The sequence below is a fragment of the Heterocephalus glaber genome, unplaced genomic scaffold, assembly GCF_053883595.1.
Source record: "Heterocephalus glaber isolate CG9 unplaced genomic scaffold, H.glaber_assembly_v1.0 deba00001608, whole genome shotgun sequence".
NCBI lineage: Eukaryota > Metazoa > Chordata > Mammalia > Rodentia > Bathyergidae > Heterocephalus > Heterocephalus glaber.
The window spans coordinates 38,995,633-39,278,105 of NW_028258379.1; the positions used below are offsets into that span (position 1 = coordinate 38,995,633).

The 282,473-nt window shown below is 50.0% G+C and overlaps 4 protein-coding genes, 3 long non-coding RNA genes and 2 pseudogenes across 21 annotated transcripts; 3 read left to right on the forward strand and 6 right to left on the reverse strand.

Annotated features, from left to right (window-relative positions):
• Positions 1–17,030: 17,030 nt before the first annotated feature.
• On the reverse strand, positions 17,031–31,701 carry LOC101698287 (adenylyl cyclase-associated protein 1 pseudogene; annotated as a pseudogene). Its single transcript, XR_015444958.1, has 2 exons — positions 31,564–31,701; positions 17,031–21,796 (listed from the first exon to the last, which is right to left on the reverse strand). The product of XR_015444958.1 is annotated as an adenylyl cyclase-associated protein 1 pseudogene (transcript).
• LOC147822872 (uncharacterized) lies at positions 30,181–31,466 on the forward strand. Its single transcript, XR_015444965.1, has 2 exons — positions 30,181–30,595; positions 31,094–31,466. It is a non-coding gene; the product is annotated as an uncharacterized LOC147822872 (long non-coding RNA).
• On the forward strand, positions 31,619–165,336 carry Ppp2r5c (protein phosphatase 2 regulatory subunit B'gamma). Of its 11 annotated transcripts, none has more exons than XM_021244143.2 (16): positions 31,619–31,761; positions 32,921–32,983; positions 57,263–57,431; positions 116,683–116,882; positions 131,682–131,792; positions 132,870–132,962; positions 133,044–133,174; positions 138,390–138,449; positions 139,104–139,212; positions 140,241–140,294; positions 144,433–144,603; positions 147,219–147,346; positions 150,153–150,254; positions 151,319–151,391; positions 155,558–155,674; positions 162,588–165,336. In XM_021244143.2, the coding sequence occupies exons 3-16, from the start codon at positions 57,347–57,349 to the stop codon at positions 162,717–162,719; spliced, it is 1,566 nt and encodes a 521-aa protein (XP_021099802.2). In that variant the 5' UTR covers positions 31,619–31,761; positions 32,921–32,983; positions 57,263–57,346; the 3' UTR covers positions 162,720–165,336. The 11 variants fall into 11 exon arrangements, with proteins under 11 accessions (XP_021099802.2, XP_004836993.2, XP_004836994.1 ...); XM_004836936.4 differs by lacking the exon at positions 31,619–31,761 and adding an exon at positions 32,130–32,303; XM_021244159.2 differs by lacking the exon at positions 31,619–31,761 and adding an exon at positions 32,406–32,424.
• On the reverse strand, positions 71,730–79,453 carry LOC110345718 (uncharacterized). Its single transcript, XR_002389257.2, has 2 exons — positions 79,362–79,453; positions 71,730–72,055 (listed from the first exon to the last, which is right to left on the reverse strand). It is a non-coding gene; the product is annotated as an uncharacterized LOC110345718 (long non-coding RNA).
• On the reverse strand, positions 124,950–125,978 carry LOC147822873 (large ribosomal subunit protein mL42-like; annotated as a pseudogene).
• LOC147822874 (uncharacterized) lies at positions 144,545–146,878 on the reverse strand. The gene is made up of 2 exons (XR_015444967.1): positions 146,607–146,878; positions 144,545–146,274 (listed from the first exon to the last, which is right to left on the reverse strand). It is a non-coding gene; the product is annotated as an uncharacterized LOC147822874 (long non-coding RNA).
• A 26,045-nt stretch (positions 165,337–191,381) lies between the features above and the next one.
• Positions 191,382–248,805, forward strand: Dync1h1 (dynein cytoplasmic 1 heavy chain 1). Its single transcript, XM_004836935.3, has 78 exons — positions 191,382–191,827; positions 200,559–200,646; positions 202,365–202,538; positions 202,829–203,084; positions 203,375–203,561; positions 204,636–204,907; positions 205,001–205,228; positions 206,307–207,383; positions 207,846–208,025; positions 208,649–208,798; positions 210,183–210,329; positions 212,040–212,180; positions 212,608–212,784; positions 212,925–213,035; positions 213,117–213,236; positions 213,873–214,112; positions 215,959–216,114; positions 216,200–216,313; positions 216,556–216,666; positions 216,740–216,949; positions 217,092–217,238; positions 217,415–217,581; positions 217,668–217,841; positions 218,347–218,512; positions 218,590–218,778; positions 218,989–219,183; positions 219,714–219,996; positions 220,310–220,410; positions 221,397–221,556; positions 222,258–222,501; positions 222,640–222,823; positions 223,004–223,216; positions 224,199–224,437; positions 224,704–224,860; positions 225,714–225,941; positions 226,238–226,468; positions 226,574–226,714; positions 226,860–227,093; positions 227,177–227,383; positions 227,460–227,581; positions 227,974–228,139; positions 228,546–228,709; positions 230,570–230,699; positions 231,925–232,058; positions 232,438–232,552; positions 232,623–232,784; positions 232,872–233,086; positions 233,166–233,370; positions 234,318–234,491; positions 234,577–234,696; positions 234,905–235,025; positions 236,343–236,538; positions 236,891–237,008; positions 237,088–237,303; positions 237,719–237,931; positions 238,006–238,133; positions 239,910–240,063; positions 240,795–240,941; positions 241,037–241,187; positions 241,340–241,593; positions 241,676–241,810; positions 241,882–241,976; positions 242,071–242,245; positions 242,434–242,509; positions 243,582–243,742; positions 243,816–243,927; positions 244,001–244,061; positions 244,132–244,255; positions 244,343–244,456; positions 245,026–245,196; positions 245,313–245,530; positions 245,617–245,720; positions 246,438–246,649; positions 247,254–247,407; positions 247,810–247,952; positions 248,042–248,210; positions 248,293–248,420; positions 248,528–248,805. The coding sequence occupies exons 1-78, from the start codon at positions 191,575–191,577 to the stop codon at positions 248,654–248,656; spliced, it is 13,938 nt and encodes a 4,645-aa protein (XP_004836992.1). The 5' UTR covers positions 191,382–191,574; the 3' UTR covers positions 248,657–248,805.
• A 139-nt stretch (positions 248,806–248,944) lies between these two features.
• Positions 248,945–262,841, reverse strand: LOC106007897 (uncharacterized). 4 transcript variants are annotated; one of them, XR_015444959.1, is made up of 6 exons: positions 254,632–262,841; positions 253,237–253,381; positions 251,224–251,281; positions 250,233–250,484; positions 250,103–250,144; positions 249,348–249,487 (listed from the first exon to the last, which is right to left on the reverse strand). XR_015444959.1 is itself a non-coding variant. In XM_021244073.2 (6 exons), exons 1-5 carry the CDS (start codon positions 254,817–254,819, stop codon positions 250,108–250,110), a joined length of 594 nt encoding a protein of 197 aa, XP_021099732.2. In that variant the 5' UTR covers positions 254,820–262,841; the 3' UTR covers positions 249,348–249,487; positions 250,103–250,107. The 4 variants fall into 4 exon arrangements, 3 of the variants coding, with proteins under 3 accessions (XP_021099728.2, XP_021099732.2, XP_021099739.1); XM_021244073.2 differs by having other exon boundaries at positions 250,319–250,484; XM_021244069.2 differs by lacking the exon at positions 250,233–250,484 and having other exon boundaries at positions 248,945–249,487.
• A 184-nt stretch (positions 262,842–263,025) lies between these two features.
• Positions 263,026–268,804, reverse strand: Hsp90aa1 (heat shock protein 90 alpha family class A member 1). The gene is made up of 11 exons (XM_004836934.3): positions 268,640–268,804; positions 268,016–268,177; positions 267,566–267,932; positions 267,162–267,295; positions 266,159–266,479; positions 265,832–265,997; positions 265,425–265,615; positions 265,063–265,210; positions 264,534–264,802; positions 263,948–264,281; positions 263,026–263,652 (listed from the first exon to the last, which is right to left on the reverse strand). The coding sequence occupies exons 2-11, from the start codon at positions 268,175–268,177 to the stop codon at positions 263,543–263,545; spliced, it is 2,202 nt and encodes a 733-aa protein (XP_004836991.1). The 5' UTR covers positions 268,640–268,804; the 3' UTR covers positions 263,026–263,542.
• Between the last annotated feature and the right edge of the window lie 13,669 nt (positions 268,805–282,473).

Here is a 282,473-nt window from a genome sequence, read left to right on the forward strand (position 1 = left end):
AGGGGGTGAAGGGAGGGCTAGGAATGGGGAAAAAATAAGAACCAAGATGCATTATGTAAAGGTACAATTCCCAGTGAGAAATGTAATTATGTTGTATACCTACAATGTACCAATAAAAGAATTTAATACAAAAAAAAATGGCCAAGTGAAATGGAGAGACTCTTCTCAGAAGAAGCACAAATGGCCAATGAATACCTGAAGAAATGCTCAACATCTCGGCCATTAGAGAAATGCAAATTAAAACCACACTGAGATTCTATCTTACCCCAGAAGGAAGGGCCATCACCAAGAAATCAAATCATAACAAATTCTGGGTAGGCTTCTGGGGAAAAAAGGAAACCTTGTTACACCATTGGTAGGAATGTAAAGTAGTTCAGACTCTATGGAAATCACTATGAAGAGTTCTCAAAAAACTGAAACTAGAAATTCCATTTGACACTGCTATTCCCCTTCTAGGATAAAAAGGCAACACTCATGAGTGTTTAATATGAGTTAAAGACATCATATTACAGTGACACATGCATATCATGTTATAACAGCACAATTCAAAATAGCTAAATCTTGAAAGTGACATGTCCATCAACAGATGAACAGATAAAGAAAATATGGTATTGACACACAATGGAGTACTGCTCGGCCACAAAAAAGATAAACTTTTTAGGAAAATGGATGCACCTTGAGACCATAAAATTAAGTGAAATAAATCAGACCACTAAGTTTAAATATCACATGATTCCTCCTATAAGAGAAACCCAAAGTATAAATACAGAGCAAAATCGGGCTGGAGATTTAGCTCAGTGGCACCGCACCTGCCTCACAAGCAGAAGGTTCTGAGTTCGATCCTCGGTACCACACAGCAAAATACAAGATAACAGGAAGAAGGGAGATAGATCTTTCTCAAAGAGAAAGAGGATCGCGAGATGGAGAGAGAGGGGAAGGAGGGAGGGAAAGGATGAAAAAGGAATTGAGATGTGTGTAGCAATTCCCCACAAGGGCTGTAAACATTATGTCCCACAAACATGCACTAATAAAAACGGTGAAAGTGATCAAAACTGGGTCAGCCTTCATGCTAATGTTAAATGAAAACAAAAATGTAAAAATCAAAGAAAGGCCAAAGACATACTATGCTAACACTGGTCAAAAGAAAACTGATATGGCTATATTAATATCACATAAAGTAGATTTCAGATCAAAGACTATGTTCAGGGACAAGGGAGATAGTTTCATAACAATAACAAGGTCAAGTCATCAAAAGGGCTTAACTTACATGTTTAACAATAGAACTTCAAAATACATAAAGCAAGAACTACTAGAGCTGCAAGAAGAAATAGAGAAATCCACAATTATAGTAGAGATTTCAGCAACCTTCTTTCAATAAGTCATAGAAAACCAGCAAGGATACAGCAAACTTGAACAGCACCATCAACCAGCTTGGCCTAACTGGCTATTAGTAAGCACTCCACCCAACAAAACAAAATACACATTTCCTTGCAAGGGTACATGGAATATTTACTAAGATAAATCATATTATGGGCCATAAAATAAGATTCATGTAATTTAAAATAAGTATTTTGGCTACGATGAGATTAAATGACAAGGTAATAAAGAAAAAGTGCTTCAAATTCTCCAGTTATCTGGAAACTAAGCCATATACTTTCAAATGAACCATGGATCAAGTAAGAAATCAAAAGGGAAATTAGAACATATTTTGAATGGAAGGAAAATGAAAACACAGAGTACCTGAATTCAGGGGAGGCCATTTGTTATGGCCTGAATCATATACCCCAAAAGCCCATATGTTGAAGTCCTGTCCCTCAACATAGCCATCTTTGGAGACGGCTTTTAGGGAGGCCATGCAGGTTAATGAGGGTGTGTGTGTGTGTGTGTGTGTGTGTGTGTGTGTCCTAATTTGATAGGGCTGAGGACTTTATAACAGGAAGGGACAGGAGAGACCTGTGGGAAGGGGTAACTCCAAGCATTTAAGAAAGTCATAGGACACAGAGAGAAGGTGGCCGTCTACAAGCCAGGAAGGCTTCCCTCTTCGGCCTCCAGAACTGTGAGAAATGACTTTCTATTGTGTAAACCACCTCGTCGGTGGGATCAGATCATGGCAGCCCTGTGATATACCATTAAAACAGGACTTGAGGGAAACTTATACCACCAAGCACTCTTATTAGAACAGTGATCTCCAGTAGATGACCTCAGCAGCAACTTTCAGAAACCAAAAAATGAAGAACAAATGTACCCTAGAAGATAGGAGACAAAAATGCTCAAAGTGAAAATTGATGAACTAGGAAATAGAAAAACAATAAAGCCAATAAAACCAAAAGCAGATTCTCTGAGATGATCAGCAAAATGGATAAGCCAAATTCATCAGAAAAGAAGGAGGAGGGAGGGAGGAAGGGAGAGAGAGAGAGAGAGAGAGAGAGAAATTACCAAAATCAGGACCGCTAGAGGTGACATGAGCAACGATTTTACAAGCAGTACAAGGAGGAAAGGATAATAAGGTAATGTTAGGAACAACTTTATGCCCATACATCAGACAGTTTAAAGGCAGAAATTCCCCCAGGTGACACAAACTATCAATGTCTTCTCAGAAAGAAATAGTTCAGCCAAATAGTGTTATCTACTATATATTTATTTTCTACTTACTACCTTTATATATTAAAGAAATAGCATTTATGGCTAAAAGACTTTCCCTAAGAGAAAACTCCAGGCCCAGATGTGTTCATAGAATGAATTCTAATAAACACTTAAGGAAGAAATAACGCCAGAGAGATGAAACCTCTTCCAGGAAGTTGACTGCATATTTTCCCAATTTATTTGAGACCAAGATTACCCAGATATTAAAACCAGACAAAGATAGTACAAACAAAAGGAAAAGAAGAAAGAGAGAAAGGGAGATGGCAGTAAGAAAATGAGAGAGCAATACTCCTCATGCACACACAGATTCTAAACAAAATAAGCAAACAGGATGCAGCAACATATCTAAAGCCTACTACGTCATCAGGGAGTGGGATCTGCCCCAGAATACTGAGGTAAACTATGGGTGCCCGCTGCAACATGGGTGAAGCTTGGTGATACTGGGTGAAAGAAGGCCAAGAGTGCATGCCGTATGACTATACTGTACCAAACTAGAAATCCTGTATTACACACAGGAGCAGAAAGCAGGTCTGTGGTTGCCTGGGGTGGTGGGACTTGGAGGAGCATGGGGAGGTCTCTGGGAAAGGGACTCTGGGAAACTCTGGGGTCAGACCTGTTCATCCCATCGTGTGTGGTGAAGGTTCACAGGCATGTGTCCACATCACTGCTTCCTGAGGCCCAGGGGTATCACCTGGTAGTAGAAGCTGCCCCAGGAGAGGGCCAAATTCTCCCTCCTGTGCCCTGTGTGTTAGGCTTGCAGCCCTGGTGACTTTGAACTTCCTCCCAGAGACAATGATGCCCAGGTGCTAGGTGTAAGTGTAACCCAAAAACCCAAACCTAGTTCTCGATGCTTCATGTGATGGCTCAGACAGTGGAGCTGGCAAACTTTGGAGCCTGACAGCATCAAAGGCTGGAGGGAGGCCAGTTGAAAGTGCAGGTGTCTGGGCAAACCTGGTGTGGTGGTGCACACTTGTAATCCCAGCACTCTGGGAGGCTCAGACAGGAGGATCGCAAGTGCAAGCCCCACCTGGGAAACTTAGACATTTATCAAGACCTTGTCACAAAATAGAAAATATTTTTTTAAAGGCTGGGGATGTAGCTCAGTGCAAAGGCCCTAGATTCAATCCCTAGTGCTAAAGGAAATAATACTGGAAATGAAACATGAAATATTGTTATGGTTTGTGTTTAGACGTCCCCCCAGAGCCTCAGGCGGATGAGCTGGGACTTTCTTTTTCAGAGGCAGTTGAATCTGGAATGTGTGATGCTGGGGTTAAGGGCATGTGATCGCTAAACCACTACATGTGAGCAATTAGTTTGGCACTGCACTGATCCCAGTAGTCTGGATGGGATAAAAGAGGCAGAAAAACTGGGCAGGTCTCTCATTTCCTCTGCTACCTTGTGCATGCCACGCTGTTCCTGCTCTGCTATGCCTGTTCATTATCTCTGCCTTGGAATTGGCCAATTATGGACTGAAACGTCTATGAACTGTAAGCCAAATAAACCCCTGGCTCTCCAACTTTGGGTATCCAGTATTTCGTCTCAGCAACAAGAGAAAAGTAACTAACACAAATATTATACCCCCCAACCTGTTAACTATATGATACACCAAGTTCTTGTTCTCTAGAAATAGAATGAGTCCTAGGAACTATGAAGGTTAAGAGTAGGAAGCTATGTATTGATAGGAAAGCTCCTGAGGGGCTGGAGGGGGAGTAGCCCGGGGACCCCATTTACAGAGGAGTTTTATAGGGTGAAACCCACATGGGTACAACGTGGGCCACAACCACGATCATCCAATAAGGTTACAGGTACAGTCCTTTATGTAATGATGGTCCAGCTGGGAAACGAGTCACGTAACAAGTGTGGATGGAAAGAACAAAGATGCTCCTAGGAAGTGGTGGGTCCAGAGGTCTCTGGTCACCCACCTGGGTGGCTGATGTCTATCTAGACTTCATTAGGGTCAGTGTTTGTTCTCTGAGGAAGTGTGCAGGTCTGGTCATCTTGTCTTTATCTTGAGGCCTGCTTTTCACCTGATGTGTCTCCGGTGCAGCTGTGGTGGGTTTCACCTTTGTCTTGACCCTCTCGAGGTCCTAGCCCTCCCTATCTAACTACGTATAATATTTCTACCTAACTCATCTGTCTATAATACTAGTGCCGAAGGAAAAAAATAAAAACTCTTCAGTGGCCTGCAGACCTCACTACCAGCTGGGGACCTTGATTATAGGGCTGTCCCTGACACAGTGTGGAAATGAAGTACATTTCCCTGCATTCTCTACTGTGTGGTGGCAAGAGGAGGGGCCAGAAGAGGGCAATGCTCCAAGATAAAAAGAAGACTTGCTTTAATGGAGGTGCTTGTGGATTGAGTCACAGACTGGAGGCAGGGTGGGAGGGAAAAGGAGGGTGTAAAGGGGGCAGCTCACACCTTCAGAGCAAACTCAGCAGGGATGGACCGTCAGCCTGGACCAGGCTGGACTAGCTCCAGGGAGCCACAACCAGCTGCCCATAAAAAGGCCACCTGGGGCCGGGGATTTAGTTCAGTGGTTCCACCGTCTGTCCCGCAAGCACAAGGAGCCAAGTTTGATCCCCGGTACAAAAAAAAAAGGCCACCTGTCAATAGCAGAACCATTGCGTTTCCCTGCTTTCCCCACCTAACTGCTTTCAAGGGGTGGGAGGAGGGAACTAGGGGCTGAAGGGAAAACACTTTGCCCCTCTCTCAAAGCAAAAGAAGACCAACAACAGCTTTTCAGGAGATGAGGACAGGGAAAGCAGGGTCCCCACTGGAGCTGCTGAGCAGAAATCCCCTCCCGGGCCAGCCCTCCACTCCTGCTTCTGGAAAGGAAGGCATCTACTGTGTGACCCCAGCAGCTGGACCGTCCTCCTCAAACGGGAGGAGTCAAGGAGCGGGAAGGCCTTGCACTTTGCACTCAGCAGCTGCAGGGTCAACTTCCACCTTCATCATTTATAGGCTCAAAGCACACTCACTGGGAAATCAGCAAGCTTCCCAGGAACAGCCCCTCCCAAGGCTTTGCCCCGTTTGTGTTCCTCATTCCACTTTCTTTTCCTTTGAGGGTCATTCCAAATGTAAAAGCGAATCCTCCGTGTCAATAATTACCACCTCCAGGGTTGTTCCAGAGAAGAAGGCATCTAACCCTCCATATGTGACCAGAGCACTATCTTGTCACTCTTGACCTGGAGGAACTGTGTCCCAAAATTTCTCTCTGAAGGTTGGGACGAGATACAATCACATTATGGGAAAACCTTTGCCAGTACATCTTAGCAGCTTTTGGAAGAAAAGCATTTCAATATTTAGACACTGAGCTTTTCTGATCAGTGCTGGGATCAAAATAATAAAAATTTTATCTGCAAAGGGAGAAGACTGGAATCCAGCAGGTTTATTATTTTACAGATTGTTCCTCCCAGGTAAATATGCCTAATAATATCTGCTTAATTAATGAGCACTGCATTGTCTGTGAGTCCTCGACTCCAGCAATGTTCTGCATTTCAAAGCAGCCTACACCCACCCATCCCGAGAGCCTTGCTGATGATTAAATGGGCCAGATGTAATTGTGCATCTAATCCGCAGTGTTTCTTGTGCATGTGGAAGCCTGCCATGTGCAAACAACTGGACAGAATCGAGCTCACTTGTCCACCTGCCTCGTGTCCTGCAAGCACCATCTATGTTCTGTTCCAATTACTTGTTGCGGCCTTAGGAATCAGAGCCCAACGCATGGCTGAGCAGCAACTGCTCCCCATCCAGATCTGACATGCGGGACAGAGCCATCGGAAGCCTTGCCCAGGGTACAGCTGGGCTGGTGCTGCTGGTGGCAGGGGTCTCAGCTGGGGGCGCTAGCCGAATACACACACACACACACACACACACACACACACACACACACACACACACAGCTCTGTGTGGAGACCAGGGTTCCTCCTACCACGCCCACGGGGGCTGAGTTTTGAGCCACAAATTTTGAGAGAGGCTGGCAGAAGCTGGGTCACCTTTTTTTTGTACCAGGGATCGAACTCGGGTCCTTGCACTTGCGAAGCAGGTGGCAGAACCACTGAGCTAAATCCCCAGCCCTGGGTTACCTTTATAACCAGATCCCAGTAGTTACACAGAGCCATGTCTGCCCTAGTCACAGGCCTGCCCAGTTTCAAGGGAAGGGAACATATGCCCTCCTTACACTGTCAGAAGACGAGAGGAAGCAGGTCTTGTTTCAGCTGTCCTGGAAACTGTCATCTTCACGCATGCCCAGGTACATGTAAGTCATTGTGCTTTCCTTGTATTTGGCCTCTAACGAGGTCTGCCAGGTGAATGCAAATCTAGTTGTCATAGTTGTGTTATACATGAGCAATAATAAGCAATGCATCTCCTGGAATCGTGATAATCTACCATTCACAACTTCACTATACAGCTCATTTCTTCCCCACTTTTCCCGGTAAGAATGACTTTGCCATATTGCTGGGGATCGTCCCCCACGTAGCTCCTGAGGCCGAGAGGTTTGCCCGCATGAACAGTGACACCCACACTTGCAGGGACGCATCCTCACCTCTCAGCACAGGACAGACCAAGGCTGAGACACACAGGCAGCGGCCTTGGGGTCAGAGTCCGACCAACCAGCAGAGATTCGGTGTCAAAGGAAGGAGGGGAGCACAGGCCTGGCTTCGGGGCTGCCCAGTGCAAAGCTGCACTGGATGCAAAGCCAGTGAAGGACCTGTCTGGGTGACAGATCCTGCAAGGTCCACCCCAGAGTGATGGCACTGGCCTAAGTGCCAAGGTCATTCACTCCAGAGGAAATTCACATGAGCTCAGTTTTTAAAGTTAGTTTTGCTTTAACAACTGGCTGTGTCCGAATCCATGCAGGGAACCCTTGACCAGCTCTGTGGGCCCAGGGCAGGCAGATGCCGGGTGAGGAGGCAGCCTACAGGGCCCTGCAGGCAGGACAGGTGGAAATAGACTGGAGGGGAGGACAGGGATGAAGCAAGCCCCAGAAGGAGCCCATGACAGCCAGGGAGATGTGAGAGGAGGTGGGGACAAAGCTGTTGGGAATCCAGGGAAGAAGGGCAAGTGGCCTCACTGAGGTCAGAGTGGTCCTAGAGGGGTCAGAGGGAGCCACGGTGGGGGGCAGTGGCCAGCTACCCACAGATGTCAGTAGGGAAGAAACACAACGGGTGATGGGTTTGTAGTGGGCAAGTCTGGCTGCTAGGTACAGTGGCACTGGCAGGGAAAGGACAGTTCTGAGGAGGGGAGACCAGTACTTCAGCAGCTACAGATTCTGAGCTCTAGAAGCCCCTGTGGGCACCAGATCCGACATTCAAATGTGTTAACCATCTACCCTTGAACAATAAGTCTTCTATGCTATAAGATATATTTAGAAGATTTTTTTAACCTGCTTTTGAAATTCTTTGGCTATAAAACCTCTCTTTGACTCTTGGCTGAGACATACTGACAATCACTGTGTGTGCCTGCAGCCTGGCTCCTCCCCTCAGCGCGCCAGACCAGAGCACACGCTGACCCCTCCCAAACCTGCCTGGCTGCCAGCACACCAGCACTCACATCCAAGGTCCACCTGCCCTGCCTCTGGCCCTGCCCTAGGGATTTGCATGTCAGCACTGTGGTCAACCCTGAGGGACGCTGGGAGGAGACTTGGGCTCTGGTGGCAAGGAATTCCAGATCCCACATACCCAGAAGGACGGCAGGGTGGCCTCTAGTTGGTGCCTTGTCCCTTCCAGCTATGTGACTTTGTGGAGGTGGCGGGCCAGAATGGAGCCTGGGTATAGACCCCCCAGGTTGCACTCAGGAATCTTGCAAAGTAAGAAAAACTAACCGAGCAACTGTTTTGCAGGTCCTCTGTGACTGCTCACTTTAATCGGTGCATGACATTCACCAACTCGTCCGTCTGTTTTCTGGCCCCTGGCTGACACTCGTCCTTGCCAGCTGGGTGTGGTAGCGGGACTGGGACAGTGACAGGGACAGCACTGCTCTCCCAGTGAGGGGCGGAGCTGAGCCAGAGAGAGCCCAAGGCTCTGTCAAATGCTGCCCTTCAGAACACCTACCTTCCTAACCAGGCTCAGCCTCTGCAGCCCGTTTACCCCTCATGCTCGCAGTGCCCTGCCCGCCTGCTGGTGGGAGACAGGGAACAGGCAGGGCCTGGGCCAGGTGGGTGGGAGGTGCTCCAGGCTGGCCCCCAGTCTGGATGCCAGGGACACACCCTGAGTCCCTAAGCTGTCTCCCCTCCCTTGAAGAACAGCTCCGGGTTCATCCCTCCCCAGCTGACATCATACATGCCAAGTCCTTTCTGCCTCCGGTTTTCTCACCTCTGGGAAACCTCTCTCAGCTCCCCAGACTCACGACTTTGAACTTTTCCGGGACTCCAGCACTGGAGCTTCAGAGAGTGATCTATTTTTTTCCACATGCTGCTCCCCCACCTTCAGACACCTTGTCAGTCCCTGCCCCTCTGCCCCTTTGTTCTAGCTGCCCAGGTCTCTCTCTCAGCTTCCAAATCACACAGGCTAGACAGAACCTGACTGCAAAGAATTTCAGCCCCTGAAAGAATCTGCTCCAACCACCTGATGCTGCAGGAGCTCTTGCTGTCCCCTTGACTGGACCCTGGGTGGCGGGAAAAGCTCAGGCTTCTGAAGCAAAAGATCCAGGTGAGAAAAGTCCCAGGTGGTTCTAGTCCTGTGCACCTAGCATCAAAGTGACCTCCTCTGCTATTATGAGTTGACCTGGGTAATCCCTGAAAAGATACGTCAGAGCCCACCCTATCCCTTAGAAAGTGACTTCATTGGGGTACAGGGCCTTATACAGGTAATCAAGGAAAACTGAGGTCGGAGGGGAGACCCTAATGAAATACAGCTGGTTCTCTATAAAGGGAAAATTCGGGCCCAGCAACAGAGAGCACAGAGAGGAGATGCTGTGAAGAGACACAGGAGAAAGGGCCATGGCCCTCCTCACAGCCCTTGGAAGGAACCGGCCCAGCCAGCACCTTGGACTTCAGCCTGCAAGAGCACCAGATAGCACACGTCTGTGATGGAAGCAGCCAGGCCTGTTCCACAGCTACCCTGGGAACGATCCCCAGCCCTGCTGGAGATCTGCAGTGAGGTCATCGCATGGAGGTGCTGGGTGCCTTGATTCACTCATGCCATGAGTCGGGGGCTGTGCCCAGGCTGCCATGAGCCATTCTCCTGGCCTCTCAGAAATGGGATCCATATCCAAAGAGCACAGTCCTCGTGACTCATTGACACACAGTAGGTGCCTAGTAAATGCTTAAAGAGCTGACTTCGCATGGATTTGTAGTCGCTGCGAGTTTGCAATGCACAAGTCTGGACATGGGTGTGGGTGCTAAATATTTTAGAGTCTTCAGCGACATCCAGAGAAACTAATCACAGTGTGAGTCCAAAGTAGCCTCGTTTACTTGGCACCAGGACAGGCGTGCCCTGTTCGGGAGGGCACAGGCCATGGAGGCTGGAGTGGTGGCATGTTGTCTGCCTTCAGAGCCTCAGGCTGCCACACATGGGGACAGAGTGGGGCCCTGGGGAAGGTTTCGAGGTGAGGTTACATTTTCTGATTATAGCCAGCCTATAGATAGAAGACATTTCCGGCAATGTTCACGAAGGGTGATTATTCTAGTAATTGTGTAGGTTGTCGCAAAATGGCCTTTCTGAAGCTCTGCACTGAGAGAGAGGGGAAAGAGAGAGAGAGGGGAGAGAGAGAGAGGAGGAGGAGGATGGAAGGAAGGAGAAAAGACAACATTTTGGGGGCAAAATTAACAACATCGTGTGAACTGGTCAGAAGGGCACTCGGCATAAGAACAGGATGCCAACCAAGCACATGCAGACAGAGGATAATTATAGACGCTAAGCATCTCGATGAAAATACGTTGCCTCCATGTTACTTTTCTTTGCTCCTCCAGGGTCCAGAGAAACCAGCATGACTTAGCACTTGGCCGCGGCACCCCGATCTGTGGGAGTAAATTAGGCATACTTCCAAGGTCCAGGGGAGCGCCCTTCACGTTCCATCAGAGACCCACTTACTGTCGCAGGCCTTGTGGGGATCCAGGAAGGGCTCAAGGGTCAGGTGCACACCATGGCCTGAAAGTCCAGCTCTACAAACATGTTTTGAGCACTAGTGGTCCTAGGTTGGAGTGGAAGTGGAGATGATGAGATGAATGGTCCGTGATTCCGGCCCGCAAGACGATCATTCACGGAAAGAGAATCATAAAGAGTCACTTATTTCCTCTCATTCTCCTAGCAGTCTTCGTAGGAGACACAATACTAGGCCTGCTTTACAGGTGGTGTAACTGTGGATGGGATTTTGGTCACTTCCCTGCAGTGGGGTCAGGGACTGGAGGAGGCAGTGCGGACTTAGCCTGGCTCTCAGCACTGGGCTAAAGTGGTCATCTTAGCAGAATGGGGAAGAAAATGGGCCAGGTAAGCGGGCGAGGTAAGCAGCCCAGGAGAACGCAGGAGAAGACAAAGAAATGCTTCCTGGGGGTGCTGAGACATTGTCCTTGGAACCAAGAAGGGGAGTGACTCCAACAGGGAGAACCAGGAGAGGCCTTGTAGGGCAGAGTTTGAGCTGAGTTTGAAAACGGAGGAGGGCTGGAAAGACAGCCCAGCAGGAAGCAAGGGTAGAGAGGCAACCCCAGGGTCAGGGCAGTGAGGGGACAGGGGCTCTAAGCAATGTGGAGGGAGCAGGAACACACTGAAGAGTCAGATTTGTCTGGCTGCTGGCCTCTGAGAGGAGATGACATGATCCAGCCCACAATGTGGCCGGTGGCCAACAACAGTGGAATTAATCAAAGAAGGGAATCAGGTCCCTGGAGATCCGCGGTCATTTAAAAACTACTGATGCTCTAACTCCTCCACATGGGGAGTAAGATGACCAAACACTGAGGAAGGAAGCCAGAGAAAGGCAGATCTTCGACCCAAGCAGCCTGTGGTGGAAAGATGTGGAAGGAGAGGCCACACCTCTCTGAGGTCACCAAGGGTTAAGTCAGGGAAGCCACGGATGTGTCCCCAAGGACAGAAGGGGAGACCCTGGAAAAGGCAGCAGACAGGCTGAGCAGGGAGGCTGTCTTCAGCCTACTGTCCTTTGTAACACAGTGAGAGGCTCAAGGGACTGAAGGTCTCAGAGAGGGGCCTGTCGGGAGTCTAGTGGAGAGAGCGAAGGGAAAGACAGGAGAGGTGGCTGCGCCTTTGCCACAGGGATGGAAGTTTTAACAGAAGAAAGGACTTCTTTGGTAGGAACACCTATAGCAATGCCCACAGGGGTAGGTAAGCTAACAGTGCCACAAACTGCACATGGCATCATCTTGGGTGAAATCCAATTACAAAACTGTAGGTTTAGTATGATCACATTTGTGTCAATGAAAAAACACACACACACACATATACGCATAGAAAACTGAAGAGACATACACAAAACTTGAACACTGATGTGCCTCAGGAGGTAGGATGATGGCATTTTTAAACTTTTCTTTCTCTTATTTACCTGTGCTTGCTAAAAGCCGTGCAATGAATATTTTTCTTTTGGAATGAGTTAAGTTTTGAGAAAAGGAGAAAAGCACACAACAATAACAAGTCCTTCGTATTCATATCAGAGCTTACTCAAACAGAGCTTATGAACAGAGTGGTTGGTGTCATAGCAATGGCATAAAGAGCCCAAAGGAGGTGACAAGAAGACATTAGACAGATCAACAGGAGCAGCAGTGGGTGAGGGAAATGCAGTCGGTTTTCGGTCCAGCCAGAATCACCATGAAAGCTGAAAGCCAGCAGCCAAGCTTCCTCCACCCACCCCATACTCCCACACCTCCGCTCCCTGCCCGTCCTCAGGCGTGACCCTGTGATGCCCTGTCACATGTCATTTAAGCGTCAGGGCCTCAACAGCGGGTCCTTAGTTGCCATGCTGGCTCCCAATCTAGACAATCGACTCCTTTGCCAGATGTCAGTTCAAACTCTACCTCCTTGGAAACCATCGCTGATCACTACAGCTTCCTACCAGGCCCTCTCCAGTGTCCTATCCAACGGCCCACAGAACGTTATGCGGCGATGAGAATGTTCTGTATCTGCTCCCAGCGTGGTAGCCACTGCCAAGCACTGGGAACATGGCTGGTGTTGCTGAGTAACTGAATTTTAAATTTTACTTCGTTTTAAGTAATTTAAACATGTGCAGTGGCTATTGTATTAAGAGGTATGAGTTGAGTTGTTACCCACTTTCTTTTGGTACCATATCACTATCTGAAACACGTTCACTCATCCATTTGTTTACAAATTCATTGTCCGTCTTCCCCTATTAGAAGTAGGTTCTGTAAGAAAAGGGGGTTGTCTGGTTTTTTTGAGATTTTTACTGCCATAGTTTCAACTCCAAAAATACAACAGGAATCCAATAAATGATGAATGACCACTAGGAGAAAAGGCAAATTTCATAGGCCTTTGGTATGGTTAGATCTTGTACCATGTATCTGTTACCAAATATGTTGTGTAACAAAACACCCCAAACTCAGTGACTAAAAGGAAGCATTTAATCACCTAGGCATACAAGTTGTCTGAGGGTAACCTGATGATCAGCTAATCCCAGCTGGGCACATCTGCAGCTGCCGGGTGGTAGTGCAGGAAAGGCATGGGCACCTGTGCCTGGCGGGGCTGGCATGCTCTCCCCAGGGTGACAGTGCAAGCACAGGAGGCAGAGGTAAGCCCTCACACCCTTTCAAAGTGTAGCCACGTGGCTGAAATGCCATCCCTTCAGCCTCATTCTGCTGACCCGGGCCTGTCCACTGCTGAAGCCAATCATAAGGCAGGGCCCTGCAATCACAGGGTAAAGGGCATGGATTCAGAGAGGGTGAAGAACAAGGCCCTGCTACACCTCCTGCTTGCCAGGATGGAAATCCAGTCTGGCCAGATGAATAAAGTGATAGTACTCTGGCATGACACACAGACAAGAGAATCCTGGGAAGACCATGGGCAGGGGCTACCACAGGGCCTGGCCCCCAGGCAGGCCGCAGGGTGGGTATCCATGTGAGGAGCTCCAGGCCCTCTGGAACCAGGACCACTTCTAGCAGTTCTGTCCCTCTGCCTGCTGGCTTCCCTGCCTCTCAACCCCACATAGCTACGTCTACCTTTGTCCCTCAGAACTCGAGCTTCATGTGGTCACCATGGCCTCTCTCCCCGCTGTACTTTTTGGCTCTCCTGCTTGCTTTCTGCCTCCTTCTCTGCTGATCTCTCATTTCCAACAGACCTGCCCACCTTTTGACACCGGGACCCACTCTAAACTACCACCCAGACCACCATCAGCTCCCTTACACCGTGTTCCCCACGGTCTGTGCTTTTACTCTCCACGGTTTCAGCTGACTTTGGTCAATCATGGTCTGCAAATGTTAAATGGGAAATCCCAGAAATAACTGAAAAGTTTTCATGTATGAGCCATTATAATTAGCGTGTTGCAATGGTGCCCTGCCTGGATCCATCCACCTTGGGTGTGAGCTGTCTCTTGGCCTGGCACATGTTAAGCATCCACTAGTCACTTAGCAGCGGTGGCTACGGACCACCTGTGGCGGCACTGCAATGTGAGTATCAGCTTCAGTACCATCCGAGGGTCCAGGCAGTAGCTGGGGCCTTGCAACATGCAAATAGGCTTGGAGCAGGGGGCTCCTTAGGAGCTTTACTACCTCTGGGCCATCGCTGTGGCTGCTACTGTGTGGCACACAACACACCGAGGAGAAGGCAGGCCCCTTGGAGGACATGTCCAGTACTCATGAGTCAGCAAAGCAAAAGCCGTGCCTTTGTGGGGAACAAAAGAATTTGCATCCAAGAGGCCAAGAAAATGGCAGGGCAGGGCACTGCAGGTCTGCTGCACTCTTAATTGTCTTGCCTTCTTCCTTGGGGGACTGTCCTGCCCTAATTCCATGTAACTCAAACACAGCTCCTGTGCTCCCTTTCCCCAGCCCAGTGCCCTTAGAGTGGACGTGCAGAGCTGACCCCTTCAAGAACAGCACCCGTGAAGACTTCCTGGCCCTGCTGTGCCTGCTCCTCGCTCTAACTTCCCAGAGCCTGGTGGTTTGTATCCCTGGGCATCTCTCTTGTGTGTGTCAGTCAGATGGGGGTGGTTCCTGTTACTGGGACCAAAGGACCCTAAGCAATACTGGGTGCAGGCTTGGGTCGGAGCTAAGTTAGGAAAGACACAAGGATGGGGTCATGTTTTAAACTGTCATATTCCTGTCTTTGTGTGAACCAGTTAAGGAATCTCCTTATGCATCAGGTTTGCGTTACGGCTGCTTAGGTAGGGAAGAAATGTGCTGAGGGAAATTAGGGTTACCCAAAGGAGACACGCTCTTACTTCCTAACTTTAACGAAGGCCCGCATTCAGGTAAAAAGCTGAGGGTGTTGTATTCTCCTAATGCCACACCCTGAGAAAGACACAACAATGGATAACCTCACACCAATGCAAGAGAACGTCAGACAACAAAAATGAAGAGTGCTCTTTAAAGGGGGGAGGGGGGCGGTATGTTTAACAATGTCAATATCACAGCTGGGTATGATAGCACAGGGAAGCTGAGACAGGAGGACTTCCCATGAGTTCAAGGCCAGCCTGAAACACACAGTGAGATCCAGTCTTGGGAAGTACAAACTCGGGTACATAGGGAGAAGGGGCTGTAGCATAAGCAACTTATTCTCAAAAGGCTCAGAAAGGCTGGGGCTGAGGCTCAGGGGTGAAGCACTTGCCTTACATGTGTAAGGCCCTAGGTTCAATCCCTAGCACTACAAAGAAAAAAAGAAAGAAAGAAAAGATTCAGAAAAAAATGATGAGAGCTAGAGAACTAGAGGTGGAGCTCAGTGGTGAGCACTTGCCTAGCATACAGGTGGGCGTGAGTTCTGTCCCCAACACTGCTAAGCAATAAAATAAAACAACCACAGGAACTCAGCCCTGCAAACTCGCTCAACACAGCACAGGCAGCAAAGCAGCAGAACCTGTATTCGTGCAAGACCCTCACACTGGTTCTCTAGTCCTCCACGAAATGATGGCTTCCAGGGCCTGTGGACACTCCTACCTAGGAATTTCCATGCAAGGGGACGCATTGGCTATAACTCACTTACTATGATTAGAACTTATATTTGGTACGGTCTATTATATATCTGAAATGGTAGCGAATCTTTATCTTTTGAATGTGGGCTATCTGGAAAAGGCAAAAACCATGCATGTCAACATGGGTAAGGTTCAGACCAGTGTCTGGCTTTACTTGCTTTTTATTTTTTCTGTTTTTTCTGTTCAAAAACAAACCACAGCAAGAAAGTAACCAAAACTTACTATCCCAAAGAGATGTTCTAAAAATCTTCTGAGAAAAATAACATTGTTATAAAGGGTACATCACATTTCAAAGCGATGGATTAGTCCTCTGAAAGGGAAGTGATTTTGCATGTAGAAATCATAGCAGTCATTCTAAAAAGGCGTCTCATTGAATCAGTAATCAAAAATCTCACAAAAAAGAAAAGACCAGCACTGGGAAACTGTACTGGGGAATTCTACCGAGCATTTAAGAAAAAATTAACACCAATCATCCTCAAAATCATCCTCTCTAAAAACTGAAGAGGAGAGAACACTCTAATCTCATTCTGTAAGGTAAATATGACACCAAAACCAGACATATCAGTATAAGAGAAAAATATCCCGGTAGAGAAATATTCCTCAAAAATTCCTGCAACAAAGCTCAACTAAAGACCAGCAGATAGAATTCAGCACATTTGAAAGATTAGACACCATCATCGGGGACGGGCAGGGGGCGTCTTCCTGGAATACAAGGGTGGTTCCACGCACAAAAATCAATCAGTGTAGTCCACTACAGTATCAGAATGATGGGGATTATCTCAATTGATGCAGAAAAAGTACTTAATATAATTCGACATACTTTTATGATAAAAACTCTCAACAAAATTTGTAGTAGAAGGAAACTATGTTAATATAACAACTTTTCTTAAAATAGGAAAAATTTATTGAAAGAAAGATAGCTTCTGTCTAAAAGAGACAGAAGGGGGACCAGAAAGTAGGTTGCCCCAATAACATTTATATATTAAAGCCAAAAGCTATCATTATACTCAGTGGGGAAACACTGAAAGATTTTCCCCTAAGATTAGAAACAAGACAAATATGCCCATTTTTGCCACTTTTATTCAACACAGTATTAGAAGTCACAGCCAGAGCAATTCCAAAAGTTAAATACATGTACCTAAAGTGGAAAGGAAAAAATAAAATTGTATCTATTCGTAAAAAACATCTTAAATGTGAAAAGCACCAGATTACATACACACACACATACACACACACACACACACACACACACACACTATATTTGTCAGCTTTCCCACTGCTAGAACAAAATACCTGACACACACAATTTAAAGGAAGAGAGGTTTATTTTGGCTCATGGATTCAGAGGATTCAGTCCATGGTCAGCTGGCTCCAAGGCACAAACATCATGGCAAAGGGGCACAGCAGAGGAAAGCTGTTCATTTATGGTGGCCAGAAGGAGTCATAGAGACAAGGAAAGAGCCAGAGAAAGAGAAAGGAGTGAGGGACAAGAATACACCCTTCCAGGTTACACCCCCAGGCACCCACCTCCTTCAACCAGGCTCTACTCCTTCTTTTTCTCAAGTTGGTACTAACTGTATTCTCTTTTCTGTATAACTTTAAGTACATAAAGGTTTAATTCCACAGGCCTCAGGAAATGGGTAAAAGTCACAGGGCAATTTCTCTTCCCACCAAAAAAAAAAAAAGTTTGCATATTTTGGTAAGTGTGTCCTAGTTGACTCAACAGCAACATTAGCAATGTTGAGCAAGATTCTTCCATAAATCAAGGCCTGGAACCAGCCTGCCATGATACGTTTAGTCCTCTGTTCAGGTGCTTAGACAGAAGCCCTAAACTGTTGAAGGTGACAGGCAAAAGGAGGCAGAAAGACAGGTGACGGGCACCTAGCAGGAGAAGGAAGAATGCCGAATTCCTTGGGATGGGATGTTTCGTCCTGTCCTCTGTTTAAAGTCACCTGTATAGGAGGATGCGGGGCAGGAATCCCAGAGAAAGGAAGGGTCCAAGACTGCTTGGACTGCCCTGGACGAAGGGCACTGCTATTGCAGCCAGTTCCAACTACCTTAGGGTTGGTCAAACCCGTGGTGGAATGCAGAGTGGAGCCGTGCTTATAGGAAGCAAGTCTGCTGGAAGCCCAGAGGGCCAAGCCTCAACCTCTGGTCCAGTGTGACCTTTGCCTCACTTGTTAACAGTGAAAAATTACTTTGGTTAGAACAGCCTGGAATCACACGAGTTTCTACTACCTTCACGCTCATTGTTAGAAAAGGCAGGTGTGCACATTCTTATTTGTTAGTTTCTTGGACAGTTGTATCTTCTCAAAGGACTTTCCGTTGGTAGAATGACCCCAAATGCTGAAAGCTAGAATGTACCCGTCCAGGTGTGCAATCCTTAGGGCTGGGCTTGGGGTGTGGCCGCACTGACATGGAGAAGAGACAGCTTCCTGCAGAACATCACCTGGCCTGCAGCCCCACCCCGAATCTCAGCCTGAGGTATATTTCAGTGAAGCAGGTGGCTGGGCTTCTTGGAGAAGAGATGCAATTTAACAGTGGAAAGGTAGAGGAACTCTAGAGAAGAGCCACCTCAATAAAGATTTATCCCATGGTGTGAAGGGAGAAGGCAAGGAACCCACTGGCACTTTGCTTCTCCAGCAATTTCTGACACTGTGGTAACCAACTTCTGCCTGTTCCATGGGGTCTTGAACTACTTGGGAACTGGGAACTCACTGAAATCACCATCTCCTGTAGGAATGAGGACATTCATCTCAGAAGAGTTGGTGCTGACTACCTCCAGCCCAAGGAATTCTTGCTTAGGTAAACTAGCAACCATCATTTTGTTAAAGGAAATAGTTGGCGCCTTCCACATTACGTGAACTTTGACATCTCTACTAATGATTATCCCCACAATGCCCACCACATCATCGAATGCCAGGCCAAGTTCCTTACAGTTATCTACTATTATGAAATTAACTTTGCCCTTGATTTGCAATGTTCTGCTGACATACTTGAATATGTAAGCTGCCTGTTTCGACTGTGTCATCAGTCACCAGGCTGGAAACATTCTCCTGGTCTCCCCTCTCCACTTCTCGCCCTCAGTTCATGTGCAGCTGGGTCCTTCTTTGTGGCTGGTTTGGGGTTTAGGTGTAGAGAATGGTTTGGATCCACTACATACTCTGAGCCTTTAAGGCAGGACTCGGAAGAGTCTTCATATCGTCAGACACATGCTTCAGGGCATGTGTGATGCTCTCCTCTTGATCAGTCTGTGCACACAGTGCTGAGCAGGAAGCACCTCATTGGTGCCTGAATGGGTAGCACTGCGGGGAGGTGAGCCTGGTGAAAGGAGGGGAAGATGGGATCCAGCAGAGGTCATGGCAGTCCATGCAGGTCCTTTGCCACAGGCCCCATTTAAGCTTGAGCATTCAATCTTCTTTGAGGCTTCCAACTCCTTTGACGTCATTGAGTCTACTGCCTTGCTGATGTCTCCTGTGAATGCTGTTCTGCCAGCTTTTAGGGACATGACAGCTCCCGTGGTCTGAGCGTGAGCCTTCATCCCTACTCTACACTGAGGTAAATCTGTCGTTACCACTCCCTTTACTCAAATACCAAGTCCAAAAGTCTCAGCCTCCTTTTTTTCCAGTTTTCTCCTAAAAAATCTCCAGCTGGAGCCAGGGATGACCAATCTCTGCATTTACTCTATGCTCACATTGTTAAACTGTGCCTTACTTCTCACTCCCCACTTCCTAACAGTCCACTCAACACCCTCAAGATCCAATTGGCTTCTGAAAGTCCTGCCTCTCAACATGAGATTTCTGGGGGACATGTGAGATCTATACCATAACACAAGGTGTTAGAACTAGTCCAGGACTTCGACAAAGTTAAAGCTGGCAAAGTCAACATGCAAAAACATATCGTTTCTTACACTAACAATGAACAATCCAAAGGGAAATTAAAGAAACAATTCCATTTGTAATAGCATCAAAAAGAATAAAATACTTAAGAATAAATTTAACCAAGGGGGCAAAAGACTTCTACCCTGGAAACTACAAAATGTTGCTAAAAATATTTAAGGGCACAAATGAGTGGAAAGACATCCTATATTCATACATTGGAAGGGTTAATTTTATTAAGATATCAATAATACCCAAAGTGATTTAAAGAGTTAATGGAAACTAATCAAAATCACAATGGTGGGGCCGGGGATTTAGCTCAGTGGTTCCAGTGCCTGCCTTGAAAGCACAAGGTCCCGAGTTTGATCCCCGGTACCAAATAAAACCAAAAATTGCAATGGCACTTTCTGAAGAAGATCAGTCCATCTAAAATTTCATATGGAATCTGAAGGACTGCCCAGTGGCCACAACCACCTTGACAAAGAATACAGTTGGAGGTCTCACATTTCCTGATTTCAAAACATTTTATAAAACTGCAGTAACCAAAGTAGTGTGGCACTGGCACCAAGACACATATATAGAACAACAGAACAGAATGAACAGCATAGAAATAAACCCAGCCATGTACAGTCAAATGATTTTTGACAGGGATGTTACAACCACATAATGGGGAAAGAACAGTTTCTTCAACAAATGGTGTTGGGAAAATTAGATTTCTGTATGAAGAGTGAATTCGGACCTTACCTTACACCATATACAAAAAATAACTCAATATGAACCAGAGACCTAAATATTAAGAGTTTGAAAACTATAAAATTCTTTTAAAAATCATAAAGGAAAGGCTTCACAACATTGGACTTGGCAATGACGTCTTAGATGTGACAGACACAAAGCAGGAGCAACAAAAGTAAAGATAGATAAAATGTACAACATTAAAATGTAAAACCTCTGTGCCTCAAAGGACAAATTAACAAAATGTGAAGGCCACTCATGGAATGGGAGACAATATGTGTAAATCATACTTGGTGTTACAGCTTGTGTCTAGATGCCCCCCACAAAGCCTCAAGCTGTCATAGGTGGGGCTTTTCCAAGGTGGCTGCATCTGAAGTGCCATGCTGGGATTAAGGGTGTGTGAGTACTAAATTAGTCCACTGATTGGTTTGAAATAGTTTTGGGTGGATTAAGGGTGTCTCACCGTGGGTGTTAGTGCTATCTGCCCTACTGTAGGTAGGCTGGATAAAATATAAGGGATAGAAAGAGGGTCGCTGCCTGTCACTTGTAGCTTGCTGCAGGCTACCATCTGTCTGCCCTGCTTTGCCATGGGCTATTTCTCCTCTGCAATGCCCCTCTGCCCCACCGCCCTGCCTTGGAGTCAGCTGACTATGGACTGAAACCTCTACAAACTGTGAGCTAGAACAAAACTTTCCTCCTTTAACTTCAGGTGTTGGGTATTTTGCCTCAGCAGTGAGAAAAGTAACTACAACAGTTGGTATCTTGGTACCCATTGCTTATCGGTTCTGGGAGGTGTTTTGGGTGTAAAGGGAAGTGAGTCGCAAGGCAATCCATACCAACACGTCCTAGCTTTCGGCAAACAGATGGTAAGTACCGGGACAAAAGCTGTCACATCGAATGCATCGAATGCCAAATCTGACAAGTTTGAAAGCAGTTGAGGACCAAAGTATGACTGCAACTGATAAGGAGTTAATATCCAGAAAATATGAAGAATTGTTACACCTTAACAACAAACCCAAAATAACTCAATTAAAAAATAGCCAAAAGATGCCAGGCATGGTGACACAGGCCTGTAACCTTGACTACTCAGGAGTCTGAGGCAGAAGGATAGAGGGTTTGAAGCCAGCCTGGGCAACTTAGTGAGACTGCCCCCACCCAAGGCAAAGCAAGTAAAGGCACATTTCTCCAAAGAGGACATACCAATGGCCAACAAGTCTATGAAAAGGTGTTCAACATCACTGATCATCACAGAAATGCAAACAAAGCCATAATGAGGCAACCTCTCACATCTACTAAGACGAAAGTAAAACATAAGTGTTAGTGAGAATGTGAAGAACTTACAACCTTTGTGCATTGTCAATGGGATTCTCAAGTGGTGCAGCTGCTATGGAAAACAGGAGGGTGGCTCCTCGAAAAATTAAAAGTAGAATTATAATATGGTCCAGCAATTCCACTTCTGGGTCTGCAAAAGAATTGAAAGGAGGGTCTCAAAGAGATTATTTTCACAGCAGCATTATTCACAACAGTCAAGAGACAGAAGCCACCCAAATGCCCATGGATAGACAAATGGAGAAATAAACTGTGGGAGGTACATACAGTGAGTATCATTCAGCTTTAAAAACAAAGGAAATCTGACATATGCTACAACATGGATGAAACCTACGAACAGTACACTGAGTGAAATAAGCCAGTCACAAAAGGATGAATACTGTTATCATCTTCACAATACTTACATGAGGTCATATAACTCTTCTACTTATGTAAGGTCTATGGAGTAGTCAAAGTTACAGAGACAGAACAGAGAATGGTGGTTGCCAAGGGCTGAGGTGCTATTTAATAGGTATAAATTTCAGTTTAGGAAGATGAAAAGAGTTCTGGACATGGCTGGTGGTGACAGTAGCACACACGCTTATGCCATTCAAGTACCCACTTGAACATGGTGACCATGGTACCTGTGTGGGTCAGTGTATTTAGCTGCCAGTGCAGCAACAGGGCCATCTCTCCAGGATGCAGCAGTGACCCAGAGGAGACCTCCACTGGCAGGGCGAGGCAACTCTCTATTCCCCAGGCACATGGAGCCCTCTCTTTCCCCAGAGAAAGCGCAGGAAGAAGGCAACAAACAATGTATGGGAGTGAAGGGCATTTCACCAACGGTAGAGCTCTTCTGTAGGGAACAGGGAAAGGGGACGTTACTAGAACCTCTGCAGTAAGTCCTAGTCTCCTGTGAGCCACGGCAGCACAAGGCGAATTACAGGAAAGGTAGAAAAATGAGACTGAGAAGAAGCTGAGCTTTCGGTCTGATCAGTGCTGCTCTGGGCGGCAAAGACAAAAGCCACCAAGCTTACCTCAGTACATCGGGAGAAACAAAGTGTAACAAGTGACTTGCAGAGAGTTTAGTATATCCTGCGTAATTAAGATATAACAATCTAAGAACAAGGAGGAACTGAGTAGATGTTTGTTCCTCCCAGGATGTTTTCAGCTCCCAGGATGTTTCTCGTCCTGGAGAATCACAGACAGCATCACCGGGTCATTGAGGTCTCAGTTGTGACCAGAGGCCAAAATGCAATTATATCTCGGAATTCCATAGCTGGGCTGTAGGCAGGAGAACTAGGCTAACCAAATGATTTTTCCCTAAAATTGTGTAGCATTGCTCCCGACACTCTTCCCAAGTGGAAGACTTCTGAAGCAAAGTCTACAGGCACAATGCTGCCTTCCAGGCCACTGCTGTCTATGATGTTCAGTGACCACAGGGGAGGGGGTAGGGCAAGGGAAGTTGTATCATACCCATTTCACTGGAATGTAGGCCAAGGCTCCTCCACCCTACTGACTGTTGGTGCTGGAGAATCCTCTGGAGAGGGGCTGCTCTGCCTTGGAGGGGTTCATGTAGCATCCCTGCTTCTACCCACTGGATGCCAATAGCACCCCCACCCACCCACCTGTGATGACCAAAAATGTCTCAGACACTGCCCAGTGTCCCCTGGGGAGCAATGCTGCTCCTGTTTAAGAACTACCCACTTACAGGTTTGAGACCCTACCCCTAACCCTGATCCCACACACAATCCCCAGCCTAATTCCAAACCTCCCATTCCACTACACACCACCTAAAGTGCCCTAGGGCACCTGCTCCCTGCCCTGGAGCAGGACCTCCAGGGACCGCCCCCCCTCACTGAGCTCCCTGCCCTGCCTCAGTGCTCAGTGGGACAGGTGGTTGCTGGCGGGAGAGGAGGGGAGGGAGGACAGGTGGTTTGCAGCATTCACTTGCTCACACTGTCTGCATGCAGCTCTGACAGGCCTTCTGCCCAACTCTGGCCCCAGCTTTAGGGTTAGGCCAGGAAGGGGAAGCGCCATCGGCCCTGTGCACTCCGTTTCCTCTTACCTACTCGCCTCCATGCACAGACCTTTCATTAATCTCAGTCCAAACCCCTTCGATGGCACAATCTGTTTCCCACCTGTTAAAAGCAAACTCGGGACACAAACTGAAGGCCAGCACTGTACACATCCTGGCTGCCCACCACAGCCTTCCCTTCCGGCCAGATGTCCGCCGCCCACTGAAGGGGCCTTCTAGCTCTGTAAGCTCCCAGTGTGGGCTGCCATGCTCTTGAGGTACTGTCTCTCCGCCTCGGGTTGTTTCTGTCCTGTCTTATCTCCTCTGCTGGGCTTGGGGATTTGGGAGGGGTGGGAAGAAAGGGATTGTGTTTCACTCTGAAACACAATCTGAAAATGAATTATTTCTGTGTTCTTTCCCATTTCAATACTTAGGTATAAAATTTTATCAAAGTAGTTTTCAGTACAATCTATACAACTTACAGAAGCTCATGGGGCTCTCCCTCCTGGTTTTCCCGGCTCTCAGGCAGCTCTGAGTGGTGTCTGCACCCAGCGGGGCTGCCGGGCCACGGCAGGTGTCACAGCTCTTCAGGACTAATCGGGAGTTTTGGGCCTGACAGAGCCCACTGGGTGTCCCTGGGCCCCCAGGGTAGCTCTGGGGTTTCTCCTTGGACCCACAGGTGAGACCACTGTCACATGGGGCAGGTGGCCAGGCTGTCTCCTGGGGCTCGCAGGTGACAGGGCACATGGGTCACAGGCCTCCCCGCTCTCTTCAGAAGGCATTTTTTGTGAGCTGTGATGGGGCGACCAGAGGAATGTGGAAGTCCCCAAGAATTCCATGAAGAATGACAAAAACAGAAAATCACCCCTAATTGTAGCCCCTAATAAAATAATTAAGGGTAAGATTTTAAATGGTGGAGTAAAGACCAGCAGCAAAATACAGCCTCTCTTGGGCCTCACTCTCAGACACCTGTAAAATAATAACTTAGTGAAGAAAAGAAGTAGAAGAGCCAACAGCAAAACTAGAAACTACAGAGAAACTGAAGACAACACAGGCAGGAGGAGGTCTTGCTCCACAGACACAAGAGGTGCTGAGGACCAAGCCCCACAAGAAGACTGGACACTAAGAAGACCCTAAATGTTATGCAGAATAGGTTGGAGAGGGTGTAAACACCGAAACAGCCAGACCCAAGGACACATCACAGGGAGGCAGAACTTAACTAAAGAGACCTCCGAGTAGTGGCAGAGTTTCTGTACCTTAACTGATCTTTAACCCACAGCACAAAAATGATAAAAATATAAGAAATCAAGGTAGCAAGGTGTCCCTCAAAACCCTAACTCCCCAAAAGCTGATCTCATGGACACTGGAGTAGAGGAAGCTATAGGCAAGGAATTCAAAACCCAAATAGTCAAATGTTTGAAATGTTTCTTCTTATAAAAGAAGAAACCTGTAAATGCTGGGTGTGGTGGCACACAGCTGTAATCCCAGCACATGGGAAGCTGAGACAGATGGATCACCACAAGTTCAAGGCCAGCATGAATTACATAGTGAGACCCTGTCTCAAAAGGAAAAAAAAGCGGAGGGGCTGGGGATTTAGCTCAGTGGTTCCACCTCTTGGCTCACAAGCGCAAGGTCTGGAGTTTGATTCCCAGTACCAAAAAAAGAGAAACATATAAACAAATGCATAAGATGTTTAAAGAGCTCAGAGGATTTAATTAAACAGATAAAGGATTTTACCAATAAAATGTCCAACAAGCTTAAAGAAGCAACAAACAATAAACTAGTTGAATTAACCAAGATAATACAAGACATGATGACCACTTCGGAAAAGAATTAGAAAGTATGAAAAGAGAACAAGCTGAGATAGATGATACGAAAAATTTAAAGGGAAGCATGGGTAGCGGACTTGACCAATGTGAGGACTGAGTGTCAGAAATAGACAAGGTAGATGTAGTGGATCATAAACTCAGAACCCTAAAACAACAGGACGCCATGCAAGCTGGTGCTAGCACCAACAGCTGCTAGATGACTCAAAAAAAAATGAACTTCTGAATTATACGAATAAAGGAAAAATTAGAAGATGACTCAAAAGTATAAAAATTTATTCACTGAAACCCTAGCAGAAAATTTTCAAATCTGAGGGAAAAAATTCAATATTCAAATATGGGAGACATATAGAACCCTAAATAACCACAACTAGAAAAGAACCTCTCCATGACACATCATAATCAAAATTCCAGAAATGCAAAAAAAAGGGAGAGAATACTAAGAGCTGTTAGAGAAAAACAGTAAGTAACTTATAAAGGCAAAAACCATCAGAATAACTGGATTTCTCAGTACAACCTTAAAGGCCAGGAGAAACTCCAGCGAAGTTTTTCAAGCCCTAAAAGAAAACAATTGTCAACTTCAATTTTTATATCCTGCAAAGTTAGCCTTCAAAAATGACAGAAATGGGCCGAGGATTTAGCTCAGTGGTTCTGCCACCTGCCTTGCAAGCACAAGGTCCCAAGTTCAATCCCATGTACCAAAAAAAAAAAAAAAAAAAAGAAAGCCAAAGAAACCCTAAAGAAATACATGACCATGAAATCAGTATTGGTACTGCAAAAAATACTTAAGGCAATCTATGATACTGTAGTTAGTTGATTGTATCAACTTGAGTAAGAAATGCCTGACTAAATTGGATCAGCGTAGTTCTGAGTGAGGCTGAGGGAATTTACTGAAGACTAAAGGCTCCCCCTAGGGTAGCTCCCTGCCTAAGTGGTACAAAGGGAAAACAAAGAAGGAAGGCTTGCTTCTGTTTCTCCAGTCTTCGCCTCCACCTTGTCTCCTGGCTTCCAGCACAGACCCTTTGGCCTCCTGATGCAGACTCTCACGGGACACACACTGGGCTCCAGGCCTACGACTGGATCCTTGGGACCTGGCACACAGACAGCCCTTCTGCCCTCTTCCACACCCAACTCTGTGGGCGGCCACTGTAAGTCAATCTTGTAAATTCTTATACATCTGTGTATCTTGGATTAAATCTTTTTCTCTAACAAGCACTGACTGATACAGAATCCAAGACAGAGACAGGGAGGCCACCAGCACCAAAGAGCCCAAAGGAAAGTATACGTCTAACTGGAAGAGTACTTAAACAAAAGGAGAAAAATAAAGGAATCAGCATTGAAAAAATAATGTGATGACAGGATTGTAAGGATAAACAGCTCACAATAATAACTCTCAACGTCCATGGTCTCAACTCATCAATCAAAAGGCACAGAATGGCTGATTGGATAAAAAAACAAAATGGAATTATATATTGCCTACAGGAGACATTCCTTGTCCAAAAAAGTACGTAGACTGAAAGTGAAAACATGGAAAATGACACTCCATTCACCTGGAGCCTGAAAACAGGGAGTAACTATCTTATTTTCAGACACAGTGGACTTCAAGACAAAACTGATCAGAAGAGACAGATGATCACCAACACGATCACAGTGAGGACTTTAATAACCCACTCTCACAATTAGACGGCCAACTACACCCAAAAAAACAACAAAGAATATCAGAATTAAACTACACCAATGAACAAATGGACTTAATAGATATCCACAGACATCTGTTGTTTCAGCCAACAACCACAGAATACACATTTTTTTCCTCAACAGCACATGGAACTTTTTCCAAAAGACTATGTCTTAGGCCAAAAATATGCGTAAATAAATACAAAAGGATTAACATAATCTCCTTCACACTATTGGATCATAGCAAAATAAACCCAGAAATCAACAACAAAAGCCACAAAAACTATACAAACATAAGGAGATTAAGTAATGTGTTACTGAATAATCAATGGGTCACAGAAGAAATCAGGGAAGAAATTAAAAAGTTCCTAGAATGGACGGGGATTTAGCTCAATGGTTTTGCCACCTGCTGCACAAGTGCAAGGACTTGAGTTCAATCCCCAGTACCAAAAGAAAAAAAGTTCCTAGAATCAAGTGGCAACAGAAACACAACACACTAAAACCTATGAAACATAATGAAAGCAATTCTAAGAGGGAAGGTTATAGCTGTAAATGCACACATAAAAAGAATAGAATGATCCCAAATAAATAACCTAATGATACATCTAAAGGTCCCAGAAAGGGAACAATCCAAATCTGAAACTAATAAAAGGAAAGAAATTACAGAGATCAGAGTAGAAATCAATGAGATTGAGACTAAAAAACAATACATAGGATCAATGAATCAAAGAGTTGGTTCTTTTTAAGTATGGGGGACAGGCATGGTGGTGCACACCTGTAATCCCAGAACTAGGGAGGCTGGGGCAGGAGGATCAGATCACTGAAAGTTCATGTCTAGCCTGGACTATATAGTGAGACCCTGTCTAGAGAGAAAAAAAAAATTATAGGAAAAGGACCTGGGGATGGAGGAGGTAGGAGGAAGGGGAGGAGAAGCAGGAGTAAAAGGGATCAGGATCCACTATGCATATGTACTAATTCCCCCATGATGAATGTATTTATCATGTATTGCAAAAATATACTAATAAAAAATTGAGGAAAAAAATCATTGTCTACTCGTTAGCAACTAAATCTACTGAGCACTTGCTATGTTCCAGGCACTGCGATCAGTACTATATATATATATATATATATATATATATTACTTTTTATTTATTTATTTATTTATTTTGGTATGGGGGATCTAACTCCAGACCTTGCACTTGCAAGGCAGGCAGCAGAACCACTGAGCTAAATCCCCGGCCCAGTACTATTTATATATGGATAATTTAAAAGTATTTCACTTAGCTCAGTGGTGCCACCACCTGCCTTGCAAGAACAAGGTCCTGAGTTCCATCCCTGGTACCTCCCCGCAAAAAGTATTTCACTTAAATTTACTCTTCACTCCACTACTCTAAATCTGCAGGCAATTTTGTGTGTATGGGGTGGGGGCCTAGTGTGTGAACAAAAGATCCAAATTGAACGCGATTGGTTGTGAGTGACACTTCAATGGGAATGAAGTGAGTAAAGAGCGGGGAGGTGGGCGGGGGGGAATGAGCTGGATTTCCATTTTATCTTAAAACGAAGTTTCCATGTCCCCACTTGAGTCATTTAGACAGGTCCAGAGAGGTGAGAAGGCTCAGATCCTGGACATAGACAAGGTGCCTACAGAAAAGCTTGAGGGGGACAAAGCCCAAAGAGAGGTGGCATAAGGTTAGGCTGGGCTGCCAGCCAAACGGTCCAATGGGTTTCTTCCAACTAAGACCTGATCATGCCTCCCAGGAGCAGGGCTAAAAATCCAAGCATCCAAGAGGGCCTGACCCAGAGAACTGGGCTGGGCAGGAAGGAAGCTGAGCCCACAGGAGAGATGGGTTCCTGAGTCAAGGACACCAGCGCTGCAGTTTATCAGGCAGGGGCTTCACAGCAGCCTCAGAGGACAAGTGCAGGGCCTGGGGCACTGTAGGCAACTGGGAGAGGCCAGTGGGAAGGCAAGGTGAGGTGCCTGAGTCGGGGTGAGGGCCATCTTCTCTCCACCCTGCTGTTCTCCGACACCTCTGCTCCCATAAGGAGGTAGCAGAGCTCAGCCAGCATGTGGCCAGTGCGCCCTCTGGGAGCCTCTGACCCCAAGACAGCCCTTGGGGACATAAGTGAAGCAATTCACTGTTTATCCACCTCCCTAGAAGCTGGGCATGGAAAAGCAAGCCCTGATGACTAGGGCCTCCTCAAAGTGCCCCAGAAGAGTGGTACCTGAGGAAAGGGAGTTTTGTGTGACATGGGAGGTGCCTTTGTGAATATGGAAGGTGGGGCCTGGAGAGGTACCCACTGGGCACATGCTCACACACACACACGGACAAGCGTGTGTTCACACACATGCACACCCACATGCTCTCTGTCCCTTCTTGACAGCCTATTCTCAGTCCCTCCTTTAGAAAGCAGCAGTCGTTATCCCTCTTTGGAATTCTGTACAGGCCACAGCACCCTGTACTCACACGGTGTCCTCTGTGAGTGGTCAGTAATCATCTGCTAACACTGGTCATGGGATGTCTTCCTCTAACGTGGGCAAATGAAGCCAGTTCAATGGCCAGCAAGATACACGTCAGGAGGCACTGTTGAGTCAGACTTCTCTAGTTCCTATGGTTTCCAAGTATCAGTGGCAACTAGGCAGGTGTATCTTGCCCCTATGGAACCCCTCAAATGAAAGCCAAACCCAATAAACACCTCACCTGGCAAGCAGCTAGACCTCTATGCTGTATTTCCCAATGCCAGCTTGGACCTCTCCACCTATACTTTGCAGACACAGCTCAAACTCAACGTACCCCAAACTGAAATACTGTGTTCCCTTGCAAATTTGCCTTCCGTGTGCAACCCACCCACATCATTCACCATGTTGCCCAAGCTGCAGACACAAGCACTACCTCTGGGTTCTGGCTCTCTGCTGCCGAAGCTCATCCAACCCTAGACCTCTGTGGCCTTCCTCCTTCCTGCCCAGGAGACGCTGCACCGACACACACCTGCACCAGAACAACACCGAGTCACTCTCTCTGCCTGCAGCCTTCACCAGACCCCAAGCCTCTTTTGCACACTCTTGCCACACATGCTCTCTAAAATGCAAGGGAGAGGGCATCACCCTCCAGTTTAAGATCCTCCAGTGGTCCGGAACTGCATCTTAAATAACTGTCAACGCCTTGGCAAACCATACCGTCTTAATACAGAGCCCTAACCCTTCCACCTCCTCTCTCGTCACAACGGAACATTGTACACAGTGTTCTTTCACGTGTCCAAGCCCGACCGCCCTCACTGGGTCCTCACAGACTTGCAAGTGTCCTGGCCTTCTGAGAGCGGGTTTTCTTGTTTCCACGTAAGCGTGTGAACTGCTCGCGGCCCAGGATACTGCCTCACTCACTGTGGAACCTCTGGAACTACACTTTGCACACCGTGGGCAGCCAACAAATATCTGGTGAGTGGAAGGATGATGTACAACACTGGGTCGGGGACTGGCACCAGGGCGTGTGCCACAGACTTACCCCAGAGAAGGAGTTCTAGGCCCAAACCAAGAGTCCCAGAGCTACTCCTTTCTTTCTTTCTTTCTTTGGTACTGGGGATCGAACTCGGGACCTTGAGCTTGCAAGGCAGGCAGGGGAACCACTGAGCTAAATCCCCGGCCCTGCTACTCCTTTTTAATACGTATTTATACTTTGTCTCCTAATCGGTCGCACATGTTTTATTTTCAAGTATTATTAAATTAACTAAGGGTATTGCTCCACTCGCCCCCGCCACGTGGTGTAGTTGTTTGGAGAAACTATTAATCCACTTAAAAGACTAACCATAGCTTCTGCTATGGAAGCTATGATTGCTGTGGAAGGCTGCCCTGCTTACCCGCAGGCAGGACCCACTCTCAGGGCCTCCCACAACGGCCCTCACTTTATATCTTTCCTTTTGTTCTTTTATCTTTCAGCTTTCTTGTCACAACCAAGCAGCACAACTCGCGGCTGAAAGAACCCAAGGGTTTTTAAGCGCCCAGCTAAGATGCGGCTCATGGATCATCAGGATGCGGCCGCAATGCCCCTCACGCGTGCACTCCGCGCCCTCCTAGAGTGTGACTCCCGAACGCATGTCCGCAATCTCAGGAGTCCGTCAGAGCACTTCCAATCCTTCAGAGCGCTAGCCTGACTGCGGAAGTAGTGTACGCAAAAGTTAAGCTCTTTCCCTTGTAAAACTCATCTCTCCGGAGATCTAAGCGAAGGGAGAGAAATCGAGGGGCTCCTGATCATCATGCAGCTTTCTCACAAGGTTTATGATCAAGTCAAATTAAAGAAAATAAAATCTCACTGGGGCAGCGGGACTGAATCGGCGGGGGTGGGGCGGGGGCGGGATCGGCAGAGAGGAACCCCGGGGGCGGGGCTGGCCGGGAGGGGCGGAGCTGACCTGGTGGGCGGGGACGTCGTGGAAAGGGGCGGGGTTGGCCCGATGGGCGGGGCCTGGTAGGTCCCCAAGAAACCGCCGCTCTCGCGACTCCTGGGCCTCCTCAGCCCCGAACGTGCGCCGCGGCGGTGAGGGAGCAAGGCCGAGAAGCCGCCGTTCACACTCTGCCGGCTGCAGAAGTTGTTGCCATACATTTCGGATGTGCGTTTTCCACGCCTCATTCTTGGTCTCGCATCTCCAGAGGGGCCTTGGCCCTGTCACCACAGTCGCAGCCACACACCCCTTCCCCTGACTCGCCTTGGCTGCACCGGCTGACCTGTCTACCTCAGACCCGGCCTGTCCACCTCAGATCCGGCCTGTCAGCCGGACGCGAGCTGGCGGCGAGAGGAGGGTGGGGCCAGGCCGCGCAGGGGGCGGGAAGAGCGTTAGGGCACGTGAGGGGGCGTTGGCCAATGGTAGGGTGCTGTGGAGGGCGGTGGGGCGGGGATGGAGGCGGGGCTCAGCGCCGGGGGCGGGGAAGGGCCGGGCCGGGGGAGGGGCGGACAGACGCCGCCGCCGCCGCCGCCGCCCCCGCCGCGGCTGCCGCAGCCTCCGAGAGCCCGGAGAAGGAGAAGCGGGAGCGAGCGAACGACTCCGTCCCCGGGCGGCGGCTGCAGCGGCCCGGGGGGTGCGGCGGCCGGGGCAGGGGCGGGCGGCGGGGGCAGCCCGCACCAGCCATGCCGAATAAAAACAAGAAGGAGAAAGTGAGTGCGAGGCGACGGCGGGGGCGGCGGCGGGAGGCGCCCTCTGCGGGGACCCGGGGCGCAGTTAACCCGCGGGGCACAGCGGCGTGGGCCGCGTCGCGCTTGCGCTGGGGGCGCCCAGGTAGGCGCTGACGCTTCGGGGTCGCCCTGAAATCCTCCTTCCTGGGGTTCAGGCCAGAAGGACGGCTTTGAGGTGTCTGCGATGTCAGAAGCGCGGTGTAAAATTGGGTTATTTTCTCTGCTTAAAGTTTCCCCTTTTTTTCTGCTTTTTCTAGACAAGGTCTCGCTATGTAGCCCAGGCTGGCCTCTAACTCGCCAGCACAGCCCCTGCCACAGCCTCCCGTGCTGGGGTTACAGGCGTGCCACCACCACGCCCGGTTTCTGTGTGCTTAAAGTTTTCAACCCAAATGCAGAGGAGGAGAATGAGAATTGGGAGGGTGGGGTGGGCCAGTGGGGTGTGCTAGCCCAAGACCGTATCTTTAAACAGTACTCACAGATGTCCCCACGGTATGGAAGCTGTACTCGAGTTTTATAAATCAGATTTTGAAACTGTTTAGTTAGGTGTATAGAGGGCTAAAAATTGAGAAGACTCATTGTTTTTGTTTGATGTTTCCCAGGATCCACCAAAAGCAGGGAAAAGTGGGAAGAGTTCAAAAGAAGGACAAGACACAGAATCAGAGGTAACTGTCCTTAGATACCTCCTTACTTTTTCTATCAGCAGCTTTCCCTTGGGACAAAACACAGAGTGATGAAACCCAGGGTCTTCCAAAATGTTTCCCTGTAGGAGACTTTGTGGTGTCTCTGAGTTATTTAGGTATTCCACTTCAGAAAAAGTGCCAATCCAGGCAGCTTCTATTTTTAACTACATCCCCCCACCCCAAACGTAGCAGGCCTCCTGCGAAGACTGGTCTTACAGGGCCTCTGGCTGGAGTTCATGTTCCCTTTGCTCTAGGATCCTCTCTCCTTCTTCCTTTGCAAGCCGCCAGGTGGCTTTCTGCGTGGCTCTTCGTCTTTCTTCCATCACCCTTGTTTTCCTTGGTGCAGTCTCTGCAGCTGGTGTCTTGGGCAAGCTCTTTTTTTCTGTTATCTGGTCCTTTAGCATTTTTCAAACCAGTATCTTCGGTATTTTTTATATATCTAGCTTGAGATTTTTTTGTGCATTCTTCTACTTCCTTCCTCTACCCCCACCCCACTGGAGTGGGACTTTTCTTGCTGCTTGACATTGGTTTCGTAAAAGAACAGCTGGAATGCTCAGTGAAGAGTGTGTTTGTACCTGGTGGAGTCCGCACCAGGCACCGCTCGCCTCTGCCTCTTCTTCCTTGTGACTGACTGTCCTGGAACTAGAGCACCCAGGGCCGGGGGTCCATCAGCAGAGCTCATGGGTCTTTTTGAAGCCACAGAGAGTCAAGAAGTTGCTTAGCTTGGGGTCAGTTCTGCAGGCTGGATCATTGAGATCTCTGGTCTTAACATAAATGACATTAATTTGTGAGTGTCAGAGCCCTTCCTGCAAGCCAAATTAGAATGAGTTAAATTCTGCCTGGGAGACACAGTAGACTTTTTTTAGCTCCAGGTTATCTTTTCCCTGTCATTTGGTGTGTTCTAAGCCTCCCTTCTCTGGAGCAGGTGGTTTATTCCAGCAAATCTGTTGCCCTCCCTACAGCAAAAAGCAGAAATCCAAAAGGTTCCTTAAATACCAATAGTTAGAATTATTTGTGCCAGTCTTTCCCTACCCTTTCTTTACAGCAGACTATCAAGTTTGCTATGGTTAAATTTGACTTGCTTACTTCCTGTGCCACCCTTTTGACACTCTATGATGAAATATAGTCATTTGCAGGGGTGTATACTGTGTGCTTTCTTCTCTTTCTTTTGTTTGTTGCTCTTTCATTAAAACTGCTAAGATTTCCGATAGCTCCCTAACCTTTCTTACTAATATAACTGCATCCTCTTACTGTTAAGGTCACAAAGGAATAGGAATGTGTATGTTTCATTTATTCCTCTTTTAATGGAAAGAACCTGACAGTAAGGAGGGATAATGTTAAATTTGAGCCTGAAAAATCCATCAGCAATGCCAAAACTATTTTACTATGTAAAATGTGCATTTATTTATAAGGAGGATAGCGTTCTTAGAATGTCAGTTGTGTAAGACTTAAGTGTGGCCTGCAGTGTCTGAGTGTGATGCCCCACTTGTTTTTTTGTATTTTTTCCAGTGCTACTGTGCCTAAGAGCTGGAGCCACAGAGCTTGAACTTACCACTGAAATGTTGGGCCCTTCACTACTTCCTCATATGGATACCAGAGGCAACATGGCATTTTAAGCATGACACAGTTTCATTGCGTAAATTATTTTGCAGGAATACAGCTTGAGGCACTTCAGTTCATCTGACTTTTGAGTTGACCTTTATTCTTTATTGCCTTCTTCCTCTCAGTCTTCAGCTCACTTCTTCTAGTTCCACCTACTTACCTAGTAAGATTGACTCCTGCAGGTGAATTAAACCATTACTGCACACATTTCCTCTCGTCTGTATCTCAGTGTTTCTCTGAGCTGGAATACTTTAACCTGAATGTTGTGTTCCAGGCTTGACATCAGGTCACCCTTGCGAGCTACAGCTGCTCGTGTTGCCCCTGGAACTCACCTCATTGGGCTTCACAGCCTGGAGGGCCATGCAGGGCCAGTACTCGTCCAGGACAGAGCAGCCAGGAGGTTTGGGAAATAATCCCAGCAGAGAGAACGTTCAAGAACTTGGCCTGTGGCTGAGTTAGCCCTCCTTCAGGTGTGTGGAGGGTTCCTATAACGGAATCCTGGTGGGCCGTCTTCTAGCCTGGCAGAAGCCAAGGCAACAAATGCCTACTGCACAGAACATTTTCTGGTTAGAACAAGGGAACATTTGATGACATGGGCTTTTTTCATAAGGAAGATACAGTTCTGGAGTAAAGGATAGAGTGGTACAGTGGCAATTATTTTCAGCTTTGAGGTTAGAAAATCCTACTGATTCCTGCATTGCCATAAATGGTGTCATCTAACTTGTGTTACCCTGCTTCTTCATCACTAAAATGAGTCACGAGCTTAAGGTTTGGCCACTTTTAACTTAGGCTCCCCTGTTCTTAAGAAATTTCCCCCAACAAGATATATGGCAGGATCTATCCTTCAGTGGCACCAAATACTGTTAAAGATCATAATTGCTGCTGTGCAACTTTTGTCTTATTCTAGAAATTTCTACGTCTTGAATGACCTGTTGGTACATTTTCCTTTTCTTTTTTTTTTCCTCTTTCAAATAGAATGTTAAATTTTATGTGTTGCTTATCCATATGTGTCCTGGAAATAAAAGTTTCTGTGCAGTATGTGCTGCTGGTTTATTTCGTAGCACACCGCTAAGGAACAAGGCCGCAACCGGGCTCCTGGTTCACTTGAAGTTGGAAAATGTGGAGACTGACAGAGGGAATGCGTTTTCGAGCAGCTGTTCTCAGTAACATTCAAATCTGGGGAAACATGATTAGGCATATTTTAGGAATATTCAGACTCTTAATAAATTGCTCAGACTTTCTAAAGTTCACTTTGGAGGATCCGCCCATAGGATGGTGTTGCCATATTGTTTTGTTCTGTTTTTTAAACTTGTGTACTGTGTCCAGAGTTACGTTTTATAAGTGTTAATGCTTTTTGTAGAGTGATTTGTTTTCAGTACATTAAAGATGATTTGAGTATTGTTCTCTGATCCTGTACCTTACACATACAGCTCAGCTCAGCTCTGTTTGACAGTCGCTACAGCAACTCTTACATAACACCCTTTGCTGAAAGGAAAGCTAAATGATCCTGTGGCCTGGGAGCTTATTCTGACACCATCCACCTTTAGGAATGACTTCTTTGTTTTCATAAGCTGTCCCTTTGCGTTCTGTTGCCACCAACCCCTGGTAGCCTAGAGTGAGGTAGACTGACTTGCTGGAGGTCCTATGGTACTAGGTGGTGGAATAATTTTTTTATAAATTAAAATGGAAAATTCAAAACCGTTTATTAATCTAATATACCCTTTACATGTTAACAGTTTTTTGTGAAACTACCTCTTCAGAAGTACTTTTGACTTTCAGTTCACTGTGGCAGGAGTTTTCTCCTAAGTAAGTTGGAAGGAGACAATGAAAGTCGTTTGAAGAGAGCAGTGTGAGCATGGCAGCCTCAGGGAGACCCGGCTCTCTCCTGCCTTGGACCAAAGCCGCCATCTTTAACTTTGCACGGGGCCCTCCCAGGCCTCACTTTTCATCTTTCTCTTCCCAGCTGTTTTCCATGCAGCCCTCAGCTCCAGTGAAGTCCAGAGAGGAACAAAGAAATAGTACTTGAAAGGTCCTTTCTGAAACCCATATGCAGTTATGTAGGAAATGGAATTGCCTGCTCTTAGTTGCCACACCCTGGTCCTCCCTTTCCAACCTCCCAGTGGTCCTCAGCCAGAGCACAGGTGCTCTGGTCCAGGGAAAAGACGAACCTCAGAGGAAAGTCAGCTACAGGTGAAAGTTGGGAGTTGCTGGGCAGTGTTGCCCTGAGCTAGCTGCCTTCAGGGGCTCAGAAGCAGTTGGTTCTGCCCTAAGCTGCCCCCTTCTCTAGCTGCCACTCCTGCTCAGGTAGACTCTACACAGCTGCCCCTGTGCGACCCCCACCACCCTAGACCAAGAGTCTTAGTCTGGACGTGGGAAGTGGGGGCAAGGTACTTTGTTGTGGGGCTGTCCTGAGGTCCCGCTTGTTGTAAGATGTTCACCAGCATCCTTGACCTTACCCACTCGGTGCCAGTGGCAAGCAAAGCTGCGTGCAGGTGTGGCTGAATATCTCCTGGAGGAACGGCTCATCCCTGGCAAGCCACTTCGATAAAAAGATCCTGCCACAAGATGTGACCATTTGCCTGATAAGTGTCCCTAGCACACATTCACCTGGGCAGACTGCTTCTGGTACACCAGCAGTTACCAAACAAAAGGGGGGTCACTCCTTTGCACTCTTCAAGGTTATTGAGAACCCCAAAGAGCTTGTGTTTAGGTGAGTTACACTACTGATACTCATATTAGAGATTGATACTGAAAGTTTTAAAATACTCATTCACTGAATAATACTTATTACACATTAACATAACATTTGTATGAAAACTTTTTTAAAATTTCACTGAGTGGCTTTTTTTTTAAATGGTACTGGGAATTGAACCCAGGACCACCCTACTACTGAGCTATATCCCTATCCCTTTTTGTTTCTTATTTTGAGGTAAGGTCTCGCTAAGTTGCCCAGGTACAACACGAGCTTGCAATCCTCCAGCCTCAGCCTCCATCAGTGCTGCGATTATAGCCATGTGCCACCGTAATGAGAAGAGTGGCGATTTTTTTTTTTTGCATGTCTTTGCAACTGTCTGCTTCACTCAATCTATTTTAATATCACATGAGAAGAACTTCACAGCGTGATGGCTAAAAGGGAAAACCTCATGGGCCCTGAGAGCTTCTAAAGGTCCCCACCTAAGGGTTCCTCAGACCTTACTTTGAAGACCTCTGTTTGGAAATACTCTTCCCATCCTTTGCTGCCTGAGTCCTTCATCTTTTTAGCTCCAATTCAAGTTCCTCTATTCTGAAATTTAAGAGAAGCTTTTCTCACCAACTTGGACCATATTTTTTTCTCTCTTCTAATCTATGCAGCAGTCATTGGCCTAACGAATCACTTGTCCTTTGTGCCACTTGGATCCACCTTTGTGTACCATGACTTTCCCCCATCAGAGGAGGCTCTGGGGGTGGCAGTTTACTGTGACTCCTCTTTGCACCTGCTGTGTGTGTTCAGACCGAGTTGCAAGAAGCATTTGGTGTGTAGACTTAGTGCTCAGGAAAAAGGACAGGTTCAGATTAACCAGGTTGCTGATTTTTCTGATACTGTAAATTAGGGGGGAAAAAACTCATTATGAAGCTTCTTTATCTCCTCCTGATCGTGTGAGGGAGTTTCCATACTGAATTTTCATTCCAAATTGTTTCAATGCAAAAGATTACAGTACTCAGGACTTTTTCTAATGTCTTGTGAAAGTTTTAAGAAATATTTTCTTTTTAGTTTGCTTTTACATACTTAGTAGAAAAAAGCGTAGGTCCCCTAAGATCGTGCTAAAAAGTTCAGTGGTAGAAGGCATAGTCTCATAAGATATTAATTTAAAACATTTCCAAATAGGATGTCCACTGAAATATAAATACTCCCCTGGGATCATTGGTGTCTTATAATTCTTAATGTAAATATATGAGGAATGTTTTTAGAATGTGTTAATATGTTTCATAAGATAGATATGGTTTTGCTTTGAGCCTCCCACGCGCAAACACTGTGTTGAGGATTGGGAAGGATCAAAAGAAGAATGCAGCCCCATCCTGTTAAGAACTTAAGTATTGGCTGATTGCATTATCTGTGTGTCATCTGCTGCCTCCGGACATTCTGTGCACTGGGAGTAACGTGGCCCCGCTTGGGTGGGACAGGATGGAGCCCGTCTCATGGAGGGAGCCAGGCGAACTGTGGGTAAGAACAGCAAGTGCTACTCCAAAGCCCTGATGGAGCGGGCTTGCTGCTGAGCTGTGCAGTTCCAGCAAGTCTGTTAGGCTGGGAAGTGTGGTAATTACAGCCATCTCCTCTCCCACTTTGGGGACTTAGCAAGAATGGCCCGGGGCGGAGTAAAGGCAGCCTGAAGTGTGTGGGTCAGAAGGAGGCTCAGGGCTCCTGCACTCAGGAGCTGCAGGGTGCGTGCAGTCATCCTATCAGTGGAGAGGGTTCCACCTGCCCTTGAGGAGGAGCCGGGAGCCAGTGTGAATCACAGTGACTTTTCCTAAGTCCTGGGAAGCGCCTCTGGAATATCAGTGACAGGGTCTCCAGCGTTTCCTTAGACTCCGGGAACCCGCCTGAGGTCAGGTTTGGTGCAACACTGTCCCTTACCCTTCCCAGTTCCTGCTGGTGAGTGTGTTGGGCCAAGACTTCCTGCTTCTTAAGGCAGGTAGAAAGCACCCTGCAGAGAAGGCTGCTTCTCAGAAGACGGTGTTGTCTTCTTTTTCTCCACCTGGGGGAGTCAGAGGATGAGCGTAAAGTTGAAACTCCAGAAAGAGGATACATTGGGTTTTCCTTCATTTTATGTATGTAATTTTTGAAAGATAAGATTTATGTTCATGACCCCGAAGAGCTTATTTTCAGATGCTCTGTGCTTGTGGACTATAGTGCTTTCCAAATTCTGTTTTTGCCCAGTGGTATCAAAGTATAAGGACCTCTGCCGGATAGGATGTTGACCATTTGCCACACTTGGTGGTTTCATTTAAATCAAACTTGATGAAAATGAAATGAGAATTTCAGTTCCTCGGTGCAATAGCCACATTTTGGGGGCTCTGTGGCCATAGATGTTCGATGCTTCCAGCTTCCCAGAAGGTTGGCAGACAGAGCCACATTGCAGCCTAACAGTGTTTCCCAAAGCCAACTTTGACATCTGTATGTGTAATTTTATTACCCATCACTCTTGGTGCGATGAAATAGCCAATCTCAGGTTAAATTTAAAGGACATGAGGTTATGTAACTTGGCCAACGCGGAAGAAGTAGATAAAATGAAGGAAAAGAAGAAGGCAGGAAGGAAAAGGAGGATTCTGGTGAGACAGAGGAGGCTGCTTCTCCCTATGGGTCCGTGCTGGCCTGCCATGTGAGAAAAGGAGTCTTGAGACCCGAGAGAATCACATCTCCTTCCAGTTGTTCTTTTGGCAGTTTCTCTTACATATTATTCTTGGGTCAAAATACATATGGTTAAAAAATAAAATAGTACAGAATTTTACAGCACCACCCCCACACTTAGGCCTGCTCAGGGACCATGTCACCAGGGGGACGGTCCTAGTGGACCCTGAATATCCAGAGGGAGTCGTCTCTGGGCTGTTTCGATGGCACTGCTGGCTGGATCCCCCCGGAGACAGTGTCATTTGGGGAGGGCGGTGCTGGACACGGATGCCCTTCCTACTGGCTGGAGGAGTGCCCTCCTCCAGGTGACCTAGCAGGTGCCTTCTGAGGCTCAGCACCAGAGAGCAGAGTCACCTTCAGTGAAGGCATACCAGCTGCATCACCTTGGTGACAACAAAACTGTCCTGATGTGTTTCAAGGGAGCCCTGGTGCCACCTCTGGCAGCCTCTCTGCTTCAGGTGGTCAGGGGCAGTCTCACCACGGATATGACGTTCAGTGTCACTGTCATTTCGGTGACTGTCAAGGACTCACTGGTGCCAAGCCCTGGGGAAGGGCATTCCAGCCCAAGGCAGCAGCTAGTGCAGAGACTCTGGGGCAGAAGTGAGCTTGGTGTAGGCACGGGAAAGGCCACTTAGCGGAAAAAGTGTGGGTGGGTGGCACATGCCTTTCATTCCAGCCCTTGGAGGCTGAGGCAGGAGAATTGCAACTTGAGTCCCTGGACTACTTAGTGAGACCCTCAAAATTAAAAATAAATAAAGGCAGAAGGTGTGGCTCGGTGTGAAAGCCCTGGGTTCATCACCAGTACCACAAAAGGAAAATGTGCAAGTGCGAGTGGGAAGATGAAGTTGGAGGGGTGAGCACCAGCAGGATTAAGGAAGATCTTGTGAGCAGTGTTGGCAGGGTTTTGGATTTGGATTTCCAGGGTGAAGCGCTTGACTCAGAGACAGGAGATGATCTGAGTTAAGTATTTGCGAAGATCTTACTGGCTGCTGAGGAGGAACAGAGCGGCAGGAGTAGAACAGGGAGACCAGCTAGAAGACTTCTCTCAGCTAAATGGTAGCTCAGGCCTGTGACCCCAGCACTCAGGGAAGCTGAGGCAGGAGGATCACAAGTTTGAGCCCAGCCTGGGCAAGGTAGCAGCTTAGTGAGACCCGCTGTCAAAGCTGGGGATGTGTGCTGGGGTCAATCCCAGGTCAATCCCCTGTACTGCAAAAAGAGAAAAGGAAGAAGGGGGTCCGCTGCTTTCTCAGATGCTTCTCTGCTCACTCAAGGATGAGGTGCCAGCACACCCGCTGTGGGCTCTGCACTTGGGGTCAGCTCACTGCTCACTCAGGGCCTCTGCTCACCTGGTGCTGAGACTTTCAGCCCCTAAGGGCCAGAAAGTGAAGTGCTTTGCCCTGGGGTTGGCTCCTTAGTCTCCCCAAACAGCATGGTTTCTTTGGAGAGTTCGCTTTAGTCTTACAGATGCTGGCTCAGCAGTGTTCTGCAGAGGCAGCCAGGGAGGTGGCTGTGGACAGAGGAGTGTCAGACGGAAATGTAATCTCCTCGCTCCTCCTCCTCCTGCAGCAGGGTTCCACGTCCTAGCCTGGGGGCATTGTGGGGTCAGACCCCCACCCCGGGGCAACTTGGGCTTGGGGTTGGAGTTCCTGTGCCTTGGACCCGTGACTCCCCCACAGCCGGGTCAGGGTTCAGGGTCTGCTGTTAAGTGCAGTGCACAGCTGACCTCCAGGGGGAGGCACTCCTATTCTCACTTTCTTTCTACCTCTCTGCCAGGAATTGTTGATCTGAAAAAAACTTCCTGGGAAGGGGCTGATAGTAAATATTCTAGACTTTGCAGGGCCTCAAGTATTTGCATGGTCTCTGCCCCAGCCCAGCAGCTCCTCTGTTGTAGTAAGAAAGCAGGTTTAAATGATAGTAAACAAATAATCCTTATGTTCCAGTAAAACTTTATTTATAGAACAGGCCAGGGGGCCAGATGTGGCCCAGGGGCTGTAGCTTTCAGGTCTGGACTGTGGGAATCCAAGTGAGGGTCACCACTTTTGATGAGTGCCATGTTGCTGCCCTCAGACCGAATCTGAACCAGCACTGGCCAGCTCAGTAAAAGAGACACCCTTTGTGTTAGACTCCACTCGGTCTAGAAGCTACTTTGAGGGACCATTGACATAGCCTGCCCAACTGAACAATAAACATCTTACATCTAGTGGTGAATGTTTAGAAATGCAGTGTTTGAATGAGAGGAAAAGCTGCTTGTTTGGGACAGTCATCCCTCATATGGTAAAACCTCTAGGAGGGAGGCTTTGTCACCAAGCCAGTCGCCTGTTTTGCTGTTTCAGTGAATAATTTCCAAGTACAGAGACTAATAAACACCCATGCGTTTGCTGCCCAGATTTCTCTCTACTCCCCATGTATGGGGTGCTACATCAGAGGTTGTGGGGCAAGAGGTAACGACCAGGCACCTGGACGTTGAGGCTTGATGGTCTTTCATTAGAAACTGCACACCTTCTCCTGTTAAGGGTGAGGGAATCCACTTGCTTTCCATCTCACGATGTGCAGCCATGCTCCATGGCTGGGGTGAGAGCCTGGTACCCCCAAGGCAGGCAGTGCGGGCCAGGCCCAGGGATAGCAGTCTAGCTCTCCAGGCTGGGCACCCAACCCCAATAGGGCTGGCACTGACCACTTCTCCTTCCCTCTTCTCAAGGGTACAGACACACACACGCACCCATACACGTGCATGCACACACACACACACACACACACACACACACACACACACACACACCCCTCCAGCATCTCAGAGCGCAGAGCCAGGTGTTCTTCAGTCAGGAGGTCCTGCGAAGGACAGGAGAGGGGATAGCTGCTGTTGACAGTCTGGCTTCCATTGGAGCAGCCACCAAGGGCCTCTGACACACCTCAGATCCTCCCAAAGTCCTCCCCAGTACCCCAGAAATGCAGGTGTTCTGTAGACAGATGGGGCCCGTCGTGTTCACCAGGGGCCTCTAGGACCGCTGACAGTCAGTGACTCCTGGGGAAGAGAAGGGCAGCCATTTTGATGTGGGTTTACAAATAATGCTGCATTTGATAAATAATTTCCCAACTCGAGCCAGAGGTAGGAGGATAAAGTAAATCCTGTGCCATCTCCCACCTCACTGCATAAATAGATGAAAGTAAAACTAACTATAGCCTCCATTCCAGCAGAGTGACAGAGAAGGAAGAATTAGGTCAGTATGTGTGTATGTATGCATGCAGTGCTGGAGAGTGAACCAGAGCCTTACACTGAGCTACATCCCCAGCCCTTTTTATTTTATTTTTTAATTTTGTGACTGGGTTTTGCTAAATTGTTCAAGCTGGCCTTGAAACTTGGGATCCCTCTGTCTCAGCCTCCCAGGCAGCTGGGATTACAGGTGTGCGCCACCATGTCCAGCCTTCAAGTCTTTTTTTAAAAAAAAGATCTCAAAAAATAAAATTACTCAAGTCAGGTAACTAGTATCATACTTCCTGACAAATACTACTTTTAAGGTCAAGATCCAGTTTTTACTTTATGCGTGAACTCTTAAGCAGCAGGAGTACACCTGTCGTCTCTCACTGAATGTTCCACTGACATTCATGCCTCCTCTCCGTCAGAGAGCAGTGAGCGCTCCCCATCATGGGCCTCACTGGTGATATCTAGCAAGCAGTCACCCGACCCCACCCCTGGCAACCTCTAGTCTGTCCCCAGTGGATTTACCCATTCTTTACATTTCCAAGGATGGAATTGTGCAGTACATGGCCTTTTGGGTCCAGCTGCTTTCCCCTGACACTGTGGTCAGGGGTCATCTATGCTGTAACCCGTGTCGGAGCTTTGTCCCTCTTTAGGGCTGCAGTGTATGTGACATTTGTGATTACACCAGCTGATGGTGTCTGGGTTGTTTCCAGCTATTATGAATAGTGCTGCTGTGGATATTTGTGTACACATCCTTGTTTGAGCACCCATTTTCAGTTCTTTTGGGTACATACCTGGGAGTGGGATGCAGGATCATGTGAGCATTGTTTAACTACTGAAGAACCAAACTGTTTTCCACAGCTACTGTCCCACTTGACATGTCCCCCAGCAGTGCACAAAGTTCCACGTTCTCCGCATCCTTACTAATGACCGTTACTTTTCATTTTTAAAAACACTAGTCCTGGTGGTTGTGAAATGGTGTGTCATTGAAGTTTTTGTTTGCAATTGACTGAAGGCTAACGGTGTTGAGAATCTTTTTGTGTGCTTGTTGACCATTTTTGTATCTTCTTTGGAGAGATTTCCATTTAAGTCACTTGGCCACTTTTAAATTGGGTTGCTTTTCTGTAAGTTGTTAGAGTTCTTTTTGTATTCTGGATATAATTTGCAAATATTTTCTCCCATTCTGTAAGTTGTTCTTTCACTTTCTTGGTAATGTCCTTTTTATTTTTAATCCAGAGAAGTTTTTTTAATTGAATTTTTATTAGTACATGTTTGCAGTACATAATGATTACTTTCAATATGGGGAATTGGCATATTTTTTCCTGTTCCCCTCCACCCCTGTTTGTTTGATTTTTTTTTTTTCAGTTTTTTGTGGGTTTTTTGGGCCAGCATCAGATTTATTTATTTTATTTTATGTCTTTATCAGGTTAATTATCATAAACACAGTTTAACAGCCAGACTAACAGGCAAAAATATATATATATAACACATAAGACAGTAATATCAAATCCAGGTACACTTCTGGGTACATTGGCCATGCTGGTTTATGATAACCTTTTTTTCTCTCTCCTTTTTTTTCCTATTGCCTGTCTCTTATTTTGCACTTTATTTATATATCGGGTTTCTCATATAAGCAAAACCATGTGATATTTAAGCTTGTGTGTCTGATTTATGTCACTTAACATTATGGTCTCAGGGTGTACCCATTTTCCAACAAATTACTCGTTTATCCTTCTTTATGACAGAGTAGTAGTCTACTGTGTAGAAATATCACATTTTCTTTATCCATTCATCTATTGATGGACATATAGTTTGCTTTCAAGATTTAGTTATTGTGATTTGTGCAACTGTATGTGGATGTGCATGGGTCACTGTAATATGATGTCTTAACTCTCAGGAAGATACCCAGAAGGGGAATAGCTGGGTCAAATAGAATTTCTATTTTTCACTTTTTGAGAAATCTCCATACTGATGTCCACAGTGGTTGTACACTCCCACCAACCAGAAAGAGTTTCTTGTTCCCATAGCCTTTCCAGCCTTTGTTATTATGTGCTTTCTTGATGGTGGCCATTCTTTCTGGAGTTAGATGGGCTCTCAGAGCTGTTTTAATTTACATTTCTCGAATGGCCAGCGATGATGAACGTTTTTTTCTTGTATTTATTGCCCATTTGTACTTCTTCATACAAGAAGTGTCTATTTCAGATGCCCAGTTTTTTGAGTTTTTAAATGTAGGGAGTCTAATTTTTTTTAGTTCATTTGTATTCTAGATATTAGTCCTTTGTTGAGGAGTAGCTGGCAACATTTTTTCCCCATTCTGTAGGTTGTCTCTTCACTTTGTTGGTGGTTTCCTTTGTTGTGCAGCAGTGTTTTAATTTGATATGATCCTATTTGTTGATTTTTGATAGTATTTCTTGTGCAACCAGGTTTCTGTTCAGAAAGTCTATGCCTTCAAGAATGTTCAACAGTTTTACCTATTTTGTCTTCTAGCAGACTGTTTTTGTTTTAATATTTAGATATTTGATCCATTTTGACTTTAGTGCATGGTGAGAGATAGGAGTCTAGGTTCAATTTTCGGCATGTGGAAAGTCAGTTTTCCCAGCACCATTTGTTAAAGAGGCTGACTTTCCTCCAGCAAAAGTATTCGGCCCCTTTGTCAAAGATAAGGTGGCTGAGTGTGCCTGGAGTTACTTCTGCATCCTCTGTTCAGTTCCATTGACCCACAAGTCTGTTTATTTGCCAGTACCATGCTGTTTTTATCACTGTAGCTTTGTAGTATAACTGAGGTCCAGAATTGTGATGCCCCCCGCTTTGCCCTTGTCTCCCAGAATTCCTCTTGCTACTCTAGGTCTCTTCTTATTCTATATGAATTTTAGGATTGCTTTCTCTAGTTCTGTGAAGAATGCTATTAGTATTTTGATTGGGATTGCATTAAATCTATGTAACAGTTTTGAAAGTATGGCCATTTCGACTATATTGGTTCTGTTTATCCAGGAACAGGGATGTATTTCCATTTTCTGATGTCCCCTTTGATCTCCTTTTTCAGACTACTGTAGTTTTCATTATAGAAGTCTTACACTCTTTTAATAGGTTAATTTCTAAGTATTTCCTTTTTCTTGATGCAATTGCAAAAGCCATTGTTTCCCTAATTTCTCTCTTGGTGAGTTTTATTACTGGTGTACAGGCATACTATTGATTTTTTGAGTGTTGAGTTTGTATCCCACTACTTTCCTGAATTTGATTATTACTAGGAGTCTTTTGGTGGAGTTTTTGGGGTCTTATATGTAGAGGATCATATCATCTGCAAATAATGATAATTTAACTCCCTTTTATTTCTTTCTCTTGTCCAATTGCTCTGGCTAATGTTTTGTTGTTGTTGGGGGTGTTGTTTTTGTTTTTGTTTTGGTACTGGAGATCGAACTCGGGACCTTGAGCCTGCAATTCTGGCTAATATTTTGAGAACTATATTGAACAAGAATAGTGATAGCAGACATCTTGATATTAAGAGGGAAAGCTTTTCCCATTTAGAATGATGTTGGCTATTGGTTTATCATAGATGCCCTTTATCAGATTGAGATAAAGCCCTTCTGTACCTATTTTCTTCAGGATTTTTATCAAGAATGAATGTTGGATTTTGTCAAATGCTTTTTCTATATCTCTTGAAATGATCATGTGATTTTTATCCCTTCTTCTATTTATGTGGTGTATTCATTTATTGGTTTGTGTATGTTGAACCATATTTGCATCCCTGGGATGAATCCTACTTGGTCATGATGTATGATATTTTTGATGATTTGCTGCATTCTATTTGCCAGTATCTTATTGAAGATTTTTGCATCTGTGTTCATTAAAGAGGTTGGCCTATAGTTGTCTTTTTTGGTTGGGTCCTTTTCTGGTTTTGGAATCGAGGTAATGATTGCATCCACGAATGACTTTGGGAGTACTGCTTTCCTTTTGATTTCATTAAATGTTTGAGGAGTATTGACATTAGATTTCTCTTAAGTTCTTGTAGAATCCATCAGGACTTTCGCTTGTCTTAGTAGGGTTTTTTTATTATTACTTCTTCAATTTCATTGCCTGTTACCGGGTTATTCAGGATTCTTATATCTTCTTGGTTTAGTTTGGTAGTTCATATGTATCTAGGAATATATTTCTTATGAATTTTCCATTGTATTAGAGTACAAATTCTCAAAGTAGTTATCAGTGATCTGGATTTCAATAGAATCCATTGTGAGTTCACCTTTTTCATTTCTAATTGCATGGATTTGGGTTTTTCTTTCCTTATTTTGGTAAAATTGGCTAAGGATTTCCTGTTTTGTTTGTTCTTTCAAAGAACCATTGATTCTTTTTATTTTTTAGTCTCAATTTCATTAATTTCTGCTCTGATCTTTGTAATTTCCTTCCTTGTACTAGTTTTGGATTTGGATGGTTTTTTGTTTTTGTTGAGGTGCATCATTAGGTTATTTATTTGAGCCTGCCCTGTTTTTCTGGGTGTGTTGGGGGGAGTGTTTTGTTTTGGTTTTTGGTTTTTTGGAGACAGGGTCTCGCTATCTAGTACATTGAAGATCTCAGTGTCCTTTGAGAAACGTTGGCCCAAAATTTCTCAGTTAACCTCACACAGGAAAGACCAGCATTTGGGTCATAACTCAAGACTTTGGTCATAAGTTAAAACTAAAATTCCAGTCATAACCCAAGTTGTTCGTATGTGAGGTGGGTCATAACTTGAGGGTCCACTGTGTTACTGAGAGGTACTGTCTTATTCCTGTCAGTGCATTATTTTCCTGTTGCTGATTTTTTTTTCTTTTTCTTTTGTTTTGTTGCTTGTCTTTCTGAGTGTATTCACTGTTTCGACTTACTGACGCTGTTGGCTTCATTGTGTCTTTCTAGGATATCCTTGAGAATTTTTTATAATGCTGATTTGGTGGTCATGAATTTCTTGAGGTGTTTCCTTATCATGGAAATATCTTATTTCTCCATCAAGTTTGAAGAAATGTTTTGTAGGATACATAAGTCAGGATTGTAAGGTATCTTTAAAGGGTTGAAACACTTCAAGCTTTCCTGAGCTTTTAAGGTTTGTGTTGAGAAGTCTGCTGTAATTCTAATGTGTTTACCTTTATATATGACTCACTGCCTTTCTCTAACAGCTTTAACATGTTCCCACCATCTTGAACTACCAGTGGTAAATGCATGACTATCCATTGGACTGCTTGAACCACCAGTGTTTAGCTATTTAACATCAGATGATAGAATTCTATTCAGAGCCACCCAGCAGCAGAACATATGAATTATGGCCCCATATGATTTACGGCCCCGTGGCGAACATGTTAAGATTTTGTCCCTTTGACTTACTTCCAGTACTTTCAGTATAATGTGGTATAGAGAGGTTCTCTTTTGGTTGTGGCATATTTGGAATTCTATGTGCCTCACTTATCTGTATGTTTATTTCTTTTCCTATATTTGGGATGTTTTCTGCCATTATTTCTGTGAACAGGTTTTTTATGCTATTTGTGCTGTCTTCCAATTTTTCACTTATTCTAATTGTTTTTAGATTAGTCTTTGTGTCATCTAGTAGCTGTTGGATCCATTTTTCATGTTTTCATGTCTTTGAGTAGTCAGTCTTTGAAGGCATTATTGTCTTCTAGTTCTGAAATTCTGTCCTCACATTGGTCACTTCTGCTGCCCATACTTTCAGTATAATTTTTAATCTCATGGATTTCTGATTGAAACCTTTTCATGGACTCTTATTCCCTGCTAAGGTTGTCATTCATGTTTTGTATTATTTTGTTTAGCTCAGCTAGCTTTTTATTAGTATCTTGTGAAAGCTCCTGGATCATTTTGGTTATTACTTCCATTATCTGTTTAGTTACATCTTTGATCCTGCTGACTACCTCTTTGATCTATTTTCTAACCTCCTCTTTTGTCCTTTTGAGTAATTCAAGTGTGTACCTTATGCTGTTTTTCCCCTCAGTTCTCCCCTGGATTGGATTCAGGGGAGTGGAGAAGTTTGGGAGGTATTTTGTTGCCTTGTCTTGTCACGTTTCCATTTTTTGTTTGTTTTGATTTGTTTTGTGCTGAGATTTGTGGGCACTTAGAGTGTAAAGATCTTGTTGCTAGAATAGAAATCTCTTCAGTCGCTTCTCAGAGATGTACTTTGGGCATGACTAACTTTGCCTCAACTCCAGGATCCAGCCATCCCACAGCTGCTCTGAGGTCCAGGTTCAAACAGTCAGCCCTTCCCCGGAATGGCGTCTGACCAAGCATTCTCTCCAGGGGTATGGCAGGCACTTGGACAGCTGTTGCCTGTCCAAGGACTCACAAAGGAGCAGAATCCCACACTCTCCTGCAACTCACAGCACACACCGGTCCATTCCAGGAAACTATTGTAAATTGAAAGCTAATAAGATTTTCCTCTGTGTACTTCTAGGAGTTCTGTGGCTTTAACTTTTATATTTGGGTCTGTGATCCACTTGGAGTTAATGTTTGTATATGGTATGGAGGTGGGGAGATCTGGCTTCTTTCTTTTCCATTTGAGTGTCCAGGTGTCCCAGCACCATCTGCTGAAGAAGCTGCTTGTATTCTTTTCCCACAGAATGAATGGTCTTGGTTCTGAGTTCTGTCCCACTGATTTCTATGTCATATACTATTTTGATCAAAATTCTCTTTCAAAAACAGCCAGGGATGTTGCTCAGTAGCACCGTGCTTGCCTGGCAACCTCAAGGTCCTGAGATCAATCCCTAGTACCAAGAAGAAAAACAAAAAACGAAAGAACAGATTTCAATAGACAGGCTAATTGAGGTTTTATCTGAGAGGACAAATAGTTTGGCATTGGGGGACCATTAAGTATGCATTTGTTCTGTTCGTAGAAACAGTTGTGTGAAGGGTAGAATCAGGAGGTAAGAGTCAGTGATAGTGTGAAGAGACAGCAAGCTCTAGGCCATCTCATGAGCAGTGGCAGATAAAAGGGAGAGAAGGTGCAGCCCTGGCTCTCCAAAAGCCTGAAGCTCTTTGTAGAAGCAGACGTGTGATTCAAGGTATGACACAAGAATATCAGGGACGTGTTGGGACCTGACTGCATGAGAGAGGAGGTGGGGAAGACGCTTAGCAGAAGTGCCACTCAAGCCAGGACTGAAGGCTGAGTTTCTCAGAAGCTTGGTGGGAGCAGGCAAAGAGAGCATTTCAAGTGGAAGGAGCAGGTTTTGCCATAGGCCATGTTCAGAGAACATCTGGAAGGAGCCTGCACATTTAGAGTGAAAGGCTCTGTTCAGAGGCTTACAGCAAAAGCAGGGGTGGGGAAAGGCTAGGGATGGCACATTCTAGTTGTCTAGAGGTAATAGGAATAAATGAGAGAATTTTAAGAACTTTATATTATAAATTATTTTCTATACACAGAAGTGGAGAGTGAAGTATGTTGAAGCCTGAGATCTCTATCACCCAGCTTTCTTATCATCAGATGCCACAGGACTGCTTATCTAGCTTCCACCCCAACCTGTCTTCCTTTTATTATCTTGAATAAAATCTGAGCCATAAAGACTATCCTTCAATAAGGACTTTCTAAAATTAACATGTATTATACGTATTCATGTGGTTCAGCATGATGCTTCAATACATGCATAAAGCATACCAATCAAATCCATCTTCCCTTTATTTACCCTAATAATTAGTACTTTTTATTCAGGTTGACTTCCACATAGCATGCTCTGGGCCTTTTTGGGTTTTTGAGAGGGTTGGTTAGGCGGGCCAGTGATGGGGGATCAAACCGAGGGCCTCACACGTGCCAGGCAAGCCCTCTACCACTGAGCTACACAGCCCGCCCTCATGTCCACGTATGAGAGAAAATGCTGTACTTGTCTCTACACCTGGCTTATTTCACTTAATGTGATGTCTTCCAGTTCCATCCATGTTGCTGCAAATAAGATTTTATTCTCCATCTGTGTACCATACTGCTTGTATTCATTCACCTGTGACAGGCTCCTAAGCTGCTCCTGTATCTTAGCTTTGTGAATAATGCTGCAATAAACATGGGTGTGCAGAAGTCTCTTTGTATGCTGATTTCATTCCTTTGGATGTGTACCCAGAATTGGGGTTGCTGGGTCACATGGTAGATCTGTTTTTAGTTTATTGAGGAACCTCTGCATGTTCTCCATAATGGTTGTACTAATTTTCATTCCTATCAACAGTGTGTAAGAGTTCCCTTTTTTCCACATCCTCACTGGCATTTCTTTTTTATACTAGTAGCCAGTCTAACTGAGGTGAGATGGTATCTTATTGTAATTTTGATTTGATTCGCATTTCCCTGATGGCTAATGATATTGAGGACTCTTTCATGTGCTTATTGGCCATTTGTATTTCTTCTTTTGGGAAGAATGTGTTCAGATCTCTTGCCCATTTTTTTAATTGTACTACTTGTTCTATGTGAGTCTGTGTGAGTCTGTGTGCGTGTTCCCTATAGATTCTGGGTATTACTCCTCTGTCAGATGAGTGTTTGGCATATATTTTCTCTCATTCTGTAAGTTGTCTCTGCTCTGTTGATTGTTTCCTTTGCTGTGTAGAAACTTATTTGATTAATCTGATTTGTTAACTTGTTTTTGTTTTCTTTGCTTTTGGACTTTTAAACAAAATACTATTAGGGCTAGGGATGTAGCTCAGTGGCACTGAACCTGTCTGGCAAGTGCAAGGTCTTGAATTCTATCCCTGATACCACACACACACAAAATACTGTTGTCACACCTGAAGAGTTTAACAGTGAGTGTTCAAGTTGCCACTGCTCCTGCCCCCTATTTCAGTTGATTAGTTTGAGTCCAGATCCAAATAAGCTGTGTTTATTAACAGTTGGTTGTTATGTGTCCTGCATCTCTTATTCTGTGTAAGTTTCTCTTTGCAGTTTAATTGTTAAAGAAATCAAATTGTTCATGCACATTTGAAGGATATGATTCTCAACCAAGGCTGATTTTGCCCCCACCCCAGGGGGGACATTTGGCAATGTCTGGAGATACTCTTGGCTGTCACAGCTTGAGGAAGGGGCCGCTTGCTTCTGATGGGCTGAGGCCAGGGACAGTGTAAATACCCTGCAGCGTACGGTGTAGACCCCAGAAAGAGAGGATCGCCCAGCCAGGTGTCAGTAGCGCTGCTGCAGGGGACCCTGCTGTGACGTCCCCACGTGCTGTGTCTTACAGATCACATCTCCTCCAGACTGTGTGTTCCCCTTTCCATCGTGTGTCTATCAGCTGGGGTTAGACCCAGGCCTTGGTCACATTCAGACTGGAATTTCACGAGGGGCAAAAACACTTCCTAAAGGAGTATGTCACAAGATATCAGCTAGCCTCTGGCACATTAGTGGTAGCAGTTTGGTCAGTCCATTATAAAACTGAAGAAGAAAATTTTGAAATACAGTAGAGAGTGAAATTGCTGCAGTGTGCAGTAAAGGGAAGAGGCGGTGTTGGGATCAACCCAGGATTGAAGGCCATGGCCTGAACAAGGTTCAAGTGGCTGTACCACTCGCTGCATGATCCTAGGTGCCCACCCCACACTCGGAACCTGGGTTTGCTGTCTGTGAGGCCACTACAGTACCGTGCCAGTGCTTGGAGGATGCAGTGCAGTTCTGGAATAGCTGCTCCCACAGTTTCCACCCTTGCCTTGCCCACCTCCAGGTTATGGGCACCATGAGGACAGGCCCACACTATCATTCCCAGTGTCCAGCACATATGGGCACTGTACAGACATTTGCAGAGGTTAAGGAACCATTAGAGAACACAGAGGAGGAGGCAAAGTGTCTGTGTGGTCGAGAATTCCATGCAGGCAGTGCTCCTGGGCGCTGCCCATTGGTGCGGTCTGCCGGCCACTGGGGTTGGAGCTGAGGAGGAATATTGTTAACAGCTACCTTGCTTTTGTCCTGTGCCCAATGTTCCCCTCACCTTCTCCACTCTTGTCAGGCCTTGTCCCTTCCTTCCCCTCCTGTACAGTGATTCCTGGCAGATGCCCTGGTACTGCCTTCCCATGCACATGGACAAAGCCAGCGGATTGGCCAGGTCTATGCCCCATCATCCTTTCCCTCTTCTGTCCTGTGGTCCCCACAGACGGGTCCAGGCCCAGCTCCTGGCTCAGCCATTCTCTCGGTGGCATCTCCCTTCTGTGGGCCCGTGAAACCAGCACAGAGGTGCCTTCCACCTTTCCCACTTTGAACCATCACAGCCTCCTCCAACCCACTGCCTCCTTCCCACCCAGATTTCTCAAAACCGTTGCTGATCCTCTTGGTCTCCCTGCTTCATCCTCAGCTCTAGTCAGCAAAGCACAGCTCCGGGAAGCAGGCCACATCCAGATGCAACCTCGGTGTGGCCGATGCTTGGTCATTTGGTGGCATTTGACAGGGCTGTTATCCTTCCTTCCTCTCTCCACTTCCTTCCAGGAGGCCACACCCACCCAGGTTTTGTATTGCTTGGCTCCTTCGTGGTCTCTTCCTCCTATTGCCCATTCTTCTCCCTTTGCCTTCTTCTGCCAGGCAGGTGTCCATTCCCAGGACTTGAGTGACCACTTAGATATCATCAGCTTCGTGTTCACATCGCTGCCCCAGACAAGAATTCCTGGGTACCTGTGGGGTGGCAGGCAGGACTGTCCTGGGCACTGGGACACAGAGGTGAAGCAGTCCAATGAGAGCTTGCTCTCTCTAGGGTGGGGTGGGTAGAATTAGCCAAGAAAGCAAGAAAAGAAAGAGAAGCCCACTGTGGATTCATGGAATAAGGAAAATCAAATAGAACTGGCTCTGAAAGACATAGAGCAAGTAATTTCGGACACTTCACCTCTCGTATATGGTGGAACTGCCACTTAGGGACCTCAGGCAGTATGGTCTCACTTGAACTTGTTCCTCTCGTGCAGCAGTGGCTTTCTCACTATCCACTTGTTTGTTTTGGCCAGAAGTGGGGTGCTCTCCCTGGCTCCCTCCCTCACATCCACCCTGTCTTCCAGCACTCCTCATTTTACCCGAGTATGTGGGACTCTGTCCCATTTACCACATTTCCCCGATACTGCTGCCTAAGCTGACATCTTCACCTCTTTTTTAGACTTGGCAAGCCCTCTCTGGGCTCATCTGCCCTGCCCTAGTCCCCCAGAGCTGCAGTGGCCTTTTAGAAAGGGAGGTCTGCTCTTGCCGTTGCCCTGTGACACTGCACTTGCCTTCCCTTCTGGTTACCTTTCAGGTGGGCCTCAGAGCTCTCGCCAGGGCCAGGCACCTGCCCACAGCTCTGGAGGCACCGTGGCCAGGCTTAGCCTTCTTTTCTCAGAGAAGCCCTCCCTACTTGCCAGTCCCCAGGGTCCCCACAGACCTCATAGGTGGCTGAGCCGGACAGGCCCTGCTCTCCTGGGGCTCACAGTCCTTGGGGAGAAAACTGGCTGCCCGTAGTTGACAGGAGACTGTAGAATTACACTGCGCCAGGGCTGAGAGCCCTGCCATGAAGAGATGGGGCCTGACTGGCTGTGCTGTACCTCAAGGAGAAGAGAGAGCCACTTGGATCTGATCACCACTGAGGGATGTGGGCCTGAGAAGCCAGGAAGGATGTGAGAGGTGGTGGTGAAGCCTTCGAGGAGGTTTGTGCCTGGCATGGAGCTGGAGGGAGCTGGGCTGTCGTCACAGTGGGTTAAGCATGGACAGGAGAGCAGAGTTTTTTCGGGAAGTTCATTTTGCCTCCTCTGGGGAGAGGGCTCTGGAGGGGGTCAGAGTGAGGCAACAGCAGGGTTCAAGGGAGAAGACCCCGTGCCTGGGAGTCCACAGGTCTGAGGATGAGTTTTTTTATCGTCTCAGACATTAGAAAGCTTACCTCAGATGTTTCCCTACAAGGGCTGCCTTACCTATGGACTTGACCTGATTATGTGTTGTGGGTTACCAGATCACCAAGTGCAGTCTTGCACGATTGGTTATGTAAGGTGCTCTTGGGGTAGGAAGTGGCCAGGGAGCTGGTTCTGCTCATCTCTCTACCCATTGTATGTGCAGCACTAGATTGGGCATTATAGAAAAATGAAAAGAAGATGGAGTGTGATCTACTGGATCATGTGTGTGAGATTTAACATTTAAAACAAAGACCGTTTCTAGGAGGAGCTCTCTGTGACTAGTTTTCTAGGAGCACCCAGGCAAGCTGAACAGATGCGTTTTAACTGGGCATTCTGTGGAGGAGCAAGTAATAGGAGGGTTGAAGGAAGAAGGACCCATGCTTTCACGATCAGGTGGAAGAATGACAGATGTTGCATTGGTCAGCCTGTTGTCACTGACAGAACACCCGACATAGGCTGGTGTGAAGAGAGATTTACTTGGCTCGTGGTTTGGAGGTTCAAAGACATCGTGCCCGCGTTGGCTCGGCTCTGGTGAGGGCCGAATGTCAGACGGCAACAGCAGGAGTGTGTGTCAGAGGGGCAGCCACGTTTCAGACCAGCAGAGCAGCAGTGACCCACACCCCGCAGAGGGCACACCTCCACCTCCAGTGACAGGGGCCTCCAAGCGGGTTGTTCCTCTCAGAGACCCAGTCCGCCTCCAGCACCCCCGGGGCCAGGTTCCCGGCACAGAGTCCTCATGGGGACATGAAGCAGGTTCAAGCTGCAGTGGACATCAGGATCAGAGCCACAGGCCTTGGGAGGGAAGGGAACCAAGATTCTTTACTCCTGGGTTGGAATTCTGTCTGCTGCTACAAGTAGTTTCATCTTGGAAAACTCTTCCCAAGTATTCTTAAACAGCTCATGAAAAGTAAAGCAGCTCTTTCTGCTTAGTGGCAGTTTCACTCAGGGATGAGAGCAGATGTGGTTGGGGCTTTGGCGCGCCCACCCCCGCAGCCCTGCGTAATTGGAATGGGCTGGGGATTTGCGCCTGCAGGTTAGAACTTGGTGGCTCTCTGTAGAGCACACCTGTGCAGAAACTGGCCCCGTCACTTAGGGCAGCCAGACGAAGGCACCACAGTGAATATGTTGGATGAATCTTAGTGGCCAACACTTGCATTGCAGTGGCGATTGTCACTGCTAGGTGAGGGTAGCGCCAAGCCGTGGCGTGCTGTCATCTGGTCATTGGCCAAGAAGCCCTCCAGTGGGGGTCCCAGGGCCACACAGGGAGCGTGGCCCCTTAAGCCTGTGTGGTTGCCTTTGCCATGTGTTTCCGTGGCCTCTTCTCTGCCCCTCATGAGTATCTTAGCGCTGCATTGCAGGGTGGCACGGGGTTGGAAGGCCTGAGGGCAGCAGTGCCATCTGGGGATGAGTGTGCAAGTCAGGAGCGTAGAGATGGATGAATGAGAGAGAAGCCAGGAGGAACAGCAGCTCCTGGCTGAGGGGAAGCTCTTTTATACAGCCTTCACTGACTTTTGAGGGCTGAGGGGTGAGCTTGTGAGGAAAACCTGTCGTCCTAGGAGGTGTCCATTATATTTGCTGCCTGTCAACTCTGTATAGAGTACCACAAACCCAGTGGCTTACATGAACACACACTTAACATCTTACAGTTCTGGAGTCCTGAGTCTGACATGGAGGGAGGGACTGAGCAGGAGGGAAGGACTGAGCAGGCCTGCACAGCCTCTGGAGGTACCAGGGATCGAACTCAGGACCTTGCGCTTGGGAGACAGGCGGTGGAACCACTGAGCTGAATCCCCAGCCCCCTGCCTCCCTCTTGAAAGGAGTCGGCTGATGACTTTGGGCCCTGTGATAACCAAGATCTCTTCCTGCCTCAGGACCATGAACTTGGTCACATCTGCAGTCTCTCGCCAAGTGAAGTTACACTTTGGCAGGTGTGGGGGGTTAGGTCGTGATCATCTTTGGGGGGTGGGGGTCATTGCTCAGCTCACCATATCAACCTCCATGGTAAGATATGTAGACTCGGAAAGTCTGAGGGAGACATAAGATTTAGGTACCCTTGTGAGCCTCTCGGAGTCTAGCACTGCTGGAGGTGGGATGCAGCCTGACCCACCAGCACCACCAAGGAATCTTGGCTACTGTGGAGTGAGGGACTCTCCCAGAGCAAGATTTGTCTGCATTTTTGGTTTTTTGTTTTTTTCTAATTTTGATTGTGCTATACATACAGCATTTTACTTATTCGTTTGTTTTTATTTTATTTTGGAAGCAAATTTCCAGCAGAAAAAACAGCGCTGTGGCTGTCCAGTCTTCAACATCTGCTAAAATAAAAGTACCACCCCCTCCTCAGCCCATGGCGAAGAAAGACAAACGGCAGAATTCATCACGGTTTAATGCCAGTAGTAATAGAGAACTGCAAAAGCTACCATCTTTGAAAGGTAAATTTTTTTAAACTTGTGGCTATTTGGGAGAAGGAGTAATATCTGGGAGTTTATTAGCTTGTTATTCCTTCACTATGTTTACATTTTGCAGGATCTTTTCTCTTGAGGTTTCTTAGATTGAATGCATTAACTTATTTACTCAACTAACATTTTTAAATTTGGGATTATTAAGATAAAAATCTAATAATGAATATAAGTATACAATACTAAAACAGGATATGCTTTTCATAGTAATTGTGAGTTAGCCAATTTTTCTTTCAAGTAATTTTCTAGCTTAGAACTCTTAACAATCCAGGAAGGAGTTTCTATAAGAAGAATAATTGTAAAAGTTATAGTAGAACCTCTTCATTCTTCTTATGTTAAAGAAATAAAGAAGTAAATCGGGCATGGCAGCACATGCCTGTAATCTCAATACCTGGGATGCTGAGGAGGCTCGCCACCCATTCGAGGCCAGCGTGGACAACGTAGCAAGATCCTGTCTCAAAAAACAAAGCAAAACGAAAGGAAAGGAAGAAGTAGCTATAGCATTTGGGGGACTTTCTTTGTTATGATTCATTTGGAGAGCACCTCTAACCAGGGTTCCTTATTTGAGATTGGTCAGGGAAAAGTGCTCTGTACTGGAACCTACCCACACGGCCCAGCTGCCCCTTTCTGGGTGTGTTCAATCTCTGAACGTTTTCCTTCAGATTTTAAAGTTGAGGTGCTTAAAGCCTCATCAAGAAAACTAGGGTAAAGACCCTAAAGTCTTTATGAAAGGTTTCCCTCGGAAGACCTCTGTATTTGTAAAAATGTAAGACGGGTACACTAAATTTTTAAAAGACATCTTTCATCCCTTAAATCTGTAAGAATGGGTGTGTTACAGTTGACTGTCCTTGAGTGTGGACTCAGAGAGAGCAGGAGTTTGTCTTCTTTCTGCCTGTATCCTGCGTACCTCTCTCACACGGGCACAGTGGAATGTCGGGCAGGCGAGTTGGGAGAGGGCGAGTGTGGGTGGGCAGACGGACACATGGTGAATGGGCGGGTGAAGGAGTAAATTTATGGATTAATTTCTTCCCCATTGCTTGCGAAAACCCAGGCTCTCCACTCACTGCACTTCACAGAACTTGCATTCAGCTTGTGTTTACTTCGGCTTGGTGGTAGAGAGTATGCGTGCCGCTTTGTTTTTGGTGGGTCGTCTCCCTCCAGGTCTGTGTCTTTCTGATGGTGCTCATTCCCATTAAGCAAATGTATATTGCGTGCCTATGACAGTGGGCCCTGCTCTAGGTCCTGGGGGCGCCAAGCACTGAACAGAACTAAACCCCTGCTCTCCTTGACTCAACATCCCAAAGGTGCGACAGAGAGGGAAGGAATGCATGGGTGTGACCCCTCCTTCCAGTACCCTGCTGAGCCCCAGAATCAGGAGGTGTTAGATGTTTGCAACGACTGAGCCTTCATGTTCCAGCCCTCGTATCCCTTGCCACTGGGTTTGGCCTGTGCTGTGATGGGGGTGCGTCCGTGTGCCTCGCCCCTTGGATGCACGGGTCAGAGCCCAGGCGGGTACCAGCCTAGGCTCAGCTGTACTTCCTGCCTTGCTTTCCTCTCCGGAGGAGTCTATGCACAGCTGTCTCCGTGCCATTTGCCCTGCTTTTGTTCGTTGCTCCCAACCTCTGTCTCCTCCTTTTCTCACTATACCTAGTAAGAGTGGTCTGCTGTGCTCTTCACTGACGCTGAACTTCCCATCCCACACACAGTAAATCTACAGCTAGTCCCCACATCCAGGAGTATTGCACACCACTCAGGCCAGGTCCCCTCACGAGTCCTGTTGGGTAATTCTCAGCTATTCTAAAATATTCATTCTTCTCTATGCAGGCTACAGTGGTAAGAAAATACAGGAATTGACTGACATCACAATAAAGTTTCATATTAATCTGAGGAAGATTGACACTTATGATACCCTTTTCCTTTCTGGGAAGATAGTTTTTCTCTCCGTTTTATATTAAAAGATTCTGTAGGACCAGGCGTCGTGGCATATGCCTGTAATCCGAGCACTTGGGAGGCTGAGGCAGGAGGGTCATCGAGAATTTGAGGCCAGCCTGAACTGCATAGGGAGACCCTGTGTAAAAATATATATATATTTTAGGGTTTGCCTATAAATCTCTACCTTTTCACTAAGTTTATTTCTAAATATTTGTGACTGGGCTATATTTTTTTCCATGTATGCTTCAAGTTGGTTCTTGTTAACTGAAAAGTGATTGGTTTTTAAATACTTTCTTACACCGTCATCTTACCAAATTTTCTTATTGACTTTAATGATTCTTTTACTAGAATCTGTTCAAATAGTCCTGTCATTGGTAATTAGGCCTTTATCTCTCTTCCAATATTTATACCAATATATATGAGTCACTCTTAATTTTACTATACCGCTAGCCAGGACCAATTAAACAGGCAGCGGAGGGGATAGCAGGCAGCCTGTTTGTTCCCAGTGAAGGGCTTCAGCATCGCCTGATGTGATGTAAAGGAGGCACGTGGATCTGGGAAGTGGTCTTTAACAGGTGGTCGGCTGGCATCCAGGGTCTGCCCCTGTGTGGCCCTGGTGGCTGGTGTGGAATGGGTGGTTCTGTGCCAGAGCATGGTGACTCTTAACAAATGCCATGTGGTTTTTCTCTTTAAAATGTTAAGGCAGGCCAGGGATTTAGCTCAGTGGCGCCACACCTGCCTTACAAGTGCAAGGCCCTGAGTTCCATCCCCAGTACTGAAAAAAATTAATTAATTACATTAAATTAAATGTCGAGGCAATATTAGGAGTGCTGTGTTGATAGATTTTGTTTTGTTTTGTTTTGTTTTCAACTACATTGGCATTGTTGCAGTGTATTATTAAATGAGGTTTATTTTTGTTTTGGTTTTTTTTTGGTACTGGGGATCGAACTCAGGTCCTTCCGCTTGCACAGCAGGCAGTGAAATCACTGAGCCAAATACCCCGCTTGAGTTGATTTTTATAGATTGTGAGAGACAGGGATCTGGTTTCATCCTTCTGCATGTGGATGTCCAGTTTCCTCGAACTATTTACTACACAGATTGTTCTTTCTCCCAGGTATTCTTTTGACATGTTTGTTGTAAATCAATTGCCTGTGGGTGTGTACATTTATTTCTAAGTTTTCTGTTCTGTTCCATTGGTCTGTATGTGAGTTTTTATGCCAGTACCATGCTGTTTTGGTTACTGTAGTTTTGCAGTATATTTTTAAGTATTATGATGTCTCCAATATTATTCCTTTTAATGAACACTGTTTATATTTTTTTTTCTTTTTTTTTTTTTTTTTTGTACCAGGTATCAAACTCGGGTCTTTGCACTTCCGAGGCAGGTGGCGGAAGGTGAACACTGTTTTTGCCATTAGAGGCATTTTGTGGTTCCATTACAAATATTATGATAGTTTTTCTATTGCTGTGAAGAATGTCATTGGTATTTTGATAAGAATTACATTAAATTTGTAGATTATCTCAGGTGTTATACAGATTAATATTATTAATTCTTCCAAGCCATGACCATGGGATATCTTTTCATTTTTGTGTGTCCTCCTCAATTTCTTTCCTCAGTGTTTTATACTTTTTATTGTAGAGATCTTTCACATTCTTCAATTTATTCCTAAGTATTTTATTTTATTCCTTATATCTATTGGTTTTTTATATCTGTTGTTAATAGGATTGCTTTCTTGATTTTTCAGGAAGTTTATTGTTTATGTACAGAAATGATACTGATTTTTTTATGTGATTTTGTGCCCTGCACCTTTCTTGAATTCACTGATAAATTTTTAATAATTTTTTCATGGCATCATTAGGTTTATCTCTATATAAAATTATGCTGTCTGTGAAAAGGGATAGTTTGACTTCCTCCTTTATGATTTGGGTGCCCTTTTTTCTTTGTCTGCTTATTTCTCTGGCTAGGACTTTCCAGTGCTATAAAGAATAAGACTGGTGAAAAGTGGACATCCTTGTCTTGTTCCAAATCTTAGAGAAAATGCTTTCACCTTTTCTCCATTTGGTATATACAGCCATTATCATATTGTGGCGTGTTTCTTCTTTAGCTGATGTATTGAGGGCTTTTTCTCATGACAGAATATTGAATTTTATCAAATGCTTTTTCCATGTTGTTTAGATCTCTTTTTTTCTTAATCTAGATAAAGGTGTATTGGTTTTATCTTTTAAAAATAAATTTTTTGTTTTATTACTCACTTTTGTCAATCTCAATTTTGTTTATTTCTACTCTGATCTGTTTCCCTTTCTTCTGATTTTAAGTTTGATTAGTTCTTGCTTTTCTAATTCCTTGAGTTATATCATTGTTTATTTGAAATCTTTCTCCTTTTTTCTGGTGTGTGTGTGTGCGTGCGTAGGCATTTATTGCTTCAAACTTTCCTCAGTACTGCTCTTGCTATATCCTATAGGTTTTGGCTTGTGTTTTCATTTTCATTTTTTCCAATATATATTAATTGTTGTTAACTGATTAGTCATGCCAGAGAATGTTATTTAATATCCTTGTATTTGTACAGTTTCTAAAATTCCCTTTGTTGATTTCTAGTTTATTCCATTGTGGACAGAGAAGATACGTGATATGATTTTGAGTGGTTTTAATTTGTTAAGACTTGTTATTGTCCTAACATACAATCTATCCCGGAGAATGTTGAATGTACTGAAGATATAAATGTGAATTCTGCAACTGTTAGAGGAATGATTCTGTAAATGTCTTTTAGGTCTATTTGCTCTGTAGTATAGTTTAAGCCTGACATTTCTTTGTTGATTTGTGTGTGTGTATATAATCTGTCTGTGAATGAAAGTGGGGTGTTGAAGTCCTCATATATTATTGTATTCGAATCTGTCTCTCCTTTTACACCTAAAATATTTTCCTTATGTATTTGAGTTTTCTGCTGTTGGGTGCGTATATATGTACAATTGTTATATCCTCTTGTTGAATTGATCCCTTCATCATTATATAAATGACTTGTGTCTCCTTCTTATAGGTTTTGACTTAGCGTCTGTTCATCTGATATAAGCATATCTACTCCTGCTCAATTTAGGCTTCCATTTGCATGTGTATTCTAATGTTGTGGAGTAGAACACTCTGTAGACATCTACTAAGTCTATTTGTTCAAAAGTTTGGTTCAGTTCTAATACTTCATTTTTGGTTTTTTGTCTAGTTGATCTATGTGTGACAGCAGGGTATTGAAGTCCCCCATTATTATTGTATTAGTGTTTATTTGATTTTTCATGTCCATTAGTGTTTGTTTTATATAATTGGGTGCACTGGTATTTGGTGCATATATATTTATGATTGCTCCTCTTAGATTGTTCCCTTCACAAGGATGTAGTGACCATCGGTCTTTGCTTGAAATCCATTTTGTCTGCAAGTGGAATAGCCACCCCTGTTTTTTTCCAGGTTCCTGTCATATGGAGTATTGTTTTCCATCCTTTGACTTTCAGTCTATGAATTTCTTTTGGAATTAAATGTGTTTCTTGTATGCAGTGTGATCTTGGACCTTGCTTTTTTTTGTTGTTTTTGGTTTTTAAAATAAATTTTATTTTATCCCTCTCCCCCTCAAGCCCCCTATGTACAAAAACTTTGTTTCCATTTTTCCTTCTATTTTCACTTTTTCTTGTCCCTTCCTTCCTTCCTTTCTTGTCCCCCCCCCATTCCCCTTCCTATTTGAACACTTTCTTCCCATTTCCCAATATCCATCATACATCTCAGTCCTTATTCTCACTTTCAGTTTCTCACACCAGAGAAACAATGCAGTATTTAAACATGTGTGTCCAATTTATTTCACTTAAGATTATGGTCTCAAGGTCCATCCATTTAGTTTTTTGAGAAATCTCCACACTGATTTCCACAGTGGTTGCACCAGTCTGCACACCCACCAGCAGTGGAGAAGGGTTCCTTTTTCCCCACAGCCCCTCCAGCATTTGTTACTTGTTGATTTCTTGATAGCACCCACTCTTTCTAGAGTGAGGTGGAATCTCAGCATTGTTTTCATTTTCATTTCACAAATGACCAGTGGAACACTTTTACATATATTTATTTGCTGTTTCTAATTCTTCATCTGAGAAGTGTCTTTTTGTTTCAGATGCCCATTTTTTATTTTTTTTTCCAGTACCAGGGATTAAACTCAGGACCTGGTGCTTGTGAGACAGGTGCGGGCACCACTGAGCTAAATCCCTGGCCTCAGATGCCCATTTTGGGGGTCTTTAAATTGGAGGGGTCTGGTTTCTTTGAGTTCTTTATATATTCTGGATAATAGTCCTTTATCTGAATAGCTGGTAAAAAAATTTTCCCACACTGTGGGTTGTCTCTTCACTCTGTTGGTGGTTTCTTTTGCTGTGTAGAAGCTTTTTAATAAGATGAGGTCCCAGTTGTTGATTCTTTGTAGTATTCCCCATGTGGTCTGGGTTTTGTTCATAAAGTCTGCCTACTCCTATGTCCTCAAGCGTTCTGCTTATTCTCTCTTCCAGCAGATTTAGTGTTTTTGTTTTAATGTTTAGATCTTTGATCCATTTCAATTTTAGATTAGTACATGGTGAAAGACATGGGTCTAGTTTCAAACTCCAGCACATGGAAAGCCAATTTTTCCAGCACCATGTATTAAAGAGGCTATCTTTCTTCCAGTGAAGGTGGAAAAGATAAGGTGGCTGAGTATGTTTACAGGTGTTTCTGCATCCTCTAGTCTGTTCCATTGATCCTCAGGTCTGTTCTTTTGCCAGTACCATTCTGTTTTTATCACCGTAGCTTTGTAGTATAATTTAAAGTCAGGGATTGTGATACTCCCTGCCTTTCCAGGTGTACCTCTTCTTGGTATCTTTCTGATTGAGCAATGCCACTGTCCCTGTCTTCATTCTGTCCTCAGCTTGGCATGTCCACTGGGGTGCTGTGTGCTGCAAAGAAAGAAGCATTACAGGTGAGCCAGAGGGGTCCTCCTTCAGCCACCCCCTGAGGCGGTTTGCTGCTACGGGCCTGCAGCAGACCTAGGTTACTTCCAGTGTGACAAGTGCCCAAACTATTCTGGTTTGTGTTCAGTTTTCCCACATGAGCATCTTGGTTGATGTACTCAAAGCTGTCTTGCAAGTTATTTGTGCTTCCACAGAAGCTACTCATTCTGGCAGAGAAGACTTTACCAATCATCAGTTGTGGAGGAGAATGTATGTAGTGGATCTTTAGGGTGGAACCTTTGTAGCTCATGGCAACTGAGCCAAACATCATTTTCCCCAGCATGTTGACGTCGGAAGCCGGTCTCGTGTACTGGTACTTTGGCAACTGCTCCTTCACGTGGTGTGAAGATCCCCTAGAAGAACTACAGAAAGAGACACTGCTGCTCTCGTTGCTGCTTCCTTGGCAGCTTCTGGCTGATGTCCTTCTGGGAACATCCCCCACTTTCTGAGCTGCCACCTCTTCAATCTTCTGAACGGCTTTGGAATCAAACAAGACTTGTCTGCCCTTCTTCTTGCAGTCTTGGTAAACTATCAGGTGGATTTCACTCAGGTCAAACTCTGAACATGACCAGCTGAAGGCCACATGCTCCTTGGCCATCCTGCCCAGGCTGGGGGCTGCACTGCCCCTTTTGTTGAAGAGCCTCTGGAGCAGGGTTGGGGCCATGATGCTGCCACTCAGCTGCCACTCAGCCACCTCGGGGCCTCGGCTCAGCACACACCCAAGGGCAGCCACAGCACCCAGGGCCATCGCATGGGTAGGGGCAGCTGGGGAGGACACCATTCTGCTCTGCCGTACTCCTGCCAGGGCCACCATCTCTGCTGACATGGATCTTGCTTCTTGATCCATTCTACCAGTCCGTTTCTTTTGATTGGTGAATTAAGGCCATTAGCATTGATAGTTATAACTGATATGTACTGACTTATCTTTGTCATGTTATTTTCCTATTCCTCCTCTGTTTAATTTCTTTCTTTTTTTTTTTTCTGGTACCAGGGCTCAAACTCAGGACCTTGTGCTTGCCAGGCAGATACAGTGCCACTGAGCTACATCCCCGGCCCTCTAATTTCTTTCCTTTCCTGGTAGATTCATTCTATTGGGGTTCATGGAATTGTAATCCTTGTTATTGCTTTCTAGAATATCCTTCAAAACACTTTGGAGTACTGGTTTGGTAGTCATGAATTTCCTCAGGTGTTCTTTGTCATTGAAGTATCTTATTTCTCCAACAATTTTGAAGGATAGTTTTGCAGGGTACATTAATCTGGGTTGGAGGTTGTTTTCTTTTAGGGCTTGAAATACTTCACTCCAAGCTCTCCTTGATTTGAGGATTTGTGTTGAGAAGTCTCCTGTAACTCTGATGGGCTTTCCTTTATAACTGATTTGTTTCTTTTCTTTAACAACTATTCTGTTCTTGTGTTGGATTTCTGGAATCTTGACTATTATATGCCTTGGTGTAGTTTTTTTAAAATCATGACTAATTGGAGTTCTAGATGCCTCATTTATCTGTATATCAAATTCTTTTTCCCAGGGGTTGGGGATTTAGCTCAGTGGTTCTAGCGCCTGCCGCGCAAATGCAAGGTCCCGAATTCGATCCCCGGTACCAAAAAACAAAACAAAAACAAACACACAATCAAAATTACAGACAGCAGGTAATGAAATAAAAAAACTTTTTTTAATTCTTTTTCCCTGTTTGGGACATTTTCTGCCATTACTTCTGTGAACAGGTTTTTTATGTCATTTGTGCTATCTCCTGCTTTTTCATTGACTCTGATCAATCTTGTGTTATTCTTCTTTGCATCATTTAGCAGCTGTTGGGTCAATTTTTTCTGGTCCCTTGCTATTTTTAAGAAATCTTTGTTTTCATGATCATGAGCTTGTCTTCTATATCTGATATTCTGTCCTCACATTGGCTCATTATGCTGTGTATACTTTTGGAATTTTTAATCTCCTGGATATCTGTTTTAATCTGCTTCATGGATTCCATTTATTTCCTATGCTGGGTATTCATGGTTTCTGCCATTTTCCTAAGCTCCTCTATTTTTTTTTTATCTGTATCTGCTCTAGAGTCACTAAGCATGTCTTTCATTATGATCACCATTTCTGTTGTTATATGAGAAATTATTTCTGATTTGATTTTTTAAATTTTATTTTATTTTTTTAAATTTTTGTTTGGTACCAGGGATCAAACTCAGGTCCTTGGCACTTGTGCAGCAAGTGGCGAAACCACTGAGCTAAATTCCCAGCCCTGCTTTGATTTTTTTTTTAGAGCATCATTCATCTTCTTTGTTACTTCTCCTGTTACCACTTCAGAGAGTCCAGGTGGGTGGCTCTTGAATTGTTCCACCTCATTGCCCCCTGGATTTGCCTTTGGTGAGCTAGAAGTCTGGGGTTGCATCTCATTTTCTAATTGTTTTTAGATTAATTCTTGGGTTGATACTTGACAGGTAGCTTTATTGCTTAGGAAATGACTACTTCTCAGAGATGTCTTCCAGGTATAGCTGGCTTTTGGGTTTTGAGTCTATTGCAAGATCCTACCTCTTTAATCTATTGGGGATGAGAAGTTGCTGCCTATTTGGAAGGAAAGAGAGAAGGAAGAAATAAAAATAAGAACAGAATAACAACAACAACCAAAAAAAAAAAAACACTAGAAACCATGCTCACACTCATATGAAAATAAGAACATGGGCCAGTGATTTAGCTCAGTGGTGCCACCACCTGCCTCAAAAGCACAAGGTCCCAAGTTTGATCCCTGGTACCAAAAAAAATAAAAATAAAAACAATCAATCAAGAGAAAAAACAAAAACCAGAAGAGAGAGAAAAAAAAGAAAAATTTTTAAATGTCCACTTCAAGGCATGTCTCTGCTGTCACTAGTAGGCAACATGGGCAGACAGAGTCCAGATCTGAGTTGATTAATCCAACCAACCCACCTGTAGCTTTGCAGGGAGGTAGAGGATAATCCCAGCAAGCCTACATGCTTAGTTCCACTGAAGTTGAGGCTTGTTTCTGCCTGTGAGGCTGGAACCACATTTGTTGAGCTGCATCTGTCTGTGTGCCTCCTTTCAGCTTGAACTCAGCCATTTCCCACACTCCATGAGCCAGGACTCAAGGAGAAAACGCCACCTGCCTCCTCCTCCTCCTCCTTCTTCGTTGAAGTCTCTCTCTCTACTCTTCCTTTCATATCATGTGCCTTTAATAAATTTTCATAGTTTCCAGTAGTTTTTCAGTTGATTCTTTTGGGTACCTAATTAAACCATTTACCCATAAAGATAACTCCCACCTTTTTGTGTACTGGGGGTTGAACCCAGCAGGCAGTCTACTTCCCCAGCCAGGCAGAACTCAAACTTGTGACCCTCCTGCCTCAGCCTTCCTCTCTCTGTGCTGGGACAACAGTAGTGTGCACCACCACACCTGGCTAGTTTAACCTCTGCTTCTAATTCTTTTACCTCTCATGTCTTTCTCTTGAGTTACTAATGAAATGTTGCAGTGGGGGCTGGGGATTTTGCTTAGTGGTTCCACCGCCTGCCTTGCAAGTTCAAGGTCCTGAGTTCAATCCCCGGTACAAAAAAACAAAAAACAAACAAAATATTACAGTGGACCCTTGAATTACAACATACAAACAACTTGGGTTATGAATTTTAGTTTTAACTTACAAAGTCTTGAGTTATGACCCAGTACATGCCATTTGTGCTTCCAGATGGTCTCAGATACAGATTTAACCCCTAAAGAGTTGTGGAAGAAACATTGTAACATTATAACATCCTTTCCTGTGTGGGGTTAATTGAGAAATCCTGGGCCAATTTCTCTCTAAGGACACTGAGATCTGCCTGTGTACAGGAGAGAGACTATGAAGGCTGTGTAGAGGAACCTGAGCCTTCCGTTGACCAACTTAAGTTACAAGCAGCCCTTGAGAACGAATTGAGTTCATAAATCAAAGGTCCACTGTACATAGTTGTGGTGAGAGCAGGCATACTTGTCCTGTTCCTCACATTAGTGGGAATGAGAGGCATGATTTTCTAATCGTTATTACTTGATTCTGTGGGTATCCAGATTTTCAGCTGTTACAAACAGTGCTCATATGTGGTTCACATCTTTGAACCTCTCCTTAAGTCAGGTTAAAAAAAGAATAGATCAAAGTAGAAGAGTTTTCAAGGGCCCTATCTAGATACTGTCCACATGCCTTCCAGACTAGCAGTGTACATTGTCCCCTCAGAACAGGAGAGCCCTTCCCATTGTGCCTTTCCAGTCCCAGGTCATTAAAAAGCTTTAGTCAATTGCTAAGTGAAAAGTAATGCAGTCCTTCATATTTTTATCAACAGGCTGAATGTAGTCTTCAGACCTATTCATTGGAATATTTCTCTGAATCCGCTCCTTCATTTGGCATTTTTGCCCTAGAAGGTAGAAATGTTAAGTGAAAAGGCCAGTTTTTAAAGTGAGTTGTGGAAGTAGTAAATTATTCGTGATTTTTGTGTCTTGGGCCAGTTGTCCTTGTTTTAGAAACAAAAAAGAAGGAAGACTTGGGCTGGGAATTTAGCTCCGTGGCAACACGCCTGCCTTGTAAACTCAAGGTCCTGATTTCAAGCCCCAGTACCGCAAAAAAGAAGAAGCCAAAGTTATAATGGCACAGTGTAGGCCCAAATTATCAGTTAACTAAAGCCTCTAGCCCAAGACAGTTGCAAAGTATTGGGTCTTTTGTGCATTATTGTTAGAATTCACTTGGATTTTCTTAGATTGGCTTTTGTGGGCAGTTAAATGTTTTGTGTATTTTTTTCTTCCTTTTGTGAAAACACAATATTTCACCTTCATTCAAAGCAGTTTATTTTCTAGTACATTTGAAAGTTCTGCCATAAAATTGTGTTTTTAACTGCTTAAAATGAATTATGCATATATTGACAGCAGGTTTTGCCTCTCGGTTGAAGAATAATGAAAGTGGAGTGTGTAAAAGTTACCAGAGTGCCCGGCCTTGTTTGGTCTGCGTACAGAGCGGGGCGGGGAGCCTCTGCTCCCTGATCTTGGCTCTGCGGCCCAGCCCTTTAGCTGTCACGTGTTTCTTCTTGTGCCCGCTCTTGGTCCCCCACTGCCGCTGGGCTTGGGGAGGCCGGTGCCTGGTGGCAGCAGACATTGCCATATGTGCTGGTCAGAGAATGAGGAGGTGAGCAGAACGGTGACCAGCGGCAGCCCTTCCCTGGGTGCCATGGCACTCACGGCTGCCTTCAGAGGTGCAGCCGGTACCATGTCTGGGCACAGTGGCGAGCTGGCCCCGCCCCGCCCCGCCCCGCCCTGCGGGCGCCCTCCCTCCCTCCCACACCCCTCTGCAAAATGTCTGTGAGCTCCTCCACGTAGCCTCAGCCCCACCAGGGTTTTGGGTTGCACCACCAGTCGCAATCTCACATTCCACAGAAGCGTTGCACTTAGGGCTACGTCACCCCTCGCGTGATTTCCCCCAGCACCTAGAATGGCTCTTCCTCCGAACCTGTCCATGTGCACACAGCACGATGCCTTGGACGGCCCACTCCTTCCTGGTCCCTTCAGCTGCAGACCTGGCTCCCCCTCTGCACTGTGCCCTCCCCACAGGCAGCTCAGCCTGGCTCAGCCTTGTCTGCTTTTTAAAATGTGGTAAAATAGTCATAGCATCCTTTTCTCCTTTAGCCATCCGTAAGTGTGCAGTTCAGCATCATTCAGCACGCTGACAGTGCTGTTACCTGTTGCCACCATCTGTGTCCCAAACTTTTCATCATCCCCAATAGAAACTGCCCCACGTAACAGCAGTCCCGTTCTTCCTGGTAGCCTTCACTCCAGCAGTCGTGTCTAGCCTTGAAGGTTGCCTGGGCTACACGGAGTGAAGAAGAATTTAATCTACATGAGTAACAAAACTTCCTTTTTGTTTTCGGAACTGGGGAACCAGCCCAGGGCCTTCACACTGAGGTACAATCAGCAGCTCTTTTTATTTTGAGACAGAGTCTTGCTACATCACTAGTCTGCCTGGGCTGGGCAAAAACTTGAGATCCTCCTGCCTCAGCCACCACATTTTGCTCAAAACTTCCCTTTATTTGCTATTATGCAACCAAAAAAAAAAGGCAGACAGCTTGTGGGCCGCAGATTAGACATCCCTACAAGAGTTTCACAACTCCGGGGATCTCAACTAAGTGGAGTCCTAGAGCATTTGCCCTCGCAGTCTGCCTCAGTTCACTTACATGGCATTCTCAAGGCCCGCCCATGTCTCAGCATGTGCCAGAGCGTCGCCCCTTTGTAAATCTCCCTTGAGCCCACTGCACAGACTTAGCACATTTTTCATATCCTCCCTCCCTCACTGGAAGTGAGCTCATGGGCTGCATATACACAGACGAATCACGCCCCTCGGCACACGTACCATTGGCCAAAGCATCACAGAGGGTAGGCTTCTGTGTGTGTGTCCCATCCTGTCATCTGCCAAAGGTCCAGACGCACACACTGTGTTTGCTAGAGGAATTAAAAGCCTCTGGGACCTCTGCCTGTCCTGACCCAGTCCTGTCAGTCTCCAGAGATGGCTCAGGTGTCACCTTGCCACCTCAATGTCTTCTTCAAAAGTGAGGTCTATTGTCAGTTGACCTGCTGTAGGATTGGTAAGAGTGTAGGCAGATTAAACAAGATGGTTGGCATGGATGCTCCTGGATGCATGTGGACTTACATACTTTGTGTGGATGTCCTCCCTTCTCCAAAGCCAGGGAAGGGACACTCACGTTGGTGCAAAAGATTTCACAGCCCAGCTGCAGTGGGTGGAAAAGTGAGCCCAGACCCCGGCCCAGGACCAGGGAAAGTTCTGCTTCACCTACCTGTGCTGAGCTCCCGTGGATCAGCTTGATTGTTGTTGTTTTTTAGTACAGGGGATCGAACTCAGGACCTTGCGCTTTTGAGGCAGGCGGTGGAACTACTGAGCTAAATCCCCAGCCAACTGTTGCTTTTTAATCACTCACAGGACCCACTCAAATCAACAGGGTCACCAAGCCCTCTCCCTTTGTCCTTCCTGTTGCCAAGCAGATATTCCCTGGCAGTCTTTGTACATAGCTGAATGTTAGGTCCTTTGATCTATCTAAGGAAAAAGTCTATTTTAAACCACAAGTGAAGCCAGTTTTTTAAGGTTAGATTTCTTACTCAACAAAACACATCACCCAGACTCACGTAGTTTCCAGTGTTTTTGCAAAACAGGGCTGGCCAGCCCGAGGTCAGCACACTGGGTCTAGTGCCACAGATCTCTAAGTTCAAAAACCCAACATTCTGTTAATTGCTGTGAAGCTTCTTTACTAAAATAGAAGCATATTTTAATTTGCCTGTGAATTTGGGGGAGATAAAGAAAACGTTTAGCTCAACTTAGAAATGAAGTTTGAAATTTTAATTCAGAAATACCACTTCTAAATACAGTTAGTGGGCTGTCTTTACAGGCAGTTTGCTTTCAAGTAGAGAAGAAAACAGTGATGGAGGAACCCAAGGAAGAGGATAACTCCTTTCTGGGTGTAACTCACTGTCCTGGTGTTTGCTGGGAGGGTGCACGGAGAGATCCAGGTGATCCTGCGTATGCTTTCCCTGGAAGGCGTCACTGTGAGACAGCTGTAGAGGTGGGGGGCACGGAACGGGGTGTACGTGAGGGCCACGGGAAATGCTGCTCTCCAGAAGCTTCCGTGGCACATCCCTCATAGTCAAACCCTCCAGGGAAGGAGACAGAAAACATGGTTTTAAAGATCAGATCGGCTGGGCATGATGGTGCACATCTGTAATCTCAGCACTCAGGAGACTGAAGCAGGAGGATCGCCTGGGCTACATAGTGAATTTAAGACCAGCCTGAACTACATGTCAAGACCCTGTCTCAAAACAGAACAAAGAACAAAACAAAAAGATCAGATTGGGTGTTGCTGCACAGTTCCTTCATCCACTTGTGCACTGCTCCGCTCTCTGACAGAGCACCTCCCAGTGCCAGGCACAGTAGGAGCTCAGGTCTGCACGCTTGCTGAGCCCAACAAGGAGGCAGGGAGAAGGCTGCCCAGAGGGTTCAGCCTAGAGGAGGCCTCTTGCCTGGCTGTCCCTCGACCTTGTACTGCGGGGATCTCTCCAGTACGAGGTTGGTGAACAGCAGCACTGTCCGAGTGATGCCATGCACTCCACCCTGCACGCGCTCTGCTGGCTGGAGCTCTGGTTAGTGGAGTCATGTGTTCCACAGGGCAGAAAGCTGTGCTCCAGAGACCAGCTGAACCCGGATCTCCGAGAGGGGCACGGAGACTCCAGGCGTAGGTGGTGAGTACGCCAGGAACATTTGAGGCAGTTCATAACTGACTGTGAGGCAGGGCGTCCACATCCTAAATTCCAAACTCCTCTCCGCCATTCTGTTTGTGTGTTTTTGCGTACGTGATCTCATTCACCCACCACAATAAGTCTTCTGTATCAGATTTCCCTGGTTTTGGTCATAGCCCTTTCCCTGCTCTTAGCTTACACCTCCGAGGCAGCATTTGTTCAGGGGTTCTTCCTGCTGTAACTAAATCAACGCGTACTCCTTTTTTTAAAAAATGTTTCTTTTAAGTCTCATGAAAGAAACATACTATTTTGGAAGTGTTGAAAAACATAGGGAAATTTCTAAAAGAAAAATCATATGTAACCATACCGCTTAACAGTGATTCTTGTTGATAATTTGGGATTGATTCTTCTTCTGATAAACTTTCTGAAAAATTCTATGCTGCCGTTTTCACTTATATTTCCATTTTTGATGGAGAGTTAAACCCCTTTGACATTAAGGTGGTTTTTAGAACCTTAAATGTTTTAGAACCATAAATAAAATGTGATATTCTGAAAAAAATAAAATAAAATACTTAAGAATGAACTGACCAAGGAGTTCAAAGATTTGTACCCTAAAAACTACGAAAGTGCTCCTGAGAGAAATTAAGAAAGGCACCTGCAACAGAAAGACATCTGCATTCGTAGATGGGAGGCCTAATGTTGTTAAGATGTCAATACTTCCCAAGTGACCTACAGATTCACTGCAATACAAATCCCAATGATTTTTCCAGAAATAGAAAAATCCATTCTAAAATTCATAGGGAGTCCCAAGGGGAGAACAGAAGTGGAGAACTCACATTTTTTTGGTTTTAAAATTTATAACACAGCTACAGTAATCAAGAAAACTGTGATGTTGACATTGACCACTTAGAGTATCACGGAGACGCCATCCTTACAGACCCGTGGTGCAGGGGAAGAGTCCAGAAAGCAAGCCTGTGTGTGCAGTAAGGCGAGTCTGCAGACGGTGTGGGAAACCTGGATGTTCACATGAAAAAGAGGGAAGCCAGATCCTTACATTACATACAAAAGTTGACTCAGAATACATCAGATTCTTAAACACTAAGAATTAAAACTGGCTGAGCATGGTGGCACATGCCTGCAGTCCCAGAATCCCAGCACTGTGTTCAAGCTCAGCCTGGGTAACTTAGCAATTTAGCAAGACCCTGTCTCAAAAAAAAAAAAAAATTGTCGGGCTTGGTGGCACACACCTGTAATCTCAGCATTCAGGAGACTGAAGCAGAAGGATGGCTCTGAGTTCAAGGCCACCCTGGGCTCCAAAGTGAGTTAACAGGCCAACCTGAACTACGTGGCAAGATCTCGCCTCAAAATAAGTGTGAGTAGATAGAGAGATGAATAGGTAGATATAGAAGGATTGAGAAAAATATAAAAATAAATTTAAAAGTTTAAAAAGGGGTGGGATGTAGTGTGAAGGCCATAGGTTCACTACACAGTACCAAAAAAAAAGTAAAACCAAAAAACTCTTAAAATATAGCAGGATAAACTTTGTGACATCAGATTTGGCACAGACACAGGCAACAAAACTAATAGATAAATTGGACTTAAGTCAGAATATAAAACTTTGTTTCCTGAAAGGACACAGTCAACAAAATGAAGTCACAGAATGGAATACATTTTTACAAATCATGAATCTCATAAAGGATTAATATCCAGGCTATATTAAAAACTGCAACAATAACAAACTCAGCAATAACAAAAACTTGATTTAAAAAAATGTCTAAATGACTTAAATAGAAATTTCTGCAAAGAATATAAACAGACAGCCAGTAAGCCCATGCAAAGAAGCCAACAATACTAATCACTAAGGAAATACAAATCAAAATTACAATGAAGTAGTTCACATTCATTAAGAAGGCTACTGTAAAATGTAGGAAGTAATAAGTGGTGTTAGGTGTGTAGAGAAATTGGAACTCTGTGCACGGTTGAGAGGAATGTAAAATGGTACAACCACTGTTTTAAACAATGTGACAGTTTTTAAAAAGTTCAAAGTGGAATTATCATATGATCCAGCAATTCTCCTAATGGGTGTATACCCAAAACAATTGAAAGCAGGGACATGAATGTACTTACTGCCACTGAACTATATGCTTTAAAGTGGTTATGATTGTAAATTTTATATGTTGTATTTTAGCACAATTTAAATTGGGGATTTTTTGTTTATGGTGCTAGGGATCAAACCCAGGGACACTCTACCACCAGAGCACTATTCCCAGCTAAGAGACAGTGTCTCTGAGCTCCCCAGGCTGGCCTCAAACTTGAGATCCTCCTGCATTGGCCTCTTGAATAGCTGCGACTACAGGTGCCTGCATACAATAAATTTTTTCTTTTTTTGTATCGGGGATTGAACTCAGGTCCTTACTCTTGTGAGGCAGGCGGTGGCACCACTGAGCTAAATCCCCAGCCCCTACAGTAAACATTTTTTAAAAGAGATGCTCCAGGGGCCAGGGATTTAACTCAGTGGTGTCGCCACCTGCCTCACAAGCGCAAGGTCCTGAGTTCGATCTCCAGTACCACACACACACATAAAAAGTGATGCTCCCTCATGACTATCACGTTTCCAGAATGGATTCCAAGAAGTAAGATTACTTAGACACAGAATCTCAGTGTATACTGCCAGATGACTGAAGGGCTCAGACAGGATTAGCTCATTGTACCTTCACCAGTGCTGCTTAGCACCTGACGTTACTGTTGGTCTGACTGGTGAAAAACACTTTTTCATGGAGTTATTAGTCACTTATAGTTCTTTTGTGAACTGGACCATTTAGACCCTGAGAGCTGGATGTTTTTCTAGTTAGTTGCAGTGATGTTAATGTCTTGTACTTACAGCATTTATATTTTCTTCGGTTTTTGGAGAGAACGTACAGAAATTTGTAATTTTTTAGTGTGAGCAATATCCCTTAGGAATTTGGTGTCTTTAAATGTCCTTTTCTAGCTTGAGCATGGATACTCACTCACCTTTTCTTCTGAAGGCTGTGAGGACTTAGGGGAGTGGTTAGGATCTGTTTCTTAGTTACCTGTTTAATGCACTTCCAGTTTTATTTAGTGTGAGGTAAAAAGACTTCAGTCGCCCCCTACACCCGTAAGTAACAGTTGTCTTCCCCAAGAGAGTTGGCCATTGTCTACTTCTTCAGCTTTTCCACTGATTTGGGATCATTCTTTTTTTTTTTTCATTAAAAAAAAAAATTATTATTCAGGGTCCGGGGATTTAGCTCAGTGGTTTTGCCGCCTGCTGCGCAAGCGCAAGGACCTGAGTTTGATCCCTGGTACAAAAAAAAAAAAGTATGGTCTCAATGTGCATCCATTTAGCTATAAATGTCTCGTTTCTCATTCTTTATGGCTGAGTAGTACTCCATTTTATAAAAATTTTTTTTAAACACATCTTCTTTATCCAGTCACCAGTTAATTGACATTTGGGTTGTTTACAAGATTTAGCTATTACAAACTGTGCTGCTATAAACATGGGTGTGCATATATCGCTGTGGTATGATGCTTTTAATTCTTTTGGGAAGATAACCAACAGGGGAATAGCTGGGTCAAATGAGACCTCTAATCCTTGCGCTTGTGAGGCAGGCGCTGGCACAACTGAGCTAAGTCCCCAGCCCAAAAGTGAATATTGACATAGGGCTGTGGCTTCTGTTCCCTTGCTCTGCCTCTTACGACCAGTGCCACTGTCATTTGTTCGTATAGTTTTAGGGTAGCACTTCCCTTTCTCACTAGATGTATTCTTATTCTTGCTTTGTATTTCTCCGGGTGAGGTTTAGAATGACTTTGTCAGTTACCTAGAAAAATAAGGAGGCTCACCTGAATTTTGATAGGAAATACTTTAAATGTATAAATTATTTTAGAAAAACATAACAGCAAATTTACAGGATATTTGCTTTCAGTTCAGAAGTATACCTTCTATTTATTTGTTCATCTTTTTACTTTCTCTGTTTATTTTAATTTTAGCATATATTTTATCAGTGATCTCCAGATCACAGTCTGAAGAGTTCTTTAAAGAACTACTTTATATGCATAGGGTTTCAGAAGAGCATGGGGGAAGTCACTGATAAAGTTGAGATCTTTTGATCTGAGATCATTAGGAAAAATACATCAAAAAGTGACTTCATTTTTTCTTCACTTCCTGATCTGTGTATTTTATACAAAGCTCTAAGAGTCTCTCCCTGTCTCTATGTCCCAGCTCAGCGCAGCCCTAGGACAGGCACTTCTTCCACCTCACTCACACGAAATACTGAGTGTGCGGTGGGCAGGCCTCCCTCTGTAAAGCACAAACCCAGCAGGCATCTGCTTGGTGACCCTTGGAGCCCCTGAGCACCTGGCCCTGATGGGGTCCGAGCTCACCTCGTGTTACTCGGTGATGAGGAGGTGTCAGTGAGCAGAAGTGAGATTCAGCATCACCCTCAGCACTGCTTGGTGGCACTGGTTGGGGGCCTGTGTCCTCTCCTGACAGACACAGGCCAGGGGTTGGTAGAGACGTCTCTGACCCAAGTGGGAAGCTGGAGGCTAAATTCACATCCTCCGATAATGTGTCATCACCCAAGCCCTTTGTGTTTAACTCTTCTCCTATTCGGGTAGCAGTGCAGCCAGCCAGGTGTGAGGCCCGCAGCCCTGGCAGGGCAGGAGAGAGGTCGGTCAGATGCACTCCCCCAGGCTTGGGGGAAACTGTCTTCCAGCCAGCCGGCGCAGACTCCTGCCCTCCTTCAGCACAGTGGGGTTCACTGTGCTTTCTTTCCTTCCGCTCGTGGTAGCAGCCATTGACACCGAATCTGCCTGCTCACGGTGAGGAGGACTCATCCACTCACTGAGCTGTGCGAGCCCAGGCCAGGGGCATCACACGGCCTGTGTTGGTGTTCTCCCACGGGCGACCATGTGGAGGAGTCCAGGCCTTTGTGTTGCCACACACACCAAGCAGGTGGGGCATAGGCGAGAAGTTATAGAAAAGGAGCCACCGTTCAGGAAAACTTTGTGAAGAACTGTTTTCAATTCTGCCAAACAGAGTTTTCCTGTCTTTTATTTGTTCTCATTTGGAGCTAGCAGGAATGTTTCCTTTCGGAGGGAATCTTCTCACCACCACTCTTCCAGTTCTCCAGATCTGATGCCCTTCCCCTTGGAATAGCTTTTTACATTGACCTCTTCTGAAGATAGAAAACTAAGATCTGAACAGTAGCTTTTACTTTATTCGTGTTGTGATGCAGGAAATTGAGCCTAGGGCCTTGCACATGCTAGGTAAGCACTCTACTACTGAGCTACATCTGCAGCCCTTTTTAATTTTTTTTATATTGAGACAAAGCTTCGCTAACTTGCCCAGGCCATCCTGGAACTTGCTATCCTTCTGCCTCAGCCTCCAGTGAGTAGTCACTTTTAATAATAGCCTAATAAAAAATAGGTGAAATATCTTACCTTTAAACAAAGTATCTAAAACTTAAAATACCTAATACAGTGACATCTTTAAGTTCACAGAAGTATCCACTGCTTTTCACTTTATCCCTTTTGCACTTCAAAGGCCATGTGGTATAGTTTGTAGCACTTTCTAGCTACTGACTATAAAGCAGTCTTCATTTTCCATGTAATTTATTTAATTTATTTTTTCCAGAAAACCTAGGTCTCAGGAAAAAAAATGGTTTGAGGATTCTAAACTCGTTAATTTGCACTACTGATAGTGGAAGTTGAACAGAAGTCCAAACTAATGAATTTGAATTGTGTAATATTTAAATGGTCATTTGCTTTTAAAAACACACAAAACAAATCTGGGTTGTGAGAATGGTGCAGATATGACACTAAGTAGAACTAGAAAGTAGAAGGTTGGGCCGGGGAGTTAGCTCAGTGGTTTCCGGCGCCTGCTGCACAAGCACAAGGTCCCAAGTTCGATCCCCAGTACCAAAACAAAAAACAAAAAAAAACTTCTAGAAAGTAGAAGGTTGACAAGTGGGTGGCTATCACTGAATTTGGGGTACCGGCCCGGGAAGTGCTAAAATGTAAGGTTCATGAAGAACATATGTGCACATGTTTTTTTTTTTCTTTTCCTCTTTCTTTTTTTTGTAGTTCTGAGGCATTTGTTTAGTCTAGCTGGGGGCCTGTGGCCTCCAGCTCTGTCCCCTGAGAGATGGGATCTTTGCCTCAAAGTTACTGAGAAATGAAGCCTGCAGAAAGCCTGAAAATGCCCAGGTTTTTAATGCACACTGACAGCCAAACAGAACGCTTTTTCCGTTTGCAGTTTTTTTCAGTGTCATTTTAAGTTGCAGCTTCCGGCCAATCAGAGAGCTCTGTGCCCGCTGACATCACGAACCAGCCAGTTCCCTCCAGCTGCAGAGAGCTTCAGTTTGTCTTTTTTTAAAACTAAAATGGAGGCTGGTTTGTTGCCTTAAGGGGTACACTGCCTTTCCCGCTGGAGTCTAGATGTTGACATGTAACAAGGCGGGCAGCGGGATGGTGGTGGATGCGGCCAACTCCAATGGGCCTTTCCAGCCCGTGGCCCTGCTCCATATTCGAGGTGAGTTATTGTGTGTTCCCCGCACCGGAGCCTTCCGTGGGTGGTTAATAAATGGCTATTGTGCTTCAGAGAGGAAAAGCAGGAAGTCCCTTCCGCACAGTTCACCCCACTGCGCCGCAGACGTAACCAGAGCAGGTGGGGAGTGCCGCTGCCGGCCGGCGTTTGCGGACTACTTACGGGATTTGAGGCTTGAGAGGCCTTGCATGCATCGTTCAAAGCTGGTTTTTCTGCTTTCTGCTCGCCCTCCCATCCCCCTTTTGGACCTGTGCTGATGTCAGAGGATGTGAAGTCACTGCCGGGAGGTATTGGGTGGGCAGGAGGGAGGCGGGCGGGCGGCCGGGCCTGGCCAAGTTACCTGCACGCTGAGTTTCGGTTACATCGTGTTGCTTAAAGCTGCAAAGATTTTGCTGGGCACATGTCTCTGAATTAAAGATGAATTGCAGTCAGAAAATATGCAGAACCGATTAGAAAAGAGCCTCATTTACAAGGGTCTTCCTCCCTGCAGAAGGAAAGAGAAATGTGCTCATGGCTCGAAATACTGAAATCGATTGGGGATCATGCTTCTTAAATGTTAGTGTTTTCACAGACTATTAGGGAATATTCTGCATGTACATGGCTCTGTGTGCCATGGCATTAAAATTTTAAATGGCAACAAGTTTTCAGTGTGTATATAGATCATTGTTTTAATAATTACCTTGCCTCTTACAGTTTATATGCATTTGGGGTTTGAAATTTAGCTGTAAAACACAGTTACTATTAGTTATATTAAACTGTAGCTATCAGGATAATACATACTTATTTTTGGTGGGTATTTTAAGATATTTGTTATGTAAACTTTTGTTCATTATAGGGTAAAAGAGAAAATGGATGCTAAGCTTCATCAAATCACTTAAAAACGTGTCATATCACAACTGTGCCTTAACAGGACAGTTTTCCCTAGCACAGTCTCCTGTACGGACCCATGTCAAGGTAGGGTGGGGGCAGGACCTCTAGCTGACTAACAGCCCCTGTGACTGAAATGCCGGACAAGACTTTGCAAACCCTAGGGTGTGCTCAGGAAGATAGAAGCACATGAATACCCAGTCTGTCATAAGAAAACTCGTTCTGCTTTTCTCTCTAAAATCCCTTGGACAAAGCAGGCAGAAATCAACATCTACCTTGACCAAATTGTAGGGCAGGCCATGACTTTGTTGTTTGGTTGTGTGCCCAGGGAGATTCATGAAGGCTGACTACAGATAGTATTAGGTGTTTAGCTTCAGGACCCCAGTGGGAATTGTCAGACATTAACTAGTTAGCAGTAAAATAATTTGATTTCATATAAAATGTAAATTTGTATACATTTAAGGGGCCTTATAAATAGCAACTCTTTGGATTGTGAGTCTACTGGTTTTTATTAAACAGTTAATGTATTCTTTTAATTATGAATTTATTCTGAAATAGAATCATTTGGTTTTTGTATCAGATACAAAACTTCTTCTTAATCCCAAGACCTTATTATGCCCAGTTGGATTTTTTTCCCTGTTGGCTGTTCACTATATAATTGTGAAAGGAAATATAGTAAAGTATATTAACCTGACAAAGACGAGTTTGTAAGGTATTAACCTTTAGGACATAGGACTGACTTCTACCTCAAACAGTGTGGATAGTTTCTAATTTCAAAAGTCAAAGTTTGGTTCACTTATAAGGACTTCTTAGAGCAAGCACATAAATGTGAGGTTTAGCAAAATGTATTTTATTTATTGAGCTCTTAGATTCTTAGTGAATTTAACCTCCCCTTAGCAGCTTCTGTGTGCCAAGCACTGAGGGCCATTAAAACCCCCTACCTCGAAGGAGCAACTGATGCAGCTCAAGAGACTCAGCCTGCTAGGAGGGACGGAGGAGGAGCCCCCTGGGCAGGGGCTCTGGAGAAAGCAGGGGCTGATGGGCTGGTAATGAGAGGGACAAGAGAGGGCTTGGCCTCTAGGAGGGGTCCCTCACTGGGGAGGGAAAACAGCTCCCCAAGGTCACACAGCCCTTAAGTGGAATCCACACCCAGACTGGTTTTTTGCTTTGTTTTGTTTGGAATCCTTTTCTTTTTTTGTAACACATTTTAAAACATAAATTGTGCCTGTAGAACATTTTGCAGGAAGGTTCCCCCATTGCCCTATCATCTGTTTGATTCAGTGGCCCCTTGGCGCATGACAGTTTTGCACCAGGGTTCATTTTTTATTGGATTTACAGCACAGATACCGTATTTGTTGAGCAGTACTATGTGCTGGGCGGGATCCTAACCTGGAAGCAGAGCAAGGGAACAAGCCTGTGACGTGCCTGGCCTTCAGAGTTTACAGTCCCTGGGCCAGGGGCTGGGGACAGTCAAGCAAACAAAGGAATAAATACAGTCGCTAAACTGACACGTGGTCCCAGTTGAAACCACAGGATAGTTACTGCCTACCAAGTAGCTGTGAGCTTGTGATTAGCATGGCGGTTGGCATATCCTGAAAAGTTGAAGGGTGAAAGACATCTGCTTTAGCCTCGTGCAGACTTTCCTGTCTGTGGAGGGAGAGAGTGTGACTGGGAGCCTGATGGCTGTAAATTTAGCTCGGTGGCTTAAATCCTGCATTTCCAGCTCTGTCCATGAGCACTCACTGTCTGCAGTGCTGGGGGTGTTCTCTGTGTTGTCTGCTGCCCTGACCACTGACCACACTGACTGTGGCGAGCACGTAGAGAGTGCAGCTGGAGGCTGGATTTTACTCTTAGTTATTTTGAACTTAAATGGACACGCGTGTTTAGGGTTACTGTACTGAATAGCATGGTTCTAGACTGGAATTGCCAAACTTTTGGAAAAGGGCTGGATTGTAAATATTTTTGGCTCTTGAGCCAAAGCAGCCATAGGCAGTAAATGAATGTGCATATCTGTGGTCCGATAAAGTTTTATTTACAAAGACAGGTGGAGCTGGATTTGGCCCATGACCCATGGGTTACTGACCCTGTTCTAGGCCAATCCTTGACTTTTTAAGCAGTTTCCTGGAGGCTCCCAGCACTGCCTCTCTGTCCTTGTGGTTGGTGGCCAGGCCTCCTCCCACCCTGGAGCTCACACCCACCCACTTCAGGAGCTGCATTTAAGGCAGGGTCAGCTGCACTGGAAAGATGTTAATGGCCCGGAGAGGAACCATGCAGCTTGGAACCTCTTCCAGTTAACTGCTCTCACCTTGTTCTAGTCACCCGTCAACTTCCCTGGTTGGTAAGTGTTTGAAAGTCTGGTGGGAAGCCCATTTTCTCCTTGGGACGTGGAGGTCTAATTATGGGAACTTTTGTTTTCTCACAAGTACTTGCTGAGTCGCCAGTTGGTTGATCTTCACCTTTCTGATAAAGTTTAGAGAAAAGCATGCAGGAGACGTGTGAAGAGGTCCACGCCCAGCTCGCCTTCCCCTGTGTCTGTGGCTTTCCCCAGCACTGACAGTAACGGTACACAGAGCACCAGGCCCAGAGCTCAGACACACCTGCAGACGTGGAGTCAGTGAGGTGTTCAGATGATAACCCAAAGCAAAAGACTGTCTTTCGCTGTCTTAAGTAGTGCATCAGCTCAAGATGTGTGCTTCACAGATATCTACCTGCTGTGACTGCAGCTCTCTCAGCAGTGACTTCAGAAGTACACGCACATATTAGCAGTAGTGACCCTGCGTGTGAAAGTGTGTTTGTGTTCCTGGCAGTGTGCAAGGTAACCAGAGTACCAGCCCTCGGGGAAGAGGGATGTGAAGTCTACTAATTTTTCTTAATTAGTCCTGCCCTTAAACTTGGGCATGATGTCTGCTCATGAGTTTTACCTCACAGCAAAAGCTGCCTCCCATCTGTTAATTGTAAAGAAGAATGAGAGAAAGAAGGAGAGGTAAGGTTGTTTGTCAAGGAAAGGTTGTGGGACACAGTGGTTCGGGGTATGTGCTGCTTCTGATCCCGCACGTCAAGCATAATTGTTCTCTGTTAATCCTAGAGCACTTTGCCAAGCGCAAGGAACTTTTGTGAATGCTAACTCTTTGGTTTCTCAGCACTCCTGCCTACAGGGTGAGTGGGACAAGTCCTGGTGTGTCTCCTCCCCAAGGTCACCCAGCCTGGAGGCTCAGGCCAGGGGTGCTACCCTCAGAGCTCTGCTGGTGGCTGTCCCAGAGGGAGAACCAGCACTGATTGAGCACCCTTAGGTGTGGGCCCAAGGCTTTGCCCTTCTGTCCCTGCTCTCACTCTGAGGCTGCCGGTCGCAGTGTGGAGAGGTGCTGGTGAGAGTGAGCTCATCCTGTGGACCTCCAGAGTCTCACTGCTTTCTGTACCATGGACCCTGTGTGGGCACATGGAGTCAGCACTTGCCTGCCTTCTGAGCAGGAGCTTGTTAGAGGTTTCCATGTGGACCTCCACTGTCGCACTTCCCTGTCCAGGTCTGCCAGGCCTCACCTTAACTTTCTTATCTTCTCCACAAAAACAGGAGCATCCTGAGGACAGTCACTGGAGCTCAAGCTACCTCAGGCATCCAGCATCGTATCTAGAGCAAGCATCAGTCAGTCCTGGTAGACTGAAAAGAAAGTTATTTCAAATAATAGCTGTCTGCATATTTCTTAGCTGACTGCTTGGTCAGTGGGATGGTGCCTGCCATGCTCATAAGAAGCCGCCCAAGATGCCACCCTCCCTCTGAGCCTCACAGGCGGAGCCTCCCCTCCCCAGCGATGGGGAGTGGTGTGTGCCCCCAGCTGGACAGCTTTCATTGGAGAAAGCAGCTTCTCTCACTAATGACTCCTTTCTTTGTAATATTGGAAAGACCTTGGCAAAAGTGCACGGGCCACTCTGTTACAAAAAGTAAAGGTCTGGTTTTAGGTTAGGCCCTTGAATTATTTATAAATCAAAAATGCTTCTAGTTTAAAAAGACATACCAGTTAAATACAGGGAGTAAATCTAGATCGGATCCTTATTCCAAACCCAAAATTGAACCCGAAGAAGACGTGAGGGGCAGCAGGAGGAATGGAGCTCAGAGTGCGCCTGGACAAGGCGGAATGACGTGGATCTGCCCAGTACAGGGTGGGCTGTGACGGAGGAGACTGTCCTCACTGTCGGGGGTACAGACTGAAGTGGTCACGAGTGTCGTGTCAGCAGCTCTGCAGCTTACTCAAACGGTAGTGAGAAAATAACTTCAAAGCAACCTGCCAAACAGACAGCTGTTGAACCTAGGGAAGGAGCTCTACCAGTATGCATTCACTTCTAAACATTTTCATATCTGAAGGAAATGTCTTTTAAATGTTCTGGTTTAGAAAAAAGCATGCAACGGAAATGTGATCACTTAGAACGTGTTCACTGAGTGGGGAGTAGTGGTCACGCGTGTGGGCTTCGCCCCCTGGTGGCTGACTCACGCTGGCTGAACAGGTAGCCACACCATCTCACCAAGTGGGGTTTGGGCTGTGGGCTCCGTTTGATGCTCACTGGCATTTTGATTGGTCTTTTGGAAAAGTTGCCTGTGAGGCTCACTGAGAGATAAAACCATGTGCCCTTGGGAGGCCGTGCTGTGTGGTCAGGGAGAGAGAGGGGCATCGGGAGTCCCAGGCCAGAATCACGAGCCCACCCAGCCCTGGCTCACCCAGCCTCAGGCACTCTAGGCCATGGAGAATGACATGGTGAGGACTGTCCACCCCCTCTTGGGGTGTCGTGAAGGGTAGATGCTTGAAGTGGCAGCTGGAAAGTTGCGAGATTCTCCAAGTGTTACGGGTGCCATGGAGGCCCTTTCGTGGGTCACGTGTGGCACTTCAGAGCCCAGTGGCGTAACCGAAGTCTGTTTTAATTTCCTACAGCTGTGTTACCTGTAGTCTTTCATTTCTTGCAGTCCGCTTGGCATTTTGCCTCCTAGGAGCAGTTAGTATCTTCAGTACTCTAGACTGTGTCTAAAATCACCTGCCCAGCTACGCCTTGCGCCTCCGCCACAGCTGTTGTCCCAGGTACTTAGGGTCTCTATTCTGTCTCTGTCAGTTGTCAGGGCCAAAGGAAAATAAGAACTCAGCACTTGCTTTTAACTCTTAGGAAGAGTTTTAGCATAATATTCGTAAGTTTTATGTTTAAAAATTAGCGATGTCCTCTGTGACTGATTCCCAATAGCATGACTTCACATGCTGGGTTCCTATAGCTGTTTCAGATGCAGATGTTGCTCTCTGATGCTTTCGTCTTACTGTCAGATCCATCGGATTAGATCCCACTGAATTCCTCTTTTGTGCTGATTTTGTTTTGCCTTAGTTTGGTTTGGTTTTTGAGGAGTCTTGCTGTGTTGCCCACACTGGCCTCAAACCCCTAGGTTTAAGCAGTCCTCCTGCCTCCCCTCCAGAGTAGCTGGGACTATGCATACCACCACACCCAGCTAGTGCTGATTTCTAAAAATGAGAGTGGTTGAAGAGCTGGGGATCTAGCTCAGTGCCACCGCCTGCCTTGCAAGTGCAAGGTCCCGAGCTCCATCCCTGGTACCAAAAAAAAAAAAAATGAGAGTAGTTGAATAAGTGAGATCTTAGCTTTAACCTTAAACCTTATTGTTTTTAATGTTGTATTTTTAATAGAATTGGAGCTAAAAACACTTCTTGATTAGAATTTTTCAGCCTGTTCTTTGTCGTTGATATGTAACAACTTTTTAAATCAGGCCGCTGGATTTTTGTTGGCTGGTTTTGTTACTCAGAAGCAAACTGTTGTAATTGTGATATTTTACTTTACAGAATTGTGAGTATAGTAATGTTTCATTTGTTCTGGTTAACAAGCCTAATTCTTCCTAAATTACTGGCCTTTCATTCTTGGGGGGGCTCCCAAGAAGAAGAGGTGAGGTGTGTGTGAGTATCCTGGGCAATTTCTGCACATGAGCTTCTCCAGCCTGGGAGAGCAGGCCCAATCTATCCAGGGCTGTTGACCACGTCTCAGAGCTCAGAGGCCGCAGAGGTGCCCTTGGTCTGCATGCAGAACAGCATCGCCACGCTGTCTTCACGTGGGTACTGAGGGGTACACTGCCTTGTTCTCTGTGACCTGATGGCCAGCTGGCAGCCACCTGGGCTCTGCTACACACACCCTGTCTGACCGCAGGATGTCCTTGAAGCATGAAATTACTCATTTTATCAGATCTCAACACTTGGGTATACCTTCTTAATTCTGTGTGATGATGTAACAGAGTTCACACGAAGCCTTCAGACAGCGTCTGTTTGGCGAAGAGTTGCCTCGCAATTGTGGGAACTATGAGCTGAACTAGATAAGCACTTTCTCAAAGAACATTGCTTTTTGTTTGAAAGAACAAAAGGCAGGCAAGCTAGTTATTAAAGGTTGAATATTTGGCAGCTATTTTCTTGGAAAATCTATGAAGTAAGCTTATCGATTCAAGGGAAACAACTGTAATACTACAGTATTTTTTTACCTATGATAAAATTCAACCTTTCAAGCAAAATTTAAATTTGGGGAGATTTGTGTCTGCCAGTGTGAGCGTGACAGCTCTCGGTGTTGAAGGTGCTCCTGCTGGAGTTGGTGGTGATTTTAAGAAATGGGATTTCTCACATACAGGGAAAGCCGCGGAACGCAGTGCACATGTGTGTTCCCAGTGAGCAGTAAATGACACACGGTGACACACGCCCAGCCCAGGGCAGAAGGGCGTGCACATCACTGGCCGCTACTGTGACGGAAGAGCTCATCCATGTGACTCCACCCTGACTCGACCTCGGAGACACTTGCCCACTTTGGGTGTAAGATCAAAGAATATCCGAAGTTTTTGAAAGGCATTGAAGTGGCTACCTTTTTCATCTAAACAGGTCTCATTGAGCCTGTGCTGTTCTTGTTTATTTTTCACATATACTTTTCCCAAAACTGCCGCACAGCAAATGGAATACGAAAGTAGATGTGCAGATCTGCCCTTTGTTAAGTCAGATGTTAAAGATATGTACAAAAATGTAAAATTGTCATTTCTCCTTTTTAAAAGTTATTTTCATAAAGGTGTTACTTAACATGAAATGGACCTATTGCTTTTATGAGTTAAGAAACCAGATATTTCTAAAATTTCTCTAATATGGCCAGAATAAGAGGATAGAACCCACCAAATCAAAGCTCTTTCTGTTCCTCATCCTTGTAAGAGTATAAACACCACAAAAGTGAAAAACCCATGGCCTAGGAAATCTCTCTAGCATAGGCTGGAAGTGGCCCTCATTTAGTGTTTGCTAAGCATGGGTGTTTTCTCTCTTCCTCCTCAAAACAAAACAAAAGCAAAAATAAACACTCCACAGTGAGCTGAGTCTGCTAATCAATAAATAGATGTCTGGGGCCCTGTGAGGTGACATCCAGGGTCCCCTGACCTAAAACTTCCCTTTTTGCCTTAGTAAGTTTCCTTTGCCTTTCTCAAATCTATTCTCAGGTCATCTTCTATGAACACAGCCACCTTAACTTTCTCCTGACCTTACCCTGCAGGTCTCTTGCTTCCCTGCATCTCGGTGACTGTTGTTTGGAGTTTTCTACATCATTTCAGATCTTTCTTTATGTGCGTGAGATTATTTATTCACAGAAAGCAAATGATGGCTTTTGTTTCTGCATTTCTTTTGTTTTTTGTTTTGGTACTGGGGATCGAACTCAGGTCCTTGCACTTGCAAAGCAGGCAGTGGAACCACTGAGCTAAATTCCCAGCCCGTGTTTCTTCATTTCTTAAGGAACAAAATTGACAGGAGAGCAGTTTAAGAAAGTGAAAGGTTGTAGGAGTGTTTGTGCTGAGAGCTCCCTGGGCGGCCAGGCAATGCTTGAGGTGCTGCCCGTCCCCCCCGCCCACCCCGGGCTGGAGTGCGCAGGGGCGGTGCCTCCCACACCTTGCGGGAGACTTGGTGTAAACTTTCCAAGTGGGCAGCATCTGGAGGGGGAGGCAAATGTGACATCTGCCGCCTGCCTGGGACTGTCCTCGGGCTGCCGCCAGCGCACACCTCCCACAGCCACCTACAGCGCCCAGCACACTGTGCAGGTGTCAGAAATGACACGGCCAGAGCGAAACCTCAGCGTGCTAACTTCAGAGCAGAGGCCCCCGCCTCATCGGGCTTCTGAAAATGAGGATTTTTATCTCTCACTTCTTCAGACCTGATTCTGAGAAGCATTTTACTCAAGAGAGCATCAGTGACCCTTTCAAAAGTATTTTACTGGATGTTGAAAACAGTGAGATGTTGCTCACTGTCTGACCCTCCCCCAGCACACACATAACTTCCTGAGTTATTAGTTGAAATCGTACAGAATCCACCACTGTCAGTGCCGCATACTGGGGTCTGTGAATCACGAACCACACCTTCCTGAATGTCCCAGTGTGTTCTGTTTTAAAATGCATTAGGTAGCCCAGCGTGGTGGTGCGCCTGTAACGCCAGCACTCAGGAGGCTGAGTCAGGAAGATCGCCATGAGTTCAAGGCCAGCCTGTGTTACAAAGTGAGAACCTGTCTCAAAAAAAAAAAAAAAGCATTAGGTTATCATCCTTATTTTCAAGAAAATCACAATAAAGGAGCTTAGATTGGCATTCTAGTCTAATGTTCCAGAGGACAAGAAAGACATAGTAAGAATGAGAAAACCTTCTTTTATTTTATCCTTAGTTAAGAGAAATACCCTGCCAGGAGAAAGCTTGGGTGACTGTGAAATGGGCAATTTTTTTCAGAAAATCTAACAAATCCAGATAGATTTTTCTTTAAAAAAAGTCACAAATGGCATTATGCTAAAAACTGTCTTTATTCCTCTTTAACAGTGGTTGAAGTTCAATTTACATTCTGATTTTTTTCCTATTTAGCTTCCTCTTTTCTGTACCCACTCTCCTTAAGAACCCCATGCTTATTTTGTCTCGTTTGCTTTCCACGTGAGGCCATCTCATCTGGAAATGAGGTATTCTAAGGTGTTGAAACTGACCTATTGTAAGACAGCCAAACTTTTTGGGTGGTTGACTTTTCTTACTCAAATTCTACAGTGTTGATGGATCTGAATCCTGCATTTTTTACATCTGAGTTCTTTGCATCATGTAAAGCTTGCGTTTCATTATCATTATCCAATTAAATGAGCACATACTGTCCTGCCTACCTAGAGTGGAAAAGTATCTTTTGGAGTGGTGCTCATATATGTGCACACGTGTTTGTGTAAAGTCAGATGTCAACCAGCAAAACCCACTTCAGTCCTATAGCCTTATTTGGAAACGCACATGGCCTTTTGCTTATCTGAACCTTTCACCCTTTGTTTCTAACAAAAAGAGGAGAGCCATTAAGTGAAAGGTACTCTTAAACTTGGAGCCCCCGGAATAATTTTAAGCTGCACATTTTACATTTAAATGTTTAAAAAATGAGTTTATGGAGCATGTTCAGTAAAGAGTTATTTGCCAGGAAGCAGGGATCTGTGGGCCACATTAATAGCCCTCAAGGCAGCATCCATAGTAACTGGACAGGCCGCCTGAGTAAATATTTACCCAGCTAGCCCTCCTCGGAGCCCAGGTGGTTACAGTACTAGCCGCCAGGCTGGAGGTTCTCTGCTGCTCTCTGCTGTCCTGACTCCACCAGGCCATGCATTTCTCCTGAGGTGAGAAGCAAAAGCCCAGTTCCCCGGGGGGCCGTTCGTTAGTTAGGTGTGCTGTCTGTGGCTCCCAGGTGACCTTGACTGTTCGTCATTAGCACCCAGGAACCTTTTAATCTTCAAAGCTTTTTGCAAGTGTTCATTAACTGTCGCCCCCTCTCCTGTGAGGAAGTAAACAGGTATCATTAGCCCCATCTTTACAGTTGTGGGAGCAGGAGTGGAGAGGCTCCCCAAGTCGCCTGAGGACCCAGAGGAGTTGGTGGCAGAGGCCAGACACTGACTCAGATCTGGGCTCACCCTGCTCTGGATGTGCATGGGAAGGAGCTGCCTTTGCAGGTTCCTTTATCATGGGATCTATGTGTGCAGCTCTTTCTGTTCAGCTTCTACCATGGTGCCGGGTGCAGTGCTGCTGAGCTAAGTTAGCTGCTCTTACAGTGCCAACTAGGAAAACGAGATGCAGATTCTGGGTTGCGAAGGTAAGGCTCTCCCTTGGGAGTTTGTGGCCATGGGTGAGATTAACTCAGCTTGGTCTTGAACTGTCTGTCTACCTGCCCCTTAGTCTGGCCCCAAAGCCCTGTGACTTGTCTTCCACTCGTGTTAAGGGTCTCACACATCCCATGAGACTCAACTTCCAGCTGCATTTTACTCGTAGGTGCTGAGAGTGTTTCAGCGATGAACATGAACTCACTGCTCTAGAGATGTAAGGGGTAGCTCTCAGAATCTGGTACAAAACCCAATATACTTTTCTCGAGGCGCTGATGCGGTATGAAGCTCTTGGGAAGAACAGAGGGGCACCTTTCTGTAAACCTGGTTCTGTTTTGGTTCAGCCATTTCTGTACGGGAAAACAACAGTCAGGCAGAAATACTTCTTGGTATGTACAATGAAGTGATGTTTATGTCATGGTCAGAGAAATAATTGGTAACTCCATGTTCCTGATTTTAACAAAACTCTGCATGGTTCTCCCTTCATTCCCTGCCTAAGTGTTGTGTGCATGTGCTGCATGGATTTCGCCATTGGTAGTGTGGCAACTCGGTGGCCTTTGTTGGGCCAGAGGAGGTTGAAATTCAGATTAAAAACTTTTAGTTGACCAAGTTCATTTCAAACAGAAAAGAGAACAGAGTTGAATTTTGGCTTTGCCTGTGGCTACCCAGAGCATTCATCATTCATTGGGTGAGTGTTTGGAGATCCCGACACGCTGCCTGGCCCTCTGCTCTGTGTGAGAACCGGTTGTAGGACAGGTACTGCGGCTGCTGGTCTGCGACCATGTCCGGGCACGCGGGGAGGGCAGCCCTCCCAGGAGTCTGCTTAGCTGAAGTTTGAGAAGCTGACCGGTAGTCCAAGAATGTAGTCAGGGAGATGCAGGGATTCAGTGCACTGGGGATGCCTGTGGCCATGTAGAGAGAAAGCCTGGAAAAGAGTTTGATCAAGGAAGGCTCACCCTTAATGAATGGATAGAAGGAGAGCAGCGGAGAGGCGCGATGCAAAGCAGGGCGCGGCTTGCCACCGAAGTCACTACCAGGGAGGACAGGCTGAGAAGACATTTGCTGTAGTTCCACACAGAAGTGCAGAGTCGCAAGAGAAACTGAAAGTGATACATTTGGCTGGGGGCGGGGGGGGGGGGGATAGGGGGCTTACACTACTGATGTGCGTGCATCTGTGCGCATGTTTGAACTATGGATTACCTGAAGGCACAGGGGCGGGATGTAGGAGAGAACCTGCCTTGTGTGTGCAGGGCCCTGGGTTTAGTCCCCAGTACCACAGTGAAAGGAAAAGGAGGAACATTAAAAGTGGGGGACAGGGGCCGGGGATTTAGCTCAGTGGCACTGCGCCTGCCTTGCAAGTACAAGGTCCTGAGTTCAATCCCCGGTACCACAAAAAAAAAGCGAGGGTGGACATATGTTGATTATTAAATCAAGGCATTGCCATCTTTCTGGTCTTTGAAGGTAATGCTATGATTTCAGACAATTGACTGGCTAAAATATAGTGCTCAGAGGCCATAGTCATGGGCTCGGATTTGAGAGTTGGCCAGAAGTTGACTTCCCTAGTCCTTACTACAGCTTTGCCAGCCTGACTGCAGCACACACTGATTCATGGACATGACAGAGCACAAGAATGCAGGTGACTGGTGTAGGCCATTCGGACTGCGCTGCTCTGGATTAGCCAGCCTTTCGTTTCTGTGTTGCATTTAGTTGAATGAACCAGTTTTGCTGTGTTCCAGGCATTGTCACTGTGTGGTCAGCCCTGATTATGTTTTCAGGGGACTGGCAAGGCTGTCTGTCTAAACCAGCTCTGCTGGAAATCAGGACATTGCGTGTCACCTTCTACAGAGAGGGCTATCAGAAGTTTCGGGAGCAGGAAGGGGAATTTAGGAAGGAAGTTGGGGAAGGTAGGCCTCATGGCCTTGGTTTTCCCGGTGGTGTGAGAGGGGAGGCCTCAGCAGAGAATGGAATGTGGAGCAGTAAATGGGAAACTTGGAGAATGACGGGGAACTGACCGGAGATGGGGAAAGTGCAGAGTGGCCCCAAGGCTGTGGCCAGAGGCGGTGATCCTACTTCCCACAAGGCAGGCCTGATCTACGTGGGCACCAGTCCCTTCCCATGTATTTGCTTGGCAAATATTTTTGTTGATGTTTAGGTCATTAATCAATTTTGATGTAGTTCTCGGGCATGGTGTGAGAGGAGAGTCCAGCTTCGCTGCATGTGGATATTCTGTTTTTCTAGCACCATTTGTTGAGCAAGCTGTTCTGCTCCTTGAGAGACTTGGCACACTCGTCATGTATCGGGACCATGAGTGAGAGGGTCTCTTTCCCAGTCCTATTTCTTTGGTCCGTCTGTCTGTCCTTATGTCTGAACCACACTGCCTTGATTCTGTAGCTTTGTTTTAAGCTCTAAAATCGGGAAGTGTAAGTCCTTTGGCTTTGTTCTTCTTTTTTCAAGATTGTTTGGTACTTTGGGTCCCTTGCATTTCCGTGTGAATTTTAGGGTCAGCTTGTCAGGGTCACTGGCTTTCTTCTGTTCCAGAGCCCTTCCTGCGCCGGGTCAGGCCAGTGAGGACAGGGCTGTCCACCCTCCCTGATCGTGCCTCTGCCACTGCCGCGGGGTGAGCCCACTGCCTCAGATGGCCCCCTGGAACCCCCAGATGTTTCAGTTTCTAAAGCCAAAGGTGTTTATCATAGACAGCGATGTGGCTTTGACATTGCTTTGTAATTTTTACAGCTCAGTGTAAAATGTTTCTCATCCTTTACCTATATGGGAAACTCATATTCCAGGAAGCATGGGCTGTAGTCCTGTGACTTCGCGCCCCTCCCAGAGGGTGTGCCTGGTGTGAAAGGCCATCGGGGATGCCACCTTCCAGAGCGTATTTGTGAAGGTTGTTCCTGAGCCACCTGCAGATCCCAGGCCGGCCGCAGAGCTGGAGTGCAGAGGTGGCAGGCCTCTGTGTCCTGCATGTGGGGCAAAGGCGTGCAGTGTGGCTTACGGGTGCTAGCTTCTCTTGCAAAGCGGCCATCCTTTTCTATTGATTTTGGAAAAAGATTTGAGTCTCGTCAGCCTGACTATTGCAGGATGAAATCGACTTCCTTTGCTATTATCTTTTGGGGGAGCCAAGTTCTTTGCCAGGACACAGGCGCCCAGTTCGTCTGGTGCAGGTCAGTGGTCTCCCAGCACCTGTGCTGCTCAGGGGCAAGGGCTTTATCTGCCCAAGGTGAAAGCAGGAGTGTACAAGATTATCTCTTACTCTGGTTGTCCTTTTTTATATTAAAATGTCTTTTCTTTTTCCTTTCTATTTCTTTAAGCGATCTGGTCAGTTAGGCAATAACCAATGCCAGTGCGAGAGGCCTTGTGAAATCAGACTCTAGAACATTGTCTTAGACTGCAGATCCCACATGTCTACTTTGTTTACATTTGGAATTACCATGTAATATTTCAGATGATGGGGCCGGGGATGCAGCTCAATGGGCCTAGGCCTGCCTGGCAAGCACAAGGTCCTGAGTTCGATTCCTGGTACAAAAAAATTCAAACAATTTACAGTATGTCACTTCTGGGGGGAGGGGATACCAGGGAGCGAACTCAGGACCTTGCACTTGTGAGGCAGGCACAGCACCGCTGAGCTAAATCCCCGGCTATGACTTTTAAGAGTCTTTGTTTATTTTTATATGAAACATCCAGCAACTCCATGGGCACAGAAGGCAGATTAGAGATTGCCAGGGGCTGGGGAGAGAGGGGAGGAGAGTGATTTACAGGGTATGGGGTTGTTCAACTGGGGTGGTGGAAAAATTCTGAAACCAGACAGGGTGGGGGTGGTTGTACAGCATTGTGAATGTTCTCAACATCACTGACCTGTGCACTTTAAAATGGGTCATTGTAGGTTATGTGAGTTTCACCTCCATTTTTGAGCAAAGCCCATCCTACTCAGAGGTGTAACGGGGGCGCCGGAAGGTGTGGGAGATTTATCGCTGGTGCTGTATGAATCCAGGCGCACAGATGTGCGCTCACACACAGATACATGTGGCTGTGCACACTCATGCAGCGACTGGCTTCTCTGAGTTTAATCCCTGGGAGCTGCTTGGTGGACAGATGCCCGGCTCCGGGACAGCAGAAAAGTTTAACATGCGTTATCTTCATTTCACTCAGAAACAATTATTTACAACCTTTCACACTGAGAATCTGACATTTTGGAGACGCCTTGAGCCTGAATCTGAATAGAGTTTGATTGCTCCATCTAGTCAGCCTGTCCTTAGTGTCTGACAGCGCTCTGGCCCTCAGCGCTGGAGGGAGTGGGCAGGGCCCACCACAGCTTGGAGACAGGGGACAGAACTTGCCTTCTCCTTTCCCAAAAGAAAGGAAAAGGAAAACATTTTAAACACATGTTACTTTCAAGTAAGAGCCCTCACGGTGAGTTGTGAGTGCAGCGTATTTTACATTTTTTCTGTCCCTCCTACTTCCGTAGTCCTGTGGGTGAGAAGATGAAGAGATCGCCTCCAGTTATAGAGTGAAAAATAAGTGTTTCCCATCAGGGTGGGCTTTGTAACACATCGGAGCGTCCTCAGCCCGACGTGGGACGGGGGCTGGGGGGCCCTGGCAGAGAACACAGCACAGTCGGAGGAGGAAGGGGAAGCCAAGCATATCACATGGGTGGCAGCTGGACTCCTTACTCCCTATTGGGCCCTTGCCGTAACTCATTCAGCAAACGTTTCCCAGCTCCTCAGTGTCCACTGCCTGTCATACGCTGGCCAGAAGTTAGATGTGAACAGTCTGTGTGCAAATGACAGCAATGCCATGTGGCATGTGCCAGAAGGGGAGTGGCTCGGGAATGTCCAGGGGAAAGAGGTGTGTGGTTTGGTTTTGTTCATATTGTTATCTTTGTTTGTTTTACCCAAATGAAGTAGGATCCCTCTTTTTTTTTCTTTTTTCTTTTTTTTGGTACTGGGGATTGAACTCGGGACCTTGCGCTTTCAAGGCAGGCGCCGGAACCACTGAGCTAAATCCCCAGCCCAAGGATCCCTCTTGATAGGTTGTTATCTGTGCTGGAAATGATGATGTGCTGCTGCTGGTCTTCAGTGTGTTGAACATGCTTGTGTTTATATAGGATGATACATTGTGTTTTATTGGCCACTTCCAGAAGAGAGTTTAATCTGGCTTGAACTATTAGAATATCAGCAAAAGTAGATCAAAGGGGAAAAACAAAATGTACTGTAAGCCAGTGCAGAAAACCAGTTCAACTTTTTTTTTCTGGAGGTCTAACCAGTGCCCCACACAGGCAAGCACTGACTCAGTGAGCCACAGCCCTGCACTCAGACAACCTTTGAAAGTTATTCTGTAGTTTCAGAAAAAAAAATTTTTTTATGCCACTAACGGGCCAGTGGACTTAACATCTCTTGAAGCTTCTTTCTAGTTGGTGGTGCTGAAATCATTGCAGGTCATGTGTTCCTGTTTGGCTTGTGAGGCAGACATGCCACCTTATTGTAGTACCTTCCTTAAAGTAGGTAATTAGTCTCTTACGGAACTTGGCTAATTTAATTTGTTCTTTGAGCACCAGTATTATATAGACTTTTTTTTTGGTACTGGGGATCGAACTCAGGACCTTGTGTTTGCAAGGCAGGTACCAGAACCACTGAGCTAAATCCCTGGCCCTGTATTATATAGACTTGAAGGCAAAACCAAAGGCTGGCAGATGTCAGGAGAGGCTGAGAGGAAGCAGTTTGTGTGTCTGTCTTCACAGTAAGAAGGAGGAGTGTAGCCAGAGAGGCCAAAATGACTTTCTTGTTCCTCATGCAGGATGAGAGTTGGAGACTTCAGATCCTTCGCTTTGCTGAGTAGTGAGCACTAACAGAGGTGTCTGTAAATTAAGCAAGACAGAGGCTTCTTGCTTTGTCCTTGGCTTTGCCCCATGGGATGGCCCAGGATTCCTCCAGGTGTGGTCGGCACACACTCCCACTAGTGGCAAAAGAGGGGATTTGGAGTGATTCAGAGTTAAACATTATTTCATTTAATAATCATGTAATTACATATCGGCAAACGTGAAAATATATAATTAGCAAGTCGAATCCCTGATTTCTTGGCTTACTGCTGCTTAGGACAGGGCTTAGTAAAAACGTGTGTCCAATGGAAGCAAACCCCAAGTGGACAGTGACATGGCCGCACAGATGAGGCGAGGATCTCGGGAGCTGGTGCCCAGCTGTCCGAGGAGGAAGGGAACCATGCTTAGGGTGGCAGTGGCAGCAAGACCCCAGCAGAGGAGCCCCGGTGCGGCCCCAGCAGCATGTCAGGGCCCCGCGTCCTGGCTCCCCTCGAGCCTCACCTGTCCTCTCCCTCCGCTCCTGCCTGCCCTGGGCTCGGGCCCCTCACCCTCACATCACCTTGCGACTTGTGTCTCTCAGCTTGTACCTTACCAGGTGTGTGGCATGAAGCAAGTCACCTGACTTGCAGAGTGGCTTCTTTCCATCTGTAGAGTGGGGCAGTGGCTCTGCTCCCCACACAGGAACTGGGGTGTCCAGTGAAACCCAGGTTCTGTGAGCTCTTGGGCCAGGGTCTGGCCCAAATCAGCCATGTAATTGCTGGTGGTGGCTAGATCTGCCTGCTTTTCCCTTCTCCCAACTCCAGGCCCAGCTAGAGAAGACTGATTGTTAGTAGCTTCCGTTTTCAGGACGACTTTGGCTTGGCCTGATCATTGCCCTTGGCCCAAGTTACCCTGTCTTGCGGAGGCTACCTGGGAGTGAGGTCCAGATGGTACCATACATAGCACCCTGGGCTGACACTGGGCTGCCGGGGTCCCAGGCCCTGCTGTTAACCCTCCAGTGCTGGGTTTCCGTGAAGTAAGCAAGGGAACGGAGCCTGTCAGCCATCGTGGTAAGGAAGAGTCTTGGCAGTACTTTGGATCTGATCCAGGGTTTTCACAAGGTAGGGCGCTGAAGATTCCTGCCTACATTTGCCAGAGTGTGAAAGGGTTACTGAACTGCCAGCAGGACTGGGTTGTGGCTGGGTGGTTCTTCAGAAGCAGCCAACAGGGGTGAGCCAGTGCTCTAGTTCTGCATTCATTCGTGGCACTTGTTGGCTGTCTCCGAAGGCCCTGCGCCCAGCGTGGCACAGGAGATGCCTCCCTCAGCCTCCTTGTGAGAGTGCGAAGTGTAGAGGGCAGGAGCACCTGACTAAGTTCTGTCACTTCCAGTGGTGGCCAGGTCAAATGAGTGCTCCGGAACTGTCTTCTCTCAGGATTCTTAAGAGAATTGGGGACCACAGAGTCTGTAAATGTGCTGTCCAGAATGCCTAAGTTCTACAGAAAGGTTTTTATCTTAAATTCTGCCTCTACCACAGCTGAAAGGCTTTGCTTCCCAGCCATCTTTATTGAAGCAGACATTTTAAGTGGTTTGGTCTCTGCTTGACTAAATACAGCCCAGGCAGGGCACCTTGTATCCTGGGCCAGGAGGCCCCCTAAGAATCGGAGCGGGGCGCTCTGTGGACCTCCTGCCTACACGAAGCCACACGTGACAGTGCTGCTGAGGGTCAGCATGTGGAGGAAGTGGGCTCCAGCCTGGAGATGAGTGACGAGGAATGCTTCCTCGGGGCCGCATTGTGTGAGCGGGCCTGGAGAGGTTCCCACAGGGCCCCAGCATGCTTCTCTTATATCAGCAGCTGCTCCAGCAGAAATTGCTCAGGGAAACACCCTCTTCTGGACACAGCGTGTAGCAGGAGAAGCCTCAGAGTCCTGTCACCTGTCCTGGCATCTGAGTCTCTTGGAATTATGTGGCACATGATGTGTTTTTAATGCTCTGGGGCCGTCAGGTTGCTTGGGATGTTTGTACTGAGGATTGATAATGCCAGGACATTAATTTGGTCGTATTGGGACCCTGGGCAGGGTGAAAAGTGAGTGTTATGTGCTAGGAAGTCAGAACCCTGCCCTCTAATAGACCTGTCCCAAGATGACTAATGCTCAACTTCACAGCTCACCTGGCAGTGCAGAGCGCTGTGACCACGTGATGACAGAGCCTCAGGGCCATGCAGGTGGCTGCCTCCATCCTGCCCCCATCCTGCCAGGGATGTGTTCAGTGCATGCTCTCCATAAGGAGAAGATGTGGCCTGTGTATTTGGGGGTTTGGGTCTCTGATTCCAGCCGTACTGACCACCTGGCACTGGAGGGTGGACACAGGGTTGTTCCTGACTCGGGGAACACGGGCCACATAGGTGGGACAGCGATGGAGGGGCAGACGCTCGAGCCATCTGGCAGGTACAGGAACAGTGACTTGGGGTAAGGGATGCCTGAGGGGCAGACGTGGCCAGGAGCCAGCAGGTGAATTACACCAAGGAACTGACACAGCTGGTGACTTCCAGTGAGGGACACAGATTCCAGGCAGCTGAGTATTGTAGAGAGTAGAGGCAGAGTTGTTGATCTGCATGTCTGTCGGGGAGACACGCAGGGTGGGCAGTCTCCCTGACAGGTGACAGCTCACTTACTTCCTGCCTGGGGCATGGGCTGCTGGGAAGCTTGGCCTATGTCCACCCTGTACTGTATGAGGGCCCACTAGCTTTGGGTCACCGGTGTTTCTCACAGTCTTAGAGATCATGTCTCTGTGAAGGCCACTGAGGCTCCTGGGGACAGACACAGCCTTCACCCTGCCCAGCACCTGGGAAGGACTCCGGGTCAGCTCACAGGGCAGCACAGAGGCCAGCCGCTGGCCCTGTCTCATCATCACTGAGGGGCTCCAGAGCCGCCCTGCCTGGACTTAGGCGCCATTCTGTCACATCTGAACAGGTCACCTCACCCTCTGTGTGTCTCCCTGTCCTCATTCATGTACTGAGGAAAATAGTAGCCCCTCGATGTATTGTGAGCATTCATGGGCCTGGAAAAGTGACGAGAATATCCAGCAGTAACAAAGGCTGAGCTGTTATTTCTAGAAATAGTAAGATAAAGTGGTAAATTAAAAATTTAAAATTATTTAAGGATATTCCTCAATTTATAAGCAACAATAAATAAGAAACTCAGACTTTGCAGAAGCTGAAATGCTTCATGGAGCTGAGGCTGTAAAGCTAGGCAGGGTTTCAGCTGAGCTGCGGACTGAGTGCCAGGGCTGGAAGTCGCCTGGCCTCCCGCTGGAGCCACCAGGGAAGTGGGGAGAGAAGCCACGCCCGGCAGCACCAGCCTGGGAGGGACTGCCAGCCTGCCCTACTCTGCCTTGCTCTGCTCTGCTGGCCTCCGGGGAGGCTCTGCCACTGGCACCTGCACACAGCCGCAGCCAGCTTCTGTGACACATTCTGCATTGTTATAAGTGGGTTATTCTGTTATTTTGGAAATGTATATTTCATGCCAGGAGACCCAAGAGTAGTCCTTCAAAATGCTGTTTGGATTGAATGTCTTTAAATACAGTACTTTAAATGTCTTGGTGTTATGTGCATTTTTCTAGGCTAACAGAACTTTAGGATTATCACTGTAATTTTACTGTAAAGTTACTTTTACCTGCATGTACTTTTAAATAAATTAAACAAATATGGTTCTTTTAACTTCAGCTTTAAATCTTGAAATGAGGTAGATAGTATAAAAGAGTATTAGTAAGAAATAGAGAGTAAAGATAAATCATGTAGATGCAAAAAAAAGCAGGGGTCATAACATTAATACTAGGCAAAGTTGATTTCAAGGCAAAGCGGAATTCCATGGGGCGGGATTGCTGCCTCATGCTGAAGCATACAAGGCACAGTGACACCGTGACCCCAAATGTGCGAGGCCAGACTGATTGGCCTGAAACATGACGCCAGAGCTGCAGAGCATGAGGCAGATCTGGGGCTCACGGTGGGAGGAGTGCCGACTCCTCAGCACGCCCTGGCACATCCTGCAAGGTCATCACCAGGAACCGCCCTGCCCACGTATTCAGACGCTTGCATTTTTTCTTTCCCTAAGTTACTTTGTTTGCTGATTTTTTGTTTGTTTGTTTGTTTGAGACAAGAGTCTCACTGTGTAGTCCAGTCTGGCCTCAAACTCAAGGTGATCTTCCTGCCTCAGCCTCCCAAGTACTGGGATTACAGGCACATGGCACTTTCTCTTTTGGGTTTTTTTTTCTTTAATCTTGTTTGTCTCCCCTGCTCAAGTGAAACCTCCACAAATATGGGAGTATCTATTTTGTTAAAGGCTTTATCTTCAATGTCTAGAACACTGGCACTTGGTAGACAATGGGCAAACACTGCCAACGGAGGAACAACTGATAATAAAAATACAGCACACGCACTATTCCAACTAAGTACTTTGCAGGTGGGGCACAGATACCCAGGCTCCATGCCTCTCCCTAGGGTGGACAGGCATCGAGCAGAGCACCACGGTGAGCCCAGGCTGGGGATGAAAAAGTGAAGGGAGGATGCTTTCAGAGTCATGGCACTATTAAGAATGAAAAGAAGCTGTTTAAACTCCAGAGGATGCTAAAGAACCAACATAAATGAAATAATTATTATATCTAACACTGAAGCAGGGATTAAAGAATTATGAAACTGAAAAAATTTTTAAAAATACAAAACCCAAGAGCTGCCTTTAGAAAGGGTATGAGCTGCAGACTAAGGAGAGAAAGACAAAGACAGATGAACCTCTACCTCACCTAGCAAGGACGGGAAACAGTGTGTGACTGGCACTGATAAGTCAGAGGAAAGGTGATCTGAGCCTCTCCGCTCATCCAAAGACAACTTTGATAAAACATCCGACATTCCTGTTCTGTGGTTTCTTTGCTTGTTTCTTTGTAAAATAATTTTAGAATTTTGGAAAAATTGTGAGAATGGCATGAAGAGTTCAGGATCTCCCCTGTGTGTGCTTTGCCACCTTTGCTGTGCAGCGTCTCCTAGGTTTCTGTTACCGTGAACAAGGGCATTGTACCACTGCCCCTTCAGGGCCCAGTCTCATTTTTTTGTCCCCTTCACCCAGGAGCTTCTCACTCAGCTGAGACGGCCATGCAGGTGCAGCACATCCGTCCTTGCCTCTGGGTCCTGCAAATCTTCGCTACTCTGGGAGCTCCACGATGCTGATGAGCAGATTTCTTTCTCTAGGCTCGCTGGTTTTCATTGGAGGGAGGGTCGACTGCAACACCCTGGCCATTACCAGAAGCAGCCCTGCTAGTAGAAGTGACCCCTTGGGACTCTGGGTTCCATGATCACCGGAGGTGAAGAGATCCAAGGAGGTCGCTTGAGGCGCTCTCACGCCTCTCCAGTGTCAGCTGCACCCTGCTGCAAGGCACTGGGCATCTGGCCTGTGCCTTTGGGCTTTGCACACACCAGCTCCTGCTCCACCTTCCCAGGGCCACAGGGACATCCTGATGTCCCACCACCCCCCTCGAGGTCCCCGGCCACCCTTCCTGCCCTCTCCAGCCCAGCAATCCTGTGCCCACAAAAGTGTAAGCCCTTTACAAAATTCACTGTTTTTCGGTGAGGGAGTAGAGCTAGACAGTTGTTCCAGCCTCCATCTGTAATCCGATATTTAAGCATTATCTCTGATGGAATTTTTATTTTATTTTATTTTATTTATTTTTATGGGTGTTTTTTTGGTACCGGGGATCGAACTTGGGTCCTTGGGCTTGCGCAGCAGGCGGTGAAACCACTGAGCTAAATCCCGGCCCTCTGATGGAATTTTTAAAAGACAACAAACGCCATGGGAAGACTGATTTGATTTATTAGCTTGTAGCACAGTGTACAGGGAAGTGTCAGACACTTAAAGGTGATAGCAGTCTGTCGTTAGGCAGGACACCTTGGACAGGGCAAGTGAGGTAGAAACAGAAGGCTACCTGGAGCTCCGCTCTCAGGGGTGCAGGCCCAGCCCTGCCTCCTGCCTGACCACTGTGTAAAGACTTCCAAAGACCAACAGCGCTGACCTGAGTTGTCCTTTCTCTTACTTTTTATATTTTTGAAAATATTATTTTACAGAAAGTGTGTATTATGTTTCTGAAGACAAAATTCTTCAAAACTACATAATACATGTTTATGCATAGTATGTTAGCAGTCAAACGCTGAGCTCTGTCATTTAGAGACCACCAGCCAGCTGTGCACAAGGAGAGATGTCTTGTTTATAAGTACAAACCCTTGGGTTTGTATGTGTGTTTCCTCCTGCTAAGTTATCCTTCTGGAGATGTATAGGTGTCTGTGTGTCTCTTGAGACATACACATGCACACGCATAGCACCATCCTTTCCTGTTTTTGTTTAGATCCCTGCAGTGTTTTCGTTTTTCCTTTCTAGGATTTTCCTCTTGCACCTGAATTCCCAAAAGAGGTGCACTTTCATGGCCTCATGGAGCCAGAAAGAACCTTATTTTTCAGATGTGGAGCCTGAGGTCCAGACCAGTCAAGTAACTGGTCGCCCTGGTTGACAGCAGGGTCTCCTGCCACTTTTATCTGCCTACAACTTTGCAGATTTCATTTGTTGTCTTACCCATGTGATCTTCCAGCACCACCCCCCAAAAACAACAGGGACAAAAGCTCCATCACAATCCTTTATAAACCTATCAAACTTTAAGGATATTTTTCCATTCAAGTCTAGTTAGGCACATGACAATACTAAAATATTCAGCAAATCCCCAGAAAGATCAGCTCCCTGTGACCCACTGGGCACATCTGTAATCACTGGTCTTGGGCCTCATTCACCCCCTGGGAGCTGGAGCTGACATGTAAGTAGCTGCTGTTGTGCTGCCCTGTTCTGAGAACACCAGAACAGCAAGGCGCTGACACAGGCTCTGTTTGCAAGACAGGCACATACGTATTTGTCCTGCACAGAACTGGACACCATCCAAATGAGATTCAGCCTTTCGTTAAACAAATTGGGTTGCCGAGTGTAGTGCGTTGGTGGCTTTCTTGGAAATACCTGGGGAAGATGAAATGTTGCTTCCCTTGCAGACATCTTTGAAGGGTTAGAGAAACTAGTATGTCACTTGGCATATGATTTAACAGAAAACAAAACAACTAACAATTACTGAGGGCACGCTCTATTTCAGGGATTGTTTTAAGCACATTACATCTCTTAATTCATAGCAACCCAGCTAGCTACAAGTAGTCTCATTTTCCAGTTGAGGAAGCCGAGGCCCAAAGAGATGAAGTTTTCTGTTCAAGGTCAGTAAGGAGCTGGGATTCCTTCCCAGGTACTGCCGCCTTCCACTCAAGTTCTTAATGCCTTCATTCACAGCTGCCTCTTGTCTTAGAGGCTTAACAAATATTTGCTAAACGCAGGGCTCAGAGTGGGAGTGCAGGGCAGTGGCCTGGGGTGGCCTCATAGTGCTATGAGTTTAAGTTATTTTAACTGTACAATCTGGACTGTACGGGCAAGTCTTGGGAAGAACCGAGTACAGAAACAGGAAATGTGGAGGACTCGAACTGAGGCTCCTGCACAGCACCGCAGCCGACCAGATCACCTGTGGCTTGAAGGGTTGAGGGCCCCAGCACTGCAGATCCGGGCAAGCTTAAGCCCTCTTCCAAGAAGGCCATAGGAAGAGGCTGCCTGTGTGAACAGGTGTTTTGCAGTAAAACTCTGGTTCCTTTGAGAAAGGCAAATTGCCTGTGATCTTGGGAGGCAGGAGGGAAGTACCTGCCACAGGGCCCTGCAAGAATCCAGGCCTGAGCGGGGTGGTCCCGAGAGGCTGCTGTCATGCAGCCCAGGGCTGTGGAGCCAAGTGGGAAGGGCACACACAGCCTGCCAGGCCTGCCTGTCCATGCTCTGAGGTGCTGAGGCTGCAGCTCCCTGCCAGGCACCTCTCCCGGGTTCTGCTGGCACCGCCCGAAGTGCATCTGCCTTCCAGCTGGAGAGTCCACCCTGGGGACGGGGACAGGGACAACTCTTACATGGCAGGTTTTCCCAGCCTGACTCTGCTGCGTTAAGAAAGTAGGAGTTGAGTGGAAGCGCGTGTGTCTGTGATGCTGAACACAATCTCAGCCTCCCATGTGGATGTGTGGCTGGGGCCTGGAGCTGAGTGTGCCCCAGGTGTAGAATGTGTGCACAAGGTCCTGGGTTCCATCACCAACAGAGCAGACAGGGGGAGAGAAAGGAAGGGGAAGGGATCTGCTAATAAACCTCCACAACCGAGTAGGTGATGCACTCTCCCTCAGGAAAGTGAACCTATCAGGCAGCCCTCAAACCGTGTACAAAGCACACCGCAGATGTGTAACTCAGAACATCAGGAAGTGGCAAGTGGTGTGCGGTGTGCGTAGTAAAGGCCAAAGTGTCAAGGTGCATGCTGCCTTCCCTCAGGTCCCCATTAAAAAGAAGACAAGGCCCATGGCCCTGAGGGGCTCCGGGGTGGCCGCTTTGTGAGCCGAGCGCTGGCTGTGGGCTGCAGCGGGAGGGCCTGGGTGTTCCTGTCAGTAACCCTCCAGCCTTGCTGTGACAGGGCTGAGGGCATGCAGTGGAGGAGCCATGTGTCCCTGCCGGCTCCTCCTGCTGCCTTGCCCGCAAGGGGCTCCTCTGCATGGCAGCTGCTTGCTTTCTGCCCTGGAATCACCCTCCATTCTCAGACCTGTGTCTAACCCTCCCCCAGCTGAGTTGCCCTGGCCTTGGGAGCAGCATGCTGTGACACCTGCTCATACCTGACACAGCGTGGACAGACCTGCTGTGAGCCCAGGTCCCCTGGGCTGGGAGGGGCAATGACAGAGTGATCGGCTTCCTAGTAGAGGAAAGGCCTTCCAGCCTTGGCTCAGTGTATCCCACTGTATCCAAGCAAGTAGTTAAATATATTCTTATGTGGTATTTATTTCTTGAGACAGTAGCATAATAGGCTGAAGAAACGTGGACATTTTCTGTCTGCTTCAGAATTTATGCTTGCCCATCCGTGGTGGTAGAGTTTACATCTACATCTAAAGTGGCCCCAAAGCTTCATGTGTCTGGAAGGTTGTTGGATTATGGGGTGTTATAGCTGGCTTGCTCTTAGGAAGTGGGGGTCTGTCCAGAAGAGGCGGTCGCTGTGGGAGTGACCCAGAAGAGTCTGTTATGGCTCCTGCCTTGACTCAACTTCGCCACTGCCATGAGGTGGGCAGCTTCTTCTTCACTCTTCCCCTCGGCCATGCTGTCCTGCCTTGGTAAGCCAACCATGGACTGTCAACACGAGCCAAGGTAAACGTCTCCTCCTTAATCTGTTGGTATTGTGTCTCAGCAATGACCAGAGTGACAGCTGCCATGGTGGTGGCCCCTGCCACTCAGCCTGAGGGCACCCTGTGTGAGAGGAACGCTCGTCCCCCGGGAGATGCCCACCACTCCAGGCAGCTTCCCTCAGCGAAGCTAGGCTGTAGGTTACAGTACTGGAAGGTGGGCATGAGCACGAGTGGAGGTGCTGCCATCATTAGTGTACAGGACACAGCTGTCAAAGTTCCTGCTATTCTTGGACCCTGAGCCAAGGGCTGGGGATCCACAGATGCTGGACAGGCAGAGTGCAGGATGCACGGCCCCTCTTGTCCGTGTCCCTCTGCAGACAGCAAGTCACACCAGGGTGAGCTGCGTGTCAGGGACAAGCCAGGAAGCCCTCAGGGACACTCACCGAAGTCTCCGGGCAGACAGCAGATACAAGCTGCTCACACCGTCACTGCCTCAGAGCTCTGAGAGGAGGCAGTGCGTGCCAGATCAAAGCACGACAGTGTCTCAGCAGTGACGAGTTGACGGCCAGGCAGGATGGGTACTGGGACTGACTGTAGGTTAATGGCACTGCTTGTTCTTAGTGAGCTCTCTTTACTGTGATACCTGAGGCTGGGGGACTTACACAGCAGAGAGATTTATTTAGCTCACAGTTTGGGAGGCTGAAAGCCTGACCACTGGTAGCCCTGTTATTTGAGGGTCTGGTTGTAGCCGTTTTGCTGCCGAAGTCCCAAGGCCTGCAGAACATCGCCATGCCAGGGACAGGTAGCGTGCGTGTCAGTGTCTGTGTGTCTCTTGATCTCTCCCCTCTTCTCATAAAGTCACCAGGATCCAGTCTTGGGGCACCATGCTGATGATGTTATCTAATCCTTGACACCTTCCACAGCCCCCCTTCCACCTCTAAATACCATGTGACTGATTTCCCCACCCTCTTACACCTCAAGGAGATGAAGACTCGGCTTCAGTCTGTGAAGCCTGGGGACACTCACGCCATATCAGAGCCACCGCAAGGGTTCATCTGTATCCTGGGGTGAAGAGGGGTGGCTTGCAGGAGGGGCCAGAGCGTTCTAGTGCCAGTTCCTCTGACTCACCTGCCCCAAAGGTGGACACACCTCACATCCGCCCTGATTTCACGTCCCAGTGTTGCTTCCTGGCCCTGATTCCCAGGCTACCCCTGCCAAGGCCGGGCTCAAGCTCTGGGTGGGAACCCAAGGCCCTGCAGGTCCCACATGGGCCCTGGAGGCTGACCTGATTCCATCCTCCTTTTATCCTCCCCTCTGCCCTGTCCAGCCATCGTGTGTGAAGAGCGAGCCCAGATTTGTAGCAAGAGTTCAGGTCCAGGCGGAAGCCCTTGTGCCTTCTCTAGAGTGTTTGAGGCACAGAGAAAGGAAGTTGAGAACATAGAATCAAAAGTGAAAAAGGTGGGCCGGGGATTTAGCTCAATGGTTTCGCTGCCTGCTGCGCAAGTGCAAGGACCAGAGTTCGATCCCCGGTACCAAATAAAAAAGTGAAAAAGGTACATACTTATTTTCAGTATATCCTTCTAACAACTTGACACTGTTTTGTCTGCTGGTAAACATGTGGAAGGCGCCAGACTCATGCTTTGGCCGCCTTTTCCTAGTCAGATGTAATAAAGCTGTTAGCTTTCCTGAGACAGTGTCTGCCCTTGCTCTGCAAATGAATGACTCCCATGTTGCTGGAGCTGTGGCCACCAGTGCAGCTGTATCACTCAGTATTTAAGGAGTGGAAGAGGAAGGGACATGGTGCCACCACAGGTGGTGAGCATTTACTAATTAGCACTGATTGCAGGGCCTAATTTTGTACCCACACCCACACTGCATGCTAGAAGTTTAGAAAGTAGGTAGGATGTCTGGCATTGACAGATAATCAGATGTATATCTTTATTCTTCGGAGATTGTTTGACTTGTCTTAATCTTTTTTATTAAAAAAAAAAAGCCAGGCCAGGCGTGGTGGTGCACACTTATAATCCCGGCACTCAGGAGGCTGAGGCAGGAGGATCAGAGTTCAAGGCCAGCCTGGACTACATCAAGAGACCTTGCCTCAGAAAGCAAACAAACAGCCAAGTCTTCCAGTCCAGGCGGTGTGTGCCAAATTCCTCTTCTGTTGGCCTGTACCAGGAGGTGGGGACACGTTCCTGAATACACGTGGGTGCTCAGGAGGTTGTAGAGCTTCCGAAACCCAAGGCTGAGAATAATCTCTTGACTTCCGTGTCCTTGCGCGGCAGAGTCTAGTTGAGAAGTTGGCTTATTTCTTTCCTGTGACTTCAAATCTTTCTGAAACAGTCACTTAGAAAAGAGCTTTTCCCAGGAAACCAGTCTCTCCTGGGCTCCATTTTATCTCCTTCTGACCTTGCTCCGCCCTGCCTTGTCCTTCCCCACCCGTTCCAGGCTCTCAGAGGTGGAAAAGCTCAGTGTAGAGAGTTTGGCTGCAGCCACTGTTCTTTTAAATGAAATGATTGGCCTTGTTACATTGCACTGCAGTTTCTTGAGAAAGGGGTGGGGTTGGGATCAGCACTCATGAGTTATGAGGAAAGCTTTCCACGTCCGCCAGTAAGGCAGGCTGCAGTCAGCAGGAGCCCCAGAGGGAGGGCCCCGCAGGCAGGAGGAGCTCAGGTTTGTGGGGGAGCAGTGTAGTGGACTTGAGCAGCAAGTGGCCTCTATCCAACATTTGAAGTAAGCTCTCTACCCAGCCCTTTAAATTAAGAGTGGCAGTATGGTGTTTGTGGGCCAGTCCGCTACCAGATGCATACCCGAGTCAGTTTTGGAGGCAGCACTTTCATGTTGCCCGAATCCCACCCAAGAGGCCTGGAGAAAAAGACAACTTCAGGGTCCCGATGACAGCAAAGACACTTGCTGCCTTCCTGTGGTTTCTCATGGAACACCATGGAGCATAGCTGCAGGTGGATAAATGTGCATTCCTGGGGTAGCAGCATCATTCTGGAGAGTCCTGTCTACTTCCTGCTACCAGGTGGTCACCTCAGTCACCTTCTATCAGGTAGTACAGACAGCGTGATGGGAGGCCGGGGCACTGGCTGCTGTTGCGTGAGATGATACCCATTAGGAAGCTGAGCAGAGGCACAGTGTACATAACGAAAGGAAAGCACCTCATCTCATCAAATCTAAGGTACTGTGAAGTGTAAATCAATCCATTTTTTAGAGATTACCAAAAAAAAAAAAAGATGCAGCCTGAGTTTAGGGATATTTATTTAGAAGATGTATATACTGCATTAGAATGGATGAAAGAGGGGGTACTTGCACCTTGAAATTAAGAAAGATTTATTGTGCCAGGCAGAGTGGCACACACCTATAATCCCAGCACTCAGGAGGCTGAAGCAGGAAGATGGAGGGTTTGAGGCCAGCCTTGGCTACATAATTCAAGACCAACCTGGGCTACATAGCAAGACCATGTCTTTAAAAATCAAATAAATTAATACATTTCAGGGGTCATCACATTAAGAATAATTTGAGATGAATTCAGTTTTGAGACGCTATGTGTTAAGGGTTAAGGTAGAACTCAGTGAATCAGGTCACTTGGTATACAAAAGCTATGTTTGTTCACTGTGCTTTTATGTGTTGAAGCTTGGATTCACAACCTAAGGTCATTGTCCCCACAGATGACAGCCTGCCAGGCAGGCATGCACCCTGAGGAGCAGGGCTTGAGTGTGGTGACCGAGAGGAGAGCTGAGCCTGGTTCTCAGGCTGCCATCAGCCCTTCTCTTCCGAAGCGTGTCTCCCTGCTCGGGCCTCTTACCTTCCGTCCATCTTTGTCTCTTCTGAAGAGGTCTCGCCCCAGACCAAGCGGCACTGCTTGCTTCCTTGCTTGCCAAGCTTATGCGGCTTGTCCATCTCCTGAGACCTTCTTAGGCCCACAACACAGAGCCCTGGCCACAAAGACCCCTCGAGGGAGAGCTCTGTCGAGTTTCCCTGCAGCTCAGAGTTGTTCCATTCTACTCTGACACATGTGCCTTTATTTTTGCTACCTCTCAGTTAAATTATCCAAACTTGTTTCCCTGAAATCATTCCCTTCATTTAGCAAGTACTTGAGGGCCTACTATGTATAAGGCTGGTTGTAGATGCTGAGGAATAAGTGGGAAACAAAACAAAATCCCTCCTCTCTGGAAAGGTGTCACTAGGCATCCCGAGTGATTAATTAGGTATGTAATCAGGATCATCCATCAAGGCCCTGCCTTTTTTGAAGGAAGCTGCTCTTCATGGAAAATGCACCCTGCTTAATTTGCGCTGTAACTTCAAGCCCCAGTTTGAGCAGTGGAGGCCCCGCATAGCCATGCTCACCTGGGCGGCCTTCACCTCCACAGAGGGTACCAGCCGCCCCCCCCCGCCCCCGCAGTGACTCCTGCCTCCCTCTCCTCCCTCCTGAGCACAGAAGTAATTAACCTCCTCCCCGTCCCTGTGGTGCCTTCTTGCCCACATGTTAGTTGTTTTCCTTTGGATTAAGCATTTCGTTTTAATTTATCTCTATCATCAGTGCCAGCACAGTGCCTGGCACATATGTGTTGGATCAAGTCTGAGTGAGCTCCGGAATATGGGCGCCTGCTCCCAGGTCCGAGCTCACACCTCTGTGGCTTCACACAGATGCCGGAGAAACCACAGGGTTTATTTCATCGGTGTGAGATCACAATTGCTGATCTTTTTTTTTGAGAGAAAAGAATGAGAGAGGGTCTTTATATAAATAGAAAAAAATTGGAACTCACTCATCCTCATCTTGATTGGGAAAAGAAAGTTATGCAGAGCCAGGATCCCTCCCCATAAAGCACTGTGTGGAGGAAGCGTGTTGTGGTGCTGTGTGCACGTGTGACGCTCAGTCCCAAGGAGCTTCGTCTGTGCTGGCCCAGCTGGAGCTGTGTGGAGCACCGTGACGTGCACGCGCCTGCAGCACTGTCCCACCGTGCCTGCCCCTCCCCATCGAGTGGCTGTGTTCTTACCTATGTGATGGTAATTTTTTTGCGATACGTGTTGATTCTTTAGCCTTTTCTATTTGAAAAGCTCACATAGAGAAGCCTATAAAGTGCACTGAATAATTACACAGCAAATGCCCTTGTAATGCAGCCGCCACCCAGGCTGGACCCCAGGAGTCCCACAGGTCAGTGAGTTTTAGGTAAGCTAAGTAAAGTCAGACTGGGTTAACTTGGGCCTCCCATGCAACTGTTACTCTGTAAGATTTATACGTATTGTGTCTAGCTGTGGTTCGTTCACCCTGTAGTTTTTGCAATGTTATATTTGCCGCGGTGGATTTATCTGATCTAGCGCCCATGGACATCTGTGCTGTTACTGGTTGGGGCCGTTGGGACAGTGCTGCTGTGGACGTGCTTTCACCTGACTGTGCTGCACGTATGCGTGATGTCACGAGGCCGTGTGCCCCGTGCAGGTCCAGCCCGTGGGACATGGGTGTCTTCGGTGCCCGTTGATGACACCCAGCCGCGCAGCCCACTGGCCATGTGGGAGCCACGGCCCCAGCTCAGCTCCTTGCATCACTGAATGTGCACGAGTCTCATGGGTGACTGGTGGGTCTGATTGTGGTTAATTTGCATTTCTCTAGTTATTGACGACAGAGACAGTCCCGTCCTGTGTGATTAACCATGTGGATACACTGTATGTGAAGAGCCTGGTTAAAACGTGTGCCCAGGGCCGGGGATTTAGCTCAGTGGTGCCATCACTTGCCTAGCAAGAGCAAGATCCTGAGTTCGATCCCTGATACCAGAAAAAAAAAAAAGTGTGCCTGTTTTCCTGTTGATACTCTAAATTCTTCTTACTGATGTATTAGAAATGCTTCTATATTCTGGACCCATGTCTGCTGGTTACATATAATCAAGTAATCTATTCTGCTACTTGCCTTTCCATTCTTGGTGGTGTCTTGATAAAATATTTAGTTTTAGGATAGTTCTGTTGATCAGTCTTTTATTGTTTACTGAGCTTGTGTGTAAAGAAATCCTCCACTCTTTCTCTTCCTAAGGCATTCTTCTGTATTTTTTTTTCCTTTTTTTTTTTTTGGTACCAGGGATCGAACTCGGGACCTTGTGCTTGCAAGGCCGGCACCAGAACCACTGAGCTAAATCCCCGGCCCCCTTCTGTATTATTTTTAAAAGCATTAGAGCTTTGCCTTTCAGATCTAAGTTTGTAACCCACCAACTTATTTTTGTATATCATGTGATCCAGCTTTTTCCTTTCTTTCTCTGTTTTCTGGGCTGTGAGTGCCAGTTGCCCCAGCACTGTAGGTTGAGGGGCTGACCTCTTAGCTGTCATGTATGAGCTTGTCCCCTCTCTGCTCTCCGGCCAAGCAGAGGCCAGCTGTTGTCATTAAGAGAGCTTCACAGGAAGCTGTGGCTCTGGAACAGCGGCTCCCGCTCTATGCTGTCCTCTTCCAGGAGGCCGAGGTGGTGCCTACCGTTTTCACTGCACACGTATCGCAGGATCCACTTATCCAGGTCCATGGAAGTGGCTGTCAGGATGGCACTGGAGCCATGGGTCTGTTTCTTAATCAGATAAGCGTTATTATCCATAGTCTCCTAGGTCGAGTGTGGCACTCCATGGAGACCTGGTGGCAGCTCCCCTCTGAGATAGCAAACAGGAAAAGGCTCCACTGCCTTCCTGTCAGCATTGCTCCTGAGCTCTGGCCAGCACAGACAGGCAAGAGAGAGAACAGTGTCAGGGCTTGCAGATAAAAGGCAGACAACCAATTTCCAGGTGCAGGAACAGAGTTGCCAGTTACAAAGTTAGCACCCAAAATCAATCAATCTATCTATCTATCTTTCTTCTTCCTCCTCCTCTTCTTCCTCCTCCCCCTCTTCCCCTTCCTCTTCTTCCTCCTCCTGCTCCTCTTCTTCTATTGCAACAGTAGTTTGAAAGTTAAATGTTGGAGATGCCACTTACAGTAGCATCAAAACATAGCAAATACTCCAGAATAAATTAAAATACAATGCTTAACACATTTTTAGGAGAAAATTACCAGACTTGCAGAGAGACTTTTACGGATGATTGAGTAATTGGAGAAATACTGCATGTTCGTGAGTTGGAAGACTCAACATCACAGAGCCTCCACTCTCCTCAAATCTGGGTGGACAAATAGGGGCCTGTGGACAGCCCACACATGAGGGGAGCAAGCTGGAGGAATTCGAATCAGCTGTTTGGGTCTCTGGTATAAGGAGCTTGGGCATTGGTGCTGGTGCAGGAGGGCCCCGGGGCAGAGGAGATCTTGGGGCAGTGGGGAACTGAGTCTTTTAAAATGATGCATAAATTTTCTCTTTAAAAAATAAAATAGCAGGACCGGGGATTTAGCTCAGTGGTTTCGCTGCCTGCTGTGCAAGTGCAAGGACCCGAGTTTGATCCCCGGTACCAAAAAAATAAATAAAAAATAAAATAAAATAGTGGCCAAGTCTGTTGGCACATGCCTGTAATCTCAGCTATTTGAGTAGCTGAGGCAGGGTGATCACAAGTTTCAGGCCACCCTAGACAACGCAAAACCCTAGTTTCAGTCCCCATTATAACACACACACACACACACACACACACACACAGTAACATTGCTAAGTTTTTTTGCTTAGGGAGGAAATGAGGTAAGTGGACTTCAGTGCCTATCAGTGAAGAATCCTGGATTTACCCCCAATTGTTAGTAGTGGAATTCAGCTTTGTTCCTGTTCCTTCTCTACTAAAAATACACACACGAGAAAGACAAGGTGGCTCACAGCTGATGGTTGGGCTCTTACCCTTTGCAGTCCACTCATTTACTCCTGTTTCACATGTGGTCACCGTGGTCTTTGGACTCACCACTTGCACAGGTCCTGTGGGGCTACGGAAGCACTGTGCATGCGACGGCGGGGGGGACAGGCATGGCCCAGGCTGTCGTCATGCCACGGTCTCTGTGTCTAAAGTCGGCTGCTCATGCATGTTGTGTAAGTGCGGAAAACAGTGCCGTCGTGGTGAGCTCGTCCATGGGTGTCTCTGCAGTTGTCACCCTCTGGGCTGCTGGAGGAGGCCATCCTCTGTGTCCGGCTCTGCTGTCTTCCTCCAGCTGCGTGCTGAAAGCCGGTAGTTTATTGTATCTTGGATCATTTCTTTTAACCAAGATTCCTCATGTAGGAGGAGACTTGGCTTTTCTTTTTAAATCATTTTCCTATCCACAGACAATCCACAGGAAGCCTCCTGGCAAAGGGTAAGAACTTAGTAATTCAGCTTTTTCACATCATATTCTGTGATTCATTTAAAATGTGTGTGTGTGTGTGTGTGTGTGTGTCGTCTGTAACTGAGGCATACATTGCTGGCAACATCAGTGACCTCAGCTGTGATGCTAGTCGTCACTTAGGACTTGTTTACAAAAGCCTGCAAAAGGGAGTTGGGATTTGCTTGCCTTTTAGAAATATTTGGAATACAAAATTTTATGAAAAAAAATTTCTGTACCTCCCTCTTCAGTCACAGTAGATTTATTTTCATGACAACTTGGTCTTTATCCTTGTTGGTTGGTATACTGTGTCTAACGGGCAGATGTTTTCGGGCCTCAGCTCTGTAAGCCTGGCCCTGCTCTGGCCAGGGCTGTGTGGCCTGCATACGCTGTGCTGTGCTGGAGAGCGGTGCTGAGGCCTGGGACAAGCTCACGGCTCCAGGGGTCTGCTGTCTCCTGTGTCTTCTGGTGCAGGCCCGAGCTGTGGTTGTAAGGGTTCAGCGGGGAAGGGCCAGGCTGTGAGTGGGGTGCGAGCGAGGGTGTCGGGGGCTCTGGGGCTCTTGTGGGCCTCTTAGTTCTCTGTGGTGCTGAGCAAGTGAATGCCAGAGACAGGTTCCAAGTACACAGTCTGTGGCGACAGACGGGAACCCGTGCAAGGTGCTCCTGTAAGGGAGTGTGAACAAAGGTGTGGATCTGAGGAGGGTCAAAGGCAAGCAAGGAGGTGATTCGGAAAATGAATGCGCTTCATGAAAAGGCAGCACGCTGGAGTGATGGTCACTGGGTTCAAATGGTGGGACAGCCTCTGTCCCGTGTTCTCTTAAGCGTCCTGTAGGCAGGATGTCCCAACCCTGTCGCCCTGCTGTGTACAGCTGCTTATCTCTGCATCCAGCGCAACAAGCCAGGAAACCGCAGGTCCCCACACAGCAGGTCAGTCCAGGTAGCAGTGTCTGTGTGCCAGCTGTTTGCAAGGCTGATGTTGGCATTAAGGGATTGGGAACAGTGTCACCACATGGGATCTGCCCTCACAGCTCGGCCAGATGGGGAGCTCAAATACTAAGCAGGATCCCTAGCTATTGAAATGATAGCAAGTGTAAATGCCCAGCTCCTAGGAGTCTTAGGGAACAAGGGAGTGAGGAAAGGCCTTGTAGAATAGACCTGAGCAAGCAGCTGGCATTTAGTAGGGGTGGGAAGAGGCAGAAGGGGAGCACTGCAGGCCTGAGCAGAGAAAAGCACCTGTGTGCAAGGAAGCAGAACACCCCAGTGCTCTACATCACTCACTGGGCTGAGGCTGGTGTGGGTGGCTCAGAGTCCCTCACACTCCTAAAACTACGTCGGGCCCCACAGAGCTTCTGTGTATGAGTTTAGCTGCCATAGTGACCATATTCAGAATTAAACTAGAGGAAATATTTAACATGTACGTATTCGTTAAAAAAGAACTGAGATGGGGCTGGGGATTTAGCTCAGTGGCGCCACGCACTCGCCTCACAAGTGCAAGGTCCTGAGTTCGGTCTCCGGTACCACAAAAAAAAGAACTGAGATATGTTATGTATGTGTACCGACTCCCCATGAGGAACGTGACCGTGATGTAGTGCAAATGTGTATACTAATAAAAATTTTTAAAAATAACATTTTTATGAAAATAGACATGTTTTCAAAAACAGTAACAACTTTAGTGAGAAGAGTAACAGTTTTATTTTTGCAAATCTCTGCAGTGTCTGGCTTATGAGGAGATACCTGGTCCCCTTGACTAGTTCTACGTTCAGCCTTGGCCTTATGTCACTTTGGCTGGCTGTAAGAAGTGGCAGGGAAAGGCCCTTCCAGGGAGTTGTGGACGTTTTCTTTGATATTGCACCAAAACTTAATAAATATTCAGTTTCTTAAAGGAGTCTGCAACTTGGAACCTGAAACCAGATCAGTGAGTTGTCTGTAGGTTTTATTCCATTAAAATCCGGTGGTCCGCCTTGCAGTGTGAATGGCTCTTTTGCCCTTAAATGATATTATAACACCATCTATTAATCATGTGGAAAGCATTGGCTCACCAAGTTTTGCAAATTTTCTAAGACATTTTGCGAATCTCTGATACCTTTCAGAATGGGTATCAGTTAACCCGTCTTGTTATCACCACCACCAACCTAGTCGGGGCGATCAGGCCCCTGTGGCAGGTGTCAGTTCCCTAAGCTTCCCAGGGTACAGCTTCCTCGCTTGCTGGCCCTGCATTGACCCTGTAAGCCTGTTTATCTCTGTAGTCATACTGCTCTCTGGCCCAGGTAGGCGCTCCCTAAATCATGGTTACTACTGTCAGCGCCCCTTCTGTGTTGCCGTCCTCGTGAACAGTCACCACGTGTGACTTGTGGGGACATAGACCAGCGAGAGTGCCGAAGTGGCCACAGCCTCTGGGGGTCGGGAAGAGTGGGTTTCAGCAATCTGCCGACGGAGGCCAGAGGAGACAACTGGCCATGCCAGGCCTAGAGCCAAGCTGCCCTCTGAGCCTCCACTTTGCCTGTGCTTCGTTCTGCAGCCATCACATGCTGTCACAGTGCCCACACCAGTGGTGGCAAACCTAGGGCAGGTGTGCCGCAGCCAGCTGTGCTTTTATCATTGAAAGCTCTGAAAGGTTCCCCATCACTGGCCCTGCCTTCACCCCAGACCCAGGCCGTGTCGTTGGCTTGTTGTGCTTACTGTTCACCCAGCACGGGGCCTAGCACGTGATCGTTGGTGCTCAGAAAGCATTTGTTGAATGAATACATTGAGAAGGAATTTATTTTGAACAGTATGCTTGATGTGGTTTGAAAGAGTGAAAAAACATACTTTACCATACTAACCCTGTAATCTGAGCAGTGACTTGCTATTTTTTTCTTTTTATTTAAGGAATGTTTGACCTCATTCACTCCTCCCCATCCCTTTTTTCTTGAACTCTGTTAATTCAAAGTAAAAAACAGAAGGGCCAGGTGTGATGCTGCACACCTGCAATCCCAGCACTGAGGAGACAAAGGTAGGAGGATGGAGAGTTCCAGGCCAGCCTGGGCAACTTAGCAAGACCCTGTCTTAAAATTTTAGAAAGTGACAAAGGCTGGCATTGTAGCTCATTGCTCCCTAGGATCAGTCCAAGTACTGCAAAATAAATAAACAGACACACACACTTAAGTGTTCCACAGTGTCTTTGGGTTAAGCATTTTGGCAATCAATACGCTTTGCTTTCTGCCTTTCAGATGTTCCTCCTGCGGATCAAGAAAAGCTTTTTACCCAGAAGTTACGTCAGTGTTGCGTCCTCTTTGACTTTGTTTCTGACCCACTGAGTGACCTCAAGTGGAAGGAAGTGAAACGAGCTGCTTTAAGTGAAATGGTGGAATACATCACCCATAATCGGAATGTGATCACGGAGCCTATTTATCCAGAAGTAGTCCACATGGTAAGTGTGCACCCTTAAGCGGCACGTCCCCACCTTGAGCCACAGCAGGACTCCGAAGTTCTTAGGACAAGCCGAGACCTCTGAGCTCAACACAGTGCCACTAGGAAAACCTCCATGATGTAGACAGATCCCAGGAATAATGAAAAGTGGGGCCGGGGATTTAGCTCAGTGGTTCCACCACCTGCCCCACAAGCACAAGGACCCGAGTTCGATCCCCAGTACCAAAAAAATAAAAAATAAAAGTAACAAAAAGTGTTCTTTGTAATGTGTCCTGGATGACAGTTCTAACAGTGCAAGGAATCAGTTGCCTTCTAGGGACCAGATAATAAGATGTTTGTATGAACTAGCATCCTATGGGGTTTGTTTTAGAACATTTATTTGTATTTATTATTTTGTTCTCATTAAATTTTGAGTTTTTTGGGCCCGGGATTTAGCTCAGTGGCACCGAACCTGCCTCTCAAGTGCAAGGTACTGAGTTTGGTCCCCGGTACCAAAAAAAGACTTTTTTTTCTCAGTTTTTTGGTAAGCATATATAACAATACTCTAGTGCCCTTATGTCAATTAGAAGTAAGCATGTTTTTTTTGTTTTTGTTTTTGTTTCCGGTACGGGGGATGGAACTCAGGACCTTGCACTTTTGAGGCAGGTGGAACCACTGAGCTAAATCCTCGGCCCAGAAGTAAGCATGTCTATACATGTGCAAGAAAATTCTAGTGATTGGGCACAGTTAAAATATTGCTGAAAACAGGATGGGGTGAGAACAGGCCACGCTGATTGGCTGAGAAGGCTTCCGTCTGTTGATGCTGGGCTCGGTGTCGTTTCCTGGTTGGCTGAGACAGTCTTTTATTCAGCCCCCGAATCTCAATGCCCTGAAGCCTCTCCCGCAGCCAGGTTCCAGGCCTTCATTCCAACATTCCCTCGGGCAGTGCCACCTGGAAACGTTTCTTGTGCTGCTATGACCACAACTCCTATGGTTGACACCCAACTTCAGCCTTCTGCTCTGCGCTGCTGAGTTGAGGAGTTGCTCTCTGACTTTGAGATTGGCTCCAGGTTGTTACTGAGTCATTGTTGCAGATACATTGTTACAAGTCTTTAATCTTGATTTTCACTGAACTCTTTCAGTTAACGATTTCTTTCCCAAAGCTGTGTATTTCAGAACTGACTAGATTTATTGACATAAACTTACTTTAGCATGTTTGCTTTGGGAAAAAAGATGAAAACAATTTTTTTTTTTTTTTTGTCGTTCAGCCTTCAGTGTCATAAATTGTGATTAACTTGATTGTTTTGAGTTGCGAAACTCTGCGCACCGGCCTGGCTGCCGTGAGGACCTTGACTGGAGCAGAGAGCCAGAACTCTCCTCAGGAGCCTGCATTAAGGACAGGGCAGGTCTCCCTGTTTCTTAATTTCAACTCCGTCACTTTGGAACAGCACCCCTTACCCCAGATTTATAAAGAAAAGTTTCAATATTTTTTTCCTGTGACATCCATAATTTTATTCTTCACATGGCACTTTATAATCCTCTTGGATTATAAACTTGGAACTTTCTTATGGTACAAGTTAAGGGCAAACTTCATTTCCTTCGAAATTATTGAAGAAGTATTTGCCCCTCCATCATATATTGAATATTTCATTTCCCCCATTGATTTAAAAATGCTTCTGTATTATGTATTAATTTTCTTTTTAGTTTTTTTCGGTACCAGAAATCAAACTTAGGACCTTGCCCCTTGCCAGGCAGGTACAGTGCCACTGAGCTAAATCTCCAGCCCTCTTTTTTTTTTTTTTTTGTGCCGGGGATCGAACTCGGGACCTTGCGCTTGTGAGGCAGGCGCCAGAACCACTCAGCTAAATCCCCGGGCCTCCAGCCCTCTTTTTAATTTATTGATATATAATAAATTTATACATACATGAAGTGCAAGAATAGATGTTCTGTTTTTTGTTTTTTGTTTTTTTTGAGATAAGGTCTCACTATGTAGTCCAGACTGGCCTTGAACTCACAGCAATCCTCCTGCCTCAGCCTCCCAAGTGCTGGGATTACAGCCTTGGGACACCATTCCTGCCAGATCTCTCTGTTGTTAAGGAGTCATAGCAGCCAGCAGTCTAATTCACACTCCTGACCCAAGAAGGGGAAGAGTCTGCGAAGAACAAGGAAACTCCTGGCTGCCTGACTCCATCGCCCGGGTGTTTTGGTCCACCACAGGGTTGCACTACTGCAAACACTCAGAGACTGCAGCTCTTGGGGCGTTTCCTTGGGTTAATCAGGCCTCTCCGCCCTCCTAGCTAGATTCTTCTGCTCTTAGCTTTGTTCCCCTTCCCTGAGACCAGCCACCCCTCAGGTGTGCACATTTGGCTCTCAGAGTCGTCTGTCAGATACTCCCTGAGCAGCCACTGTGGGCTGGGCTCTGGGAGGTGCTGAAATAGTTGTGGGCAGATCTCTACCCCACGCCCCACCAGAGCTTTACTTCCCCGTGGGAGCCAAGCATAAAACAAGCTGGCCAGTGCTGTACCATCTGAGTATGGTGATACTGCGAGGAGAGCAAACAGGACCGGCAGCTAGAGGTACAGCTCAGGCCTGATCTCGTGCTCTGCCCGTGTGGGCAGGAACAAGGTGGAGAGAGAACTCAGATCTGATCAGACCACCCCGCAGAGATAGTGCGGGGAGAGAGGTGCTCGTCCATGGTCACTGAAACGCCCAGGGATGCTTGGTTTTCTCCCTCTGCTGCGATTGAGACGCCTTCGGGGAGCACAGCCTGCCCTTACCCTTGTCTGTGTGGAGCTCCAAAGGTGGAATGGGCGCGGGACAGACTGAGCTTTGTTTTATTCGTTACTGTTCTGTCCTAGACAGGCAGCCCTGATGAGAGGTGCAGTGAAGACAGAAAGACTGGACAGAGGGCACAGGGTCCAGGCTGGGAGCGCCGGGAGCAGAGGGAAGGCCGCGCGGTGCCGGTGCGTGAGCAGCACTGCCCTGGCCTGCTGTGCCCTCGAGGCGGCAGGATGCGGCCAGCGCGCACTGTGCCTGCTGCTCTCTCTTCCCTTGCAGTGCCTGTGTATATTTTGGTCGTAGTATTTTTAGACATTAATTTCGACTCACTTTGAAGAATCCAGAGCTCTAGAGATGCCGTCGCCTAACACTGCCACTTTTAAATATACTCTCTGAGACTGGACAGCTGTATGTTTTTCAGTAGATTTATTGAGATATTGTTCCCATGTCTTAGAATCTGTCCATGTAAAATATGTAATTGAGTGGGGTTTAGTATGAATATAAGATTGTGCAACCATCATCTCGTCCAGTTTAGAACATTTTCATCCCCAGAGAAAATCTCACGTTCACAGTGCTTCTGCTGTTCCCCCTGCTCCATCACCACCCCAGCCCTGAGTAGCCCCGGTCTACTTCCTGGCTCCACAGACGGCCTGTCAGGACACCCGTGGAAACGGGCTTTGTGACGGGCTTCTTGGGCTCATCCACATTGTGTAGCATGGGTCAGTATTCTGTTCGTTTTTGTTGTTGTTTTTACCAACTAATTTTATTGCTGGTAGTATTCCTTTATATTGATAAGCTACACTTCATGCACTTATTTGTTGACAGGCATTTGGGTTATTTCTGGACGTGGGCTGTTATGAGCAATACTGTGGTGAATTTCACATACAAGCTTTTGTGTGAACGTGTTTTCATTTCCTGTGGGTGTCGTAAGTTAGCTCTGTGTGTATGACAGTTCGGAAAACACCCCAGCCTTTTTTTAAGTGGCTGCACCGTTCCCCATTCCTGTCAGCAGTCTGGAGTGCCGGCATTTGTTCTCGGCCTCTGATTCTCGTGTCCTTGTGGGTGTGAAGTGCTGTCTTTGTGGTTTGGATTTGCGTTTTCCTGACAGGCAGTGATGTAGACGTCTTTTCGCTTGTGCTGCGTATTTTTGTACACCACAGACAGAGCCCTACTCTGCGTCACCTCCTGTGCCCCTTTTCCTTTGCACATGAAGCAGCTTCACTTCAGAGACGCAGATGAGAAAGAGCAGGAGCTGGGGAGGATTTCGGCCGCTAGGTTCCAGAGCACGAATTACGTCAGCGCCAGTGTCTCTTCGTTTCAGTCGGATTTTAAATATAACCACCATCTGGTTTTCTCAATTGAGTTATCTAGTTAATCTGTTTCTCAGGGGTGGACATTTTTCTAATAGTCAAAATACTGATCACAAAGCCAAGTAACAGTATACTTAAGAAATTCAAAGTAATAAAAGTAAAACCACCCGCTAATTTGTACAATTCATCAGTGACTATGCTGGATCCCTAAATAGAGCACTAGCAGCTCTGCTCACGAAATCACTGGGGAGCACCGTCGCACACCTGCCGGCTTCCAGCAGCATGGCCTGGTGGGTGCTGCGGTGCAGGGGACAGAGCAGCCTCAGCCTCCCCAGCCCAGCCTCACCTGGGGACGGCGGGGCCGGGGGGAGTGCAGTGAGGCCCAGGTGTGGGGGCCAAATCTTTCTTTCTTTCTTTTTTTTTTGGTACCGGGGATCGAACTTGGGACCTTGAGCTTGCAAGGCAGGGGCCAGAACCACTGAGCTAAATCCCCGGCCCTGTATACTTACTTTGTAACAAAGACACAAATGTAATAACACAAAAAGGAGAAGTTAATCTTTTTCCTTTCTTCACCCCTCCTCAATTCTACCCATCCCCACTTCCAGCCAGTCATTAATATGTATTACTTTTTTCAAAAGGCTATTAAACTTTTAGGCCCATGCACAGTTGTATGGGACTGTAATCCCAGCTACTCAGAAGCCTGAGGCAGGAGGATCACAAATTCAAGGCTGGCCTGGGCAATTTGGCGAGACTCTGTCTCAAAGTTAAATTAAAAAGGGCTAGAAATGTAGCTCAGTGACAGAGTGCTTACCTAGCATCATACATGAGTCCCTGGGCTTAATCCCTGTTTTCAAAAAAAGAAAGAAACTGAGCTGGGAATTCAGCTCAGTGGCACTGCACCAGCCTTGAAAGCACAAGGTCCTGAGTTCGATCGCTGCTACCAAAAAAAAAAAGAAGAAGAAGAAGAAACTTGTGGGAATGATGAGAGTTCATTATCTGATTGTGTGATGGTTTCACAGCTGTATGCTGTCTTGTGTCATTGTATGCATCTCAGATATGTACAGCACGTAGAGTCACGTGTGTCTCGGTAGAGCCAGGTCCTGTTACCTCCAGTGTTGCTGGGTATTTCTTCTGGTCTTGGGGCAGTGAGGTTACTAAGATGCATGCATTGTGAACTGAGAAGTTTTGGGGACCTCTGGCCTGGTGAATATCTTTCCATAACTTATTTTAAAATTACTTTTTAACTTCCACATGGCAAGTTTTGCTCTTTTTGTTGACCTGTTCTTAGTAAACACATACAGTCATGTGCCCAGCACCGAGATGGAGATGTGCTCTGATGCTCATTTGTGGTTCGCACCTCCCTGCCCCCCTACCTCTGGTGCTGTCTGATCTGTTCCCTGTACCTGCCAATCTGTCTTTTCCAGAATGCCACACGTACGGGTTTATACGGAATGTGGCCTGGGCCTAGATTCTCTCACTTGGAACGGCTTGATTCATCCCTGCCATGGCAGGTGTCAGAAGTGTCTTTCTTGTCCTTGCTCAGGATTATCTCATTGTACAGCAGAACCCCAGTTTGCTTATCCATCCCCCAACTGAGGGATATTAGGCTTTTTTCCAATTCTTGACAACAAAGCTGTTGTAAATATTACTGTACAAATTTTGGACATAGGTTTTCATTTAACCTAGGTAAACATACACACAGTTTGAGCAAAATATGCAGTGAATGTTTAAATTTTTTTAAATTATTACAGTAGAAGACACTTTGCCATTAACCTCCTTCAAAATATTCCCTGTCTGCTGCCTGCTGAGCAAGCACAAGGACCTGAGTTCCATCCCTGGTACCAAAAAAAAAAAAAAAAAAATATTCCCTGTCCCTGGTACCAAAAATATATATATATATATTCCCTGTCTCTTCCAACACATTGATCCCCTTGTTCTTGCCAGTTTCTGAAGCAGCTCTGGAAGTCCTCTTTCCTGAGCGTCTTTATGAGGTGTGATCAAAAACACAATGAATACTGCTACCGAGTGCCGTCCAATGGAAAGGCAGACTCGTAAAAGCATCAGCTATGTGTCCTCAGCCACATTTTTCTCTGGATTTGGCACTGTGCGACTGCCAAAGCCAAAATGACCATGAAAGGTAAACATTTGGAATTGATTCAGGACATGGAGGTAGCCACGGCAGCACAACTAAAGGTATTCACTGTGTATTTTGATCACACTGTACATGTCTGTGACCCATTTTGACTCGGGTTCATGTTTCGGCACATAGATGTTCAAGGGTCCTGTGTGCTGAAGAGACTGGCCAAACTGCCTCGGACAGCCTGTGCACAGCTGAGCGCATTAGTCGCTTTCTGGGCTCTGCTGTATTCTTTTCCATTAGTCTGCGGACTGTCCGTTCACCAGTGCCAGTCTTCACTCTTGTCACTTTGTGGTAAATGTTGAGATCAGGTTGTCTTAACCCTCCAATTTTGTTCTTTTTCAAAAGCATTTTGGCTATTCTAGTTATTTCACCTCTCCATTTATAATTTTAAATCAGCTTGCCATTATCTACCCAAATATCCTACAGGGGTTTGGATTGGAATCAAATTAAATATGTAGATTTGGAGAAAGTTGGCATCCAAATGACGAGAGCTTTCAGTTCAAGAACACAGTGTGTCTCAACTGTTGGTCTTCTTTGTTTTGTGGTTCTCAGCATCCACATGCTCTACATAGCTCTTAAACCCATAAATTAGTATTTCATATTTCGGTGCTGCTGTAAATAGGGTTTTTAATTTATTTTCTATTTGTAATTGTTTGTTGTCCTTTTTTCTTGCATTCCTATAAGTTTAGATTAATGTTACTTGGTGCCTAAGTATATGTATCTTGGACTGACTCCTCTGTCATTATAAGGTGACTCTCTTCAGGTCAAGTCTATCATGTGTCTGTCATCTACTCTGTCTGACATTAACACAGCCCCTTCAGCCCTTTTAACTAATGTTAACGGTGTGATTTCCTTCCTTCTTTTTACTTCTCAAAGTTGTATGTTTAATTAGAGAGGACTTATTGTAGGTAATATGCAGTTCGATCTCACTTTTTTATTCAATGAGATAATTTCTGCCTTCTGATTGGGGTGTTCAAACCACCTTTAATGTGATTATTTGATATACTTGGACTAAAATCTACCACCTGGGCTAAGATGTAGCTGAGTGGTAAAGCGTATACTCAGCATTTTCAAGGCCCTGGGTTTAATCCCTAGGATCACATTTGAAAAATAAAAATCTGGGCCGGGGATTTAGCTCAGTAGTTTCAGCAGGCGCCATAAGCACAGTTAGTTTCCTGAGTTCCATCCCTGATACCCAAAAAATAAAATAAAATAAAAATCTACCACCATGCTAATTTTTTGCTATTTGTCCCATCTGTTCTTTGCTTCTCTTTCCTCTTTTTCTTTCTTTTGAATCAGTTCTAAACTTTTTATGATTCCATTGTATCTCCTTTGTTGACCTTTTTACTATATTATTGTTTGCGTTTGTTTACTTAGCTTTTCTAGGATTCATCTTTATTAGTCTGCCTTCAGATGATAGCATTTCATGTAGAATGCCATCCAGTGGAAAGGCAGGCTCATAAAAACATCACTGTGTTACAACACTGTTCTATTTCTTCTCTCCTACCTTTTCTGCTATTGTTGTCATACATTTTGCTTCATGTTAGTTATAAACTGCATAATACCATATTATTTTTAAGAGATTATCTGTTAAGGAGATTGAGCTATGTGTACAGATCTGTATCTACCCAGATAGTGACTGTTTGGCACGTTTCTCCCTCCATTGTCCAGATCCGGGTGCCCGTCTGGCCCCGGTGTCGGCCGCAGGACTCCCTCAGTGCTTGCTGGAGTGCAGGTCTGCTGATGGTGAACTCTTCGGCTATAACACATCTGGGAAAGTCTGTCTTTTCCTCCAGTGCTCCCTATGGTGCTTGGATTGCTTCTGATAAGAAATCGGCCGTCACTCTTTCTTCCCTGGACAGATTGTATTTTCCCCCTCTGACTGCTTTCAAGATTTTTTTTTAATGAAAAAACATTATTTTACTATGTAACATAGTAGAATGTACTTTCTCAAGTGGCAAATAAGGCACATTTTTCTTTGGTTCTCCCAAGAACCTCAATCTCATCTGTCTTTGGAAAAATTCGGTTTCACATGACATCTATGATGTTGTCCATGAGGATGCCAGAGATGCTTTGTAGTAAAGAGCATTTTGCTAAGTTGTCCTCTCTTAGGTGCTTTCTTGGGATTCTTCTCATCTGGTTTTTAGCACTTGATCATGTGTTTCTTCATTATTGTACACAGACTCTGGCTCAGAGACTGATTTTGTGTCTTTCTATGCAGTGTCCACAGAAGAGTGGTAGCATACCATGATCCTGCTGCCAGGTGTCAAAGAAAGCGCCACTTTGCAGTTATAGTCATCTGGAAGAGAAGAATATGTAGATTTACAACAAAGACATGCTATAGCTCCAGCTTGGGTTGGAAATAAATGCTTCGAGACAGTCCTCTTTGATATCACCCATTTTACTGAGGTGGGTGCTGCTATGATATATCAAGAGGCTTATTGGGTGGTATGAAAAAGAATGTTTCGGGCCAGGGATTTAGCTCAGTGCTTCTGCTGCCTCCCTTGCAAGCTCAAGGTCCCAAGTTCGATCCCCAGTACCAAAAAAAAAAAAGAAGAAGAATGTTTCAAGGAGAAACCACCTTTAAAATACACTTGTAGGCACACCAGTTTTCATTCCAAAAGCCCACCATCTTTCCTGCTCAACTCTTTTAAAGCCATTTGCTTATGATGTGCCTGCCTTCATTTTTCTTGTTTGTAGTTTCATCACATTTGGAAAACAGGCCATTATCTTTTCAGAAACAATTTTCTACCCCTGCATCCTTCTAGTAACATGCTATGTGTGTTGGGCTTTCTGGAGTTGTCCCATAGCTCACTGATGCTCACTCACTTGCTTGCTTTTCTCCTCCCTCTGTGTCTTTATGTTCACTGATCTTTTCTGCAATGTTCATCTGTTAACTTCATCTAGTAAGTTTTTCATCTCATATTTTGTAGTTATCATCTAAGTAGTTTGATTTGTCTTTTTCATATCTTCTATGTCTACACCAAACTTTCAGAACACATAGAATACTGTTTTAATATCCTTGTCTAATAATAATAGTACCTGTGTAAGTTCCAGCTTAATTCAGTTGATTTTTCCTGTCATCATAAATCATGTTTTCCTGCTTCTTTGTTTGTCTGGTAACTTTTAACTGGCTGCCTGGCATTGTGGATTTTGCCTTGTTAAGTGCTGACACTTACGTATTTCTGTTAACGTTCCTGAGATCTGTTTGAGGATGCAATTAAGTTATTGAGAAACAGTTTGATACCTTTGGTTCATACTTTTTAATATGTGTTAGGAAGGGCCAAACCCATATTAATTCCACTTCTAATTATTCGCTACTGAGACAAGACCCTTCTGGTTGTGAATCTAGTGCCCCATGAATTACGAGGTTTTTCCAGTGTGGCCTGTGGGGATGGGCACTGTTCCCAGCCCTGGGCTAGTACAGTTCTCCTTCAGCATCTCTGGCTCCAGGACCCCTCTTGGATGCCCACATCTGAGGGTACTCAAATCCCTTATAAAAAATGGTATAGTGTTTGCATCAACATCTTCCCATATACATTGTCATCTCTCCATTACTTACACGTAATACAGTGTGAGTGCTGTGGGATTGGCTATTCTGCTGTGTTGTTTAGGGAATAATGACAAGGAAAAAGTCTCCATGTTCAGTACAGATAGAATTTTTTTTCCCCAAATACTTGCGGGCCTTGGCTGAATCCAGAGAACACACAGACAGGGAGGGCCAACTGTACTGGTTCTCGCTGGCCCCTTCCTCAGCTCGGCAGTTTCTTACACAGATTTGCCACCTGGCACCCTGGTGACTTCAGGGGAACTTCGCACATCCCTGGGGTCCCCTCGAGGGCAGTGCTCTGCTCTGTGGGACTCTGCCTTGCAAATCCTGACCCTTTGCTGCTGGGCCTCATGGGGCTCTTCAGCATGGAATCCTATGGGGCTCACCTCAGCTGTTCCCCCCCGTAGAGATGCTGCCCCCAGCCTGCGAAGCCATAATGCCTACATCTCTGCCAAGGCTCTGGACTGCAGGGTAAGCCTGTTACTGTGCCAGTCTCTGCTTCATCTATTCTGCAGTAGTTGCTCAGGAAACACTCAGGTCCACGCACGCAGGTGATTGGCAATGGTTATAAAATTGTTTTAAAATTGTAGTGATCAAAAACTACTTGCACAGGGCCAGAGTTCAATCCCCAGTACCAAGAAAAACAAACCAAAAAAACCTACTTGCACAAATTATAACTGTAGCTTTGCACCACAGTTGGTGCTTAGGGCGGGCACATGGTGTGGACGTGGTTGATTGTGTGTACATAAACCCCCGCCTCCTTTATTTGTATCATGTGGAAGAGGAAATAATATTGTTTTGCTACTCTAAAGCATTCCTAAACTTTCTCACATTTTACTCCAAAAAGCAATTAGTTTATGTGATAAAGGAGATATAGATAAAGCAAGAATAGTGCTGACAGTAAAATCTAAGTGATAGGCCTCACCCTACAGGTTTTTTTTTGGGGGGGGGTGGTTTTGTGGGGTTTTTTTTGTACCGGGGATTGAACTCTGGTCCTTGCGCTTGCGCAGCAGGCGGCAAAACCACTGAGCTAAATCCCCGGCCACCCTACAGTTCTTTCAGTATTTTTATATTGCTATTGTGTTGTTATAGTAAAATACTGAGAATACAGCATTCTGAATCTATAAAAAACTAAACTGGCTGGGCAGGGTGGCACACACCTATAGTCCCAGTGCTGGGGAAGCTGATGCAGAAGAGTCTGAAGTTCAAGACCAGTCTGGACAATTTAGGGAAAACCTGTCTCAGAAAAAAACAAAATTAAATTTTAAAAACTAGCGTTTGGGGGCCAGGGATTTAGCTCAGTGGCACTGCACCTGCCTGGCAAGCACAAGGTCCTGAGTTCGATCCCCAGTGCAGGGGGGGGAAAAAAGCCCTAGCCCTAAATAAGATATACTTTTTTTTTTCAGTACTGGAGCTCGAACTCAGGACCTTGGCGCTTGTCAGGCAGGCACAGCACCACTCAGCTAAATCCCCGGGCCCTTCACTGTTATTTTTAAATGACAGTGATTGAACTGATTATAAATGTTGCGAATTACTTATCCAGTATAGATTTTCTGTTCCTAAACTCAAAAACAAAAGTTTGAAAATAAACTCATATGCATAATTACTCACATTTTCATGCTTATGTGAAGATGGTATTATACATTTAGTTGTAAAGTCATAAAAATTAAGATAGTCATTGTTTGACAAGTAGTAACTAAAATTCTTTTTAAGTATCCTATAAAATTATATATGTTTTGTTTGTATATCATCAACTGTCATTGAAGAATGTATAGGTTGATCACCCCTAATCTGAAACTCCAAAATGCACACAAATCAAACTTTTTGACCATCGACACGATGCCAGAAGTGGAAAATTCTGCACCTGACCTCATGTGGCTGGCTACGGTCAGAATGCAGATACCCTAAAAATATTGCATAAAATTCTTTTGGGTCAGCAGGCTATGGTGGTACACACCTGTAATCCCAGCACTCAGGAGGCTGAGGCAGGAGGATCTAGAGTTCAAAGTTACCCTGGGCTATATGGCAAGACCCTGGCTCAAAAAAACAATTAAAAAAAGAAACAAACAAGCCAGTCCTGGTGATGCAGGCTTATAATTCCATCACTTTGGGAGGCTGAAACAGGGGAATTACAAATTCAAGCCCAGCCTGGGTAACTTGGTGACTTAAGGAGACTTTGTCTCATAATAGAAAATATAGAAAGGCATGGGAATGTAGTTCAATGTGAAGGCCCTAATATCACAGCAGGGGAGGGGGATTCCTTCAGGTTAAAAAGAAAATGCAAATATGGGGCCTGGGATTTAGCTCAGTGGCACCGCGCCTGCCTCACAAGTGCAAGGTCCTGAGTTTGATCCCCAGTACAAAAAAAAAAAGAAAAGAAAAGAAAATGCCAAATTCTTTAAAAAGAATTTTTTTTAAAATGTATCTTCAGGGGCCAGGGATGTAGCTCAGCGGTTTTACTGCCTGCTGCGCAAGCCCAAGGACCTGAGTTCAGTCCTCGGTACCAAAAAAAAAAATGTACCTTCAGGGCTGGGGATTTAGCTCAGTGGTTCCGCTGCCAGCCTCACAAGCACAAGGTCCTTTCTATCCCCAGTACCAAAAAAAGAAATAAAAATTTTTTAGGGCTGGGGATTTGGCTCAGTGGTTCCGCCACCTGCCTCACAAGCACAAGGACCCGAGTTCAATCCCCAGTACCAAAAAAAAAAATAAAAATTTTTTTTAAAAAATCTACCTTCAGGGCCAGGGATTTAGCTCAGTGGTGCCACTGCCTGCCTTGCAAGCGCAAAGTCCCAAGTTTGATCCCTGGTACCTAAAGAAAAACAGAGTGTACCTTCAGACTAGGGGTATAAGGTATACGTGAAACATAAGTGAATTTCCTATTTAAACTTGGATCCCATCCCCAAGCTATCTCATCCTGTTTATGTAAATATTCCAAAGCCCAAAAAATATCCCAAACATTTCTGGTCCATAGCATTTCAGATAGGATACTCAATCTGTATTTGAGTAGATCATAAAAGTAGCAAGCTGCTCAAAATAAGAATTTTCACTGTAGATTTTTTCTTAAATGTCATATCCTGGCATCTGTTTGGAGGGGAAATTGTATTCTTTAAAAAGCACCTCTGGCCATGCAGAAAGTGGCAGTGTAGCTCGGAGAGGCCTGACCTTGCCACCCTGCGTGTTTGCTCAGTGCTCGTTCTGTGAGGGGCTGGGGCAGGGGAGGTGGATGTTCAGCCCAGCTGTCCAGTTAGATGTGAGATAATGTTCCAGAGAAAATGTGCAGCTACATCATGGAAGAGCTTGCAGTTAGGGCCGTAATTAGGACTGTAACACATTGCCTCCAGAGCTGCAGGTTAGATGTTAGATCCAGCGTCTCTCTGCCCTCGGGTGGCTACTGGGTGTGGCAGTTAATAAGGTGACTGAGGGGCTGGGGATTTAGTTCAGTGGTTTCACCGCCTGCTGCGCAAGCACAAGAACCCGAGTTTGATCCCTGGTACCAAAAAAAAAAAAAAAGGTGACTGAAGGCTCCCTTCCCAGAGCCTCTGTTGCCCTGGCAGGCATCTGAGGACCTAGGACATAAGTGCCAGGCAGCAGGGCTCCCTTCCCCCTGGTGAATTCCAAATCCTGGTGCCATGACAGCAGAGTAGAACTCGCTGTCCCAGGGGAAGGGGAAGCACCTTGGCTGGGTTCGAGCATCATCGCTGTTGTAAGTGGCCCTGTAAGGTTGTTACAAATGGCAGCTCCTCCATAGCAGGTACTCATGGGACCCATCATCAGGACGTGGGTGCAGCTCCCGGGCTTTGTAGGTTCCACCTGTGGGGGGCCCTTCCTGCCTGTCACAGTGGGTAGTTGCTTAGTGTTGGAGGGAGGTTGCTGCTGTCCACTCTGCACACGTTGTGGTCAAAAATATGGTGAATGTTTAAATTTCAAAAATGTATTACAGTGGAAGACATCGCTGTTAACCCCCTCAAAATACTCTGCCTTTCTTCATTCACACTTATCCCATCATCCCTGCTGCTCTTTGAAGCAGTTCTAGAAGTCACTTCCATGAGTGTCTTCAAGATGTGATCAAAAATGTGGTGAATGCTGCTTCCACATGCCGTCCAGCAGAAAGTCTGGCCTGTAAACACACCACGGTGGGTCCTCATCCGCTGGATTCCTGGGATCTGGCACCATACAACTTCTGGCTCCTCCCCAGAGTTTCATGGCCATGAGAGATAAACGTGTTGAATCAATTCAGGATGTCGAGGCAGCCGTGAGAATGCAACTGCAGACACTCATGAACTAGGACTTCCAGAATTGCTTCAGAAAGTGGCAAGAACAATGGGGTGAGTTTGAATCAAGGGGGAGATTTTGAAGGGGATTAATGTCAATGTGTCTTTTACTGTAATAAAATTTTCTAACTTACATATGCACTGAATTTTTCATTCATACCTTGGATTTTGGTTTTTGTAGCCAATGGTCCAGCTGTGGTGATCAGTCTGTGTCTCGGTTTGTTTTCCAGGTGTAGTATTTGCAAACAAATGACCGCTTTGTATTTTAAAAACTAACGTTTCCACACTCACGGCTGGGCGTGGCAGAGGCAGGGACCTGGCTGGGCATGGCAGGGCTGGTTTGCTGCACTGTGCAGGCCCTCGAGCTGGTGGGACCCTGCCAGCATTTGTTGGCGTCATGGTCTTGGAAAGCTTGACAGTCAAGTACCAAAATGACTTAAGTGGTCAGCTGGGTGGCCACCTGCCCTAGGTGATCTGTTTCCTGCTACAGTTTTGACCTCAGCTCCCTCTGGGACCCACACTGCTTCTGGATTTTGAGAATAAGGACAAGCCACTGTACCACAGAAAGTAGCAAAGTAGCTGTTACCAGAATCACTCAATCATTTTGAAAATGTTCTTGATAGGGCCGGGGATTTAGCTCAGTGGTTCCAGCGCCTGCCTCACAAGCGCAAGGTCCCGAGTTCAATCCCCGGTACCAAAAAAAAAGAAAGTAAAATGTTCTTGATAAATTTTTTTAAAGTCTTGTTTGTAATCATGGACTCTGTGGATTTAGTTTGCAGTTAACATGTTTCGAACATTGCCGCCTTCCTCCAACCCTACGGGAGCAGAATTTGACCCTGAGGAAGACGAGCCAACGTTAGAAGCAGCCTGGCCTCATCTGCAGGTATGGGGCGGGGGCAGAGCTGAGCAAGAGGGCAGGCCCAGTGCAGGGCTCCATCGAGGCCGGCGGGGAGCAAGGTCGTGGCCCAGTCCCCTCTTTTGGCTGCAGCCCAGTGACTGCTGACTTTCAGTAGCACAGAGCTGGCTATGTCAGATATACAAGAGAATATTTGAGCAGAACGAAGTGTGTGTATAATGCACGTGTGTGCATGTCTATGTGTGTGTGGGGGTGTGTTTTATACAAACTTACCCTGATGTGGAGCATTGGTCTGTCTTCAGCACCACTGCCCGGTGCGTGGGTAACCCCTTCAGCCAGCCCCTGAGGACATAGCGCAGCGGCTCCCTGTCCTCAGGGCGGCTTCCACCTGTGCCATTGCACGTCCACCCGAGCCCCTGTGCTGACCTACACCTTTTCCTCACCCTCTTGTGAGGCACAAGGGTCACTGGTAGGAGACAACGGGGCAGGGTGAGCAGAGCAATCCCAGATGTGCAAGGGGGGAGGACTGGGTCACCCCGAAGAAGGCAAGGAAAGAGGTGGGGAGACAGGGCTGGAACCAGGCAGTGCAGCAGCCAGGGAAAGGGAGCCAGACATCCCTGTGGCCTCTGGTTTTTGCACATCCTGACCCATGGGCCGCAGCGTCAGGTCTGTGAGCCTCTGCACCCGTGCACCCCTCTCTGGCCAGGCCCTGGTCCTTGCCCCCTGCTCTGTGCCTCGGTCCTGCAGGACACTTGTGGGGGAGATGGGGGGGGGGGTCTCTGACTGTCGGTCCTGGCCCGGCGTCGGTCACAGCCTGGTTGAGGCAGCTTCGCTCCGTGGGCTGTGAGCAGCAGGGGGAGCATGGCTGACACAGGCCAGGGGAGTCATCTGTCCAGTGCCATTTAGGGATAGTCTGTGGGCCTTACTAAATAAAATATTTGCCATCGCCAGTTATAATTAAGACACATAATTCAGCATTCTGTAGAGATGAGGCTTTTTTAAGCCTAGTATTTTCAGGCAAATAAAGATTCAACTTAGTATATTTTAATCTCCAATTGATAAAATACCACATTATTTGACTCATTGTTGTTTTTTTCCTCCTAGCTTGTTTATGAATTTTTCTTAAGATTTTTAGAGTCTCCCGATTTCCAGCCTAATATAGCAAAGAAGTATATTGATCAGAAGTTTGTGTTGCAGGTAAGTCCAAATAGCAAGGATGGCGGGCCCTAAGCTGCAGAGCACTCGTGTGCATCACTGAGTTTCTCTTTCTTCTTGAAGCTTTTAGAGCTCTTTGACAGCGAGGATCCGAGAGAGAGAGATTTTCTTAAAACCACCCTTCACAGAATCTATGGGAAGTTCCTAGGCCTGAGAGCTTACATCAGGAAACAGATAAATAATATATTTTATAGGTAAGTCCCTTGTGTCGGTGTCTGCCTCTGTGCATGATACTGCTCTCACCACAGTGTCGTCCTTGGGGTCCTTGCCTTGGGTTTAGGACCCTGGAGGGCAGGTTGGCCACCTGCTTGTCATGCACAGGGACCTGGGTTACACTGTGCAGGACCAGGCCAGTGCTCCCTCCCTCTCTTCCCACCCCAGTCCAGCCAGCTCCCCCTCTGCCCCCCATCCTGGCCCCCAGAGCTCGCCAGGGTCCTGCTCACTGCCGTGAAGTGTGATAGAACTGATTCTGTCCGAACAGCCTGTCCCTTCTGCCTGTGTGCTGTCCGGCTCTTCACAGCAGCTCTGTAAGGGAGGGGAAGGTACAGAGGACAGTGACAGCCTTACCTGGGAGATAGGTGAGCTGAGTGAGGGGTGGGGCTGCAGCTCAGCATTGGAGAGGAAACCCTGCTGGAGGCTGGAGGCAGAGAAGGACAGCTGCCCAGTGCAGTGCTGGCCATGGCCGTGACCTCCCACACACACACCACCCCCCTCCTGCCCAGGTTGTGTCTCCCGGCCAGGCACATTCATTCTCATGCTCTGACGTTGCTCCGTCCGTGGACATCACGTGCCTTCCGCTGCCCCTTGGCTGACAGGTGCAGCCTTCCCCGGCCACCTCTGCGCACACCCAGGCTCCCTCACTCTGGGCATTGCTCCGGCACGGCCCTCCTGAGCAGTCCTTTCCCACCTGCTGCCTGTCCCTGAGTGTCCCTTCAGTCAGAGCCTGCCTGATGGGGAAGGCACACCTCCTTCCCCACAAGGACGGCCTCCTGTGTGGTTGTTGGGTCATGCACTGCAGTGGCACAGAGTGAGTGCTTGTGGAGGAAATAGATCATGGGGCTCCTTATTTGTCCCTGGAAAACTTAGCAGATGAGCAATTTATTCTGCAATTTTTGGCTTTGGTCTGGCTAGTCTCTCTAAGATATCGATTGACTCTAGGATGGCCTAAGGAAGTGGCAGATCATGACAGTAATGGTGTCCCTCCGTGAGATAAGTGAGCGAGTTTTGTGTGGTCTAGCTGCAGGCCCAGAACCAGGTTATTTCTGCCAGTGGGCCCCATGGTGCCAGCCACAGCCATGCATAGGCTGGGAGGCCCTTCCTTAGTCACAGTGACTGAGCAGGGGAAGAGAGGGTGGGGAGCCGAGACAGGCTGTGGCAAGTGCAGAGCCACACACCCTGGAGCAGCAACCCTTGCTGAATGCAGCCCCGTCTCTGCCGTCCCTTCCAGTCCCATGGGCAGCCCAGTGGCTGGAGTCACTGGGATCTGATCCTGGCCCCTTATCATCACTCCAATAGCACGTTTGGCATTGGAGCCTCTCGTTATGTGTGTGGCTTTCCTTTGAACTCTGTCCAAATTCCCCAGGTCCCGTTTATGTAAAGGAGCCCAGGGCTGAACACAGCCCAACCCCAACTCGCCAGCTATAGTCAGAGAGTGATGTCATTCTCCCAAATGGCATGTGCCTATTTTCTACTCAATGCTAATGTTCCTCCTTTTTAACAAGATCATTACTTGGCTGATGTTCGTATATATCAGAGCATTGTATACATGATTTAAATAGCATTGAACAGGTACAATTTAAATTTCAGCCTTTTAGTCCTAAAATTAAAGCTCTGCCTACAGTGTTTTTGTTTCCCTAACACAAGTGGGTTTTGTTCAGATAGCAGAACCACAAATCTGTGGAACACTACATTAAAGAATTACACATAATTTAGTTCAGTCCACACTAAAGGGTCAGCTAGAGTGTGATATTTTTGTGGGTTTTTTCTTTAAGTATTCTTTTCTACAATTATCTTGCTATGTACAACCCAAAGCTAGCCTATTATTTAGATTCTAATTGGTCTGGGCCTTAAGCATCATTTTCATGTAAGAAAAAAACCAAAGTTCTTGAGAGATGTATTCAGTTCCTCTAAATTCTGTGCACCATAGGGCGAACATTCAGAATCTACAAATCCAGAATCTGAAATCCAAAGCATTCCAAACTTTGAAACTTTGTACTGACATAACCCCCAGGTGGAGAATCCAACACCTGGCTTCATGTGATGTGGCACAGCCAGGAGTGGGACACACCATCAGCCCCAGCCCCTGGGAGGCTGAGCCAGGAGGGTCACTTGAACCCAGAGTCCCAGGCCAACCTGGGCAGCAAAGCAAGACCCTGTCTCAAAAAAGTATTTTTAAATTTTAAAAAAATGTTTCAATCATAGACAGTAAAAATATATATATATATATATATATATATATATATATATATAAAATTACCTTCAGGCTGTATATAAAAGGCATAAATGAAACCTGTATTAATTTCAGCTTTCAACTTGGGTCCCATCCCTGAGATTTAAAAAAAAGAGAAAAAAATATGCGCACACACAAATGTTCTAACATCTGAAAAATCCTGGCATTGAAGATTGTACAGGTCCTTAGCATTTCGGTTGAGAGTTCTCTGCCTATTCAGCAGTACCTTGTAAGAAAGGCATTTTGATCGAACTCAGGACCTTGCGCCTGCGAGGCAGGCAGCGACACCACTGAGCTACATCCCCAGCTAAGAAAGGCATTTTAAATGTGCTGGTTTCACCTTCTGAGAGCGTTGGTGTTTCCATTCTCACTCTGGTCAGGGTGAATGCGGAAGTGAGCGGGCGAGGCCCCTGCTGTGCTATCTCCAGCCCAGGCCTTGCATCACCATCTGCTGCTCTTACGGCCCTGTCCCTGCCCTGGACTCTGGCCCTTCCACTCCGCATGGTGTCTGCTAGGCCTGGGCTGTCCATGGGGACTTGACACTCATGCTTCGTGGCCCCGCTGGGGTCTCTGTCCACATGGCCTGTGGGTGACATGCTTGGGCTGCATGAGCATCAGGCATCGGAGCATGTGGCTTCTTGCAGGCCACCACTGCCTCTGGCAGGGAGACCACTGAAGGTACCCGTCCTCTGTCTGAGTCGAGGGCTCAGCTGGGCCTGGTGCAGGTTGCTTCCACCCCTTGCATTGGTAAGGCAGATCTCAGGGACAGCAGACCTGGGAGGGGAGACAGCCCACCTCTTCGTGTGAGCTGCGGAGTACATCACAGGGAGAAAGGCTGTGAAGGTCATCTCCAGCCTGCTGTCAGGGGTCTGGTTCCTCCTCCGCTGGAGGGAGCACCCCGGTGGCTGCCCTGAACGGAGCGCCACGCTTCCTTCCCGTTTGGTCTCCTTTGGAAAAGCAAGGAGGAGAACTCTTCTCATTTTCTCTTTCTTATACTACTTCAGATGGAATTAGAATAACTGACAAATAAGAATCCATCCGGAGAAACGTAGTCCTGTTGGTTAGGAAGCCAGGTGGCCTGCAGCTCCAGCAACTGTGAAGGCTCCTCCTGCACAGCTCGCTGCCAGTTCCCTCACAGGACCCTCCCTGCTGCGCTTCCAGGCTACGGCCAGCTGCATCTTTTTTTCTTTCTCTTTTTCTTTCTTTCTTTTTTTTTTTTGTTGTTTTGTTTTTATTTTTGAGATGGGGCCTCGTTATGTAGTTCAGGTTGGTCACAAACCCAGGCTGGCCTGGAATTCACAGCACTCTCCAGGCTCCCGAGTGCTGGGATCACGGGCATGCGCCACCATGCTGGCATCTGTTTCTGTTTCCTTGCTCAGTGGCCCTGATGCCCGTGGGCTGTGTCTCAGTTCACCCCGTGGCCTTGCACTTTGCCTGCCCCTCTCCACCCCATTTTATGCACCTCCTTTGTGCCCCATCTTTGTGAATCTGTCAGAAACCTACCTTGGGGGCTCAGTTCAAGCCATGGCCCCTGCATGGATCCTGGCCATTTGGGGACCTAGAAATGTCCAGACCCCATCTTCACACCTGCTTCCTGTCTATGAGTGTTCGCCTGTTCTTTACTGTAAGGTCACTGCTCTTTTTCTTTCGAATGGGGACTGTGACATTTCACAGGTGTCTTAACCTTCACAGAGTTACTTCTAGGTGAGAGCTCTCTCTGAGTGAAGGTTCCTGTGCTGCCAGAAACCTTCCCAGCACGTCCCGGACTGCACACCCGTCCTTTGCATGGTCAGGGCCAACTGACGCCACATGTGCCTGGCTGAGGGGCGAGCGGGCTTTGTTTCTGAGGGACTCCTTCTGGGGGAAGAGGTTTTCCTCTTCCTGATGTGTCCCTGCCCCCTTGCCTCTTCCCCAGTTCTTTCAGCAGATGTGTCTTAGGCATCAAACATGCCAGGCTTGGTCCTGGCACCACGAACACAGTAATGAGAAGTCCTTGTCCCACTGCTGACACAGAGAGCGGGGTACATGGCTCGGGAGCTCAGCAGGAAGAGTCTGCTGTGAGGAAGAGGACAGGAATTTGGGCAGATGGGCACCCCGGAAGTCATGTGAGAGTCAGCTCAGAGGACGTGGCGATGTCAGCGGGGAAGTGAGTGGTGTACGGGAGAGAGCGTCTTTCTTTTTTGCAGCAACTGTGCTCAATGTTGAGAGCTTTAAAACTGAATAAGACATGAGCTTGTATTGAAATGCAGCAAAAAATTAGGTGGATTAATGGATAGATGGGAGATATATATATACATAACAGAACGAATAGAGAGAATTGTAAATGATTGGGTCTGGATGGCTGAAATATGAGTATACACAGTAAAATTCTTAACACTTTTCTGTATACTTGAAATCTTTCAAAATAAAATGCTGGAGCTAGGTATAGTGCCTCACACCTGTAATCTCAGCTCTACGGAGACTGAGGCAGAAGGACTGTGAGTTTAAGGCCAGCCTGGACTGTGTAGAGAGTTCTGAGCCCACATAGCAAGACCCTGTCTCAAAACTCAAAACAAAAACTTAAAAATACTGTAATTAAAGTCCAGGGAAGGAGCTTGAGCAAGACTCGCCCTCTGCCACTGAGGCATGTGCGTCTCCAGGCGTGGAGGCCTTACTGGGTTCCCGAGGGGCTCCCTGGGCAGTGAGCAGCCACCCCTGAAGGGCTGGTTGGTTGGTTTGTTTGTTTGTTTTCATTTTTGGTTATTTGTTTTGCACAGCACTGCGGGCAAAACCTGAATCCCCTCGTGATAGGCCAGCTCTATCCCAGAGCTGCAACCCAGCCCTGGGCGGTTTTCACAGGGACCCTTGCTGCTTGCTGCCCCACTTTCCTCCCGCAGGCTTACCCTTCTTATCCAGAGGACTTCAGTCTTCCAGACGTTATTTCAGGGTCTGATTCTCATAGACAAATTGGTTTTTTCTAGGTTTATTTATGAAACAGAGCATCACAATGGCATAGCAGAGTTACTGGAGATACTGGGAAGGTAAGTCTCTGCCAGCTGGTGGCCAGTGACCCAATGACGGATCTCTTCATTAGGGTTCCATAGGTAGATCGCACACCTCAGTGTCATTGCTATGGAAACTGGAATTTCAGTTATTTCCTCAGGAGCAGTGTTAAAAATAGTTACATAAGAAGGTTCATGTGAGAAACTTATTAGAAGAATAGATTATAACACATTTGCAGTACTGAGTAAATGCTAATATTCCAAATTGCTTTGACTTTATAGATTTTTCTTTCTTTCTTTTTTTTTTTTTTTTGGTACCTGGGATCGAACTTGGGACCTTGTACTTGCGAGGCAAGCACCAGAGCCACTGAGCTAAATTCCTGGCCCACTTTATAGATTTTCCATATGTATACTTACAATTAACGTTTCAGAATTTCCATCATCTTAATCTGAAGAAAGTTCTTGCTTGTTAATATTTTTTATAATTGACAAGCTATCAGTTTTACATTAGGCCCCCTAACCACTGTTTGCCAAACAGGGTTCCAAGGTAAATATCTTCCAAGCACTTTTCACCTGTGCTTCTTTGGGAATTCAGTAAGCATTAGCAGCTCAAGGTTCAGAAAAAAACAAATGACATTTGATTTTGATGTAAAATTTGTAAATACTCAAACTTTGAATAAATTGTCTTCACAGTATAATTAATGGATTTGCCTTACCGTTAAAAGAAGAGCACAAGATTTTCTTATTGAAGGTGTTACTGCCTTTGCACAAGGTGAAATCACTGAGTGTCTACCACCCCCAGGTAAGGGAGGCAGCGCTGACCCAGAGCCAGCTGCCCACAGGGAGTGTGCACTTGCTCGGGCCCGGTAGGCACTCGTAGGGAGCTGCTGGCAATGGCAGAAGTGATCCCGGGGCACAGAGCATTGTCTGATACAGAACTGTGATGTTAGTCCTGGCCCGGAGAAGGGGTTGGCTGGCTCTGAAGGAGTCTGGAGCTTCTCCGGGGTGTAGCTTTTCTGCGGAGAAATTTAAAACCAGCAGCCTAGAGACAAAAGGCTGTTGGTCATAGCCAGTGAAATGTCTTGTAACACAGTTAAGAAAGCAAGCAAGCAGGTTTTGGAAGCTGCTGGAATCTCCTGTAATTATACTGGTAAGCTGGTAAGCGGTTACTGCCTGGTTAGTTGGGTGTTTACCTAGGAGACGTGGGTCCCCTTCATGCTTTCCTAGACAGGACCTAGCTAGTCTGACGCAGCACTCTGCAGCTTCTGGGCTCCCACCTCAAGTGGTGGCAGTGTGTTTGTCACTTTTAGCTGTCACCTAGCTGATCCTGGCTGGCTTGCATCGTGTTCAAAGCACACAGGACTGCACCCCACCAGGCCTCACTTTGGGAGATGGCAGTGTGGGGTGAAGGACAGAAAGTGTATGCTGTGATTGATCCAAGACATTGGCTTCCTGGGATATATTTTACTTATTTTCTCCATTTGCTATTAACTGGTAATATTTTTATGCCCAGCCAGTATGTTATCATATTAATTGTGGTACTAAAGGAATTAATAGTTGAGAAATTTAAGACAGAACCAGATTTTAATTTGTTTTTTTCCAGCTGTTAGATTACTTGCTCATCCTAATCTTCACAAGAAAAATCTCATTGCACTGGGTTGACTTGCTTGAGCTTCAGGCCCCAGGGCCCCTCCAGTCCCATGCAGAGCCTCCCAGGGCAGGTGGCACCTGCTGGGCCACATTGGGCTGTCTGGCTCGAGGAGTGTGTCTCACAGTGACTGGCCCATGGTGACGTCAAGAGTTAATGCTCCTCCTCCTGTTTCGTTCCAGCTGGCCTACTGTGTCGTGCAGTTTCTGGAGAAGGACAGCACCCTCACCGAGCCAGTAAGTGTGCGCTGCCCCACCGTGGATACAGACGCATGTGCTTCCCCATGTGTCACTAGGCTGCCCTGCAGCTCTTCATGTTGAGTTTTAGCACTCGTAAGCAGGCTGAGTTCATCGTGTGCTGCAGATTCTCTAAGGGCGGCAGTCTTCTACAGACTCCTTTTCTGAGTATCTGTGTGGTAGGCTTGCACCTTCTCATGCCATGCCCATGCCCTTGGAATGAAGAGTGCCTAAGCAACTGTCCCCCCAGCCTGTGTGCAGTGGAGCCCCTTGCTCCCACTTGGTGTGGCAGCGTCCCCCCTCCAGTCAGAGGCATCGCAGGGAGGGGTGCAGTGCTTGCCTTACTAAAAAGAGCTTATTAACACCCAGAAAGGTCTTTCCAAGATAGAATGTAACACTGCCTTATAATCAGTGGATCACAGGAAGAGCTACCATTTGGTTTTGGATCTCTCCTTTTCTTGGCATTTTTATCTTTATTAAAAATATTCAAAAGGCTATGGTAGCCAAGATTAATAAAAATCAGGGCGCTGGGGATTTAGGTCAGTGGTGCCGCTGCCTGCCTTGCAAGTGCAAGGTCCTGAGTTCGATCCCTGGTACCAAAAAAAAAAAAATCAGGTATGTCACATGCCAGTTTAAGCATTTCAATACACTTTTGTAAATCAGTTTTATTGGGCCAGGGATTTAGCTCAGTTGGTCCACCACCTGCCTCGCAAGTGCAAGGTCCTAAGTTTGATCCCCAGTACCGAAAAAAAAAGAAAATCAGCTTTATTGAGGTATGGTTCACATACTCTACAGTTTACCTGTTTAAAGTGTACAATTCAAAAGTTTTTGATATATTACACTATTAACTTTTGGCGGGGGGGGTGGGGGGGGTACCAGGGATCAAACTCAGGACCTTGTGCTTTCGAGGCAGGAGCAGTGCCACTGAGCTAAATCTCCAGCCCACTATTAACTTTTTAAAATTGTGGTAAAATATATACATATATAACATGAAATTTGCCTTTTTAACCATTTTATGTGTGCAGTGCAGTGGCCTTGATTATAGTCTCTGTGTTGTGCAGCCGTCACCACAGCCTCTAAAACATCGCCATCTCAGACAGAAACTCTGTGCCCTCAATGGCCTCACCCTGCCCTCATCCCCCAGCACCTGCTCACCGGGCTTCCTGCCTCTGAACTCGAGCACACTGGGTTCCCTGTGAAAGCAGAACAAGTCGGTCGCTTTCTTCTGTGCCCAGCTTCTCTCACCAGCATAAGGTCTACCGGCTTCACCTTATGCTGTCAGACGTCGTCCCTAGTCAGGGCTGAACAGTGGGCCCTCGAGTGGACAGGCCATGCTGTCTGACTTCGGCAGCAAAGCTGATCAGGCTCTCATAAAGTGGGCATCCATGTGGTATGCAGGTGTGGCCCTAGGTTACCCCAGTGGGGCTCCTAGAGTCAGCAGGGCTCAGGAATACTTTTGGAGAGTATGACCTATGTGTGGCACATACCTGTAATCCCAGCACTCTGGGAGGCTGAAGCAGGAGGATCACATGTTTAAGCCCACCCTGAGCAGTTTAGACTCTCCAAATAAAGGCCTGGAGATGTAGCTCATTCTGAAGTCCTGGGTTCAGTGTGAGGTACCAAAGGGGGAGGGGCTATAAAGGATATTTGTTACCCTTTTATTGTCTGTAATTAGTGCTTTTCATTTAGACATTGTGTGCTAGACTCAAGCTTTCTGGGCACATGAAACATTGACTACTGTTGAATGACTAGAGGCCCACGGCAGAGCTCATGGAATACAGTGGTGTCTCTTCACCTGCAGGGAGAGCCAGGGCAGAGTCTCCCCAGGGCTGGAGGTGGGCCACCTTCGGGCCACCCAGACTTGCCCTCCCTCCAGGGAGCAGGCAGCCCATTGAGTTCCCAGAGGGGCTGGGCCTGGAGCCACAGCTTCAGCGTGCAGCCACTGTCCACTGCATGGCCTCCGGAGCAGCAAAGATCATTGGCATTGGGACCGTGGTTCCAAACAGTGTGAGAACAAGTCCAGTGTGGGACCTGACTCCAGAAATAACACCTTCCCAGCGGCATGGAGCAGCTAATAGCTGGATTGTATAGCTCACAAATAAGCATATTTCTTTCTCATACAAAGGAAAATGAGCAGTGAGTTAGGAAGTGCCCACATCATCTGTATTCCTAACAGGTTCAGGTGCATAGAACAGGTACTCAATAAATGTTTTGGGGGGTTTTCTTTGGTACCAGGGATTGAACTTAGGACCTTGCACCTGCAAAGCAGGTGCCGGAACCACTGAGCTAAATCCCCGGCCTGAATATTTATTAATTTTGAGATACAAGTAGGAGGATAGTCTTTAAATGATGTTCTTTAGGCAGTTCCTTTGTGGATTTTTATGTCAGACACCAAAATTCTGAGCACTTCTAAATAAATGTTGGAGTTTTATCAATGTAATATCATAGAAGATTGTTCAAGAACCCAAATTCTGAAAGCATCAAAACATAATTATTCTAAGTAGGGGCAGGGGATTTAGCTCAGTGGTTCCAGCGCCTGCCTTGCAAGCGCAAGGTCTCGAGTTCAATCCCCAGTACCAAAAAAAATTATTATTCTAAGTGGATTTTTTTAAGTTCTCACCTTGATTTTAACCACTAAGGGGGACTGCTAAGCAAGAGTTGGTAGGATCTGCCAGGCTGGAAATGATGCATGAGTGAAAGAGGCCAGCCTGTCCCCCAGAGCTGTCATGGGCAGGGACTCCAGGGTAGTCACAGTCTTGATGCAGGGCGGGGCTTCCGGACATTGCTGCGACCAGGTGGAACAACTGCAGCGAAATTACTGATTTTACTTGTGCAACCATGTGTGCAAATATGTACCTGTGCCTGTAAATGCCTGTTGAGATCACTGTCTTTTTTTTTAAACCTAAGATATTCAAACTCTACATTGAGTCAGATCCAGTATTTTCTACTTGTCTGATTGTATAGGGTATTTAGAAATTAGAGGAACAAATAAAAAAGGAAAGATTACCCAACAGAAACTCTTTCTAGCTGTGGGACTTGGGCAAACAGCATAACATGGGATATCACGAATTAGGTGGCCACACGGTCCGGTTGAAGGCATCTCACGCTGAGTGATGCTGTTCCCACTGAGGCCACGCCCACCGGATCTCCCCCAAGTGAGCACTTCCAGCCCTTGTGAGCGCTCACACCTGCCAGAGCCAGGTGGGCCTGATCACAGTTTCCTCCCACTGAGGCACATGCAGGTGTGTTAACAACAGCTGCATTCACAGCTCTCCTTGTGGTGTCTGCTGTATGCACATATGTGTGTGTGTTTATGTGTACACACATGTGAACTGTCAGTTTATTTGAAAAATGAAAAAATGAATTGTGGGTGTATGTATATGTTGCCAACAGTTTCAAAACTGGCTACTTCCACACTAGAACACATACACAAACTCATGTGCTCTGCATGATCACCCCTGATTTTACTTTTGCTAATTCTTTTGCTTTTTTTTTTGAGACAGGGTCTCACTATGTAGTTCAGCCTGACCTTGAACTCATTTGGAGCCCAGGCAGGCCTCAAACTCACAGTGATCCTCCTGCCTCAGCTTCCCAAGTGCTGGGATTATAGGCATGCACCACCACCTCTGATCTGCTTATTTTTTTGTCTTCTTTCTTTCTCTCTCTCTCTCTCTTTCTTTCTTTCCTTTTTAATTAAACAAACTGACTGGGGCTGGGACATGGCTCAGTGGTAAAGCACTTGCCTAGCATACAGCAGGCCCTGGTTTCCCCAGCACCACCCACCCAGAGGAGCTGGCTTACTGAAATGGCATTTGGTCAGGAAGAATGTGAAGAATGTGTCCTGTCATTTAAAACTGTGATTGCAGGGCAGGCATGGAGCGCATGCCTGCAATCCTAGCACTCAGGAGGCTGAGGCAGGAGGATCACCATGAGTTCAAGGCCAGCCTGGGCTACAAAGCCGAGACTCTATCTCAAAACAAAACAAAACCGTGATTCCAGACCATATAAAATTAGACCTGCTTATCTGATGGCTGGTTTCCGAATCTGTGGTCCTCTCTGCTGCTTTGCAGTGGGGACACCTGGGGGAAACAGTTTCCCACCCTTCACACCGTCACTGCCTCTGCTGCTTCTTTCAAAGGTGGTCATGGCACTTCTCAAATACTGGCCAAAGACTCACAGTCCGAAAGAAGTAATGTTCTTAAATGAATTAGAAGAAATTTTAGATGTCATCGAGCCGTCCGAATTCGTGAAGATCATGGAGCCTCTTTTCCGACAATTAGCCAAATGTGTTTCCAGCCCGCACTTCCAGGTATGTGGGTTTGGGGACGATAATTACATTACTCAGCTTGTTCACTTGGAAATTAAGAGTTTAGGGCACAGCTGGTCCTGGTTTGTTTCTCATGCAATTTAAAGGTAAAATTCATGTTTTTAACGCATACTTTAAGACTAGATGATAAAACTTTAATCCTGTTAAATAGACTTTAATATCCTGTTTGTTCTGACTGAAAATATTTTTCACAATAAGAATGATTCAGCACGGCTTCTCAACAGACATGGTGCCACACGCCTGTAATCCCGGCTTCTCAGGAAGCTGAGGCAGGAAGATCGCAAATTCAAGGCCAGCCTGAGCTACATAGCAAGACCCTGTCTCAAAATAAAAAGGTCTGGGGGTGTAGCTCGGTGACAAAAGCCCTTCCCTTGGATGCTGGAGATGCTGGGTTCAATCTCAAGTACAACAAAATGTAAACATTAAAATTTTAAAAAGCTTAGCTTCTCTGTGAAGCTGTCTGTCTTCAGGCTCAGTGTTCCTCCACATCCATGTGACCTCATCTTCCACAACTGATTATCAGTATTAATCATAGACGGTGTGATGATGAAGGCTTCCAGCTCTGGGCTAATGTGTGGCGCAGGCCTGTGACCCCAGCACTCTGGGAGGCTGAGGCAGGAGGGTCCCACGTTTGAGCCCACCCTGGGCAGCCTGGCATCCTAATGAGAGCCTGTCTCACAGTAAGAGCTGGGGATGTGCTCAGTGGTAGAGCACCCCTCTTGCTCTGGGGTTCTCTCCCTTCATAAGCTCTTTGTTTCTGGCATCTGAGGAATTTGTGTCCCCATTCTCTAAACAGTATTTCTAAGTCTTCTCACTCCACATTCCTGTATGCAGGGCAGCCCAGCCGGTCACTCCCCACTATGCCCCTCCGCTCCCTCTCCCGCAGGCAGGCCTCAGCCTCCCCTGCACTGGCACATGCGGGCCCTACCCAGCTGGACCTGCTGGCTTCCCTCCTCTCACAGGACCATGTGAGTGGCCCAGGCCTTCATGGGGATGGCAGGAAAGCAGGCACAGAGGGTCCCACTGGGGAAGCACCGCATGTGGCCTGTGAGTGAGCAAGCTCAGGGCCATGAGCGCTTCGCTTGGGGGGCGGGGGGCAGCTGGGGAGGGGACACTGGGTGTCTTCGCCTTACAATTCCTGGACAGGAAAGTCGTGGTTTTCAAAACTCATGGGGTGAGCAGCAGCCGTAGAAGCTGAGGGATCAGCACCCCAGGGAGCCAAGAAGAGCCAAGTTTCTGAGAACTGGAACCCCCTCCCAGCTGCACAAGTAGCTACCACCGCAGGGGATGGTGTGTTCCCCGGGGAAGACAGGGATGGGTGGCGTCACCCAGTGCACTTTTCACAGGAGCCTGTGGTGGGAAGCAGAGGGGCTGTGCCTGCACTGCAAGGAGTGCGTGGGTGGGACAGGGCCTGCTGTCCCTCTTGGGCCCCTCCCGGGACAGAGTGAGCAGCACATGGGGCCCTGGTCCAGGGAGCCACGCAGGGACCCTGGGCCTCTCCATCACTGCCGGGCCGCCTCGTTCTTCCTCTCTGAGGCTCCCCAGTGTGGGGTCCTATCTTGGCTTCTGCTTCTTGGGGGACTCAGATCAGCACAAAGCACATTCCAGAACTTCCAAAAGCATACATGTGAGGCCAGCTCATTCTTCATTTTTCTATCACAAAAAAAAAAAAAGCTGATGTTAAAAAAACAGAAGCAGAATTTAAAACTCAGGCCATCAAGCATCTTAGGCTTCTGCTTTCTAGATCAAGCTTAAATATTCCCTCTATGTATATTTATTTATGGATGGGCAGACAGATACTTTTTGAAAGTACAAAACTCTTAAATAAGAATTATCCCAGAAACTGTTAATGCCAGTGTTTCTCTTTTGCCTCACGCACTGCAGTTTCAGACCCTCCCCCTCCTCCAGCAGGCTCACCCCAGTGTTCCGAAGCTCCCCCTTCACATCCTCTGGGGAGCTGACCCCAATTCTTGAGCTTCACCCACCTCCCTGGGCTTCCTCCTGCACCACCACGCTGTGATCACAGTCTCTAGACTCCTGGTGGCAGGAATGCTGTCCTCCTGTGCTCTGTGTCCCTCCAGCAGCCCATGGTGTCAGCCTGTGGTTGGGCGGGGAGCGGCTCTGCCTGCTGTCTGATTGGGAGACAGAATGGGGGAGGAAGCCCGGGATGTGACCTTGCCCTGGCCCCAGCTGGCTGCTCCTCTGCTGCCCTCCGTGATGTCGCAGGGTGTGGCTCAATGCACCACCTCCGGGAGGAAGCCACACTTCCCACCGCGTGCACTGCCTCTCACAGGACTCTGGTCTCTAGTAAACTAGAAAATCGCCATCCTCTGTTCACCACACCACATCTCACAGCAGAGACCACATAGACAGGTGTTAGGTGCTGGGCAGTGACTTGTATCCCCAGTATCCAGGCTGGTATTGAGCATAAATGTTCACGGAACAGTGAAACCAATGATGATGTTCTTGATTTCTGGATATGGGAGAAATTACAGGAATTACAAGGAGGCGTGATGGTCCCGTTTGCAGGCTTCCCAGTAAGATGTGCATAGCAGTACCTTTAACATGCTCACCGAGGTCGCGCCCCTGTCTTGCAGGTGGCAGAGCGAGCGCTGTATTACTGGAACAATGAATACATTATGAGCTTAATCAGTGACAACGCAGCAAAGATCCTGCCCATCATGTTTCCATCCCTATACCGCAACTCCAAGACCCATTGGAACAAGTAAGAAAGAAGGAGCTATCTTTCTTGGCTATTAGATGTTGCATGATTTACCTTTACTGTAATCAAAATTAAAATTCAAATGTTAGGGCCGGGGATTTAGCTCAGTGGTTCCGGTGCCTGCCTCACAAGCGCAAGGTCCCGAGTTCTATCCCTGGTACTAAGAGAAAAAAAAAAAAATTCAAATGTTAATATCTATTTTTAAGTGATTGATTTCTTTGAGGTTTTTAAGTTAAATGGCAGTGTGGTTGTGCGTGTGGCCTTCTCTTGTGCTCCCCGCCCGCTGCATGCCCACACAGAGGCCCCCTGGTCTGTACCACCTTCCAGGCCTCTCCTGAGGCCACCGTGGAGCTCCCATGGCTCAGTGTCAGCAGGACCACAGCAGCCGCCCAGCGATTCCCAGCCAGTCCCTGAGCCCTGCACCCCATCCCAGGAGTCCTGTGAGAACCCAGGCCGCCTGCTGTGGGCACTGCCTTCAGACAGGAGGGTGGAGCGGTGAGCAGTGACTCAAACACAGCCCAGGGAGTCTGCTGTTCACTTCTGTCCCACTCCACCTAATGAGGATGCCGAAGTGAGCCAATCCAGGGCCACCTTCAGAGACCTTGAAAGGAAACTATCCCTGTGGGCACCAGGTCGTGTTTAATACTCAGATCATTCAAATGAATGTGGGCTCCAGGGTGTTTCACCCACCTTGTGCATTTTCACCGTAAATGACAGGTGAAAGCAGGAAGCACAGAGATATGGTATCGAGCCTGCCCTCATCCCGCAGACAGGAAAGCAGAACTGGGAGGGCCGAGCACCTCTGTCCTGCCTGCCCAAACTGCAGGCTGCCTGCTTCCCTCCCAGAGAAGCCACGTGGTGGCAGCCAGGCCACGGAGCAGGCCTGGTCCCAGCAGTGAGTCCAGAGTCCCCTGAGCATGGGCGCCAGGAGGACAGAGATGGCAGATGAGAGCCAGGCAGGCTTGGCTCTCGTGACTGCCGGGCCTGGGCGGGCAGGTCTCCAGGTCTTCCTCAGCCACTTCCTCCTCTGGAAACCCACCACAGTGTTGGGTTGGTTAATTAGGGTGATATTAGTATATATAAAGTGCTTTCCTTTCCCACCACCTTCAGTTGAAAATGAATTAAAGAAAGCCGATGCCCATAAAGCGCCTGGTGTGTGGCAGGCCCCTAGCAAGTGTTGGCACTGGCTTCAGAGCTGTAGGTTTAGCCCTGGTGCTGGAGCGGTGGGAGCCACCGCCGAGCACTGGGTTGACAGTGGTGGCTGTGGGCATTTCAGCTTCTAGCAGCGTTTCCTTTGCCACATCTGGGTTTTTAGTGAACACAGCAGGTGATACGAGGCCCAGAGTTGTGCTCTCTCCATGTAATGCAGTATGTGTGTGGCCTGATGCAGACACACAACTGGTAACTGGCTTTGGCACTGTCATTGCTAAGTGTTTCATTATAAAGTCGATCAAAAGTATTAGGATTTGGAATAAAGTCCTTTGGGTTTTGCTTGCTTTTTTTTTTGGTACTGGGGATGGAACTCAGGACCTTGCACTTGCGAGGCAGGCGGCGGAACCACTGAGCTAAATCCTCGGCCCTGCTTGCTTATTTTTTAACTGCTTTTGTATTGTTGCCCAAACCATGTGAGGTGGACCGGGATCTGCTTCCTGTCACGCATGGGTGCTCAGCTTGCACCCGGGGACACAGGGCCTTGGTCCCTCTCCATGTGCCTCAAGCCAGACAGCTAGTTTTGGAGAGGTTCTTAAAACAAGTTATGTATTTATTACATTTTATTAAACAAATCCTATGGCAATATATATCAAACAATATTCCAGGAACATTTGCATGTGTAGCGCTCTCATCTTACAAGGTAGCTACTCTTGGTTCCCCATTTTATGGAAGTTAAGGATTTTGTCTAAGGACGTGGAGCTGGTAACTGGAGAAGCCAGAAATCAGACCCAGACAGTTAGTATGTGTGCTGTCTGAGAGCTGGCTTTTGATTGAGCTGGTTTTGATAATTTTATTCTCTACCTTCCAAAGCTCTGCTTTGGCATTATTTGAGTTTTGCTCATTTTCGTTTCTGTTGGTTTGGGGGTGGTTTGTTTTGTTTTGTTTCATTTTTCACAGTGCTGAGAGTCAAACCCAAGGCCTCAAACATGCTAATCAGCAAGTCCTCCAACGTTGAGACACACTCTCAACTACTGGCATTATTCACATTAACTTTTCTGTCCTCCGTGAGTAAGATGAAAGGAAACTCACATTTATAAGGGATACAGTGTTTCCGTTATTGTCCCCTGTGTAATTCAGTCTTAATTGTATTTGTTCAAGTTTCAACATTTTTTATTCAGTTTCTAAGCAAGGTAGGGGTCTGGCTGCTGCTAGCCAGGACAGTGAGCTCAGAGGAGCCTGATAGAAGCCTGCTGAATTTTGTGGCTGACTCAGGAAAACAGAAATGGCCTGTAATCCTATCTACTCAGGAGGCTGAGGCAAGAGAATTGCATGTTTGAGTCCAGGCTGGGCAACTTAGCGAAACTGTCTCAAAATAAAATTTTTAAAAAGGGCTGGGGATGCAGCTCAGTGGTTGAGCAGAGCACTTGCCTAGCAGTGTGCAAGGCCTGGGTTCCATCCTCAGTGTCACTCACATACAACATACACACACACACACACACACACACACATCCCACCAGGCCGAGGAAACTAGTGGAGTGAAGGGCTGTGGTGCATGAAGCAGCCTAAAGAGTTTGGGAAGGGAGGGACTATGGCAGAGGGAGGGCGGAAGAAGAACCAGGTCCAGTGTCCAAGTTTTATTGTCAAGTTTTCTTTGCAGGACGATACATGGCTTGATATACAACGCCCTGAAACTCTTCATGGAAATGAACCAGAAGCTATTTGATGACTGCACCCAACAGTTTAAAGCAGAGAAACTGAAGTAAGTTACTACTGTTCCCCAGATTTTTTTTCCCTTCATCTTGAATTGTCCTAAAAAGCTGTTCTTCACTTTAGAGCAAAACTGGTCCTCTTGTACATGGAGAGCAAATTCAAACTTAGTTATTGTGACTTATTTTGAAACAGCACATGGTTAAAGTTCGCTGTCCCCTCCCCTCTAGTTTAATCATCTTTGTACAGTGTATACGAGATCAAGAGCCTAATGATTGGGACTGACACATAAAGGTGACCATGTGTGTAACCTGTGTTACAGTAAGAATCTGCATTTCAGCGTGTCGTATTCTAATTGAGCAAGCTCCGTAACTTGGGCATCCTCGGGAGTCTAGTCTAGGCCTGCTTTTGTGGCTTTGAGGGCTTCAGAGCACCCATCTGCCCAGGGATGGTCCAGGGGACGAGCACAGTGTCCCTGCCAGAAACATAATCATGTGATTAATGACCACGTGACTCCTCCTAGTTCGTAGATACTGTGAAATAGGAACAGAACGCTCAGGTGGGAAGGAGAGCCCGGGTAGGGAATGGGGGAAGAGAATAGAAGGAAAAATGGAAACAAAGCTTTTGTAAATAAGGAGGGGAAGAAGGGTGGAAGGGATGGGGGGAGGGGGAAGAAAGAAGAAGCGAGGTGTATCATGTGCAGGCACTAAATACCTATGATGACTGTGATCATTATGTAGATCTGAAATGTACCATTAAAATTAATTTTTTAAATAATAAAATTTAAAAATACTAAAAAAAATTACCTATGAAGAAGCAAATAATCAGAAAGATGAAAACAAGATTCACTTGTATAAGATTTTTTTGAAGAATTTAAATTATTAGACTAGTTAAATAAATATGTAGGGCTTTTACTTTTTAAAATCTTTTTCTCTAAGTCTTGGCCAGTTAAGCTCATTCTGCACACTGTGTCCGCTGTGAGCAGTGCTGTGAGCATGTGGAGTGGCCGGAAGGGACAGGAGAGAGGTCTCGGGGTGCCGAGCGCGTCCGTGCTCCTGTGTGTGTCCCTTGCATGTGATTCATCTCTAACACAAGTGACATTTTACTGTTTTTCAGAGAGAAGCTAAAAATGAAAGAGCGAGAAGAAGCATGGGTTAAAATAGAAAATCTAGCCAAAGCGAATCCCCAGGTACTAAAAAAGAGAGTAACATGACCTGTCAGGGGTGTTGCCTGGATATTTATAAGCTAGGGGTATGTGTCACCAGGGGGCAGGGGGTCAATTTCACTAACATTGTATATGGAAATGTCTACAATAAAAGAATACTTTTCAACTTTGTAATCCTCCTCTTGGACAAGTACTTTCTTTATCCACATTTTTACCACAGAATTGATGGATTTTTTTCTTCTGATTTTTAAATAAGATACTAATCTTAAAAATACTGTGGTATGGGCTGGGGATTTAGCTCAGTGGTTCTGCTGCCTGCCTTGCAAGCACAAGGACCCGAGTTCGATCCCTGCTACCAAAAAAAAAAATACTGTGGTAAAAAGGAAATCAGGATATAACCTCTCCAAAACTGTAATTTGCTTTCTTTCTCCAGTGTCTTAGATGCCATAGTAAAACCACATTTCCCTTTCTTTTTAATATCAAGTTATTTCTAAAAGAAAGGAAATTCAGTTTTAAATAGATGAAGTATGAAGTTGATGTCTTCTTTTCTTGAAATTAACCAAATTCTGCCGCTAGCACTAACCCTTCTTCCACCCTAGCAGGTTGGTGCAGCACCCTGCAGCTGGTCACACCTTTGGAGCTGCCAGTTAGCCAGCTGGTCCCTGCATGGGAGCAGCTCGGGCTAACCCAGGGCTGCTGTGCGCTTTCGGGTTTATGCGCGTGGGTCTAAATGATCAGAGCATTGTTTTATGCACATGTCTTCCTTATCCCTGGTTATAACAGTGACACTTAATGATAATCATTTGTGTGAATCTGACACACTAAGAAGTCTCAGACTTGCCTCAACTCACCAGAGAAGAGAATATTTTACTAAACAGTTACTTCTCTTGGTGAGTGGTATACATAATTAAATTGGGATAAAGGCTTTTTCATCTCTGGTGTTTAATAAAAAGTAATACATGACGGGCTGGGGATTTAGCTCAGTGGTTCCGGCATCTGCCTTGTAAACGCCAGGTCCTGAGTTTGATCCCCGGTACCAAAAAAAAAAAAAAAAGTGATACATGAAAATAAAGTTAACAGTATATACAGTGTTATATAGGTATGTTACCTATATAACAACATTTGGCCTGTATTCCCATTGATCAAACTACAGTCAAGAGCTGTAAACCATAGGAAAGCTGAATGGCACTCGCAACTGTATGTCTTTGATAGCCCTAAACTTGACGTCACAGCTGAGGAAGAGCTGGCCATTGCATAGTGTGTGTGGCATGTGGCCTGGTTTCCCTACCAACTGCATCAGATGTTCCTTCTGAACATGCACCGAGCTCATTTCCTGAGTTTCCCCGTATAACCTTGTCTCTTCCTGCTGCTTGCTCCTTAAACTGTCTGTGGAGAGAACGAATGCAAGTGGGGTGTGGCCTTGGAGCTCTGGGGACCTCCCTCCCTCCTTTACTCCCTGCCTCTGTGTGGACCGTCCATCTGTGTCCCCTGCCTCTGTGTATGGTGTCTGCAAGTGGAAAATACTTCATGGGTTAACACCTCAGAGCTGGAAATACGGCCTGAGAACTTGCTTTTCGTTCTCCTGAGAGAGCTCATCCTGACTTCTCAGCAGTGGAGCTGGAGGGTGTCGCAGCATGCTCACTGCCAGATGAAACCACTGGGGGTGGCACTTGGCTGCCAGCCCACGTTTGCCTGTTGGAGTTGACCTGCTGGCTGTATTTCCAGGAGGTAGAGAGGTTCTGGGGGCGCCCTCTGCCTCTGCTCCTCCCCAGGCGGCCTTCCCAAAGCACATGCTGGGGACGCGGAGCACGCGGCACGAGGCTGCCGACACGCAGGGAGCTGCGGTGCCTCCAGGGCTTTGTCGTGTTTGTGCTCACAGTCGTGGCAGCTTCATCGTGATCTTTCAGGGTCTCACACAATTAATTTTTTGCAGTCCTAAAATACTGAAGGTTTCTAACCTAGACAGTTTCTCCTAATCCACCCAAAGAAGCCATGGAACACCCTGGCAGTTCTTTCCCCTGACTTTGATGGGACTCGTGCGATTGAAGCGCTACTGTGAACTTCATTTAGGTGCGGCAGTGGACACCCGGGGAGGGGCCGCCATCTTGTCCCTTCCTGGGAGCGGCCCCCCCACCTCACTGAAGGCCTGTATGTCTCGTAAGAGGCCCCTCCTGCGGTGCCTGTGTGTTTGTAGTTTGCTGCGAGCACTGGCTTTTTCTTGGAGCAGCCAAGCGCCAAAATGTTGGCTTCAAAAACATCTCTCTCGGCACCATCTCCCGAGTATCACACTGACTTATATTTCCGTACCTCCCCATCTCACTGTGAGCCTCCAGAGACAGGATGCAGGGTATGCTGAATCTTGCAAGTTTCCAAGGAAGCAAAGATGAGACCAAGACACAGGTCCATTGGGGAGCCCAGGGAAAACATTGTGACACACACAGATGTGCTAGAGATGGCGTGGGAGGTGGGTGCGTGGATTCAGACTTCTGAGGAAAGCACGTGGGTGTGGGGCAGCCCAGGGAAGAGGCCAGGTGGCAGTGGCCAGGCCAGCACGGGGCAGGGCCGTGTGTGTACAGGGTGAGGCCGAGGCAGAGGGGAGGACAGCAACCCCAGGCGTTGGTGCCGGAGGGGTGTCATTCGTGGAAAGGACCGGCTAGGGTTACACGTGGGGCTGGGGAGCTGGACCTTTTCCCCCAAAATGTGAAAGAGCTGGCAAGAGAAAGTGGCACAGATAGACGTGGTTTTCGGGAGCCCTACTGGTGACAGCAAGCAGATGGGCCAGGACAGGCCTGGCCCAGAGGGGCCTCCAGGAGGAGAGGGAGATGCTTGGCAGAGCAGGTGGCACCAGAGGACTGAGAACCATTAGTGCTGGGGGGAGAAACAGCCCGGAAGCTGGCTCTAGCAAGGGAGTGGCCCATTTCCAAAGATTTGGAGGGGCATGGACTGCCTGGTGGACGTAGAGTTGAGAAGAGGGAGGGCTTGAGCTCACTGGGTGGTGAGAGCCTCAGAAAGGGCTGACGCCTGTCATCCCAGAAACAGGCAGAGGAGAAAGGCAGGTGTCCCCTGCCACAAGGAAGCCAGGAGGGTGCAGCATAAGAGAGGCAGAGGGTATCCTGGGCCAGTGGCTGTGCGAGAGATGAGAGCGGAAACCAGACAGAGGAGCCAGGTGATGAGGAGGCCAGCGCTAAGGTACTGTCCGTGGACAGCACTCATGGACAGAGGGCTGCCAAGGCTGGGGGTGTGGGTGGACAGCGGCCTGGGTGGAGTCCCGGCCTCCCTTCCTGCCCCCTGGGAGCACAGATGCCTGGCCCTCTGTGCCTTGGTCCTCGAAGCCCCTGCACAGTCCCAGGAGGGAAGCACTCAGCACGGCTCCGACCACAGCAGGCATTTGGGCTCCTTCCTGCTCCCAGAAGCAGAAAGCCTGTGGGCCAGGGTCCTGGCTGGTGACAAGCCACCTGCAATTCCCGCCAACCTGGCCCACCCGGAGCCAGGAGGAGTGGAAGGGGGAGCAGTGGAAGTGCACCCTGAACAGAGGGGTCCTGACAAGCAGTAGCCCTGCCAGCAGCTCCAGTGCAGGCAGCGAGGGGGAAGGCGGCAAGGGGCCCAAAGGGCTAATCCAGGTCGAGTTTGCTTTAGTTGTGAGCAAGATACTGTAGATGTGGCAAAAAAGCTTAAGCAAGTTAGGGAGACCCTAAAAATATGGGACAAAGGAAGAGAGGCATGCAGGGCCAGCCACCTCCTCGAGGTTGATGTTAGAAAATCAAGGAGGAGACCACTGCATCTGCAGTCATGAGCAGAGGACAGGCAGTGAGACACGAAGGTGCTGGCCATGAAGCAGCCCAGGACCAGCCTCGCCATGTTGCGTGGGTTTGGCTCCCATGGAGCCAGAACATCAGAGGCTAAAGGTGGCTATGGGCCAGCAGTGTGTCAGACACAGGGGCTCATGAGAGGGACGTGGAGTGACCTGGGACCTGCAGGAGTCCAGTCCCGTGGCCTGGACTGCAGGTGGACAACAGGTTTCTGGTGTTCGGCAGGCAGCAGGGCCTGCAGACTGCAGTGGGCAAGTTTATCTCCCTGAGTGGGCTTCCGGCAGGAGAGGGCCCCCAGGGAGGGTGACGGGGAAGACGTGTCCCTGGCAGGAGTGCAGAGCCGAGCACCTACCGAGAGTGACTCCACACTTTGCATTGCAGTACACAGTGTATAGCCAAGCCAGCACCGTGAGCATGCCGGTTGCAATGGAGACAGATGGGCCTCTGTTTGAAGATGTGCAGATGCTGAGAAAGACAGTGAACGACGAGGCTCGTCAGGTAACAGTGCACTGAGCCCAGCGGGGAGGTGCCCTCTGCAGAGCAGCTAAGAATACATGTGCTCAGGAGGTGACGCCATGTGTGCCAGTGCCTTTCATTCGAGCGAAAGTTAAATTTTGGTAGTCTCATAGGAAACATTTTACCTCCACATCTCAGTGATCAAATTACTAGAAGCGATTTTTAATGACTAAATATGTGCCTGCAAATGTGTTTCTTCATTTTTAACAATAATAACCTCAACTCTGATCTATTCTTTAAATGTTAACTTGAGCTCAAGCTAAAGCTGAGCGGTAATATCTTGCTTTTCCCTTTGGACCCCTCTTACTTCTGCTCTGATGCAGAGATGCTCCCTTCAGCTCTCCTGGCAGCTATTAACATCCCTTGCTCGGTCCTTGTCCCTCTGGGAGGGTCTGGGCCGGGGCCTGGCGGCAGGCGGGCCTCTGTAGGAGGCCCATGGTGCGCCCGCTCTGTGGTCCAGCTCTACTGTCTTAGGCAGGATCTGGATTCTCCCAGGACGGCTCTTCCTCCAGAGTCGGACCCTGCAGAGACAGGCCTTCCAGGGCCAGGCCAGAGTCCTGCTTGGCCTGAGCAGCGCTGGGCCCTGTGTTCTTCTGGGTTTCAAGTACCTGGAAACAGACGTAACCCTAAATGGCCTGGGGACACTGGCTTTTCTGACGTACAAACTTTAGCGCTCTTTGGCCTGGGAAAGAATTCCTGAACACAACTAGCACTAAAATTCTGCAAGGTAAAGAGTGAGTTGGCTGAAACTAAGCTATTAGTGCGTACCTTTTACCTGTGGTTTATAAGTGCCAGTGTCATTAGGAGCACAGTTACATAGAGAGAGCTTATTGAAATCTCTTTTGTTTGATTTAAGAAAATCATATATCCCCGCTGATGAGACAGGATGAGGCACTAAAAGGAGCTCAATGTAGCCAGTCCTGGCCGTGCTGTCCCCACGGCAGCTGCGAGCCACGTGTGTGTGCAGAGTGCTTGAGACGGTGCCAGCCTGAAGCAGGCCGTGCTATAGGCATAAACAGGCACACACTGCAGGGCTCAGTATGAGGAGAGAAGCAAAGCAGTCGTTTTAATTGCTGATCATGTGTCAGGATGGTCATACATTGGCCCCTCTGGGTTAAATAAAATTGCTGTGCTGTATATCTTTACTGTGGCTGCTGGAAGACTGGGGTCACGAGCACGGCCAGAGTCCTGTTTCTACTGAGCAGCCCCGGGCCCTGTGGTTGTCCCAGTCCCCAGTGTCTCCCTGCCACGCTAATCCACGCTCAGGTTAGAAGCAAAAACACGGGCATGAATACTTGCAGCTCCTTAGAGCTGGAAAATACTGAAAGTGGAGTGGGAAAACTGAAACCTTACTGAACACCAGTAGCTACTGTTTTAACTACTTCAGTTGGAGTCTGTGCAGCACTTTCCTCGTGATGATCATTCTTAGCAGTGAGTAGATTTCATCAAAACATGAAAATCTGTATTTTCTCTCCTGTTTAAAGGGTGTTATTTTCCTCCTTCTTGATTTTTTTTTTTTAACTTGGAAAGAGATGTTTGGTTTGGTTTTTGTTTGTCTGTTTGAGAGGGTCTTGCTGTCCCCCCAGGCTGACCTTGAACTCTCAGTCCACTGCCTCCTGGGTGCTGGGGTCATGGGCCTGCGCCACCACCACGTTTGGCAAGGGACGCAGGGCACTTTTTGGATTCTCATTTCGATTTTACAAAGTTGGTCATAGGCAGGCCAGCTGGCCCCTTACCTGCCGACACTCAGAAGCAAATCAGGATGTTGTCCACTCTATGGAGAAGCATGCCTGGGAATTTGTAACCTTCTTTCATTTTTAAGACACCTGGGCCATACAACATTGAAAGGAAGTTGATGGTTTACAATCTATTTCTTTTTTTGTTTTTTCTTTTGAGACAAGGTCTCACTGTGTAGTCCAGGCTGGCCTCAAACTCACTGTGACCCTCCTGCCTCAGCCTCCCAGGTGTTGGGATTTCAGGCATGCACCACCATGCCCAGATAAACCTATTTCTTACACATTAAATATTTGAAGGTTGGAGAATTTTCTTTTTGTTACATTCTTTAAGTCAAAATCAAAGCTAGAAAAAGCATAAACTGTGCCCAAAATATAATGAAGCTGAGACATATTTACCATTTACTTCTATTCTGTAATAGATCAAGAACTTGTTCAAGAATGCAGACCAAAATAGCATTCTTGTCTGGAGTAAAACTGTCTCCAAGAGTGGGTTGGGGCTAGGCATGGTGGTGCACACCTGTGATCCCAGCTGCTTGAGAGGTTGAGGCAATGCAGCAAGACCATGGCTCAAAATAACACTATTTTAAATGCCTGGGCATGTGGCTCAGTGCTGGAGTGCTTGGCCAGCATGCACAAAGCCTTGGGTCCAGCGCCCAGTACCAGAGACACAGTGGGCTCCCATGTTTGTAGCCACCCAGTGCAGCCCTCCCCTCCCGGCTGGGCCCTGGGTCCTCTGACCTTAGCTGGACAGGTGCTCTTCCAGGAGGATGCCTATGGGCGACAGGAGGAACCGGCCCTGCATCTCTGCCCATCTAGCTCCAAAGAGAGATGTGGACAGGATATTTCTGGGAGAATTCCTATGGCCCCTTTGCTTCCTTGTTTGTTTTTGTGATTCCTGAAACTGGGTTATATAACTCAGTTGTATAATTGTGTAATTAACATTCTTACAAAAATCACCCCCCCTTGGCTGGAGATTTAGCTCAGTGGCTCTGGTGCCTGCCTCACAAGCACAAGGTCCCGAGTTCGATCCCTGGTACAAAAAATAAAAAAGAAAAACAAAGAACTATCTCCATACACTCTTTTGGGTGGGGGATTTAGCTCAGTGGTCCCACTGCCTGCCTCCAAGCGCAAGGTCTTGAGTTGGATTCCCGGTACCAAAAAAACAAATAAACAGACAAAAATCACCCCCCCACACACCTTCCCTTCAGATCTCTGTGGATCATGTTCCCAAGTCAGAAAGTGAATCTCAGGTGGGAAGATGATGCCAAGGAGAAGTCACTTCTCCCCAAATTCACACAGTCGCCATTGGGTCCCAGCTGGCTTTTCTGTCTGTCTCTGTCTCTCTCTGTCTCTCTCTGTCTCTCTCTCTCTCTCTCTCTCTCTCTCTCTCTCTCTCTCTCTCTCTCTCTCTCTCTCTCTCGGTTGTGAATTCAATCCCCAGTATCAAAAAAAAAAAAAAGAAAAATTAGCAAATTGGCCAGGTGTAATCCCAGCACTCAAGAGGCTGAGGCAGGAGGATCTTGGTGAGTTCAAGGCCAACCTGAAATACACAGCCCCTGTCTCAAAAAAAAAAAAAAAATTGGCAAACTGATTCTAAAATTCCTATGGAAATGCAAGAGAACTAGAGTAGCCAAAATAACTGAAAAAAGAACAGAATTGGAAGATTGATATTATCCAGTGTCAGGACTTAGAGATTTCAATGGGTTAACTGAATTCATTAAATCAATAAAATTCAGTTATATTTCAGCATATATAGATGAGGATATTTATGAAGTGTGGATTCTAAAGTATAATATTTGAATGGTATACGCTTTAATTTGAAAATATTTGGTGTCATCTTTCTGAAATTCCCAGAAACAATGATGTTAAAGCAAAAAAAAAAAAAAAAAAGTTCTAAGCTGCAGGAAAAATAAGTGTCCACAAGTTGGTAGCTAGACTGACATAAGTTACAGCTAAAAATCAAGCTCTTAGATTTTTATATTTAGCAGTTTGAATATTTTCAACTTTATTTGCAGCTAACTTGATTCTAAAACAATTGCACATTCCTTTAAACTGGCTTGAATGTGCGGTGCAGAGAGGGTGAGAGGTGAGTCATGGAGCCACAAGAGAGGGGCACAGGGACCTCATGCCAGGGGAGGTACTTGGTCCAGTTTTCCTGAAGAAATTCAGGTTTACCTGTCAGAAGCACTGCTTGGATTTCCTGAGAAACGTGTGTAACTTCATACAGAACATCCAAAGAAAATGAGTAAGTTTGATGTGAATGACACTGACATCGGAGACATTTAAAATGGTTCCAATTCTCATTTTTAACAGTTGGTCGGGAGAAAAGCAATGTCCACTATGCAAGTAAGGAAGGTGTAGAGAGGCGGAAGGTGGGCAGTGCCGGTACTCGTCCCTACAGGCATAGAGGTGTTTAAGGCTGTATCGGCGCAAGGAACTGACGGCTCACTTTGTGTACATGAAGTATTTTCCCTTTTCTCCCTGTCATTCCAGCTTGTGGTGGGCGGGACAGAGCGAAAGAAACGTGGCCCCTCAACAAATTTTGATTAGTGCTGGCCCAAATTAAGGAGTTAAGTTTGAATTATGAGAGGAAACAACCCTCACAGGTCACTCCTGCGCAGCGCCTTGGGTCCTGCCATTGCCCCAGCAGCGGGCCTCACGCGCACCTGTCCGTCCGCGCAGAGGCGGCTCAAGCCGCACCATCCTGCTCCCGCCACGACGCAGGCCTGTCAGCCCCGCTGTCCACGCCCTGCCCGCTTGTAGGCCGACCGTCTGCATGATGCCTCCCCCCACCTCCTGTTTCTCTCATTTGTCCTCTCGTAGTCTGTAAAGTCACCCTCTCCACATACCAATTTGAAATGTCTAGCTGTGTCCCTCGGCTTCCTGCCCTTCCACCAGCTCTGGGTCAAGTTGGTTTTCTCAGCTGTCTTCGTTGGGTCCAGTTCCAGGGCTCGCTTGCTGCCTTTCTCTATGAGAATGTTTGTTCTCTTTGGAGTGCCTGTTTCAGTGGTATATTTCGTGTATATAAAAATCCTGGTTTTGCTCTGCTTTGTTTTGTCTAGCAGAGCAGCGTACAATGGGAGTGAAATTCAGGGTGGGATTTCACCTGAGTTTCTGATGGGTTGAAGGCCACCCTGCTGTACCAGCTAAGTGCTCTCAGGAGCACAGCGGCTGGCCATGGACAGTCCTCGGGGCTGTGGCCCTGCACCATCTCCCGAAGTGGCTTCCAGGGGAAGAGACCAAGGCCCTGCCTTTACATGGCGAGTAGTGGTGTTGAAACCCATTCCTGGAAATGATCCTTGAATGTTACCATCACACAGGGTTCTTTTTAAACCTTGATGTTTTTGCTGTTTCCATAGATAACTGTGCAAAGAAACCTGCTTTTTTAAAAAAAAAAAAAAAAACAGCTCTGCAAAAAGTGGGCTTTTCATTTATGACTTATGAGGTCCTGAAATCTTTCATTAAAGCAAAGAAAAGCACGTTTTACACACCATGCCCAAATCAGAGATCTGGAATCTCTGAGAAGTTGCTATGTTGAGTTTTTTTGTTGTCAGATGATTCACTTCAAACAAGTTTTCTCTAATAGATATATCACAAAATAATCTATTTTCTTTAGGGTTTGTTGGTTGGTTGGGGTTTTTTTCTTGTTGTTGTTTTAAGACAAGGTCTTGGACCGTGGATTTAGCTCAGTGGTTTCCCTGCCTGCTGTGCAAGTGCAAGGACCACAGTTCGATCCCCGGTACCAAAAAAAAAAAAAAGACAAGGTCTTCCAGCACTCAGGAGGCTGAGGCAGAAGGATTGCCACAAGTTTAAGCCCAGCCTGGGATACGTAGTGAGTACACAGTGAGACCCTGTCTCAAAAAAAAAACAAAAACAAAGTCTTGCTGTTTAGTCCAGGATGGTCTTGAACTCACTGTGTAGCCCAGGCTGGCCTCGTACTTGTGGCAATCCCCCTACCTCAGCCTCCCAAGTGCTGCAATTACAGGTGTGTGCCACCACACCTGATTTTATTTTCTTTAATACTATCTTCATTTTGATGGAGACCCTGAACACAAAGGAAAGAACTTGGAATCAAAAAGATTGCTAAATAATTGGCCATCATCTCCTGGCACGTACATTCTGCCTGGATGATTTGGATGGTTTCTTGTTTTAAAATAGTGGTGTTAATGCAGTGGCTCCCTTTCAAATGGAATCTCCTGTTTAACAATTCCTCATGAAAATGAATGCTCAGGCACCTCTTTCATTGCAGATCCAGTTATCTAAATCGTCTGACACAACATGAGATTCACTTAGTTAACATAATTAAACCAAAATTTCCTAAACTTCAGAAAAAGGGCTGGGGATTCAGTTCAGTGGTTCCGCCACCTGCCTCGAAAGCGCAAGGACCCGAGTTCAATCCCTGGTACCAAAAACAAAAAAACAAAAAAAAAACACTAAACTTCAGAAAGAGAATAGAATGGAAAAGGGAGTCTTTTATTTCTTCCCTTAATATTTGAAATTTTTATGTAAATAATCAAATGCAGTTTTTCTAACTGCTGGAAGGTTTTCTCCCCTGACTTGACCCATTCAATGCATCTTATCTTAAGTAATCTTTTTAAAAGTTTCGATAGAGGTTTTAGATATCTTACTGGCTTAAGTATATTGAGATCTGATGTGAATATATTTTTCATTGTTTTTATTTCCCTCCAAAGGAAACTTCTCCTTTCTGAAATGCTTCTGTAATGGTCACAGTGGTAAAATGGCTTTGATACCATTGTAGGAAGCAGGAGGGTTTTGTTTTTTTGGTACCGGGGAATGAACTCAGGACCTTGTGCTTGTGAAGCAGGGGGCAGAACCACTGAGCTACATCCCAGCCCAGCAGGAGGGTATGTAGGGGATTTACTGAACCTGGTGAAATCTGCAAACGCTACCTGCCCACTGCAGACCAGGTGCCAGTGCCGCACTCGGGCCCCTCCACTAGCCGTGAATGTGTTTTAGTGGACAGGGTGTTTCTGATGGAAAACCATGATGAGACGCTCACCCCTGGCTGTGGCCACGGAGCCTTAGCAGGTAGGGCCCATCTGCTTGGTAACCCTCCCCTGGCTTCTGAGTCAGCAGCGAGCTCATGCTCGGATGGATGGCTTAGTTTGTAGCCAATGGCACTGCCTTTTGAATTCCAGGCGCAGAAAGATCCGAAGAAGGACCGTCCCCTTGCGCGCCGCAAGTCCGAGCTGCCTCAGGACCCCCACACCAAGAAGGCCTTGGAAGCTCACTGCAGAGCCGACGAGCTGGTCTCGCAGGGTGGGCCCTAGCCTCGGGGCGGTGGCCGGCCTGCCCGCTCCTGGTTCTGTAGAAAGTCCATACTGTCTGCGCCGTACCATCAGTCACTCAGAGTCAGAGCTTCCTCCAGCCCCGTTCTGTAGGCAATAACGCGTGTCTGCCTCAGCTCAGATTAGGTGTTCAAACAATGGTGGCTTCTCGGACCCCGGCAGCCGAGCTAGTGGATGGCGGCATTCTCACCGTGTCCTCAGCACCCCAGCACGGCGCTAAGTAAGCCGGTTTCCCAAAATCAGAGCTCTAGGAAAGCACCCTGGTCCTCATCTTCATGTTCTACCCAAACGGAATCTGTGATCCTTTAAAATAGGTGGTTCTAGATAACATCGATGTTTTTCAAATCAGAGGAACAGTTTTAAAAAGTATTGCCTATTTTTTAAGACTTTACAACCTTTGAAATTGTTTCCACGTGACTGTCATGCCTGCAGTTTTTGTTTAATCTCACAGAAATGGCTCTTGCTTTCATGTTGTCACAGCCTTCTGGGAAGTGATGTGACAATGAGCGGCCGCCGCACCTGTGAGGTGTCCTTTACTGTGGTCAGTGGCGTGCGCGCCATGTCCTACTTCTCTTGCATCTACCGAAAGCCATATTTCCAGGTCTCCGGTACAGCACCAGGATTCCAAGAGTAAGCTTACAGAAGGGGTTTATTTTTAAAAGCTTTCTGTATCTATCTACCTTGACTTGAATTGGAGTTGTAAAATTATGTGTTCGTATTTTTATTCGGAGAATCAACTTTCATCTCCTTACACTGTTGCCCTTCAACAAGGCTCCTAAATCAATAAAATTATAGTCTAAGAATTCCACATTTTGTAGAAAGTTAGGGCAAGACCATTTTGCGCTAAGCCAGTTCTTGGCCTGATGCAGACTGCAGATGCCTTGGGGTGGAAAGTAGCAGAAACGGCCCCGTGGGGCCACGGGCCCTGCTGTGACTTGGTCTGAGGCTTTGAGGAAGCTGGGGGCTGGCGCTGAGCGAGCCTCCCTGTGAGGAAGCGCACAGGGCCCCAACCTCACGAGGAAACAGTGTCTGAGTTTTCATCAGTCTTCAAATGCTGCTATATATTTCACAGGCTCCCTGCATGGATTAAGCTTTTGTTTTAGATGGAGTAGCACGAGGAGAAAACCCTTTAAACTTAGTGCTTTGTCTACTCTTCATTTCTCTCAGGGTGGCCAGTATTTTGACTTATTTATCCTGCTTGAAAGCTACTTGAGATGTGTACTGCTATTCTAAACAGTGACTAGTTTCTTTTGTCTCTGGCATATATATAACTTAATGTTAAATGTCTTGATGCATAAGAGATAAAATGTGGCTTCTTTTAGGATCTGATTTTTATTCGTGGTCTCGGGTATCCATGAAAAGATTGTGAAAATCAGACATTGCTCCTTGTGCGGCTGCAGCGCCTGCTGCTGGGGTTCCTGTAGGTCCACTGACGACAACGCTTGTTTCCTTGTGTCCTGGAGGAAACTCAGCTCGGGGAGGGAATTCCCGTGGCGAGAGCAGAGCAAGCACAAAAGGAAAGCATTGCCCAGTGGAGGTGGACCAGTCAGTCCACTTGGTGAGGAGAACACTTCCTGAGAAACTTGACAGTAGCTATCCATTGTACCATTATGAAACCTATGATTTAAAAATGTTTAGATGCCTTCTCCTTTTGAAGGAAAAAGGGTGCTTTTTATTGTATAAAGCAGCGTCTTCTGTATTTTGATATACCATTGTTTGAACTTCTGTCCTTAGCTGGTAGGTTCTCAGATATCCCTGACCCGGATGTCCGGTGTGTTGGTGAGAGAGATTTCTGGGAAGCCTGTCCTTCTGCCCTCGGAAAAAGCAAGCTGTCAGGGTGGGGTGACTATGTAACGCTCCACCTGTCAGAACATCTTTCGGTCTAGGTTTTATTTCTGCTCTTTATTGAAGACAAACATTCACCAATAAGGGAAAAGGAAAAACAGTTTTGAGAGAAACTCATTTTCTTTGACAAGAGTATTACTTACTTTTTTGGCCTATTAAAATTTCCTCATTAGTACTCAGATTCCCTGTGCTGACTGTTCGACTTCCATGTTATTAGAGAGGGACACTGTTTACTCTGTACCGAACTGATCTCCAAAGTCCTGCATTGAAAATAAACTGGTGACTGTTTTTCTTCATAAAGTCCTGCGTGGCATCTTCACTCTTTCCCAACGCATCTGTACACCAGAAATGTCACAGTTCCCAGTGTCTTTTTAGTGTGGCTTTAGTATGGCTTCCTTTTACTATTGTACATACATTGTATCTTTGTTTTATGGTAATAAGTAATAAAAATGTAGACTTCATATTTTGTACAAAATGTCCTATGTACAGAATAAAAAAGTTCATAGAAACAGCAAAAATAGGTAAGTGGCACAATTATTTTCTTTAGAAAATAACTGTAACCTTATGTTTTAGTGAAATGTTAAGTACCAACATATTTTTTAACATTTTGTAATTCAAAACTTTTTGTTTTGACATTGTTTATGAAGAGAAACTTCATACACTTGCCATTTAATATGCTCTTTTATCTAATTTTAAAAAAAAACTCTAAGAAACAGTGTATTATATGGACTAAATAAAGAACATGTGAATTTTATTGCTCATCCTGAAACTAAATTCAGTCCTGGTTCGGGACAGGCTGGTGCTGCTGTTCTCAGGCTGCGGCAGGGCAGGGCAGGCCAGGGCAGGGCCGGGCAGGGCAGGGCCAGGCCAGCTGCTCAGACTGGGGCCGGAGGGTGGGAAGCTGGAGTCCCTCGTCCAGCCCACCGATCAGTGCCAGCTTTTCAAGCCAATTCTTCAAGCCAAGTTTTTAATTCTTTCATGGGAAAAGCTTGAGCAACATTTTATAGGCACCTCTTGTTTTTTGAGGAAGCAAATGTGATTCAGGATGCAATGTATAGAAATTGAATTAATGTGAGTTCTAATTAGGGTTGTTGTTTTTTTTTTTAGAAATTCATAAAGAGAAAATAAGCCATGGCAATAGAGCAGAGTTGCTGAGAGAGGAATTTAGGATCCCGGCCAACCTACCTCCTCCTTAACTGAGCTCATTACCATCACGGGTGTCCTTACTGAAGGCCATGACAGGGCTGGGATAGGGAAGCTTCCGGAAGTCCCAAGAGAAGCCCCCCCCGGCCCCGCGCGCGCCGTGGGGCCTGGCATGGGTGGGGCACCCCTGGGGCTGGTGGTCTCTCCAGCTCCCCTGCTCCTTCAGAGGGGTGCTGGGTGCAGGCTGAGCCTAGGCGGTGAGGCAGTGAGGCTTTGCACCCAGCTCTGTGGTGGAGCCCCTCGGGGCTGGGTGGGGACTCTGGAGAGCCACAGCTGCCCACTCCTGCCAGGAGCAGGCTCTGGCCAGAGACACTTTGGGTCTGAGGCAGTGACTTAGATCCCCGCTCCACAGACCGGCAGGTCCCCAGCGCTCTGCTCCGCTCTTGCCATGGGGGACACTGGTGGGCCGTAACGTCCCAGAGTGGGGATGTCTTGGGAGGAGTGATGATGGGCAGATGCACCTCCCCCTGTGGCGGCCAGAGGTCCCGAACAGCTCTCCAGCTCTCCAGCTCTCCAGCTCTCCACTCTGCTTCCTGGAGAACTGGAGTTGCGATCAGCAGCTCCCGCCTCACCCCTGCCTGCACCCTAGAGCCAGGCATGGCAGGCTCACCCGGGCCACTGCCCCTCCTCATCACAGATGAGGAGACTGAGGCACACAGCGCTCAAGGCACCTGGACAAGGTCTTGACTCATGCAGCCTGGCCTAGATGCCAGCCCGGCACCACCCCTGGATGACAGAAAGCACAGGTGAGGGCGTCTGGGAGCCCCCCAGGTGGGCAGGGTGCCCAGGGGATCTGCATTGCACTGCAGGGAGCTGATCATGAGTGGCTGTGGGCGCAGGTGGGAGAGACATGCGCTTGACCTCTAGAGCCCAGAGAGCCGCATTTCAACAATTTGGAAACCAGCACATCAGCCTCTGTTCTCATTAACTTTGTGTTACTGATAATGAACCTGTAAAATTACCAGAGATTTAGCTCATTTAATATATATGGTTTTACACAAGATTTGACCAAAAAAATGGGTTCTGCTACCAGAAAGTTTGAAATCCACTAAATTTAACTTTTTTGTTGTTGTTTTGGTTTTGCTTTGGAGAAGTGAACGGTCCTAGAGTGGAGAGACAGCTCCAAGTAGTTAGGCGCCCAGCATCCCCTCCCCGGGCCCCGTGTCTCTAGGGTCTTTCTGCTTTTCCAGAAGCATCAAGTAGACTCGGCAGAACTTTGTGCAGGGAGGCAAGGCCAGAACTAGAACCTTTCTCTGCTCACACCTGGCCCAAGGTCAGGCTGGCCTGCCTTGCTCTTGTGGGAATTGTACAGAGACAGTTAAGCTGAGCTGAGCTGAGCACTAGGGTGTGGGTGTGTCCTGGAGGATGCAGTCTAACCCACTGTCAGTCACCCCAGAGTTCTTTGGCCCAGCCTCTGAATTTCTATACCAGACACAGCCAGCAGCAAGCACTTTTGGTGAACATCAGCACAGTGTGATGGAGGAAGGACCCGGAAGGCTGGGGGCCGGGTGAGGACTGGGGGAGCCCCTGTGACTCAATGGACTCCCGAAGTGCAAGGCTCTGGGGGTGTGCGTGAGCCCCTCACTCCCTGGCTTGTTCTCACGGGGTGACCTCACCAGGCTGCATTTCTCTTTCCAGAATACATCTGGTAGAAGCCGGCGTTGAACTAGTTACAGGTTTAAGGGCACCCTGCCGCCAGTGTCTGACCCATTAGCTAGGGCTATGCTGAGCCCCCTGCTCAGCCCTCCCGCAGGATTCTCTCCGTGGGGAGTCACAAGCCAAAGCTCCCACTCCATCTTGAGGCAGGTGAACAGGCTCTGGGGTCGCCCTTAATTAGACCTAGAAGCTGTTAAAAGTGGGTCCCCCATGAAGTGACCCCCAGAGGGCTTGCACTGCCTCAAGGTTAGAGCAGGCTCTTTGCCTTCTGAACAGGAACCCACACTGAAGCCCCAGCCTCTTATAAACCAGAGTGCCGTGCACCACAGGCCCAAAAATCAACTCACCCAGGGTGCATGGCGAGGCTGGGCTTGAGCTGACTTGGGTGGTTGTTGATGCCAGTGTTACTACTGAGTTAACTTGGGCCCTTTTCTTCCATGTTGTCAATGCCCAGATGATTCCACAGTGCATTGCTTTGCTAGGACACCTAGAGGTTCCTTCTTTCATCTTGGGTTTCAAAAAGACCAGGGTGGGGAATGTGCTTCAGTGGTACAGCGGCAGAACACTTGCCTGGCATGTACAAGGCCCTGGGTTCCATCCCAGCACCACCCCCAAAAAAGTATACAAAGCTTGCCATGTAGAACAAAATAATCGTTACAGAGGCAGGGTGGTGTCAGACCAGCACGCCAGGTAGAGAGAAGAAACTACTCCTGGGAGCCATGGCCAGCAGTGCGGATGAGAGACAAGGGCTGTTGAGCAGTCAGGAAGCCTCTAGCCACCTTCAGGGAGGCAGCTAAAAGGACCCACCAAGGTGAGTGAAGCTGCTCCCAATCATGGTTGCAATTTCTGACACAGAACAGACACCTTAAAGTCAGAGGGAAAAGGTGACAGACTTCAGAGTTGCCGATGTGCAGTTCTCCTGCACCTTGGTACCCAGGGTCTTGGGCCTTAGTCACAAGTGTATTTGGCCTTTGGGTCCAGCCCCTCCAGGCACAGAGCTGATGTCCTGTGGCCCAAGACCCCCACCACAATCTTGTTGTTACTGGCATGGGTATCCATCACGGCACAAGACTAATAGGTAAGCAAAGGCCCACTTCCTGGTCAGGACGTCCCCAGGGCTTAGTGGCCACCTCTGGGAGCTGGGGACAAAGGCCAGCTCCTCTTTGGCCCTGGTTAACCCAACACTGAGTACCTCCCTCCCTAGAAGAAAAACAAGCACAGAGAAGGTTGTGAACTTGGCCAAGAAAATGACAGCAGTGCAGGGGTCCCATGGTCGTGCCTGGACCCCTGGGAGTCAAAGCTCTTCTCACTGCACAACCCCAGGCAAACAGCGAGAAGGGGCTTGTGAGCTCCATGTCAGGCCAGCTTTCTGGTTCGTCTGAACGAGCAGAGGCCTCCGAAATGAGACGGAACGCTGCTGAGTGGAAGGAGCAGAGCCTGAGGAATACGGGCTGGTCTCAACTCAGGAGGGAGCCGTTCCATTCCTTTAAATAGCTAAAGGATGACTTTTACCTACTATCTTTCTCTTTTGGTACCGGGGATCGAGTTCGGGATCTTGCGTTTGTGAGGCAGGCAGTGGCACCACCGAGCTAAATCCCTGGCCCTACTTTCAACTTATGGAAGCCAGGCCTTGTGTCACACACCTGAAGCCACAGGTATTCAGGAGGCTGAGGCAGGAGAATCATTTGAACCCCAGAGTTTCAGACCATCCCCAGCAGATGCTAAGACTGGTTGGTGGCTGTTTCCTGAGGAACAGGAAATTGGTGATAGTATCTCTCCCAAAACTGCTAGCCAGTGGGAAGTGGTGACTTTCAAGTGAAGACACCTGGACTAGGGGATGAAGCTCTCAGCAGTGGTGACCAGCGGAAGACCCTGCGCCTCCCAGTACGATGCCCTGAGAGGAACCCACGTGGGCTCTGCTTCTTCCTGCCCAGGGCACCTGGCTGAATCTGCTCCACACGAACTGGGCCCGGGGGGAATGATCCTCCAGAAGAAAGGCTCATCTTTGGAAGACGGCGGCGAGTTTGAGCATTTGTGTTCCCTCCCAAGCGTACGTGGAATTAATCCTCGAGTCCACGGTGTCGGGTGGTGTGGCCATGGGGGAGTCACCCTCACGAAGAGATTAGCCGCCCTCAAAAGGGGACTGACAAAGGTACTTGAGCCCTTCCACCCCCTCCTACTCCGTGAGGACAGAACCCCCACACCCCACACCCCCGGAACCAGCACTCCAGACGCCATCTCGGAAGGAGAGGGAGAGCTCTGACCACCAGCAAGCCTTTCGGTACCCTGCCCTTGCACTCACCAGGCTGAAAATAAATGCTAGTGTCGGTACAGGAGCACAGGCAGGCTGCTTAAGGACATTAGAGGCGGGAGAGCAAAGGAGAGGCGGGACAGGACTACTGCCTGCATGCTGTTACTGGCTGAGAACTGGGCCAGAAAGGAGGAGACTAGCAGGAGTTGGAGAGGGTGATGCCAGGTGCTGTTCACCGCGTTGATGTCCCGATGGGAGGTTCCTAAGAAGGTGACGGGAGGACTCCTGTGGGACTCACAGTTGGTGAGTTTACGGGGTCGGTGACCACATCAGAAAAAGACGATGTACACATACGTGTGTGTGAGAGATGAGAAGGGGCGATACGGCAGGATGTCCAAGCCCAGGCGATTTGGGCACAGGGGTGTGTGGCCCATCGGGTAGGCGAAAAACCAGAGCAGGTGCTTCAAAGGAAGAGAGCAAGGGCCGGGGATTTAGCTCAGTGGTTTCGCCGCCTGCTGCGCAAGCGCAAGGACCCGAGTTCGATCCCCGGTACCAAAAAAAAAAAAAAGGAAGAGAGCAAGTAGCCAGGGAAAGCTGCTGCAAGACCAAGTAAGGTGAGGCAGCTTGGCTGCTGGGTTGGGCACCACGGCCGTCACCACGGACCTGGGGAGAGAAATGTCAGTGGCATAGTGGAATTGGGAAGCAGGATGGTGTGTGAAGAAAGGGAGATGAGAGGCCTGGGCATCTTGTAGGTGCTGAGGATTTAGTGGGACAGAAAACAGGGACCATGTGGTGTTTGTGAAGGGGACAGGTCCTGGAAGCCACAGTGGAGGGGGTGCTCTACAACAGGCAATAGGGGATCCACTTACCACGGGGAAATGATGAAGGAAATGACATAATCAGGGCATAGTGAGAGGCCAGCACAGGGACAAAGGACAAATAGCCTGAGCACTGTACCTTTCATTCATTAAAAGCCCGACTGGTGTTTCCTTTGGAGCCAGTCAGGGACTCACATGCAGTGTTGGCCCACAGCCGTGACGCCGCAGGCTGCACATGCCCGGGAGAGAACTCCCAGTGGAACACAGCTCAGCCCTCACTCTGTAACACACTGGGTCGGATTCTCGCCTCTGCACGGACACGTCAGTCACCCTAAAAGCTGGCAGAATGAGCTTTACTCATGTAGCCTGACTCACCCACTTCAAGTTGGAAAACACCAAGAGGACAGTCACTAAGTAATTTTCAGGACTCCTGGGGACATCTGGTTGTCAGCTTTACAGTGTCCTGTTCTGGCCCTGCCTTGGAGTGACGCTGAAACGTTTCCGCCGTTGTCCTAACCTGGCCCTGAAAGCAGAGCCCCCCGGGCCGGAGACGGCCCCACGAAGGAGCAGTGCTCTCATCCTGCAACCTCCAGGCTGTGAGCCCAGGACTGGCCACCTCAGCAGAGCCCTAGGAGCTGGCCTGCTCTCGTGGGGGACCCATCTGAACCCCACATCACAGTGTGTGCCCTCAGCCACTGAGCCCAGCCCTTTCCCTGTCACTTTCCTTGTTAGGGGACTGGCTTGACCACTGTCAGAGCTCTGGTTCCCTTTTTTCTTTTCTTTTCTTTTTTTTTGGTACTGGGGATCGAACTCGGGACCTTGTGCTTGTGAGGCAGGTGGCAGAACCACTGAGCTAAATCCCCAGCTCCCCCCCTTTATTTTCTTGAGGGCTGGAATTGCAGGTGTGTGCCACTGTGTCCAGCTTACTATTTTCTCTTACTTTTAATTACAATTTTTCCAGTTAATTTGTGCTTTAGTTTTAATTTCCACTATCATTAAAGCAGAGGGAGGGGAATTCAGATTCATTTATAGATTTGGGGTTTCCTGGCAGATTATGACTCTCCACAGGAGGCTTTGGTCATGAATTTAAAGTGAAGGCAGCCCAGGACCTCCCACCGCCTGTGTGCCCCTTCCCATGGGAAAGATTTTCTTCAAGCCTCCGTGAGTGGTGCCACCTCCCCTGCACTGCCCTTTTGTGGGAGGCTGTGGATGGTGGCCCGGAATCCCCAGGAGGTAGCTGGCATTCCTGTCCATAAGGAGGAAGGAAACCTGGCTTCCGCTCACAGGCCCTCCCTGGGAGAGCAGGCCTCTAAGCTCTGAAGACATCGAACAGGCAATCAGCATAGTGCTCTGGGGATGGCATCCCCACCCACCGCTGAAAGTGGCACTGCAGGCCAGAGGCTGCTAGGAGCCGGAGGGCAGAGTTGCAGTTCCAGTAAAACAGACGGGGAGTCCTACCTTGTAGGTGTTGTAGGATTAAAGGAAGGGTCTCGCCAAGCAGGCAGAGGTAGCTCAGCAGATGGCACCTGTTGTCATTGTTCTAACTGCCCTTGCCCCGCTTCACATTAAGAAACAGGCTCCTGGGCCAGAGATTTAGCTCAGTGGTTCCGCCGCCTGCCTCGCAAGTGCAAGAGTTCGATCCCCAGTACCAAAAAAGAAACAGCCTCCAAGGGGACGGGGAGGACAGGGGCCAAGCCTTTCCGCCTGTCGTCGGGAGGCTTTGGAGATGTGTCTGGCCGCTTGGAAGGGCGAGTGGGTTTCAGATGTTAAGTACTGAGAGTTATCTAAGATGTTACACCTTTTGACTCTGCAGTTCTGCTTCTAGTGATTTAGCCGGCAGCAACATTTGCACAGGGGAATGACAGCTCTGAGTCTGAGACTGCTCACAGTAGCACCATTCTCCATATTGAAAGGCTGAGGGGACCACAGAGAAACTGTTAACTAAATAAAGGTGTATCCCAGGACTGCAGAGCTCCAGATGTGCCAGTGCCACTGAACCCCCGTGCTAACAGATGCCCAAAGCCCCAGCACAGCTTCCAGCAGCATTCAGCTCCCTGTCACAATGCTGAAGGACTTACTGCTTGTTCAGATGACGTGACATGCTGTGGCTAGAACGCCTCTCCCAAAGGTCGTGTGTTGAAAGCTATGATGAGTATTCTGAGAGGTGAGGCTGTGAGGAGGGGACAGGTCACGAGGGCGCCGTCCTCATGAGTGAATTAATCCATTCGTGGACGGCTGGGTTATCACAGCAGTGGCTGTTGCAAAGCTGATCTCTCCTGCAGACCTCTGCCACCGCTCAACTCCATGACCCGGCAGGAAAGCCTTTCCAGGAGGCTCGCCACATGCCGGTACCCTGCTCTCGGACTTCCTGGCCTCCAGAACCATGCACTAGGTAAACCTCTACCTTGAGTGGGGGGACTAATTCAAGATTTAACCCGGGGAGTGCTAAGGTACACACCTAGCCCTTTTCATTTTATTTATTTATTGAGACAGAGTCTTACTAAGTTGCTGAGACTGGCCTCAAACTTGTAATCCTCCTGCCTCAGCCTTCCAAGTAGCTGAGATGACAGGCCAGTGCCACCACACATGGCTAAACTTTGGTTCTTTATACATTACCCAATCTGTGGTATGCAGTTATAGCCACAGAAAATGGACTTCGACACCCAGTGATGGGCTCCTGACCTCTCCAAGCATTTTCTAAGTAAGGGCTTGCAAAGAAGACTCTTTCCTGTCTCTGAGATGTGTGGCTATCTCCTACAACTCAGGACTGTATCTCTCAAGGACCTGAAGGCCATTCCCTTGAAATGTTTTCCCCAAGAAATCTCTGTGGGAGGACACAGTCCTCACTTTCATCATTGCAGCTGGCAGACACAGCTGGTCTAATCACTCTGACACTGACCAGCTCTGCCATTTGTCACCACACACACATTCTCCCACTAAAGTGCTCAGTCAACCCTATGTGAATCAGAACAGAATTTGGCTCTTTCCTGTCAGGAATTACTTAATAAAATGTTCCCCAACTGTCATGTCCTGCTCTGTTTATCTTTGACACTCCGTAGAGTGCAATCCTGTGTGGCCTTTGGAAAAGGAAGTGCTATGTGAAAAGCACTGAGAGTGGGAAGTGGTACTGGGTGACGGGACCTTCTGACGAGACGTAGACACACGACTGGGCCAAATGTCATGAGCAGAGCTTCACTGGGGGAAGGGAGTCAGTATTTGGTTCCAAGGGTGACCAGGCACTGCTCACAGAGCAAAGAGCAGCAGGTTTCTGCTGGTTTGCTAGGGTCGTCCAGTGACTTCCACTGGTCAGGGGCACAGTTCCAAAAGATATTTCTTGTGATAGACAAGGACCACTGGGTGGTCATAGTCAGCTTGATTTAGAGGTGTGGAATTTTCCTATAGCTGGTGCCGTCATCCACACAAAATATCCCCTTGTGCTGTGGGCCCTGTCATGGGGCTGAAGGACGACATGAACTTGGGCTTTCCAGGTTTCTGAAGGTAAAGAGTGGAAGGAGAATCAAATATATAGCAGCTGCAGTAGGCAACCAGCCAGGTTAAGCCTGCATTACAGCCTTAGCCAAAACACTTCAAATGATCGACATGTCTAGGTACAGGGCTAGGGAGTCTGGCCGAAGGGTAGACACGGTAAGAAGGCACCGATGCCTTTTATCCCATTTGCATCACCCACTGGGTTTCTGTAAGCCCAAGTGAAGAGGCAGTGTTTTCAGCAAAAACGGCCATCGGTCCCTAGGAGGTAACCCAAGCAAAACTGTTCCCATAACCCACACGACAGAGGTGTCACATAGCAAGGCTAGCAGAACGCATGCAGAGTAGTGCCCGGCAGTGTGGCCGCCAATCAGTGATCTCTGAGCTGAGAGACAGTGAAGCTAGAGGTTTTCCTTAGTAGCAATTTTTTTTCTTTTTTTTTCCCCCAGTACCAGGGATCAAACTCAGGACCCTGTGCTTGCCAGGCAGGTGTACCACCACTGAGCTACATCCTGGCCTGACAGCAATTTCTTGATTCTTGCAAACATTCTGCTTCTGTGGTTCTATCAGTGTCTCATGACGAGTCCGTTGGACACAACCTGCTGCACAGGGTAGTGCAGGGCATGAGTCCAGGGTTTATTTTGTCATCCCACCCCTCCATCCCACCACTGTCCCCCATGGAGGCCCCCATCTCAACAGAGCCTGGAACATAATAGTGTATTCACTATGGTTATTAACATTTCTCATCTGCTAGAAAAATGCATTATGGATTTATACATACATGAGAATTCATTGAGCTGCAAGCTTCAGATTAGCCTGTTTTATGACTTTTCCTGTTCAATAAAAGTGTTTCTCAGATGCAGAATGGATTGAAACTGTATGTGCTCACAGTGAAAGCTGTCTGAGATGTGCCCAGTTGTGACCACTGTAAAAACAGGAAGGCCTCTCTCTGGCTTACTACATTGCTCAAAATTTTAAAAGAACAACCAGTTTAAATAATATTTTTCTTGGGCCGGGGATTTAGTTCAATGGTTCTGGTGCCTGCTTCCCAAGCACAAGGTCCCAAGTTTGATCCCTGGTACCAAAAATATATACATTTTTTTTTCTTCTAATCTTGTCAGTTCCCCCAACACTGATACTAGCCAGCCTCTGAGTCCCACTGCAGAGGCAGAACCAGTTTGTGTATTTTTCTGGAGATTATTTAAGTAAATGCTTATTTTTATTTTCAGGGTTGCAGTTCTGATTGTGATATCCCCTAAAATCCAAAAACAGCCTCACTTAGCATTGTTAGTATTACTGTCCACAGATTACAGAGGTAATACCTGAGACCTAGAGAGCTGGCTGGCCATCCATGGTCACACAGCAGGCAGGCAAGGGCCTGAACCTTAAAAACAACAATCTCAAAGCTGGGCGAGATGGCACACAACTCTAATCCCAGCTATTTGAGGGGCTGAAACAGAATTCCAAGTTCGAGGACAGCCTGGCAACTTAGATCCATCTCACTAAATCATAAATAAATACTATCCTGACCTGGGCAGGCTCCGGGCCATGCTCCTCCCCAGACATCTTTCTCCCTGGTGACCCATTCAGTGTTCCTTCTCCCACTCACTCATGTCTGCCCACTACCATCATCTTTCTCTCCCCTTGTTTAACTACCTGTGAATCACCTACTTGAACTGTTACTAAATGTGAACTGGAGGTAGAAAGACCTTGAAGATGACTGCAATCCCCACCCTTTACCAAAGGGCAAAGTGAGGCCTGAAAGGCTCCTGCACACCTTCGTTATTTTACACTCACTCTTCCTGGCCTTGCGCCCCTGACATGATCCAGGCCAGCCAGGGATCTTCCAAAAACACCCATCTATCCGCCCATGATCCCGCCTGGCAACCCATCAAAGCGCGGGCATTGTTTCCTTCTCTGCGTCCTCCTGAGGTGCAGTAGAAACGGAGGGCCTCTCCTCTGTGACAGGCTCCATCTCACCCAAGAGCCTTTCAACACTAATCCACCCCTTGCCCATACCTGGCTCTGGGCTTCTCATCTTTGCGTCTCAAATCTCTCAGGTTCGGGATCCTACAGTGCTTGCAGCTTCTGCCTCATCACCAACCTGCCTCCCCTCCTAGACGATGAGCTCGGTGGACAGTGCCTCGACTGATCTGTTCACCACTGTGCTCACAGCCAACGTTTGATAAGGAATAAGGAGAAAAATGCTCAGAGAAGCCCATGATCCCAGCAGGGAGGTGTGCAATCAAGTGGTGTGAAGACAGGCAGTGGCACAAACCTATAATCCTAGCTACTCAGGTGCCTGTGGCAGGAGGATCTCAAGTTCAAGGCCGGCCTGGGTAACTTATCAAGGCCTTGTCTGAAAAGAAAATTTGTTAAAAGGCTCGGCGTGTCGCTGTTGTACAGCATTTCCCTAGCATATGCGAGATCCTAGGGTTCAATCCACACCAGAAAGAAAAAAAGGAAAAGAATGAAGTTCTGTGCAGGTAATTGCAAGTATTTTTGTAGGAAAAGGTTGAGATGTGCGTAGAAACAAAAACTAAAGTTAGGGTATTCGCTGCCTGATCAGGCCGTGCAGTCTGCCCCTGCGGCCCGCGCAGGTCCTCAGTGCAGGTCCCAGGATGGTGCTCGGCCACGTGCACAGCGCAGACCACGGAGCCCACGCGGCCGGTGAACAGCGTGCAGCCTGAAGGGGGGCCCAGCCCGGCTTCAGTACGCCTAGCCAAGCCGGACCGATAAAAATCAGCGCGGCCCAGGCCGTGACACGAAGAGCCGAAGGCTTCAAAAGAGGCCTTAGATGCAGGGACAGGGGAACGACGGGAAATAACCTAGGCCCACGTCAGGAACTCGGTCCAATTCCCCAGATTAACCGAGAGCCAAACAACATTGCCGGGTGACAAGCGCCCTAACCTCTGGCTGCCTAGAAAGATGACGTAAGGCGCGTGCCCCGCCAATCGCGGAGTGCTCCGGCCCCGCCCGGTGCATTGTGGAGCTTAGAGACCCACACTGGGTCTCGCGAGAGAGCCAGACGGGAATCACGGAGACAAAGGCCGACAGAGATGTCGCCTTTCCTTCTCAGAGTAGGCGGTCCTGGCGGGAGTGCACCAATCACAACGCCTCTTCTTCCCGCCCGTGGGGATTGGTCCAGGGCTCACGTGAGTCGGCTGAGAGTCATGTGATGGCGCTGCCCCAGAGTCTGTAATGAAGCCGGTGGCTTGCGGTAAAACCCGGATTTGAAGAAGCCGCGAGCTTCCAGAGGGCAGGGCGCGTTCGGTCCCTTGCCTAGGAAAGGACCCGACGAATGTGTCACGCGACTTCCCCTCGGACGCAGAGACGCTCCAAACGCTATTCAGGGTTGGGTCGCTGAGCCCGGCAGAGCCCCTGCCTAGGCTGCCTTCGGCCCTGTCGTACCTGGGGGGAGGGTAGGCCCGTGTCCGCTCGGTGTGGCCGCCTTGTTACCTCTGCGACAGCGGTGAGGGCTCACAGGTGACTGCGGGGCCCCAGCCGAGGAGAGACGGTGGGGACGCACAGCCTGGAAGTGGGGAATCGGGTGGACCAGCACCTTCTGAAGCCAGGTGGCGCCCACTTCCGTGCACAGCGAGTCACTGTTTCCTACGCAAGCTTTGGTGGCCCTGGACGACCACCCCTGTGCGTCCCAGGCTCCCATGCCCCGTCGGCAGAAATGCCAGGCCCCTTAAGCTTCTTGCACCAGAGCCAGCAAAAGAAGTGCAGGAGAGAGGAATCAGGAAGCCATAAGCGTGGGAGGAAGAGAAATGGGCCCGGGCCTAAAAAGAAATGGCTGTCCACATTAGATAAAAGAGGCAGAAATCCCTGCCTTCACAGAACCTGCCTTTAGTGTCTGGAGATGAGAAGCAAGATGAATAAAACCCACTCTTGGGCCAAGGAGGTAGATCAGTGGTAGGGCACTTGCCTGATATTCGCAGGGCCCTGGGTTCAATCTCTAGTGCCAAGGAAATCAAAACAAAAACCCTGTAATATCTTGGAACGTAGTGGTACAGAGAAAAACTAAACCTAGGGACCTGTAGGAAGGGTGTGAGGATGGGTGTCCTTTATGTAGGGCCTTCTTATGGGGCTGGGGATGGAGGTCAGTCGTACAGTGTCTGCCTAGCAAGTACGAGACCCTAGGCTCGATCCCAGTACTGCCAAAAAAAGAACAGAGGTGAGGGACAGTACTGCCAGCAGAGGGCGTGGCAGGTGCCCAGGGCCCTGGGCTGGGAAAGACCTGCAGGGCAGTGAGCGTGGGCGATGCTAGCGGGTTGCCACCAAAGGAGGCCATGGCAGGGTCCGCAAAGGGGCGTGGTCAGCCCTACTTGGTAACCGGCACCGTGTGCTGTTGGCCAGAGCACTGAGGACAGTGAGTGGACCACTTCGATCATGCACTTAGGAGGTGAGGGTAACCTGAACCCCAGTGGTGGCCGTGCAGAGAGAAGCAGTCAGATCGCAGAGGCATCCTGAAGGGAGGATTACAGAGCTGTCTGGTTGGCTGGAAGCCTGTCTTCCCCTTCGTAGGGTCACCTCCACCTCATTTCCGCTTCAAGCATCCAGTCCACAGAGGGACAAGAGCTCAATCTCAGCCCATCTGGGATCCCCTGCAGTGGCTGCTGCCATGTCATGGGGGGTGGGGAATCTGGTCCCCTGTACTCCTGTCACCTATCCTGGCACCCGCAGAGTCTGACCTCAGCACACACAGCATGTCCTGCTGAAATGGCACTGGAGGGCAGGCAGACCAAGGAAGAGAGCGGCACTCAGAGAACTGAAGGGTAAGCAGGTTTATTATTGCGAACAGGCCCAGCGAAGTCCCCTTCCAGGGCCTGAACCCCTTTTCTACATTTGTCCTCATATTTATCTGTTCTTCAGCCAGGGGAGGGGAGCAAGCAGGAATTTACAGGAGCGGAACTTAGCACAGGGCAGGGAGGTGGAGGTGACATTACTTTTTTAACTTTTCTTACAGTTTATCTTAAAGACATAGGGAGATAGGGAGGTACAGGCTGGTGTTGTCTCAGCAATTCATCTGGGCACCGTGACCTTTGTGGGTCTAGCAAGAGGGCCGAGCCTTGAGACCCATCAGCCTCGAGACTCAGCCTCTCTCCAGCCTTGAGACCATCGGCCTCTGGTTTGTCCTTTGTTCCTTTCCATTTCACAGCTTCACATCTGTCTGAGCCCGCTTTGGAGGCAAGCAACTACCCCGCTGCTCTGAAATTGCCAGGTGGTCTCCTCGCCAACAGCCCCCGGACACCCCCCAGCCTCCCCTCCGCCACCTTTGTCTAGGCCAGGCAGCAGCTGGCAGCCAGCTCCTTGCCTTGATGCTGCCCTCCACAGCCTGGGGGAGCCTGGCTCGACACAGTCCCTCATCCCTCCATGTTTTGTAAGGCTCAGCTCTTGGAGCTTAGAGGCTACCACACAGGTGAGGCGGTCCGTGGGGTGAAGGTTCAGCAGGGTGTGTTTGGGGGGTGGACGGGGGGTGGACACACACCCCTTTGCCTCCTGGGACGGCGTGTGCTCAGAAGTGAGACATTCCCATCTGCCAGAGACCCCTGAAGGAAGTCCGTCCCCACCTGATGACGCAGGCCTGAGAATAAAATACACTGGGAGACAGAACTAGGAGAGAGTGGGGCCAGGATGCCCAAGGCCGGTGCAACCGGAACGGCCCTGGCCGGTCCCAGGCACTGACTCTTATTGGCAAGCAATTGGGGTAAAGGTGAGCTACGTGCATTTTCTGTGGAAATTCATGTAAACAAGGCTCAGAAAGGAAAAGCCAAAGCATTCTTGAATTAGGAACAGAATAGACAAAATATTGGTTGTAATTAGAACATCGTCCATCTAGTCAGAAGGTCTTAGTTGTGGGAATGGAGTTTGGGTGCAAGTTACTCTGACCTGGGCACGTAGGCTTCGGCCAGACTCACTTCTATAAACAAGCCAGTCGTGGGTTTCACTCTTCACAGCCTACCTTGGGCATGATCAGTATTACGTCCTCTGCACCCATGGCTCAGAGTCACCTCTGGAAGGTCAAATGCGAGGAGTGGACTTGTTTCTTTGCTGACAGCCCTTCCGAAGGCTGCATGGATGAATGGTGGTTTCAAGGGGAAATCATGCTGGTTGATAACCGGCCCCCCGATTTGGGGTGTTTTGTAATGTTTTTGGTTTGGTTTGGCTTTTGGAGACAAGGTCTCACTATGTGGCTCAGGCTGGCCTTGAACTCACTCTAGAAGGCTGAGGCAGGAGGATCGCAAGTTACAGTCCTGCCTGGGCAACTCAGCAGGGCAGCTGGCGGTAAAGGAGAGTTATTGTTTGATAGGTGGAGAATTTTCATTTGGGAGGATAAAAACTAGAAATGGACAGTGGTGCTGGTAGCACAACTCTACAGTTATCCTTATGCTGCAGAATTACACATTTTTTAAAATGACTAAAATGGTTAAAAAAAAAAAAGATAAATCATATGCATAGTTTACCATAATTTTTTTAAAGCTGAAATAAGCAGTTTAAGCAAGACTTCTACTTTTTGCATTTCAATGAAGAAATCTTTACTTAAAAACAAAACAGGCGAGTGTGGTGGTGCAGGCCTGTGGAGGCTGAGGCAGGAGGATCACCATGAGTTTGAGGACAGCCTGGGCTACATAGTGAGTTCAAGGCCAGACTGAACTATACAGCAAGACCCTGTCTCCAAAAACCAGATAGATACAGGTTAGATGATAGATAGACAGATGCTAGATCAGATGAGAAAGTGACTCAGCAGGGCTGGGCTGCAGCTCAGGTAGAGCACTGCCCTAGCAGATGTGAGACCCTGGCTCCATCCCTAGCACAGCAGAAAGTAGAAAGGGAAACTCCACTAACAGCCCGTGTTTATTAAACCCATGCAGCGCTGTGCTGAGCGGGCACTGTCCGCAGACCTCGAGCCCCACAGGCTCTGCCACTAAAGCACTGGCACCAGACGGCTCTTCAGATTTGTGCCTGGCCCCAGCCCCAGAGTCACAGCCTCGGAGGCAGGGGAGCCCTGCAGTGAGGACCTCGGTGGCCCCAAGCTCATCTGCCCTCAGCAGCCGGTTTCCAGTGCAGGCCGCACCAGCTAGACACCAGGCCATGATTTCACATGGGGAACAGAGTGCAGAGAAGTCAAATAGGTGAGCCCCATCCCCTGTCCAGTCGGCTTGGAAAATAGACACTAAGATGTTTTAGCAGCGGGGCCCAGTTGCACAGGCACTCTGGGAGGCTGAGGCAGGAGGGTCACAAGTTCCAGCTCAGCCTGGGCAACTTAGCAAGACCCTGCCTCAAAAAATACAAGAGGGGGCCAGGGATTTAGCTCAGTGGTTCCACCCCCTGCTCTGCAGATGCAAGGACCCAAGTTCAATCCCTGGTACCAAAAATAAATAAATAATTTTTAAAAAATAAATAAATTTTTAAAATATAAGAGGGGGCTGGGGATTTAGCTCAGTGGTTTTGGCACCTGCCCCAAAAGTGCAAGGTCCTGAGTTCAATCCCCGGTACAAAAAAAAAAAAAATACAAGAGGGGCTGAGGACGTAGCTAAGTATGAAAACCCTGGTTTCTCTCTCCAGTACTGAAAAGTTTTAGTGTAAAGAAGTAGCAGAGTGAGGGCTGGTTGGCAGCTCCAGGGATTCTGTGGGTTCCACTGTGACGAATGAACTAGTGACGGACTTTCTGATGAGCCCTTGATGTCCTGTCACCTGTAGGGGAATTAGGATTTTGTCTTGCCAGTAAAACCACCTGTGTCCCCTGTTGACCTCTAACTGCGCAGAGACTGCACAATAATGAGAGGTAGTTGGGGACCGGTGGGCAGCAGAGGAGGGCCTCATAAATTACCCTGAACCTGCAGCCCTGGGCTGCCAGCCTTAACAAGGCGGCCACTGCCCAAGGGCGGCCCCCGGCTGCTGGGCTTGAGCCTTCAGAGACCAGGCCTCAGTACCAGGCAGCCCTGTGCCTGGCTGTGGCACTGCAGGATTCCTTGCATGGAGCCCTGGCCTTCCCTGACCCGCTGTGCCCAGTGTGACAGCAGTGACTCGACTCTGACAGCTTCCACACAGTGAGCGCCACCACTCCTGAGGCGTACATCTGGCAAGACACAGCCTGTGCCTGTCCACGCAGCCCACCCCCCGGAAGTGTCCAGGCACCCTGTCAAGCATGTGTTCTTTGGAGTGAAGCAGGGAGTCTTTCTTCGAATGAACGCTTGTCTTTTAACCTTCAGGGCAGATTTTCAGGTGGACAGGTGGCCTAGCAACTCAGGCCCTTCTAGCTTTTCCCCAGGCTTCACTCTGAGGAGAGGCTGCCTGCCACCTCCCTTTCCAGGAAGAGAGGGCTGTGGAATCACAGTAGTAGCTGGGCATGGTGGCACACACATGTAATCCCAGCACTTGGGAGGCTGAGGCAAGAGGTTCCGGGCAAGTTCAAGGCCTGCTTGAGCCACATAGTGGGACCTTGTCTCAAAAACCAAACCTGGCCTGGGGGTGTAGCTCAGTGGCACTGTGCCTGCTTGGCAGCACAAGGTCCTGAGTTCTATCCCCGGTACTGGAAAAAAAAAGATAAAATAAAAGAATCACAGCAGGGCCCCCTTATCCATGGAAGAGACTTTCCAAGACCTCCAATGGACCCCTGAACCCACAAATAGTCCCGAACCCTATATGTACTGTGTTCTTTGCTCTACTTGGCATATGATGAAGTTGTTTTTTTGTTTTTTGGTATGGGGGATCAAACTCGGGACCTTGAGCTTGCGAAGCAGGCAGTGGTACCACTGAGCTAAATCCCTGGCTCATATGATGAAGTTTAAGTTGAAATCAGGCACAGTAAGACAATTGTAAGTTGACAATTTACCATAGATATCAGCGATCAGCATGTTTTTTCTTTCCTTATTGTGTTGAGAGCTTTTGCCTGCTCCCTCACGTCTAGCTTCCCAATGGCAGCTCTGAGTTGTGGCGTTGCTGCACTTGTAAGCTTGTACTTGGGGCCGTCGTGCAGTAAAATGCAGTCAAAAGCTCTAAAATGCAGTCAAAGCTCTGTGCCACCCTGGAGAGGGGTTGCTGTGGACAGCCGGGCTCCACCCAGGGCTGCTCAGCGTCCAGGGCAGGGGGCAGCTGCCCTGCAGTTATGCAGCTTGGCCAGTGGGTGGCACACGGCCCCTCAGCACCCTGAGAGGCCCAAGGGTGCGGGTGCGGGTGGATGCTTGGCCCACAGCCTAGGCGCCAGCAGCTCCCTCTGCGTCTCCTCTGCCAGCCCGGGTTCAGCCCCACCCCACGATGGCACAGCTGGCATCGCCCAGGGCTTCACAGTTCCGCGCCCTCCCCAGGCAGGGCAAGCACGGCAGGGCCCGCCTAGCACCTGGCACACGGGCGCCCTTGTCGGCCGCTCTGGGTGCCCCTCTGCGTCCAGGGTGCTCTGCACCCCTCGGCTCACTGGGAGACCCTTGGGTGCTTTTTTTGAGGGGTACTAGAAATTGAGCCTAGGGCCTTCTCAGTGAGCTATATCCCCAGCCCTATTTATTTATATTTATGTATTTTTCTTTTTTTCCAGTACTGGAGATCGAACTCAGGACCTTGCACATGTGAGGTAGGCATGCGCCACTGTAGCGCTGCGGGGTGGCCTGCCTCCCCCTGTGGGGAGATTTGCATCCTGGTCCCATTTACGTCATTCTCGGCCCCGTGAGAAAACAGGCAAGTGACACGCATCACCTTTAAGCAGAAGCCCAAGGGCAATCAAGGCTCTGCACGGCCCAGCTCCGGCGACCACAGCAAAGCTCCAGCCCGCCCTTCAGGAAGATGCAGCGGCCCAAACAGTGCCCCCTCCAGTCAGGGCCGCTGAACCAGAGCTGCGGGGTCTCCGCAGGGCGACCTCGCCTGCACCCCGAGGCAGTGACCTTTGTGTTCTGCCAGGTGGGGGCTGGAGTTTGCAGCACTCGGTTCTGCCACTTAGGGTGCAAACATGGCATCGGAACCTCCGCCTGGCCGCGACACGTGGCGTGCGAAGAGGACACAGGGCAGAACGCAGCGGCGAAGGAGGCCGGATCCACCCAAAAGTGCGGGACTCAGGTAGAGCTGGCACCCCTGAGGGCGTGGCCTTGAGGCCACAGTGAAATCCTGCTGTCCACACCTGTGGTTCCGCAGCCACCACCAGAGACCCCTGGGCTGAGGCTGAGTTTGCAGCCCCTCTCATTCCGCGAGACCGCAGTAGAGAAGGAAGTGCAGGGCACACCTCCGGGCACCGCCATTGGCACTAGAGCGCTCACAGAGGTACTGGCAAGTTCTCTTCTCTGTCCCCCTCAGACACAGCTTTGGCCCTTCTTTTTATGAAGAACACAATGAGTAACACACACACACATGCACACACGAGCACGTGTGTGTGTAGTAGGGGGACTGAACCCAGGGCCTGTGCACTAAGCTGCCTCAGACTCCTAGCGTGTGGGGTTAGAGGTGTGTGGCACCACACCTGGCACATCTGTCACTCTAATCTGTCTGAAGTGGTCGACCCGACGGCCCCAGGAAGTCTTGGGCGGCTCCATCTCCTGGCAGAGGGAGCCCTGTCTTCCGCCTTTACACAGCGAGGACTCGGCATGGTGGGAGGGCCTGGTGGAGGAGAGCTGCTCACATCTTGGTGACCAGGAAGCAGAGAAGGGAGCACTGGGACAGCGTCACCACTCTCCTAGGGCTGCCACAGCAGAGGACCGTGAACTCTGTGGCTGAGACTCGGGGAGCAGCCTCTCCCCAGCCTCCTCCTAGCTGCCAGGAATCCGGGGGCGAGACAGAACCTTCTGGACCCAAGAGAGAGCCTGCCCTGTGCCTCTCCTTATGGGCACCTGATGGCTCCTGGCCACATGTGGCCTCCTTGGCTGGTGGACGCATTTCCCCTGTCTCTGTCTGTTGTCACAAGGCCTTCTTCCCGTGGACATTTATGTGTCTGGGTCCAGATTTCCCTCTTCTTTTTGGTGTTTTGAGGCAGGTCTCACCATGTAGGCCAGGCTGGCCTTGAACTCACAGAGATCCTATTGGATTTAGGGCTCATCCTAATTCAGAGTGGTCTCAACTCGGTTTCATCCACAAAGACTTAATTTCCCAATAAGGCCACATTCACAGACCTGGCAGGCCTTCAGCATGTTTTGAGGGAAGAAAATTCGTTTCATGGTAAGTGTCCTCCCAAACCTCCAGAAGCCCCGAGGTGACACTTCACGAGCCTTGTCCTTGTGTTGCCTCCTCTCAGAGTCCTGAGGAAAAGATGGCATGCACTGTGGCTGCCATTTCAGTCGGAATGAGGTTGTCATAGATTTATTGTAGCTCACAGGTCTGAGGCTTCAGGTCCTAGGGAGAAGCGTATTATCCAGGGAGAAGGAGGGATGTGTATAGGCCCCCTCCCAGGCCACACCTCAGTGACGCCTCTCCCCAGGGCTCCACCTCCCAGCATCACACCCAGCTGTGCACCCATCAGTGGACTCATGCAGTCCCGCACACCCAGGGTCCAGTTGGCTTCCAGAAGTCCCACCTAGGAGCCCCTGAGGCTCTGGGGGACAGTGTTACAGCTTCTGTCTAGACGTGCCCCAAAGTCTCATGAGCTCCTAGGTGGGGTTCTTCAGAGGTGGCTGGACGGGGAGAGTGTGTGAGGCGCAATGCTAGGATTGAGGGTGTGAGTGCTCTGCCCTAAGGGCAAGTGTCCTAGATAGAATGTAAAAGGGACCAGAAGGAAGCTGCTCTTGCGCCCTTGTTGCTCTGCCTTCTGCCTGCTATGAACTGTTTTTGTTGTTTTTTTGGGTTTTGGGGGGTTTTTTTGGTACCGGGGATCGAACTCGGGACCTTGTGCTTTCGAGCCAGGCGCCAGAACCACTGAGCTAAATCCGTGGCCCATTTGTTGTTATTTTTTGAGACAGGGTCTCACTATGTAGTTCAGGCTGCCCTTGAACTCACTATGTAGCTCAGGCTGTCCTGGAACTCACAGTAATCCTCCTGCCTCAGCCTCCCTAGTACTGGGATTACAGGGCTGCACCACCGTGCCCAGCTTGCCATGAGCTGTTCCTCCTCTGCCATGCCCCTCTGCCATGCCACCCAGCCTTGGAGCCAGCCAGGTATGAACTAAAACCCCTACAGACTGAGGCAAATAAACCTTTCCTCCTTTAACTTTGGGTGTCAAGTATTTTGTCTCAGCAACAAGAAAGGTAACTAAGACAGACACCTAGATATAAACCATAACAGGAGAGGAGGTTTATTGTGGCTCATGGTTTCAGAGGGTTCAGTATATGGTTAGCTGGCTTCAGGCAGAAGCAGCACGGTGGAGGGGTCTGGCAGAGGAGAGCTGCTCACGTCATGGTGACCAGGAAGTGGAGAGAGAAGGGAGCAGCTGAAGAGGGAGATGAATTCTTCCAGGCCAGGCCTCCAGCGAGCGCCCCTTCCACTGGACCTGGCCCCTAACAGTACACTCAGCACTGAACTCCTCAGCTAGCGAGTCACTGTGAGCCCTGCACCCCCTGACCCAGCCACCCTCCCAAAGCTGCACCTCTGAACACGTGAGCCTCCTGGATCTAAGCCATAACAGAGATACACAGCAAAGACCTGGGCAGATGGGACGATAGGGCGACCTGTGTGTGTGACATGGGGTGGACAGGAAGCCAAGTGTGCATTGTGTGAAGAGAGGCGCTCTGGAGAAAACAGGCCAGGAAAGGGGGTGCTGCTGTGGAGAAGGGGGTCGGGCAGGCTGGAGAGAGGCCCCTGAGGGCCCACGTGACCCAGGACAGTCTCCTCCTAGCAGGGCGGGAGGGAGAGAGCCAGGGCCAGGACAGGCCGGGCACTTCCCCTCCAGATCCACAGACTGACTGACCTTCAGAAGGCCTGGGGGCTGACCAGTGAGGGAGAGGGGCTGGCGCCGGAGCTGGAGCTGGGTGGCAGAAGTGTCCAGAAGGGCAGCAGGTCTGCTGTTGGATTAGACAGAGTGGAAGAGAAGGGGCTGGGTGGTCCTTGCCTCCAATCGCAGCTACTTGGGAGGCTGAGGCAGGAGGATCACAAGTTTAAGCCCAACAACCCTGTCTCCTAATAACAATAACAATAATAATAGACTGGGGATGTAGCTCAGCACTCCCTGGGCTCAATCCCCAGCACTGGAAAAGGAAGGAAGAGGGGTGGGCAGGGGAAGGAAGGAAGCGGAAGGAGAGGTGTCAAGGGTGGCACAGGACTTTGGCCCAAGTGCCACCATGGAGAGTGGCAGTGTCTGCTGAAACGGGAGCCCTGTGAGGAGTCAAGAGTTCACATTTTGGACGAAGTACAGATGGCACAATGGAAAGCAAACAGTGAGATGGTGGCCTTAAACCACCCACACCCACAGTCACCCCCAAAAGGTAGAAATTAGCAGAATTTTTTAAAACCAAGAACTAACAATATGCTGCCTACAAGAAACCCACTTTTTAAAAAAGAGCACATAAACCAGACACAACCTGCTGGAAAATAAGGTAGGTACATTTTTTTTTTTTTGGTACCAGGGATCAAACTCAGGTCCTTGTGCTTGTGAGGCAGGCGGTGGAACCACCGAGCTAAATCCCCGGCCCAGTAGGTACATTCTTGAAGCCACAGGCATAGGCTGGGACTTTCTGAGCAGAGCCCAGCTGCACAGGAAATAGTTCTGAGAGTCAACAACTGGAATCACATCAAATTTAAAAAGCTGCACAGCAAAAGAAACAACCAACAGAGCGAAGAGACAACCCACAAAAGGGGAAAAAATTTTGCCAGTTACTCATTTTATCTACAATACATAAAGAACTAAAAAAATTAGACTCCCCAATAAAAGACCTAATCAAAAAACAGGCAAGCGAAAAGAATGGCACTTTTCAGAAGAATTACAAATGGCCAGTAGATATATGAAGGAATGCTCGGGCCAGGGATTTAGCTCATTGTTGCTGCGCCTGCCTTGAAAGCACAAGGTCCTGAGTTGGATCCCCAGTAGGAAGAAGGAAGGGGAGGGGGAGGTCCATAGCATTGGCCATTAGAGAAATTCAAATTAAAACAACACTGAGGTGGGCCGGGGATTTAGCTCAGTGGTTTTGCCACCTGCTGCGTGAGCGCAAGGACCTGAGTTGGTTCCCTGGTACCAAAACAAAAAAAAACCACTGAGATTCCCAGAAAGAATGGCTGTCATCAAGAAATCAAATAATAGCAAATGCTGGTGAGACTGCAGGGTAAAAGGACCCTTCTACACTGTTGGTTGGGAATGTAAACCAGTATAACCACTATGGGAAATCAGAGTGGAGATTCCTCAAAAAACTAAAAGTAGAAATTCCATTTGACCCAGCTATTCCCCTTCTAGGTGTCTTCCCAAAAGAGTTAGAGACATCATGTTACAGTGACCGAAGGACACGGTGTTTATAGCAGCACGACTCATCATAGCTAAATCTTGGAAGCAGTCTATAAGCTCATCAACGGATGAAGAAAATGTGGTATTTACAGACAATGGAGTACTACTCTGCCATAAAGAAGGATAGACGAGTCATTTGTAGGACAATGGGTGCATCTTGAGACTGGAATGTTGTGACACAAGTCAGACACACATGGCTGACTAAATATCACATGGCTTCTCTTATATAAGAAACCCAGAGTAAAAATAAAGACCAAATAAAAAACATGAAAGAAAGGAAGCAGGTCTTTCTCAGAGGGAAAGGGCTTCAAGAGGTGGAGGAGGAGGGAGGGAAGGGATAAGGACCACCAAGGAACGGAAACGTTATTTGCTACAAACACGGACCCAAAAAGGGAGAGGAGGAAGGGGTGGGGGGAGGGAAGGGAAGGAGGTGAAGAAGAAATGCCCGTAGGAAACATGTACTAATTAACATTTAAAAACCAATCCGTCGGTCAGTAAAAGGGCACAGACAGGTACCGGGAGTGGCCACACTACTATCATTGACAGCAAGTGCCTCCACGAGAAGTGGAGACAGTGACCTGCGGCCAAGCTCCAGCTTGCAGCGGTACAGCGGTTGAGGAGCCCGAGAGAGGAGAGAGCGTGCAAAGGCCCTGGGCTCGGCCCGCGGGAGGGGCGGGCGCGCTTGCGCACTGCGGCGGGGCGGCTGCGGCTCCCTCTGCCGCGGGCGGCTTCCCGAGACCTCGGCCCACCGGGAGGACTAGGCTCGTCCCTGCGCGCCGCCAGAGGGCGCCCGCGGGCTGCTCTGGCTCCGGCTACTCCTGCCCGCGGGCACGCGGTGGGTCGCCCCGACCCACGGCCCAGAGGAGAGGGCGGACCTGGGACGAGCTGTACCTGCCTGCGTCCTGCAGCCTCGCCCTCCACGGCGCCCTGGCAGCCCCGTGATGCGCCCTGCCTTAAAGTGCCAAGGAGAGGCCAAATCCCTAATGTGCCCTCGACCCACGGCTGCCACTGCTCTGGCACCCACTCCCGGGGGGCAGGCACTGCTGCTCTGGGCCAGGTCCTGCTGGGGCCGAGAACCCTGAGCTCAGGAGACTGTTCTAGCCAGGCTGGGGTACTGTAATCCCAGCGCTCGGGAGGCTGAGGCAGGAGGATGTCCCTGAATTTGAAGCCAGCCTGAACTACACAGCGAGACCCTGTCTCCAAGAACCAGAGAGCGTGAGAGAGCGAGAGGTCCTGCGCCCGGAAGTGGGAATGAATCAGTCCCTAGGCGCAAATGGAGGAGATGAATGTGCCAACGGGGGGGGGGGGGGCACAGGGCCTGCAGGGCTGGCTCAGCGGGGTTCCCTGAGGCCCCGCGCTGCCGAGGGTTGGAGAAGGAACGGAAGGGGGTGCGCCTGGTGCCAACTTGGGCCACGGAACCTTTTAGAGGAGGAGAATGGACGCGATCTAGCGGAAAACCCCGCTCCAGATCCCACCATTGGGAGGAGACCAGCGCGCGCGAGCGGGGCGGGAAGATTGTCTCTCTTTCCCCAGGGCCGCTCCGTGACGCGCCACCTGCGCGCCCCGAGCCTGCGCTGTGCTCCCTGGCCTGGCGCCAGGCCGCGGCCGCCGGGCCCCTCGGATGCTGACTCGGGCAGCCGGCTGGCGGTCTTTCCAGGTCCCTGCGGATTTCAGCCTCGGACAGTGCGGGGCCACTTCAGAGTTCACTGCCCCTGTCGCACTTCCAGTCCGTCCCTTCTCCTACCCCTAGAGGACGGATGCAGTGAGACCCTCAGCATCATGGGCGGAGTGCCGTGGGCGTTCGGCGCGAGCTCCTGGTGGTGCTATTTACTATTCTGATCACGCCCCAAACTCTCTGCAGTTGGTTTGTCTTCTTCTGGAAGATTATTTAGAACTGCTTGGTCATATTACACAGGATGGACCGATGGAAGGCAGCAGGATGGATGGAGTATTAATCTGTTCGCCTTCACAAGGTCCTTAAAGATATTAACTGTCTAGGGCGGGGGATTTGGCTCAGTGGTTTCGCTGCCTGCTGCACAAACGCAAGGACCCGAGTTCGATCCCTGGTACCAAAAAACAAAATTATATAAGGACCAACTTCTTGATGTAATATATTGCCGGGGATTTAGCTCAGTGGTTTGGCCACCTGCTGTGCAAGTGCAAGGACCCGAGTTCAATCCCCGGTACCAGAAAAAAAAAAAAAACCACAAAGATAGAAACCGTCTGATTCGTCTCCACTCTGCCAGTCCCTGGGGCCTGTCACCAAGCAATTATGCAAGGAATAAGCTTATTATAGGTTGGACAGCTTTCTGAAGATGATTTGGGAGAATCAAATCGGACCATTATCATTCTACCAATCAGGACTCAGTTCTGTGACGCTGCACTTTGATATTAAAAACTCTTTGGCTTCCTTCCCCCCACCCAAGGGCAGAGGCAAGCGAAAAGTGTGGACCTCGAAGACCAATCCCTACCCCTTGGAAGAAGCTGCGGTCTCTGAAACTGTGGGCGAGCTGGGCCCTGGCCTTTGTGTGCTCTCGGTGTGGGGGGCAAGGCGCGGCCGGAACCCCCAGAGCTCAGGGCCCAGGCAGAGCCAGGTCCGGGTACCCGAGGGCATCGTGTTGGAGCGGGTGCCCTGGGGAGGGCCTCTGCCTTGGTCCTCGTCCTCTGAGGAAGTCCTCACCCGCCTCCGTGTGTATCTCATAACAGAGCTACGAAGCCTGCATTTCTGCACCTTCTAAAACTTTCTCATTCATTCGCTCCACGACGGCATGCAGGTCATGTGCTAAGAACAGCACCAGGCACAAGCTCAGAGCGCACAATGTCAGCTCCAGTCCACACAGCATTCGTTCACTGTTCATGGAATTCTCGCGAACGCACAAGACCGACTCGGCCCTGACCCGCCAGCTGTCAACCCCAGCCAAGCCGGGCCCCAAAGGGCCAGAACGTGGGCCCCGCCCAGATCCTGGACTACAAGTCCCAGCCGGCCGTGCGGCAAGCCGCCTCGCACATGCGCGACGTCGAGACGCCGGGCGAGAGCGGGCGCCGGTGGTGCGGCCAGCGGGCGGCGGCTGCCTTTAGGGCGGGGTCGGCTCCGGGCGCTGCAGTCTGTCGTGGGCAGCGGACGGCGCGGCTCGGCGCCCGTCCCTCTCCCTCCCTTTCTCTAGCTCACTCGCTCCGGTCTCGCGGTCGCGGCCGCCTGCTCAGCGCTCCAGCGGTCCCGGGCGCGGCGCCATGTCGGAGCCCGGCGGCGGCGGCGAGGACGGCTCGGCCGGCCTGGAGGTGTCGGCCGTGCAGAACGTGGCGGACGTGGCCGTGCTGCAGAAGCACTTGCGCAAGCTGGTGCCGCTGCTGCTGGAGGACGGCGGCGAGGCGCCCGCCGCGCTCGAGGCGGCGCTGGAGGAGAAGAGCGCGCTGGAGCAGATGCGCAAGTTCCTGGCCGACCCGCAGGTGCACACGGTGCTGGTGGAGCGCTCCACCCTCAAAGGTGCGGGCCGCGCCGCCTCCGCGAACAGCGCGGTTGCTTTGTCTCTGGCCGTCAAGATGGCCGAGCTGGGTGGGGACGCCGGCCCCGGGGCGGGTGAGCGCAGGCGGAGGCCGTGTCCCTGCTCCCTCATCACATGGGCTCTGGGTTTCGATTCTCGCCCAGGCCGGGGATGTGGCGGGGCCGGCGCGGGCGTGGGCGTCGCGCTGCCGGGGCCGCTCGGGTCCTCCTGGGGCGGGCGGAGGCAGCGGGAGTCTCGCGGGCCCTGGCTCCCTGACCCGGGGCTGAGGCGGCGGGATGACCCGGCCGCAGGCGCCGGGAGCATCGCCGCGGGAACCCGGGTGCTCACACCTAGGTCTCCTCTGGGGCTCGCGGCCTCCCTGTATCACCCGCGAGGAAGCCTGGTCTGCGGCCCGGTGCCTGGCCAAGGTCACTGGCTAACCTAACGTCCGTTTCCAGTGTGTGCCTGTTTTCCTGATCATGCCTAGTCAGCAGCGCTTGGATGGCCCTCGCGGTAACCCTGTATTACTGATGTTAGATTGAAAGCTGGATAGGGCACTTAGTGGGGGCAGGAGGCCAAAGGTTTGCGTCTGACAGCTGTCTCCCCAAATAGTGACCCCTAAAAAAGCATACGGAATCACCTGCAGCCCGGCGGCTCGCAGGGTTTCTCTTGGTTCTTTAAAATGGCTTTGCAGTTGGAGAGCCCGGGAAAGGGTGTGGCTCCGGCCATGTGGGGAGCCATGGGTGACAGCCAAGGCGTTTGTCAGGGTAGCACTTAGGATGGGAGGTTGTCTGGAAATGCCTGCGACAGATGTCATCCACACCGGATAGCTATACGGTTGGCCTGTCCGGAAGGGGACACACTCCATCGCCCCACCCCAGCACGCCCTCCGTTCCTCCTGAGAGTGTTTCTTTCAGAGGCCATTCCACTCAGATGTTTCATTGTAGCCTTGCTTTCAGCCAGAGGTTGACAGTGTAAAGAAATATTTTTCTTAGATCTGCGTGGATGTTCAAATAAACCATTGTAGCATAATTTACATTGCTAATGTTCAGGATTACTGATGGTGTTTGGGATTAAGTATTTCTTCATGGAAATCTCTAGTGTTAAAATTGGCTCATTTACTCTTATCAAAAAACATGTTTAGGTGTAGAAAATTTGAAGTATACACACGAGATCACTCACTTAGAATCCTTTCACTGTCCGCATTTTGATCCCTGTCTGACATTTTTATTGCTGATATTTTTTAAATTTGGGGGGTTACTGGGGATCGAACTCAGTACCTTGCGCTTTCGAGGCAGGCGGCAGAACCACTGAGCTAAATTCCAGGCCCTAAAATAAATTTTAATCTGCATCGTAAAGTTACATTTTGAGTAGCTTGACCATGCTTAATTCCTTATCGTATTTATATTGCATAACTTACGTGGTAGGATCAGTTTTTTTGTTTTGCCTTAGGTCGTGATATTTTTATGAAAAAAAATTGTTAAGTTTTGCTGTTTGCTTCTAGAGCGATCCTCAATAATTCACTTTTCTTAAACATCTTACAATTAAACTTTGCTAAAATTATTGCGCATGAGGGATCATCCATGTGTAGAGTGCTTCTTCCTTTCAGCAGTGACTGCCCAGGTGTCCAAATCTTGGCTCCACAGTGACTTGCACTTGTGAAAGTTGATTAAGGCGTGAGACTAAGATCAAAATCCTGCCTCACTTTTGTGCTTATAACAGTCCTTGACATATTTCTAACCATTCAACCTATCTTTAATTTATTTTTCACTTAGAATAATCCAAGAAAAGATTTAAAAGTTAATCTAAATTTGTGCCATGTAGGTTTTTGGGGGGGCTTTTTGGTACCAGGGATCGAACTCGGGACCTTGTGCTTGTGAGGCAGGCGGCAAAACCACTGAGCTAAACCCCTGGCCTTGTGCCATGTGTTTTCATTGATCTTGTCAGCATCCTGGCTACACAAGGTCAGTGTTATTTTTGGCCCTTGGGGTTTGAGCACAAGGCCTTGCCCCCCTCATCGCCCACTGAGGACAGTTAGGGGGTGGCTTTCATCTGAGTTAGTGGCATTTGCACCTTTAGTCAGTTCTGCCTGTCCAGTGGTGGACTACGTGAAGAAGCTTGCATTAAGAGAGAATAAACCTGAATTATTTAAACAGAATGGACCAGCAGCCAGTGAAGCACAGTAGCATAATTTGCTTAATGAACAGAGGAAATCATTTTTTTTCTTTTTTTTTTTTTTTTTATGGAAAGGTGGTTCCAAGCACTTACAGTGACCATGGAGGCTTTTTTTTTTTTTTTGAGTCTGGGTCTCATTTTGTAGTTCAGGCTGGTCCTGAACTCACTATGTAGCCTAGGCTGGCCTCTTAACAGCGATCCTTCTGCCCCAGCCTCCTGAGTGCTGGGATTATAGGCATGTGTCACCATGCCCAGGCTATGGAAGCATTTGTTTGTTTGGTTTTGGTTTTTTGGGGTTTTTTTTTTTGGTACCAGGGATCAAACTCGGGTCCTTGTGCTTGCGCAGCAGGCAGTTGAAACCACTGAGCTAAATCCCTGGCCCTGTGGAAGCATTTTTATATGAAGCAAAATACATTTTTGTAGCTACCCCAGGGAGCTATAAACTTTTTGTTAAAGTTCAGCATTTTTCAAAGTATAGAACAGAAGTTGTGGGTTAGAGAGTCAGAAAGGGAAAGTTATAGCTTCTCATTTTAAAAAGGAAAATCTCCTTTGTATAATTCCTGGTCTCTGGAAATTATTTTTTTCATAGTATACCTATAAAATAATCAAATGTGTATTTGTTACTTAAGTAGACATTTTATATGTTAATGACGTTTCTGTGACGCTTTCTTCTGGAAGTGTGGTTCTGTTGTTTTGCCTCTGAAAGATTGGGGGGTGTAGGTCGGAACATGTAGGTGGCAGCTGACCCTTCTATGACCTGCCTGTCCCGGCCAGTTTGTCACTGTTTGTATTTTTCTATTACGCCTGGGGCTTAGAACTTTGTCTTTCTGGCCAAAAATAGAAGCCACCTTTAGTGCATACTTATCACAGGCTCATAGTTGTAGTTTTCCTGAGCTGGGTAATTTGAAGGTTAGCCTCTTCCTCAGTGCAGATGGTGGGAACTGGATTACCTAGCTTCATCTTGGTGTAACAATGCAAAAAGCCTATTGGAAATGTTCTTTGGAGTTATTTACAAATATTTTTCTGAGGATTTAATGAAGAAATTTAGTAGATTGAGCATAAAAAAAGATAGTACAGTTTGAGTATCCAGATCAGAAATATTTGGGGCCAAAAGTGTTTCTGATTTCAGAGTTTTTCAGATTTTGTATTTTTGCATCAATTTTACCAGTTATCCCTGGTCCTTATAATCTGAAACCTGAAATGCTTCAAAATCTGAACATTTTGATTTTCATGTCAGTGAAAAGTAAAGCTGGAGCCAGGCATGGTGACGCTGTCCTGTAAGCCCAGCTTTCAGGAGGCTGAGGCAGGAGGACTATGAGTCTGAGGATGGAGGGGTGGGCCTCAGGATGACTGACCGCCAGGTGAGGCACCCCAGGGCAGGGTAGTCTGGTCCTCCTCCTCCTCCATCCATGAGGAAACAAGCCCTAGAATTTCAAGGTCTGTGGGGAAAATAATGTTTTAGAGGGGGTTTCTAAAACCTGAAAATTAATTACTCTTCAGTTCCTGTTGGGTATTAAAGCAAGTGTTTTAATCTATTCCATGTAAAGTATTTATTTTGAATTAGAATTAACTTTAAAAGTACCAGGTCTTAAGTTCCTTAGGCTTTAGGAACATCTTTTAATTCCTCCTTGCTCTTTTCCCTGAAAATACAAAATGAGCCCCAATTTCACATCACACAGACACATGGGACTTAATGCCCCCCCGTTCCCATAGAAACGCCACCCCTTCTTAGCAGGGCAGGGAGTGGGCGAGGCAGGCGCACTGCTCAGGAGGGGAGAGGGTGCACCCACAAGAGAAGAGAGGAGGACGTGCAAGAAACTCACGCTGGTGGGCATCGTGTGCTTGGGTTTTAGAGGAGGAGGGGGAAGAGGGCAGAGCCGGGGGGGGGGCACACGGCAGGTAACCTTGTCACGTGGGGCCAAAGGCTGATGCTTTGTCTGCTCCCTTGGAAGCCACTTGTTCTGTGGCTGGCAGAGTAGGGAGGGACACTGTGGAGGGGGACGAGCAGCCCCACCTGTCCCTTGCCATGGAGTTTGATTCCTTCTGCAGCTGCCTGGATGCTCAGGAGAAGGTGTTATACAGGTAACCGAGCCGTCATCTTTTATATTTCATGAATTACGATGCAGTGCTCGCCTAATTGACAAGGTTATAACGCGTATCACTAGTAATTTAAAATACATTAAAATAGTCTTTCGGTGGTGCCACACACCTGTAATCCCAGCACTCTGGAGGCTGAGACAGGAGGATCCTGAGTTCAGAGCTAGCCTGGGCTACACAGCAAGTGAGAGGCCAGGCTGCACTACATAGCAAGGCCCTGTCTCAGAAAAGTATGCACACGCGAGTGCTGCATGAATCCCACTGTGAGTGCCTGTAGAGACTGAGTAAACCTCAGACGTGGACCTCAAGCCTCGGTAGAGCTCGCCGCAGGCCACAGAGGCCCCAGTCCAAAGGCACCTGGCACTTGCGGGCCCGAGCTTTAGTCCTTGCTGTGTCACTCGCCACCAGCCGTTATGCATTGTGCACCCGCCGGCGGGCAGCCTCGTCGGGATGTTCAGATGTTCGCTGCTAGAGCAAGCAGGTTGTGTTTGTGGAGCCTGTTATCAGGAAACTTTCCTCGAAGGAATTGTGTAAATGTTTCTACAGAGGCTGAATGTCCAATTTGTATTATTTGGAGACGTAATCATTTACAGAGCAGTAGAGTTATGTGGTGGTTTATCAAACTCAGTTTCTCCAGTGGGAGTTAGACATCTTGGACTTCACTGGGCCGCTGTCTTTCCCGGGAGGGAGGTCTGACCTGGGGCCTCTGCCGCTCGCCCACTCAGAGAGGAGGGGCCGGGCCTGCGCCGTGCTGCGGTGCTGTGCCGGTGACGTCAGCGGGCGAGAGGCGCGGCTCCCGCACTGCGCCGCCACTGCAGCCCGTTCTCCGCATCCCGGGCACAGCCACCGCCCTGCCCCGCCCTGCGCGCGCACTGCGGGTGCCGGGCTGCTGGGCCGCTGCTTTCCTGCGATTTCCTCCGGTGGATTAGGAGTCTACGGTGGGGGGAGAAATGACTCAAAGTTCACATAATCTTAGTTGTGTCCGTGGTTTCCTTTGTGGGTTTGGGATGTTACTTTTATTTTCTGTATATTGCTTGAGTGTCATTTTGAAGACACATTTTATTTTTTTTCATTAAGTTTATTGGTATACAATAGGTTTCAGGTATACACTACAGTTACATTCCTTACTGGGATCTTGTACCTGCACATGATGCGTCTTGGTTCTTATTTTTCCCCCTTCCCCTGCCCTCCCTTCACCCCCTCCACCCCTCCTATTTACAGAGACTTTGTTTCCATTTTTTCCTTTTCTCATACTTTTTCCTTTCTCATCTTTCCTTTCCCCTACCCCTCCCACTTCCTCTACTGCTTTATACCTTTTCTTCCTATTTCACGTTATCAGTTACACATTTTGATCCTCATTTACACTTCAGTTTCTCACACCAGAGAAACTTCGATATTTACACACTTGCGTTGAAGACACATTTTATGTAAATGAGAGAACAGGATTATGGAAATTTACAAAATTGAGGGAGATAATGCACATTCTGGCCACCTTGACACCTGTTTTAGCTTGGGGTGCTGCTTTATATTCCCTGGTCCATGTGCTTACATTTTACAGAGCGCAGTAATGATGTGTGCCTGGTTGTAGGCAGCATGATTTTTGTTGTTGTTTGCTTTTTGAAACAGGGTCTCGCTGTTAGGTCAGGCTGGCCTTGAACCCGAGGCAATCCTCCTGCCTCAGCTTCCTAAGTGCTGGGATCACAGGCATGCGCCACCATGCCCAGCTTAGACAGCATAATTTGATTTTCTAGTATAGCCACATTTTTTTTTTCGGTACCGGGGATCGAGCTCAGGACCTTGAGCTTGCAAGTCAGGCATGTTCCACTGAGCTAAATCCCCAGTAATATAGCCACATTTGAATGGTTAGAAAAATCAACTCATATAGGGCTTTTAACTTTTATATAGGATTTTTTTATTTTTTATTTTATTTATTTCTTGGTTTTCTGTTTTGTTTTTGGAACCGAGGATCGAACTTGGGACCTTGCATTTTCGAAGCAGGCAGCAGAACCACTGAGCTAAATCCTCGGCCCAATTTCTTGGTTTTTTGAGACAGTGTCACTATGTATTTCAAGCTAGCCTTGAACTCACTCTGTAGCCCAGGTTGGCCTCGAACTCACAGCGATTGTCCTGCCTCACCCTCCTGGGTGCTGGGATTAAAGGTGTGCACCACCACACCCTGTGCAGTTTTTTTTTAATAGTCATTTTTGTTGTTTCAATTTTGGCATTCCCTAGGAGTTTCTTTGGGGAGACCTGGGGTGAGAGGGTCCTACACCAGAAGGACATGCTGGGCCTGTTGTCAGCATGCAGTGGCTTGTTCTGGCGGCATACGGCCTAGTGAACTTGATCTTGGGGTCCTGCACTGTTTGGCCAGTGGCTCTCACTGGCTTCAGTCTCCTTGCCTTGTATCCGGGTAGAAGGGGCCTCAGCAGCACTGGGTCGCAGTGCCCAGGGTAGGCAGGCCTGTTGTGAGTGCCACCTCGTGGTAGTGAAGACCCACGTTCCCACTGCAGGGTGGCTTCTCGAACACCTGGCTACGGTGCAGTTTCCCTGAAGACTCCTCGGGCTGAGACACAGAGCCAGCAGTACCACCTAGTGTGACAGGGCTGGGCGCAGAGGCTGTGCCCAGCACCGTGCCCTCAGCCCCATGGCGCTCTGTCCACACCGGCCGGCACCCACGAGGAGAAGCGTGCCTTTCCAGCAGCTGGGGAGTCCTTGGCACACAGAGTGTTCTGTCACCACTCCGAGGCCTTCCCTTCCTAGGGTTATACCTGTGACAGCAGTGGGGAGAATCCTCTTCTCAACAGATGTGCCAATATGTCCTGGTCTTCAGTGGGGATTTTTTTTTCTTTTAACTAACAGACCAATTAGCTTTTGCATGGATCCTCTACACTCAGATGTCAGTTTTTTAGTGCTTAAAAAACCGTAGTGCCCCGCCCACTCTGCCCTGTGCATTTTGCCTCCCGTGAGCCCAGGTTCCAAGGACGAATGACGATTTCCCAGGGAAAGCTTAGCCTGGCATTGAGGTGAATTGTGTTTAACCTTAATCCAGAACTTTTGCTAACTCACATTTCACACAGGGTCCATTGGAGAGACAGTTTTTCTAGGATGGTAAGGCCTCTCATGGATTAGCACTCGATGTAGAAGTTAGGATTTCTTTTCCAGACTTAAGATTTTTTATTTAACTTTTCTCTTAGTATTAGGGACTGAGTCAAGGGCCTGGTGCATGTAGGCAAGTTCAGTAGCACTGAGCTATGCTCAGCCCTTATTTTAATTTTCAGTTTTGATTTTGAATACTTAGAAGTCTGGCTCCCATGCATCTTGAGTGAATTACTGTTACGTCTAGGAAGGTATGTTGCTGTTGTTTGCACTGGGGAGTGAACCCAGGACCTTTGCACTGAGCTATACCCCCAGCCCGTTTTATTTATTTTAAGACAGGGCCTCACCAAGTTGCCCAGGTTAAGCCTGAACTTTCCATCTCCTGCCCCAGCCTCCTGAGTGCTGGGACTAGGGGCATCCTTGGCAAAGTAGCTGTCTGGACGAGCCTTGCGCTGCACCTCCCTGTGTGTGCAGTGAGGAGTCTGGTTTTTGAGTCAGCTCTGAGAGTGCTCGCTCGGCTGCTTTCCGGCCAGGGCCTGTGGGAGCAGCAGCTGGCGGGGGGGCAGTGGCCAACGTGGGAGCCCAGCACTGCTGACCCTGAGGAGGACCCAGCAGAGGGCAGTGCTGCACTGGGCAGGCCCGCCCTGACACCTCGACTGTGACCCCTTGGATACCACTTCCCACAGCTCAGGCTGGGGCTGCCCGGGAGGTAAGAGGGTGAGCACATCGCCTGCCCACCAGGTCACCCAGCAAGTGAGCGACAGAGTCACACATGAGACAAGAAGGGTAGGAAGGGAGAATGCAGGACACCTCCTCAGCTAGGTGGGGTTTCTACTGTCAGTGGGGTGCCTTTTTTTTGGAACCGGGGATCGAACTCGTGTCCTTTTGCTTGCACAGCAGGCGGCGAAACCACTGAGCTAAATCCCCGGCCCTAAAGTTGGAGGTTTTATTTATTTATTTTTTCGGTACCAGGGATTGAACTCAGGTCCTTGCGCTTTCACTTTCGAGGCAGGCATCGGAACCACTGAGCTAAATCCCCAGCCCTGGGGCACCTTTTTAATGTGCTTATCTAGGTGCCAGTGCAGTGCCGGGGGTTGAAGCAAGGCCTCACACACACCCTTTCTCACTGGGCTGGGTTCCCACCCCCCTTCAAAGTTTCATTCTGAGACCAGTTGCTTGGGCTGGCCTCAAACTTGGGACGTCAGGTACCTCGGATGAAATGCATGTCACCCACCAGGCCTGGCACCCAGGACTTTAAATGTGAGGTTGGGGGTGGGACGACAGTAATCATTCTCTATGCACTTGATAAATAAGATACTGGAAATGCTGATATGAATTTGATATAATATTTATTGTGATTTTTAGAGGATGTTGGTGATGAAGGAGAAGAGGAAAAAGAATTCATTTCCTATAACATCAACATAGACATTCATTACGGGGTTAAGTCCAATAGGTGAGTAGTGTGAATGTACTATGATACTGTGTATAATCTGTCTGTTGTCTCCAGTTATAAATTTGTGATTGCAAGTGAATGTAAATCTTAATTGACTCAAAGCTGAGTGAAGTGGTGCATACCTGTAATCCCAGCCCTTGGGAGGCTGAGGCAGGAAGATCAGCAAGTTCATGGCCAGCCAGGGCTACATAGTGGGAAACTGTGTCAAAAAAAATCTTTTTTTTTTTGGTACTGGGGATCGAACTCAGGTCCTTGTGCTTGGGCAGCAGGCAGTGAAACCACTAAGCTAAATCCCCAGCCCAAAAAATCTTAATTGACTCAGATAAGCACATTTGTAAAACTTTAGAAGAGTTTTGCTTTTTAAATTCAGCATTTTATCCTTGGTTTCATATTTTCAAATTAATTTCCAAGATTTTTTTTTTCTCGGTACCAGGGATCGAACTCAGGACCCTGCGCTTGCAAGGCAGATAGCAGCACCACTGAGCTAAATCCCCAGCCCTGATTTCCAAGATTTTTTGTTTTGGTTTGGTTTGGTTTTTTTGGTACCAGGGATTGAACTCAGGACCTTGAGCTTAGCTCCCCACTGAGCTAATTCCCCGGCCTTGTTTATTGTTTTTTGAGACAGGATCTCACTATGTAATTCACACTGGCCTTGGATTTACTATGTCAGCTAGGCAGCTCTCAAACATACAGTCCTCCTGTGTCAGCTTCCCAAGTGCTGGGATTACAGGCATGCGCCACCACACCCAGCCCCAAATTAATATTCTAAAATATTTTTAATTGTCATGTCATGGCATTCATCTAATGTTTGAGCTATAATAAACTTAATATATCTAATAATACTCAGACCACATTGTGTGTGTAGGGGGGGCACCAGAGCCTTGTACATGCTCCTAAATGCTGTGCCACTGAGCCAGGTTTTTTTCATTGTTTAAACTAACTAGTAAACAGTCTTACGCACGGGTCTGGTTCATTTTAGAATAAACCCCTGCAGTGGGCAGCAGGTAGCACTGCTAATTAGATGCATAGCACCATGAAAGGTTTTAATGCACATTACCAGGTGTTCTACTTTCCACAGAGGTTGTGGCAGTTTGTACTCCAGTAGGTAAATTTAAATGCATAAATATTATGATTATTCTGTGTTGATTGTCAGAAACTCTCTTACGTATTTTGAGTAAGTTCCGAATTCCCCAAGAGTGGCGTGAGCAGTAGGTAGAGTCCCCCAGGCCGTCAGCACTGGCGCCTCCTGGGCTAGGGGTTAGCTCAGTGATGTGGGTCAGGGGCGCATGGCAGGCGGTGAGACCGGAACAGTGGGGAGGGCCAGGCGAAGGGGAGCCTGGGCGCCACGCCACTCAACTGGTGGGCAGCTTTTGTTTATTAAACTGAAATGTGACTTAGTGCGGTAAACAGATGGCACGCATTAGTGAGCTGTCAGATTTCAGTAGCTGCACCTGATGTTACTTCACAGCTTGCAGTTACCAGGGCAGGGCGGTCTGAGCCGCTACTGTGGCTGCAGCCTACCTGTGAGTCAGGTGCAGGAGTTCTGCTCAGGAGCACAGTCTCACTGTTAGAAAAGCAACAGTGTAGCCCATTATGTATGTGAGTTTTAAGTTAAACATTCAAGTGGAGTTTGAATTTTATGTAATGCAAAGGGTACAGTTACTGAAACTGATTAGGAGTGGTATTCTTTGTTCTGATGTTTTCTGCTGCTTCCTCAGCTTGGCGTTCATCAAGCGGACCCCTGTGATTGACGCAGACAAGCCAGTTTCTTCCCAGCTCCGAGTACTCACGCTCAGTGAAGACTCGCCCTACGAGACGCTGCACTCTTTCATCAGCAATGCGGTGGCACCTTTCTTTAAGTCCTACATCAGAGAGTCTGGCAAGGCAGACAGGTAAAAACCATTTTTCCTTCTGCTGTGTGAATGTCAGATTTCATTCCATGATCAGGACAGTGTGGAAGATGATTTGAACTCAGGAGCTAGGAGGGCTCCTTGGCATTCATACGCAAGAGCATTGTTACTATTTGACAAGCCTGAGATACCAGGCCGGGGCGACGAACGTAGGCATGAGTACTGCAGTGCGCTGCCTGTGTCACTGAAGGCTCTAAGAGGATCGCCATCATGGTCATAGGGCCTCTGGAGGTGGGAGAGCCCTGATGTTGAGATTATTCATATCCTTGTAGGGATGGCGACAAAATGGCTCCTTCCGTTGAGAAAAAGATTGCAGAGCTGGAAATGGGCCTCCTTCACTTGCAGCAGAATATTGAAATCCCAGAGATCAGCCTGCCAATCCATCCCATTATCACAAACGTGGCCAAGCAGTGCTACGAACGTGGCGAGAAGCCTAAAGTCACAGACTTCGGAGATAAAGTTGAAGACCCGACTTTTCTCAACCAGTTACAATCTGGAGTTAACCGCTGGATCCGGGAAATTCAAAAGGTAAGATTAGCACAGTGTTGACGTGATGTGTAAAGTGTCCAGAAACAGTGGTGAGAGGCTGTCGGCGAGACAGCTTGGCGGGCCCTGCCCTGGTCCTGGCTTGCCTACTACTCTGTCAGTCTGGGTACATTGTTGACCTGTTCCCCGGGAGACCGCTGGTCTCGACAGTCTCCTGCCTTTGACTTCAGATCAAACCACTTGGCTGACAGGGACGGATCTACCTGGAATATAAAAATTCACTTCGTGTCTGTTACATGGTGAATACCCTTGAATGCATTTTGTCTCCAAAGGTGACCAAACTCGACCGGGATCCTGCCTCGGGGACTGCTTTGCAGGAAATCAGCTTTTGGCTGAACTTGGAACGTGCGTTGTACCGCATCCAGGAGAAGAGGGAGAGCCCGGAAGTTCTTCTGACACTGGACATCCTGAAACACGGCAAGCGCTTCCATGCCACTGTCAGCTTCGACACCGACACAGGTGAGAACCAGGGCTCTTTTTCTTTTTTTTTTTGGTACCGAGGATCGAACTCAGGACCTTGTGCTTTTGAGGTAGGTGGCAGAACCACTAGAACCAGGACTCTTAAGCAGATTGTTAATTGTTTTTGGTTTTGGTTTGTTTTTTTCTGTGGTGGTTTTTTGGTGCTTTGGTTTTACTATGTAATTTAAGCTGACTTTGCACAGTGTAGCCTAGAGTGGCCTCTAACTCATGACAATCCTCCTGCTTCAGCCTCTTGATTACAGGCATGCACCACTTCCCAGCTTGTTAAGTTATTGGCCTGGCTTTTATGAGGTTTTTTGTTTGTTTGTTTTTTTGGGTTTTTTGGTACCAGGCATTGAACTCAGTATGAGGTCTTTGATTTGATAATTTTGATGAAAATTAATACATGTATTTTGGGGGGTATGCCAGGGATTGAACCCAGAGTCTTACATGTGAGCTACACCCCCAGCGCTATAGTGCTTGTGTTTATGGTACTGTCAGTTGAGCTGCATTCCTCAGCCTTTATTTGTTTGGAGAAAGGGTGTCGCTAAATCAGAGTTGCCTGGGCTAGGCTTGAACTTGTAATCCCCCTGCCTCGGCCTCCTAGAGTGCTGGGATTGTGGACATGTGCCACCAAGACCAGTTCTATACTATTTTTAATTGTTTTTCTTTTCTGGCTTGTTTCATTTTTTTTCTCAGTTCAAGGGAATTACAGTGATTTTCCACTTTTGATCCTTTTTTTTAATCTCATGCCAGAAGAAGTCAAGAAATAGATTTTAGAGTCTATCACTTCTGTAATTTTATTCCTTTTTTCTCTTTTGAGACAGGGTGTCACTGTGTAGCCCAGGCTGGCCTTGACCTTGCCCCAGTGCTCCTGTCTCAGCCTCCCAAGTGCAGGGATTACAGCCATGCACCACCACGCCTGGCTCTGTTTCTATAAGTACATAACACGTACTTTGAGCCATGGGAATAAAATTTAAAGTATCATGAACAATTTCTGTGCCACCAGATCCCTCCATTGGCTCACTTTTACTACTTTGTGCACATACCGTTAACCGTTTCTGCGATATCTAGGTCTCAAACAGGCTTTGGAGACAGTGAATGACTACAACCCTTTGATGAAAGATTTCCCTCTGAATGACCTGCTCTCTGCCACTGAGCTGGACAAAATACGGCAGGCCCTTGTTGCAATTTTCACCCACTTGCGAAAGATCCGAAACACAAAGTATCCCATCCAGAGGGCCCTGCGCCTGGTGGAAGCCATTTCCCGAGACCTGAGCTCTCAGTTGCTGAAAGTGCTTGGCACTCGGAAGCTGATGCACGTCGCTTATGAAGAGTTTGAGAAGGTGAGTTGGGTCCGTGAGCAGGCCGGCCTTGCAGTCATGAGACGAAAGCACACTGCGATCGGTAACGAGCTGCCGTTCCTAACTCTGTCTTAGGTTATGGTGGCTTGCTTCGAAGTTTTTCAGACTTGGGATGATGAGTATGAGAAACTTCAGGTGTTGCTGAGAGACATTGTCAAAAGGAAAAGGGAGGAGAACCTGAAAATGGTGTGGCGGATCAACCCGGCCCACCGGAAGCTGCAGGCGCGCCTTGACCAGATGAGAAAATTCAGACGCCAGCACGAGCAGCTGAGAGCAGTCATCGTCAGGGTGCTGAGACCGCAGGTATGGCTTGTACTCGGAAAATCCATGCGTGCGTTGTTTAAGGCCCCATCCTCAAGAATGGGCTGTTTGCCTTTTCGCACTCAGTACTTGGTTCTTGGTTTTTGGTTTCTATTACTGGGGGTGGAACTCGGGACCTTGCACTTGCCAGGTGGGTGCTGTGCCTCCGAGCTACATCCCCGGCTCAGTACCTCTTTTTCCTTGGCTCTGTTCTTGTTTTGGCCCTGTCGTCTTTAAGATCTGATTAGTGATTCTGTGTATTCTGTTGTTTCAGTCCATGTTCTGCATGGACCCCAGAGCCAGACTTCCTGGGTTTTAAATTCCAACTTCATTATTTTCTAGTGTGACGTAAACACGTTATTTAACCTCTTTTTCTGAATCTTCACCTAGAAAATGTGGATGAATAGTTGTATCTGCCTGAGAATTATTAAAAGAATTCAATGATTCTTTGTTTTTATACATGCTCTCCCCTTCTGAATTAATTTTCTTCATCAATTCTTTTCTTCTTATAAAAAAATCTATTAAAAAATCTGTGTGAGGGCTAGAGATATATAGTTTAATGTAGAGTGTTTTCCTAGCGTGTATGAGGCCCTGGTAATGGGAATGATCCCCAATAATGGGGGAAAACATAATGTCAAATAGAAACCATCATTGTCAGCCAGGCGTGGTGGTGCACGCTTGTAATCCCACTACTCTGGGAGGCTGAAGCAGGAGGATTGAAAGTTTGCATCCAGCCTGGGCAATGTAGCTACTTAGTGAGACCCCATTTCAAAAAAACCAAGACGCCTGCCTCTCAAGAGCTAGGTCCCGAATTCAATCCAGGGGTGGCGAAAAAAAAAAAAAAAGGACTGGGGATGTAGCCGATGTGAAGAGTCTAGGTTTGACCCCCAGTTACACCACCCCCCAAAACCCTGCCCTGTCAGAAAATCTTTATGGTGCAGAGTTAAAATGTACAGCGTTGTGCTTGGCTTTGAGTTGTGGTCACAGATCATTTGGCTAACAGTTAAAAACCTGCTGACTGATAACCTTGCGTGTTCTAAACAACAAAATAAAGCTCTCCGCTGGTGGACATCTCGTTTAGGTCACAGCAGTCGCACAGCAGAGTCAGGGAGAGGCGCCCGAACCCCAGGACATGAAAGTGGCCGAGGTTCTGTTTGATGCTGCAGACGCGAACGCCATCGAGGAAGTGAACCTGGCCTACGAGAACGTCAAGGAGGTGGACGGGCTGGACGTCTCCAAAGAGGGCACCGAGGCCTGGGAGGCTGCGATGAAGAGATATGATGAGAGGATCGACAGAGTGGAGACGCGGATCACCGCCCGCCTGCGCGATCAGCTGGGCACGGCCAAGAATGCCAACGAGATGTTCCGGATCTTCTCCAGGTTCAATGCGCTGTTCGTCAGGCCGCACATCCGCGGGGCCATCCGGGAGTACCAGACGCAGCTGATCCAGCGCGTGAAGGACGACATCGAGTCCCTGCACGACAAGTTCAAGGTTCAGTACCCGCAGAGCCAGGCGTGCAAGATGAGCCACGTGCGCGACCTGCCACCGGTGTCCGGCTCCATCATCTGGGCCAAGCAGATCGACCGGCAGCTCACTGCCTACATGAAGCGCGTGGAGGATGTGCTGGGCAAGGGCTGGGAAAACCACGTGGAGGGGCAGAAGCTGAAGCAGGATGGGGACAGCTTCCGCATGAAGCTCAACACTCAGGAGATTTTCGACGACTGGGCCCGGAAGGTGCAGCAGCGTAACCTCGGCGTCTCAGGCCGCATCTTCACCATCGAGAGCACACGTGTGCGGGGCCGCACCGGAAACGTCCTCAAGCTCAAAGTGAACTTCCTGCCCGAGATCATCACGCTGTCCAAGGAAGTCCGGAATCTCAAGTGGCTTGGTTTCCGGGTGCCCCTGGCCATCGTGAACAAGGCTCACCAGGCCAACCAGCTCTACCCATTTGCCATCTCGCTGATCGAGAGCGTGCGGACCTACGAGCGCACCTGCGAGAAGGTGGAGGAGCGCAACACCATCTCGCTCCTGGTGGCCGGCCTGAAGAAGGAGGTGCAGGCGCTGATCGCAGAGGGCATCGCCCTGGTGTGGGAGTCCTACAAGCTGGACCCCTATGTGCAGCGCCTGGCGGAGACGGTCTTCAACTTCCAGGAGAAGGTGCCTCAGCTTGACCCTCATGTCCCAGGAGTGAACAGGGACCGTGGTAGCTCAGGCGCTGAATGCTTGGCTCTCCCAAGGAGATGAGGGAGGCTGGGACAGCTTTAGGGAAGACCGCTCCCCACCCCAAGCCTAGAAACTGGGGGAGAGAGAGGGACAGGGAAGCTGCCCGGCTGGGCAGAGTGGACACCGCTAGCTAGGGGAGGAGGAGGCATGAGGTCTGACCATGCTCAGCCCAAATGCCTTCTTGTGAGCAGGAGGGTCAGGGCAGAGGCAGGAGGTTCACAAGTTTGAGCCCAGCTGGACCAACTTAACACAATCCTGTCTCAAGTGTTTTAAATTGGTAGGGGCACTGGGCCTGTAGCTCAGTGGGAAGAGACTGGGTTCGGTCCTCAGTACTGCAAAAACCAGAAAGGAATAGCAGGCGTGGCTGTCATCAGTGTCACATATGCCTTCCTCTAGGTGGATGATCTGCTGATTATCGAGGAGAAAATAGACCTGGAAGTGCGCTCCTTGGAGACCTGCATGTATGACCACAAGACCTTCTCGGAGATCCTGAACAGGGTCCAGAAGGCGGTAGACGACCTCAACCTGCACTCCTACTCCAACTTGCCCATCTGGGTCAACAAGCTCGACATGGAGGTGAGATCGGGGAGTGGCCCCTGCTCAGCACGCACCGGGCTGTCACTGGAGCGGTGCCCTTAGAAAGGGTGATGGTGTGCCTGTAACAGCTACTCAGGAGGCTGAGGCAGGAGATGGCGAGTGTGAGGTCAGCCTGGGCAGCTCAGCAAGGCACTGTCTTGAAAGTAAGAAAAGAAGTCGTCCGTGACGGCCCCCTCCCCAGACCGTCCCCCAGCATCGGAGGCAGCTCTGAGCTGGACACAGCCACAGGGAGCCGAGCCCCTGTATTTGGAGGACATGTGACAGCTCCTGTCCCCCTTGCCTCCTTTCGCTGTAGGCTGACACTTACAGGTTCTGTTCTGGTGATGCTGGGGGGAAGCCAGGGGCCCAACCTGCTGAGCCTCGCTCTGCTGCCATGCCGCACCCAGCCCCTGGCTCTGTCCTGGCCTCCAGGTGCCCGTCCCTCCCGGACACCCCCACAGCCCAAGCCCAGTGTGGAAAGAACTTTCCAGCAGCACAGCGCCTCCTTCCCAGAGAGGCCGACTCGCCCTTGTCACCTCCAGCCCCAGGTCTTCCCACCTTCCAGCTTTATGCTCTCGTCATGGCTGACGGGGCAATGCCATTCTCTAAACACTTCTGTGCAGATCGAAAGGGTACTGGGCGTGCGCCTGCAAGCCGGCCTGCGAGCCTGGACACAGGTCCTTCTCGGACAAGCTGAAGACAAAGCGGAAGTGGACATGGACACGGACACCCCACAAGTCAGCCACAAGCCTGGTGGAGAGCCAAAGATCAAAGTGAGTGTTTCCTGTGGCCCCCCAGTGGCCAGCCAGTGAAATGACACTCTCCCTTGGGACTTGCCTGTGGGGCTGGGGACCTAACTGAGGGAGAGCGTGTGCTTTGAAGGGGCACTTTCCAGCTGAGAAACCTGGCAGATGCCACCTGCCCAGGGCTGGAGGTGAACAGTGACACCGTGGGGTGTCATGGGCCATGTGAGGAGAGGGTCTTGGTCTAATGCAGCCTCGTTCTGACCACGAGAACTGTGTGCTTCGCACCCAGGCTGCGGAGCAGCCAACCAGTGCGCGGTCAGAGTCACGGTCGTGACTTGAAGGGAAGGCTGGGAAATGGCACAGGTTGGTTGGTGGGGACCGACCGGGGCGTTTCGGCTCTGCCCTGGGAACCTGACAGAGGTCTGTGCTCTACAGACCAGGGTCCCCGGCCAGTGGGGGGCACTCGGAAGCTTTGTACTTCCTTTGCAAGTCCTAAATAATTTCAGAAGAGGAAGTCATAAGTACATAATAAGCCAGACATCATGGCATACACCTGTGACCCCAGCTCTTGGGAGGCTGAGGCAGGAGCATCACAGGTTTACGGCCAGCCTGCGCTACACAGTGAGACCCCTCTCTCAACAAACTGCGGGGCCAGGCATTTAGCTTAGTGGCACCGCGCCTGCCTCGCAAGCGCAAGGTCCTGAGTTCAAGCCCCGGTACCAAAAAACTACAAGTCTGGTCTGGGTCTCGGGAGGGTTCGGCAGCATGCCACGCCACACACCGTGTCTTCCATACCACCTGCGTTTCTGGGTAGCTCAGTAACAGGGCCCCATGTAACGCGGGCCCCAAAGAGCTGCAAGTAAAGATTTTGCAATGGGAGAAGCAATTGGCTTTTTTCCCCTACCCATCTTAGTTTTTACTTTTTTTCTCTTAATATTTAAAATTGTTCAGTTTTTGTAGTACACGCATTCATCCCGGAGCATACTGTTTAAAACGCTGAGTCCCGGGGAAGCAGTGCGAGTGTGGGTTGGTGCGGCTCTGTGGCCAGGGCACCAGGGGGCACAGCGGGCTCGGTGTGGCAGCCCGAGGTCAGCGATATGTGCGGCTGACGGCCAGTGCCACCTGCGGTCACCGTGTCGGCATTGGCTGCTCAGGGCTGTCACTTCGAGAGAGGTCACACACACCAGTCAGGTGGTGCTTCACTGAGACCCAGGGGTATGTTGACACCCAGCCGACCAGGGGGACCCAGGAAGAGGTGGAGCAGCACCAGCCACAGCCTCTTGAGATCTCATTATGCAGCGCTGTGTCTAAAACGGGCCAGACTCTGGCTGCACTAAAGTTACTTAATGGTTCCGGGAGAGAAGAGGCGAAGAAGACCCGAGGCCGCTGAAGCTGAACCTTTCTCTTCCAGAATGTGGTTCACGAGCTGAGGATAACCAACCAGGTGATCTACTTGAACCCGCCCATCGAGGAGTGCAGGTACAAGCTGTACCAGGAGATGTTCGCCTGGAAGATGGTGGTGCTGTCCCTGCCCAGGATCCAGAGCCAGAGGTACCAGGTGAGTCTGGGACCAAGAGGCTCTGTGACGAGCCAGCTCTCCAGGCCCTGGGGACCAGCTGCTTACAGGTCTGTTGGGTGCCGGGCCCGAGGCTCGGCGCCCTGAGCAGAGCTGCAGGAGGCTGTGTGGCTGCGGGCAGCCTGGCCTCCGTAGCCTCTAGATGTCCTCTCGCTCTTCTGTTTCGTGACCCTGCTGCTGCTGTCTCCCCACTTTTTATTAGAGAAATTTTCAGACATGCTTGGAGTAGCAAAACTCGTGAACTTCGTTGACCCACACATGGCTAGTTTTATTCCATCTGCACTCCCTCCTGCCTCCCAGTCCCCCAGGTTCTTACAGAAGACATAGTGCACCGTGTCCCTCTAGACCCAAAGGACAGTGCAGAAGGCCACGCCTTCCCTGGCCTGGCCGGGCTCCTTCTAACAGGACTGGGCTTCGCCCATGAAAGGCTCGCCAGCCTGCTGCCGGCCTCCTGTCCTCTCTCCCTTGCTCCCCGGCTCCTCTGATCCCCTGCCCTCCAGTCTTTCCTCCCCCTGCCGGCGGCAGTTAGCGCCCCTCTGCTCTCCACCCTCCTCCGGGGTCCTTTGAGACCCCTTGCATGCAGGTGGCCTGGCCTGCACCCAACCCAGGCCCCTCCAGTCTCCTCTTGATTTGCTGTCCTTCCGACACTGGGGCGGCCGAATCTGCGCTGTCATTCACTGCCCCCACCCAGCGTGGCCGTCATCTCCTTACCGGCATCCCTCCGGCCTGTCTCTGCTGCCCCACCTACAGGCAGTGTTCAGCATAGCAGTTGGGAGGCCTTCAGTTCTGGGTTGGTCCTGATCCTGCTCCTCCCAGGCCACCCAGCAGGAAGTGCTCCTTTGTCCTCTCACCTCAGCCCTGCTTCCCTCCTCACTGGCCACTCCAGTCACCCTGCACTCCTGCTGGTCCCCAGCCAGTGAACTCTGGTGCTGGGCTCTGCCCTGCTCAGTCTGCTGGTCTCTGGGAACCAGGGCCCACCTGGTTTCTCCCTCCCCTCCTGGCCTCCTGCTCACTTTGCGCCTTTTTTTTTTTTTTTGGTACCAGGGATCAAACTCAGGACCTTGCGCTTTCAAATTTCAAAGCAGGTGGCGGAACCACTGAGCTAAATCCCCAGCCCCAACTTTCCACCTTCTGTTGAGGCTTTTCATTACTTCTAGATTTAAAATACAACCAAGGCGAAGATGTAGTTCAGTGGCAGAGTGCTTGCCTCTCAAGCACAAGCCCGGGGTTCAATCTCTAGCACCACAAAAGACAGACAAGATCCAAAAACGACACAGAACCTGCCCTGTGCTGCCTGTACTTCCTGCTCACCCACTGCCTGCTCAGTCCTCGGACTCCTGAACTATGGCTCCGTCCCTTAGGCCGCAGGTCCATGCGAGCAGGGTTTGTGGTGGGTTTTTTTGCACTTGGCCTAGCAGCTGATGTGTAGCAGGCAGCGGCTTTGTGGGCTCAAGCACTTTCCCCTCTGCTCTTGGTGGTGCTGCGTTTTTCCAGGTCAGGCTTAATCTCAGATTCCTATTGTTGGTTTTAGAGTTAAATATAAACAGGTTTTCTGTTGATGTTAATGTTTCTTTTGGGATTTTAGGTCAATATTATCCCCTAGCTGCCATATGATGGTTTCTTTTGATTAAGTAAAAGGTGGCTGGGACTCACATTCTGGCCCACCCTCTGGCTCACTTCCGCTTTGGTCAGGTGGGCGTGCATTATGAATTGACTGAAGAGGAGAAGTTCTACCGGAACGCTCTAACCCGGATGCCCGACGGGCCCGTCGCCCTGGAGGAGTCGTACTCTGCGGTCATGGGCATCGTGACTGAGGTGGAGCAGTACGTGAAGGTGGGCAGCTCCCGGTTCCTGCACACGCACTAGCCACATGGCCTGAGGAGGGCGAGATGCGAGGGTCTCAGCTGTGGAAAAGGTGGCTCACTGGCCAACATTTGCTTACTTTAAATTTTTTTTATTTTTTGGTACCGGGAATTGAACTCAGGTCCTTGAGCTTGCAAGGCAGGCGGCAGCACCACTGAGCTAAATCCCTGGCCCATTTGCTTACTTTCAAGAGCTAACAGTAGGACACATCTTCTGGATTTTAATTGTAATTTTCAAGAACAGTAAATTTTATTTTTTGATAGGAACATTCAGAGAATTTAAAGTGGGGTTTCCTCCTGGTGATGAAAGCTGCCATTTTTAGTGACACCTGGGTGGTGTCTGAAGAGTCCAGCACGAGACAGTGCCTGCGGTGTCTCCCTGTGCTCTCCACTCGCAGGTTTGGCTGCAGTACCAGTGTCTGTGGGACATGCAAGCTGAAAATATCTACCACAGGCTTGGGGAGGATCTCAACAAGTGGCAGGCGCTCTTGGTCCAGATCCGGAAGGCCAGGGGCACTTTCGACAATGCGGAGACCAAGAAGGAGTTTGGACCAGTAGTTATAGATTACGGCAAGGTGAGCTGGGCTTCACTCTCACAGCGTGCGGGTGCTGCAAAAGCAGTGTTTGTTTCTGTTGACTCAGATTCAACGGAAGCATAAGAGAGCCAGCAGGAGAGGGCTGACGCCTTGCTGCCTGCCATGTGCCTGCCCTGCAGGTCCAGTCTAAGGTGAACCTGAAGTACGACTCCTGGCACAAGGAGGTTCTCAGCAAGTTTGGGCAGATGCTAGGGTCAAACATGACAGAATTCCACTCGCAAATCTCAAAGGTGAGGAGCGGGGGCCTGCCCGAGTGCCGAGCTAGGCCTGGCCTGGCCTGGGCTGTGGTAGAACACGCCCTCTTCCCCTAGTCTCGCCAAGAGCTGGAGCAGCACTCCGTGGACACAGCCAGCACCTCCGACGCTGTGACCTTCATCACCTACGTGCAATCTTTGAAGCGGAAGATCAAGCAGTTCGAGAAACAAGTTGAGGTGAGCTCTGTGAACATCGACTTACAGTTCTCAAACTGGACCTCTAGTTTACTACGAATTGATACTATTTTGCGACCTGAGAGAGCATTCTGAGTCCACCCCTAGGGCACCGTCTCTTTTGTTTTTTTGGTTTTTTGTGTTTTTTTTGGTACCGGGGATGGAACTCAGGACCTCACACCTGCCAGGCAGGCGCGGTGCCGCTGAGCTACATCCCCACCCTGGGCCACCATTTCTTAACGTCCCCTCCCTGCCAGAGGCACCTGCTGTGCTTGGTGTAAAGTTCAGTGTGAGACTAGTACCCTGGCAACCTGCGTTGGAAAAGCCCAGCAGCCACTGTTTGGGGTGACTTGTCTCTGATTCCTTCACTGTGGCAATCCGTCCATCAGACCTGACTCCCTGTTTGGAGTGAAGGGAGGCACGCGCCCTCCCCTCCCCTGTATCCTACCCTGAGTGCTCAGCTGGTGCGGCACCTGCTGCCATGTGGACTCTGCCGTGGTGTCTCGGGGTGGACAGCTGTTGAGCAGATGGACCCATCCTTGGTGTTCTGTAGCCCTGATGCACCTTCTCTCTCAGGGAACAGTAGTTTTGCTTGTTGTTTTAGAAGGGAAAATTGAATTTATGTTTTAACTCTCAAAGCTCTACCGCAATGGCCAGCGCCTGCTGGAGAAGCAGAGGTTCCAGTTCCCGCCATCCTGGCTGTACATCGACAACATCGAGGGAGAGTGGGGGGCCTTTAACGACATCATGCGGCGGAAGGACTCTGCCATCCAGCAGCAGGTGGCGAACCTGCAGATGAAAATAGTGCAGGAGGACCGCGCCGTGGAAAGCCGCACCACCGACCTGCTCACGGACTGGGAGAAGACCAAGCCTGTCACGGTGAGCCTGACACAGGGGCCTTGCCATGCCGTAGCTTTCCAGCACTGAGTGGTTTCCCTTTGGTCATGAAAGGGCAGTGTGTGCATCCAGATGTGCTCTGCGTCTGTAGTGTGCACCTGTATCCCCAGCCACTTGGGAGGCTAAGGTGGGAGAATGGCTGGAGACCAGCCTGAGCCACATAGCAGGCTCCTCTCAAAAAAAGGTGTGGGGTGCTAGGGATGTAGCTCTGTTGTAGAGGGCTTGCCCAGTGTGGACAAGGCCCTGGGTTGGATCCCCAGCACCACAAAACATTTTTTAAAAAGCAGTACTTAATCTGTAATTCCAGCACTTAGAAGGCTGAAGCAGGAGAGTTGCAAATTCCAGGCCAGCCTGGACTACACTGTGATATGCTGTCTCAAAAACACAAAAAAAGCAGCATTGCAATAGTGAATATGAAAGCCAGTATAAACCTTTGGTCACCTAGGACAGCAGTCATTTGAACCAGATGATTTTAAGGATTAAAGTTGTTGTTTTCTAGCTGTGGTCTTTCTCAAATTGGCATCTGATTTCAGTAGATAGGTACTGAGCTCACGCTGCTGCTGCCAGCTGTGTGATGCTGATGTAGTCCATAAGCTCTGTCCCCAAGCCTGGCACACCCGCTTTGCTCATCTGTGGGCACGTGTGGAGCGTACCTGTCTTCAAGTGCTGTGCTGGGCCGTGAGAACCAGAGCCCTGACGAGGGTTAGACACTGCGGAGAGCCTTGGATAACGAGCAAGCCAGAAAATGTGTGTCTGGTCAGAAGGCGACGGTGCCACCACAGATGGGGACCGACGGCAGCACCTGGCTGGGGCAGAAGAGGATGCCAGCAGGACAGGGACAGTGAAGGGGAGCCCAGGGAGGTGACGGAAGGGAGAGGGCACCTTTGGCTTGTTGGGGCTGGGATTCAGAACTTTATTTAGGCCTGCAGAGACGCGTCAGAAAGGAAAATGGGAAGTGTGTTAAACACTGCGTGAAAGCCCGCTTTCTGTGCGGGGTGCAGGCTTCCTCAGAGGGCCCAGCGGCAGGTACAGCCCCGTGTGATGTGTGGGAGCCGCTCTCTCCCCACAGCCCTGCTCTGCCTTGGGCCGCAGGTTCTTCCTTGGGTTTCATGTTGCTGGGAGTGTCGCTGGAGGTTTGTTTTTTTATTTCTTTGAGACAAGGTCTCACTGTGTAGCCCAGGCTGCCTTTGAACCCACAACAGTAATCCTGCCTCAGCCTCCTGAATGCTGGGCTCACAGGTGTGCACTGCTGTGTCTGATTGAATTGTCATGGTTTTGAGTTTAAAGTACCTGCTCACTGATCCAGTATTGCTGGGTCACAAATGTGCCTCTAGGCTGGAGTCTCAGCACAGGCTGTGTGACAGGTAAAGCTTTAGGTGCATACTTGCTTTGGAAGCAGACTTTTTATAAATTTTTTTTTTTTTTTTTTTTTAATTTTTTTTGAGACAGAGACTTGCTATTAGTTCAGGTTAGCCTTGAACTCACTGTGTAGCACCGACTGGCCTCAAACTCATGGCAACTCTCCTGTCTCAGCCTCCCCAGTGCTGAGGTTATGCAGGTGTACACCACCACATCCATACCTCTGTCTAATCGTTCTTAGCAGTTACCGTAATGAGAAGTATGCAAGTACGGTAGAGGCGTAGCAGGCACGCTGTGTCCCACTGGAGCCCCACTGTGTGGGCACTGGTGAGACAAGAGCCAAACTGGGCATGCACCGCCGGGTGCAGGGCAGCCGTGAGCTCGCTGCAGTAGTGAGCATGCGGCTGTCAGGGTCAGAACCTCCCGACAGGAGCCTGGGCACCACAACCCCCTGCCTGCCTGCTTCCAGGGCAACCTGCGGCCCGAGGAGGCGCTGCAGGCTCTGACCATCTACGAGGGCAAGTTTGGCCGGCTGAAGGACGACAGGGAGAAGTGCGCCAAGGCCAAGGAGGCGCTGGAGCTCACGGACACCGGGCTGCTCAGCGGTAGTGAGGAGCGCGTGCAGGTGGGCAGTGCGTGCAGGTGGGCAGCACATGGCCCGGCTGCCCGAGGCCCGCTGAGGTGTAATGCTCTGCTGTCCCCACTCTCAGGTGGCCCTGGAGGAATTGCAGGACCTCAAAGGTGTTTGGTCGGAGCTCTCGAAGGTCTGGGAGCAGATTGATCAGATGAAGGAGCAGCCGTGGGTTTCAGTGCAGCCTCGCAAGGTCCGTGTCCTCCTCAAGAGGTGTCTGAGTCTGTCGGTGTCAGTGTCGGCAGCCACAGGCCGCGCTGAGGCGCCTTGCACACTCTGTGTGTGCCTGTGAGTTTGCAGGTGTCTCTTGGTGTTCTGCGCGTCACAGATGTTACTTATCCAGACTAATGGAACATTTACTTTCAACCATTTTTTAAAGTATTTCACCCTTCAAAGAAATTTGGTAAATGACAAATCTGGTGTTTGGCCCGACAGCTTCGGCAGAACTTAGACGGCCTCCTGAACCAGCTGAAGAACTTCCCCGCGCGCCTGCGGCAGTATGCCTCCTACGAGTTTGTGCAGAGGCTGCTGAAAGGGTACATGAAGGTAGGTAGCAGCACACAGGGCGGCCTGCCCCACATGCACGCACGCACCGACAACACCCCCACTCTCTGCACAGGTCAACATGTTGGTGATCGAGCTGAAATCTGAAGCACTGAAAGACCGCCACTGGAAGCAGCTGATGAAGAGGCTTCGCGTGAATTGGGTTGTTTCTGAGCTGACCCTTGGCCAGATCTGGGACGTCGACCTGCAGAAAAATGAAGCTGTTGTCAAGGATGTGCTGCTGGTGGCGCAAGGGGAAATGGCCCTGGAGGAATTCCTGAAGCAGGTAAGCAAGGCTGGGCGGCCACTCCGTGTTTCAGGTCCTCTGTAGGTCTGCGGCTCTTCCTCTGGTCCTCTCTTCTCCATCGCTGTTCTGCAGCGGGTGGGAGCCCACATACTGATAGCCTGGCCTGCCCGCTTTTGATCAGATAAGAGAAGTGTGGAACACGTACGAGCTGGACCTGGTCAACTATCAGAACAAGTGCCGCCTGATCCGCGGCTGGGACGACCTCTTCAACAAGGTCAAGGAGCACATCAACAGCGTCTCTGCCATGAAGCTCTCCCCATACTACAAGGTACCATGGTGAGGCGGCTGCTGTCCTGGTCAGGGTGCTCCGCCCACCCTCACTGGAGCAACTTAGGACTGACCGGGACAGGGCCTGCTTTTTATGAGAAGCAGGTGAGCGGAAGGGACCCTAATCCTTGTCTTCCCGTGAGCAAGCTCTGCCCTCCTGCATCCTCCTGCCCCCAGGTCTTTGAAGAGGATGCACTGAGCTGGGAAGACAAGCTGAACCGGATCATGGCTCTCTTCGATGTGTGGATCGATGTGCAGAGGCGGTGGGTCTACCTGGAAGGCATCTTCACAGGCAGCGCAGACATCAAGCACCTGCTGCCTGTGGAAACGCAGCGGTTCCAGAGGTGTGGCCTGCAGCGGGAGCTGTGCGGGCAGGGGCTGGGCACCGCCCACTAAAAACTGACCACATGCGCCCTGGTTTGATTTGTAGTATCAGCACAGAGTTCTTGGCTCTGATGAAAAAAGTGTCCAAGTCTCCACTTGTTATGGACGTCCTGAACATCCAGGGTGTGCAGAGGTCGCTAGAGAGGTTGGCGGACCTGCTGGGAAAGATCCAGAAAGCGCTGGGGGAGTACCTGGAGAGAGAGCGCTCATCCTTCCCCAGGTGAGAGAATCAGATTTCAGCTGGGGTTTTTCCCGCCGCCCCCTGTCTCTGGGCCTGGGGTTGGGCAGTCGAGGGTCTTGTTAGCTAGTCAGTGACTTCATGAACGTGCTCTGCCTTCCATGCCTGGATGTCTCCTTGTGCCCGGCTGTACTGAGCTTCCCTGTTCCCTGAGGCTGGCTGCCTCCTCCCAGCGGCCTGCGGCTCTCGGCCTCCAGCTGTTTCTAAGTGGCATCACTTCCTTTCCAAGTACTGTAGTTTGCTTAGGATGAATGGAGCAGGTTTTCTAAAGATGAGTTCATGAAATAAGGTGAAGCCGTTGAATTCTTCCTTCACAAGAGTAAATGTGTATTTTTTGCTGAGATCTGGAAGAAATCGGATGTGATCTGAATTCAGGCTGGAGGTTTTCTACCAGCAGCCTTGCCTTTCCTGCAGTTTGTGTTCCTCCTTGGTTCACCTTCCTTCTCTGTGTAGAATAGTAGCAACTCAAATGCTGTCCTAATTTTAGGTTCTATTTTGTGGGTGATGAAGATTTGCTTGAAATCATTGGAAACAGCAAGAATGTAGCGAAACTACAGAAACACTTCAAGAAGATGTTTGCCGGTGTGTCGAGCATCATCCTGAACGAGGACAACTCTGTGGTCCTGGGCATTTCCTCCCGGGAAGGAGAGGAGGTATTTGGCATTTGTGTTTGTGTTCGGAAGGCACTCCAGTCTGCGTGCGTCTCAACCCTTAACGTGTCACATTTCAGGTCATGTTTAAAACCCCTGTGTCCATCACCGAGCATCCCAAGATCAACGAATGGCTCACGCTGGTAGAGAGGGAGATGAGAGTCACCCTGGCTAAACTCTTGGCTGAGTCTGTCACAGAAGTGGAGATTTTTGGGAAAGCAACTTCAATTGATCCGAATACCTACATCACTTGGATTGATAAATATCAGGTGATCATAGCAGAAGAGACGACCGGAGATGAAGCAGGGACTGATAGAAAAGGACCCTGAGGAAGGAAGCTGGGACCGTGGCGCACACCTGTGGGGCCACCTACTCTGGAGGCTGAGGCGGGAGGATTACTTGAGTCCAGAGCAACATAGCAAGACTCTGTCTACAAACAAAATGACTCTGAGGCACTTACTTCTCTTTCTCTCTTGCAGGCCCAACTTGTGGTTTTGTCGGCCCAGATAGCCTGGTCTGAGAACGTGGAGAGTGCGCTGAGCAGCATTGGGGGAGGCGGTGACACGGTGCCCTTGCACTCGGTGCTGAGCAACGTGGAGGTCACCCTCAACGTGCTGGCCGACTCTGTCCTCATGGAACAGCCCCCGCTTCGCAGGCGGAAGCTAGAGCACTTGGTCAGTTGCACACTGGCCCTGCCCACCTCTTAGTGCTTCCCGTCCAGCAGCCAGGCGCTGGTGCCTGACAGTGTTTCCTCGTGTCGAGGGGGAGTACAGGCCAAGTGGACACTCTGGGCAGGACTCAGGCTCCCTGTCCTGTTGAAAGACGGGCATGGTAGCATCCAGGAATCCAGTGGCTGTGCGGCAGGAAAAGTGACCACCCTTGGTCAGGGTCTCTCACCAGTCATCTTCTGAGAAGCAGCGTGGCAGCTCTGGCAACAGTGTGCGGGCAGCGTGGCTCAGCCCCGCGATAGGCAGCCCCTTCCCTGTCCCCTTCACACAGGGGCAGGCTCTTTTTTATAGTCCACTGCTTCTGGGTTTCTTCGTCTCCACTGTAACTCCTGGTTCTGGGTTGTCTGTGGGTGGATTTGTGTTCTGAGATAGCTACTGAAAGCCACTGTGAGGAGACCTAGACTCTCACTAACAATCCACAAACCTACAGGATGCACTGTATTATTTTAGCTTATGATGAATTTTTATCTCCACAGATTACAGAATTGGTTCACCAACGGGACGTTACCAGGTCCTTGATCAAAAGCAAGATCGACAACACTAAATCTTTCGAGTGGCTGAGCCAGATGCGATTCTACTTCGACCCTAAGCAAACTGATGTGCTACAGCAGTTGTCGATTCAAATGGCCAACGCCAAGTTTAACTATGGCTTTGAGTACCTGGGTGTTCAGGACAAGCTGGTCCAGACCCCCCTCACTGACCGGTGCTATCTGACGATGACACAAGCCTTGGAGGCCAGGCTGGGGGGCTCCCCGTTTGGTAAGCTGCATAGACAGAGTCGTACAGTAAACAGAGTTTTAGAGAATAAGCTAATGATTTCAGTGTATTTCCTAGTCACATGGTTAGTGCGTTCTAAAATCTTAAATTTGTTTGTATTTCTTATATCTGCTTTGACTTTAAAAATGAATTGCCGGGTCAGGGATTTAGCTCAGTGGTTCTACCGCCTGCTTCGCAAGCGCAAGGACCCGAATTCGATCCCTGGTACCAAAAAAAAAAAAATGAATTGCTTCTGAAGCTCTCGTAAAGATATATTCCCAATTAGCTAACAGACTCACTCCTCTCCAAATAACAGGGCCTGCTGGAACTGGGAAAACAGAGTCTGTCAAGGCCCTGGGCCATCAGCTTGGACGCTTTGTTTTAGTTTTCAACTGTGATGAAACCTTCGATTTCCAGGTGAGAAGCTTTCTGGGAGCCATCTAAAATCTGATGACCCAAAGGGACCAGCTGGGTGCACATTAAGCTGTCACCCTCAAAGCCATCGAGACTTGTAGCTCAGCGTGGTTTATCTGGCTTCTGGGACTTTGTAGGGATCCAGTGGTATTTTGAATTATTTGAGGACTCTAATACATGTGCTTTAACTTCATGTTTCCAAAATGGATTATCGTCTGTATTTTAAAAAAGCCGTTTTTGGAAGAAATCCTTAGTGGCTGTATCTGAGAGTAAGTATAATGGAGAGCTTTTTTAATCAACAAAAAGTGGCAGAATGAGAGTAATGGCTCTGTCAGGATGGCTGCTTGGAGCCTGAGGACAGAGGTGTCACACGCTGTCTGGTGGCGCCAGCGTCATCTGGGCAGTGCCCGCTGTGTGGCTCTCAGGCCCCTCATGACCCCCTCGGTGGGAAGGTGCTGTATCCTCATTTTAAGTGTGGAGTTGCAGGTGTCAGATGTGACTTGCCCAAGCCAGGATTCCGTGTAAAGCCCACCCGGGCAGATGACACCTCAGTCCTTGAGGCTCACTCACCAGCAGCATCTTCTAGGGCTCCTGGAGCCTGGGCGTCCCGTCCCGGTTGTGTAGACGAGGAAGGTCCTGGCAGGGCCCCTCCTGGTGTGGTGTGTAGCCGGCCACCTTGCCGTCAGGTCCTATCAGGTCCTGCCTGATCCTGCCTCTGCACACCGGGAGGGGCTGGAACACCGGTCCTAGGGGGGTGTAGCTCAGTGGAACACTGCTTGCCTAGGAAGTGCAAGGTCCTGCGTTCAATCCCCAGCACCGAAAACAACCCAGCCGTCCTGTGTGATGGGCCCCGCCTATATGATCCCGTTTAACTTTACCCCTCAAAGGCCGGTCTTCGGATATGGTCACCTTGGTGGCTGGGGCACTAACAGGACTCTGGGACACTCGAGTCAGTCCTGACAGGCAGTTTCCATTTCTTTCCATTTCAGGCGATGGGACGCATCTTCGTGGGGCTCTGCCAGGTGGGTGCCTGGGGCTGCTTTGACGAGTTCAACCGCCTGGAGGAGCGGATGCTGTCGGCTGTGTCGCAGCAGGTGCAGTGCATCCAGGAAGCGTTGCGCGAGCACTCCAACCCCAACTACGACAAGGGTAAGGCTCGCCGGCCCCAGTGTTCCTCGGAGGGGGTGCTGGGTGACACAGGGCAGCTGTGTGGCAGCAGGGCATCCTGGTCCTGGAACAGCCCCTCCTCAGCCAGCAAGGCCCTGGTGCTGTGCTGTGCGGGCGGTGAGGCCTGTCACCATAGAACCCAGCACCTCCCTCAGCAGAGTCCCAGGCACCTGCAGCAGAGCCGAGTCAGGCTTGGGAGATAAATGGGGCCAGCCCAACTTTTAGCGTTTCCTGTTATCCCATAGTAGCAACTTGCCTTACAGTGAACTCCCACACTTCCCAAGTAAACAGAAGGAGATCAGAGAAAGCGGTCCCTGTACCTCTGTTGTACTTCCCTGATGGCGTAGATAGCTGCTGTCCCCAGGTCTCAGGCGGGCTTGAGAAGGACTCTTCTGTGCTCTCCATGGCTTTAGAAATGGCGTCCTGTGCCCTGAGCTGGTCTGTTGCATTGCAGCGTTGACTCTTTCCTGTTTTTACCCTGCTTTGGCTGTGTTTCTGGCTGTGTGGCCCAGTGCAGGCTGGGGCTCCCTGCCCTCGGGGCTGGCTGGGGCCTCCAGCTCCCGTGGCTGACCAGAGGACAGGTGTTCCGTCAGCTCAGACATCCCTGGGGATTGAGCCATTGGGAGACATTTTTAAGTGATCTTCTCCAGGTGGTGAGTGTGGATGCCCGGGTTTGATTTCAGCCTCCGCCCCCATTACTTGTGAGCTGCTGAACAAACAGGTCAAGGTGAGCCCGGACATGGCCATCTTCATCACCATGAACCCTGGCTACGCCGGCCGCTCCAACCTCCCTGATAACCTCAAGAAGCTGTTCCGCAGCCTGGCCATGACCAAGCCAGACCGGCAGCTGATTGCCCAGGTCATGCTGTACTCACAGGGCTTCCGCACGGCCGAAGTCCTTGCCAACAAGATCGTCCCGTTCTTCAAGTGAGTCTCCCGGGGCCGCCTGTCTGAGGTTCTAGCCCGAGAGAGGCGCCCTTTTAACCTCACCCAGCTCCGCCCCGGCCCTCAGTGCCAGTGTGCCTGAAAAGCACAGCTTTTAAAGAAAACCTCTCTCTGGGTTAGGCTGTGTGATGAGCAGCTCTCCTCTCAGAGCCATTACGACTTCGGTCTGCGGGCTCTGAAGAGCGTGCTGGTGAGCGCGGGTAACGTGAAGAGGGAGCGAATCCAGAAGATCAAGAGGGAGAAGGAAGAGCGTGGGGAAGCAGTCGATGAAGGAGAAATTGCTGAGAACTTGCCTGAACAAGAGGTGTGTGCAGGCGCCCTTCTGAGCGTGCCCTTCGTGCCTTTGGAGCACTGAGTGGGGACGCAGAGAGAGGCCCGCAGTCCGCAGTAGGGCACCTGGGCGAGGGGTGAGTGAGTTCCATACACCTTCTGGAGCCATGGCAGGAAGTGTGCGAGCCCTGCCCCTGCCCCTCCCCTCCCACAGATTCTGATCCAGAGCGTCTGTGAGACCATGGTGCCCAAGCTGGTGGCCGAGGACATCCCACTGCTCTTCAGTCTCCTGTCCGACGTGTTTCCTGGAGTCCAGTACCACCGGGGCGAGATGACGGCCCTGCGGGAAGAGCTGAAGAAAGTCTGTCAGGAGATGTACTTGACTTATGGCGACGGAGAGGAAGTTGGTGGGATGTGGGTCGAGAAGGTAACTTGGCCTCTGTGTGGGCTCTGCCCTCCGCCCGCGGGGCCCAGTGGCCGTGCTCACCTGCCGCTTGGTGGGGCTCTGTCCACCAAGGCCAGGGAGGTGTGGAATCTGCCAGGCCTGTTTGGATTTTTTTTTTTTTTTTTTGTATTTTGAGACAGATTCTTGCTATGTAACTCTGGCTGGGCTTGGAACTCATCATGGAGCCCAGGCTGGCCTTGAACTCTACTGACCCTCCTGCCTCGGCCTCCCATGTGCTGAGATTGTAGGTGTGCGTCACCACCCATGGCTAAATTTTCTCCTCTTTTTTTTTTTTTGGTACCGGGGATCAATTTTCTCTTCTTTTAAACAGAGAGATAGCAAAAGGGAAAATTTGTTTTACGTGGTATAGTTAAATCTAAAAATTCTAATGGCATAACTATGATGGAAATTTGTTTACGCCAGTAAAAACTCTATGTACAGGACTCTCCCGACCAGTTTAACCACCTAACCTCTAAAGGGGCTATGCTGGACGTTCTGCATCTTCCCTTTCTCTTTGTGACTGTTTCTGCAGCTCTTCTTGCCCAAGGAGGGGGACAGACCCTTGCTGAGACAACTTGCTGAGATAACCCGGTAGACATCTCCTGTGCCATGCCTAGCCCTCCTGCCTTGGTACAGACCTCCCCAGTGTAGGATGTGGTCAGTGTGACTCTTCCCAGTGAAATCATAGGAGAGGGCCTTTGAGAATCCACAGAAAATGCCAGGCATGGTGGCCCAGCTACTCAGCTACTCGGGGCTGAGGCAGGAGTCACACGTTCAAGGCCAGCCTAGGCAATTTAGCAAGACCCTATCTCAAAAAAGTAGAACGCTTACAGTGCAAGGCCCAGGGTTCAGTCCCCAGTACCAGAAAGAAAAACCTCCATGGAACAGGCGTAGTGCACGCTGTCAGAGGCTGAGAGCCCCCAGCCCGCCCCTAGGATGTCACAGCGCCGGTCCCTGCCTGCAGGTTCTGCAGCTGTACCAGATCACCCAGATCAACCACGGCCTGATGATGGTCGGCCCCTCGGGCAGTGGGAAGAGCACAGCCTGGCGAGTGCTGCTCAAGGCCCTGGAGCGGCTGGAGGGCGTGGAAGGCGTGGCCCACATCATCGACCCCAAGGCCATCAGCAAAGACCACCTCTACGGCACTCTGGACCCCAACACCCGAGAGTGGACGGATGGGCTCTTCACCCACGTGCTGAGAAAGTGTGTTCGCCTGGGTTGTGTTTGCACTGGGGGACGTGGGGCCCGAGTGCTGCATTCTGAGTCACGCCCTGTGCATTGTGTCCCAGCCAAAGCCCTGACAGGGTACAGGTCACTAAGAAGCCATGGCAGGCAGGGCTGCATGCAGGTCAGCGGCAAGCACTTGCCTAGCATGCACGAGGCCTGGACTCTATCCCCAGTGCTGGGAAAGAAGCCTGTCAGGGCAGTCTTGATCCAGTCAACAGCTGCGTTCTAATCCTCCTGTCTAGGATCATAGACAATGTGAGGGGTGAGCTGCAGAAGCGCCAGTGGATCATCTTCGACGGTGACGTGGACCCCGAGTGGGTGGAGAATCTGAACTCTGTGCTGGACGACAACAAGCTTCTGACTCTGCCAAACGGGGAGCGGCTCAGCCTTCCACCCAATGTGAGTGCCATCCCAGCATCACAGAGCCCATGTGCTGGCAAAGCAGCGCCCTCAACTCAGTTTCCCTTCTGAGTCCTCAGTTACCCTGGGTCAGCTGCCGTTGGCAGATGTTAAGTGGACAGTTCCGGACATGATGAGTCAATACAGCTCTTACTGCTGTAGTAGAGATAGTAGAGGTTCTGTTCCTAGTTAGCGCTGCCTTTCGTGAGGTCAGCTTAGCTCAGGGACGTGTGTGGGGCAAAGAGTCAGGGTGAAGCTGCGGCCTCCCGGGGACCCTGGACCCCCGGTGCCTGCAGAGCGTGTGCCAAGGGGGCTGGCTGCGACCGTGTGGAAGGTGGCACGGTGGGATTTGCTGATGCAAATCCAGGTGTGAGGGACAGCTGACTGCCAGGCTTGGGGCCCAAGCCCCTGGTGAACATGGATGGGTGTTTACCCCATTGTGCACACGCCAGGCCAGATTCTTAGTGCAGCCTGAACACACGCTCGCTTGTGGCCATGATTTTACTCCTCGGGCTCCATCGGCAGCTGATTATCGAGTGGACTGTGTCTGTCCCCAGTGGAAGGAGGCTGGACTCCATGCAAGGCCGCATAGCCCTGAGGTTCAGGCTCTGGAACCGACAGCCTGGGGGAGGTCTCAGCCTGGTGGTCTGACCACCCTTCTCCCACCAGGCTTCCTGCCCAGATCCTTGAGAGGAGAGGACATGGGTGCTGTAGAAATGTGAATTGTAGGTGTTTTCATTTTTAGAATCAGCACAAAAAATTAAATCGCCTTCTCGGTGTGTCGGTAAGAATTTTACTATCCAGGTTTCTACCGAATCTACGCCCGTAAATGCACGTAACACTTTCTTTCAAGGTGCGCATCATGTTTGAAGTGCAGGACCTGAAGTACGCAACCCTAGCCACAGTGTCGCGCTGCGGCATGGTCTGGTTCAGTGAGGACGTGCTCAGCACAGACATGATCTTCAACAACTTCCTGGCCCGGCTGCGCAGCATCCCCCTGGACGAAGGGGAAGACGAGGCGCAACGCCGGCGCAAGGGCAAGGAGGACGAGGGCGAGGAGGCGGCCTCCCCCATGCTGCAGGTACGAGGCTGGGCTGGTGCTGCCCCTCTTTCAGGCAGGCAGCGTGGGCTCTGTGACTAGGTCTGCCCCGCACCAGCTTCTGCAGCAGCTGCAGAGGTGAAAAGGTGTCTGGAAGATGAAGGAATCCCTCGAGCGGTCTCGTTTTTCTCTGCCACATGACAGGAGACTGTCCTCTTCCAGTCGGGTGCCGAGAACCCGTTCCTGGGAAGGAGGGAGGCTCAGTCCCTCGCGCAGACCCATGGTCCCTTTCCCCCGGGCACCGGTGCCCCAGCGTCCCCTTGCCTGTACCCCTCCAGATCCAGAGGGACGCAGCCACCATCATGCAGCCATACTTCACGTCCAACGGCCTGGTCACCAAGGCGCTGGAGCATGCCTTCCAGCTGGAGCACATCATGGACCTGACGCGCCTGCGCTGCCTGGGCTCGCTCTTCTCCATGCTGCACCAGGCCTGCCGCAACGTGGCACAGTACAACGCCAACCACCCCGACTTCCCCATGCAGATCGAGCAGCTGGAGCGCTACATCCAGGTCAGGTCGGGGACCAGTGCCACCGGGCGGGTCGTCCCTGGGGGCTGGGATGGGTGAGGGCTGCCAGTGTCATGTTAGGGAAACGCCATTGCAACCCCTCTGCAGCGCTACCTGGTCTATGCCATCCTCTGGTCCCTGTCTGGAGACAGCCGGCTGAAGATGCGGGCGGAGCTGGGCGAGTACATCCGGAGAATCACCACCGTGCCGCTGCCCACGGCGCCCAACATCCCCATCATCGACTATGAGGTGAGGCGCCGCAGCTGCTCTCCTGAATTCGTCCTTGCTGTGTCCCGGGTCAACAGGAGCGCAGGGCCTCTCCTTGGCTTAGAGCAAACAGGTCTTGCAGGGAGGGTCCGGCCGCAGGTGAATGGCTCACTGTCCCTTGCTGCAGGTGTCCATCAGTGGGGAGTGGTCCCCATGGCAGGCCAAGGTGCCGCAGATCGAAGTGGAGACGCACAAGGTGGCAGCCCCGGACGTGGTGGTGCCGACGCTGGACACGGTCCGGCACGAGGCCCTCCTGTACACCTGGCTGGCTGAGCACAAGCCACTGGTGCTGTGTGGCCCTCCCGGCTCAGGCAAGACTATGACGCTCTTCAGCGCGCTGCGCGCCCTGCCCGACATGGAGGTAACGGGGTGCTGCGGGCTGCGGGCTGCGGGCTGCGGGCTGCGGGGCCGGCTTGCTCTTCATCAGCCATTTCCCTCCTGAAGGTCGTGGGCCTTAACTTCTCCAGCGCCACCACCCCCGAGCTCCTGCTGAAGACCTTCGACCACTACTGCGAGTACAGGCGCACCCCCAACGGGGTCGTCCTGGCCCCCGTGCAGCTGGGCAAGTGGCTGGTGTTGTTCTGCGACGAGATCAACCTGCCAGACATGGACAAATACGGGACGCAGAGGGTCATCTCCTTCATCCGACAGGTGCGCTGCGTGCCAGCCCCCACCCTCAGTGTCCAGTTCGTGCCTCGCTCCTCATGTGCTGCTTGCCCTCCTGCAGATGGTGGAGCACGGAGGCTTTTACCGCACCTCGGACCAGACGTGGGTGAAGCTAGAGCGGATCCAGTTCGTCGGGGCCTGCAACCCCCCCACCGACCCTGGAAGAAAGCCCCTCTCGCACAGGTAGCACAGCCCCGGGGCCTCTGGGCTCTTCCACAGCACAGCTGGAGAGGCTGGAGCTGAGCCGTGGGTGACCGTGGGATGACAGCGCCCTGGCCTGGTCACTCGCCCTGTGCCGCAGCCACGCGTTAGGGCTGGAGTGCTGCTTGGGCAGAGAGCCTGCCCCACGTGAGTGAGGGCCAGGTTCATCCGCACCGCTGCAGAGGCAAAAAACCAAAAACACAGTGACTTTGTGGGTGGTGATGGCCAGCCCTGCCTGGTCTGCAGGGCCGCGGGGCTGAAGCAGCCCGGTCCTTTTCTGTCTCGTGGTCCTTTTTCGAATGTCTGGTGAGACTGGCCTGAGCCGGCCAGGTGGGTGGGCGGTTGGAGGGGCTCTGACCGCTGTCCCCATGCAGGTTCTTGAGGCACGTGCCCGTCGTCTACGTGGACTACCCAGGGCCTGCCTCCCTGACGCAGATCTACGGCACCTTCAACCGCGCCATGCTGCGGCTCATCCCGTCCCTACGGACCTACGCCGAGCCACTCACAGCTGCCATGGTGGAGTTCTACACCATGTCCCAGGTGCGGGGAGTGGGCCGTGCTCGGCAACAGCGGCATCGGCGGCAACATCTCGTAGCCTGGGTGCACTTCAAACAGGCCGGCATGTGTGATGGCTGCACGTGTGCCCCAGTGCTCTAAGATGGCAGCCCAGCCGGATGTGGTGACATGTGCCTGCATCCCAGCACTGAAGCCTAAAACAGGAGGGTCTCGGCCTCTACACTGAGCCACACCCGCTGCCCTTCCTAGGGTCTTGCTAAGCTGCCCAGGCTGGGTAACTTGCAGTCCTGCCTCAGCCTCTGAGTGCTAGGATTGTAGGTGTGCGCCACCACACCTGGCTCCTTTATCTTTAAAATATTTTACAGTACCTTTAGCGACTTCTCCACGTCATAAGGTATTTATTGCTGACCCGTTTTTCTCCTTCACACAGGAGAGATTCACTCAGGACACACAGCCTCACTACATCTATTCCCCCCGTGAGATGACCAGGTGGGTGAGGGGCATCTTCGAAGCCCTGAGACCCCTGGAGACGCTGCCTGTGGAGGGCCTCATCCGGATCTGGGCGCACGAAGCCCTCCGTCTCTTCCAGGACAGGTGAGGGCGGCCAGGCCACGCTGCGGGGTACGCTGTCCCTGCTGAGTCTACACAGGGGTCAGGTGCCCGAGGACTGCCCACCACCGTCTGGCCCTCAGGTGACCGGCAGGCCATTTACTGAGCCTCTGACTGCCTGGCGGAGCAGCCAGGGTGGCCTTGGTGGCTTTGTCAGAGCGTGCGGACCCCCTTGAGACCCCACCTGCACCCCGTCCCCGACTCCACCCCGCGTTACCCACACTCTTCATCCAAGGACTTGAAGCTCGAGCCAGCCACTAGCTTTTTCCTTCCTGTGGGCCACTGGGGAACCATCATGCCTTGGCAGTAAAGTGGCCAGAGCGTCAGGAAAGGGGCTGGTGGCCAAAGGGTCAGAACCACTGTGGCGCTTTGGTAGTTGGGTCATAGCAGCCCCACAGTGAAAAGCAGGGCCTTCACTGTCAGGACGGAAGACTCTTCGTCTTGTGATCGGGGCCTCTGTCTTGTATTCAGTGCAGTCTTTCTCTCTCTCCTTTCTGTTCTTCTTTCTTTCTGTCTTTCGTTCTCCTTTTTTCTCTTTTTCTTTCACTGAGGGTTGAACTCAGGGAAAGCTGAACAACATCCCCAGCCCAGGCCTTTTTATTATTTTATTCTGAGACAGTGTCTCACTAAGTTGTCCAGTCTGGCCTTAACCTCCCAAGTATCTGGGATTACAAGCATGGGCCGCCTGGCCTGGTCTATTGTTTGTTGTTTTGTTTTGGTACGAGGGATCGAACTTGGAACCTTGGCCTTGCGAGACTGGTGGCGGCTCCACTGAGCCAAACCGTTTTTTTTTACTTCTTTTTCTTGTGTTTTTAATTCCGTGTACTTTAGTACTGGAGTCCCTTATTGTATTTTGGGCTCGTTTTTCTGTTCATGAGAAGTAACTTGTCTGCCTTAACTCTGGATTTGGAATACACGATTCACTGTTGCATGGGGCGAGGCATGGAGGGGCTCTAAGGCCGGCAGGCGCAGTACGACGGGCTGGCCCCTCAACTTCCTGTGGTCTGGGGCCTGGGTGTGGGTGCCGTGGTCTCTCCTGTCCACCTGTGCGGCGGGGCTCTCAGCACTGCTCCCACGCCGCCTCCTCCTCGGAGTCTGTGAGGCCGGGTGGGCGGGTAAGGCTGCTGGCCCCTCGCTTCCTGTGGTGGGCACCTGCTGCTCTGAAGTCTTTGCTGTCCTTACGAAAGCCCCCTTCATTCACTCTTTTTAATGAAGAAAACAAACCACTATATAATTGTCACAGACTTCCCCTAATATCGAAGAGAAATTTTTGTTTTATTTGAAATCTTTGGTATAGACTCAAGCATAGCAGTGGCCTCGGCCACACAGTCCAGCGCTGCCTCGCCACTGCCCAGCAGCCTGACAGCCCCTCGGCTTCCTGGCCCCGAGCCTCCAGCCTCCGTGCCCTTTCACTTCCGTTTCTGCCTTCTTCATGTGTCTGTAATATTGGGAGCATTTCTATTCAGCAAGTTTAGAAACCAGATTCAGGCAGGGCACATAGCCTGCACCTGTGGGTCCACCACGAGAAGGCTGAGCACTGGGGCCCAGGTTCAGGACCAGCCTGGGCAACATAGGGGACCTCCCCTCAAAAACAGAAATGAGGGCCGGGGATGTAGCTAAGTGGTGTCGCCACCTGCCTCATAAGCACAAGGTCCCGAGTTCGATCCCTGGTACCAAAAGAAAAAAACAAGCTTCTGTTTCCATTCCTGGACTCAGTGTAACCAGAAACTGTAGGGGAATTATTTAAAATCCCGCCATTGTGAGGGTTTTCGTGTAGCAGCAGCCTGTGGCAGAGCCCCTGCAGCCTCCACCCTGGGCCCTCACTCGTTGCCGCCCCTCCCACAGGCTGGTGGAGGATGAGGAGCGGCGCTGGACTGACGAGAACATCGACATGGTCGCTCTGAAGCACTTCCCCAACATAGACAAGGGGAAGGCCATGAGCCGGCCCATCCTGTACAGCAACTGGCTCTCGAAGGTGAGGCCGAGCCCGAGCCACCCTCCTGTGCTCCTCACGTGCTCCCCCTCAGCTTGGCCCGTCCCCCAGACTGGCTGCCTCGGTCACGGCGCAGCTCGGGCACGTGTCCCCTCCCCGAAGTCTCCACAGGGAGACCGCAGTGTGCAGTTCTCCTCACGCCAGAACTAGGGCACCGGTGCTGGTTTGTGTGAAAGTTTCCTGTTCTGAAATGCTGAGTGGAGCCGACATTTCCAGAGCAGCAGTCAGTTGTCCTGAGTAGCAGCCACGGCACACACTTGATGCTGGAGATGAGGGACAGAGGGCATCACTGACAGATGACCTGTGCCAGTGACAGCTCGTAGAGCTTTCAGGGGTACAGATAGCCCACTGCGGCACATGTGCTATAGCATCCTTTGCCACTGGCCTGCACACTGTTTCAGATTCGCGAAGTGGCGGGGTGGGGGTCAGGAGGCTGAGGCAAGAGGATCACCTGAGCACGGAATCAAGGCCAGTCTGCAAGGCCCTGTCTTGGAGTGGGGGATCCTCTTCAGGCAGGGCAAGGCCAGCAGAGGGCTGGCAGCCGCTAGAAACAGCAAGGTAGGCTGGCTTGGCTGCTCGGGCTCCGCACCACCTCTGCACTGCTGGGGTGCCCTTCCCTGTGGCCGTTTTGGCGCTCCCTTGCTGCTTCCTGGTGCTGGGGATGGAGCCCAAGGACTCAACCCACTGGGCAGCCACTCTGCCACTGAGCCACACCCTGATCTGTCTGAGTTTACACGCAGTGAGCTGTGGAGCCGTCCCCGAGCACGTGGGGCTGCCGGAGGCGGCAGTCAGGGTGGGTGCTGAACCGCGTGGTACTGGTGACCGTCAGTCTGGTTGGGGAACCCCATACCTCCGTCTCGGGTCTGGACCACGTGCAGCCCTTCCGTCCCCCTAAGAGTGCTGGGGAGCACATTGACCTCGGCGGAACGGACAGCTGCGCCCTAGGGTCACTTGGTACCTCTGCGTATTCAGTAAGGTTTAGTTTTAAACACAGGTCTACATATACCAGTTAACTAGAAAAGCACATAGAAACACAAGTGTTCTAAACGTATAAGCCAGCTTTCATGTTCGTTGCTGCGTTGTAAAAATGATCTTCCATTGCATTCCTCAGCAGTTTCTTCGTAGTGTGAGGGACTGTAATTGACATGGCCCTGAGAATTCAGATGGTTCCTTCTAAGTGCTCTGGATTGTCACCTTTCCTCTGCAGGATTACATCCCAGTGGACCAAGAGGAATTGAGAGATTATGTCAAAGCGAGGCTGAAAGTCTTCTACGAAGAAGAGCTCGATGTTCCTCTGGTCCTGTTCAATGAGGTGCTGGACCACGTCCTCAGGATTGACAGGTGAGCCTCTGCCCTCAACCCCCAGCCCCTCCTGCCAAGCACACGCTCTCCTCGTCTTCCCAGGCCCAGCTACCTGTCCAGAACTTGTGCCCCAAGAAGTTCCCTCCATGGGCTGTGGCCCACCCTGGAGTCTGGCCCTCCCCACCGGTGGTGCCAGGCTCTCTCTCGTGTGTCCTCGGAGGCTGGAGCAGCCAGACCACGTCTTGCTGCTGTTTGTGTCCCCACTGGACCGGGCAGATAACTGCCCGACAGGGTTTAATGTACAAATCCAAGTACAAACATATTTCAGAATACTGTAGGTTCAGTACTAAAAAGGTTTAGGACGCGTCAAAAGGGGACGAGGCACGTGAGCCTTGACGCTTATCTGATTGTGTTTCAGAATATTCCGCCAACCTCAAGGCCACTTGCTTCTGATCGGTGTGAGTGGAGCGGGAAAGACCACCCTGTCTCGCTTCGTGGCCTGGATGAACGGCCTGAGCGTGTACCAGATCAAGGTGGGTGCGGCACAGAGTCCACTTCCTGCTGAGCTGGGCAAGAGTGGGCCTAACCCGGCTGCCTCCACAGGTGCACAGGAAGTACACCGGGGAGGATTTTGACGAAGACCTTCGGACAGTGCTGAGACGCTCTGGCTGCAAGAACGAGAAGATAGCGTTCATCATGGATGAGTCCAATGTTTTGGACTCTGGGTTTCTGGAGCGGATGAACACTCTGCTGGCGAATGGCGAGGTGGGTAACGGTGGGCCGCGTGGCGTCTCGTGTTTGTGGTGGCGTGTCACGAGGCCCCGGAGTCACTGTGCGGAGTTACTTCCCCAGGTCCCCGGGCTCTTCGAAGGAGACGAGTACGCCACCCTAATGACTCAGTGCAAGGAGGGGGCGCAGAAGGAGGGCCTCATGCTGGACTCGCACGAGGAGCTCTACAAGTGGTTCACCAGCCAGGTCATCCGCAACCTGCATGTTGTGTTCACCATGAACCCCTCCTCCGAGGGCCTCAAGGACCGGGCGGCCACTTCGCCAGCCCTCTTCAACAGGTGCGCTGGTCCTGGCCCCTGGCTCCCCGCCGAGGGCGACCCCTCCTGGCAGCGGTTCTGAGGTTGGCGTCTTTCTCAGGTGTGTGCTGAATTGGTTTGGCGACTGGTCCACTGAAGCCCTGTATCAAGTCGGCAAAGAATTCACGAGTAAAATGGACCTGGAGAAGCCAAACTACATTGTGCCCGATTACATGCCGGTGGTATACGACAAGCTGCCTCAGCCGCCGTCACACCGTGAGGCCATTGTGAACAGCTGTGTGTTCGTCCACCAGACGCTCCACCAGGTGTGTTCGGCTAGAGATTTGTTGTCCTCCTGCTCAACTGTCAGTGAGGCCATAACGCTAGTGCAGAAGAAACACTGGTTTCTCACCTGTCCCCTGCACCTTTATGCCATCTCCTCTGGACCAGTCTGCCCCGAGCTGCCCTCTCCCTCCTCCTCTTCCCTGCCGCTGCACGTCCAAGTTCCCCTTCTCCACTGGACCAGGGGACATCGGGGACCACATAAAAGCCCAGGGGTGTGGCTGGTGCCCGGCAGGGTTCCTTACAGAACCGCGCAGCCAACAGGCTTTGACCTGCTGGCATTAGTGGCTGACCCTTATTTGCCTCCATTGGGCTCCACAAGTTCAGTCTGCTCCTGTTTGCGGGAAAGCTGTGGGCAGCCTGCTGGAGCTCCTGCCCCCGGCTGCCAGCTCTGTAGCTTCTGGGGTGTCGTCCGTCTCGGGCCCAAGGTGACCGGAGCCATGCGTCATATAAAACCTGTTCTTGCTTCATTTCTTCTTTTGGTGTCTCTTGAAAGTAAATGGGAGCCAGGCGTGGTGCTGCACGCCTGTAATCCCACCACTTGGGAGGCTGAGGCAAGAGGACTGGTGCAAGTTTGAGGCCAGCCTGGGCTACATAGCATATTCGAGGCACCATGGACTACATAGTGAGACCCTGTCTCAAAAGCAGAGGAGGAGCAGACACGACCTTTGGTGGGGCCTTTTCAAGCACAGTGTGCCGTGGAGTTAGACGATCAGACCCTGTTAGAGCAGCGGGAGGGGCAGGCGCTGCAGTCAGGCCCCGTGGGAGCTTGCAGGTGGCCGGGCTGCCCTCACGCACATCCTGGCTCCTGGGCTGGGCTCGGGCCACCGAGTCACCCTGAGTCTGAGTTGGTGAGGTGAGGCGGCGGCCTTGCTGAGGCGGCATCCGTGCATCCAGGACAGTGACAAGGTTTAACTTTCCTTTGCACAAGGCCAACGCCCGGCTCGCCAAGCGCGGAGGCAGGACAATGGCCATCACCCCTCGCCACTACCTGGACTTCATCAACCACTACGCCAACCTCTTCCACGAGAAGCGTAGCGAGCTGGAGGAGCAGCAGATGCACCTGAACGTGGGGCTCAGGAAGATCAAGGAAACCGTCGACCAGGTGGGGCGCGGGCCGGCCTAGCTCCCAGGGTGGGCTGCGAGGAGGACACCGCAGCCGACGTTCACGCTGTGGGCTCTGCGTCCAGGTGGAAGAGCTGCGCCGAGACCTGAGGATAAAGAGCCAGGAGCTGGAGGTGAAGAACGCCGCGGCCAACGACAAGCTGAAGAAGATGGTGAAAGACCAGCAAGAGGCTGAGAAGAAGAAGGTACCTCCCCTCCTCCAGAGGGACCTGGCGGGCTCAGGCTGTGGTGAGAGAGCAAGAAGTGCTTTGAAATGGGCGTCGGTCGGGGCTGCTGGGATCTGCGCGTGTGCCCGTGTTCGCGTGTGCACCGACGTGTGTGGCAGAGGGCTGAGTCACGGCACATTCACACGGAACCGAGGCGCACCTGAGCCGCCTTCCTTGCCCTTCCTAGGTCATGAGCCAAGAAATCCAAGAACAGCTGCACAAGCAGCAGGAAGTGATAGCAGACAAACAGATGAGCGTCAAAGAGGACCTGGACAAGGTGGAGCCCGCCGTCATCGAGGCCCAGAACGGTAGGTGCTGCTGCCTGTGTGCGGCTGCCCCGGCATCCCTGCCTCAGTGCTCAGCCTGGCTCAGGTCCTGCGGCTCCACAGCACCGTTGCCAGAGGTCTGAGGCCTCAGGATGAGCCAGGCGAGGTGCACACCTCTCCCCCCGCACCCGGGAGGCTGAGGCTGGAGGACTGATGTGAGGCCAGCCTGGACTGCGCACATGGTGAGGCCCTGTGTCCCCAAGAACCAGATCAATGAACACCTGGTCCGTCTCCAGCTGTTAGAGCAGAGTTCCCATGTAATTCATCTTCATTTGCCATGGTAACTGCTCTCACTAGAAAAACTGGCCAAATAAGCATCTGTCACTAAGCATTTTGAAAGTTGTGTTGATAATTACAGTGCTGCCTCGGTTCACCATCTCAGTCCTCTCCATGATTCTGGACACAAACTGAATTGGATGAGAACCGAATCAGGTTTCCCCACAAGGTCGACATTGAACCTAACCATTGAATTTGCTTCGGTTCTCCTCCACTTTGGCTTGTGACCAGACTCGTGGAAAGAATTAAGCTCATGAACTGAGTGAGGCACCACTGTGCGTAAGTGTGCTGTTTGTCGATCTCTGGCGACTGTGAGGAAACACCCTCAGGTGCTCCGTGTCAGCATCTTGCAGTGATTTCTGAGCCTTCCAGCTGCATCCAGGGTTACGAACCTAAGGCAGGCAGCAGTGGCTCCTCACCCCCTGCCCTGGGCAGCCTGTGAGGTCCTGCTGCCTGCCCTGCAGCCCTGGGAGTGCAGAGGGCTCACGCTGTATGCTGCCCATCTGTCTCGCTCTGCCTCCATCACCTAATTACGTCAGTGTTCACATCGACAGGCTCTGCCCACACCACCTTTCTGTTCTCTTGGATCTGGGGGAGGACCTCATTTCGTGTTCCCTTGCTGAGTAATTACTCCAGTGTGTTTTACTGAAATGTCAAGCTAAAAACACTGCCTTTCAGTGTATAAAAGGCATCAACCTTTTTTGTTCTTGGTGGTGTGGGGGTTGAACCCAGGGCCTTTGCGCTTAGCTGCGTCCACAGCCCTTTTTTTCCTTCTTATTTTGAGAAAGGGCCCTGCTGAGTTGCCCGAGCTGTATGTGAGGCCCTGCTCTCTGGAGCCTCGGCAGCTGGGGTCGGTGCAGCCAGGTGTCGCCGATTATTTCCCGAACGCACCACTCCAGCTCCAAGAGGCTGGAGGGAGGACTCGCGCCCCCGCCTTTCCTGGTGGCCCACCCTGCGGCGGCTCCCCCTGCCTGCCCCTCCCTCACCTGCCCCCTCACCTGCCCTCCCTGCCTGTGCCGCCAGCCGTCAAATCCATCAAGAAGCAGCACCTGGTGGAGGTGCGCTCCATGGCCAACCCGCCCGCCGCCGTGAAGCTGGCGCTAGAGTCCATCTGCCTGCTGCTGGGTGAGAGCACCACGGACTGGAAGCAGATCCGCTCCATCATCATGCGCGAGAACTTCATCCCCACCATCGTCAACTTCTCCGCCGAGGAGATCAGGTGGGGAGCGCGGCGGCTCAGAGGGCTGAGCGCCTTTCCAGCCCCAGTCCGAGAGGTGGAGCCAGGCGCCGCACTCCAGTGCTTTCCCAGTCTCCCTGCCACCGGCGCCCGGCTCCCGTCCTGTCCCCGAGTCGAGTCGCTGTGGGTGCCGTGAGGGTGGCGCCCCGGGCTGAGGGGGGAGTCAGGGCCTCCACCTGCTGCCCCAGACCCGGCCAGAGTCTGTCCCTGATGGACAGCTTTGGCGTCACCGAGGCAGCGAGATGGGAGCTGGCTCTGGGCCCCTACGTGTCACTGGTTCCATGAAAACTCCCTTGTCCTGTGCATGCTTAGAAATAAAGTTCCTCCCTCGCAGTGACGCTATAAGGGAGAAAATGAAGAAAAACTACATGTCCAACCCAAGCTACAACTACGAAATCGTGAACCGGGCCTCGCTGGCATGCGGCCCCATGGTGAAGTGGGCCATCGCCCAGGTAACAGGGCCGGGAGCCCCTGCTGGCGCCCACACTGCCTGGCCCTTCTGCGTCACACCTGTCGGCCCGCCCTTTGCAGCTGAACTACGCGGACATGCTCAAGCGGGTGGAGCCCCTGCGGAACGAGCTGCAGAAGCTGGAGGACGATGCCAAGGACAACCAGCAGAAGGCCAATGAGGTGGAGCAGATGATCCGTGACCTGGAGGCCAGCATCGCACGCTACAAGGAAGAGTACGCCGTGCTCATCTCGGAGGCCCAGGCCATCAAGGCCGACCTGGCGGCCGTGGAAGCGAAGGTGCGCGGGCCCCGGGCCTGCAGCCGGGCTGTGGAGACGAGGTGAACACGTTCGCCGGTCTCGGTGACCTGGCTCTTGTGTCCACTGGGGCCTGAGTGTGTGCAGGAGGCATCTGCGGGTAGGCGGATGCCAGCCAGGGCCCTGCCCGCTCTGCGCCCCTGCCAACTGTCCCTACCTCGTGGGCCCCCTTGCCAGTGTCTCCTGTCCGTTTCTGTCCCTTCCCCTCTGGGTCCCACGATGGTCCCCTGCAGGCGCCATCTGCTGCCCTCACCCCAGGCCCTTTGTCCCTGTGCCCAAGCAGCGCCTCAGGTCTAAACGTTGGCGCTCTGCCTGCCGCCCGGCCACACCCTGCACGCTGCGTCCCAGGCTGCCCTGGCCGTGCTGACCCCAGCGTCTCCCTCGACTCTCCTCCCAGGTGAACCGCAGCACCGCTCTTCTCAAGAGTCTGTCTGCCGAGCGGGAGCGCTGGGAGAAGACGAGCGACACTTTCAAGAACCAGATGTCCACCATCGCGGGGGACTGCCTGCTGTCCGCCGCCTTCATCGCCTACGCAGGCTACTTCGACCAGCAGATGCGGCAGAACCTGTTCACCACCTGGTCACACCACTTGCAGCAAGCCAACATCCAGGTGAGCTGGCGTGGGGCACGGGGCACGGGGCACGGGGTGGCCTGGGAGCCGGGGCTGACCAGTCGCACCCTCAGTTCCGCACAGACATCGCGAGGACCGAGTACCTGTCCAACGCCGACGAGCGGCTGCGCTGGCAGGCCAGCTCCCTGCCCACCGACGACCTGTGCACGGAGAACGCCATCATGCTGAAGCGCTTCAACAGGTGTGCGCTGGCACCCAGGGTGGGCACAGCTCTGCCCATCCCCGCTGCTGCTTTAGCCCCTTTGTTGTAAGGCAGGTGTGGTAGCGCTGCCCTATAATCCCCCTACATGAGAGGCTGGGGCAGGAAGGTCACAAGTTTGAGGCTAGCTTGTTACAGAGTGAGACCCTGTCTCAAAAACAAGTATTAGGGTTCCTCTCTGATAGTGGGGTAGGGCACAAATGGTTCTTTTTATTTGCATGTCTTTTGGGAGGTGGTACTGGAGAGTAAACTGAGGGCGTTCACGCTGGGCTACATCTGCAGCCCTTTTTCTATTTTAAGGTGATCTTGGTCTTGTTAAGTTGCCCGGGCTGGGCTCGAACTTGTAGCCCACCTTCCTGCCTCAGCCTCCCAGAGTGGTCTTACAGACATATGCCGCTTGTCCCAACTCTTCTCACATTTTGATCGTCTAAATTCTGTGCAGTAACTCTCTTGTAGTCTTTTCTTTCTTTTCTCTTTTTTGTATTGGGGATCAAACCCAGGGCCTCACACATGCTAGGCAAGCAGCCTGCCAGTGAGCTACACCCTAGATGTTCTTGTTGTGACCTTGCAAGATGGGTTGGCAAGTTGTGTTGGGTTCCGTTCCGGTGCCTGTCTTGCAGGCGCCAGGTCCCGAGTTTGATCCCCGGTACCCAAACAAAAAACAGTCTCGCTCTTAAAATACTACTGGCAGCAGCACTATGTCACAGGCCTGTGTTCCCAGCACTCTGGGAAGCTGAAACAGAAGGACTGCCCTTTGAACTCAACTGGGGTGACTTACCGAGACCCTGTCTCAAAATAAAAAGGGCTGAGGGTGTGGCTCAGTGCAAAAGCCCTAGGTTCATTCCCCAGTGCCACAGAAAGAAACAGAAAACACTATAAAATTTCGCTGGAGAGGCCATAGCTGCCTGTGTCATATGTTGCTGGCCGGGTCAGCATAAACAGGACTGCAGCAGGAGGGCAAGGGAGGCCTCAGGACCGGCCCGCATCACATCCCCTCGCCCTTGGAGCTGGGCCTCCCCAGCCCAGGCACCTGGGCTCGGTTCTCTCTTGTCTCTGAAACACATTCCGGGCCCCTTTGTAACCTCATCTGCACACCTGGATCCTTCCCAAGCCCTTCCTGTGTGGCAGTGTCCTGGGGACAGAAACAGGACGGCCAGGCCCTGCTCCAGGTCAAAAGCAGACGCTCGTCCTGGCCAGGCAGTGCTGGCTCGGACACGGAAGCTGCTCTGCCTGGTGCTTCTGCCCTTAGTGTTCACTCAGCAGTAGCCTGGCACGTGGGAAGTGACAAATTCTAGACAACGTGGGTCCCGGCCAAGCGCTGGGAGGGGCAGCTGACAGATGCCTGCGTGTCCCCACCACAGTGGGCCGGGCCGGGCCTGAGGTGCAGGTGCAGCGGTCAGCAGGGAGCAGCTCGGGGTGGTGGCTCCCCAGGGACCCACCCGTGTGACTGCGACTGCCTAGGTCTGCTCAGCAGCTGTTACCTGGGAGAGAGGCAGCCGCGTGGTTCTGCAGCAGTGCCCGTGCACTCGCCTGTTGTTGCCTCAACTTGTTCCTGATGTGCTGGGGCCAGACTCGGCCTCTGCCTCGAAGCTCGCAGGGGCTCTATGACCTGACAGGGTGGCGTTAGGGCTCGGCATGCAGGGAGACAGGTGCGAGGATGCACGGGCCTGAGGGAAGGAGGTGAAGGACAGCTGTGCCGACGGGGTGACTTGGTCTGAGCCCTGAGTGTGCGTCACGCTCTCCGCTGGCCTCCCACAGGTACCCGCTGATCATCGACCCCTCCGGCCAGGCCACAGAGTTCATCATGAACGAGTACAAGGACCGGAAGATCACGCGCACCAGCTTCTTGGACGATGCCTTCAGGAAAAACCTGGAGAGTGCGCTGCGGTTCGGCAACCCCCTTCTGGTCCAGGTGGGTGTCCCCCAGACCTGCTGCCCAGAGAGGTCCCTCAGGAGCCTGAGCTTTCTCAGGCATGGCTGATGTGACATAAGCTGCGTCACACGGTGCAGACACTGGTGACAAGAGCTGTGGCTGACCTAACTTCAGAATAAGGGTAAAGCATTGAGATTGATCTGTGAGCCCCGCCAGGCGTTGTGGCACACGCCTGTGATGCCAGCGCTCCAGAGGCTGAGGCAGGAGGATCACTTAGAGTTCAGGCCCAGCCTGGGCTACACAGTGAAACCCTGTCTAGGAAAAACAAAAAAATTCAAAAGAGGCTTGGAATGCAGTTCAGTGCAGAGTTCCCGGGTCCAGTTCTTAGGATCGCAAGATAAATGCAAATGTAGCAGAAGCAGTGTTGGCATGTAAAATTCCATGCGGAGGGTCTGGGTCAGCACCGCGAGGAGACTGCACCGAGGGACGCATCTTACGGATGAGATGCCTGGCCCAGGACCCGAGGGCCGTTGTGGCTGCTGGCAATTCCTGTGCCCGGTACAAGCAGGAGGAGGGGACCCAGCGCTCTGCTGCTGACCCGAGCCACACCCACCACGCAGCCCCACTGGCCTGCGGCCTCTGCTCGGCCTCTGCTCGGCCTCTGGGCCACTGTGCTTGTCCGGGCAGGAAGTAGACGTCCAGGAGCTGTCGTTGCCCGGGTGACACTGCTTGCTGTAACTGACCGTGAGTGTCCACTGTGTGCTGTCTAGGACGTGGAAAGCTATGACCCAGTTTTGAATCCAGTGCTGAACCGTGAAGTTCGACGAACAGGGGGCCGAGTGCTGATCACCCTCGGTGACCAGGACATTGACCTGTCTCCGTCATTTGTCATCTTCCTGTCCACCCGAGACCCGACTGTAAGTGGCGAGACCTTCTCATAGCGGGCGGCAGGCGCTGGCTCTGCGGACTGGCGCCCTGACCGTGCCATCTGTCTGCCCGTCCGCCTGCACAGGTGGAGTTCCCACCCGACCTCTGCTCCCGAGTCACCTTTGTGAACTTCACCGTCACACGCAGCAGCTTGCAGAGCCAGTGCCTCAACGAAGTGCTGAAGGCGGAGAGGCCCGACGTGGACGAGAAGCGCTCCGATCTTCTCAAGCTGCAGGGTGCGGCTCTGGGTGTCCGTTCCCTGGTGCAGGGGGAGGCAAGGCCTGGCGGCAGAGGGGCTCACGGGGGTGACCAGGCGTGGGGGCACCGCAGCATGGCCTCCTCTTAGTCAGTGTCAGCGTCAGAGCAGCCGCATGTTTTGACCCCTAAGGGGAGTTCCAGCTCCGCCTGCGTCAGCTCGAGAAGTCGCTGCTGCAAGCTCTGAACGAGGTGAAGGGCCGCATTCTGGACGACGATACCATCATCACCACCCTGGAGAACCTGAAGCGAGAGGCGGCTGAGGTCACCAGGAAGGTGGAGGAGACCGACCTTGTCATGCAGGAGGTGGAGACTGTGTCCCAGCAGTACCTGCCACTGTCCACCGCCTGCAGCAGCATCTACTTCACCATGGAGTCCCTGAAGCAGGTGACGGTGCCCTGGGCTGCCGGGAAGGGTGAATCCCACAGGGGCCAGGCCGGGCCGGGCTTGACACGCACACTCCTTGCAGATCCACTTCCTGTACCAGTACTCGCTGCAGTTCTTCCTGGACATCTACCACAATGTCCTGTACGAGAACCCCAACCTCAAGGGCATCACGGACCACACGCAGCGCCTGTCCATCATCACCAAGGACCTCTTCCAGGTGAGGCGGGGCGCCTCCGGGGTGGCCATGGTGGGGGCGTGTTGGGGCCCTCGCTGACCTCTCCGTCCCAGGTGGCGTTTAACCGGGTGGCCAGAGGCATGCTGCACCAGGACCACATCACCTTCGCCATGCTGCTGGCCAGGATCAAGCTGAAGGGCACCGTGGGGTAAGGCTGTGCCCCACCTGTCTGCGTGTCTGTCGGCGACACTGCGTCTCGGGGCCAGTGCCAAGTGCCCCTGCTCACCTGACCTCCCCCACAGGGAGCCCACCCACGACGCCGAGTTCCAGCACTTCCTGAGAGGCAAGGAGATCGTGCTGAGTGCCGGCTCCGCCCCCAGCATCCCAGGCCTGACAGTGGAGCAGGCAGAGGCGGTGGCGCGGCTGAGCTGCCTGCCCGCATTCAAAGATCTGATCGCCAAGGTTCAGGCAGATGAGGTGACCGTCGCCGTGTGTGTTCCCGTGTCCGTGTGTGCGTGTGGTGCAAGGCCCTAGCGTGTTTCTGCATTCTGCTGCTCAGCTCGGGGCTGGGGAGGCCTCAGTGGCCCCATGGGGTCCAGCTTCACGCCAAGCCCGACCCAGATCAGCTGCATGCCATGGGGACACTTCCTCTGTCATCTCCACAGCAATTTGGCATCTGGCTGGACAGCAGCTCCCCCGAGCAGACCGTGCCGTACCTCTGGAGTGAGGAGACCCCCACAAGTGAGTCACGCCAGGCCTTCTTCACGGGCCTGAATATAAAGGGGTTTGCTGCCCCTACCCCGTGTTGGGATTGAACTCAGGACCTTGCGCTTGAGAGGCAGGCGGTGGAACCACTGAGCTACATCCCCAGCCCACCTGTTGCTTCTGAAGTGATGCTTCCACACCCAACACTCTGGGATGCTGAGGCAGGAGGATCACCGTTTTGACCCAGCCTGGGCGATTTACAGAGAACCTATCTCAGAGTTAAATATTTTTTAAAAGGACTGGGGCTGTAACTTGGTGCAAAGGCTTTAGGTTTAATCCCCAGTGCCACCAAAAGAAAGAAAGAAAGCTGGGGATTTAGCTCAAGTGGTTCCGCCGCCTGCTGCGCAAGCACAAGGACCTGAGTTCGATCCCCGGAACCAAAAAAGAAGGAAAGAAAGAAATGACATTTCTATAAAGAATAAGCCATTGGTTTCCAAGGTAACTATTCACCGTTAAAGCTTTTTAAGAAAGTGGCTCCTACATAAGAGTTTGCTTAGAAGTAGAAAATTAACACCAGGTGTGGTGGCACACGCCAGCACTCAGGAGGGTGTGAGGACTGTGAGTTCAAGGTTAGCCTGGGCAGCTGAGCAAGTGGAGGCCAGCGTGGGCCCCACAGACATAAGTGGAAGACCACAACATTTCCCAATTCCAGTCAGGCATGGTAGCCACTCAGGAAGCTGAGGCAGCTTACAAGTTCAAGGCCACCTGGGCAGCTTATTACAGAGTAATAAGCTGGGGGTCCAGGGATTTAGCTCAGTGGTTCTGGTGCCTGCCTCAAGTCCAAGGACCTGAATTCGATCCCCAGTACCAAAAAAAAAAAAAGTAATAACAAGGCGGGATGTGGCTCAGTGGAAGAGCTCACATCTGCTCTGAGCGAGGCCCCAGGTTCATCCTGGTACTGCAGAAAAATCCATGACAAGTGGTCCATGCCACCAGGGTGGGGTGGTGCTGAGCCAGGGCCCGGGACACAGGAGCCAGGCCAGGTTTTCCAGAGCCTCCTGCGGCCTCCGGGGCATGGCCAGAGGCTGAGCAGGACCCTTCCTCATAGCACCCATCGGCCAGGCCATCCACCGCCTGCTGCTCATCCAGGCCTTCCGGCCTGACCGCCTACTGGCCATGGCCCACATGTTCGTCTCCACCAACCTCGGGGAGTCCTTCATGTCCATCATGGAGCAGCCACTCGACCTGGCACACATCGTGGGCACAGAGGTGAGCCCCAGCCCAAGGGGTTTCCAGGCGCCCGGGGCAGGGCTGGCCGCTTACCTCCACCTCTGCCTCTCAGGTGAAGCCCAACACGCCCGTCCTGATGTGCTCAGTGCCTGGCTATGACGCCAGCGGCCACGTGGAGGACCTCGCAGCCGAGCAGAACACGCAAATCACCTCGATCGCCATCGGTAAGGGCCTGGCTGGGCGCAGCGTGAGCTCAGGACCCGCGTTCGGGGCTCACACTGTGCATCCTCGTCCCAGGCTCGGCGGAAGGCTTTAACCAAGCAGACAAGGCCATCAACACTGCCGTGAAGTCCGGCAGGTAGGCTGGGGGGTCCTGCCCATCCCCAGCTCCCCGAGGAGGCACACGTGGCTGAGGCCCCCCTTCACAGGTGGGTGATGCTGAAGAACGTACACCTGGCCCCCGGCTGGCTGATGCAACTGGAGAAGAAGCTGCACTCCCTGCAGCCGCATGCCTGCTTCCGCCTCTTCCTCACCATGGAGATCAACCCCAAGGTGAGTGCAGGGGCTGGCGGGGTGGCAGGAGCGAGAGTGGCAGACGGACACCACCCCTGGAGCCTGACGGGCGGCATCTTCCTCCAGGTGCCGGTGAACCTGCTCCGCGCCGGCCGCATCTTTGTGTTCGAGCCACCCCCGGGGGTGAAGGCCAACATGCTGCGGACATTCAGCAGCATCCCTGTGTCGCGGATCTGCAAGGTAATGGTTGCGTGCTCCTGGCATGGCTCCTTTGTGGGCCAAAGACCCCAGGACCTTCACCCCCTCCCAGCAGCAGCGCCATGCCGAAGGCGTGGGTCTGTCTGCCCTTGAGTGCAGGCGGAGTTTCCTCCTGTGCTGGGCAAGGTGAGTCCATACTCTGGTGCTCAGCCACTGGTGTGGGCCGCGGACGGCCCACGGCAAAGCTGCCAGAGCCCTGTCCCAGCACGGAGCCGGGGCGCCTTCCCTCCTGCACAGTCCCAGGGCCACGCAAACAGGTGCCAGGCAGGGTGGCTGTGGCAGGAGTCCCGTCCGGTAGCTCTTCCCGCATCTCGCCATTTCCGCTCTGAGTCATAATCGGCAGTTCTGACGTCACCTGTGTCACGTCTTGCTGGCCAAGAGATGTCCGCCTTCGCATTCCCGGGAGAAGTGCCTTACGCCCAGGGGCTTCAGGCTCAGAGGTCACCATGTGGCAGGCAGCGCTGCAGACTTGAGGTCCTGCCCTACCAGTGACGCGACCCCCGGGCAGGACACTGCTCTCCCCAACTCTGCCCTTGGTCCCTTCCACACAGTCTCCCAACGAGCGAGCCCGCTTGTACTTCCTGCTGGCCTGGTTCCATGCCGTCATCCAAGAACGCCTGCGCTATGCACCGCTGGGCTGGTCCAAGAAATACGAGTTTGGGGAATCCGACCTGCGGTCAGCCTGCGACACCGTGGACACGTGGCTGGATGACACGGCGAAGGCAAGTGGCCGTGGGGCGGCCGGGCCCACAGCCCTGGGAGGAAGCAGCCAGAGCCAGCGGGCAGGGGAAGGGGTGCTTGCTGGGGGGAGTGTGGCCAGCCGTGCCTCCCTCCCCAGGGCCGACAGAACATCTCGCCCGATAAGATCCCGTGGTCGGCTCTCAAGACCTTGATGGCCCAGTCTATCTACGGTGGCCGCGTGGACAATGAGTTCGACCAGCGGCTGCTCAACACCTTCCTGGAGCGCCTGTTCACCACCCGCAGCTTCGACAGTGAATTCAAGCTGGCGTGCAAGGTGGACGGGCACAAGGACATTCAGATGCCCGACGGCATCAGGTGCCCGGGAGGCCGCCAGGGCGGGCCGGGAGTCCCCTGCAGCTCGGGCCACCCCTAACCTAACCCACCTCCCGCTGCTCTTCCAGGCGAGAAGAGTTTGTGCAGTGGGTGGAGCTGCTCCCCGACACCCAGACGCCATCCTGGCTGGGGCTGCCCAACAATGCCGAGCGCGTGCTGCTGACCACGCAGGGTGGGTGGCCCCGGAGGAAGTGCCTGCCACGTTGCAGTGTGGCTGTGTGGCTCTGAGGTTTTCCTCCAGCTCGGAAACTCGCTCTCCTCAAGGGATGAGAAGGACATGGTGCTAAGTGATCCCTTCCCAGGGCGGGGGAGCAGCGCCAGGGCCAGGAGGTGATCTAGCCGCTGGTTCTCATTCCGGTGCCACGGACCAGCAGCACTGCTTCCCCTAACTTGGGGAGAGGTGTGGGACCAGCAGAGGAGCACCCGTGCCCACAGCCTTGCCTCCGCCCTTCCCTGAGCCGAGAGGCAGGGGAGACGGGCTAGGCCCAGCTCTCCTCAGTCCAGGACAGTCACTTGTCCCAGCCACGCAGGTCCCTGGAGAGTGACATGGCACCGTGGCCGTAGCTGGCGCGGTCCCAGGCCCAAGGGAGGTGTTGGCTTCGGGCTCCGGCGAGGACTTAGGTCTGCCTGTGGGGTCCCCGGGGGCAGTCCATGGTCAGCGCAGAAGCACAGATGTGGGCCCGAGAGCCGAGGTGCCATGGCTGGGTATGGCTGTCCCCAGCCAGAGCCCTTCCCGGGCCTGTGCCGGGGTGGCCACAGAATGGGGGACCCGGGTCTTTATCCCCGGGCCGCCCTGCACCTGGCCCCATCTCCAAAGCACTGGGCGTGGGCACAGCCTTCCCAGCGCTCACAGCCGCTCACGGCCGCCTCCTGTCCCCTCGGCCTGCAGGCGTGGATATGATCAGCAAGATGCTGAAGATGCAGATGCTGGAGGACGAGGACGACCTGGCCTACGCAGAGACTGAGAAGAAGGCGCGCACGGACTCCACGTCTGATGGGCGCCCGGCCTGGATGCGGACGCTGCACACCACGGCCTCCAACTGGCTGCACCTCATCCCGCAGACGCTGGGCCACCTCAAGCGCACCGTGGAGAACATCAAGGTAGTCGGGTGCAGCTGGGCCTGGCCTTGGATAAGACCAGGGTCCCCGAGGACTTGTGTGGCTGTGGTATTGGGCTTGAACCCAGGCCCTTCCCATGGAGCTACTTCCCGTTTTTTTTCTTGTTTTTTTTTCCGCGGTAGGGGATTGAACTCAGGATCTTGCACGTGCAAGGAGGGCGAGATGTCACTGAGCTAAGTCCCTGGACTCCTGCTCCCTCCTCTATTTTTATTCTTTTTATTTTTTTATTTTTTCTTTTTGGTACCGGGGATCGAAGTCAGGTTCTTGCGCTTGGGAGGCAGGGGACGGAACCACGGGGCTACATCCCCGGCCCTCGATTTTTATCTTGATGCGGCATCTCGCCAAGTTCCTTAGGCAGACTCCAACTTGAGGTCCTCCTGCCTCAGCCTCCCACCGTGCTGGGGTGAGAGGTGTGCGCCCCCGCACCCAGCTGCGTGGCCCTTGAAACAGGCCCCAGCGCCCCGCCAGCTCCCGCGGGATAAAGGACGTCAAGGGGCAGAGCAGCCTTCCCTCAAGGGCGCCAGCCCAGCTGGCCGCGTGGCCCCTGCCGTGCTCCCGTCCCTCACCGCTGCCCGCCCCCCGCCAGGACCCTCTCTTCCGGTTCTTCGAGAGAGAGGTGAAGATGGGTGCAAAGCTGCTGCGGGTTGTGCGCCAGGACCTGGCGGACGCGGTGCGGGTGTGCGAGGGCCAGAAGAAGCAGACCAACTACCTGCGCACGCTCATCAACGCGCTGGTCAAAGGTGGGCCCGGCCGCCCCGGCGCTCCGCTCTGCTCCGCTCTGCTCCGCTCTGCTCTGGCCGTGGAACCTGAGGGCCGCCGGGGCCCCTGGGGTGGAGGCGGTTCCCAGCTGTGCTCCGGGGCGTCAAGCAGGGAAGGGGGGCGGGGCCCGTTCCCCACGGGAGCTGCCAGGAGCCCCCAGCAGCTTGCTGGGGCCAGCGCAGAGCTGGGCTTGGGTTCTGCTGCTGCCCCTCACCCCCGGGCACGACCGACAGGACACCTGGGCTGCGGTTTGAGCTGGCTGTGGGTCCAGCGCCTCCCTGGCCCCTTGGGCATGACGGGCAGGGGCATGGCTGGGCTCCCGGGACCGCGGGGCCGGCAGCAGCCCAGCCCGGTCTCCTCCCACATCCCACATCCGCACGCAGGCATCCTGCCCCAGAGCTGGTCGCACTACACCGTGCCAGCAGGCATGACCGTCATCCAGTGGGTGTCCGACTTCAGTGAGCGCATCAAGCAGCTGCAGAGCATCTCGCAGGCAGCCGCGTCAGGCGGCGCCAAAGAGCTCAAGGTGGGCAGGCAGCTGGGGGCACCAGGCTGGGCCGCGCTGCCTCGCTGTCCTCGGCCTGCCTGACCAAGCCACCCGCCCGCTCCCCACAGAACATCCACGTGTGCTTGGGCGGCCTGTTCGTGCCCGAGGCCTACATCACGGCCACCAGGCAGTACGTGGCCCAGGCCAACAGCTGGTCGCTGGAGGAGCTGTGCCTGGAAGTCAACATCACCACCGCCCAGAGCGCCACCCTGGACGCCTGCAGCTTTGGGGTCACAGGTGAGGCGTGGGCCTGGGCCTGGCTCCCCGCTGCCCCCAGTGTCCCTGCTGGGGACCGGAGTCACCCTCCTCCCACCCGCAGGCCTGAAGCTGCAGGGCGCCACCTGCAGTAACAACAAACTGTCGCTGTCCAACGCCATCTCCACCGTCCTCCCGCTGACGCAGCTGCGCTGGGTCAAGCAGACGAACGCCGAGAAGGCGGCCAGCGTGGTGAGTGCGGCGGCCCTGCTCTGCACGGGGAGCCCTGCGGTGCCCACGTCCCCCCAGCACAGGGCCCTCGTCCCAGGCCCACCGCCAGCCTCCTCCCTGTCCTGCAGGTGACCCTGCCTGTCTACCTGAACTTCACCCGGGCCGACCTCATCTTCACCGTGGACTTCGAGATCGCCACCAAGGAGGACCCGCGGAGCTTCTACGAGCGCGGCGTGGCCGTCCTGTGCACCGAGTGACCGTGGGCACGTGTGGACTCGGAGGGGAAGTGGCGGGTCTGAGTGGGCGGAAGTGGAGCAAGGCTGATGGTGGGAACAGTGGACTCGCGGACAGAGTGGCCGTTTTTAGGGAGCTGGCGCTGTTTTATGAAATAAAACCCTAACTGTGACCCGGCTCTGGTCTCCTCCAGCTGCACCCCAGCCTCCCCCAGGCTCTGCCTGAAGAACAGGCTCTTTTGCAGCCACGCAGACAGCCACAGGGGGCCAGGGCGCTCCTGGGCCCAGCTGGCCCTCAGAGCCAGGTGTCTCCTTCAGCTCCACCACCTGTCCTGTCCCCAGCATGGCCAGGCATGCAGAGGACAGTGCCTTCGAGGGGACAACACAGTCGCAGCCCTAGAGCAGCACAGGCCCCGAGCACTGAGGCCACTTGGTCCTAGCAGCAGCACCGTCCTGTCCGTTACCCCCAAAAGGCCGGAGGCGGGGGAACCAGAGCAAGGCTGACAGGAAATAGCCCTGGCCACAGGACGTGCAGGGACAGTGAGCCAGGTCAGGAGTGTCCAGCACCCACAACACAGTCCAGGCCCTGAGAGGGGCCCTGGGAGCCCGTGGGCCAGGGCTGCACCTCCGCCTCCTGCGGTCAGGGGCCAGGCAGCACTGTCCCCACCAGCCCTGCTCCCAGCAGGGTGTTCAGGCAGAAGGCGGGAAGCGTGCAGAGCAGCAGCTGCCTGTGGCTTCCTTTATTGCACTTGGGAATGTGGCCCTTGGGCAGGGGTGGGCACCAGGCTGGAGGGCAGGACCGATGGACAGGGGTATAAGATGGGGGTGTCAGCACCAGTCTCCACGCCCACCTGCCTGCGGAGACAGGAAGATGGTCAGCCCCCACACTGCGCTGCCCGCGCAGCCCTACCCTGACCCCAGCCCGAGCCTGGCCAAGCAGGACTGGGATTCGGGAGGGGAAGGCAACAAGAGGAGCCCCAGGGCGCCCCCCCAACCAGCCCCTGGGGCCTTCGGACTGGTGTAGAACTGGCCTCTAGCGCTTTAGGGAAACCCTATCCAGAAATAAAGTAGCTCAGTGGTAGGGCAGCAGGGCTTCAGTTCCCAGTACTGGGGAAAACGAGGAAAGAGCCAGGGTGAGCCACACAGGGCCTTCAGGGACTTGGTTTGGTTTGGTGGTGGGCTTTTTGAGACAGGGTCTTGCTACTTTCTGAGCTGGCCTTGAACTCTTGATGCTCCTGCCTCAGCCTCCTAGATTGCTGGGATCACAGCTGGGTGCCACCAGGCCTGGCCCCTTGCTCGGCGGCTACTCTTAAGGCAGGTCGGGTGAGGACAGACTGATTGGGCGAGTTTTGATCTCTAGTTTCCAAGACTGGTTATTTTCCAAGGAGCTGTTTTTGGGAACTGAGGCACATGGGTCAGCTTTGCCCCTGGGCCCGCCCCACCCCGCCCCTCCCTGACCTGAGTGCTCACCTGGGTTAGGCCACATAGTAGTTCTTTCTCTTTTTTCCGGCTCTGCAAGTAAAAGTTCCAGTTTCAAAAAAAAAAAAAAGTTCCTGTTTCCTCTTGAAAAGTGAGAGCTTGGGGCCCTTGTCCCGCTCACCCCCGAGTCTGGGTGGTGGTCATGTCCCCCTGGCTCTGCTGGGCGGATGTCTGCCAGCATTGGGGGGGCTCCGGGGGCAGCTTCACCTCGCCTGTGGCCTGCACATCCATGTCACTGGCTTCCAGGGCAGCAGGTGCTGCCGAGTCTGACACACCAGCTTCCCCTGAGGCTTTGGCCCAGCACCCAACAAGCGTTTGGCCAGGGCGCCTGCAGGCCTGGGGTCTCCTCCGAGTCTCTGACTGGATCTAACAGCTGATGGGAGAGGATTTCTGCCGTCAGCAGGCTCTGGCGAGCAGCACGGCAGGGCAGACAGCCCGCCTCCATCACAGGTCGGCGAGCTTTGTGTGATCTGATCTGCCTCACCGATGACTATGACTTTTTTCTTCTGAACACTGGGATTGATCCCAGTATGCAATCCTCCTGCCTCAGCCTCCGAGTGCTGGGATTAAGGCATGAGCCACGCACAGCACCTGGCTGAATCTTAAACTGCGTGAGATCAAATGGCTGGCACAGTGGCATCTGTGGGTCGTCCAGCGGTGAGGGAGGGTGAGGGAGGAGGATGCAAGCCCAGGCACTGAAGGCCCCGGGAGACATAGTGAGGCCCTGTCTCAAAGCAAAGTGGCTCCACTGCTGCTCCGCACCCCAAAAAGCCTGAGGCCCCACCCAGCGGATTTGCCCAGGAGCAGAGCGCCCCCTCCCGGCCAGACCAACAGTGCTGGTGCCTGGAAGCAGGGCGGGGCCCCGCCCCGCCCCCGGCCCCGAGCTGAGCTGCTGAGGCTGAGATGCGGAAGCCAGCGTGAGAACTGCTCCAAACTCCGACCCCAGAAGCGGCCGGGCCACCGCAGGGCCCGCAGGGAACTGGGAGCCGGGGTTCCGGACCCCCAGACTCCCGTCCCTCCCCTTTCCCCTCCAAGAGGCCCTGGCAGTGACTGTCCTGAAAAAGCTGAAGCACGCCAAAAAGGCGGGAGAGCTGCCGTGCCCTGCCACTGACCTGCGCAGCGCAGGCAGTGTCCACGTCCCTTCATTTGGGGCTCAAGGTCCTGTGAGACCTAAAACCACAAGATGTACTTTGCCCACCTGCTTGTGATAAGTGTTCAGCCGTCCCCTGGCAACAGCTACCCCAATGTCCCAGGTGTAACCGTTTGCAGCTTGGGTACGCAAGGCACAACCAATCAGGTTTAATTGCCAATCTAGAACCTTGCTGTAACTACTATAAAAACCCCTGCTGATTTGGAGTCAGGGCTCTCAATCTTGACCCGCTGCGGCGGTGACGGTTGGGAGTCCCTGCTCGAGCTTGAATAAACGACCCTCAAGTGTTTACATCGGAATCGGCTCCTTGGTGGTCTTTGGGGACCTCGAAATCTGGGCACAACAGTCCCACTGCCTGTGGGGACGTCCCCAGGACACCACATCCTCCAGGGAGGCCGACTGGTGGCTCCAGTCCCCAGTGTCCCTCTTCTGACCACGGCTTCAGCAAGTGGCACTCAGGGTGCACTTGTGCCTGGGACCCCACCAGCCTTCTTCACTTAGGTCATGAAAACCTCCCAGAGCTCGCTGCCTCTTTCTGAATTTTTAAATGTTTTTTTTTTGGTACTGGGGATCGAACTCAGGACCTTGCGCTTGCGAGGCAGCCGGTGGCACCACTGAGCTACATCCCCGGACCGTTAAATGTATTTTTTTTTTGACTTGCTGGTTTTTGGAGACGCGGGGACCTTGTCACATAATCCAGGCTGACCTCGACTTCCGATCCTCCTGCCTCAGCCTCCCGAGGGCTGAGACTGCAGAGTGCACCACAGCTCCCCGCTCTTATTTTGACCGACTGCCTCCGCCCCCCGGCCACTGCCTACCCTCATCTGCCCACCCTCATCTCACACAGCTGTTGCTCGTCTGTTCGGCAGAGGTCAGCGTGAAAACGAGCCGAAGTCCATGGACACTGCGCTAGCCCTGAAGTGGTCAGAACTGTTCGGTCCAGTCCACCGCCCGCCGCCACCACCATGCGTGGTGAGCTCTTTCTTCAGAGCTCAAGTCCGAGCAGCCACTCCCAGGGGCCGGCCCAGCATCCACAGCAACCCTGGGCCTCGGTGACCACCAGCCAAGGGTCCGGACCATCAGAATTGGGCCGCAGGCTCTTTCCGACACGGGATTAAGCCCAGTGCCTTCACACGGAGTTTATCCCCAGCCCTGTCTTTAGATTATAGTCTGACATGGGTCTCCCTAGGCTGCCCAGGCTGGGCTTGAATTTGCAGTACTCCTGCCTCAGCCTCCCAGAGTACTGGGATTTCAGACATGCACCTCCATGCCCAGCTAATTGACATTAATTTGAGGATTAGCTAAATCTTTACAGGTTTGCAATTAATCTGCCAGACAAACTACTTTGAGTCATGCTTTTTTCTTTTTCCTATTAAAAAAAAATTCAAGCCAGGTGTGGTGGCATACACCTACAATCCCAATACTCAGGAGGCTCAGGCAGGAGGGTCACAAGGTCAAGCCTGCCTGGCCTACAAGGTGAGTTTGAGGCTGGCCTGCCTGGACTACGTACCGAGGCCTTGTCTCAAAAAAAGGTGTACTTTCTTCTAAAGTATAACATGAAGCTAAGATATGGCTCACATGTGCACCAAGCCTGGCTCAATCTCCAACACTGGGGGAAAAAAAACAGCCCCGCATGGCAGTGCGAGCCTGTAATCCCAGCACATGAGGAGGCTGAGGCAGGAAGACCGTAAGTTTGAGCCCAACCTGGGCAATTTAGCGAGACCCTGCCCCACAATAAAAGACTAAAAACAGGGCTGTGGCTGTAGCTCAGTGTGAAGGCCTGGGTTCCATCCCTGGTTCTCAGAAAGGAAACGAACCTCAGGAGTGACCACAGCCACACACAGGCGACTCCTGAGGCAGCTGGGGCTGCTGTCCCCACAGAGCTTGAAGCCCGGGTGGCCCCTGGACCCCACCCTCCGGGGCCCCACTGTCCCCTGAAGAGCAGAGGCGGGTGCTGGGCTACGCTATCACTCACCTCTCTCCAGATGGCTTCGGCCAGGTGGGTGACCTGGGCGAGAGGCTGGGCTGCTGCTCTCTGCTGCCTTTCGGCCAGCCGTGGGGGCTCATGGGGCCCGGCCTCGGAGGGGAGAACAGGCAGAAGCCGCTCTGCAGCCTGAGCCCTGGGGGCCGGATGAGGGCTCACCACCACAGGGAGGGACAGAGGTGACCCGTGTCTGACGTGTTGGCCCTGGTTCTGCCCCGGATTCCGGCAGGAACCAGGTCCCCTTCCGGCCCGGCCAGGGTGCGAGCAGCTCGCCTCCCTGCTTGTCTTTCCTGCCTGCAGCACTGGGTGCTGCTCGGCCCTCTGCCTTTTATTCCCAGAAGGGTTTGGCTAAGTCACGAGGTGCCCAGGTGGGCTCAGCTTGATGGCGTCCTGCCTTGAACACCCAGAGGCGAGGAGGAGAGACAGACGCCCATGGGAGCCAGGCCAGCAAGCTGGGTGACCAAGGCCTGGGGGCCCGGCCCCACCCCACGAACGGGGAGGGCCACAGGAGGCACCTAGAGGTGGCAGCACGAGTTCCTCTGCCGCTTCTGGAAGCTGCTGGCCCCAGCCCAGGTGGCACTGAGTTTGGCCCTGATGCAGGGGGCAAGGGGCCTCGACTCACTAGAGAAACATTTGAGTGTCGGGGACAAAGTGATCAGAGTCAGGTGGGGAGGGACTTTCCGGAGCCTTCTGTCTTCATCATGGTGGCAGAGGCCATAGCACATCTATGTCAAAACCCAGAGCCCATGCCCAGCGTGGTGGTACACGCCTGTGATCCCAGCACTCAGGAGGCTGAGGCAGGAGGATCGCCATGAGTTCAAGGCCAGCCCGGGCTACATAGTGAGACCACATCTCAAAAAACTAAAACCAAAGCCCTGAACAACCAGGCGAATTTGTGACAAAGTTAACACCTCACAAGATCAACCCAGGGGCTTTGCAAAGGAGGTTTGTAGGGGGAAAAAGTTTTGAGTTGAAATAAAGCTGCAGTGTAATGCATTGCTCAGCCCAGCGAGCTCCCTGGAGACTCGCAGGCCCTGGGGTCCCGGGATCTACTTGGGTGGGAAGCTGGAAGCCACCACTCCCCGAGCCTCTTCCTTGTTTTTTGTTTTGAGTTTGGAGACAGGGTCCAGGCTGGCCTTGAACTCAACCCACCTGCCTCAGCCTCCCACGTGCTCAGACTACAGATGCGTGCTGCTACTGCCTGCGGCTGCTTTTTCGTTACACGTGAATCAAAGCCCAGGGGGATTTAATCCCGGGAATGGCGTGCCCAGGTAACACAAAGCCGCATTTCCTAAGAAGCGTGAGGTTGTTAACAACAAAAGTCCCCGGAACCAGAAACCCACAGAGCAGGGAGGAGCGGGGCCCACAGCTGCCCTCCGCACTCACCAGGAGAAGTGGAGGCTGCAGCTGGGCCCGGGGCCTCCTGTCACCCAGTCCTCGGGCTCCTGGGCGGAGGCGGTGTTGAGGCCTATGGGGAAGCGAGGGGGCACAGAGAAGCGCCACCCCCAAGTCCCCAGTCCTGGGGTGGTCTCGGCCTTGGTGCCCACTCTGCCCTCCGGACATGGCCGAGGCATCGGCCTCCCTTGGCCTTGCTGGCCCGAGTGGCGCAGTCACTTTCTGGTGGCCTGGATGGTCTGAGCAGGCCTGCCCAGTGTTTGGCCCAACGTTTTCCTCGTCCATCAACTGGGGCAGTGGGTGAGAGCGGCACACCACAGAGGAGAAGCGCCTGTCATGATCCCAGCACCCGGGAGGCTGGGGCAGGAGGATCCCGAGTTCCGGGCCAGCCTGGGCTCCATAGTGATGCCCTAACTCCAAACAAGGGCTGGCACCAGCTCAGGCAGGGACAGAGCCTCGGCCCCCCCTGCCCCCAGGTCGCTACACCAATGGCCCAGGCTGTGTCTCCACCCATCGAGCAGCGCCTGCGCCCAAGGCCCTTAGCGCCCCAAACCCACTGCCCACTGCCGCTGGCCAGGGCAGCAACCCCTCCCGCCTTTGTTGCCACCAGGCTCGTTCTGAGCATGGCACCATGAGGGACCAGGGACAAGCAGGGAGGGCTGCTCCGCCCGGCCCCATCCCGCCCCGATGCAGAAGAGGAGGCCCAGCCACATAGTGTGCGTGGGGTTTTGGTGTCTGCTTTGCAGCATTGGGGTTTGGACCCTGGGCCCTCACACTGAGTACAGCCCCACCCCCTTTTCAAAAATCTTGACACAGGGACTGGCTAGCTCCCCTGGGCTGGGCTGAGCTTGTGACCCTCCTGCCTCAGCCTCCCAGAGTGCCTTGATTATTCCAGGCGTGGGACACCAGGCACAGCTTGTTTTGAAAAACTCAGTGCTGCTTGAGCCACCCCCGCACGCCAGCTGTGAGCAGACAGCGGCCTGGGTCCCGGGCCTGGGTCCTCGTCGGGGTCGGGACCGGGAGGAAGCGCCTGGGCAGTGTGAAGATGTCAGCTGCCGGGGAAACTGAGTCAGGGAGGCTGGAAGTCCGGAAAGGCCGGCTTCCTCCTCACTCCCCTCCCTGCTTGCGGCCCTCGCTCTCGAGCCCACCAGCCAGCCTGAGACAGTGTGCGGTGCCGCCAGGCTGTCACCCCAGAGGGCACAGGGCCCGAAGACACCTGGTCCTCAGGCAGTCACGCAGCCCCGCGCCCACACGAGCTCCACACCCAGGGAGACCCTCCATTCAGCTGCCCCGCCCCACGCGGGCAGGAGCCAGGCCCTGTGCTGAGCCAATCCCGCCCCTTCTTGTTCTTGCTTTGAGCCAAGGTCCTGCTAAGTCACTAACCTGCCCAGGCTGGCTCAAACTCACCATCCTCCTGCCTCAGCCTCCCAAGTGCTGTGGTCTCAAGGCAGTGCTCACACTGCAACACCCTTTGCACACGTGTGCACACGCACATCCCTCACAGCTCCCCCACCCTGCATCCTGCTCTACTGTGGTCACTGTCTGTCCTCACCCCCTGACTTTCGCTGTCCTCCGGGCCCCTGGGGGCCACACGTGGCTCTGACTGCACATGGGGGCTCAGCTGTGAGCGTCTGCCAGAGGGCGAGGGCACCTGCTCTGCCCCAAACCAAGCCAGCCATGGTGGCGCACGCCTGTAGGCTGAGGCAGGAGGGTCACTGCCAAGGCCAGCCTGGGCTACATGGTGAGACCCTGCCTCAAAAAAGCAAAGCAAAGCAACCACAACCAAACAACACAATTCCTCTTTTTTTTTTTTCTTTTGGCACTGGGGATCCAACTTGGGTCCTTCTGCTTTCAAGGCAGGTGGTGGCACCACTGAGCTAAATCCCCAGCCCAACACAATTCCTAATGCAACAGCATTAGACAGAAACCAAGGACAGGGCCCGGGATTTAGTTCAATGGTTCCTCTGCCTGCCTCACAAGCCCAAGGACCCAAGTTCGATCTCCGGCACCAAAAAAAAAGAGACCAGGGATGGCGGGGCTCACCCAGGGGTCCAACACTCGGCCAGCTGAGGCAGGAGCATCCCAGCTTCAACCCCAGCCTGGGCAACTTTTTTTTTTTTTTTTTTTTGGTAACAGGGATCGAACTTGGGGAGGAATTTTAAAAAGCCTGGGAATTTAGCTCAATGTGAAGGCCTAGGATTCAACCTCAGTGCTAAAAAAAAAGGAGAAGGAGGAAGAAAGGAAGAAAGGAGGGAATGGATTTTCTAGTATTTTCTTTTTAATTTTATGTTCAGAAAGGGTCTCACTAAGTCATCAGGCTGGGCTTGGACCTGAGATCCTCCTGCCTCAGCTCCCAAGTGCTAGGATCACAGGCATGCACCACCATGCCAAGCTAAGAAATCAATTTTTGCCTTTTATAAAATACCTGGCCTCTGGCCTCCTGTTACAGTGGCACCAAGCTGTGCAAGACAGAGGACTTAGTTAGAAATGTTTCCGCAGCCAGACATGGTAGTTGCTTGCCTGCAACCCCAGCTACTGGGGAGGCTGAGGCAGGAGGGTTGCCAGTCCCACTTAGTGAGATTCTGTCTCAAAATAAAATTTTATTTATTTTGGGGGTGTACCGGGGATCAAACTTGGGACCTTGCACTTGCAAGACAGGCACTGGAACCACTGAGCTAAATCCCCGGCCCGCAAAATAAGATTTTAAAAAGAGGCTGAGAACGTGGCTCAGCGGTAGAACACGTGCCTGCCAAGCACGAGGCCCTGGGCTCCATCTTAGCAGTGAAAAAAAGCAAGAAAAAGAAATGAGTCTCATAGATGTAAGTCAGGGCTTGGACAGGCGCTTGGGCTGGGTTTCCAGCCAACAACAGACGCCCTGGTACAGCCAGCCAGAGGGGCAGCGCACATGCGCGTGCACATGTGAGACACACACACACACACACACACACGCACGCACGCACGCACGCACATCCCTGGCAGGCCGCACCAGCACTGCAAGCCCTTACCCACTCGAGCCAGGCCCTCCTCCGACCCTCGGTGCTGACTTCCGGCCTCAGCCAGGGTCAGGCCTCCTGCCTTCAGGCTCCGCCCCGTGGCGGCCCCTTCCGCAAGATGACCCGCCCTTTCCGCCCAAGCAAGATGCTGCTGTACTTGGGAGCCTGAGGCAGGAGGATCATGGGTTAGAGACCAGCTTGGGTTACATAGCAAGGCCCTATCTTTTGCTCCCCCAACAAAGCTGGATGTTGTTAGCTATTTTTTTTTTTGAGACATGGTCTAAGTTCCCCAGGCAGGACCGAGTCTTCCTGCCTCAGCTTTGCAGAGCGTGGAACTATAGGTGTGAGCCAAGTTGATCAGAACATGAATTAATACAACTACAGTGGAAAAGGATGGAGCTTCCTCAAAACAGTAAGACCAGATGTGGTGGTGCATGCCTGTAATTCTAGTACTTTGGAAGGCTAAGGCAGGAGAATCAAAAGTTCAAGTCTCACCTGGGCAACTTAGGGAGACCTTGTCTCAAAATGTAGAAATTAGAAAGGGCTGGGACATAGCTCCGTGAGATAGCCCTGAGTTCAGCCCTCAGGATCACAAATAAATATGAACAAGTAAGTGTCTATCACACGGTCCGGCTGTGCCTTCTGGGTCTGCATGCAAGAACATGAGATGTGCGTCCTAGAGGGGCCTCAGTCAGCCCGGCCCAGCAGCACAGGAACCAATGAAGAAATTCGGGGTCTGGGAGGTGGGGGTGGGGCTGCAGGCAGGAAGCTCCCTGGCCCTGGAAAGAAAATATGGGACAGCCATGGCGGCACCTGTAATGCCAGCACTCGGGAGGCTGAGGCAGGAGAAGGCAGCCTGCACTACAAAGCAAGACTTCTTCCCACTCAGCCTCCACTGTTCCTAGAATTCATCCCATTGTAGGGAACACAAACCTGGCAGGGCGGACTCAGCAGTCTTCCCTGGCATCACCTGGACTATTGGGGCCCAGCGTCACCCATGAGCTGCCTTCTCCTGGTGGAGCTGCCCCTCAGAGCAACAGAATAAATGCACAGAATCACAGCACAAAACCAGAGCTTGGGCCAGGGCAGTCTGGTGGCACCTTAGTGGGCTCCTCGCTAAGCTGCTTTCCGCACAGGGCGGCCAGGGATTAACCCAGGTCTGGGGCAGAAGGAATCAGGACATCAGGATGGGTCCTCTCTCTGACGCTGCTCCCCACCTCCCCTGGGGCTCCCACTGCCAAGTCACATGTGTGCACACTTCTTAACATGCACAGCCCGACTGTGAACACCTGTTTGTTTTTTTAGACGGGGTCTTGCTGGGTAGCCCAGGATAGCCTTGAATGGGCAGCAATCCTCCTGCCTCAGCCTCCTGAGTGCTGGGGTCACAGGCGTGCAACCACCACCCCTGGCTACCACCAGAATAAAGGTGAAAGCCACCTCTCAAGGTCCAAAGCTTTGATGGCCAGTCCTCTCAGGGGACGACCCCTCTAGGGACGGCCACTGTACTTTGGGTTTGTGGGCCAGCCCCTGGAGGGCCCGAGCATGGCGGCACACACCTGTAATCCCAGCATTTGGGAGGCTGAGGCAGGAGGATGGCTGTGAGTTCAAGGCCAGCCTGAACTGCATAGGGAGACCCTGTCTCAAAAAAGAGGAAAACAAAATAGAACCCACCAGATCCCAAAGTTCTGCAACCGGAAGCAGCACAGTTCAGGACTAGGCCCAGGCCGATGGCTTATTTCAAGTCCCATACATGGACACACACCCACTCTGCTCTAGGAAACTGCCTCAGATGAGATCACACTTCGGAAACACTGCGTGCTGGCACAAAGCCACTGCTAACCTCCGCAGGCAAATTCCTAGTGGCCACCCAGAACTGGTGTGTCGAGGAGGGAGGAGAGTGTCCAGCCAGCTGCCCTTCCCAAGGCCCCAGCCTGGGGCAGGGAGAGCACCGCGGCCTCTCCGGCCCTGCCCCGCAGGCGTCCAGCTTGAGGTCTCCTGGGGGTCAGGTGGGGCGGCCGTGACCTTTGTCTAAGGTCGGGGTCCGGGGTCCAAGGCACTCACCTTCCAGGGCGGGGGTGGCCACACTGTGCCCAGAGCGACCCGAGCCGAGGGGGCAGCTGGCCCAGACGGCCCAGCTGTGTGACATCACAGGAGCCTCGGCAACCAGTGTGCAGGCGCCACGGGCAGCAGCCTGAGACCTGAGTGCCCCGCTGCCACGTCCTGCCCGGCCCGTGCCCCCAGGGCTGTCCACACCTTTGACCTGGCCACCGCCTGGCCAGCCCACTCTACCCCACTGGGGCTGAACTCAGGGCCCCGCAGGCGCTAAGCACAAGCACTGCTGAGGCTCAAGTAGAGCAAGGACAAGTGAACAACAGGAAGTCCAGGGGCAAAAACAGACGCCAGAGCAAGGAGACATCAGAATGGCTGAAGCCCAGATGGGCAAGGTGGTGCACACCTTTAACCCCAGCACTCCGGGCTGAGGATGTAGCTCAGTGGTTCCTCGAAAGTGAAAGGTCCTGAGTTCGATCCCTGATACTAAAAAAAAAAAAAAAAATTTAAAAAGGCTGGGAACGTAGCTCAGTACAAAGGCCCTGGGTTCAATCCTCAAAATCACGATCCTCCTGCCTCAGCCTTCTGAGTGCTGGGATTACAGGGATGCACCACCAGCCTTGACTTACCAATTTTTAAATTCTGACTAGGTTTGTTTTTAACCTGGGATCTAAAACTGGTTCTTTTTGGAGCCCATTCCATTTCCGGCTCTAGAACTTTGCTGGTCAAGCTCAAGAGGCCCTCAGGGCTGCAAGGAGGGCACTCAAGTGACACATGCTCCCATGTGGTAGCACTGCGGTCTGCGCCATGCCACTGTGTTCATACTGGTGACTCCCAGCGCACTTCCAGGGAGGACCCTGCTTTTCCCCCAGAGGAAGAACCTGCAACCCACTTTCAGAGCTGAGCCTCGTAGGTGCGGCGGGGAGGCCCACAGGCAATAGAGGGGATTCAAACCAATTTAAACAATTGCCGTCCTGGAAGAGAACCCATCAGCAGCGAACCAGCTGTCCCATCCACACTGGAGCCTGGTGCTGCCCACGTGGGGCAGGTGGGCAGGAGTGGGAGGTGGACACATGGAGGTGGGGGGTGGGGGTGTGCAGAAGGGGCTCTCTGCAGAGGGATATGGAAGCAGAGTCAGGACAGTGCTCAGACAGCCTAGCAGACTGGCACCAAGACTTTCAGCACTGGGGACTGGACTCAGGGCCTTTGCACTGAGCTGCATCCCCAGCCCTTTTCGATAGGGTCTTGCTAAATTGTTAAACTGCCCAGGCTGAGCTCAAACTTGGGATCCTCCTGCCTCAGCCTGCCAGTGCTAGGACTATAGGCATGGGCCATTGTGCCCAGGGCATGAAGGGCATTCCTCTCACCTTCCTGAATGCAGAGGTGAGGGAGAAAGGTGATGTGAAGTGCAATAATTGCACAACACTGTTAAGTTGAACAACTGCCAAGGAAAGCCCAGCCCAGCCAGGAGGCAACCCTGGGCTCAAGGCCCAAACCACCCGGATCCAACAGGCCTCTTGGGTCCCCAGAGATCCAGGTGAGGTCGAGCCTGCTCCTTGCCCCTCTCCCCAAGGCCAGCGAAATGAGGGATGTGGACAGCCAGCCAGGATTACGCCCCAGCCAGCCTGGGAAACACAGGGGCCTGCTGTGAGTGGCGGCACCTCCTGTCCTCCTGGCCTTCACCAGGGGCCACGAGGTCCACAGCAGCCTGAACTACTGAGACCCCCCCGTCTCAAAAAGCAAACAAGGTACTGGGAATTCAGCTCAGTAGTCCCCAGGTTCAGTCCAGAGAAAGTTGGCACTGGTCCCGTCCCAAGGCTGGGCACATCTCCTGGCAGCTCTGTCCAGCACAGGGTTCTGAGCGGACAGCTCCAGAGCGGTTACACCAACTCGTAAAAGCTGCAGTTGGAACAGTGCCCAAAACCTTTGCATTGCCCTACACCCTCAGCCATTTTTAATCAAGTTTGACTCCTTCAACTTTACTGGAGACAAGGGTCTGTGCACTTCAGGTTGGCCTTGAATTTGTGGTGATCCTCCTGCCTCTGCCTCAAGTGCCAAGAAATCACAGGCTGGGCCACCAGCTCAACCAACTTCCGACGAATTTCCAGATGGTGCAAAAAGGCTAGAACCCAGAGCGCCTCCTTACGCAAGGCAAGGTGCTCTGTGTTGAGCTGCGCCCCAGCTGACTTGGTGAGGGAGTCACCGGCCTTTCTGCACATCCTTCAGTAAGCAAACAGCAGATTATCAGGTTTAGGAGTCAGTTCCTCATTTATCACCTCAAGGAACCCAAGACCTTAGGACCCAGGCCCAAGCAGGGGAGCCAAACCTTCCTGTCCTCTCCTCTCTTCTCTGCCTGCTCACCACCGTCATCACCATGCTAACCGCGTCACCACTTGCAGGATGGAAGGCTCCCACTTCCCGCCATCTATTCAAGACCCCAGGGCCCCCAGACCAGGAGCCGAGACGCTGCACCCACCACAGCATCTCAGCTGCTGTCAGCAGTGGGTGGGCCCTCACCTGGTGCACATCAGGCCCTAGGTTCAAACCCTGCTGAGCAGATAAGTCCCAGTGGGGAGAATGCACATCAGATATGACACCCGCACCAGAGGGGAGCAAGGAGCAACTTGGGAGAGCCCGCCTCACACGTGTGAGGCACAGCTGTGACAGGGTGGAGTCACAGGGGCCACATCTGACACCCTTCATGTCCCTCACCCACACCTGCAGGTGTTCCACACTTTGCAAAAGGCCCCTGTGCTCAGGGCAGCCACTGCTGCCACCCAGCTCCCCCGGCCCCCGCCACTGGGCCCCCAAAGGCTGTGCATGTCAGTAACCCCAGCACTCAGCAGGCTGAGGCAGGAGATCCTCAGGAGTCAGGACAGCCCAGGCTGTGAGTTTAAGGGCAGCATGAACTACAAACTTAGATCCAGTATTTTGTTTTGGTACTGGGGACTGAACTCCGGACCGTGGGCTTTCACGGGAGGCGGCGGAACCAGAGCTACATCCCCAGCCTAGATCCTGCTTTTAAGAACAACCAAGAGGGCCAGGGATGTAGCTCAGTGGCACCGCCGGAGGCCTTGCAAGTGCAAGGGCACGAGTTCTATCTCCAGTACCACCCCCCAAAAAAAACACCCTAGAAGTGGCCCCTCAATTTGCTGGCAGACCATGTGGTTGTTTTCAACATTCTGGGGCCACTTGTGCTACCTAACACCCCACACACCCAGAGTAAGATGCTGCCACACTTTTTAAAGTTACCTGTATGTTACCTCTTAGAGCAGGTGACCTGGGCACTCCATCCCCACTCACAGGCCTTGTTTCAAATTATCCTTCCAACAGCACTGTGGTATTCAGGGGAAGTTTAGTTTATTCCTCTAAACAATACTTTTCTTTGGAAAACAAACCCCATGGAGTTTCTGCCATCAAGTTGTTTAACTTATTTCTAGAAGCCTAGTACATGCAGAATTGAAACTACAGGGGAAAAGTTTTAAAAAGTAGATCCTACAAGAGGAAAACTCAAGCTATTGTAACAAATATTCCTTTAAACACCAAGATAGCTCAACACACTTCAGACAGAAGATTTGGTCTACACTAAGGAATCCAGCCTGGTAACTACACACTTAGACCTCACAAAATTAACAGTAAGTTACAAGTCAACCTGTTAGAACAAACCAAGGTGAAAGGCACTGCTAGCTCTGCTTTAGTGCCTAATGTATCACAGCATTACTTAAAAGAAAAAAGAAATCTTATCTTCCCCGTAAGCAGTTGTCATGCCATACAATGTTAACAAAAAACCCTTGAAAACAGATTATCAGCGGGAATGAAGGTAAAGTACTGAGCAGCATCAAGTCGTTCTTTGGAAGAGCTTAGTCGACTTCTTCCATCCGTGAAGTATCGTCGTCTCCTTCGAGGGGCGGCATCTCTTCAGTGACAGCAGCAGTGGTTTCATCAGTGGTGGGGTCATCCTCATCAATACCTTTTTTTGGGAAATAAAATTCACATCAGGGTTTATTACTGGCTTACACCCATTTTTAAGACACAGTTCAATTCCTGGTACGTACCAAAAGAAAAATTAATGCTCGGTCAGAAGACCCCGTTTACCCTTATAAAAATAGTATTTCCCAAGCAGGCTAGAAGAGCGTCATTATTTGGTGGTTCAGGGTTAGGGCTAGCTCAGGATCCCACGTGCTGGCTAGGTGCTCTAGCACTGAGCTACGCGACTGTGCAGCTCAGAGCTCTCCCCCACTCCGCCTCTCCCCTCCCCTGCTCACCGAGCCCCAGCTTGATCATCCTGTAGATCCTGTTGGCATGCGTCTGGGGGTCCTCCAGACTGAAGCCAGAGGACAAGAGCGCGGTTTCATACAGCAAGATGACCAGATCCTTCACAGACTTGTCATTCTTGTCAGCCTCGGCCTTTTGCCTCAAGGTCTCAATGATGGAGTGGTCAGGGTTGATCTCCAGGTGCTTCTTTGCTGCCATATAACCCATCGTTGAGTTGTCTCTTAGGGCTTGGGCTTTCATGATTCTCTCCATGTTTGCCGTCCAGCCATACGTGCTTGTGACAATACAGCACGGGGACGTCACCAATCGGTTCGACACAACCACCTGTAACGAGTCGCAAGTCATGAGTAGGCCTCAAGACCTGCTACTTCAAGCCTCCCCTCAAGCTTTAAAGGCAGGCTAAGGAACTTAAGTAGCAGGGGAGCAAAACGGCAACTATCTGCCAATGTAGGGTCATCAAGAGCCATAAACATCACTGAATGCAAAAGCTTGATTTTTCTTTAGGTCCAGGTGGGGCTGGTATGACTGAATTTAATACACCTTGGAAAAGTCAGGAAATGTTGATTATTCACATACCTTTTCAACCTTTTTCTCCAAGATGTCTTTCATGATCTTGCAGAGGTTTTCAAACTTTGTCTTTTTCTCTTCCTGTTTCTTTTTCTCCTCTTCATCTTCTGGAAGTTCCAAGCCCTCCTTGGTGACAGACACTAAAGTTTTCCCCTCAAACTCCTTCAGCTGCTGCACACAGTACTCGTCAATGGGCTCGATCATATAGATCACTTCTAAACCATGCTTCCGAAGGCGTTCCACAAAGGCAGAGTTAGCTACTTGGTCCTTGGTTTCACCTGAGATACACAATTACTTTAGTCCTTAACAGTCTCACCTGGACGCACTTTTGACTCCTGTCTGGCTGGGTCAAATGCTTAAGCACGAGCTGTTAAGCACACAGCCGTGACCTACTTCACATTCAGTATCTTACCTACATCAACACCAGCGACAGTAATTTACACACAACACAGTGCCATCCAGACAACACACCCATGGTCTTCATAACATTAGGAGAAAAAAGTGATTTCAACTACAACAGGCCCTGTCCCGGGACTACCTGTGATGTAATAGATGTGCTTCTGGTTCTCCTTCATCCTGGTGCAGTAGTCCTTCAGGGAAACCATCTCGTCCCCAGAAGCGGATGTGTAGTAGCGTAACAGCTCTGAAAGCTTCTTCCGATTCTGAGAATCTTCATGTATTCCAAGCTGAAACAAAGCACTGAGTGTTAGGTTTCCCTGCACTTAAAAAAATCATTTGAAATAAAGCCAGTTTAGGGCCCAGGATTTAGCTCAGTGGTTCTCCTGCCTTCCTCTCAATTGTAAGGTCCTGAGTTCGATCGCTGGTACCAAAAAAAAAAAGTAAATAAAATGAGGCCAGTTTAAAAACTGCTAGTTATCAGTTCAATGTGTTCACACCAACCTTTATATTCTTAGAAAACTGCTCGTAGAACTTCTTGTAGTTCTCCTTATCTTCTGCCAGTTCAGTGAACAATTCTAAGCACTTTTTGACCAAATTCTTTCTGATGACTTTCAAAATTTTGCTCTGTTGCAACATTTCCCGGGAAATATTTAAAGGGAGATCCTCAGAGTCCACCACTCCTCTAATGAAATCTGTAAAAACACCACCAAAGTATTCCCATCAATCTGAGGGGAAAAACTGACAATTCTCAAAAAAGCAGAGATGAAAGGCCAGGATTGTAGCTCAGTGGTACCACCTGCCTCGCAAGCACAAGGGTCCTAACTAAGTTCAATCCCCAGTACCAAAAAAACCCCCACAGAGATGAAGCCGCCTGGAACAGGCAGTTCAGATTCCCTCCATATACTCACTCAGGTACTCAGGGATCAGCTCCTCACAGTTGTCCATGATGAAAACTCTCCGGACGTACAACTTAATGTTGTTCTTCTTCTTTCTGTTTTCAAATAGGTCAAAAGGAGCCCGTCGTGGGACAAAAAGCAGAGCTCTGAATTCTAACTGTCCTTCAACGGAAAAATGCTGCAATAAAACACAGTGTCAATGGAAGCAACTTTTACTAAGCTACTCAACAGATGCACAATTGCACTTACACAGACCCAAGAGTAAGGAAGGCGACACTACCAACTTTCAAAGTGACCTGACAATGTGCAGACAGCCCTGAAGCACTCAGCAGCACTCACCTTCACTGCCAGGTGATCCTCCCAATCGTTGGTCAGGCTCTTATAGAACTCCCCATACTCCTCATTAGTAATATCATCAGGGTTTCTGGTCCAAATGGGCTTCGTTTTGTTCAGTTCTTCCTGATCTATGTACTTTTCTTTAATCTTCTTCTTCTTTTTCTTGTCACCATCCTTTTTTTCTTCTTCTTCTTCGTCAGATCCAACATCTTCTATTTCAGGTTTGTCATCAGACTCCTTCTCTTCTTTTTCTTTATCTCCCTCTTTATCTTCCTTTTCTTCAGCTTCATCATCACTCACTTCTTTATCTCGTTCCTTCTCCACCTAAACAAAAAAGATACAAAGTCACTTCACCTCTGAACCATGAAAGTGAAAGGTAAACTGGGCACTTTCCTGGGAACCTGAGGCAAGAGGACAGCAAGTTCAACAACAGCCTGAAAAGCTCAAGACATTCAGAAATTTAAGGATGTGAGGGCACTAGAACGTAGTTCAGGGTGAAGGCCCTAGGTTCAATCCCCAGTAAGGGGATGGGCAGGTGGTGAGAGTACAACCACAAATACTAATGGGGAGACAAAGGAGTGGCGGCTTCCACACCAAAGCCCACATTAGCTAAGCTGAAAGGCACAAGAAAGCTCATCAATATTAGATCTGTCTTTGGAACTCTAGGTATCTTTACAATTAAACAGGCAGGCCTTTAATGCTTAGGTTTCAAACCGGTTTCAGATTAGTTTCAAACAAGTATGGAACTAGGTGTGGTATTGCAGGAATAATCTCAGCATTCTGAAAGGCTGAGGCAGGAGAAACCCAGCTTGGGCTATTTTACAACTTGGCAAAGAACTGGGACTGTAGCTCAGACCAAAAGTCCTGGATTCAAACCCTGGTTTCAAAAACCATCATACAAACACACACACAGCATAGGTCCTCCACAAACCCAAGGAAGAAGTTTAGTTCAGCCCTTCAGTTATCAAGGTAGAGGAATTGATTTCACAGCAACAAGGGCACTTACAAAGAGAGTAATAGGATAACCAATAAACTGAGAATGTTTCTTCACTATCTCTTTTATTCTTCTTTCTTCCAAGTACTCAGTCTGGTCTTCTTTCAGATGCAGGATAACCTTTGTTCCTCGGCCCATAGGTTCACCTGAAAAAGCAAAAGAAATGGACTGAATTTAAATCTCAAGGACCAAATAAAGATTGGTAAAAAAATGCAAACAATTCACCCCTACCACACCCAACACCCTAAGTAAGCCTAAAGGCTACATATACAACAGCTCCTACATCCTTTAAGCTCTTTACCCAAATTAAGTTGGGCAAACAAAAGTTCTGACAGCTCCACAGCACTTTCAAGGGTCCCACGTGTGCAGCACCCAACCCACGTGTGACCGAAACACTTTTCCTACCACGTGGCTACCTGTGTCAGTCCTCACTGTGAAGGACCCGCCTGCTGAAGATTCCCAGGCATACTGCTCATCATCGTTATGCTTTGTGATCACAGTCACCTTCTCAGCAACCAAGTAGGCAGAGTAGAAACCCACACCAAACTGGCCAATCATGGATATGTCAGCGCCAGCCTGCAAAGCCTCCATGAAAGCCTTGGTCCCCGACTTGGCGATGGTGCCCAGGTTATTGATCAAGTCGGCCTTGGTCATTCCGATCCCAGTATCCACGATGGTGAGGGTGCGATCTTGTTTGTTTGGAATAAGATTAATGTGCAGTTCCTTGCCAGAATCCAGCTTACTGGGATCTGTCAGGCTTTCATACCTAATTTTGTCCAGAGCCTAGAGATAAAGACAACACGTCAAGCATACACCCTCAACGTGAACTAAAACCAACCCCTCTCCTCCACTGCCAAGGAACTTACATCTGACGAATTTGAAATCAGCTCCCTCAGGAAGATCTCTTTGTTCGAGTAGAAAGTGTTAATGATCAGTGACATCAACTGCGCGATTTCTGCCTGGAAGGCGAACGTCTCCACCTCCTCCTCCTCCATGGGCTGGTCCTGTGTCTGGGTCTCCTCCGGCATCTGGAACCGACACCTCACCGCTTTAAGCACGCGACGCCACCACAACGACCCCCACCGCCCTCAGCAACAGTGTTCGGCAAGCGCGGCTTTAAGAAACGTGAAACTAAAGGAAAGCGAACCGAGCAGGGCGGCCGCTGACAAAGGGATGACCTCATTTCGGATTGCGGCAATGGCCGGGCGCGTGTGCTCGCCGCGGGGAGGCCGTGGGCCTGGAGCGGCCCCGCGCACGCCGCCCGCGGCCGCCCCGCTTCTCCTTCCCTCGGCGGGCGGGGGCGGCCGCTCCGCCATGGCGGCCTCCTCCCGCGCGGCTGCTTCCGTCGCGGGCAGGCCGCGCACCCGTCCCCGAGGGCAGGGAGGCCGCCAGAACCCAAGCGGAGAAGCCTCCGCTCCGGCACAGCCCCGCTCCCCGTCAGCACGACCGCCCAGCAACCCCTCCACAGTCGCGGCCCCCAGAGCCCGCACCTTGGCTAAGCACGCACAGGATACGCGACGAAGCAGCTCCGAGACGCTGAAGCAACTGGCTCCCCACCCCCGCGCCTCCCTTATATAGCGGCGGGCCCGCCCAGCGCGCGCCGCCTTTTCCAGAAGCCTCCGGAACCTTCCGGAAGAGCCCTCCCCAACCGCCGCCGCGGCAGCGCGCCTGCGCCTGCGCCCTGGCCACGCCACGCCCCTCTACCGGGGGCGCGCAGACTCGGCGCGCGGAAGGACCGTGTCCCCTTCCCCCATAGCCGCCGCGCCGGCCTCTGGGCGCCTGCGCGGCCCGGAAGGCTCGGGAAGTTTCGGCACTTTCCCGAACCCAAGTCCCGCATCGCCCAGCGCGGGCCCACAGTCCGGCACATGCGCCTGCAGGTTGTCCTCGGCGCGGAAGTTCCGCTCTTGTGTACAGTGAGATCTGTAAAAGAGAGGTTAACATTTTCAAAGCGGGTTGTGTTCTGTGTGCTCTCTGGCCCCCCACGGCGGGGCGCGCGGTGCAGGGTTAGGGGTGGCCGCGTGCGTCGCCGCGCGGCCTCTGCGGGAGCGGGGGTCCCGGGGTCCGTGAGAGGGGGTCGCACGTGCACACGGAGTGCGGCCGGGGGCTTCGAGCGCTCAGGGCGCGCCGTGACGAGAGGGGTGCAGCCTCCCCCGGGGCCGCGGGTCCCCACGTCTGGGTTTCACGGTGTCACCCTGCGGCACTGGTCCCCGCCGTGCACGCGGTTGGAAAACGCGTGAGAACCGCAAGTTCTCCAAACCCACGTGCAACCCCTGGGGTTCCCCCTGCCTTTGGTCTGCCCTAAAACCTTACGGGGTTCCTGAGGGATTCTGGGCCTCAGTGAACAAAGTCATGCCCACGCAGTGACACCCGCCATGCGTTTGTAAAGCCCGTCTTTCTCTCTGCGCAGTACCCAGCACCATACTCACGTGGGATGTCCACAGGGAGCACCCAAGCCCAACCTGACTCACTTGCCCCAAAAGACGGTTTCCCCACAGGAGTCAGCAGTGAGCCACCTGGCCATGGCCAGCAGCTCCGGGGTAGAGGGGGGGGGGGTGGCTTCACCTCTGGGGACCCCTGCCCCACATCTCCAGGCCCTCACTCCTTGTCGGCCTCACCCGGCCTCCAGGCCCCGGGAACTCGAAGCGCTCCACGGGGTAAATAGATCTGCTTTTCCAGGAGCAGCTCGTGCACACTAGGACCCGAGACCCCCCACCCCTCCCGGGGCGTGTGTGTATGTGTGTGTAAGGATGTTTGTAGCTCAGGTCTTTCTGCAGCCTGGGCTGAGGGAGAGAACCTGGATCCTGGAAGGAGGATCTTCCACCTGTCCCCTTTCTGTCACCCACCAGCCACTGTCCTCTCCTAGCTTGCGGCCCATTCCTTTTTACCCAGCTTCTGGTCTCTTGCAGATGGGCCACCCTGCCTCTGAAATTCTTTGTCCTCTGCTCCCGGAGCCTTCATGAGCTGCCCGAGGGCCTCACACTGACTGCCACCCGGGCCTCTCCTTCCCCTCCTCCCACCGCTCCCCCACCTGACACCCCAAACTCAGCCACCCTGCTCTCTTCCTCTGACACTTTCACCACCAACCCACCTGTCTGCTCCTTCCTGCTCCCTCTCTGGAGGAAGCCCCTCGTCTCCATCTCGGCCTGTTGCTGGGGCCCTGGAGGTGATCTTGACCTGCAACCCATCTTATCTGTCCTTTCTTTTCCAGTCCTGGGGATTGAAAAGTGCTCTACCACTGAACTGTACCCCTAGTCCTTTTTTAAATTTTTATTTTATTTCGAGGCAATGTCTTGATAAGTCCCCCCAAGATGGCCTCAAACTTCAGATTCTCCTGGGCTGGAGATTTAGCTCAGTGGTTTTGGTGCTTGCTGTGCAAGCACAAGGACCCCAGTTCAATCCCCGATACCAAAAAAAAAAAAAACAAAAAAAACACTTTAGATCCTCCTGCCTCAGCCTCCTGAGTACCCAGAATTACAGATGTGTGCCAACGCACCTGGCTGTTGATCTCACTACCTACATTCAGATAAGTCGCAGGAGCACCGGCTGGAAGGAACCCAGCTCCAGGCTGGATGCCAAGCTTATGAGCTGCCCACCTGCCTGGCCTCCTCAGGGGTCCGATGGCAGGTGGCTTTCTACCTCCTCCCAGAAGCCTGGATTCCCCACAGAGTCTGACCCTGAATCCTGCCGCCTCTCCCAGCAAAACCTCTGCAGTCTCCGCTTCCCTCCCGTCTCACTTCCTTCTCCATCAGCCATCTCCACTTCTTCCTCCACAACATATTTCCAATACATCATCACATCCTGCAGATTTAGCCTCCAAAGTGCTGCTTAAACTTGTCCCAAAGTGATTTTTTTTTTCCTTCTGTTGTGCTGGGAATGGAGCTCGGGGCCTCACCCTGGTATTTTTGCTTTGTTTGGGGCTTTGGGGGGGTTGTTTTGGTTTGGTTTTTTTGAGATAGAGTCTGACTGTGTTATGCAAGCTGGCCTCAGACTCACTGTAAAACCCTGTCTGGCCTTGAACTTGTGATTCTCCTGCTTCAGCCTCCAGGTGCCAAGACGCTTCATTCTTTCGAACCAAGTGTGGAATCACTGAGCTACAACCCCCGCCCCTCAAAATGAGCTACAGCCTCAACCCCCGAAAGTTGGGGAATCAGAGCATTTTTCTCCTCCATTTGGGACTTTCCACTGTCCCTCCTCCAAGCCAGGACACAAAGGCGTGGACTCTGTGTCCTCGTAGCCTGGGCTTGAATCCACTTCTGCCAGTGTCTAGCTGTGTGGCTTGAGGCAAGGGACTTACCCTCTTTGTGCCTCTAGGTCTAGATCTGTACAACTGGCCCAAAACCGAAAACGTCTTGTCTTCTTCATAGATTACTATCTTTATTTCTGGTTTTTGACATGGCCCAGGCCAGAGCCTAGCATATAGTAACTGCTACCTATGTTTATTAAAGTGAAGAAAGCCCTGCCTAGCTGGGCATGGTAGCCCACGCCTGAAATCCTAGCCCTCTAGAGACAGGCAGTGAAATGGCACTCAGAGGGCAGGCAGACCAAGGAAGAGAGCGTCACTCAGAGAACTGAAGGGTAAGCAGGTTTATTATCGCTAGGGGCCCAGCAGAGTCCCCTTCCAGGGCCTGAGCCCCGTTTCTCCTTTGTCCTCATATTTATCTGTTCTTCGCCCAGGGCAGGGGAACAAGCAGAATTTTTTAGGAGCAGAGCTTAGCACAGGGCAGGGAGGTGGAGGTGACGTTTTTACAGCTTATCTGTAAAACAGGATGTGTCTTAGCAGTTCATCTCTGGCAGGTGACCTTCGTGGGTTTAGCAGGATGGGCAGGGCTTAGACCGGCAGCCTTGCGACCTCAGCCTCTGCTCAGCTTTGAGACTGTTGGTCTCTGCTCTGTCTTTTGTATTTTCCATTTCAGCAGGAGAGTGAGAAATCCTATCCCTTGTGCAGAGGAGACATAGTGAATTCAAGGCCAGCCTGGATTACATAAAACAATAATAAAAAACCGTCTACCCTCACCTAATTTCACAGCAGCCAGATGGGGCTTGGTGCTTTAGTGAAGTGGCTTCAGTCCCCTGGGTAGGTAAAAACACTCAGGGGAACTAAGTCCTTAACTTGGTCACCCAAGCAGGATCCCATCGGGACTGTCACACCCTGGGCATCCCCTGTTACTCAGTTCAAGGTACTTTCTCTTTTTTTGGTACCGGGGATTGAATTCAGGACCTTGTGCTTGTGAGGAAGACAGCGGCACCACTCAGCTAAATCTCTGCCCCAGTTCAAGATACTTTCTAATTTCCCTTTTGATTTCTTCTTGGGCTCCTGGGTTATTTATAAATGTGTTATTTAGTTTCTGAATATTCAGAGGTTTTACAGATATCTTTTTGTTATTGATTTCTAATATTAGTGTTCCATTGTGGTCGGAGAAAGAAGATTGCATGATTTGAGTCCTTTTAAATTTATCAAAGCTTTCGACGCCTGCTGTGCAAGCTCAAGGACCTGAGTTCAATCCCCGGTACCGAAAACAAAACAAAACAAAACAAAATAAATATGTCAAAGCTTTTTTTTTGGTACCTGGGATCAAACTCGGGACCTTGCACTTGTGGGGCAGGCGGCGGAACCACTGAGGTAAATCCCTGGCCTTATCAAATCTTTTTATGGCCCAGAATATGGCCTGTCTTGGTAAATGTTCTTTTATTTGTGTACCGGGGATCGAACTTGGAATCTTGTGCTTGCAAGGCAGGCAGTGGAACCGCTGAGCTAAATCCCCGGCCCCATAAATGTTCTATATGCAAAATAATTATGCTAAGACCAACGTGATGGCACACCGAGGGTCTTTAGTTGTGCTGTTGTAGCTGCCTCGATGTCCTGAATGGATTAAAAGCATTTGGCTTTCATGGTCATTTTGACTTTGGCAAGAGCCAGAGTCACAGGGTGCCGGATCCGGTGAATAAGTGGATGAGAATGCACCACAGTGGCTTTATTTGACGGAAATTGCCATAGGGGTTTGAATGGGTTGGCAGGGAACAATGACAGCCCCCGGCAGTCTGGCAGAGCCCAAGGCCCTGGGAGCTGGGAGGAAGAGCCTTGGGAACAGGCTGGGGCTGTGAGCAGGGTCCATCCTGCGGGTGTCCGTGTCCAGTATGGCTGTGAGAGCGGTGGTGGGAGCCTGTGTTCCCGTTCCCTTCACCCCTCACGGGCCCAGCCTGCATGACCTGACTCAGGCAGTGGGCAAGTGTGTGGGTCCCACCCTGGGCCGGGCACCAGGAGCTGGACAAGTGTCAGGCAGCGGCCGCAGGAACTCGCCTTCCGATGGGGGCAGGACAAACAGGCCAGCAGCCCGTGGGACGAGTTCTGGCAGGTGCCCTGTCCTGTTAGACCAGAGGCGCTGGTAGAGCCCTGGAGCCCCTTCTCCATACACTGTCCTTTCCCCCTGAAGTCACCTCCAAAGCCATGAGTCGTCTCCAACTCCTCCTGGCTGCGGTTCCCACCTTCTGGCAGCTGAAGCCTTGCCTTTGCCTTTGAAATGCTCTTTCCCTGCATGTTCAGGGCCCAGCCTGGTCCAGGTCCCTCCACTCGACCTGTTCTGCCTGCCTTTCCCACTACCCATTTCCATTCGGGCCCCCAGGACACCACAATGCTGCCTCTGCAGGGGTTCAGAAGCCAGGGTCCTGCAGGCCAGTTCATCCCAACTCTCCTGCGCCCTGTGGGGCCTTGTCCTCACCCTCCCTATCTTCAAGTCCCCCTTCCATGCCCCTGTCCCCTCAGGCCTGGAAGGCAGACAGCTACCCGCAGGCCTTGCCCCTCCAGCTGAGTGCCCTCGAGGCCTGGTGGGGCAGCTGTCAGCCCTGAGCAGGTGACCAGCAGTTTAAGAAGAATATGGTAGTGGAGTGCAGCTCAGTGGTAGAGCACATGTTTAGCATGCACCAGGTCCTGGATTCGATGGCCAGCAGCAACAAATCAATAAATGTACATGTTTATTCACACTAAATATCTACCCTGCCAGGAGTGGTGTGGGCCGTCAAGTTAGGTAGAAACATTGTAGGCAGTCAGACAGGGCTGGGCCCTGGAAGTCAGTGCAGAGCATGAGAACACACGAAACTGTGGCCAGAGCCCATCTGAAGATGAGAGTCCTGCTGGCCAGATTTACACACTTCCCTAAAGGATTGGCAGAAGGTGGAGATTACTGCACAACTCTTTGGGCTTTCCCTATAGATAGACCGTTATCCCCGGGGTGGGCTGTCCACTAAGACTAAGAAGACTTAAGACTAAGACTACAGATGACTGACCAGAGTGAATGGCGGGCGTCATCCATGTGCCCTTGCTTCTGTGGGGTCAGTATCACCTAGGCAACTGTCCCTATAATCTTATGGGTTGATTACAGTTTTTACCTGCGTTGTACCTACCTCTCGTGGCTTTGCTCTATAAAACTTCTTTTGAGGGGCCAGGGATTTAGCTCAGTGGTTTCACCGCCTGCTGCACAAGCGCAAGGACCTGAGTTGGATGCCCAGTACCAAAAAAAAAAAAACAACCTTCTTTTGAGAAGTGACTTATTGGCAATGCATTCAAGACCTCTCCTGTCTCTCAGGAGCTATTCCTATTCCCCAATAAATTTTCCTACTTTTAACCTCCGTTGTTCCTTAGAATTCACTCTTCAATTTCAGGGAACACCTGAGCACCACTGCCTACTGGTCCAACCGTTGACTGTGTTGGGGCTCCACTAGGGAAGGAAGAGGCCCCACTTCTGGACCTCGCGTTACCGCAGCAATGCCTGAAGAGGTCATTCAGCTGTGCACCGGCCACCCCGATCCTCAGGAGGAAGGAGGATGACAGGGAAGAGTGAACAGATGATGTCCTTGTGCAGGACCGAGAGCTCCTGGAGGTAGCCAAGGAACCCTTCCTTCTGAACTTATTCTGGTGGTAATCGACCTAGCGGGGAAGGTCTGAGTTGCCTATGAGTTGCTGCCCATGTGACCGAGGAGGAGCTTCAATAGCAGGAGGAAGCCCAGCTGTCGGAGGGGGAATGCCGTGGGCCAGCATTGTCCAAATACTAGCTGCACTGCTCCGTTCATAGCTGTTAACATTAGGCAAACAAGAGACAAACGCGGTGGCCCATCCACTGTATAAGAATATACAGTCCTCACTGCATGTAGTTTGAGTACAGGTTCCAAAGCAGTGGCTGAATTTCTTCTAGTTGAGCAAACCTTGTTTTTCTTTACTCTGAATACAACTGGACTGTGGCTTATCCGTAAACAGCAGCGACATTTTGAGCCTTCCCTCTTTTTGTAAAGTGACTTCTGCCTACTCTACGTTAACCTTAGGGAGCTTTTAAAAGTTGGCACTGTACAGTGATAACTTTGTGTGTCTGCATACAAGATGTTGTTTTGTTTTGGTGTTGGGGATTGAACCCAGGGCCTTCACACTGAGCCACATCCCTAGCCCTTTGCATTAGTTTTTACTTTGAGACAGAGTCTTGCTAGATGGCTAATTACCCAGGGTGGGTTGGAACTTACTATTCTCCTGCCTCAGCTCCTAGAGTGCTAGGATTTCAAGTGTACATCACTGTGCCTTTTTGTTGCTGTTGTTTTCTTTTCTTTTTGAGACAAAGTCTTTCTATGTAGCCCAGTCTGGACTCAGACTCGAGGTGATCTTCCTGCCTTAGAGTGCTAGGATTACAGGGGTGCGCCACCATGCCTGGCTGTGCCTGGCTTTTTGTTTTCCCCAGTGCTGGGGATTGAATTCAGGGTGTTGAGCTTGGTAAGCACGTGCTTTACGAGCTCTGGCCCCTACTCTCACTTTATTTGAGACAGGGGCTTGCTCCATGGCCCAGGCTCACCTTATACTCTGAAGCTCAAGTGCCCCTGATGCTACATACCCTCCTGCCGCAGTCTCCCCAGGGCTGGGAGTACAGGTACCCTTCAGAAGCAGGGTTTTTTGCAAGAAGCAAGCCAGGAGGGTAACCACAGACTGGAATCCCGGAGCAGCGTGCTGGAGGTAGCCGGGCTCGTCTCACTCGGGCTGGATCCTCAAGGGGCTGCTTCCATGTGCTCCTCGCATCTGGGCCAAGGCAGGGGCAGAGACCCAAAGGCAGCCTCCCAGACTCTGGCCCGCCAGTGGTGGGACCGGCCCAGCCAGCCCTGCCAGCGCCCCGGGCTCTGTGTATCTGGGGTCCCCCAGCTGGGTGGAGTGTCCTTCTCCTCTCTCTTCTCCTTGTTCCCACTTTCCTTTCAACTTCAGACATTTCTGGCTAAATGGATGCACCTTGAGGCCATACTCTTAAGTGAGACAAATCGGACACACATGTGTAAATACCGCATTGTTTCTCTGGTGTGAAAAACTGAAAGTGTAAATAAGGACCAAAATGTATAATGGATATTGGGAAATGGGAAGAAAATGTTCAAATGAGAAGGGGAACAAGGGAGGGTGAGAGGGAAAGGAAAGGAGGAACAAAAACAGAATAGAAGGGAAAAAACGGAAACAAAGCTTTTGTAAATAAGGAGGGGAAGAGGGGTTGAAGGGAGGGGGATGGGAAGAAAAGAATTGAGATGTATCACGTGCAGGTACAAATTTCCTGTGATGAATGGGATCACTATGTACATCTAAAATGTACCATTATGAAAAATAAATAAAATGGAAAGTTAAGTGAAAATTTTTTACCAGGAAGTCTCACTAGGGCCCAAGAGCAGCCTCTCCGTGGGTGTCGACCAGGCCCCTCTGCCTGGACGGCCACGTACAGGTGCTGTGGCCCTGGGTGGGGGCCGTGTCGTGCAGAGACAGGGCTCCTCCTGGGACACCCACGCCCACTGGTGGCCGACCGCGCTCTCCTCTCTGTGGCCCACTCATGCCAGGCCTCACTGATCGACTCTGAGCATGACGAGAGCGGCTGCACACAGGCTGATGTGGGCCCTGCCTGGAGCCAGCCAGCCCAGGCTGTGAGTGGAGTGATGGCGTCCACTTCCTGGGGGCATTCAGTTAGATGCAGGACAGGGAATGCCTGGGACATGGTGAGTGTTCAAGAAGCGGGACAGGATTGGATCCAGGGCCTTTGCACGGAGCCACATCCCCAGCCCTCTTATATCTTTTATCTGGAGACAGGGTCTCGCTAAGTCACTAGGTTGCCCAGGCTGGGCTCGAACTTGCCACCCTCCTGCCTCAGCCTGCCAAAGTGCTGGGATGACAGGTGTCACCAAGCCCTGATGGAGGGTGTTTTCCTTTGTGTTTTGGTGGTAAAGTGGGAACTGAACCCAGGGCCTGGCCATGGTAGGCAGGGAGTTGGTTTGGAAAGGTTCTTGTGCTGTGTTCTGTGATTCCTCATACTTCTGCCGGGAATGAAGGGAGTTTCACAGCTAACCCAGGGTGACAAATGAGGAGCTGTCTTGGGGGTCCAGGGAGGGCTTCCTGGCCACGGGCCGGCCTCAGCACAGCAGAGCCTGCAGGTCTCACCTGGGAGAGAGGACACCAAGTGCTTAGGCCCGAGGGAGACTGGGGTGTGAGCCGCCCCAGGGTGTGTGTGAACAGGGCTGAGGACAGAGCCCCGGGATCTTCGGGGGCACAGTGGGACCCGCCCCACTTCCTTTTGAGACCCCCACCCTTGGTGCTTCATCTCCCCGGCCCAGGCTTCAGGGACCGAGGTGGGGCCACTGAGCTACCAGTAGCCTGCAGGTCGGCGTCACCCTGCAGTTGGTTCCTACGGAGCAAGCTCCTCACCTGCCCTAACCCTGACCCGGGGAATCTGGCGGCTGCAAAGGCCGAGCACCTCAGCCCTCCCAGGTAGGTATGTCCCGGGACTGATCATATCAGAGGGAATCAGCCCAAAGGAGCCCTTCCCAGGGCTGAAAGCCTAGGGCTGTTGCGCCTCTGTCATGGGGGGGGGGGGGTGAAAGCACCAGAGAAGCACAGATAAGGGATGGACTGAAAGAGCTGGATGTGGTGACGGACTTTGTGATCCTAGCACTGTGGGAGGCTGAGGCAGGAGGGTGACAAGTTCAAACTCAGCCTAAGCAACTTAGTGACTTAGCCAGACCCTGTCTCAAAAGAAAAAAAAAAAAAAGGGCCAGGGATGTAAATGTAGCTCAGTGTGAAGGCTCTGGGTTCAACCTCCAGTATCAGATTAAAAAAAAAAAAGAAAAAAAATGACTGGGAGAAAGTGAAGAGCCAAGGCAGGGAAACCAGTCTTCTTTCTGCATCTCCTGTGGTTTGGCTGTGGAGCCAGTAATCCTGGAGGTTTGTCTGTTTGGTTTTTGTTTGAGATAGGTTCTCTCTTTCTAGTCCATGCTGGCCTTGAACTCACTACATAGCCCAGGCTGACCTCAAACTTGGCCTCAGACTTGGGGCAATTCTCCTGCCTCAGCCTCCCTTGTGCTGGGATTACAGGCATGCACCACCAAGCCTGGATAAAATTTTTTGTTAAATTTTTAAAAAGTAAACAAAAACCCTTGTGTGGGTGGGAGTGTAGGTTGAGTGGCTTCATAGTGCTCTATTTTTTTGTTCGGTTTGTTTGTTTATTCATTTATTTATTCATAGTGCTAGGGATTGAGCCCAGTGCCTTTGCACTGAGCTATGGCCCCAGTGTATTTATTTATTTATTTATTTATTTATTTTGGTACCTGGGATCGAAGTCGGGTTCTTGCGCTTTCGAGGCAGGTGGTGAAACCGCTGAGCTAAATCTCCGGCCCTTATTTTTTTTTTATTTGGAGACAGGGTTTCACTGAGTTGCTACATTGGGCAGGCTTGGCTCCACCTTGTGATCCTCCTGCCTCAGCCTCCCAGCATCCTGGGATTACAGGTGTGTGGCGCCACATCTGACTTCCAAATCAATTTTTTTCCAAATCCATTTTAAATTAAAGTATTTTATTAGCTTTTTGACTTTCAGTGACCTTGGAAGAGGTATTATTTAATCAAGAACTTTTTTTTTTTTTAATCAAGAACTTTTTGTCAAGCAGGAAGCTAATGTCAACTAGGGAGGTTTTTTTAGAAAGAAATTCTGGTTATACAATCATGAATAAGTCAAGATGGAGATGAAAGGGATGAAGTAGTGGACACCAGAGAGCCAGCTCAACTCCCCATTGAGGTAGTTTTTTGAGAGAGTGGACAAAATACGGGTGAAGGAAAACAATCAGAGGAAAACCCCTGAAAAATACTGCCCGTGTTGGTACTGGGGATTGGGCCCAGGGCCTTCACACTGAGCTACACTCCTAGCCCTTTTTATTTTGAGACAGGATCTCTCGCTAAACCACTAAATTGTCCACGCTGTGCTCGGACTTGCCGTCCTCCCGCCTCAGCCTCCCAGCATGGTGGGATTGCAGGTGGCCTTACCATGCCTGGCTTTCAGTTCTCTTAATATGAGTCACTCAGGTGGGGATGGTTCTGCATTTCTCTGATGAGCAATGACAGTGAGGACATTTTCACACACTCGCTGGATATCTAAACTCCATCTTTAGTGAAGAATTGGTTCATTTGAAAAAAACACCCTGGAATTTCTTATAGATTTTCTCTGTGCCCTTAAACTTTTCACAGATAATGTAAAATCTTATTCTAAAAGGTTTACATCAATTTACATTCTCAGCAGGCATGGTGGCACATGCCTCTATCCCAGCACTTGGGAGGCTGAGGCAGGAGGATCAATTGCCGAGAGTTGGAGGCCAGCCTGAACTACAGTGAGACCCTGTCTCAAACAAACAAACAAACAAACAAATTTACATTCTCATCAATTTTTATAAAGACGCTCCTGTGTGTGTGTGTGTGTGTGTTAGTGGGGATTGAACCCAGGGCCTTTCCATTCCCCAACCCTCTTCCCCTTTTTTTTTTTTTTTGGTACCAGGGATTGAACTCGGGTCCTTGCGCTTGGGCAGCAGGCAGCGAAACCACTGAGCTAAATCCCCGGCCCCCCTCTTCCCTTTTTAATTTTTTCAGTCTTGCTAAATTGTCTGATGGGCTTGAACTTGCCATCCTCCTGCCTCAGCCTCCCAGAGTGGTGGGATCATAGGTGTGTGCCACTGTGCCTGTCTTGTTTTCATTTGTGGCACTAGAGATGGAACCCAGCTCCTTGGCACACTAGGAAGTGGTGATCCTCGTGCTACAGCCCACCCCAAAATGCTCACTTTGTCACACATTCTCCAATGCTCCACATTATCAACTTTGGGTTTTTTTCCTTTTTTTTTTTTTCCTCCGGTACCGGGGATCGAACTCAGGTCCTTGTGCTTTCAAGGCAGGCAGTGGAACCACTGAGCTCAATCCCCGGCCCAATTTGGGTTTTTTTCCTACACTGGGGATCAAACCTCTTACATGCTAGGCAAGCACTCTACTACTAAGCTACATTCCAGCCCCATTATCAACTTTCTACTTTCTGTCTTTTTCTTTCTTTCTCTCTCTCTCTCTCTCTCTCTTTCGTGCTGGGTTTGAACTCGGTTTTGAGCGTGCTGAGCACAACCTCACTTAGCTACACTCCCAGCTGTATCAAACTCTGATGTTTGCCAATATGAGAATATTATAGACAGCTAAGCTAGGTAGAAAATATAAGGCAGTTAGGTGAGGCCGGGTCCTCAGCAGGAAGAGTGTAGTCTGAGGCTCATGTACTGGAGGCCAGGATTCAAGAAAAAGAGGAACTAAGGCCAGGGATTTAGCGCAGTGGTTCCGGCACGGAGTTCGATCCCAGTACCAAAAAAAAAAAGAAAAAGAGGAACTGGACCCACACTCTTCCCCTAGGGTGCTAAACAGGTATGGATCACCTTGGGTGGGGACCAAGACTGCCCTAACCCATTCCTCCCCGAGATCTTTGTTCATTCCATGCATGCTTGCTACATGACTTGCTTCCCCATTTGATCAGTATTTCCTAAACCACTATGCTTGTAATCTTTTTTTTTTCACTTGTTGTAATCCTACTGGGTGACCCTAGTTTTGTCCCATCTCGTACCCACCTTGTGACTTCCCATTGGATCAATGTTACCTATGCGACTGTGCTTGTTATCTTACTAGTTGACTATAGTTTTGTCCCACATTGAACCTGCCTCACCTCTGGCTCTGCTCAAAACACCCTTCTGAAGCAGGGTGGGGGACAACCCACTTTCCGGTCCTGTTTCTGTCTCTCTTAGACAGAATCTCTCTCTCAATAAATTCTTCCTACTTTTAACCTCCATTGTTTCTAGAATTCATTTTTTAATTTTAGAGAACACAAACTGGGTGTGTCTGAACATCTAGCAGGTTGGGAGTTATAATATTTCCCTTACATTATTTGGATTATTTGGAAGTCCTATATTATCCGTAGAACATATGCCCTGTATGAAGAAGACTTCATAAAAAAATAAAATAAAAAAAAGAAGACTTCGTGGTATTTGATTATTGTATTTTCTACTTTCTTTTTAAAATTGTGAATTGATTCACAGATCTACACATAGGAGAGAGTATGTAAAATATAATTAAAATAATAAGAATAAAACTAGGGACTGAGACGTAGCTTGGAGGTAGAGTATTAGTAATGCAGAAGTTTTAAACTTTTAGGCCTTCAAGCCTTAAGAATTCTCACAGAGGGCCGGGGATTTAGCTCAGTGGTTTTGCCACCTGCTGCGCAAGTGCAAGGTCTTGAGTTCAATTACCAATACCGGAAAAAAAAAAAGAATTCTCACAGGCCTAGGCTGGGGATTTAGCTCAGTGGCGCCACACCTGCCTAGCAAACACAATGTCCTGAGTTCAATCCCTGGTACTGGAAAAACAAAAAGAATTCTCACAGGCCCTAATTTTGTTCCTATTTACCCAGAAACAGGCAGATCCACAACCCCTCCCAATGAGTGATACTTTATATAAATACAACGTAAGCCACCACAAAATATATATGTGAAATGGAAAATACAAAAGACAGAGCAGAGACCGACAGTCTCAAAGCTGAGCAGAAGCTGAGGTCACAAGGCTGCCGGTCTAAGCCCTGCCCATCCTGCTAAACCCACGAAGGTCACCTGCCAGAGATGAACTGCTGAGACACAGCTGCCCACCTCCTGTCTTACAGATAAGCTGTAAAAACGTCACCTCCACCTCCCTGCCCTGTGCTAAGCCCTGCTCCTGAAAAATTCTGCTTGCTCCCCCGCCCTGGCTGAAGAACAGATAAATATGAGGACAAACGGAGAAACAGGGCTCAGGCCCTGGAAGGGGACTCCGCTGGGCCCCTAGCAATAATAAACCTGTTTTCTCTTCAGTTCTCCGAGTGCCTGCCCTCCGAGTGCCATTTCATATGTTTATCCTGTTAGCTTTAGTATTCACAGTATGTATTCTGCTATGTCCTCTGATAGCCTTGACAATGTATCCCATTAGCTGTTATGCTGTCAGAATATCCTGTTACTAAA

Coding starts and splice junctions, on each gene's coding strand:
- Ppp2r5c (XM_004836936.4), top strand. CDS start 32,277: ATGCCGAATAAAAACAAGAAGGAGAAA. Junction 133,175..138,389: donor ATAAATAATATATTTTATAG/GTAAGTCCCTTG, acceptor GGTTTTTTCTAG/GTTTATTTATGAAACAGAGC. Junction 147,347..150,152: donor TCCAAGACCCATTGGAACAA/GTAAGAAAGAAG, acceptor TTTTCTTTGCAG/GACGATACATGGCTTGATAT.
- Dync1h1 (XM_004836935.3), top strand. CDS start 191,575: ATGTCGGAGCCCGGCGGCGGCGGCGAGGACGGCTCGGCCGGCCTGGAG. Junction 237,932..238,005: donor TGCAGCAAGCCAACATCCAG/GTGAGCTGGCGT, acceptor TCGCACCCTCAG/TTCCGCACAGACATCGCGAG. Junction 247,953..248,041: donor GCGGCGCCAAAGAGCTCAAG/GTGGGCAGGCAG, acceptor CGCTCCCCACAG/AACATCCACGTGTGCTTGGG.
- LOC106007897 (XM_021244069.2), bottom strand. CDS start 254,819: ATGCCTCGGCCATGTCCGGAGGGCAGAGTGGGCACCAAGGCCGAGACC. Junction 253,382..254,631: donor TGCAGCCTCCACTTCTCCTG/GTGAGTGCGGAG, acceptor TCCGGCCCCCAG/GGCTCAGGCTGCAGAGCGGC. Junction 251,282..253,236: donor CCGAAGCCATCTGGAGAGAG/GTGAGTGATAGC, acceptor TTGTGGTTTTAG/GTCTCACAGGACCTTGAGCC.
- Hsp90aa1 (XM_004836934.3), bottom strand. CDS start 268,177: ATGCCGGAGGAGACCCAGACACAGGACCAGCCCATGGAGGAGGAGGAG. Junction 265,998..266,158: donor AGGATCACCTGGCAGTGAAG/GTGAGTGCTGCT, acceptor GTTTTATTGCAG/CATTTTTCCGTTGAAGGACA. Junction 265,616..265,831: donor GCTGATCCCTGAGTACCTGA/GTGAGTATATGG, acceptor GTGTTTTTACAG/ATTTCATTAGAGGAGTGGTG.